Genomic DNA, 286539 nt, shown 5'->3' with positions numbered 1-286539 from the left:
CCCGGTCGTTTGCCCCGCCCCCGGCCCGGCTCTGATTTGTCCCACTAGTGTCAGTGATGGATTAAAATATGGAGTGAGCAGAATGAGTCCAGTTTGATGATGAGGATGATGTTTTGTTCCCTCAAACTTTGCTGCAGTTTGAGTGTTTTTGAGTTTGCAGCAGGTCCCATGTTAACAGCTCAGGTGAGTCAGACAGGTGCTGATGTCATCCTGGTTTAACATTTGAAGATATTCACATCAATATGTTACAGCGGTTTGATTAAATATGAATTTTATACCCTGTAATGATGTTAATTTAGCAGTAAAAATGATGAAGGATTTTAGGGTAAATTTACATTTATTGCCTGTTTTCTTGTAGCTGCAGGTAAGAAGCTCCTGCGTCAGTGTAAATATAAGTTTGTGTTCCTGCTGTAACGCTGTCGTGGATCATTACATCTTTGATTTGACTGTACCAACAGTAATAAAACTATGAATATGTCATATAAGAAGAGTGTGTGTGTGTGTGTGTGTGTGTGTGTGTGTGTGTGTGTGTGTGTGTGTGTGTGTGTGTGTGTGGTCCAGGATGTGCGGGTGCTACGAAGCTCTGGATGGGGGCAACACGGCCGACGCACTCGTGGATTTCACCGGAGGCGTGTCTGAGCCGATGGACCTGATCGAGAACGGGTACAAAGCAGACGACGAGAAGCGAAACGAGCTGTTCGAGAGAGTCCTGAAGGTCCACAACAGAGGAGGCCTCATCAGCTGCTCCATCCGGGTAAGGACGCGTCAAACGCGAAGCCACGGCCGCCGCAGGTCCGAATGAATGAACTCGTCATCCCGACGTGTCGTTCCAGGCGACCACCCAAGCGGACATGGAGGCCAGGCTGGACTGCGGCCTGGTGAAGGGCCACGCCTACGCTGTGACGGACGTCCGCAGGGTGAGGCTGGGCCACGGCCTGCTGGCTTTCTTCAGGTCAGACAAACTCAGCATGATCCGCATGAGGAACCCCTGGGGGAAGAGAGAATGGAACGGGCCGTGGAGCGACAGGTGAGGAAGAGGGTCCAAAAGATTGTTGTTGTTAAATCTAAACGGGTCCTCTCATTGAGGTGGACACGGGCCGAGGGATGATGGAAGTGTGGGTTACTGAGCTGTCTGTGGCTCTTTGCAGCTCTGAAGAGTGGCAGAAGGTCAGTAAGAGTGAGAGGGAGAGGATGGGCGTGACCGTGGAGGACGATGGAGAGTTCTGGTGAGTTTTGGTGTTACGCTGCCCCCCCCCCGGCTGCAGTATGGTTGTTCAGTCTGCATCTCTGATTTGCTGATTATTTGTCTATAATTTTTATTGTTTTTACAGTAAATCATCTGAATCATTTTCTCCTTCTGCAGGATGACGTTTGAGGACTTCATCGCCAACTTCACCGACCTCATCCTGTGTCGTCTCATCAACACATCCTACCTGAGTCTCCACAAGACCTGGGAGGAGGCGGTGATGCGGGGCTCGTGGCACCATCATGATGACCCGCTGCTCAACCGAGCCGGAGGCTGCACCAACAACAAGCACTCCTTCCTCCAGAACCCGCAGGTGGCTCAGCTGTTCAGACCGAGCTCCAGGTAAAATGCATCCTCTGCGTTTGTGTGACTCTGTGTGTGTGTGTGTGTGTGTGTGTGTGTGTGTGTGTGTGTTTCGTGTGTGTGCGCAGTACGTGTTTGATGTGAAGAAGCCGGAGGACGAGGTGCTGATCTGTCTGCAGCAGAAAGACCGCAGGGCCACGCTGAGAGGGGGACGAGGAGAAAACCTGGCGATTGGCTTCGACATACACAAAGTAAGATGCTGATGGATGCTGAGTCTTTAAGCTGGGCCTTTAAATACAAAGAACCGATTAAAGCACTGCTGCGTATCTGAAAATAATAATAAACTAAGACAGCTCAGAAACTTCTGCTGCTTGGTGTTCAGGTGGAGTTAAACAGGACGTACCGTATGCACGTGACCCAGCAGAAGGTTGGCGGCAGCATCTACATCAACTCGAGGTCCGTGTTCCTGCGCATCGACCTCAAAGAGGGCCGCTACGTCATCATACCCACGACCTTCGACCCCAGGCTGGAGGGAGAGTTCCTGCTCCGCGTCTTCACCGACGTGCCGTCCGACTGCAGGTACGCGGTTTCAGCTCGCCATCTTCAGCATCTTGTCTTCACCTGAGTAGTAACGTAGGCGCCCTCTGTGGAGGCGCCCTCTGTGGAGGCGCCCTCCGTGGAGGCGCCCTCCGTGGAGGCGCCCTCTGTGGCTGGTTCTTTTTTTGAGGTCGGTGCATTTCTCTCTCAGCGTGATCGCAGTTTTGTGTCTTTTTGTAATTCCATGAGCTGCAGAGCGCCTTCTACATTCATCTCTGTGCCGAGGGCAGCGCCTCGGTTTCCTCTTCTCAGGTTTTTTACTGTCTGCTTTGGCCTCCTCCCAGAGTGAGCTTATGTCTTTCTGTGTCTCTTCCTGTCTCTCATTAGTCCCTCTGTGTGCACCTGTAGCCGAAACGTTTCCACAGAAAGAGGAGCGCCGCTTCCTTTTTGTCGTCCTCCATCGCGTTCCCAGCAGAGTCCTTAAGTTTGGCAGCTTTTTCTGTGTCTTCTGCTTGTGGCTCACACAGAACTGTTCACAACCAGAACACAACAGACTTTTATTCCCCATTATTTTCAGTGTGAGCTGAGTCTTAATGAAACATGAACTAAAAACTCCACTTCTGCAGGAGTTCTGTTCCCGGAGTCCATCATCCTGTTCAGTGCTGTTTTTAGCTCTGCCGACAACAGACGGCAGTCAGCCGATCCAATCCAATACCAGTCCGATCTGATCCAATCCAATACCAGTCCGATCTGATACCGATCTGATCCAATACCAGTCCGATCTGATACCGATCCGATCCAATACCAGTCCGATCTGATACCGATCCAATCCAATACAGTCCGATCTGATTCCAATCCGTTTGCCCTCCGTCGCTGCTCCTCAGTCATTTACATTTGAAACCTTGTGAGACTCGGCACAAACACTGTTTGGGTAAAGCTTTATGAAACAGGGGAGGCGGCTTTTTGATTGATTTATTTTATGACTTAACCTTTGAGCCCCTCTCCTCCCTCATTCCTAGGCCGACTCTTCTGAAACTTGGGATGAGTATTGAGTGTGCAAAGATCTACAGAAAGAAGGCTGCAATGATAGTTGATCTGCATCCAAAATAGTTTCTGTTCCTGCAGATCACATTGATCACATTGATCACATTGAGCTCTACAGGCCAGCAGGTCTCCTGTTGGGTTTGATGTGCTGCTTCAGAATAACTCCATGTTTAAAATGTGCAGATTGAATCTTTAATGAATGTTATCAAAACACGGTGAAAATCAGTAATCATCATTCTGTTTTTACTGCATATTCAAACCCTGAACCACTGAACCGGGTGTCCTCCTCGTGTCTGTCTGTCCTGCAGGGAGCTGACTCTGGACGAGCCTCCGCAGACCTGCTGGTCGGGGATGTGTGGTTATCCCACTCTGGTCACTCAGGTCCACATACTGCAGGCCAACGGGCTCTCTGCGCAGGACTCAGATGGAGGTAGATGTGAAAGATGGAAGCAGCCCCCGTAGCTTTGTGAGGACACACCTGAGTCTTTTACTTTGAGCCACGGCCTGGTGCAGCACCACGTGCACTGTTGGTGAGGGGTGTTTTGGCCATTAGCTGATCAGGTCAGCTCAGGTCGTTAATGACACACCTTGCTTGAGTCCTGTATGTGAAGCCTTTAGGGGACAGCTGTGGCTCAGAAACGTGGCTTACACCGCACGGACACCAGTGTAAGATACAGCTGTTGGCCGACAGCTGCTCATGTGTTTGTGTGTGTTACTCTGCTGTGAGGACAAAGCTGGAATATTAATCCTGAACTGTCCTCTGAAGTGATGCCCACTGTGTGTCTGCAGTGTCGGATCCTTACGTGATCATTCGCTGCGAAGGACAGAAGGTCCGCTCGGCCGTCTATAAAGACACGTGCAGCCCCGTCTTCGACACCAAGGGGCTCTTCTACAGGAAGAAGGCCGACCGGCCGATCAGCATAGAGGTGTGTGTGTGTGTGTGTGTGTGTGTGTGTGTGTGTGTGTGTGTGTGTGTCTAAGCAGTGACTCTCTCTCTCTGTGTCTCAGATCTACAACCACAACGTGCTCAGGGACTCCTTCCTGGGTCAGGTGATGCTGCCAGCTGAGCAGGGAAAAATCCAGAAGACACTCCACTTGAAGGATAAGGGCGATCGCCATGACAACGACCTCTCCGGCACCGTCACTGTTGCCATAGCGACGAGCTCGGTGCTCACCAGCATCTAAGATTAGGAGCTGGGAGGGAAAGTTTCCAAAACTTCACAACTTTATTTTTGTTTGTGTAAAAAATTCAGCACGGCGGCGCGATTAATCAGTTTTACTTTTAAGGCGACCGCACCTGCAGCAGGGACACTGCAGAGGTCGTCAGAGGACGCCCAGAAACCTCTTACAGAGCGCCTGTTCTGCACGTATCCACAGACTGTATGTAAAAAATGGAAGCAGCTAATGAAGTTTCTCTGCAGGATGTTTACGGCCTGCTTCAGACAGAGGAGGAGGAGCTTCTCTGCAGCTCGTCTGAGAGATAAAAAACCTTCACCGTCACAGTACGAAGAAGCCGGTGCAGCCGGGCTCTCTTTCCTCAGTCCTCCTTCACGCCTTTCCTTCATTCGCCTCCTTCACACCTTTCCTTCATTCGCCTCCTTCAGGAAGACACAGGAGGGAATTTTTGGGCTATTTAACAGCAACAAAGAGTCCAAATCCCCACACTGAAAGAGTTCAGCTCAAGTATTCAGAAACCAGTGGATGATGTCACTGTGGCTGCATCCATCTTTCATATACAGTCTGTGGAATATCTGAATATCCTGAAAATATCAAAGTTTGATTATAAAGATCGTTTACACGTTCCCGGGTTTCTCTTTTTTCCCCAGCTTTATCGTTCTGTCAGCAGCTTCTGTATCTACAGTTTAATGTCTTTATCTGTTTTTACTTTTATTTTTCGTTACCCTTTTTAAACTCTGGGCAGTCACTCGTGCAGCTAACACTGTTTACATGTCACCTTACAGAGGACTCCATGTTTGTTATGTCAGAAACATGCCAAAGAGTTTGTAAGGACTGCCACTTCACTGTTGTTTGTTTTTTACCACAGAACTGTGTTCATCTCTATGCTCACTGTCCACTTCATTAGGAACACCTCCTTAGTTACCGTGACCCTGAGTGACCCTTTCCTGAGTGGTTAAGCCGATGGATGGATGGATGGATGGATGAGCTCAGCTCAGTGTGTGAGGGGTCCTTATTAAGGTGCTCAGTGAGTGTGGGTCACTGAGCACCACTGAAATCACCACTTTGCCTCGTTGTTGTAGACTTGTGTGTAAGCCTGTGGCATTAGTTGTGGTGCAGCTGATCCCTGTGGATGTGCCGTCGCCCTCAGACTGAGCTGTGTGCTCAGCTCATCTCTAACAGGAAGTTCACCATCCTGCGGAGAACAGCACCTGGATGTAAGACAGGTCTGAAAGGTGAACCTGCATTCTTCCTAATGGTCAGCAGAGGGCAGAGCCTCCTCTGTATTCAGTGTGTGAAGGAAACGCTTTCTGATGACTTTATGGTGCCAATTATTAGCTTAACGTCTTTCTGAATACAACATGATGTTTATTTAATGAGTTGTGGTCAGATTTAGACCCAAAAGCACAAACACAGCATGCAGGTGTGCAGCAGGAATCAGAATCATGATTATTTGGCCTGAACTCTTATTGATCATGATTGGGATCTTGTGGTGTTGTTGTGTAACTGTTCCTTTTGTCCACCTCCCTGCTCCCTCAGTTTGGGTGTAGTTCATGTGCCAAAGAAAAAAAACATTAAAAACAGAAAAACTATTACAGTTATTGAAGTTTTCTACATTTTCTATTTAGTGTCATTATTGAGAATGCAAATCTGATGAAGGTGGTCCTAAAAGATGTTGAGGTGGAGGTGATGGGGGTCACCTGAGGAGGCTCTGACTCCGTCCTTTGAAGCAAAACTTTTACTTCTGGATGGATCGTGTTGACCGTCGGCTGTTCCATCATCTCGCAGTAATCTGAGCTTTTATGGAGCGTACCACTGTAAGGGACGGGGGGTGTTACATTTATAAGGAGAGCTTTGTAGACGGCCCGATGACCTGGTTTCACAATCGACACTGAAATTCAGTTCTGTGTGACGTATCCTGTTTCTCACGCGTGTTCATGCTGTGAAATTAAAGTGGACCAACAAACGATGGCAGAAACTTCATCTTCTCTTTGCTTCTGTCAGTGCTGCAGTTTGTGATGTTTGCCTTAAATCTGGACTCTGAAGTATATTCAGCCTATCACTGAACGTCCTTTTAAAGCAGAAATAAAGTTCACGTCTTTTTAAAAACTCCCTTTTTGTGCTTTGACTGCTTTATGGAGCAGAAATTATGATCATGAATATCCCACAGCCTCACATCAGACACACAAAGCCTGTTTATGACTGAGGAAATATCACTGCACTACATTATATACATTTACCTTAAACCTTCTCAAACTCCGAGTGACTGAGCAGTTTATGTAGGAGTTCCCAGTTTAAACTGTAGACACATCAGATTTACTCGCTCACAGGAAGCATCACCTGACTCAGTCACAGATCACTTTGATCTGTTTTCTAATTATTCACTGGAAAATGTGTAAAAAGTATTTTTGTAACACCGTGATCAATATGGAAGGTTTTATCTACGATCTGCCACCAGCTTCACCTGAGCTGCACATTTGGACCCACCTGAGAACTCTGAGTCTGTGACTGAGTCAAACTTTAAAGGACTTCATTAAAATGAACCAAAGTTATACAAAATAAAAATCAGCTGACTGTGAGGTGGGAAATGTGGCAGGAACAGGAAAAGCAGGAGATCGAGGACCGACAATGAGACACGGAGACGGAGTGTTTTTGAGGAGATGCCGGGATGTCGGTTTTAATAACTTAGAAAACATTTATGTTACACCAGTACTACGGTAACAGTACAACAGAGAAATGGAAGGAGCCGCATTCACATCCAGTTTGAACAGCTTCAGCGGCCGACACTCAGCTTCAGTGGAATGATTTTGGACTGGAGGCATGAAAACACTTAACCTGCTCTTAATGCTAAACAGGTGAGTGGGGCGAGGGGGCGGGGCTTCATCTGAAGAGTCAGCAGAGGCTGAAAATGAGTGTAAACCAGGGGTGGGCAACTCCAGGCCTCGAGGGCCAGTGTCCTGCATGTTTTAGATGTGTTCCTGAGCCAACACACCTGAATCAAATATAGAAGTCATTAGCAGGACTCTGGAGAACTTGACTGCATACTGAGGAGGTCATTCAGCCATTTGATTCAGGTGTGTTGGATCAGGGACACATCTAAAACCTGCAGGACACTGGCCCTCGAGGCCTGGGATTGCCCACCCCTGGTGTAAAGAGCACACAGCAGTTTAACCTGGAGAGGATTTTCAGAAACTCCCCGTTCAAATCCAACACGAGGCAATCATGAGACAAACGGTCCCCCGACACCTGGACAAACAGGAAGTGCCTGAAAGAATATTTACTGAGAGCCGGCAGTGAGCTTCAGTCTGAGCGATTCAGTGGGATTTTGGAGCTTTTAGCAAACAGTAACACCAAAAACAGCACTGGCACTTAAAAAATAGAAGAAAAGGCAAAATAAACCATCTGTTCTCATGTGGCAGCATCAGATATTTTAGAGTCTTTGAAGATTCAATTTAAAAATCCCTCAAAGGCAGCTCTCTGACACCAGCATCAGTACTTGTTAAAGAGCATACTGGACTCCAGCTGTGTTAAACACAGAAAAACTCGATCATTCTTGAGCCTCAAAAGCTTCAGACTAAAACCAAGTGAACCTCGTTCATAAGAAAACAGCTGTCGCTGTCCCACTGCCAGGTCTCTGTGATGGTACTTATTTTGGTACATTCCTGTAAAACATTTCAAATGTAACTAAAGCCACGAGCAGCAGAAGGTGAGAAACAAACACTGACTTTACCTCCAAAACATTTTCAAGAGATGTCAGCTGAAGTTGAACTGGGGCTGAGCTGTACTTTCATGTAATACCACGTTTTACCACAAGATGGTGGAGTGAGTCAGCACAACCTTTATTTAAGCAGGCAAGTCGTTAAGAACAAAATCTTATGTACAGTGAAGGCCTGAGAGAGTCAAAGCTTCTCGTGGATTCAGTAGGAATTTAAAAAAGAAAAAACAGAAGCACACATCTGAAAACATCTCAACACACCTGCTGGTAAAACGCTGCCCCCTGGTGGTGGTTTTAGTCACATTTAGCAGAGGGTCATTACAGTTTGTGAGACTATTGTTATTAGACAGTTTGCAGCTGTCAGCCTGTAGCTCTGCTTAATTACTCCTGCCTCAGGTTGGAGGGTGAGTCAGTGTTCACTCACTCCCTAACACATCAGGTGCCACCTCACCTGCCAGTGAGGCCCGATCAGTGTGTGCGTACATGCGAGTGTGTCAGTTCTACTGGTGGATGTAATCACTTTTTTTCTACCCTTGAATCTGTACGTTGTCACAGAGAGAGGATATCCCAATTATGGTCATCTCGGGCACAGAAGCCCCACCCACCTGTGTGCGATCAGTAGGGATTATTATGAACTCGGCCGCTGTGAGCTAAAAGCCATCTGAACTTTTCTGACATTTGTAAATTTGTAACTTAAAGAGCAGATTCATCATGATGGCAGTGAGAAAACAATAACATGTGCATAATATGAAAAAAAAATTTGACTGTTTTTGCACTTTGTGTTTTTATTTCTACTAATTTCCTCCCAATTGATCTAATTATGCATAATAACTACATTACATTGATTAAGGAAGTCAGACGGTTATATTCATGGTAGAAAACACGTTACAGAGAAAATACAGCTGATCTATCTAAATGTGTTTTATGGTTCAGACTGAACCTTTTTACACCTCTCAGAGTATTTGGAGGGTAAATCTGAGTATTTTGAATCTGGATTTTAATCATCGTCCACCTGAACTCTGAATCCTGTTTTTAAACTTTCACTGAGAGGATAAAAATGTGGGTAAGGCGGAAACGTTCGAGCGCAGCTGTCAAAGGTCAGGCTGCCTCTTTTCATCAACAGCAGGTTTAAAGTCATTTAAAGCCTGAACAGTGACTCGACTGTGCGACGCTTAAACACAAGCTGACAAAACAAAGTCTGATTAGTGATCGGTGATCGATTTCCTCCCCTGAGCCTCGGGCAAACATAAAGCTTTGTTCCTCCTTAAAACCTCCCGGAGTTCCTCTCTGGGGACGAAATGTTCAAACTGGTAAAAGTGGGGCGGGGCCGAGCCGCGGGGCGGGGCGGGGCGGGATTTACCGGTGAATGGCTCCGCGCCGGTCTGACGTCACTCGGCCGCAAAAACCAAAACTGCTGAACGCCGGTCAATCTGCACGTCACTCGCAGCAGCATCTCTCCTCCTCTCCTTCATATAGAAAATATAACACTATATTTTACAAGAGGACTAAGAGAACAGAACATCTATTATCTTACAGGGAGCAGGCAGAGTATGTACAGCAAACGTGAACCCGCCGCGTGAGGACGACAGGAAGCCAACACTTTGGATCCAGAACGGTGACGTGGAGGAGGAGCTCGCCAGGGACGCTCCCTGGGATTTAAAGAGCGGGATCAGCCGGACGATCCGGGATCAGTTAAACCCGGTGATGCAGATCAGATTTCTTGGTTCTTCGAAGCCTAGATTAGCACAGCTAGATTAAATAATCTGAGGCTGTGGTCACAGACTTTTCAAAAAGAGAGAAAAAAACTAGAGGAGAGCAAGTTTAAGGTAACAGAAGTCAAAGTGAAGGAGGAGTGAACGTGTTTCCGCTGCAGTAATAAACTTATTCCTTCAGATTAAGAGCCAGCAGCAGCTCACCAACAACATGAGGACGATGCTGGACTTTTTAATGAACGGGTCACAGAGCAGACAGCATGGTGGCGCAGTGGTTAGCGCTGTTGCCTCACAGATAGAATACCATCTGGAAGGCCTGGGTTCGATTCCACCTTGGCCCAGGCCTCTCTCTGTGTGGAGTTTGCATGTTCTCCCCGTGCTTGCGTGGGTTTCCTCCGGGTACTCCGGTTTCCTCCCACATTCCAAAGACATGCACTTACTGGGGTTAGGTTAATTGGCTATTCTAAATTGCCCATAGGTGTGAATGTGAGTGTGAAAGGTTGTTCGTCTCTCTGTGTTGGCCCTGTGACAGGCTGGCGACCTGTTCAGGGTGTACCCTGCCTCTCGCCCTATGACAGCTGGGATAGGCTCCAGCCCCCCCGCGACCCTGACCAGGATAAGCGGAAGCGAATGGATGGATGGATGGGTCACAGAGCAGCTGAAGGATCAGGACGATGGTCCTGAGAAATTACTGACCACAGCCGGCCGTCATTTAACGTCAGTTACACCGAATAAACCTGCAGCTGTGACCGTCCAGCTGCTTCGAAGAACCACATTATCCAGGATCTCTCCGGATCTCAAACCGTTTTATCCGACTAAAACGTTGATCCCTGTGAGAATGGGCCCCAAAACGTTCCTAAACACAGGAAGTTAACGGGTCTGAATCCTTTATCCAGCGTGAACTGGACTGCGGGCAGTTTCTGGGTGTTTGTCTTCATGAATAAGCTGCAGGCTCCACTTATTTCATCTAATGTCTCAAATAATGTTTTAGGTGATAACAGCCATTCCCAAACTTTAGCCCACGGAGAAATGTGAAAGTCTCCGATAATCACAGAGTGAGATTTTGCTTTAAATGTGAATATTTAATTTCTAGCTTAATTAGAAATTAGAAAATTTAAGTTTGTATTTTAAATACATTTGTTGCAAATGACTTCAGCTGCAGTTCCTTCATAGCCCACAATGATTCCACATCATTAAACCACAATTTCCTAAATCCTAATTTATATTTTTGTGAAGCAACGCTTCAGAGATCAAATATTCAGTCTAATCGTCACCATTACAGAGACTTTGTTCTCCAACCATCACATGATCCAAAGTGCCCGCTTCGATGCCGACGTCCTCCTCGGTGCCGGCTTATTAAGTGCTATGAGAATGATGAAGTGCTGTAGGATGAAGTACACGACAAAAACTCCCCGTGGGAGTTCGGTCAGCTGTGATCGTGTCCCGTGGACCCGTCGGGTGGACGGTGAGGTGGAGCCAGTCCAGCTGCCGGGAGGCGTTTGGTCCGCCCGCCCGTTAAAAAAAAAAAAAAAAAAAAAAAGGGTAACCGTGAGCTTGTGTTCCAGCGTGTAACGGTGGACAGCTGCACTCTAACACAATACGACAGCGAGGAAGAAGAGCGAGGAAGGTGAGTCAGTGAGATCCAGTTTGTGGCGAGAGGCTCGACGGCTAAAAGAAAACGTGGAACAAAGAAGCGAGCGGTGTGCACGCCAACAGCCATCATGACTGCAGACTGTTCTGGACAGAGTCTAATGAGTCCGTCTGCTCCTCCTCCTCCTCCTCTTCCTCCTCCTCTGGATGTGAGGGACCGTTGTGTCTGCCCTGTCTGCCTGACCCTGCAGCGTCCCTGGGCTCTGCGCCTCTGGAGGGCCGATGTCTGTTTGGCGGAGACAGGCTGCGGCCCCTCCCTTTTTCCTGAGCGTCACTGTCAGCCCTCCTCACCCCCGCTGAAGACTTTTTGGTCGTCGTTTTCTGTCTCCTGTCCTCGTCCTCCTCACTCTCCTCATCCTCCTCTTCCTCCTCGTCCTCCTCTTCGTCATCATCCGAGTCGATGCGGTTCAGTCTTTTGCGGACCGGACGATCCTCTTCCGATGACGACTCAGAGTCTGACTCGTCCTCCTCCTCGTCCGTCGAAGGATGCCGTTTCTTCAGCATTTGGGCGAGCCGTTTGCGCCGCTGCTGTGACAGGATTTCTCTCCTCTTCCCCCTGCCCATCTTCTCTGGATCCTCCTCTTCCTCTCTGTGCGTCCTCTTTAACCTCCTTCGCTTGTCTCTCTCCTCCTCGTCCTCCTCCTCCTGCAGTCTCCTCTTCAGCCGCCTCCCCCTTTCTCCCGCGTCCTCATCTTCGTATCTCCTTCTCTTGTCTCTCGTCCTTCTCGTCCGGAGATCTTCCTCATGTCTTCTCCTCCTGTTCACTCTCCTCCTCTGGTCATCTTCCTCTTCGTCTTCATAATCGTCCTCCTCCGAGTCTCTGGAAGAAGGCGACACTAAAGGGGGAAAAAGATGAACAAAATATAACAATAATTAGTGACCATTTGATTTTTTTAATAATAACACCTGCTAAGCTGTTGTGGATAAACTGGGATTTATGAAAGTGTCTCTTGTAAAATTTTTATGGAGATGAATCCAGAAACAACAATCAGCAGATAACTCCTTAATGAGATGAGTGTTTAGTTTCAGCCTGATTAAAAAGCTTCTCCTCTGCAGGGCGACTGACCGTCGCTGTAGTCGCTGGAGAGTCGCTCCTTGCGCGGTCTGCCGTGGCGCTTCACCTTCTCCTTCTTCGTGGAACTGCGCGAGTCGTCGGATGACTCCGACGTCTCACGGTAGTTGACCTGCTGGTGCTGGCCCCGCCTCAGGCCCCGCCTTTTTTTGTCACTGTTGCTGTCCGTCATGTCGCTGAACTGATCTGAGTCTGGGGAGAGCGTGAAGTAAGACGACTGTGATCAAAGAAATCAATTATCAATCAATAATGTGACAGTGACTTTTCTATAATTACTGATTACTTCATGCTGCCTTATCTTACTGGAAACCCACTGCAGCAAAATGTGAGTACATCCATCAACCCACTCACCCACCCACCCACCCAACCATCCATCCATCCCTCCAACCATCATCCATCCATCCAACCATCATCCATCCATCCAACCACCCCATAATCTATCCATCCAACCCATCCATCCATCCATCAACCCAACCATCCATCCATCCCTCCAACCATCATCCATCCATCCAACCATCATCCATCCATCCAACCATCATCCATCCATCCAACCACCCCATAATCTATCCATCCAACTCATCCATCCATCAACCCAACCACCCATCATCCATCCCTCCAACCATCATCCATCCATCCAGTCACCCCATAATCTATCCATCCATCATCCATCCCTCCAACCATCATCTATCCATCCAACCATCATCCATCCAACCATCATCCATCCCGCCAACCATCACCTATCCATCCAGTCATCCCATCATCCATCTATCCAGTCATCCCATCATCCATCCATCCATCCAAACCATCCATCCATCAACCCACCCACCCATCCAACCCATCATCCATCCCTCCAACCATCATCCATCCATCCATCCATCCATCCAACCCATCATCTATCCATCCAACTCATCCATCCATCCATCCATCCAACCCATCATCTATCCATCCAACTCATCCATCCATCCAACCACCCCATAATCTATCCATCCAACCCATCCATCCATCCATCAACCCAACCATCCATCCATCCCTCCAACCATCATCAATCCATCCAACCATCATCCATCCATCCAACTCATCCATCCATCAACCCAACCAACCATCATCCATCCCTCCAACCATCATCCATCCATCCAGTCACCCCATAATCTATCCATCCATCATCCATCCCTCCAACCATCATCTATCCATCCAACCATCATCCATCCCGCCAACCATCACCTATCCATCCAGTCATCCCATCATCCATCTATCCAGTCATCCCATCATCCATCCATCCAAACCATCCATCCATCAACCCACCCACCCATCCAACCCATCATCCATCCCTCCAACCATCATCCATCCATCCATCCATCCAACCCATCATCTATCCATCCAACTCATCCATCCATCCATCCATCCATCCCACCCATCATCCATCCCTCCAACCCATCATCTATCCCTCCAACCCATCCTCCATCCATCCAGTCACCCCATCATCTATCCATCCAACCCATCCGAATCAATTTACTGTCATCACGTGTCAGACATGTAACCAAAAGAAGTTCCAGAACACCCATCCAAAAAAGACAAACAACTCAAACACACAGGGGAGATAAGTGTCTGCAGCCTTGCAGCCAACAGAGGCGCTGCTGTTTTACAAAGATAAGAGGGAAACAAAGTGAACAAAATAGAATAGGTGAGGATAAAAAAAGCATCTCATATTTTGCCCCATAATGGGGGCACAGTATGAGGTTAAAAAAAACTGCATAGTAAGCACATATAGCAAATAGCATGGGAGCGCTAGGGTGGGTAAGGGCAGGGGTGGAAGGAAGCCAGCGGAGGCGAGGGGTTCGAGTTACTGTGGCTGATTCAACCCCCCCCCCCCTCAGCTAACAGTTCCTGATAAGAGGTGTAATGTTCATCAGCAGCTCGGTCTGGGAAATCAGTTCACTCAGGTCAGAAACAGGACAGTGGGGGGGCGTAGAGCCTCTGTTTACAAAACATCCATGAGAAAAATGAGATAACCGGCAATCCAAGGCCGTCAGGGAGCCGAATTTCTGATTCTACAATTGTTTTGGTACAGACTGTACTGATTAATTTGTTGACAGCCTTCAGTCTTTCTGTCACCTCTCAATGGCAAAAAATCCAAACATCTGAATTTTCTGGGTTCGTTCCTTCGCCGCGCAGAAACAGATACGTCTCCAAGATCTCATCCCTTCCGATTCAGCTCCAGGTATACTGAGTCTGAGTTTGTACTGCTCTGCATTCCCGTCACAAGCAGCCTTACCAAGGTCCAAACGGCTGCCCAGACCTCCTGAATTTCACGATAAGCAAGGTATCCCCAAGTCCAATCAGGATAAATCCCGGTATCAGTAAGCCAATTATATATACACCGCATCCTCAATCGACAGTACAGCCAGGCACATCATCTTCCACCCTCCACAAGAATCCATAACGTAGCCAGCCGGGTATTGTCAGTTGGACAAGAGGAGAGAGGGTTCTCATGGTGAAAAGTTGATCAATCAATAGTGTTGAGAGACCAGCTGACCAGATCCATAATTTTAATTTCCAGTTTGGAAGATGTGTGCAGAGAGGCTCTAAAGCAGCGAAGCAGCAAAGCAGGGTAAAAAGGAAGGGTTGGTGAGAGAAGAAAAATGCATCCGTCTCCACTGAGAGCAAGAGAGAGAAAAAAATCCATCCACTCTAAAACCACAGAATAACCTTTGGCTCCTACACAAATCTGGGATCAAAGTTAAAATTAAAACTACTCTAATTTTTAAAAAAGCCTAAAATTTAACACGTCAGAAGTTTGTAATTAATTCATTCATTTATAATTAATGATATATTTTTATGATAATTGTCTTAATATGTATTTAATACTAATATAAACCTTCCTTATTCAAATACACCCAATTCCTTCTGTAATAATAATAAATCTTCCTCACCCATCTCTTCCTCACTGTCCTCCTCCTCCTCGTCAGAGGAGTGTCTCCGTCGCCGTCTCAGCCGTTTTCTGCCCCGCCCTCGGGTCCTGCCGGGTCTGTGTTTAGCCACTCCTCTCAGCGCCTTTTTGGGGCGAGTTCTGCGGTCCCAGCTGCCGCCGTCACTGCCCGCATCTTCGTCTTCCTCCTCTTCATCATCATCTGCTCCTGATGCACCGAAATCCTCGTCCTCTGAGCTGGAGAAGGAAGAGGAGGATGAATAAACCGGCAGAGAAGAGAGGAACAAGAAATCCAGGGGAAATTCGGTGTGTCACCTGTTGCTGAGCATGAACTCATCTTCGCTCTCCGCCGCCGTGCTGTCGCTCTCCAGGTCATTCAGTCTTCGCTTCTTCCTGTATCGAGCAGCATGAGTCTGGCTTCTGATTGGCCGCTGACTCTCCTTCCCGTCCTCTGACAGGCTGGCAGTGATGTCTTTGCCCCGCCCTGCTCCTGAAACAGGAGTACAGCAAAAAAAGTTGACCTAAAATAAATGAAAGAGGACCTCGATGCTCATCCTCTGCTGAAACAAGCTCCTCTCTCTTTAAGACCTCTTTCTTCTGATTGGCTGCCCCTCATAAACAGCAGGTCAGTGGGACTTCTATGTCTGAGATAACCATATTAGGGATATCCTCTCTCTGTGACATCACAGAAAGCCAAGAGTAGAAAAAAAACTGTCTGGTGCAGTGTGAAACCTGAGCTGTAGGCTTAGAGGGATTACCTGCACATACCCTGACCTCAGGTGAAACTTTCATTGAGCACTGATATGAAGTCTGTGTGATGTCAGTGGGTCTTTAACCAGGATCTAAAAGAAGACTCACCTCCACAGAGGTCCCTGAAGTCCTCCTCTATGGCCTCATCAATGGCATCGTCAAAGTCATCAAACCTGGAACAAAACAGATTGATGCGTCTTTTTTAAATATTTTAACTAGGGGTGGGACTTTAACGCGTTAATTTTGATGAATTAATTACGGGGAAATTAACAAATTAAAAATTTTAACGCATTTTAATCGCACTTTGCACCGTGGAACGTTTCTCAGTGCACGAGTTCCCGGCATACAGATTATATCGATGCACAATGTCCAAATTCAGGGGCCGCATCGTTCGAAGGACCCGGCCCACGTCCTTCGCAGCCCACGAAGGCCGCAAAGACCGGAAGTGAGCAGCTAGCCTTCATATCAGCGTCACCTGCCCTCACCTCTGCGTAGCTCATGTCGCCTAGCAGCCGTGAGTGCGAAGCACAGCTGTGTAAAAGCAGCTGGTTAAACGGAAAACGAACTTTTTCTCCTTTTTGTGGTTTAATTTTAAGTCTTTAATTCAAAATAAGCTGTTAAAACAAGAATAACAACATCGAGGAATACAGCTGAGCTAATGATTAATTTCCAGCTATATTAAGTGAGACATTAATGTTGAATAAAACTATCCAGTTATGATGCTTAACTTTAATTTCAGGAGTTTGCTTATCACAGGAGCACTTCCACCCTTCATTGGTCTGTGTAGCAGACTGGTGGGAAAATAAACAACATTTTGAAGTTTAAGCTTCTGTATATTGATTCATTCATCAACTAAACTTAACTTAATATTTATCATGTTAAATATTTAAATGTGATTAAAATGCGATTAATTTCGATTAATTAATTACAAAGCTCCTAATTAATTCGATTAATTTTTGTAATCGAGTCCCACCCCTAATTTTAACCATTTCCACGCGTGTGTAATTAAACCATCGGGCATACATGATGTTCTCAATGTTTCAGAGCCTTTTGGCTTGAAGAGGTCGACAGTCCAAAGCATCACCCTTCCACCCATCGACAGATCTCAGATCTGTCAGATGAAATTTAACAATTCTACGCCTCACGACTCCTGCAGCACCTGTAAACCCCGCCAGGCCACACCCACCTGTAGCTGATGTGTTTCCTGGTTCTGGTTGACCTTCTCCCAAGGTTTTTGCTCTTTTTGGAATCCTTCTTCTTCGCAGACTTCTCCTCTTCCTCCTCATCTCCCTCCTAAGACAGCAGAGATTCTTCTCTTAACTGCAGCACAGTAAAATCTGAACTTCTACAGCTCTAATGACTGAAAGATGAAATGCAGTACTGATGTGAATGAAGCAGAAACAGCAACACTGAGCCCAGTTCTACCATTAAAAAAGAATATTTTGCTGATTTATTTTAGAACCAGTTTAGATAGAACAGAAAAACCTGAGAACTGTTAGCAGTTAAACAGCTTTTCTTGCACGTTATTTAATGTTGAGCTTGAGGTTGTGGATCATTTCACACACCTTAAATATCTTTGTGGCAGTTATGTTTGTCTTTCTTTGGCTCTTTTGCATGAAAAGCACTTTAATGATGACTGAAATTCAACCAAATGCAAATATTCTGCTTCCACAGTCGGAGAAAAACAAAGCGGGTGGAATGAAGTGACATTTTGAAGCGGTCACACTCTTCGTGTACTCACAGGAATGATGTTCTCCACGCTGATTCCCACATACACCAGCCGTTCCCTCCTGACAGACAAGAACAGAGCAGCGTTTCATTTTTTAAACCCGAAGGCTGATCACTGTTGTCATGTACGTGTGTGTGTGTGTGTGTGTGTTCACCTCCTCTCTGCTCGCTCTCTCTTCTTCAGAGCGCTGTCCAGATTCTGCAGTTGCTCCTCCAGCTTCTCACACAGCAGCTTCTGGAGAGGGAAAACAAACCACCACAGCTCCGTCACTAAAGCGGACCCACTGATCTCCTCGTCCTCTTCAGCACTTCTTTGACTGTTTCCACAGTAAACCAAGCAGATGAGTGAAACTTTTGTGCTTTTACTTGTTTTCTGTCAGACACACACTATTAAAATGGAGCATGCTCATATTAAACATGGCCACAGTTTCAAATAAGCCAAAAAGCTCAATGCTTTGTTTCAGACACTTTTTTCTACTCTTGCATTTGGATGATGACAGTAGGTGTGGATATTCATAATACGGTCATCTCAGGCACTCAGCTCTAGCTGTGAGCACCTTCTGTTTAAAAGGGCCAGCCAATCAGAACAGAGTAAAGGGGGAGGAGCTAAAGTGACTAAAGTTTTTCAGTTAGAGCAGGGCTCTTCAACTCCAGGCCTCGAGAGCCGGTGTCCTGCAGGTTTTAGATGCATCTCTGCTTCAACACACCTGAGTCAAATACAGAAGTCATGAGCAGGACTCTGGAGAACTTGACTGCATACTGAGGAGGTCATTCAGCCATTTGATTCAGGTGTGCTGGATCAGGGACATCTAAAACCTGCAGGACACCGGCTCTGAAGGCCTGGAGTTGAAGAGCCCTGAGTTAGAGGATGAATTAAGGAGCTGCACCAGGGTCCAGTATCAGATAAAGAAAGCTTATTTCAAACTGTGAATCATGCAAAGCTACTCTGGTTTCCTCTGCTCTGACAGCTCTGCCTGTGCAGCAGCTGGTGTCTGTGCATCTCAGAGATTTGGCATCTTTTGCTAACTGAAACTTTTCAAAGTGGAGTTTCTCTCTGGTCCCCTCTATGAGAGCAGACCCCACATCTAAACCGTAACCAGGAGGAGTTCCCATCAGCAGACGTGACAGAGTCAGTGTGTCCTCCTCTGTCTCACACTCACATGTTGGCAGGGGGGACAGAACCACTCTCCATCAGGGATCAGCATGAGAGGCGGCCGCAGACACGCAGTGTGGTATCCACTGTCACAGGAGTCGCACAGCAGGATCTGAGGACACACACACACACTAATCACATTCAGCTCCACACAGAGCCAGTATAAATAACCAGAGAGGACGGCTTTACGTGACACTATCTGTTCATGTCCTCGTGACTGAGGTATTATTATGGGGTTTTCTCAGTGCCAGTTTACAAGCTACACAACAACAAAGGGAAAAGCTTCAGCAGCTTTAGCTTCTACACAAAAAGCTCTACTCACAGCAAAGAAACTCAAACCCTTAAAATGGTTTGCAGCAGGGAAATATTTTTATAACTGTGTTAAGGCTTAAAGTCAGAGCTGGTCCTCTTGAGCTTCTGGAGCATTAATTATCTGACCAATAATGAGTGTTGCTGTAAGTCACACTCAGCTGTGATCAGAAATTATTAGTTTGTTACTCAGAACTAATGAGCAGGTATCGAAGCGCTCCACCCTCTCGCACAAGGAAACATCAACACGATAGCAAAAATGCTCAAGCTGAGGCTTCACAAAGTCAAGGGTGATGTCACCACAGCTACAACCATCTTTTATATACAGTCTGCTGACCACACCCACACAGCTGCGCACCACGAGCGTTAACCTGCTTCTAAAAATTCCTCCATCCCTCTAAAAAGACTTGTTCAAGATTTTGGAAGGTTGGAATTTCTCTGATCCAGATTCCAGAGCATTCGTTCGGGATCACGCTCCCACGCAGGTGTGCACACAGACGGCCGCAGACAAGCAGGTCTTCTTCTATCATTTAGTCTTTTATTGCATGATGTCGGCACAGATGTGCGGCCAGCACAAACCGGAGATAGCCTCACATTTATCATCTCCTGAGTTTAAGTCATGAGGACCACAGTGGATGTAGAAAAGGGTACCGTCATGTTGAATTTCCCTTAGTTCTGCTCAGAGGACTGAAGTGTGCAGATAGAGTGTGTAAGAAAACACACACTCACCAGCTCTGGGTGGTTGGGGAGGCCACAGTGGGTGCAGGCGTCCTCGCTGGGAATCTCCTCAGATTTATATGACCCTTCCTCTGAATCGCTGCCTCCTTCGCTCTCCTCCTCTCCCCGTTTCCTCCCGCTGTCCTCCACCTCCCCTCCCTCGTTCAGTTTGCGCCTCTTTGAGCGAATGTTGGACCACCGGGGGCGCCGGTGCCTTCGTTTACCCTGAAAGTACACAAAGCGAGAGAGATGGTCAGAGATGAAGAAAAAGAGCAACAAGTGGCACCGGCACAACAAACCCCGCCCCCAGCAGGCGTTTTAGCTGATTTGAACGCCGTCCGTCTCATAAAGGTGTCCTTCTCCAAACACCGAATCACTGATATCACACAGGTCCTACTGCCCATCATTACCTTTGACCTTTACCTTCAGGTCACGGTGGCCAAGATTGAAACTGGTCTGAGATGTTTAGTGGATGCATCTGTGGTGTGAATTTGAGCATCCGACCTCACATCGTTCTCGAGTTATCGCATTCACAAGAGTTTCTAACCAGTTAAAATGACAGGAACTGTTACCCTTCGTTTTCGTATCTGCCCAGCTGGTTCAGCTTTTTTGTCTCTCTTTGTAACTGAGCTCTGCTCCTCTTCCTCCTCCTCCTCTTCCTCCTCCTCGTCCTCCTCCTCCTCCTCTTCCCTGGTTCTGGTAGGCAGTGCATGCTTTCGTTGTGGCTTTTTCTTCTGGCTCTCAGCCGCCTTCGAGCTTGGCCTGCAGGTTGGCAAAGCAGATGATCTTCAAGAAAAAAGGTTTAGATGTGATGAATGTATGATCAGAATCAAAGCTGAGAATGCACTGGACCCAAATAAATACAAACATTGTTCTCAAATACCTCAGATTCATGGATTTTATTGCACACATACCTGCAGATCCTCGCAGACCTCCTCAGCGGCCTCCCTTCCTCTTGCGCCTCCGGCTCCCTCCCTCTCTCCTCCTCCTCCTTCACTGTTTTCCCCCTCACCTTGTTTCTGCGGTGAGGAGGAATCTTGATCTTTAGCCTGATTCCTTCTTTCTGGAGCTCAGAGGAGGCTTCCTCCAGGGGGCCCTGCCTCTCCTCTGCGTCCTTCTCCCTGTCCTGTGCTGCTAACCCACCATTGACGCCCTCCCCCTGGTGGTCCTTTGGATCCTGCAGGTCCACTTTTGGAGGTGAAGCAGAGCTGCCTGATTGTGCCTCCACTTCTCCTAAAGCGCTTTCATTCTTCACATGGTCGTCTTTATTTAATCCCTCTGCCACACTGAGCACCTCTCTTCTCCTCTCATCATCCTGCCCACTTTTATTCTCCTCTGTCATTTTTTTACCCTGATCTTCTGCAGCCTGTCTCTTGGGTTCCTCTGTGTTCTGAGAGAGCGAGGAAACCCCAACCGAGTCCACTTTCCTGGGTGTCTGAGCCGCCGTTACCGCCTGTGGAGGGAGGGTGGCAGCTCCCGCTACCGTCTCACCTTCTGAGAGGCCCTTCCTCACCAGCACTGACTGCCGGCTCCCTTCCCGTTGTTCCTCCACTGATCTGGAGCCCCGGAGGTCTAAACCCGGACCGTTTTGTTCCTGCTGCTCGGCGCCGGGGGCTCTGTGACGCTCAGACGGGCTGCGGATGACTCCTACATGACCCACGACGCTAACCTGACCTACGACCCCGTTTTGTCCGTCTTTGTGCGGCAGGAGCGACACTCTCCCGTTGGTCAGTTCCAGCCTCGATGCACTGACCACCAACTGTGGCTGAGAGGCAGCTGAGCCACCAGGGGGCGCCAATGAGTTGGACAGCTTGCCCTCCCTTCCATGACTGTCCTTGGTGTGGATGACTGACGGGTTACAGACGATAATACTGCTGCTGTTACTCTTGCTGAGATGATTGCTGTGGAAGCTTTCTGCAAGCTTAAGCTCCCTCTTCTTCAGTGGTATCTTGGCCTGCTGGCTGCTCCTGACGACCGCTCGCTCTGCTTCCTCTTCCTGTTTTGCCACGGGTGCCATGACGACCGACACTGCGTTCCTGGGGGCGTCGGCGTCCCTCGATTCTGACTTGATGACGGTGGTGATGGTGCTCACGCGGTTATCGAAGACAGTCGGTTTGTTGAGCGTCTTCTCCTCTTTGAGCTCAGCATCAGTGTTTTCCTGTTTGACGGGCGGAGCGAGCTCCTGCTTCACCTCTGCAAAAAGGAAAACACATTTATGAGGCGTCTGCGAGCAAGTTCAGTTAAACCTGAGTCTCTTTAAATCCCGTGTTGTGACTCGCACTATCCTACCCTCTCTCTTTGGACACGTTCTACGTCTTTGTGTCTCATTTATTTATTCTCATTTAGACTCTCTGAGATCTCCCTCCACTTGTTTTGTAGTTTATTTTGGTTGTTTTGTGTTGTGTATCGATTGTTTTCTCTCTTTTGCGCATCTTCTTGGACAGTTAGTGTGTCAGTTTGCTCATTTTTGTAGTTGTTGTGAGTCAGTTTGTGATCATCTTTGTTTAAATACTGAAATAAAAACTGTAGTGTGTCCTGGGTTTGTGAGCATTTAGGATACTGAACACGATGTGGCATTACATCATACTTTAAATCTGGATGCAGATATCTGCTTCATCCACACTCACACCCTCCTGTGGCATTCTGTGAGGTTTCGCTAAAACTGAGTACTCTTCATTCACTTTATCCTAAAGTAATACTACATGGACTGCAGTACTGGGCCACCTGCACAGTTTTTGTGCTGATGTTAATGCCGGAGGAGGTCTGGAGCTCTGCAGTTCTTGTGTCAGCAGACTGTGGGCAGCTTTTACCCAGCATGCAGCGCAGCGGTCGGCAACCCCGCTCTGTAACGTTACGAGGTCGGGCGCTTTGTGGCTCAGTTGCTGCGTTTCCTAAATGCTTCCACTTTGCAATAATCCCGCTCACAGCTGAGTGTGGAATATGTAGGAGGGAAGAAATTTGACTTGTTGCTGCGCTGCCGTCCCATCACAGCACCACACTCGGATTCAGCGAGCGCTTTAGAACGACCCGATCTTTCACAAATGTTTGCATTGGCTGGGTGCTTCATTAATACACCTGTGGCACCTGAATTCAAAGACTGACAGGTGTGGGCCTGCTCCTGTCTGTGTAGTGGATGTGAAAATGGGAGAGCAGTTTCTTGCGTGCCTGGTCTCGTTGGTTTTTCTCCCTTTAGAGGGTCGACCTTCGTGCCATCGCTGTGGTCCTCTGAGGTCCTGGAGGGCTCGGGGTGGGAGCTTCTGATCGTCTCGTGCCCTGTGTGACAAAAATACAACAGTTTGCATCTAAAGTTTAATTCTGTCCATTTCAAATAAACAATCTGAGCATATTTCTGCCCACTGGAATGGCTGCTGTAGGGTCACATGATGAGGTGAGCTGTGGGACGGTGTAAACTGCACAGATTAGACTGTAAAACATTAACTTTTAATTGTTCAGTATCATTTTGGCCTTAAATCAAAGTGACTGCTCTTTAATCAGGAATCTCAGCTTTTCTTCTGAACTGTTGAATAAAAATAAAAATGAAGAAGTTTAACCTTTAAAGTGTTTCTTCTCCATTTAAAATATATAGTTATTACTAACATGCATTTATGAATCCTCAGTGCACTGATGAAATCCCTATTTAAAAGATAATCCGACGTACCAGCTGCTTTCTCTGCAGGGCTGGCGCTCCTGGATCCGGCCTGGTTCTGGTCCCGTTCCTGACTGTGGCTGGGATCGACCTGGGCCTTCAGCAGCTCCAGAGCCTCGGCCAGGTCATTACGAGTCCTGAGAAGTCAGAAGCAGGTTAGACTCTGAGCAGAAAGACAAACACGGCACCAACTGTTTCACTTTCAGGGACACTTGTGGTTGCAGCCTGAGACAAAAGAACAACCTGACGATGCACTTCCAGGTGGATCCGTCCAGATCATCCTGCTCCTCCGTGTACAGCCGGATGTTCTGCTCCTGGTCCAGCTGAAGCCAGTACAGCAGGCCCTGCCGGTCCCGACCTACAGGCTTCAGACGCATCTTGTCCGGGTCCTCGTCGTTCACCGCCATCTTGAACTTGAGGTTTTCATCAAACTGACACTCGCAGAGATACTGAAAAGTGGAAAATCAGAGTAATTACTGCGCTGACTGCAGATGTTTCAGCCTTTTATATATAAAGGAAAGGGGGGTGTCATACCTTCAGGATGCTGGACTTGCACTCCACGGACATCTCCTGGTAGCCCTTCTGTTCCAGCTCCCATGCCCAGGTGCTGTTCAGTTCCTGGCACACCTACAAACAACAAGCAGGCAGAGTTTTCAGCTCTAACTGCATCCTCAACCCACTAACCCTAACCACCAACCCTTTACCCTTCCTGCACCTCACGGCGAGCTCCCAGATGAAGACACAGAGGCTGCAGTCGAACAGCCAGTTTTCTTAGGAAGGTTTCTGACTGATCCTGATGAATCTGGAGCCACAATAAGAGCTGGTCGAGTTCTCCAAATACTAAGCAAAGGTGCTTCTTTTATTACCTCCTTCAGCACTGGACCATCATTTATGAAGGGATCCACAGTCACAAAAGTCAGACAAACGATCAGCAGACGCAGATCATCCCGTTTTCCATCGTAGGCCACAAACAGCTAATATCCAAACATGTTTCCACAGACAACAATCCATCAAACCAGCAGCTGAACTCGGAGCCACGTGTTTCTCTAATATTCCTAATGGAATACAGATTTCCTACCATCAGTTCTCCTACAGGAACAGATCCACTGGTATGAGGAGGATAGTGGGAAGCTGTCTGTTTTTTAACATTACTTTGATTTTATCGGGATTTTCCGGCTCTAATGATGACATGCAGAAACCCTGAGGCAGATCATTAAAGTGACAGCCATGTTCACAGAGATATGTCGGGTTAACTCCTTTTTGCACAGAAATGACTGAAAACCACGATTAATGGCATTCAACGCTTTCAAAATGTGTGTCATAAATCAATGAAATACTATAACCACAGCCGTAAGGTTAAACCTTTATCTTCAAAACAGGGCTCATCCCAAACTCTCACCTTAGCCAGGTATTTCTCCCAGCGGTCAGCAGACACAGACCTCCCCAGTTTCCTGAGCAGCTTCACATGGAGCTCCACAAGGGGTTTGGGAACTGGAAAACACACATTTATTTTATTTATGTTATTTCATTGGCCAGAGACAGTATTTAGCATATGCAGCAACCATGTCTGCAGCAGAAGTGTTTCAGCTCAATTCAAAATAAGGATTTTTGATTGACACAGTTTTCCATTTTTCTGTGGGGGACATTTATCAGAACGAGTGAGCTCACAGCTGCAGAAACCGGTTAAAGCTCAGTGAGAGAAGCGACACCATTCACAGCACTGTTTTTGTGCGTTTTCCTGTTGCTGCTGAACAGCCAACATCAATATAAAAGGAGCCGTTCCACCTGTGAATGTAAACTGTGATCATTCACTGAATAAAGCCAGAAACGGCTTCAGATTCTGGGCAATTTCAGCAAGCTTAAACGCATCCAAAGCAGCGAGAAAACGAGGCTCGCCGAGACATCCGCCGTGTTTGCTGCATTTTTATCACCCCCTCTGCACAGGAACGACCTCAGCTCATCAGCTAATAAACGTTTAGTTTTCAGGAAATATTTCAGCCCCTTTAATTCAAACTATCAGATCAGTTAAAAGGCTCTAAAATGTCTGAAATGTTTATTTATTCTGGTTATCACAGTTTGATTTATTAGTCTCCAGGCTGGCTCATTTCACTTTAGTCTTTTTATTATTATTGTCTGAGCCATGCTGTGTTTTTGTTATGCAGGACCTGCCACCACTAGGGGGCGCAGTAAAGTCACCAGTTAGGCATGAGTACGTTTACCTGACAGGTGCTGCAGGACAGACAGCACACACTTTTTAATTGTGCTGAATCATTTTGTACAGTATAAAACACTTTGTAAAGGCAGCGAAGGCACCGACATGCGGACGGCCCAGGCTCAAAGGCACTGAGACTGAAGGCATCCCCTGTTTATTTCAGCAGTTTGGTGTCAGTTAACAGTCACACTGCTGCTCTGCATCAGTGAGGTTCAGTTTGATCAGTAAGATTTCTGTAGGAAAATAAACATAAGAGTCTGCTGACAGCGTCCTGTTGACCTTTGTCTTACTAAACATCACCTCGGATCCTTCTGTAGGTTCATGACCGATCAAAACAAATAGTGGGGTGTGAGTACGGTGACCAGGTCTCCATCTTTATGTTATATTATAAATGATATCTTTAATATCATACTGAGACGATGTTCTGCGTTCTGACTGGATCTAGTTTACAAAAGTCAGGTCTCAGAGAGAGGAGCTGATGTATGTGAATCTCAGCAGTCAGAAATAACAGTTAACAGCACACGTGTGCACAAAGACTCACACAGACCTGAGAAACAAACCTGTGCTAACATTTGTGCATAACTGTTCCTCACCTTTCAATAACAAACCTGTAAAGTGCACAGTTCACTGTCTAAGTTATAAATACTTTATATTTAAATACATGTTTAAATATAAATGCTGCATGGCTATAATAGAGTTGCTATTAAAAGTGTACTATGTAACAACACTGGCTCTTTTTTAAAACTATGACCGAAATAAAGATGATCATATTTTACAGTTATAATCTTTATCACTATATTAAATTCTCAAACTACCTCTCAGCATTAGTGTTGTGTCCCACTTTGCCCCACACTAACATACACCATTCTGCCAAAAGTCTTCTCTCACCATCCAGATCATTGAGTTCAGGTGTTCCAGTCTCTTCCACAGGTGTATAAACCAGCACCTGGGCATGCAGACTGCTTCTACAAACAGTGAAAGAATGGGTCGCTCTCAGGAGCTCAGTGAGTTCCAGCGTGGTACCGTGATAGGATGATACCTGTGCAACAAGTCCAGTCCCTACTAAATATTCCAGTCAGCTGTTAGTGGGATTATAACAAAGTGGAAGCGATTTGGAACGACAGCATAAAATCACAGAGTGGGGTCAGAGGATGCTGAGGGTCATAGTGCACAAAGGTCACCAACTTTCTGCAGAGTCAATCACTACAGACCTCCAACCTTCATGTGACCTTCAGATCAGCTCAGCTTCATGGATGGGTTTCCATGGCAGCTGCATCCTTCCATCACCAAGCTCAATGCAGAGCGTTGATGCAGTGGTGTAAAGCACGCCGCCACTGGACTCTAGAGCAGTGGAGACGTGTTCTCTGGAGGGATGAATCACACTTCTCCATCTGCCAATCCGATGGAGGAGTCTGGGTTTGGTGTTTCCAAGTGTAAAGATTGGTGGAGGGGGGTGGGTGGGGGGTGGGGTTATGGTGTGGGTGTGTTTTTCCGGAGTTGGGCTCGGCCCCTTAGTTCCAGTCAAAGGAACTCTTAATGCTTCAGCATACCAAGACATTTGGGACAATTTGATGCTCCAACTCTATGGGAACAGTTTGGGGATGGCCCCTTCCTGTTCCATCATGACTGCACACCAGTGCACAAAGCAGCTCCATAAAGACATGGATGAGCCAGTTTGGTGTGGAAGAACTTGACTGGCCTGCACAGAGTCCTGACCTCAGCCTGATAGAACACCTTTGGGATGGATTAGAGTGGAGACTGTGAGCCAGGCCTTCTGTCCAACATCAGTGTCTGACCTCACAGATGTGCTTCTGGAAGAATGGTCAGAAATTCCCATAAATACTCCCTAAACCTGTGGAAAGACTTCCCAGAAGAGTTGAAGCTCTTATAGGACCAAAGGGTGGGCCCACATCATATTAAACCCTCTGGATTAAGAATGGATGTTACCTAGGTTCATGTGTGTGAAGGCAGACGAGTGAATACTTTTGGCAGTATAGTGTATGCTTTGTCCCACGTTTGGTTTGTTAGGATTTGGTTCAGGAAACCAGTCCTGTAGACTCAATTTATTTAGAACTTTATTATATTATTATCATCATTATTAGTTAGGAATCAGAAAATAATGGGAATCCAACCTTAAAACATAACTTTAATCAATAAAAACAGGAAATAAAAAAAATAAACTGGGCTTTATCGAAGTCCTTAAACGTCTCTGACTCGTTGTGTGGTCTACAGTGAGGCTTTTACGCAACTCCAGGATTTAGGGGAAATTCCAGTTTTCTCGGCTGGCACGACAAACTGAAAAAAAATCCCTCTCATTAACACGGATTCAGAATCCCGACTAGAAAATTATTTACTGTGTCCACAGAAATACCAGGGCTATCTTATTACTGACCACCTTGGACATATTAGCTGTTATGTTTGTACGTTATGGGCTAATTATGCGCTAAGCGGGGGATCTAACGGTCATTTCAAACCGCCAACGAATACGAGACGGTTTACAAAGCTACTCATTCGACAGATATGGCCCTGAAATAGCGGTTTATTAAATCCTAACGCGGGGCATTAACTGTACAGCTCCGTATTCTACTTTTAATAAAAGTTGACGGAATAATTGAAGCTAGCTAGTTAGCAATGGCTGGAATCTGCGCTTTCTGCGCCTGCGCAGATTTGACAGCCACTCCACTAACGGACAAAAAAAAAAAAGAAAAAAACTAACATCCAATGTTTTTAGCTAACGTCCGCTGCGCTCTGACAGCCGCGTGAACGCTCACTAAACTGGGGCTACAGTCACACTAACAGCACCGGTAACCCAGCGAACACTGCTGTCACTCCTGCCCGGCTGCCAGTGAAGCAGCCGGTGAAAAATTACACCTGACAGCGCTCCGGAGCGAGCTGGTTGGCTGTGTGTGGTCACTGCTGCATCATGGCTCCCACATCAAGTTTACCGTGAGCGGATCAATAGCAGCCCCGACACCATCATCGATAGCCTGTCACCTGATATTATCGAAAAACCCCGCGGAACCCCGAGCCGAGGGTCGAGCCCCCGGTCTCTTTCACCGAACTTCAGCGCAGAGTCCAAACTGTGGCTGCTAGCTTCGTGTTAGCAAGCCAGTGTTTTCCCACTGCCCGGACGCTTCCCCACAAACTCGGGGCTCGGACTCGCTTTCTTCCCAAAGGAAAGCAGCTCTGACCGGGACCCAAAAAACGCCACAGCCGGTTAAAGCTGCCGGAACTCTCGGTGTGATGCTGCCCTACTGGGCCACACGCACGAACGCACGAACACACACACACACACACCAGTTTTCGTCATCCTCATCACGACCGTGACGACGACGACGGTGGTGGTGGTTGTGGTGGTGTTGGCCCCCTTCTTTGGCTTCAAGTGTCGCAGCTTTCCACCACTTCTTCGCTCCGCCGCCGCCGCCAGCACCACCAGCGCCACCATCAACCGGCCTCTCACCTGTAGTCGTGTCCCGCAGATACCTCTCCATCTGCGGGAAAGTCATCTCGGGCAGATCCAGCGCCGCTCCGTAGCGCTCCAAGAACGAACAGACCTCCGCGAAGCTCGGGCAGAGCGGCGGGCCGGAGCTCCTCAACACCGCCGGAGCAGCCATCTTTCCAGGCGGAGAGAAACGGGAGGGGAGGGCTCGGCTCGCTGCTGGGATGCGACTGTGTGCGAGAGAAATGAATGGAGGGAGCGAAGCGTCCACACCGGCGTCAAGCTGCCCGGACGGAGCGCGGGAAGCCTCCCGGCCAGACCTTCACAATAAAAGACGGGTTATAAACATGCACACTCTTCTCTCTAAGGCTCTGTCACAGCAGCCAAAACATTAAACATAACCTGTAACAAAATGACTTGAATCAAGTAGAAGAGCTCAATAAAATCAAATATGACCCAAATAAAGTGCTCAGGTAAGTTAAAAAGGTTCGATTAAATAGAAAATAGAAAACAAATGAAATTTTAAAAAAGCTGAATGAATAAAATCTATTACAATAAGGAGCTTAATAAGCAAAAATCTAACAAATAAAAGCAGATTTTGTGGTAAATTTCTCCACTGCTCATCTCATCCTGGGTCAGAGGATATTTCATTTATTATCTATTTATTATCTATAGCTGCTCGCCACAGCCACACATTAGATGGCCTCAGTGTGGGTAGCTGACTGAAACTGATTCTAACTGAACAACAAAAAAAAGAGACGCTAACTGAAACATGACCAACAGTAACTGAAATCTAATTAAAAATCCCCAGGAAATTTGTTGTTGTTGTTGTAGTCTCTGTCAAATATGTTAACAAATGAAATATGAGGAGGATAAATGAGTGTTTGAGACAGATACAAACTCCATTCACAGCATCCTTTACATTTCTATGTGCCACATATGCCCAGTAAAAATGACGAGAACTCTGACAAACCGGCACTAAACTGAGAAGAAACAAAATTTAAAATATATATATATTTAAATATGCAAAACAATAACTGTGAGACACACGTTTCCATGAACTAGCTGCTTATTTGCATGCAGATTAGTAACATATTGATCCCACATCAGTTCATTATTAGTAAGGATTTATTTGTATAATAAAAATGTTAGTATGCTTTAATCCTGTTCGTTTTGCTTTGCTGAATTTGAGATTTCAGTTTATTATAATTATATTATTACTATTTTGATTTAAATGTATATTTTATGGCATTGCCAGATTGAGCTGTTTATGATTCTGTAATTTCCCACCTGTAGGGATCAGTAAAGTCTATCTTATCATATGTTATCAGAAACGTTGTATCGATAGTCCCTAAGCCTGCCTGGATACTTGAGAGTTAAACGGGTTTATTTTCTGTTCCAGCTTTCCGGTAATATTTTTCAGTGTAAAGTCCTCCCGCTTCCGGCGCATTTGTGCGCGTTTAACTGCAGCTTGACGCAGCTGGAGAAGTTTGGGAGGACCACGGAGGGCAGAACGAGAATCCCCAGAATTCATCGCGATAGACCAACATCAACAACACTTCAAAATGGTTTTCGTTTTGACGGCCCAAACGTTTCCAGAGCACACCAACTCGTCTCAGATGGTCACGCGTCACGCCAGGCGCACCCAGGAACGGAGAGCCTGCCGCGGGCCGGGATCCGGGCTGCCGCTCGCGCTTTCCTCATGACTCGTTTCCACAGTTCAGTTTGAAGCGCAGCTTGTTGCTGGATTTCCACGAATCGGTGTTTTTAGGTTTTGCCACAGAGCTGCTGCATGCTGCGCACATCCACAGTCACGCCGCCTTTACGAGCTTGCAATCAGAGCCGGAAATCCCAGCTCTCTGTAGCTGAGGCGCACAGAAGCAGCAAATCGTGCCGGGGATTAGGGAAACTCTGGGGCTAATTAAGGCTTTTACAGTATCATAGTTTCTATAAACGCCCCAAATAATTCGCTTTATTGAAATTATTAGATGTCTAGTGTAGAAAATATGACAAGAAAAAGAAAGGTACCGACACCTTTGTGTTTCTCTTTGGGGCAAATGGATTCTCCTGAAAGCTGGAGGTGCAATCACAGCTCTGCAGCAGATAAACAAAAAGAGCAGTGACACAATTTTTAAAACATTTACTTTTTTAACTCGTAGGAACGCGAAAATCTGAAGGTTTCCAGATTACAAATGCAAACATTTGGGATTAATCAGTCTGTATGAACACTGAGCTTTACAGCTCTGCTCAGGCTACACCAGAAACACACAGAGGACAGATGCACAACACAAACATGCTGAACTTTCTAAAGAGAAAATGGGAAACTGAGGGAGCTCAAACTGTCTAATTAAAATCTTTATATTCAAGTATCAAGAAAAAGTATTTTTAAAAACTACAAAATTACTGAAACTGAACATGAGCTGATTAGCGCCTGTTTTTCAGCACTGAGCTGCATCTGTGTGAGGCACCGAGCACTGAGACACAGGGACGAAGGTGTGACGGGGAATTCGATTTTAATTAGATGGAAGAATTATAATAAATGTTTTAAAAAATCCCCAAAATGTAAAGAAATTGAGAAAGGTAGCTGCTAACTGAACAGGCTTAAAACGAGGTCAGCTAATTAAGAGCACTGACATCAGCTGGCCTTCCACACAAAGATGGAGATATGCACACAAGCAATAACTGTAAATAAAGCTGAACAAACACATTACATTAATACATTTTATTACATTAATTCTAAGAGTCAGCAGAGCAGGTCCTCTGCTGGATTCTTCCATTTCCTGTTTCTCCCTGTTCAGCTGGGAGAAACACACAGAAGCTGGGATTATGAAATTAAAGAAACGGGAGAGGATTTTAACTACACGTGCGCGCCCATCCCAGAGGACTGAATCTATAAAACCAAAAGACCGCCATGTTGTAGTTTCAGTGTTTGTGTTAAAGACCCCCTCACACTGAGCCGTGAGCTCTTTTTTATTCCTCTCTCTTTTACCTTTTCAATAAATGAAACACGAGCTGTGAATTATAATGAATATAACAGTGTGTAGATGATTGTATATCAGTGTGTAACTGCAGCAGGAGTGAGTCTGAGGCCCCATCTCGATGCCAGGGGAGAGGCTGCTGTTGCTGCTCTGAGAGCAGCAGCATCTCCCAGGTTCTCAGCGGTTTATGAAGCTCTCCTCTCTGCTTCTGCTTTGTTGTAGTGATGGTTGCAAGCTGACGTACTCACACGGCCGGATTGCCCAATGGGAATTCTGGGCCCAGCCAAGAGCTAAGACACAAACAAGCCAATAAAAAAATAATAACCAGGATATTATTTCCTTAAATGTTTGGCCTTGAAATATAAAATTGAACAGGTAGAATATAAGGCAGTAGTTCATGTTACACCTTCCCCTTTTCCCCACTGAGCTTCGTGTGAGGCTGCAGTGCTTCCAAAACGAATGAAAGAAGCAGGAGCTGCTTGAGCACATAAAGAGCAGAGGGAGGCCATCCTGATGCACTGCAGGCTGAAGCAGCAGCTCATAATCACGTGCAGTTACACTTTTAATCTGACGTCCAATAGCAGCTGCTTTAAAGCTTTCAGTGAAGTTGTTTTGTGATGTTATCTTTTATTTTCAGCTAAATCAGTGCTCTCCGTAAGGATTTATGTACACATGCACTCTGTGATCTGTACACTACATGGAATTATTGATCAAGGGGACCCTGACCATCGGGGGTCTACGTACACGATCCAGCTGTGCATACTCATCAGTGCTGCTGTCTGCGTCTCAGTGATCACCCTGTGGCAGGCCTGCAGTGGGATGTGTGCGTACAGGTAACGCTGCAGGGCTTTAAGGTGATGCTCTGAGCGGCAGTGAGGCTCCCTCCTGCAGCCGTGTGCTGACAGGCCGTCTCCCTCTGAGAGCCACGATCCTGCCACACTCCCATATAAGCTCTCCAGCTGCCTTCAGCAGCTTCCCTTGGTTTGGGCACTGATTTAGAGGCAGTTTTCCTCCACAGAGGGGCTCTGTTTGGAACAACTGAAATATTACAGACTTTATTTTATTTACTTGTTTTTAACAGCTAGTTTAAGGGTGGTATTTGTACCATATTGGGCCACTGAAAGTTTAAAAATCTCACAATTTCCAAGAAGAGGTCAGAAAAATGTCAGTTTTAGTCAGTGACCAGTGTCACTTTTCATGGTTAAGTTGTAAAGAAATTTGAACTCCTGGGATCAATAACTCATATCAGACATGGTTAGAAGGCCAGCAACAACAGCTCTTAACAGGCACATTATTAAGGCAGAAAATAAACTACAAGCTCATATTCATTAAAAACAAGTCATTCTGGACCTGGACCTGTGAACAGTGAGTGTGCAGGGAAATAACACGACTACTCCCGGGATCAGTGATCCCCCCCCTAACCTCAGACCAGGAAGTTATATCCTGTCTGTGTCTGAAACCAAACCTTCAGAGCAGTGTCCACTAACACTCATGGCACGGATCCTGTGTGCTCTGTGTGTGCGTTTTTTGGAAATGGAGCTTAATTGGCAGGTTATTTAATTGGTTTATGTGTCTGAGATGCATTATTGGCTGCATCCTTTCACTGACAATTGGTGTTAAGGTCACAGGATAGAGGTCACTGCATGGTTAACGTGTCTGGTGCTTACCTACACCTTTGGCAGTGTTACATTTTGTGTGAATAGGTAGCTCAGAAATCAGCAAATGAAGACAAGTTTTTAGGCTTTTGAAAAGAGAAGGTGAACAATCTTAAGCAGTTAAGATCCTCCTGAGAGGGTATAAAAGTTGGTGCTGCAGCCAGAATGTGCAGCTGGCCCTGATGCACGCACCCTGCCATGAATTTCAGATCAGTATTTATGGATGGAATAAAATTTAAAACGTTTGCAGCAGATTCATTTTAAACATGCCTTCCATAAGATGCAACAGTGACCAAAATCTTTGTTTTCCAGGAAAGTTTGCTCCCCGGTCTACCCTGAAGTTACAAACTCTCGAGCTGCACTTGAATGCAGCATGGAGCTGGAAAGTTCCGAGCTGCCCGTGAAGGTATCTTGTGTAAGACGGGCGGAAGGAGTTTTGCGCCTTACAGGAAAAGGATTGATTTCGAAAGTTGTTTTGTCTCATCTGTTGAGTCGCTCCCGGGTTACATCGTTCAGCTGCTGCTCTGGAAACCACCTGGAAACCCTCCGTGCTGCAGACAGAGCCGCTGAGCCGCAGCCATGACGCTTTAATACGCCTTAAACAGGCCCGCAGGTACGGTCAGGTTTGTTATGTGTGTTTCTGCTCAGACTAAATCAAAGTTTCATCAAAGTGACTGCAGAGTCTGTTTGTGCTGCTTTTTCTCGGGTCGTCACTTCAGTCGTCGGGGGTGTCAAATTTGCGCCCCGCGGGCCTAAACCGGTCGCCAGAAAGTCCTTTTCGGTCCACTAGGCGAGTTTTAAAATTTAGAAGTATTTTTAGAAACAGTTTAAATCATAAAGACATTAAAAAAATTAAAAAAAAACTTCAGCTACAATAACGGCAGGTTTGGGGCTCTATAAACTATAATGTGCACATAATGACAGTGAACTCTGTGGAAAAAATGGTACTTAAAGTGTGAGCTAGACTCACAGGCCACTTTATTAGGTACACACGTTCAGCTGCTCTGGGTTTCCAAAAAGTGAAGGTTCTCTTGCTGGTGTCAGGGGAGAATGATTAGGCTGATGGGAACCAGTTTATGGAGAATCACTGAGCACACTGCTCATCAAACCTTGAAGCAGATGGACCACAAACGCCGAGTGCACCTCTCTGCTAGCTGAGAACAGGAAACTGAGGCTGCAGTTCAGTTCAAAACTGAACAGCGAAAGACTGGCGAGCTTCGGCTGGTCTGATGAGTCTCAGTTTCTGCTGCAGCATTCAGATGGCAGGGTCAGAATTCAGCATACATGTATCAGTGGGTCAGGCTGCTGCTGGTGATGGTGTGGGGGATATTTTCCACCACAGCCTACCTGAGTATTGCTTCTGCTTTATTTGAACTAAAATGTGTTTGACACTCCTGAGTTGAATAAATAAAAATCTTTTAAAATAATGAGGGCTTTGCATAAAGAACAAGTAAAGCAAACAGAGGAGCCTGATGATGTCGTGGGAACAGGGTCACGAGTTGTTTTGAATCCTTATTTATTAAAATCAGGGTTCACGTTGCTCCACGAGTCTGAGGTTGCATCACTGTAACCACTTCAGAGCAGCGGTGCGGTGGCTAAAGTGGGCGGTAACTCATGACTCGTTGTGACAGATCTGACTTTGTTCATGAAATTAATCTGTGTAGAGTGACCAGCGCGGCTCCCAGCTTTAATAACAGGCGATTTTAAAGAACAGAGACTGCAGAACAAATAAAGGTTCTCAGCTCAGCCAGACTTTCAAGAAATGCTCATACGCATTTAAATCAGGTCTGAAGTGTTTGCTGAGATGTTACCCTGCCTGTCGCACGCTGTGCTGACTGCATGAGGCCATGTTTACAGCAGCTCCGTGAGAACGGCCGCGGGGCGAGCATCGTGCTCGCGATCCCACTGACCCGCTCATGAAACATGCTGAGCGTGCTCCCACAGTAACACGAGACGTGCTACAACTGCAGCATGTTACTGTGTACTCATGTTCTTCTGCAGCAGTTACATCAGAATATTCAGCCACAGCTGAAGGAGTCAAACACACACAAAGTGTCCAAACAACGTTCTCCTGGGTTCTTTCAAGAACAGTCCCTGAAGCTGTGAAGCAGCGTCCAGACTCAAAACAGGCCATTTTGGGGGGGGGGGGGGTGCTTTAAAGCCCCTGAACATTTAATCTGCTGTACTTATGAAGACATGAGGAGTCAAAAATGTAGTAAAACATGACAGATTTCAACCCAAACCCACGGACTTTGTATTCATGAGGCTAAAACCGTGCAGTTATGGCACACAGCGAGCAGACACCTGTGGATGTTTGTGTGTGCAGGTGAGCGCAGAGCGGAGACATGGCCATCGCCCACGTGGCCACAGAGTACGTGTTCAGCGATTTTCTGCTGAAGGATCCGAACCAGGCTCGATACCGCAGCGTCCGAACGGAGCTCGCCGTGGACAAGATCGTGACCTGTGTGGCCGTGGGCCTTCCCCTCCTCTTCATCTCTCTGGCCTTCGCTCAGGAGGTCTCAGTAGGTGAGTGCATGAACACGATGAGGGTGGTAGTTAAAAGGATTACCTGATAGGAGAGCTGATAAGGAATCACAGGCTGCACTTACACTGAAATCCCTGAACATGGGCGTGTCGAGGTCTCATTATGGGCTCAGATTTGTGATGCTGTGCAGCCGGGACTAACAGGCACTGCTCCACTTTTATAAACGTCTTGTTCTCATTCAAACATTTGTCCACTTCCTCTGTCGGTGCGTTTGCTTCCACGTCCATAACAGGTAAAGTGAACCGCTGTTTCTCTCCTCGTGGTACCACTGCTTGTTTTCACCTGTGCTTTTTCTTCCATGTTGCTCTTAATTAAATGATTTCCATTTAATTTTGTTCCTTTTATTTTATTTTTTACTCCTTTTGCATAAAATGATGATTAGAACATTTCAGGATATTTCAGGGAACTGCAGATCTGTGATAAACGCACTCATTAAAAAAGTCTTCCTGTATTAAAGATGAGGTCATAGATAATCCGGTCACTGGGGTCACTCAGGTAGTTTGGTTCCTCGAGGGGTAACAATGTTGTCCGTGTGGGTCTAAAAATATTAAACTCAGTCCTCATGTCTGCGCTGAGGAGATGCTGAACTCCACAGACGAGCCCACTGAGCCCACTGCTGTGTCTGAACTCGGTCTTCTGTCCTCTAGCAGCACAAAGATTTAGCAGACTAAAAGAGATGTGCAGCGCGGCTGAAGCAGTGAATTAAAGGCTTGCTGGCGTCTGTGACACCATGTGACTGATGTTTTGGTTTTTATAAAGTTAAATTTCATTCACAGTAGTGTTACAGAGTCCTAAATCTAACTTTACCGGCAAGAAGCCCGCCTGGGTCACAAACTTTCTAAGAAAGCTTGTGGAAACTGAACTGTGGACTGTGGGTTAGGCCGTCCAGCCTAATTCTGACCCTGCTGCTTATTTCCTGTCTCCGTGTTTCTCGCAGGTACTCAGATCAGCTGCTTTGCTCCCACTAACTTCTCATGGAGGCAGGCGGCTTATGTGGACTCCTTCTGCTGGGCCGTCGTGCACACGCACACTCTGCCTATGTGGCTGCACAAGGTATATATATGCACACACACACCACACACACACAGTGTTGCTCTGAGGTTATGTTTGTAGATGTTCTTGCTGTATTTAGTGGAGGCAAAGCTTTCAGGTGTTCGCAGGCAGCTTCTGATCTGTGATTTTAGGGGGTGGTTGAAATATTTGTAGTAAGATGCTGCCGGCTCACACTGAGCCTCGAGGACAGTAGTGGGCGTGCACGTTTCCTCACATACCTAAAATAATCTTTCTATAATGACACTGGATAAACCGGCACGAGTAATCCAGCCGATCGTGCACAAAAGGCGAGTTAAACCTCGTGCTGTTTGAGCTCATTCTGTCACTGTTACAGAGGTTTTTCTTAGAAATATGCAGTCGCTCTGAGTCAGACAGCTTTTGGTATTTGCTGTGCCAGTATAGGTTCAGGATTTGTCATCACAAAGAGAGCACGCCCATATGTGATGCTGTTGAGTAATTTTCTGTCTTTATCATTCATCCCTGTTTCTTTTTTCTGCCACTGGAGTGTGGATGCTGCAGCCAGAAAAAGTATTTCAGCCCGGCGCTTGCTAATGCTAATTAGCTTGCTAATGTTAGCAGGAAGTGACGTCATGTTGCTGGGAACTGTAGTTTTTCCCTCCAAGGCCCCTCTCAGCTCCTGGGATTTTGAGCTCTTTTTCCCCCTCGGTCTCACGCTGGCCGCCATTTTGCTTTCTGTAGCCCGCGAAATCAGACCGTTTCCTGATCCCGCGTGCACACTGTGAATGAAACTGGGTGTGCCCGGTGAAAGATTGCAAATTGCGGTGGAATAACACTATAGTGCAGCCAGAGAAAAATATCTTTTTCCTTTTTCTTTAAATCATTTTAGTATTGTAATCAATCAGAAAAGTGATGTGATTGGTTACCGCTAAACGAGATGCTGGTCAGCTGGTGTGATGGCGGTAAAAATGGAGCACCGACTTTATGCTTTGACGTGCGGTTTCCTGATGGACTCTCCAGGCTGTTCCTGTCTGTCCTAGCAGCTCTGACCATCTGCAGTCACCGCTCACTCAACAGGCCGCCAACCTACAGGAATACACAGTGGGCGGGATTTAAGGAGTGATGGGTACATCAAACTTAGATTTCCAATAATAATCTCACAGTACAAATTTATTCCCTTTTTAATTCACCGTATTTTTCCAGTTTGTATCAGGGCTTAAAAACATTTGTAGCAGATCGTTTTACACCCTCAGTCTGAAGCCCACGTGTTCCTTTTGTTCAGTAGGATGCGGACCGTCGGTATCCTGGGATATGTCATAGCTTCACCGATTTAATGTCTATAACTCAGAGAACGAAGGAGCGTCGTACCCTCGGTGAATTATATAAAACGTGACGTGGAAAATGGATTTCCGTCTAACAGCGTTCGTTTTCCTGAGGAGCTGCCGTGGTGTGAGCCACACACACTCAGACTGATGGAGCAGCTCTCCTATCTCCATGAAAGTGAAACAGTCGAGTCAGTTTCATTAATACCAACCTCAGTGTGAGTGTGTCAGCGGTCAGGAGCTCTGATGCACCTTTTGTATTTGTAGAGACGTCAGAGCTTTCTCAGGTAAAGCTCCTGCTGACTCCTCTCCTGTGTCTTCTCTGCAGTTCTTTCCCTACATCCTGCTGCTGGTGGCCGTGCTGATGTACACCCCGGCGTTGCTGTGGAGATTTTCCGCTGCGCCGCTCCTGCAGTCTGACCTCGGCTTCATCATGGAGGAGCTGGACCGCTGTTACAACCGTGCCGTCACTCTGGCCAAACGGATGGCGACCGCAGGGCAGCTGACCGCCGACAGGTACTGCCCACCTGCAGTGCTCCTTACCTCAGAACCAGCTGGGGGCGCTGTGACCCTACAGCTCCCACAGGGCTTTCAAACCACAGATGATTGAGTGGGACCGACGTAGTCAGTGTGATTAATATTCTGGCTGATTGGCGTATCAATATAAAACAGAATTTTCCTGGTTTATCCCAGTTAAGCAGCAACGATCTTTAAGCGGATCAGTGGAATAACTTCATCATTCCGTCTGCATCCACTGCTCGGTCTCTGTGTTTGCCCGGGAATCCATAAAGAACAAACACCATCTCATTTTTGTTTTCTCTCTCCACCCTTTTTTCCCACAGTGACCCCACAGACGGCTGCTTCAATTACCAATAGTGGAGAAGTTCCTGATGACCAAGCGCTGCTCACGGAAGCTGCGTGTGCTACCTGTTCTGCCGCTTCCTGACTCTGCTCACCCTGCTGTGCGCCTGCCTCTACCTGGGGTTACTACCTCCGCCTGGCGTCCACCACGGACGAGTTCGGCTGCACGCTGCGCGTCGGCCCTGCTCAAATTTTGACCCGGTGTCCCCGACAAGGTGCAGGTGTAAGCTCACCGCCGTGGGAGTCTTCTACTTGCTGAGGTATTACTCTGAGCTTTGTACTGAAGATGCACTCAAGACATCAGCAACAAAAACGAACCTTTGTATTTGTGCTTTAAAAACATGTTGCCACTTGTGCAGGGTTAGATGGGAACGAGAACAGTAAAAACCCATCTGCAGACCGCAGATATTTGAGGGTTAGTACCAGGCAGCAGCCTTCTAGATATAAGCCAATCCTAAAGTGACCAGTTCCTCTAACGCCTCCTTGATTGACAAGCATCCTCAAATCTTCCCGCTGATTCAAATCGCTGCACTGGGTCAACTTGATCATGTTTCTGTAATTTAGTTGCTGTTAAACAAAAAAGCTGCATTTTGATTTTGTTTCTCTGTGACCCCGCCTCTCTGTGACCCCGCCTCTCTGTGACCCTGACTCTCTGTGACCCCGCCTCTCTGTCTTTGATTGACTCCTCCCAGCCTGGTGAACTTGATCGTCTTCGCTGCACTGATTCCAGTTGTGATCTACGCCACCCTGCGTCCCCTCTTCTGGTCCGGATGCACCCACTTCCTGGAAACCTACGAATCGCTGCCCACTGTGAGCGTCCTGCCCAAACCCGGCAGCCAGTGTGACGATCTCTCGCTCTACCTGCTCTTACTGGAGGAGAACATCAGTGAACTGAAATCCTACAAATACATGAAGGTGTGTTTTGATTTATATGCATGTTCATCCAGTTCATTTGAATGAGAAGTGTATGTTTAGTCAAAAATGAGAAATTAGTGGCCAAACAGATCTTTGTGGATCTGTGGAGGCTTTCCTGCTGCTCACAGCTGTTGGGATAGAAATGGAGAACACAGCATGTGCAAAGACCATAAAAATAAACATTAGTTTCCCGTTATGCTTATTAGAAGATGGGAGAATCAGTTCAAATTGGAAAAAAAGCAATGTGCACATGATTCCTCTCACGGTCCACCTCTCATCATTAGTAACTGTCCCACATAAACATGCGTTTATGAAACCTCAGAAAGTTGATTCGGTTTCATCTGGATGCTGAGGACATCTTTCACCATCTCACAGCCCTCTGATTGTGACCACATGTGACCAGTGATCATGACAGTCTTGTGGCTCATGGTTATGCAGTGGTGCTGGTTTCTACTGTTATGCAACTTTACTGTTTATTAGATTGTGGAAAGCTGCAGTCAGCTGATGCTGAGATGTGATGTCCAGGTGAACTGAATCAACTTTCTGGTTACTGAACGTGCATCGAGACATAACAGAGTAGTCTCTGCAGTCCTGCAGGACTCAGCTAAAAGGAGGTTATTTAGCCCAGAGTATTTAAATAAAGCCTGTGTGTAATAATATGAATTAATGATCATGTAATACACAGTGTGTTTACATGGAGCTGTTTGCTGGTTTTTCTTTTCTGGCTGTAGGTGTTGGGAGATGTTGAGAGACGAGGAGACAGCTTCGACCCCATGGGCCTGCTGCAGAATCTCTGCCCGGTGAAGATGGACAGCGTGGACGGGAAAAATCCGCCCGCCGCTGCGGCGAAATGTGACGCCGAAGCACCCGAGGACGGCTGCGAGCGTCCAGACCCATCCAAAGAAAACAGCACCAAGATGGAGAACGGAGATGAAAGGTGCTTTTTAAATGTTACTGTAACGAGCTGAGTGACTCCCTGCTCTCGTGATGATGTGATGTTATTTTCTGACATTGAACTGAACTGGTATGAGCTGTGTTCATGGAGTTAGAGGTGGAGCTTTCTGAGGACTTTGTGCTCCAACCAGTTTCCTGAACATGTGTGATTTTCAAGATACGAATAGGAAGGTTTGAAGATGAATTCCAAGGCTTCAGCTTCAGGCTTATTATTAAAGACACGTTTGGGTCAAACAGTGATACTGAAGTTCAGCATCACTGTCACATCAAAGAAAGACCAAACTGTCCTCTTTGTTTTTGTGCAAATAAAACTAATAAATGCCAACTTACTTAATCAGATTTATGCAGACAGAGGTCATCACTGTGGTTTGCGCCAGGTTACCTGTCCTTATGCTAAGCTAAACTAAGCTAACACACTCCCGTCTCCAGGTTAGAGATCTCAGGGTCCATAAATAAACGTTTCAGTGAGAGATCCTGCTGTTTGTTTTCAGAGATCAAACCGCTGCTGAAAGAGAAGAGCGATGCAGCAGGAGGCAGATCCAGCGAGGGGGGCGCTCTCCGACAGAGACCGACGTGATCGGCCGTGACGGAGACGCAATCCGACCCTCCCGGGATAAAAACGGATGGTAGAGAGGAGCAGTGTGGAAGCTCCAGCTCATCTTATAGACTGATCACCGTGGGATTAACAAAGCTCAGACTTTAAGTCTTTTTCTTAGAGGAGAGGATGGAGATGTTTGTTTAGATTAGATTAGATTAGATAAAACTTTAATAATCCCTTTAGGAAGATTCCTTCAGGGAAGTTAAAGATAAATTGTCTGTCTGTAGATCAGAATAGCAGGATGTTGGAGGATGTCAGGCTAAAACTCTCGATGGTATCGATTTTCAGTTTCTCTGAATTTGTCGTTTTTTTGTTTTGTTTTTTAATGAACGGTTCAAACACTACAGTCCTGAAAACTTAACAGAGATTTTTACTCATTATTCTGACACAATCCATGATTTCATACAGCGCTCATGAAAGGTCACGCTGTGCCCTCACAGGACCTTTATATCCCCCCGATGCATGTGAACCGTTGTTGTTATTGGTTATACAAGCAGCTGCTGGTTGTGGTCAGAGCTGCAGCTGCATCACGCTTCAGCCCTGTGCGTGGTCACAACCAGCCGCATGTCTTCAGTTAGCTAACGTATCAAAGGCAGTGCTGTGACAAAGCACATCCAGATGCTGCTGTCAGAATACCTACGGTTGCTTCAGACAGCTGTTTCTGCATTCAGGACTTTATGAAAACATCTATAAAAACGTTGGGACCCGGTTCCATCCCTGCTGCCTCCGTCTCATCTGCTCACTATCAGAATCCAGCAGCTTCTGCAGGCTCGTGTTGAGGCTTCATCCTGACTGTTTTTGGGTTTGTTTGCATAAACAAAGCAGCAAATGAGTGGCTGTAAAACACTTGCACCACTCCCTCTCTTCTGAGCCTGAAACAGCCTTCAGGGACCTGTAAACACGTCCTGATGGGTTTATGGGCTCAGCCGTTTCAGCGGTTTAATCACTGTGATCCTTATTAAACTCTGAGAGGATGATTATCATAAGTAATGAGTATTTTGTCTCTTGGCTTCACAGTCAGATCCACCCCTCCCTGGCCACGCCCCTTTTCAAAAACACCAAGATGGCAACGATGCAAAACATGTGGTTTGAGGCCTCATGATGGGACTTCACTAACCAATGGGTGACCTCGTGGTGGCTGTGTCATTTTCTGTATGCAGTTTTTGGGTTGTCCTCTCCAAGTTTGGGGCATTAAAGAAGTACCTGCCCAGGCTACGTACCCCCACAGGAGAAGTTCCCGTGATGGGAACACACAAAAAGGTACAGGCCTCCCAAAACCCACCCAATTGTTCCTGCAGCACAACCACAGTAGAACCACTGACTGTGTCTGGGGTTTGCACCCAGATACAGTCAGTGGTCTACAATGTAATACAGCTCAACCTTTCTAAGGGTGAAAGTAACAGTGAGGGAACAGAGAAACAGTTCCCACAGTGACCTCTCAGGAGCGCCGTATCGCACAGTGATGACAAAGTTTATCTTACCTCAGGGTCTCGTTCATGAGTGAGGGAGCAGGAGGGCTGTACTCGTCTGTTGGGGTGAGGAGAGCTGTGCACGGAAGTGAAGCTCTGGATATGCTGGTTGATCCCTCACCATGACCCAAAGATCTCAGATACAACTGTCAGAAATGAGCTTCCTCTGAATGGTGGCTGGGCTCTCCTTTAGAGACGGGGTGAGGAACTCGACCATTCAGGAGGGCTCAGAGGAGAGCCGCCGCCGCTGCTCCACGTGGAGCCAGCTGAGTTCAGCCAGAGTGTCCTGCATTCGCAGGAGGAACAAAAGCACTGACTGACACTAAAGTGCTCTAAATTCAATATTGTGAAACTGTTGGTTTCAGTGCCTTAGTGGGAGAGTGCCATTTTCATGTGATTGTCCATCGCATTTCAGGACAATGTTAGTGCTTTAAAATAAAAACAGGAAGGCAGCGAAACCTGCGGTCTGATGTCATGGCGTGCGTTCAGAGGTTTAGCTCACCAAATGGATTCCTGCTTAAGAACTGAATGTTTTTATGTGTAGATGTGATTGAACTGTCCTTTGCATGTCAAGCTACAAGAAGTGGAGGTGCAGATGCATGAAGCTTTGCTCAGCGTATTTATTTTTAAGGTACTAAATGTTTAAATGAGTGAGATGTTTGCAGGGTTTAGGTTTTGTCATTCTGCTAGAACTATCAATCTCTTGAATCTCAAAATAATGTAGTCATGTTTTCTGGGGCGTCTCAGGGATAAAATCATTTCACTGCATGTGACCGTTGTTGTTGATGTGTCTGGAACTTTTTTGCATGCACTGATGGAACTTTCTCTCTTTACTCCACATCTCTCCCGAGCTTCTCTGTGTTTTATTCAGATGTTGTGCAATGTGTAAAGACATATTGTAAATGTTGTGTTGCTGGATTTGAAGTGAAAGTTCATTAAATATAACACGTGTGCAGGAGTAAAAACTGACCTCAATAAACTGTGTCTGATTGTTTATATCCCTTGGGTCGTGGAGCTTCATACTTTGAACAGCAGCGGTGTAGACATTCACCACATTCAGCCCATTCTGATCTCAGGCCGACCCAGTAAAACCCCAAAACACTGCTTAATCACAGATTATAAACATATTTGCTTTTTTAAGTATTAAGAAGTAGAATTGGATGGAAAAGATTTTCTAAACAGCAAGGAGCAGATGATGAACAGCAAACAGGACAAAAGAAACTACAGGAGGGGGCAGAAAGAATGACAGTGGCATATAAACTAAGTGCATCATGGGAACCCCCCAGCACTGCTGAGCCTACTGCAGCATAACTAAGGGAGGGTTCAGGGTCACCTGATCCAGCCCTAACTGTAAGCTTGATCATAAAGGAAAGTTTTAAGCCTAATCTTAAAAATAGAGAGGGTGTCTGTCTCCTGAATCCAAGCTGGGAGCTGGTTCCACAGAAGAGGGGCCTGAAAGCTGAAGGCTCTGCCTCCCATTCTACTCTTAAGTATCCTAGGAACCACAAGTAAGCCAGCAGTCTGAGAGTGAAGTGCTCTGTTGGGGTGATATGGTACTATGAGGTCTTTGAGATAAGATGGGGCCTGATTATTCAAAACCTTGTAGGTGAGGAGAAGGATTTTAAATTCTATTCTAGATTTAACAGGGAGCCAATGAAGAGAAGCCAATATGGGAGAAATCTGCTCTCTCTTTAGTCCCTGTCAGTACTCTAGCTGCAGCATTTTGGATCAGCTGAAGGCTTTTCAGGGAGCTTTTAGGACAGCCTGATAATAATGAATTACAATAGTCCAGCCTAGAAGTAATAAATGCATGAATTAGCTTTTCAGCATCACTCTGAGAAAGGATGTTTCTAATTTTAGAAATATTGCGCAAATGCAAAAAAGCGGTCCTACAAATTTGTTTAATATGTGCATTGAAGGACATATCCTGGTCAAAAATGACTCCAAGATTTCTCACAGTGTTACTGGAGGCCAAAGTAATGCCATCCAGAGTAAGTATCTGGTTAGACACCATGTTTCTAAGATTTGTGGGGCCGAGTACAAGAACTTCAGTTTGATCTGAATTTAGAAGCAGGAAATTAGAGGTCATCCAGGCCTTAATGTCTTTAAGACATTCCTGCAGTTTAACTAATTGATGTGTGTCATCTGGCTTCATTGATAGGTAAAGCTGAGTATCATCTGCATAACAATGAAAATGTATGCAGTGCTTTCTAATAATACTGCCTAAGGGAAGCATGTATAATGTAAATAAAACTGGTCCTAGCACAGAACCCTGTGGAACTCCATAATTAACCTTAGTGTGTGAAGAAGACTCCCCATTTACATGAACAAACTGGAGTCTATGAGATTAATATGATTCAAACCACTGCAGTGCAGTACCTTTAATACCTATAGTATGCTCTAATCTCTGTAATTAAATGTTATGGTCAACAGTATCAAAGCTGCACTGAGGTCCAACAGGACAAGCACAGAGATGAGTCCACTGTCAGAGGCTGTAAGAAGATCATTTGTAACCTTCACTAATGCTGTTTCTGTACTGTGATGAATTCTGAAACCTGACTGAAACTCTTCAAATAAACCGTTCCTCTGCAGATGATCAGTTAGCTGTTTTACAACTACTCTTTCAAGAATCTTTGAGAGAAAAGGAAGGTTGGAGATTGGCCTATAATTAGCTAAGACAGCTGGGTCAGTGATGGCTTTTTAAGTAGAGGTTTAATTACAGCCACCTTGAAGTTCTGTGGTACATAGCCAACTAATAAAGACAGATTGATCATTTTTAAGATAGAAGCATCAATAATTGGAAAGACTTCTTTGAACAGTCTAGTAGGAATGGGATCTAACAAACATGTTGCTGGTTTGGAGGAAGTAACTATTGAAGTTAACTCTGAAAGATCAACTGGAGCCAAAGAGTCTAAACAAATACCAGCAGTGCTGAAAGCAGCCGAACATGAAGAATAATCTTTGAGATGGTTATGAATAATTTTTTCTCTAATATCTAAAATTTTATTTGTAAAGAAATCCATGAAGTCACTACTAGTTAAAGTGAAAGGAATACTCGGCTCTACAGAGCTCTGACTCTTTGTCAGCCTGGCTACAGTGCTGAAAACAAACCTGGGGTTGTTCTTATTTTCTTCAATTAATGATGAATAGTAAGATGTCCTAGCTTTACGGAGGGCTTTTTTATAGAGCAACAAACTCTTTTTCCAGGCTAAATGAGCATCTTCTAATTTAGTGAGACGCCATTCCCTCTCCAGCTTTCGGGTTATCTGCTTTAAGCTGTGCGTTTGTGAATTATACCACGGAGTCAGGCACTTCAGTCTCCCTCCTCCCCCCACACCTCAGTGGGGCCCACAACAACATCACCAAGGACTTCCACCCCAAAGCCCCTGTCCTCCCCCACCCAGGAAGACCAGGTGCTAAAGCAGTTCAGGAGTGTCAAAGCTCGCAAAGCTCCAGGGCCGGATGGTGTCTCACCTGCCACACTGAGACACTGTGCTAACGAGCTTGCCCCATTGTTCATGAACATCTTCAACTCCTCACTGGAGGCTTGCCACGTGCCTGTCTGTTTTAAAAGCGTTACCATTGTTCCTGTCCCCAAGAAGCCAAGGATCACTGGACTTAATGACTACAGACCTGTGGCACTGACCTCTGTGGTCATGAAGTCATTTGAGCGTCTGGTGCTGTCCCACCTCAAGTCCCTCACAGCCCCCCTTCTGGACCCCCTGCAGTTTGCCTACAGAGCCAACAGGTCTGTGACGACGCCATCAACCAGCTCTGCCTTCAACACCATCCCCCCAGGTCTCCTCCAAGACAAGCTGTCCCAGATGAACGTGCCTGATCCCATCTGCAGGATCACTGACTTCCTGACGAACAGGAAGCAGCACGTGAGGCTGGGGAAGAATGTCTCGGACTCCCGGACCATCAGCACTGGCACTCCTCAGGGCTGTGTCCTCTCTCTTCTGCTCTTCTCCCTGTATACCAACTGCTGCACCTCTGACCACCAGTCTGTCAAGCTTATTAAGTTTGCAGACGACATGACTCTCATCGGACTCATCTCAGACGGGGACGAGTCGGCCTACAGGATGGCGGTCAAACGTCTGGTGTGCTGGTGCAGCCACAATAACCTGGTGCTGAACGCCCAGAAGACAGTGGAGATTATAGTGGACTTTAGGAAGCACACAGCCCCTCTACCCTCCATCAGACTGACTGGCACCCCCATCACCACAGTGGACTCATTTTGCTTCCTGGGAACTACCATCACCCAGGACCTCAAGTGGGAGCCCACCATCACCTCTGTCGTCAAAAAGGCCCAGCAGAGGATGTACTTCCTGCGGCAGTTGAAGAAATTCAACTTGCCAGCAAGGACCATGGTGCAGTTCTATACTGCCATCATCGAGTCCATCCTCACCTCCTCCATCACTGTGTGGTACGCTGGAGCCACCACTAGGGACAAAAGAGACTACAGCGCGTTGTGCACTCTGCTGAGAAGGTGATTGGCTGTAACCTCCCATCTATCAGGACCTGTACACCTCCAGGACACTGGGGCGTGCAGGTCGGATCACAGCCGACCACTCTCACCCTGGGCACAGACTTTTTGACCCTCTCCCCTCAGGCAGGAGGCTACGGTCCATACGGACCAGAACCTCCCGCCATAAGAACAGTTTCTTCCCCTCTGCTGTTGGACTCATGAACAATAATCTTAAGACTGTTACCACCACCCTCCACAAACGCTGATGACCCTATGTCTATGCACCTGTCTGTTTGCACTGATGTACATATTACTGGACTAGAGTTTACATTCTTTTATCTTTTAATTATTCTCTGCACTGTATTTTTGTAATATTGTGTTATAGTTTATAGTTCTATATCTCCGTATATTTTGTAATGTTGTATATTTGTAACATTGTCTTATAGCGTTTTATACTATCATGTTTTTATTTATGTAAGCACACGTACCGCAGCAATTTCCTAAGCTGTGAACACTGTTCACCCAGATGCAATAAACCTTCTGATCTGATTCGTCACTTCCAGCTCCCTGCAGGAGGAAGCTTATGGTCTGCAGTGGTGGAATTGACAGTCCCAGCTCTCTGCCACTGTGTGCCTTTGCACAGCAGCCCAGCCTGTTTACACATTGCCTCTTTCCCACCAACAGGGTTCCGGAGCCCGTACCGTATTTGAACTGTTAGGGCGGGTTTTCCACTGCGCCGAAACACTCGGTGCAAATCGGAGCAGTGCCGAAAACTGGGTTCAATTCCGGCCCACAAACTAGCTGGTCTGGAACCAGGACCGTGCCGAAACGGCAGAAGGGCGTGACCTCTGCCTCTCAACATCAAGTTTTCTACCATATTACATGGTATTACAGGAGAAAAGAGAACGATTTTCACACGCTGTGAATTTATTGGCTCTAAGGCTGAACTTGCTGCTTTGTATCAGTTCATATCACAGATAAATGCACAAAGTGCGTACTTGTCGTCTTGCTCAATCTCCTCTCTTGTTTCCCTCTGTGCTTCACACAGATGCTGCATAATTTGGTTGGACCCTAAAACGTCATCTGGCAGACAAGAAAGGGGAGCGTGTTCTCCCACGTTTGTTGCCTTCACTTCGTCCAGACGAGGACCCGCCCACATACGTAAAGGAGCAGTTCACAGAAACGCGGTGGGAACGTGGGCCCGTTCTTAAGCTTTTCACCGGTTTCCTTGGGATCGGCACGGGAACTTGCTCCGGCTCCGGAACCTCGGCCGGTGGGGAAAGAGGCCTGGAGACCTGTTTAGCCCCATCTCAAACCTGCGCTCTCCACCTATGCTCCTGACGTGTGCCTCCGCCTGTGCCTGCCCAATGAGAAAAATAGTTTCCCTGGTGCTCTTAATCAACCTGAACCAGCCACCTCTGAGACTGTGTGTTTAAGGCCACAACAACATAAGCCTAAACCAGCCCTGAAAGTTTTGGTTTTCTGACCCGGCCAATGATGAGACTGTTTTCTGTTCTGTGCAGCAAGAAAGAAGACGTGTCCTTAGTTTTAGATCCAGCATATTTAAAGACAGTTTGAGTTGCCTCTTTCCGAGCCAGCCAAATTTAAGTCTGTCTTATCTGTGTGTCCAAGCTTGGCCAAAAATGATACTGTGTGTCAGGTTCATGCCAAGCACACTTTTAGGACTACATTTGCTGTTTCTGAGGCTGGACAGTCCTAAAAGTAAGCAGTGTTCTGAGCCGGTCCTTTCTGTAACTGTGTGCAGTTTTTCTGAAACTGTTTGTTCAGCTCAGCCAGCTTATCAACACAACCTTTTGTGTGTTGATAAGCTGGACCTTCTGGAGACTGTTCATGTTGCCATGCCACCCCCCCCAGAGACTGTTTGTGTTCCTCAGCCAGCTCATTTTATGACTGTTTTGTGTGCTGCTCCTCTCGGGGCTTTCCCCAGACACAGTTGCGCCACCCGGGGTCTCCCTGAAGCTGAGCTCCGTGCACCCTCCCAGTTCCAGGGTGAGACACAGCCTCGACGTTGGTCGTCAGAGTCGGTCGTGAGACCTGCTGAGCAGCTCCAGCTGAGTCGTAAGAAGAGCCTCACTTCAACTGCTGCCCTCCTGTTCATCCTCCAGAGGGGTCCCATTTTCTTTCTCATCAGCCTCCCAAACGGTCACGTCATCTTCATCGCTGGCCTCCTGAAGGGTTTAATCTCCTCTCCCAGTCTCTGGCCATGCCACCAGAGGGTCTGTCATCACGTTTTCCTGTTATCAAGCCTCCTGAAGTTGCCCCATCACCTTTGCCAGTGCCAGTCTTCAGCCACATCACTGGAAGGTCTCCATTACTGGCCTCCCAGCAGGCCCCTGAGTTCCTTCACACCTCTGCCACCGACCACCATGTTTTTCTTCTAGATTTTAACAGCAAAGGATCAGCTAATTTCTACTACCTACAGATAATGGTGCTAAATATTGCACAATTTCACTTTAAGAGTTAATTTCACAGACTAAAATACTACTTACTGCCCATTTTATAGAGTCAACTAAAGAAATGTGAACAAATAACAAAGAGGCTAAAGATGCTATTTAAAATTGGCTCTTTGCTAAGTTGTCTGTTATATGTAGAAGCAACACTGGTTCATCCCTTGCGTTAGGTGCCTTTTTTATCCTTGAATGATTTATAGATGACTGTTAAATGGTCAGGTAGAAGGACTGGACTGAAAATGAGAGAAAAAGCAGCCAATGTCCAAAGAAGCTCTGAAACACCTTCAGGAAGCCTGGAGGACTGCCTGGCTCCTTGGAACCAGATCTGAAGTACATAATATCATCAAATGATTCAGAGGGGGACCTTCAGGCCCTTGGCAGCAGTGCACTAACACCAGTCATGGAAATCGCTTCCAGAAATCACTGTCACCCTGCAGTCCACAAATGCAGGTTAAAGCTCTGACATACAGAGAAGAAGCCTCATGTGAACATGGTCCAGAAACACCACCATCTTCTCTGAGACAAACATCATCTAAATGCACCGAGGCAAAGAGGAAAACAATTCTGTGCTCAGGCAAAAGTTGAAATCCTTTTTGGAAACTGTGGATGCCACATCCTCTGGACTAAAAGCAGCGGGACCATCCAGCTCGTTATCAGTGCTCAGTTCAGAGCCTGCATCTCTGCTGGTGTGGGGGGCATCAGCAGCTCTGGAACTGGCACCATCAATGCTGAAAGGTTTAATGCAGGTTTTAGAGCAACCTTCTCCCATCCAGATGACATCTTTTTCATGGAGACAATGCTAAACTGCATCTGGAGGACAGAGGAGAGCGGAGACTGCAGGGGGACCTGTAATCGAGGTCGTACCGGTGTATCCTCAACTCCTCTCTGCTCATGTCTGTTCTTCGCCTCCTCAGCTCGCAGCTTTGTGGGACGAACTGAGACGTTAGCAGAGGAGGATGCAAACCTGGAAATGAGAAAGCATGAAAACAGAGTGGATACAAGCATATATCTGAGACAGAGGGACCACAGACAGGGGAACACTGAGGGAACAAAAACACAAGAACTGATAAACTCAAAATCATAAACATATGAACAGTACATGAATAAACAGGGACAAGAGGGCAGACAACAAAGCTGCAGATCACCGGGATTGTGACGACACCAACACAGAGACCATCACACACGTCTGCGTCTACTGAAGACTGCAGCCACACATTTGTTTGACTTGTTTCTGATTGCTTTTGTCTTCGTTTATTCTTGTGTTACTTTGAAAGTTGTTTTTTCTCTGGTTCTAGTTTGACTTCCTGTTTCACCTGTTTTCATGACTTCCACCTGCACCTGTGGAAGCTCGAGAGCTTCGCTGCTTCTTACTTTGAACTGATGATGCCTGATTTTTGTGTTTTTCTTTACGAGACACTTTCACTCAACGTGTTATAAATATTAATGTAGTCAGCTGTTTGTTTATTATGCTTGTCGGGGATTGTTTACAAACCTCACAGGGAGCATACACCTGTCATCTCAGCTCTCTGTAGCCACTGAGGTTTTTAACATGCCTTTGAAAAGATGTCCTCTGTTTCAGATCAGCAATGAGCACAGAGGAACGAACCAACCTGAAATTTCTGCTCCGGTCGGGGAAACTCCGTCAGAAGCACCAGGAGTGCTGCAGCAAATGGAGATGAGATGATGTTGACGTGTTTTTGAGTGGTTCAAGAGGTTCAGAGAAGGAGGCGAGGACGTGAAAGACGACCCCAGGAGTGGAAGGCCTTGAGTCCAGCGATGAGCGAGTCGGGCAGATGGTGCGTGAGGATTGTCGGTTGATTGTTCGACTGATCGCACACGAGCTGGGAATGAACTGGGACAGTATCTAGAAGATTATCACTGAAGATCTGAGTTCCCCAAATCTTCAGAGAAAACCAAGCTGTCTCTCTCCCCTCAGCCCCCCCTCAGCAGATGACTGCCCCTCCCTGAGCCTGGTTCAACATAATGATATGAGGGGGAATTAAACTCAACACATTTGCCCAGCAATGAATCCACTTGCTTACACTGAGCTGCTGCCATGATCAGAAATGTGTGAATGAAGCCCTGAGGTGGAAACTGTGCACCCAGATCACTGAGAGCAGGAAGATAAAGTAGTCTGAAAAACTAGTACTGTTACATTTTTATGGAAAAGTTATGATTTTAGCAGGAAAAGTCTATAATGCTCAGCTGCCTTTAAATGAGGTTTCTTGTTCCCAAAGGTCAGTCTTTTCCTTGCATGCCTCTGCAAATGTGCTAATTCGATCAGCGCTCTCAGAGTCAGCAGTCTGAGAGCAAAGTGCTCTATTGGGGGGAGACGGGACTGTGAGGTCTTTAAGATACGACAGGCTCGGATTTTAAATTGCTTTCTGAATTTTACATGGAGCCAGTGAAGAGAAGCTAATATGTGAGAAATATGATCTCAGTGCAGCTCCTGTTCATACTCTTCCTCTGGTGATTCAGATCAGCTGATGGCTTTTCAGGGAGCTTTTCTCAGCAGCTGGACCTTTTATCACGCCCATCTCTAAGAGATGCTCCTCCAGCCCCAAGGACTGAGTGTGGGGCAGGATCTCAGCAAGCTCTAATACTCTAACATGTGAAGTACTTTGAGACACCCATCCTTCATGTTTTCAGTCAGCTTCAACATGATTCCTGAAATGATTCCCATGAATGTGTGACATCTGCACTGTTAGTCTGAGTGGACTCAATTATAACCTCAGCTGTGTGTTTTTCTCAGGATTAATTGCAGGATTAACAACAGCCTCACTCTGATGACTTTAGTGTCATTTGTTGTAGATCAAACCACCCGTGTACATCCATCTCTGTACAACCACAGTGAGAGCTTGGTCCGTATAGCTGGTAATAAGTCGGACTCATTTCCTGTGGGTGTTGGACTCCGTCAGGGCTGCCCTTTGTCACCGATTCTGTTCATAATTTTTATGGACAGAATTTCTAGGTGTAGCCAGGTGGGGAAGGCTTCTTCTTGGTGGCCTTAGAGTCTCATCTCTGCTCTTTGCAGATGATGCGGTCCTGTTGGCTTCATCAGGTGGTGGCCTCCAGCTCGCAGTGGAACAGTTCGCAGCAGTTGAAGCGGCCGGCATGAGAATCAGCACCTCTAAGTCTGAGGCCATGGTCCTCAGCCGGAAAAAGGTGGAGTGCCCTCTCCGGCTCAGGAACGAGTTCTTGCCCCAAGTGGAGGAGTTCAAGTATCTCGGGGTCTTGTTCATGAGTGACAGGAGAAGGGAGCGGGAGATCGACAGACGGATCGGGGCTGCTTCTACAGTGATGCGGACGCTGCACCGGTCCGTCGTGGTGAAGAGAGAGCTTAGTGTAAAAGCGAAGCTCTCGGTTTACCGGTCGATCTACATTCCTACCCTCACCTATGGTCACGAGCTTTGGGTAGTGACGGAAAGAATAAGATCGCGAATACAAGCGGCAGAAATGAGCTTCCTTCAAAGGGTGGCTGGCCTCTCCCTTAGAGATAAGGTAGGAGTGCGGCCATCCGGGAGGGGCTCAGAGTAGAGCTGCTGCTCCTCCACATCGAAAGGAGCCAGTTGAGGTGGCTCGGGCATCTGATTAGGATGCCTCCTGGCCGCCTCTGGGGTGAGGTGTTCCGGGCATGTCCCACCGGGAGGAGGCCCCGTGGTAGACCCAGGACACGCTGGGGAGATTATATGTCTCGGCTGGCCTGGGAACACCTTGGGCTCCCCCCGGATGAGCTGGAGGAGGTGGCTGGGGAGAGGAAAGCCTGGGCTTCTCTGCTTAGGCTCCTGCCCCTGCGACCCGGCCCTGAATAAGCGGAAGAGAGAGATGGATGGATGGATGGATGGATGGATGGATGGATGGATGGATGGATTGTTGTAGATCAAAGTATCATGTACCATACTGTAATATATGTGTTATAGGGATAATATATGCATTTACATAATCGTTAAAAATCTATCTTGTGCATAAATGAATAATTAGCATCTAAAATGCTGCAGAAAAGTTACAAAGTGTTGCTTACAGACTCATCAGAGTGCTTAAAAATGGCGCAGATCCCACTGTGGACCGGAGAGAAACAAGGACAGTGTCTGGGAGAAAACGTTGCTTACTCTAAAACAGCGGTTTTCAAAGTGTGAGGCGCGCCTCCCCTACGGGGCGCCAGAGCACTTTAGGGGAGGCGCGGTGCGAGGGAAAAAATAAACCGGGAAAAGAAGCTATCTGCTTGCTGTCTACTGATGTGAGAGAAAGAATGGACAAATAAGATGTGAAAACACTGTTGGTATCTCAAACATTAAACTCAGAATCTCAGATGTAACGTTTGTTTGAGAAAAATGAGTTTGGGGTTGTTCTTATCATTAGAAAAATGAAAAAAGGGCGTATTTGCCATACAAAAGCCCTGATAAAATAATTAAAATGGGAGGAAATGTTTTAAAATGTTCATGCGTTAAATTTCATTCAGATAAAGTTCATTTTAAAAGATAAGATGGTTCTAAAATAAAAGCAATTAGAAGGTGTTTTGTAGTGGCATTTGTTTGTGTGTGGGTTGATTATTGGGGGGGGCGCAGCAGGCATTGTGCTCCTTGGAGGGGGGCTCACCCTTTCATACTTTGAAAACCCCTGCTCTAAAACATTAAAAAATAAATAAATATGTAAAACAGCAGGCCTTTGGGCTCATTTCTGGTTCATTTGTTAAAATGCTGCTTTTAGTTTGGACTGGAGGGAATTACAGACACCTTATTACAGGAAAAACCCTGATTAAACCAATTAAGACGCGTTATTTCATCGACTGACCCGCGTTGCATCACACAGTGCCGAAGTGTCTGATTGGCCACTGGGGGCCTCGTGTGAAGCTAACTTACAGCGGGACCAGCGCCCCTCAGCCCGGTGGAGCCCTTAGGTGTCGGTGGGGTTTTCCTTCCCGTGACGACTTGGTTCTGCTTTAGGAGGTAAATTCACGAAGATGCACCTGGTTTAACAGGTCAGACGCTTCGAATAACGACACCTTGGGACACTTTCGTCGGAGTTTCAGGTGTTGCTACCTGGAGTTAGCAGATTTTTTTTTTTTTACTCTTGTGCACACGCAAAAGCACGCTGGCTTCTTTCTTTCTTTTCTTTATTAGTTCTTTGGACTAATTGGCAGCGTGCAAGTGACCTGGTTCTGACTTTGCTATTTAATGTAGGTGGTTTTGAAACCGGTTCCCTTACACCATAACCTGTTTATTTTGGGGGCTTTAACCTAAAAGTGCGATTAATGTGCTTATTTGCAGACAAAAGGTTTAAATGTGTGTGAAAAATAAGTTATTTATTTTTTCCACTCAAACATGGCCCAAAAATGCGCAGTTACATTAATTATTGAGCAGGAGGTGCTCCAGACGTTAACGTCATTATTTGGTTACGTAACAATCACAGTAAAATTTAATTTTTTTTAATATGATTGAAGTTCCAGAAAAAATAGAAAAGGGAAATTAACGTTTAAAAACTAGAAAAAGTTTTTGTGTCCTGAATTGATTGAGTACTTTTGGCGCATGCGCAATTGCGGCATGTCGTTATTAGCTCAGGGGCCGGTGTTGTGCCAAAAAGTGATTGCCAGAAAATGATTGCCCATATTTAAACTGTTGTAAAGGACTTGCTGACCTATAATCTGTGTCAAACATTTCTCTCGTGAATGATATCAAGTCATTTTGAGTGAGAAACAACATTTCTGTCACAAGGTAGAAGCTACAATCACTTTTTGCCAGCAACTTTTTTGTATTCTTTATTTATCAGGATAAAAACTGTGATTGGACAGATTTTAAAGAGAAATCTGGCCAAGAGGGCAGCAGAAATCAGAACAAATATAACATTGCACTCAATAAAGATATTTTAAGGGACCAAAGAGGACTGGATTTATTGTGCAATAATGCAGACTCATAAACATACTTGAAAAACTTTGTTTAAACTTTCCGTTATCTGAATTGTTCTCTCTCCGTTTGTTGGACTCGGACACTGTCGGCGTTTTACGTTTTTCGCCGTTCGCGCTCCGGACAGGAAGCGGCCACAATTGGAAGGTCTGTTGCCTAGCAGCGGTAAACAAACGGAACCGGAAGTGGTTGGATTGTGACTCGAAAATGTTTCTGTTTTTTATGTGTTTTCTTCTTGTTCCTGAGTATCAGACGTGGATCAGACAGTTTTTAGCTGCAGTCTGATTTAACTTTGAGTCCCCTGAACTTCCTGTGGTTTTGTTGTGGTTTTTAAGGCGGTTTTAAAAGCTGAAAAAGCGATCTTTCACGTTAGCTTTTGTTACGCAGATGCAGCAGTGCATGATGGGAAAGGCTCCGGTATTTTTTAAGCTAAATAATCTGATGGGGCTCTGTGGAAGCTGCTTCCTCTGTGTAGAAACAGTGAGAGTCCCAGGCTCCTGCAGCCTGAGCTTGTGTTGTTTGTGTGATTGTGAGCAGCGTGAGTGTGCAGGGTTTGTGTGTGAGTGACCCCCCCGTGTGTGAGCTGAACAACTCATACTTACCTGGCAGGGGAGATACCATGATCAAGAAGGTGGTTCACCCAGGGCGAGGCTCAGCCATTGCACTCCGGTTGTGCTGACCCCTGCGAATTCCCCAAATGTGGGAATCTCGACTGCATAATTTCTGGTAGTGGGGGACTGCGTTCGCGCTCTCCCCTGATCACATGTTCAAGGAAAACACACAAACACACAGTGAGCACCTCAGAGGTTTATCTTGTTATCAGTTAATGAGTGCTTTGTGTAACATCAGACTGTCTGCTGTGGCTCACATGTGTAGCTGTAGTTCCCTCTGTTCTCCACTAGAGGCTGATAGAGGCCTGTAAGGTGCTGTGTGCGCTGTCCTGATAACTGTCAATGATTCAAGATTCCTTTATTATCATTGCATACACAGCTACACAAAAAAGCTGCTCTTACAGTCAAAAAAGATAAACAATCAAGAGTAATTAAAGATAATAGAGTTACCCCCCCCCCCCCCCAATACACACACACACACAGTGCCAGTAAATAAAAATGGCCTCTGTCCAAAAGTTCAAATAAGGCTTCAAATTAAATCAAAACAACTGAAAAGTTTACAGATGATTCAGTTCATGAAGAGGTTTAATATTCAGAGGCAGGGTACACCTGTGCAGGTCGCCAACACACAGAGACAGACAACCATTCACACCAATGGGCAAAATAGACTCACCAGTTAGCCTAACCCCACTAAATACATGTCTTTGGGAGGAAACCCACGCACACACGGGGAAAACACCAAACTCCACACAGAGGCCCGGGCCGAGGTGGATTCAAACCCAGACCTTCTAGAGGGGTCCCATCCTGACTGACTGTGGCCGGTCTGTGAGGAAGTCCTGAATCGTTTGTGGAGGACAGTGGAGGATGCAGATGTGCGTTGCAGGTAACTTTAGGAGCCTCTGCTGTGGCTTCACAGTGCCTGTAGCTGGGACTTCTGCACAGGCTGGACTCTGGACTGCAGGATTTGTGGTACTGAGCAGGGTTAGAATAGTTTGGGAGTTTACATTATAGTTTAGTTTTATTTTGTTTTATCTTTTTTCTCTAATTCAGTTAGTTTTAATTAGTTTTGGAGTTTTCATTAGTTTTAGTTTTTCATACTTTATCTGTCAGGTGCAAGAGTAACTACTGTGTAATAAGACCTCAACAAGTTAAAACATTAAAAAATTGTATTCAATAACCAACTGTTCACAAGACAGCAGCATTATGTGCTCCATGTGTGTAATATTAAGGACACACATGGACATCATGAGACATCAACAACGAGCAACACAAAGAAAAATCCAAATAACTTAAACTCCCAATAAACTCTTATCTCAAAAATTGAAAAATGTGAATTAAATATTTATCCCAACAATAAATGAGGAATAAATTGGAGTTCCCAGCAGTGGATGCAGGTCCGGCTTCAGTGCAGCAGATCAACATGAGCTCCACGTGGTTTATAACATCAGAACACAGCGAAACACTTTAAACAAGAACAAACTGAACTCTGAGGATCTGAGCCAATCAAAGCTCAAATACAGCTTTTCAAGATTGTGTGTTTGTATTTGTGTGTCACACAGTGGTGTGGACACCCCGGTCTCAGTAACACATTTATCAGTGCAGTGTTTCTGTGTATTAACTATGCTGCAGTTATTTTTGGTTAAACGGTCCAGTGTGGTTGTCCCCTGCTGCATGGCTGTGATGCTGGTTCTGTTGGAGCTGCTCAGAGGCACTCGCTCAGTTAGATACTCACTATTAGGCCTGAATTAGTCTGTGCTGGGTCTCTGCAGGGCTGTGTACACAAGTGGCTGACCTCTGTTGTGTGTGCTAATTACCTTGTGGTTGTGTCCCAGTGTTTTACCTGCTGTGCCTACAGAAACAAAAAATGCTGGGACTTTTTCCCCTCCTGGCTCCTCCGTTCTGATAGTTTCAGCAGTCTCCCTCCAGGAATTTAAGAGTCCTTATATTGATTATTATTCCTGATATTCTCTCACTGATAAATTCAAGCACTGCAGTACAAAGTAGCCATTTTAAGGTCCTTCACCTTCTTCACCTTCATGGAGAAAATCATATTTTTTCTGTTGCTGAAGTGAAGCTCTGAGATCAGTGTGTGTAATAAATGGTGTTGTTCCTGCTCCGGGACAGTAGGGGGCAGCAGCTGCAGGCGACCAGCAGCAAAAGACAAAGGAACAGGAAGTGCTAATAGCAGCTCACATCTGTTTTTATGTGTTTTCTTCTTGTTTCCTGAGTATCAGACGTGGATCAGACAGTTTTTAGCTGCAGTCTGATTTAACTTTGAGTCCCCTGAACTTCCTGTTGGTTTGTTGTTGGTTTTAAGGTTTAAAAAGCTGAAAAAGCGATCTTTCACTTAGCTTTTGTTACGCAGATGCAGCAGTGCATGATGGGAAAGGCTCCCGGTATTTTTTAAGCTAAATAATCTGATGGGGCTCTGCTGGAAGCTGCTTCCTCTGTGTAGAAACAGTGAGGAGTCCCAGGCTCCTGCAGCCTGAGCTTGTGTTGTTTGTGTGATTGTGAGCAGCGTGAGTGTGCAGGGTTTGTGTGTGAGTGACCCCCCCGTGTGTGAGCTGAACAATCATACTTACCTGGCAGGGGAGATACCATGATCAAGAAGGTGGTTCACCCAGGGCGAGGCTCAGCCATTGCACTCCGGTTGTGCTGACCCCTGCGAATTCCCCAAATGTGGGAATCTCGACTGCATAATTTCTGGTAGTGGGGGACTGCGTTCGCGCTCTCCCCTGATCACATGTTCAAGGAAAACACACAAACACACAGTGAGCACCTCAGAGGTTTATCTTGTTATCAGTTAATGAGTGCTTTGTGTAACATCAGACTGTCTGCTGTGGCTCACATGTGTAGCTGTAGTTCCCTCTGTTCTCCACTAGAGGCTGATAGAGGCCTGTAAGGTGCTGTGTGCGCTGTCCTGATAACTGTCAATGATTCAAGATTCCTTTATTATCATTGCATACACAGCTACACAAAAAAGCTGCTCTTACAGTCAAAAAATAAACAATCAAGAGTAATTAAAGATAATAGAGTTACCCCCCCCCCCCCCCCAATACACACACACACACACACAGTGCCAGTAAATAAAAATGGCCTCTGTCCAAAAGTTCAAATAAGGCTTCAAATTAAATCAAAACAACTGAAAAGTTTACAGATGATTCAGTTCATGAAGAGGTTTAATATTCAGAGGCAGGGTACACCTGTGCAGGTCGCCAACACACAGAGACAGACAACCATTCACACCAATGGGCAAAATAGACTCACCAGTTAGCCTAACCCCACTAAATACATGTCTTGGGGAGGAAACCCACGCACACACGGGGAGAACACGCAAACTCCACACAGAGGCCCGGGCCGAGGTGGATTCAAACCCAGACCTTCTAGAGGGGTCCCATCCTGACTGACTGTGGCCGGTCTGTGAGGAAGTCCTGAATCGTTTGTGGAGGACAGTGGAGGATGCAGATGTGCGTTGCAGGTAACTTTAGGAGCCTCTGCTGTGGCTTCACAGTGCCTGTAGCTGGGACTTCTGCACAGGCTGGACTCTGGACTGCAGGATTTGTGGTACTGAGCAGGGTTAGAATAGTTTGGGAGTTTACATTATAGTTTAGTTTTATTTTGTTTTATCTTTTTTCTCTAATTCAGTTAGTTTTAATTAGTTTTTGGAGTTTTCATTAGTTTTAGTTTTTCATACTTTATCTGTCAGGTGCAAGAGTAACTACTGTGTAATAAGACCTCAACAAGTTAAAACATTAAAAAATTGTATTCAATAACCAACTGTTCACAAGACAGCAGCATTATGTGCTCCATGTGTGTAATATTAAGGACACACATGGACATCATGAGACATCAACAACGAGCAACACAAAGAAAAATCCAAATAACTTAAACTCCCAATAAACTCTTATCTCAAAAATTGAAAAATGTGAATTAAATATTTATCCCAACAATAAATGAGGAATAAATTGGAGTTCCCAGCAGTGGATGCAGGTCCGGCTTCAGTGCAGCAGATCAACATGAGCTCCACGTGGTTTATAACATCAGAACACAGCGAAACACTTTAAACAAGAACAAACTGAACTCTGAGGATCTGAGCCAATCAAAGCTCAAATACAGCTTTTCAAGATTGTGTGTTTGTATTTGTGTGTCACACAGTGGTGTGGACACCCCGGTCTCAGTAACACATTTATCAGTGCAGTGTTTCTGTGTATTAACTATGCTGCAGTTATTTTTGGTTAAACGGTCCAGTGTGGTTGTCCCCTGCTGCATGGCTGTGATGCTGGTTCTGTTGGAGCTGCTCAGAGGCACTCGCTCAGTTAGATACTCACTATTAGGCCTGAATTAGTCTGTGCTGGGTCTCTGCAGGGCTGTGTACACAAGTGGCTGACCTCTGTTGTGTGTGCTAATTACCTTGTGGTTGTGTCCCAGTGTTTTACCTGCTGTGCCTACAGAAACAAAAAATGCTGGGACTTTTTCCCCTCCTGGCTCCTCCGTTCTGATAGTTTCAGCAGTCTCCCTCCAGGAATTTAAGAGTCCTTATATTGATTATTATTCCTGATATTCTCTCACTGATAAATTCAAGCACTGCAGTAAAAAGTAGCCATTTTAAGGTCCTTCACCTTCTTCACCTTCATGGAGAAAATCATATTTTTTCTGTTGCTGAAGTGAAGCTCTGAGATCAGTGTGTGTAATAAATGGTGTTGTTCCTGCTCCGGGACAGTAGGGGGCAGCAGCTGCAGGCGACCAGCAGCAGAAGACAAAGGAACAGGAAGTGCTAATAGCAGCTCACATCTGTTTTTATGTGTTTTCTTCTTGTTTCCTGAGTATCAGACGTGGATCAGACAGTTTTTAGCTGCAGTCTGATTTAACTTTGAGTCCCCTGAACTTCCTGTTGGTTTGTTGTTGGTTTTAAGGCGGTTAAAAGCTGAAAAAGCGATCTTTCACTTAGCTTTTGTTACGCAGATGCAGCAGTGCATGATGGGAAAGGCTCCCGGTATTTTTTAAGCTAAATAATCTAATGGGGCTCTGCTGGAAGCTGCTTCCTCTGTGTAGAAACAGTGAGGAGTCCCAGGCTCCTGCAGCCTGAGCTTGTGTTGTTTGTGTGATTGTGAGCAGCGTGAGTGTGCAGGGTTTGTGTGTGAGTGACCTCCCCGTGTGTGAGCTGAACAACTCATACTTACCTGGCAGGGGAGATACCATGATCAAGAAGGTGGTTCACCCAGGGCGAGGCTCAGCCATTGCACTCCGGTTGTGCTGACCCCTGCGAATTCCCCAAATGTGGGAATCTCGACTGCATAATTTCTGGTAGTGGGGGACTGCGTTCGCGCTCTCCCCTGATCACATGTTCAAGGAAAACACACAAACACACAGTGAGCACCTCAGAGGTTTATCTTGTTATCAGTTAATGAGTGCTTTGTGTAACATCAGACTGTCTGCTGTGGCTCACATGTGTAGCTGTAGTTCCCTCTGTTCTCCACTAGAGGCTGATAGAGGCCTGTAAGGTGCTGTGTGCGCTGTCCTGATAACTGTCAATGATTCAAGATTCCTTTATTATCATTGCATACATAGCTACACAAAAAAGCTGCTCTTACAGTCAAAAAAGATAATTAAGAGATAGAGTAATTAAAGAAAATAGAGTAACCCCCCCCCCCCCCACACACACACACACACACACACACTCACACACTAATTATTTCAGACTTTGTAGTTCAGTGTGGTTCAGTATGTGCGTTAGAGTTCAGTATGGTGATGACTTTGGGATAGAAGCTGTTTGCCAGTCTTGTGGTTCGTGCTCTGATTGTTCTGCAGCTCCTCCCTGAGGGGAGAGGTTTGCTGGATGGTGAGAGACTTTAGTGACTCTTGATTCCCTCCGGGGGCTTCCAGGGGTGTAAATGTCTTTCAGGGTGGGCAGACGTGTGTTGATGATGCACTCAGCAGTCTTCATGACTCGTCTCGTTGTATTGCCTTCTTGTTAGCTGCTGAGCTGCTGCTGGACCATGTGAGGATCCCATGGGTCAGGACACTCTCAGTGGTGCGTCAATAAAAGGAGACTCGCTCCCCTCTGTCCCCGTTTATGAGAAGTTCCTCCTGCTGTGTCCTGAAGTCGATGATCAGCTCTTTTGTCTCTTTGGCGTTCTGTGTCAGGTTGTTATCTGAACACCAGTCAGTCAGTCTCTGAACCTCCTCTCTGTAGGGGGTCTCATCACTGCCAGTGATTAGCCCTACCACTGTGGTCTCATCCACAAAATTAATAGTTGTGTTGGTGTTGTGGCCTGGTACACAGTCATGTGTGTGCAGAGAGAAGAGAATGGGGCTCAGCACACAGCCCTGAGGGGCCCCAGTGCTGAGCGACAGGGTGGTGGAGTGAGGGGTCCCATCCTGAGTGACTGTGGCTGGTCTGTGAGGAAGTCCTGAATCCATCGGCAGGTGTTTTACTGGAGGTCAAGAGTGGACATCCAGAGGTGGCAAAAGTACAGACATTCTGTACTTAAGTAGAAGTACAAGTACTTGTGTTAAATATTACTTTACCCAAAATCTTGGACCTCTCTTGTTTGCCCCACTGTGGGAAATCTGGGTGTTACTTTTGATCAGGCGTTCACTTTGGAGAAGCATGTTAGCTGTCTTGTGCAAACTTGTTTTTATCATCTGCGCAGCATTGCTCGTCTTAAATATATTGTATCTCAAAGCGAAATGGAAATACATGCATTTATTTCATCTCGCCTTGACTACTGTAATTCACTGTTCCTCTGTCTGAACAAATCGTCTCAGGATCGCCTTCAAATGGTCCAAAATGCTGCTGCGAGGCTTCTCACCAGGTCTACTAAAAGGTGAGACCTAGTGTAAGGAAGTGTAAGGAAGCCCAAATTGGAACACCGATTTTGACTTCCTTACACTGGCAACCAGTAAGGTTCAGGATTCATTTTAAGGTTCTGGTGATCACTTTCAGAGCTCTTCACAGTCAGAGGCCCTCATATGTCGGGGAGCTTCTACAACCTTCCCAACTGTCCCGTCCCTGAGATCTGCTCATCAGTACTTGTTGGCTGTGCCTAAATCAAGGTTAAGGATAAAGGGTGACTGTGCTTTAGAGGTTGTGGAATTCACTCCCACTAGATTTAAGATCTGTGAAACTAAAGACCCACACGTGCAGGTTGGCTTTTATTTAATTCCACTATTGCATTTTAAATGTGTCATTTTATTGTTTTATAAAGCACTTTGTGAACTTTGTTCTTGTAAAGCGATACAGAAATAAACTTTACTTACTTACTTTGCTGTTGGACTCATGAACAATTACCCTAAGACTGTTACCACCACCCTCCACAAACGCTGATGACCCTGTGTTTATGCACCTGTCTGACTGCACTGATGTACATATTACTGGAATATAGTTTACATTCTTTTATCTTTTAGTCTTAGTTCTAATATCTCTGTATATTTGCAATTTGTATACTTGTATATTGTCTTATAGTTTTTATACTTATTTGTTTTTTCTGTAAGCACGACGTACCGCAGCAATTTCCTAATGCTGTGAACCTGTTCACCCATATGGCAATAAAAACCTTCTGATTCTGATTATGATTATGATTCTTACTTGGTAAAAGTTGAAGTACTGGTTAACTCTTTACTTAAGTCAAAGTAAAAAGTCAGGCTCTGAAATGTACTCAGAGTAAGAAAGTAAAAGTATCAGGCGTAGAAATGTTGGATTCAGTGAATGAATCTCAGCATCAAACTCATCTCTGCTGCACTGATGTAACCTGTAACTCTGACCATGAACACAGCCTCTGTGCACCAACACAGAGCTTTACTGTAAATACAGTACAACAAACTAACCTCTTTATTAAACACTAAACTGCAGCATTTCATACAATCTTTGAATTACACAAAGTCAGCATACTTCAGTTTGTTTTCCAGTCCTTACCTTTAAATCTAACCTCTCTTCTTCCTCTCCTGTCCTCTTTCTCCATCTCTGAGTGAACTTCTCTCTCTTTGCTCTCCCTGAAATACAGCAGCTCTTCTTTTAGCTAGCAGACACCCTGTGTGACAAACTGCACACACTTTGTGTGTTTGCTGATATTTGTTGAGCATTTAGAAACGTTGCATTTACCTGCCACACGTTACTCCCTTCATGCTCGCTCCTCTTCAGTAGCCGCTAGCTAAGCTGCTGACGTACCGAGACCACATCTGCCCTCAGTCTGACCCCCTGTAACCCTGATTATAGCGCTATAAATGATACATAAATGATATGATTTTTCCTCTTTATCTGTTTGTATGCAATAAGCATGATGGAGGACACTCCAGTATGATTGCCTCTTATGTGTTGTTGTTCCTTCGTTTAGGCTCAGATCGTTGGATGTTTGATGGCGCACTGACCGGAAATAAAACTTCCCTCAGATGTTAAACATAAAGTAACGAGTCTGTTTGAAAATGTAAGAAGTAGAAAGTACAGATACTTGTGTACAAAATGTAGGGAGTAAAAGTAAAAGTAGTCAGAAAAATAAATACTCAAGTAAAGTACAGATACCTAAAAAACCTACTTAAATACAGTAATGAAGTATTTGTGCTTCATTACTTCCCACCTCTGTGGTCATCAGTCTGTAGAGGCTGGTATTAAAGGATGGTATTAAAAGCAGAACTGCGTGTGAGCCTCGCTCTTCTGGGTGTAGCAGGGTGGTGTGGAGTGCAGTGCAGATGGCGTCATCTGTTGACCTATTGACCCTGTAGGCATACTGGTGAGGGTCCAGGCCGGGTGGGACAGGTGTCAGAGCCCCCGGCCTGTAGTCATTAGTACCGCGTTTCCATTAGTACTACTCAGTGCGGGTCGACTCGACTCGCACGGTCTTGTTTTGTTTCCATTTGCAATTGAGGACCACCTCAGTGTGGGTGGAGTCAATATAGCAGCGTGGGCAGTAGTCTCGACGTCCGTATTTTTCGGGCTATAAGGCGCACTTAAAATCCTTAAAATTTTCTCAAAATCGGCAGTGCGCCTTACAATCTGGTGCGCCTTATGGTCCGAAAAATACAGTAATTTGTATGCGACTCAAGACAATAATGGATGAGATGGAGGCAAGCTAACAAGCTAATCATCATGTGTGAGCGGTGTGGCGAGCAGGATGGACCCAAACGCAGAACTCCAGACACAAACTGAACTTAAAAGGTGATTTATTGTAGATTAAGTGAAGGTAAATGCAGATGAATGGCACTGAAACAAAAACGCAAACTGACCAGATAACAGGACAAAACCACACCTTCATGAGGGAGGACACGACAAGGAACGGAGCAAACACAGGGGCTTAAACACACACAGGAGGTAATGCTGGGAAACAAGAACAGCTGGGAACACAGGTGAACAGAATCTAACAAATTAAACAGGGGAAGCAAAACTAGACATGACACGCACTGGACTATCAAACTAAAACAGGAAGTAAACCAAGACACAAATGCAGACTAAACACAACATGAGGAAATAACATAGACAAGAGGCCAGTAACTAATAAACGCTGAACACTGAGACGGAGAAAGACAAGAACAGGATACAAACCCTAACTGCACTCAAACATAACAAACTGAAGACCAACATGAAAGAAACCAAATGACATAATCAGAGATATAACAAACATAACCAAAAGAACACAAAACACTGGGCCACCGGCCCGGATCATGACACTAATGCCTGTTTAATATCATTGTGCATAAGTCTCTGTACAATGTTTTAATGGATGAAGGTTAAGTATCAACCCCATACCGCCAAACATGTTGTAATCAACTCAGTGTACTTCAGAAGTGCCGCTGTTTGCATACTTCCAGCAACAATTACTGTAATAACATCACAGTAATACTCTATGTTGGGTGTGAAGTGCAGTTTCTCAGCTTTCAGAAACTGTGTAGGAAAGAAGACAGACTTCGTCACTGTGGAGGAACTTGGTCCACTCTGCTGTCTGAATTCAGCCTCATTGGAGGGTTTTCCAGCATGATCGTGCTTGAGGTCAAAGGATCTCAGTGGGGGCGCCTGGGTGGCTTAGTGGTGAAGCCAGCAACCACAAACATATGGCGTGTTGCGGCGCGGGCTCGAGCCCCGGCCCATCGCCAATTTGCCCGCGTGTCTTCCCCTGTATCTTTCCCCCATTTCCTGTCTCTCTCCACTCCACTGTGTCCAAAAATGCAAAAAAAACAAAAAAAAAGCATCTCAGTGGGATTTAAGTCCACACTTTGACTCCAAAACCTTCATTTAGTTTTTGGTTGTTTTATCCAGTCAGAAGTGGACTTGTTTTGGATCATTTCTGAGCGTTTTCTTGATGCAGCAGGTCTGGCAGTGATCAGATCCAGGCTGTCGCTCTCCCTCCTCTTGCTGGACACACTGAAGGATCTGCTCAGCCTCTTCTTGTACACAGCATCAGTGTTGGTCCTCCGGTCCAGTCTGTCCTTCAGGTGAACACCTAGGTACCTGTGGCTGTACCGCCTCCTCACCAGTGATGTAAATATGTTTAGGAGGAGGTGATTTCTGCTGGAGCACTTCACAAAGCTCCTCACCAGCTTCCTGCCCACCCACTGCAGTATCATCAGAGAGCCTCTGCAGATGGCAGGTTTCACTGTCAGATTTATCTTGTCTGACTGCTGCAACCTGCAATTTTGGTGTTTTTGATATTTCCAGTATTCACACCTGCAGCTTGGTCTTTGGTGTGAGTGCTTGGTGAGCGCTGAGGCTGCTTTCCAGGATTGTTTGTGGAGGATAGTGAGGATGTAGATGTTGTACATTGCAGGTAACTTTAGGACCCCCTCACAGTGACTGCAGCTGGGACTTCTGCACAGGCAGGAGTCTGGACTGCAGGATTTCTGGTACTGAGAGACTGCTTTCAAACTCTGGACTCTGAAACCTCTCATGCAGAGCTCTGCAGGCTGTTTCTGTTGAAGGTTAACATGGTAGGACTTTGTATGAGCTGCACCAGCGTTTCTGACGTGGCTGCAAACCGGATCATTTCTAATCATTATCATTCTATCTGGACCATCACCCAGGCCCTGCATTATACACCCTCTTTATTCTTCTTATGTTACTCTTGGCTTTGTGTTTGGGTGTTTGATCACGTGTCCTTTAAAAAGCAGAACAACAACTTTTGTCATCAGTTAAATATCTGATTTTATGCTCACTATAAGTATTTGCTGTTTGAGAGCCTGCAGAGCGCTGACCTCCTGTCAGTGCATCGTTAAACTGATCAGTTAAAAATGTGATGTGTTCACTGTCCTCTTCACGTCTCAGATCCAGATGAAGCTCTAATTCTTTTTAAGGTCCTTCACCTTCTTCACCTTCATGGAGAAAATCATATTTTTTCTGTTGCTGAAGTGAAGCTCTGAGATCAGTGTGTGTAATAAATGGTGTTGTTCTGCTCCGGGACAGTAGGGGGCAGCAGCTGCAGGCGACCAGCAGCAAAAGACAAAGGAACAGGAAGTGCTAATAGCAGCTCACATCTGTTTTTATGTGTTTTCTTCTTGTTTCCTGAGTATCAGACGTGGATCAGACAGTTTTTAGCTGCAGTCTGATTTAACTTTGAGTCCCCTGAACTTCCTGTTGTTTGTTGTTGGTTTTAAGGCGGTTAAAAGCTGAAAAAGCGATCTTTCACTTAGCTTTTGTTACGCAGATGCAGCAGTGCATGATGGGAAAGGCTCCGGTATTTTTTAAGCTAAATAATCTAATGGGGCTCTGCTGGAAGCTGCTTCCTCTGTGTAGAAACAGTGAGGAGTCCCAGGCTCCTGCAGCCTGAGCTTGTGTTGTTTGTGTGATTGAGAGCAGCGTGAGTGTGCAGGGTTTGTGTGTGAGTGACCTCCCCGTGTGTGAGCTGAACAACTCATACTTACCTGGCAGGGGAGATACCATGATCAAGAAGGTGGTTCACCCAGGGCGAGGCTCAGCCATTGCACTCCGGTTGTGCTGACCCCTGCGAATTCCCCAAATGTGGGAATCTCGACTGCATAATTTCTGGTAGTGGGGGACTGCGTTCGCGCTCTCCCCTGATCACATGTTCAAGGAAAACACACAAACACACAGTGAGCACCTCAGAGGTTTGTATTGTTATCAGTTAATGAGTGCTTTGTGTAACATCAGACTGTCTGCTGTGGCTCACATGTGTAGCTGTAGTTCCCTCTGTTCTCCACTAGAGGCTGATAGAGGCCTGTAAGGTGCTGTGTGCGCTGTCCTGATAACTGTCAATGATTCAAGATTCCTTTATTATCATTGCATACACAGCTACACAAAAAAGCTGCTCTTACAGTCAAAAAAGATAAACAATCAAGAGTAATTAAAGATAATAGAGTTACCCCCCCCCCCCCAATACACACACACACACACACACAGTGCCAGTAAATAAAAAATGGCCTCTGTCCAAAAGTTCAAATAAGGCTTCAAATTAAATCAAAACAACTGAAAAGTTTACAGATGATTCAGTTCATGAAGAGGTTTAATATTCAGAGGCAGGGTACACCTGTGCAGGTCGCCAACACACAGAGACAGACAACCATTCACACCAATGGGCAAATAGACTCACCAGTTAGCCTAACCCCACTAAATACATGTCTTTGGGAGGAAACCCACGCACACACGGGGAAAACACGCAAACTCCACACAGAGGCCGGGCCGAGGTGGATTCAAACCCAGACCTTCTAGAGGGGTCCCATCCTGACTGACTGTGGCCGGTCTGTGAGGAAGTCCTGAATCGTTTGTGGAGGACAGTGGAGGATGCAGATGTGCGTTGCAGGTAACTTTAGGAGCCTCTGCTGTGGCTTCACAGTGCTGTAGCTGGGACTTCTGCACAGGCTGGACTCTGGACTGCAGGATTTGTGGTACTGAGCAGGGTTAGAATAGTTTGGGAGTTTACATTATAGTTTAGTTTTATTTTGTTTTATCTTTTTTCTCTAATTCAGTTAGTTTTAATTAGTTTTTGGAGTTTTCATTAGTTTTAGTTTTTCATACTTTATCTGTCAGGTGCAAGAGTAACTACTGTGTAATAAGACCTCAACAAGTTAAAACATTAAAAATTGTATTCAATAACCAACTGTTCACAAGACAGCAGCATTATGTGCTCCATGTGTGTAATATTAAGGACACACATGGACATCATGAGACATCAACAACGGAGCAACACAAAGAAAATCCAAATAACTTAAACTCCCAATAAACTCTTATCTCAAAAATTGAAAAATGTGAATTAAATATTTATCCCAACAATAAATGAGGAATAAATTGGAGTTCCCAGCAGTGGATGCAGGTCCGGCTTCAGTGCAGCAGATCAACATGAGCTCCACGTGGTTTATAACATCAGAACACAGCGAAACACTTTAAACAAGAACAAACTGAACTCTGAGGATCTGAGCCAATCAAAGCTCAAATACAGCTTTTCAAGATTGTGTGTTTGTATTTGTGTGTCACACAGTGGTGTGGACACCCCGGTCTCAGTAACACATTTATCAGTGCAGTGTTTCTGTGTATTAACTATGCTGCAGTTATTTTTGGTTAACGGTCCAGTGTGGTTGTCCCCTGCTGCATGGCTGTGATGCTGGTTCTGTTGGAGCTGCTCAGAGGCACTCGCTCAGTTAGATACTCACTATTAGGCCTGAATTAGTCTGTGCTGGGTCTCTGCAGGGCTGTGTACACAAGTGGCTGACCTCTGTTGTGTGTGCTAATTACCTGTGGTTGTGTCCCAGTGTTTTACCTGCTGTGCCTACAGAAACAAAAAATGCTGGGACTTTTTCCCCTCCTGGCTCCTCCGTTCTGATAGTTTCAGCAGTCTCCCTCCAGGAATTTAAGAGTCCTTATATTGATTATTATTCCTGATATTCTCTCACTGATAAATTCAAGCACTGCAGTACAAAGTAGCCATTTTAAGGTCCTTCACCTTCTTCACCTTCATGGAGAAAATCATATTTGTTGCTGAAGTGAAGCTCTGAGATCAGTGTGTGTAATAAATGGTGTTGTTCCTGCTCCGGGACAGTAGGGGGCAGCAGCTGCAGGCGACCAGCAGCAGAAGACAAAGGAACAGGAAGTGCTAATAGCAGCTCACCTGTGTTTTTATGTGTTTTCTTCTTGTTTCCTGAGTATCAGACGTGGATCAGACAGTTTTTAGCTGCAGTCCTGATTTAACTTTGAGTCCCCTGAACTTCCTGTTGGTTTGTTGTTGGTTTTAAGGCAGTTAAAAAGCTGAAAAAGCGATCTTTCAGTTAGCTTTTGTTACGCAGATGCAGCAGTGCATGATGGGAAAGGCTCCCGGTATTTTTTTAAGCTAAATAATCTGATGGGCTCTGCTGGAAGCTGCTTCCTCTGTGTAGAAACAGTGAGGAGTCCCAGGCTCCTGCAGCCTGAGCTTGTGTGTTTGTGTGATTGTGAGCAGCGTGAGTGTGCAGGGTTTGTGTGTGAGTGACCCCCCCGTGTGTGAGCTGAACAACTCATACTTACCTGGCAGGGGAGATACCATGATCAAGAAGGTGGTTCACCCAGGGCGAGGCTCAGCCATTGCACTCCGGTTGTGCTGACCCTGCGAATTCCCCAAATGTGGGAATCTCGACTGCATAATTTCTGGTAGTGGGGGACTGCGTTCGCGCTCTCCCCCTGATCACATGTTCAAGGAAACACACAAACACACAGTGAGCACCTCAGAGGATTGTGTCGTTGTGGGTCAGCAGGGTTTCTGTGAGGTAGTAAAAGGTAACAAACAGAATTTGACTTGGTAGTAAATTTTTCATCACCCCTTCAATATATTTTGACTTTTCCATTGATGCAGACTTTTTGTTTTAAGTTCGTTTAACTATAAAATCTGTATAGAAATATAACCACTCAGCAGGACCTGAGCTGACATTGATAGACTCGATTGGTTCCGCTGTCCGATCTGCTGTGCACATGCGTGGAGTCATTTTTCACCTCGTCATGGGAAAATGTAAGTTTCTCAACTTTGGCTCGATGACCCGGCATTCAAAGCCTGTCTTAAGCCGGTCACGGGGAATGATCGAGAGGCGTTTTGTACAGTGTGCAGAAAAACATATAAATTTGACCTTGAACTGTGTGACGGCGATCAAATCAAACCGTTCACCAGCAGCGGATTCGTGTGCGCGGGGAGCAGATCCCTATTTTGTTTTTTGGTGCTACACAAAGCACTGAAACTGCAACCTCAAGGTCAGCTACGAGCACAAGTCTCACTGTCACACCTCAGCAGCAAACCAGTATTCCAGTATTCTACTGGAAAATATTCTATTGGAAAATATTCTATTGGAAAATAATTCATCGGCTTGAATTTCATTGCATTTTGTTTATATTATAAAAACAAATTTCCTGAGTCTTCTTGAAATGTGTTTGGAATATTAATGTGTATGAGGTCTTAGTCAAGGCAAAGTCACAGTTACAGTTATATAGTGTTTTTGATGTGTGTGTATATGTGTGTATATGTAAATGTGTGTATTGACATTGATATATATATTTATGTATATAGTGCTTATGTATATGTGTATAGTTTTTTTTTATGATTAACATTTATTGAATTTTCATTACAACAGTCCATTCCCTGTATAGGCAACATCTACATGAGCACAGTGAGAGTAATGGAGAACACACTGAACAGTAGACAGAAAACAGAAAACAAACAAAACAAAACAAAACAAACAAAAAAAAAACAACAACAAAAAAAAAAAAACAAAGAAAAAAAAAAGAGAGAGAGGGGGGGGGGGGGCTGTTGACATTAAGATATTTTGTAGCACAGTTTGGCCAGCCTTTATTTATGTGGGGCATACTACGTATCCCACTCATCGCCATCAAGTCGAAACCCCACTGGGCTTCGTGCCTCCACATCACGATCCTTAATTTGGCCCCTGCAGTCTAAGTAGGTATGGGTCCCATTTAAGGTGGAAAAGCTCCATTCTATTTAGTAATCTGTATGAAAGGCGCTCCAATGCAGCTAATCTGCCTAGTTGATTATACCATAGAGTAATGGATGGGACAGAGGTGGCCTTCCACTGAGAGATAATCAGTTTGCCCCCCAGCATTAATGCAGTCTGGACCCATTCAGCAGTGTTGGATGGCAAATGTTTAAGGAGGGACGGGTCCCCCAGAATGAACACTCTGGGAGAAAACTGGATTTCTTTTTGTATAATCAATTTGACATATTTATAAATTGCATCCCAGAAGTCTTGGACATCAGGGCATTTCCATAGCATGTGAATCAGTGTGCCTGTCTCAGCCTGACATCGCCAGCATTTAGGTGACTGTATAAGGGTGGCTCTATGCAATCTATGTGGCGACCAGTATATTCTATGTAATAGTTTGAATTGTACCAACTGTAGCACCATTTTGTAGAGTTTATAAATTTATAACTGATTTATGTCATATATTAGTTTCCTTTTGTGTTTCATATTTGTATAAGTAAGTTAAAGGGAATGTATTTCATTTGTAACATTTGGATTTGAGAACATCTGTTAAGAAGATGTATTTTATGTGATTGAACTACAGAGGGCGCAATTCTGTTGTTAAGGCCCATGAAGAATAAAATGTTGTTGTATTTGAAGATGTAGAAGAATAAAGATAGCCGATGGAGCAACACGGTAGTTTTACCGTGCTGCGGCTGAATGTTGTCACACGCGTAAAACCGGCTCTGTATTGGTCATTCAAAGGAAGAGGTTAAATGGAAATTACAGAAGATCGAAAGAAACTATAGATTAGCCTCTACAATAAGTAAAACTACCGCGCTCAGCAAGAACGAGCCGAGACCGAGCCCAGCGACGTAACCACAACAACGGATCGTCATGGAATCACAAGCTACGAAACTGGTAACTTGCCTAAATGAGCCAAGAGAAAATACAAGACAACAAGGATGTTGTAGTCTTCACTAGATGGCACTTATTGGAAAGCAAAGCATGCTTTGTGTCATGGACTACTTTATATTCGATCTCTTGTTGATGAATGAAAAGAAAACAAGGCAAGATGGCGGATGACGAGTCACAAGAAACCAGAGAGCCAAGAAAATGTCTGCGGTACTGAAAACGGCCAAAAGAGGGCGCCGAAATACACGGAAAAGGGCCTGGAGGACCTTTTACAGAGACAAATCGGTTCAAAGAAGAGCAAAGCTTCTCAGGTGACAGCAAAACTGAATAAAATAAGTGCTATGATGAAAAAATGATGACGCTTGTAGATATTGTTGATGAACATTTAAATGAGTTTTCAAAACTCTAAGTGACTTTGTTCAAACAAATGAGAATGTTCTACAACTGCTGTCAGAGGAAGAGAAAAGAGGCTGATCAGACATATTGGTATCAGCCCAAAAGGAGCATTTCAGCAATTTTATGATGGATGCTGAGAAGTGGACAATCGGCGCAAGGCAGAAACAACAGGACGACATGGGTCCAGATGACAGCGTGTCTTTGACAGGTGATTCAAGAGGGAAGCGTCCAGGATCCTGCGTGTCCAGGGTCGGGTCCAGCCGCTGTGGTTCAAATCATATCATCATCATCATCTGCACGTCGCAAGGAACAAGCAGAAAGAGCTTCTCTGATGGCAAAGGCAGAGAAGTTAAAGGAGAAACAAGCTCTGGAGTTGGAAGAGCTGCAGTTAAAGGCAAGGAAGGAGCAGCTGGAAATTGAAACTCAAATTGCTGCTTCTACTGCAAAGATAAAGGTACTGGAGGAATGTGAGTATGAGGACAACGAAAAGAGAAGTGTAACTTATCGCCGTGCAGACTCATTTAGTGGTTTGCCCCCAGTTGGTGTCAACAGACAGTCGAACACTCACTTAAGTGGATCTCAGTACCAAGTTGCACAGGAGACTCCTTCTCAGAGGGTTGAAATGGACACAAAGGTTAATTTGTGTGAAGTAATGCTGAAACAGAATAGTATTACAGAGATGTTGGTTAAGCAACAAAGACTCACAAATTTACCTCAGAGAGATGTTCCCATTTTCAGTGGTGATCCCTTAGAATTCAAACCATTCCTTAGAGCCTTTGAACATACAATCAGTAGCAAGACAGATAATGATAATGACAAGATCTACTACCTTGAACAGTTCACAAGAGGTGAGCCTAGAGACTTAGTCAGAAGTTGCCAACACATGAGCCCACAAAAAGGCTACCATGAGGCAATGAAACTTTTACATTATCATTATGGCAATGACATCAAAATAGCGACAGCTTACCTGAAGAAGGCTGTAAGTTGGCCTCAGTTGAAAGCAGATGATACCAAAGGTCTTCATAGTTACTCACTGTTTCTAACTGGGTGTAATAATGCCATGCAAGATATTAACTACTTGGAGGAATTAGACAACCCCACAAATCTCAGGGTAATAGTTTCCAAGTTACCCTATAAGATGAGAGAAATGTGGAGAGTCTCAGCTTTCGACATCCAAGAAAACTCTGGAAGAAGAGCTAGGTTTTCAGATTTAGTGAAATTCCTGAACAGACAAGCTAAGATAGCATCAGATCCTTTATTTGGTGACATTAAAGATACCGATGACAAGTGCAAGCAATACTCAAAACCAGAGAAGACATTTAGACCAAAGGGCAGTGCGTTTGCCACTAGTGTGGCACCTGCAATAAATGAAAGGTTGCTAGATGCAAACAAAGGCACTGTGCGTCAGACGATTAATGCCTTTCAAAGACATGTGTGTATTGTGACAGAAATCACTCACTTGCCGACTGTCAGAAAATAAGAAAACTGCCTCACAAAGAGAGAGTAGAGTTCCTTAAAGGAAAAGGACTTTGCTTTTCATGCTTGAGCAAAGGGCACTTGAGTAAAGACTGCAAGAAACGATTGCTATGTGACTACTGTTTCAAAAGACATCTAGTTTGCTCCCTATGACACGACAGAGGATGTAGCAGTAAATAACGAACCAAATGATGACACTGGAAGCTCAGATGTTGAAGCTCCCAGCCCTGTCCCCATCACAGGTGGCACATGTGGTGCTACTGGGGCCGGTAATAGCAGTCGAGTTTTGGCTATTGTGCCAGTTCATGTTAAGCTCAAGAAAAACAACAAGATAATTGACACTTATGCATTTTTGGACAATGGCAGCCAAGCAACTTTTTGCTCAGAGAAGCTTATGAGACAGCTTGGCATAGAAGGAAAGAAACTCAAATCCTTCTCCGCACTATGGTCAGAAAAGGTTACAGCCAAGTTACATTGTTTCAGGTTTAGAAGTAAGTGGTGTAACAGAAAATGTGTATATTGACTTACCTGATACGTACACACATAAAGACATTCCAGTTTCAAAAGAGAGCATTCCTATGCAGACAGACTTAGTTAAGTGGCCGCACCTGCACAGAGCAGAACTGACTGAAATAGATGCAGATGTTGGACTCTTGATAGGAGCAAACGCTCACAAGGCAATGGAACCCTGGAAATTATTCACAGCGTAGATGAGGGTCCATATGCAGTCCGTACAATCCTAGGTTGGGTTATAAACGGTCCTTTGAAAGAAATGACTCAGAAAGTGAATAAGTGTTTCGGTGAACCGCATATCAATGTCTGAGATTGAAACATTGTGTGTGAAACAGTTTAACCACGATTTTCCAGAAAAGGCTTCTGAAGAGCGTCATGAAATGTCACGAGAGGATGTGAAATTCATGGACTCTGTCAAGGATACAGTTAAAAAGGTGGAAGGACATTATTGTATAAGCCTACCTCTTAAAGATCAGTCTGTTAAACTACCCAACAACCGTGAGTTAGTTGTGCAGAGAGCAGAAAGCCTCAAAAGAAAATGCTGAGAGAAAAGACTTTCATAAAGAGTACACAGTGTTCATTGAACAGTGTCAAATGAACAACTTGAACGTGATGATGGAAGACTGTGGTACATACCGCATCATGGCGTGTACCATCCACAGAAAAGAAAGCTCCGCGTTGTTTTTGACTGTGCTGCCTCGTTTCAGGGGAAGTCACTGAACGAGGAACTTTTACAAGGTCCTGATTGACAAACACATTGGTTGGTGTTTTAACTCGCTTCAGACATGACTATATTGCTCTAATGTCAGATATTGAGGCGATGTATCATCAGGTAAAGGTCCCGCCCGAGGATACAGATATGCTTCGATTCCTCTGGTGGCCTGAGGGAAACTGGATGAACCACTACAGGAGTTCAAAATGACTGTGCATTTGTTTGGTGCAACAATCGTCACCAAGCTGTGCCAACTTTGCTTTAAAGAAAACAGCAGAGGATGCTTCAGATGAGGTGCCACCCATGGCCATTAGTGCAGTGCAGAATAACTTTTATGTAGACGATTGTCTTTTATCCGTGTCGAATGAAGATGAGGCCTGTGCTATGGTGAAGGAGCTAACAAAACTATGCGCAAGTGGAGGGTTTCATCTTACAAAATGGAAAGGTAATAGCAGAGTTGTTCTTGCCTCTATTCCTGAAACAGAAAGAGCATCTGAAGTAAGGCATTAGACCTCTGTCATGACAACCTTCCAGATGAGCGAGTCTTAGGAGTAAACTGGTGCATTGAAACAGACTCGTTCAAAATCAAAATCAATGAAAAACCAATGACACAAACTAGACGCGGCATTCTGTCATTTGTGAGTTCAATCTATGATCCGTTAGGGTTTCTGTCCCCAGTTATTTTCCCAGCCAAAATGATTCTGCAGGAACTGTGTGGAAAGAGATTCTCATGGGATGAGGACATTCCAATTGACATGGCTAAGAAGTCACAACAGTGGCTGTTGGACTTGACAAAACTACAAGGATTTACAGTGGACAGGTGTTTTAAACCAGTTAGATTTGGAAATGTAACATCTGCACGACTGCATCTTTTTGCAGACGCGAGTGAGAGAGGGTATGGTGTTGTTGCATACCTTCGTGTCACAAATGAAAGAGGTGAAGCTCATTGCTCATTTTTGATTGGCAATCACGAGTATCGCCTTTGAAGCAACTCACTATTCCTAGATTAGAGCTAACAGCGGCGGCTGTAGCTGTAAAATTGACAAAATGATGAGAGACGAGCTAAGAATGCCACTTGAGGAATCCACATTCTGTTCTGATAGCACCACAGTGTTGAGATACATTGCGAATGACAGTGTCAGATTTAAGACTTTTGTTGCAAACCGAGTTTCACTTATCAGAGATCACTCTAAGGTCAGTCAGTGGAGGTACATAAACTCTGAGTTGAACCCTGCTGACTACGCATCTAAGGGAATGAAAGCAAGTGATTTCCTGTCAAACAAAGCCTGGATTCAAGGTCCAGACTTTCTAGTAAAGGACAATAAACACTGGCCAGCGTCACCGATAATATCCTTGAACATTCATGATGATGCAGAAGTGAAAGTTATGAGTGTTGATGTTGATGTCATGCAAACTGATCCTATCAGTCAACTCATTTGTCACTACTCAGATTGGTACAGACTAAAAAAGGCCTTTGCCTGGATGCTGAGATTTAAACGGCTCCTCCAAGAGCTGTCACGTGAACGCAAATCCTTGTCAGCCAGCGATACTCAATGTCAAAAGAAAATGGCTAAGAAAGTGCAGAAATCAAACAAAGATGGTTATTTAACAGTCACAGAATTAGAAAATTCAGAGATGGAGATTGTTAAGTTTTGTCAAAAACAAAGTTACAAAGATGAGATCTTAACTCTACAGAAGGGTCAAAAGGTTAAAAGGACTAGTCACATTGTGAAACTAGATCCGGTGTTGAACAATGGTATTTTAAGGGTTGGTGGCAGGTTAGATAAGGCTGCTCTACCATCCAATGTGAAACACCCTGTGATACTTCATCAGGACCACCATGTGTCCACATTGATTCTCAGACATATTCATAAACAAACAGGTCATAGTGGCAGAAATTTTGTGCTGTCTAAACTGAGAGAAAAATATTGGATTCCAAAAGCTGATGCAGCTCTCAGGAAAATATTGTCAAAATGTGTACAGTGTAAAAAGCTGTCAGGTAAGCCTGGTGAACAGAGAATGGCAAACTTGCCACGAGACAGACTTGAAACCGACAAACCCCCTTTCACAAATGTAGGGATAGATTATTTTGGACCTTTTGAGGTTAAATGTGGCAGAAGCTATGTAAAAAGATACGGCGTTTTGTTTACATGCCTCACCACAAGAGCGATTCACCTAGAGGTCGCTCACTCACTTGAAGCAGACTCTTGTATTAATGCATTTAGAAGGTTTGTGGCCAGGAGAGGTCAAGTGTCTGTTATGAGGTCAGACAATGGTACAAACCTAGTAGGTGCTGAAAAGGAAATGCGCGAGGCAATCAAAGGTTGGAATGAGATTAAAATTGCTGAGTCACTTTTGCAGAAAGGTGTTACATGGACATTCAATCCACCAGCTGGATCTCATTTCGGTGGGATTTGGGAAAGGCAGATACGTTCTGTCAGAAGAATCCTTACCCAGCTACTGAGACAACAGACTCTTAATGATGAGCATCTTCATACTTTGTTTTGTGAAGTAGAGTCTATTATAAATGATAGACCCATTACAAGAGTTTCTAATGACCCAAATGATATAGAAGCATTAACCCCAAATCATTTGCTTCTCATGAAAAAACAACCTGTGTTGCCACCTGGTTTATTTCAAAAGGAGGATTTGTACTCAAAAAGACGATGGCGTCAGGTCCAATACTTGTCTGATATTTTTGGAAACGTTGGACCAAAGAGTATCTACCACTTTACAAGAGAGACAGAAATGGTTAAATGTGAAAAGAAACCTAAAACCTGGTGATGTTGTTCTTATAGTGGATGATAGTGCACCAAGAGGTTCATGGTTAATGGGAAAGGTTGAAAAGGCAATTTGTGATTCAAATGGTCATGTGAGAAGAGTTTTGGTTAAGACAAAAAGCAGTGTTTTGGAAAGACCAGTGGACAAATTGTGTCTTTTACTGGAAATGGATGAGTGATGTGTTTTTGTTTAAAGCCATTGTGTTATGATGTTGTTTACAGTTAAGAGTACTGGTACAGTAACAAAAGAGTTTGAAAATGTTGCTTATGTAATTTTGGTAATTGTCATGCCTCAGCAAGAACAATTAGGGGCCGGAATGTAAGCACCATTTTGTAGAGTTTATAAATTTATAACTGATTTATGTCATATATTAGTTTCCTTTTGTGTTTCATATTTGTATAAGTAAGTTAAAGGGAAATGTATTTCATTTGTAACATTTGGATTTGAGAACATCTGTTAAGAAGATGTATTTTATGTGATTGAACTACAGAGGGCGCAATTCTGTTGTGTATTTGAAGATGTAGAAGAATAAAGATAGCCGATGGAGCAACACGGTAGTTTTACCGTGCTGCGGCTGAATGTTGCACACCGCGTAAAACCGGCTCTGTATTGGTCATTCAAAGGAAGAGGTTAAATGGAAATTACAGAAGATCGAAAGAAACTATAGATTAGCCTCTACACCAACCTTGTTTTAAGTTCCCTGGACATTTTTTTAATATTTTGAACTGTCATTTTCCATTCCCTGGTCAGTGAAGGCCGTGCCAAGATCGATTTCCCAGGCAGATCGCAAAGCGGGGAGCCCTTTGTCCATATCCTTTATCAACATGGAGTAATATTTAGAGACCACGTGCTGTCCTGCGAGATTTTCCTAATGTGGGAAAGACAATCTACAGCGGCAGGAGGTGTGGCTCCACTGTCGCCGAGTGCTGCTCATAGGGGGTCGTTTTGAATGTTGGGTTTCTCTGTATTATTGTAGGGTCTTTACCCACAATACAAAGCACCTTGAGGTGACAGTTTGTTGTGATTTGCGCTATATAAATAAAATTGAATTGAATTGAAAAATTGGCTGGGATCCGTAAATTCCAAGCAGTAAATGACGAAGTTGTAGGTACCTCCAGAATTGGCTTTCTGGAGCTGAAATGGTATTTTAAGCACATTAAAGGACTTAAGAATCCCTCCATCATATAGGTCTCCAAGGACCAAAATTCCTCTTTGGACCCACAGTTTCCAGAGATAGGAGATTTACCAATACAAAGTTTGGGATTAAGCCATATAGAAGTGTATAGTTTTTTGCGATTTTATTTATTTTATTCTATTCTATTTTAGTTTAGTTTAGTTATTTGTTCTTACTCATCCTTTTCATTTTTTTCTCTGTACTGAGCTGCTGTAATGCGCAAATTTCCCCGTCATGGGATCATAAAGTTTTTATCTTATCTTATCTTAAGTAAGTGGGATAAAGTTTTGTCTTCGGTGATGGGCCATCATCTTACATGGCTTAGTGCTGTGAATCCACCGCCACCCCAAAAAAGGCTGCTGCTCGATTTTGTGCTGGTAGTAAAAATATTGTAGAGGTAGTAAAATAGGTAGTAAAAGGTAGTAAAGTTAACTCTAGATTCCTGTATAAACCCTGGTCAGTGAGTACTTTGTGTAACATCAGACCGTCTGCTGTGGCTCAGATGTTCAGGTGCAGTTCCCCCTGTTCTCCACTAGAGGCCGATAGAGCTCTGTAAGGCAGTGTGTGCGCTGTCCTGACAGAAGGAGAGTTTTTCCTCAGCTGATTGAAGCTTTCACTCATTTGGAGGCAGTTTGTGTTGTTTTTGTGTGTTTCATGTACTTTAACTCATGTGGTGATCACAGTGCAGCTCAGGGAGAAAGTATTTGCCCCCTTCCTGGTTTCTTTGCTTTTTGCATGTTTGTCACACTTGTGTCATCAAACTAAGTTAAGATATTTTTATTGTCATTGCACAATACAATTAAATTCTGTTGGAGCCATCCTCCAGGTGCAGACGTAATCATTCCAGATAGAAATCAGAATATAAATAGGATAAATAAGGATCTGGTATTTACAGTGAAAATGGCAATAAACATTTTTTGGTTGTTTTGTTTTTACAAAAATCAGTGCAGTGTGCTAAAGTGGCACAGTGGATGTGAAGGTGTGAAGGTGGAGCCATAGTCTGTTGGGTTTGTTATTGTCAGTCTTCAGTAGTGCAAAAGCTGTTTTTCAGTCTTGTGGTCCAGGCATACAGTGTCCTGTAGCGCCTCCCAGAAGGCTGTGACCCCCCCTGGTGCAGCGGGTCCTGTATATGTCCTCTAGTCTGGGGAACTGGGTGCCGGTGATCCTCTCAGCAGTCGTGATGATGTGCTGGAGAGCTTTCTGTTGTCTGCAGCCAGAGTACCACACTGAGGTACAGTGTGTGAGGACTCGATGGCTGAACTGTAGAAACTCACAGCAGCTGTTGTGGGAGTCGCGTCGTGGCTGATGTTGACCCCGGGTACTTGATGCCCTGCATGACCTCCACTCTCTCGTTGCTGATTGTGACTGGGCAAACGGTGAGGGGCCTCAGTCTCCTGAAGTCCAGGATCAGCTCCTTCATCTTAGCTGTGTTGAGGATGAAGTTGTTTTCTCGAATCCAGCTCTCCAGGTTCTCAACCTCTGATCTGTAGGCAGCCCCATCGCTGGGTGTAATCCTTCCTACCATGATGGTGTCATCTGCAAACCTTATGATGGTGTTGGTCTCATGGGTGGGTTTGCAGTTTTTGTGTGTAGAGGGAGAAGAGAAAGGGGCTCGACACACAGCCCTCTGGTGTGCCGGTGTTCACGGTGATGCTGGAGGAGACCTGCTCCTCCATGCTCACGGTCTGCGGTCTGCTGGTGAGGAAGTCCAGGATCCAGCTGCTCAGGTGTGTGTTGAGGCCCAGGAGGTCCAGCCTGATGGGGAGTCTGTGGGGGGAGATAGTGTTGAAGGTGGCGCTATAATCAATGAATAGCATCCACACATAGCTATCTCGCTGGTCTAGGTGGCTAAGGGCAGAGTGAAGGGCCAGTGACAGCGTCCTTGGTTGACCTGTTTGCCCAGTAGGCAAGCTGGTGCTGGTCCAAGGAGGGGGAGGATGCTGTTCTTCAAGTGTCCCAGGATGAGGGGAGCCGGCTTCTGATTGTGAGCGTTTTTTTTCTTGGAAGTCGGAACATCACGGTGGGAGGGGGGGGACCAGACACCCCCACACGGTAGAGGGAGGGGCTCCTGCAACGCTCGCTCGGAGACCGAAGAAAGAGCCAGAGGAAGTTGTCACACAGTGTGTCTGCAGCTAAAAGAACAGCTGCTGTATTTTAAGGGAGAGCAAAGAATGAGATAACTTCACTCAGATGGAGAAAGATGTTAGAAAGAGGTAGAAACGTCCTCCAAGGAGCTACTTTTACTTTCTTACTTGAGTAGATTTCAGAGCCTGTACTTTTTTACTTTTACTTGAGTGCAGAAGTTGAACCAGTACTTCAACTTTTACCAGAGTAGTTTTTACACAAGTACTTGTACTTCTACTTAAGTACAGAATGTCAGTACTTTGGCCACCGCTGCTCAGCACCAGTGGTGAGGGTCCCTGCTGTTCCCGTGTGTTTTATAGATTGTCAGCACAATCAAACCTGGCAAAGAAGCAGTTCAGGTCATCTGGGAGGATGGAGAGGATGGAGGAGGTGGAGCCGGTCTGGGTGCCGTTATAGCCCGTGATATTTTTGACGCCCTGCCACACATCAGGAGTCAGCGCTGTTGAGGTGGTCGTCAATGCGGTTCTTATAGCATTGCTTCACCTCCCTGATGCCTTTCCTCAGTTAGACCTCGCTGTTCTGTAGGCCTCACCATCACCTGAGTGGAAAGCAGCATCTCGGGCCCTCAGCAGACTGATGACAGCACCGTTCATCTATGGCTTATGGTTGGAGAGTGTCCGTACTGTCCTCTGTGTGGTCACACTGTCCGTGCAGAAGGTGATGTAATTCAGTACGGATGAGGTGTAGGTGTTGAGGTCTGTGTGGTTGTTGTGAGTGGCAGCCCATTTACAAAGCTCCCAGTACATTGGTAAGCAGCACTGGCACCCCCCAGGGGTGCATCAGTTCACCATTCTTATTTACCCTGTACACAAATTACCTCTTCACGTCTCAGATCCAGATGAAGCTCTAATTCTTTTTGAGGTCCTTCACCTTCTTCACCTTCATGGAGAAAATCATAATTTTTCTGTTGCTGAAGTGAAGCTCTGAGATCAGTGTGTGTAATAAACCTGCAGGACATTTACACCAAGCAGTGCAGGCTGAGGGCCATGAAGATCCTAAAACAGCCCAGCCACCCCCGGACATCTCTCTTCTCCCTGCCTCCCATCAGGCCGGCGTTACCGCTGCCTGAGGACTAAGAGCTGAAAGGTTGAAGAAGAGTTTTTACCCACAAGCCATCCGTCTACTCAACTCTGAGCCCTAACTGGACCATTACTGCACAATGTAAATCTTATAATTTATAAAAGTGGTGTATAGTGTATAGTATATAGAGTATAGTGTATAGTGTGAATTACTTTTTTAAATTTTTATCTTCTTATTTATATGTGTGTGTATATATGGTTGCAGGTACAAAATACATTTCACTGTGCATTGTACTGTGTATACTGTGCATGTGAAAAATAAACACTATCTTATCTTATCTTATCTTATCTATCTTAAATGGTGTTGTTCCTGCCTCCGGGACAGTAGGGGGCAGCACTGCAGGCGACCAGCAGCAGAAGACAAAGGAACAGGAAGTGCTAATAGCAGCTCACATCTGTTTTTATGTGTTTTCTTCTTGTTTCCTGAGTATCAGACGTGGATCAGACAGTTTTTTAGCTGCAGTCTGATTTAAACTTTGAGTCCCCTGAACTTCCTGTTGGTTTGTTGTTGGTTTTAAGGCGGTTAAAAGCTGAAAAAGCGATCTTTCAGTTAGCTTTTGTTACGCAGATGCAGCAGTGCATGATGGGGAAAGGCTCCCGGTATTTTTTAAGCTAAATAATCTGATGGGGCTCTGCTGGAAGCTGCTTCCTCTGTGTAGAAACAGTGAGGAGTCCCAGGCTCCTGCAGCCTGAGCTTGTGTTGTTTGTGTGATTGTGAGCAGCGTGAGTGTGCAGGGTTTGTGTGTGAGTGACCCCCCCGTGTGTGAGCTGAACAACTCATACTTACCTGGCAGGGGAGATACCATGATCAAGAAGGTGGTTCACCCAGGGCGAGGCTCAGCCATTGCACTCCGGTTGTGCTGACCCCTGCGAATTCCCCAAATGTGGGAATCTCGACTGCATAATTTCTGGTAGTGGGGGACTGCGTTCGCGCTCTCCCCTGATCACATGTTCAAGGAAAATACACAAGTACATAGTCCACATGATAGGTTTGTGTTGTTGTCATCAGTAATGAGTGCTTTGAGTAACATCAGACTGTCTGCTGTGGCTGAGACGTTCAGGTGTAGTTCCCTCTGTTGTCCACTAGAGGCCGATAGAGCTCTGTAAGGTGCTGTGTGTGCTGCCCTGACAGCTGATGACAGAAGGAGCGTTTTTCCTCTCAGCTCTGAGGCTGCTGGTTGAAGCTTCATTCATTTGGAGGCAGTTTGTGTTGTTTTTGTGTTTTTCATGTACTTTAACTCAGTGGTCCCCAACCTTTTTGAGCCACAGACCGGTTAGTGTTAGAAAATATTTCCATGCACCGGCCACAGAGCACGGTCCTCTCACCCTTTCTGTTCAGTCTGTACACCTCAGATTTCAGGTACAGTTCAGACCATTGCCACCTACAGAAGTTCTCAGATGATACGGCCATCATCGGATGTGTATCAGATGGGAACGACCAGGAATACAGGGGGGGTCATCAGTGACTTTGTCGGCTGGTGTGAGAACAACGCACTGCAAATCAACGCCAGCAAGAAGAAGGAGATGGTTATAGACTTCAGGAGGAAGCCACCCCCTACAGCACCGGTGAACATCCAGGGAAAGGACATGGAGACAGTGGTCTCCTACAAGTACCTGGGTGTTCATCTCAATAACAAGCTGGACTGGACTACAAACACAGACGTCCCTGTATAAGAAGGGCCAGAGTCGACTCCACCTGCTGAGGAGACTGAGGTCCTTTGGTGTCTGCAGGACTCTGTTAAAGACCTTTTATTGACTCAGTGGTAGCATCTGCCCCTTTTCTATGCAGTGGCCTGCTGGGGGGGGGGGATGCACCGAAAGGGACAGGAGCAGGATCGACAAACTGGTGCGGAGGTCTAGCTCTGTGTGGGATGTCCTCTGGAGTCTGTGATGGTGGTGGGTGAGAGGAGGATGTTAGCAAAGCTGACATCCATCATGAACAACCCCCATCACCCTCTGCATGAGACCGTGGGTGAACTGAGCAGCTCCTTCAGTCAGAGACTGAAACATCCTCGCTGCAGGAAGGAGCGCTTTCGCAGGAGCATTCATCCCAACAGTAGTAGACTGTATAACACATCATAATGTCTTGAGTCACTTGGGACACTTTACCTCCTCTGCATCACTTTATCCATACAGTCAGATACATTTTATTTATTACAACTCACCCATATAATGCACACCGTGTATGCTGTGTACCTTACCGGCTACAAATGTATATATATTTTGATATCTGTATATAGTGTTTTTGATGTGTGTGTGTATGTGTGTATATGTAAATGTGTGTATTGACATTGATATATATATTTATGTATATAGTGCTTATGTATATGTGTATAGTTTTTTGCTATTTTATTTTATTTTATTTTATTCTATTTAGTTTTAGTTTAGTTATTTGTTCTTACTCATCCTTTTCATTTTTTCTCTGTACTGAGCTGCTGTAATGCGCAATTTTCCCCGTCGTGGGATCATTAAAGTTTTATCTTATCTCTCTTATCTTATCTTAAGGTGTGGCAGAGAATAGGTCAAAATATATGATAGGACCGTAATCAAAAATGTGATATTTCTAAGTATAATAATAATAAACATGAATCCACTGTGTTTTTTGTATGTGACTCTATCAGCAGCGTCCTCATAACAACACTCCACAGCATGAAAACATCCTCTCTGCCCCACAACCGCTCTCTGGTCGCCATGGTAATGTTTAAAACATGCCTTCAAAATAAGATACACCGCTAAAACAAATAGAGTAGAAATTGCCTCAGTCGAATTCACATGGCCCATGGAATCTCATCCAACTTGTTAAAAAAAGCTAACTGAACCACATTATATATTATTGTAATAATATAAAAAATACAAATGTTATTCCAATCTAAATTTTTAATCCTAATGAATGCACTCAGCTTGAATCTGTTATGTAGGACACAAACTGTGAAAGTGAATTTAAGCACAGCTCTGTTCTCTGTGTCCTCCATAGCAAGAGGGTGACTGTGCCTCCACTAAACACCAACATGAGGATACTCAGGGGTTACAGTGGGATTCAGAAGGTGGAGGAACCCTAAGATCAGCTGTAGGTGGCTCTGCATGGGGGAGAAGAACCACAGCTTTCTATTGTAGCTGCAGTAAATGATGTTGGTGTGCAGGCTGTGATCAGCTGACTGCTGCTGCTGCTCTGAGGTTTACTGCTCTGTGTGGATGAACTGAATTCACAAAGATGTAACCCAGTATTTCACAGCTATGTGAGCTGATCTCCATCCCCTACACTGACAGCATACAGGCTGTAGAAATGTTGGATTCAGTGAATGAATCTCAGCATCAGCAGCTTTGATTCAAACTCATCTCTGCTGCACTGATGTAACCTGTAACTCTGACCATGAACACAGCCTCTGTGCACCCAACACAGGGCCTTCCGGTACCGAACCATTGCTAGTGCTAATGGCCCACGCTCGCTAGCAAAGCAGTTCTGGTAGCTACAGCTGAAATTCTCGGCGAGCACAACACACACAGACACACAGAGAGCAGTGGAGGCGTGGAAATGCATGTCAGCGATAGTTGCCACCCGTCCTGTAAAGTACGGAACCCCGCATGTTATGGAGCCGTATTCCCACGGAGTCCCGTAACATACGGGGTTCTGTATTTTACGAGACAGGGGCAACTCTAGCGATGATCCACTCTGTGTGAAATGAAATCCATCGCAGCGACGGAGAGCTTTTTAGAATGTGTGTGTGTGTGTACGTGAGTGATTCACACTCCAGTCCAGTAGGTGGCGGTAATGTAGTTCTATGTTGGTTTGCCAGCCACCAATAAACCCACCAAAAAGACGACGGAGCACTATTGCTGCTAATGCTAGTGAGGAGCGCGGCTTATTACCGAGCCAGCTGAGCGCTGCAGAGTTTAAACGAAGCATCGACACAGTAAATTTGTGTCGATAATTTTTAGAATCGATTTAATCGATGAATCGTTGCAGCCCTACACTAAACTGCAGTATTTTCATACAATCTTTGAATTACACAAAGTCAGCATACTTCAGTTTGTGTTGCAGTCCTTCCCTTTAAATCTAACCTCTCTTCTTCCTCTCCTGTCCTCTTTCTCCATCTCTGAGTGAACTTCTCTCTTTGCTCTCCCTGAAATACAGCAGCTCTTCTTTTAGCTAGCAGACACACTGTGTGACAAACTGCACACACTTTGTGTGTTTGCTGATATTTGTTGAGCATTTAGAAACATTGCATTTAAATTACTACACATTACTCCCTTTATGCTCACTCCTCTTCAGTAGTGCTAGCTAATCTGTTTATGTCCCGCGAGCACAATTTACGGACTCGGTCCGGCCCGCTGTAACCCCTCAGATTATAGCACTATAAATGATACATAAATAATATGGGTTTGCATATTTAATCCCTTTGTACCTGATAAGCCCGATGATGGAGGATATGAGTACGATTGTTTCTTATCTGTTTTATTTCCTCCATTTAGGCTCAGATCGTTTGATGTGTGACGGCGCACTGACCGGAAATAAAAACTTCTCTCTGACGTGTTAAAAAGTAACGAGTCTGTTTTGAAAATATAAGAAGTAGAAAGTACCGATACTTGTGTAAAAATGTAGGGAGTAAAACTAAAAAGTAGTCAGAAAAATAAATACTCAAGTAAAGTACAGATACCTGAAAAATCTACTCAAGTACAGTAACGAAGTATTTGTACTTCCCACCTCTGGACATAGGCTATCCTTGGTGTTGCTAAATATAAATGGTAAATGGACTAATTCTTATATGGCGCTTTTCTACTCTTGTTGAGTGCTCAAATATTTAAACAAGCATTATATACGCCAACCAACTGATTTTGTTAGAGAGGCACGGGAACCAGTGAAGCTTCTGGGTTTAATTTTAGAGATGACGAATCGCATGAACAAGACAAGCGTCTTGAAATGTCAAGAGGAAGTCATAGATGGATGTAACGGCGATAATCCGCCCATTTTTCAAAATAAAACATCCTTCAAAATAAGTAAAATGGAAATAATGTAAGTTATTTATTCTTTAAGTGCGGCCCAGTACCAAATGACCCACGGACCGGTACCGGTCCGCGGCCCGGGGGTTGGGGACCTCTTTAGCTCATGTGATGATCACAGTGCAGCTCAGAAAAAAGTATTTGCTCCTTCTTGGTTTCTTTGCTTTTGCATGTTTGTCACACTTGCATGTGCCATAACTAATTTTAATATTCAATTTAATTCAATTCAATTAAATGTGTTTATAGCACCAAATCACAACAAACAGTCACCTCAAGGTGCTTTGTATTGTGGGTAAAGACCCTACAATAATACAGAGAAAACCCAACAGTCTAAACGACTTGGCGACAGTGGGAAGGAAAAACTCCCTTTAACAGGAAGAAACCTCCAGCAGAACCAGGCTCAGGGAGGGGTAGTCATCTGCTGTGAGGGGGCTGAGGGGGGAGAAAAGACACACTGTGGAAGAGAGCCAGAATTAATAACAATTAATGATTAAATGCAGAGTGAAGTATAAACAAAGTAAATCAGGTGAATGAAAAGAAACAGTGCATTATGGGAACCCTTCAGCAGCCTAGGCCTATAGCTGCATAACTAAGGGCTGGTTCAGGGTCACCTGAAGGATTTTAAATTCTATTCTAGATTTAACAGGGAGCCAATGAAGAGAAGCCAATATGGGAGAAATCTGCTCTCTCTTTCTAGTCCCTGTCAGTACTCTAGCTGCAGCATTTTGGATCAGCTGAAGGCTTTTCAGGGAGCTTTTAGGACAGCCTGATAATAATGAATTACAATAATCCAGCCTAGAAGTAATAAATGCATGAATGAGCTTTTCAGCATCACTCTGAGAAAGATGTTTCTGATTTTAGAAATATTGCGCAAATGCATTGAAGGACATATCCTGGTCAAAAATGTTCATCCTTTTGTCATCAGTTAAATATCTGATTTTATGCTCACTATATAGTATTTGCTGTTTGAGAGCCTGCAGAGCGCTGACCTCCTGTCAGTGCATCGTTAAACTGATCAGTTAAAAATGTGATGTGTTCACTGTCCTCTTCACGTCTCAGATCCAGATGAAGCTCTAATTCTTTTTAAGGTCCTTCACCTTCTTCACCTTCATGGAGAAAATCATATTTTTTCTGTTGCTGAAGTGAAGCTCTGAGATCAGTGTGTGTAATAAATGGTGTTGTTCCTGCTCCGGGACAGTAGGGGGCAGCAGCTGCAGGCGACCAGCAGCAAAAGACAAAGGAACAGGAAGTGCTAATAGCAGCTCACCTGTGTTTTTATGTGTTTTCTTCTTGTTTCCTGAGTATCAGACGTGGATCAGACAGTTTTTTAGCTGCAGTCTGATTTAACTTTGAGTCTCCTTAACTTCCTGTTGGTTTGTTGTTGGTTTTAAGGCAGTTAAAAAGCTGAAAAAGCGATCTTTCACTTAGCTTTTGTTACGCAGATGCAGCAATGCATGATGGGAAAGGCTCCCGGTATTTTTTAAGCTAAATAATCTGATGGGGCTCTGCTGGAAGCTGCTTCCTCTGTGTAGAAACAGTGAGGAGTCCCAGGCTCCTGCAGCCTGAGCTTGTGTTGTTTGTGTGATTGTGAGCAGCGTGAGTGTGCAGGGTTTGTGTGTGAGTGACCCCCCCGTGTGTGAGCTGAACAACTCATACTTACCTGGCAGGGGAGATACCATGATCAAGAAGGTGGTTCACCCAGGGCGAGGCTCAGCCATTGCACTCCGGTTGTGCTGACCCCTGCGAATTCCCCAAATGTGGGAATCTCGACTGCATAATTTCTGGTAGTGGGGGACTGCGTTCGCGCTCTCCCCTGATCACATGTTCAAGGAAAACACACAAACACACAGTGAGCACCTCAGAGGTTTCTTGTTAGCAGTTAATGAGTGCTTTGTGTAACATCAGACTGTCTGCTGTGGCTCACATGTGTAGCTGTAGTTCCCTCTGTTCTCCACTAGAGGCTGATAGAGGCCTGTAAGGGGCTGTGTGCCCTGTCCTGATAACTGTCAATGATTCAAGATTCCTTTATTATCATTGCATACACAGCTACACAAAAAGCTGCTCTTACAGTCAAAAAAGATAAACAATCAAGAGTAATTAAAGATAATAGAGTTACCCCCCCCAATACACACACACACACACAGTGCCAGTAAATAAAAATGGCCTCTGTCCAAAAGTTCAAATAAGGCTTCAAATTAAATCAAAACAACTGAAAAGTTTACAGATGATTCAGTTCATGAAGAGGTTTAATATTCAGAGGCAGGGTACACCTGTGCAGGTCGCCAACACACAGACAGACAACCATTCACACCAATGGGCAAAATCGACTCACCAGTTAGCCTAACCCCACTAAATACATGTCTTTGGGAGGAAACCCACGCACACACGGGGAGAACACGCAAACTCCACACAGAGGCCCGGGCCGAGGTGGATTCAAACCCAGACCTTCTAGAGGGGTCCCATCCTGACTGACTGTGGCCGGTCTGTGAGGAAGTCCTGAATCGTTTGTGGAGGACAGTGGAGGATGCAGATGTGCGTTGCAGGTAACTTTAGGAGCCTCTGCTGTGGCTTCACAGTGCCTGTAGCTGGGACTTCTGCACAGGCTGGACTCTGGACTGCAGGATTTGTGGTACTGAGCAGGGTTAGAATAGTTTGGGAGTTTACATTATAGTTTAGTTTTATTTTGTTTTATCTTTTTTCTCTAATTCAGTTAGTTTTAATTAGTTTTTGGAGTTTTCATTAGTTTTAGTTTTTCATACTTTATCTGTCAGGTGCAAGAGTAACTACTGTGTAATAAGACCTCAACAAGTTAAAACATTAAAAAATTGTATTCAATAACCAACTGTTCACAAGACAGCAGCATTATGTGCTCCATGTGTGTAATATTAAGGACACACATGGACATCATGAGACATCAACAACGAGCAACACAAAAAAAAATCCAAATAACTTAAACTCCCAATAAACTCTTATCTCAAAAATTGAAAAATGTGAATTAAATATTTATCCCAACAATAAATGAGGAATAAATTGGAGTTCCCAGCAGTGGATGCAGGTCCGGCTTCAGTGCAGCAGATCAACATGAGCTCCACGTGGTTTATAACATCAGAACACAGCGAAACACTTTAAACAAGAACAAACTGAACTCTGAGGATCTGAGCCAATCAAAGCTCAAATACAGCTTTTCAAGATTGTGTGTTTGTATTTGTGTGTCACACAGTGGTGTGGACACCCCGGTCTCAGTAACACATTTATCAGTGCAGTGTTTCTGTGTATTAACTATGCTGCAGTTATTTTTGGTTAAACGGTCCAGTGTGGTTGTCCCCTGCTGCATGGCTGTGATGCTGGTTCTGTTGGAGCTGCTCAGAGGCACTCGCTCAGTTAGATACTCACTATTAGGCCTGAATTAGTCTGTGCTGGGTCTCTGCAGGGCTGTGTACACAAGTGGCTGACCTCTGTTGTGTGTGCTAATTACCTTGTGGTTGTGTCCCAGTGTTTTACCTGCTGTGCCTACAGAAACAAAAAATGCTGGGACTTTTTCCCCTCCTGGCTCCTCCGTTCTGATAGTTTCAGCAGTCTCCCTCCAGGATTTAAGAGTCCTTATATTGATTATTATTCCTGATATTCTCTCACTGATAAATTCAAGCACTGCAGTAAAAGTAGCCATTTTAAGGTCCTTCACCTTCTTCACCTTCATGGAGAAAATCATATTTTGTTGCTGAAGTGAAGCTCTGAGATCAGTGTGTGTAATAAATGGTGTTGTTCCTGCTCCGGGACAGTAGGGGGCAGCAGCTGCAGGCGACCAGCAGCAGAAGACAAAGGAACAGGAAGTGCTAATAGCAGCTCACCTGTGTTTTTATGTGTTTTCTTCTTGTTTCCTGAGTATCAGACGTGGATCAGACAGTTTTTAGCTGCAGTCTGATTTAACTTTGAGTCCCCTGAACTTCCTGTTGGTTTGTTGTTGGTTTTAAGGCAGTTAAAAAGCTGAAAAAGCGATCTTTCAGTTAGCTTTTGTTACGCAGATGCAGCAGTGCATGATGGGAAAGGCTCCCGGTATTTTTTAAGCTAAATAATCTGATGGGGCTCTGCTGGAAGCTGCTTCCTCTGTGTAGAAACAGTGAGGAGTCCCAGGCTCCTGCAGCCTGAGCTTGTGTTGTTTGTGTGATTGTGAGCAGCGTGAGTGTGCAGGGTTTGTGTGTGAGTGACCCCCCGTGTGTGAGCTGAACAACTCATACTTACCTGGCAGGGGAGATACCATGATCAAGAAGGTGGTTCACCCAGGGCGAGGCTCAGCCATTGCACTCCGGGTGTGCTGACCCCTGCGAATTCCCCAAATGTGGGAATCTCGACTGCATAATTTCTGGTAGTGGGGGACTGCGTTCGCGCTCTCCCCTGATCACATGTTCAAGGAAAACACACAAACACACAGTGAGCACCTCAGAGGATTGTGTCGTTGTGGGTCAGCAGGGTTTCTGTGAGGTAGTAAAAGGTAACAAACAGAATTTGACTTGGTAGTAAATTTTTCATCACCCTTCAATATATTTTGACTTTTCCATTGATGCAGACTTTTTGTTTTAAGTTCGTTTAACTATAAAATCTGTATAGAAATATAACCACTCAGCAGGACCTGAGCTGACATTGATAGACTCGATTGGTGCCGCTGTCCGATCTGCTGTGCACATGCGTGGAGTCATTTTTCACCTCGTCATGGGAAAATGTAAGTTTCTCAACTTTGGCTCGATGACCCGGCATTCAAAGACTGTCTTAAGCCGGTCACGGGGAATGATCGAGAGGCGTTTTGTACAGTGTGCAGAAAAACATATAAATTTGACCTTGAACTGTGTGACGGCGATCAAATCAAACCGTTCACCAGCAGCGGATTCGTGTGCGCGGGGAGCAGATCCCTATTTTGTTTTTTGGTGCTACACAAAGCACTGAAACTGCAACCTCAAGGTCAGCTACGAGCACAAGTCTCACTGTCACACCTCAGCAGCAAACCAGTATTCCAGTATTCTACTGGAAAATATTCTATTGGAAAATATTCTATTGGAAAATAATTCATCGGCTTGAATTTCATTGCATTTTGTTTATATTATAAAAACAAATTTCCTGAGTCTTCTTGAAATGTGTTTGGAATATTAATGTGTATGAGGTCTTAGTCAAGGCAAAGTCACAGTTACAGTTATATAGTGTTTTTGATGTGTGTGTATATGTGTGTATATGTAAATGTGTGTATTGACATTGATATATATATTTATGTATATAGTGCTTATGTATATGTGTATAGTTTTTTTTTATGATTAACATTTTATTGAATTTTCATTACAACAGTCCATTCCCTGTATAGGCAACATCTACATGAGCACAGTGAGAGTAATGGAGAACACACTGAACAGTAGACAGAAAACAGAAAACAAACAAAACAAAACAAAACAAACAAAAAAAACAACAACAAAAAAAAAAAACAAAGAAAAAAAAAGAGAGAGAGGGGGGGGGGGGCTGTTGACATTAAGATATTTTGTAGCACAGTTTGGCCAGCCTTTATTTATGTGGGGCATACTACGTATCCCACTCATCGCCATCAAGTCGAACCCCACTGGGGCTTCGTGCCTCCACCATCACGATCCTTAATTTGGCCCCTGCAGTCTAAGTAGGTATGGGTCCCATTTAAGGTGGAAAAGCTCCATTCTATTTAGTAATCTGTATGAAAGGCGCTCCAATGCAGCTAATCTGCCTAGTTGATTATACCATAGAGTAATGGATGGGACAGAGGTGGCCTTCCACTGAGAGATAATCAGTTTGCCCCCCAGCATTAATGCAGTCTGGACCCATTCAGCAGTGTTGGATGGCAAATGTTTAAGGAGGGACGGGTCCCCCAGAATGAACACTCTGGGAGAAAACTGGATTTCTTTTTGTATAATCAATTTGACATATTTATAAATTGCATCCCAGAAGTCTTGGACATCAGGGCATTTCCATAGCATGTGAATCAGTGTGCCTGTCTCAGCCTGACATCGCCAGCATTTAGGTGACTGTATAAGGGTGGCTCTATGCAATCTATGTGGCGACCAGTATATTCTATGTAATAGTTTGAATTGTACCAACTGTAAGCACCATTTTGTAGAGTTTATAAATTTATAACTGATTTATGTCATATATTAGTTTCCTTTTGTGTTTCATATTTGTATAAGTAAGTTAAAGGGAAATGTATTTCATTTGTAACATTTGGATTTGAGAACATCTGTTAAGAAGATGTATTTTATGTGATTGAACTACAGAGGGCGCAATTCTGTTGTTAAGGCCCATGAAGAATAAAATGTTGTTGTATTTGAAGATGTAGAAGAATAAAGATAGCCGATGGAGCAACACGGTAGTTTTACCGTGCTGCGGCTGAATGTTGTCACACGCGTAAAACCGGCTCTGTATTGGTCATTCAAAGGAAGAGGTTAAATGGAAATTACAGAAGATCGAAAGAAACTATAGATTAGCCTCTACAATAAGTAAAACTACCGCGCTCAGCAAGAACGAGCCGAGACCGAGCCCAGCGACGTAACCACAACAACGGATCGTCATGGAATCACAAGCTACGAACTGGTAACTTGCCTAAATGAGCCAAGAGAAAAATACAAGACAACAAGGATGTTGTAGTCTTCACTAGATGGCACTTATTTGGAAAGCAAAGCATGCTTTGTGTCATGGACTACTTTATTCGATCTCTTGTTGATGAATGAAAAGAAAACAAGGCAAGATGGCGGATGACGAGTCACAAGAAACCAGAGAGCAAGAAAATGTCTGCGGTACTGAAAACGGCCAAAAGAGGGCGCCGAAATACACGGAAAAGGGCCTGGAGGACCTTTTACAGAGACAAATCGGTTCAAGAAGAGCAAAGCTTTCTCAGGTGACAGCAAAACTGAATAAAATAAGTGCTATGATGAAAAATGATGACGCTGTAGATATTGTTGATGAACATTTAAATGAGTTTTCAAAACTCATAAGTGACTTTGTTCAAACAAATGAGAATGTTCTACAACTGCTGTCAGAGGAAGAGAAAGAGGCTGATCAGACATATTGGTATCAGCCCAAAAAGGAGCATTTCAGCAATTTTATGATGGATGCTGAGAAGTGGACAATCGGCGCAAGGCAGAAACAACAGGACGACGGGTCCAGATGACAGCGTGTCTTTGACAGGTGATTCAAGAGGGAAGCGTCCAGGATCCTGCGTTCCATGGTCGGGTCCAGCCGCTGTGGTTCAATCATATCATCATCAATCATCTGCACGTCGCAAGGAACAAGGCAGAAAGAGCTTCTCTGATGGCAAGGCAGAGAAGTTAAAGGAGAAACAAGCTCTGGAGTTGGAAGAGCTGCAGTTAAAGGCAAGGAAGGAGCAGCTGGAAATTGAAACTCAAATTGCTGCTTCTACTGCAAAGATAAAGGTACTGGAGGAATGTGAGTATGAGGACAACGAAAAGAGAAGTGTAACTTATCGCCGTGCAGACTCATTTAGTGGTTTGCCCCCAGTTGGTGTCAACAGACAGTCGAACACTCACTTAAGTGGATCTCAGTACCAAGTTGCACAGGAGACTCCTTCTCAGAGGGTTGAAATGGACACAAAGGTTAATTTGTGTGAAGTAATGCTGAAACAGAATAGTATACAGAGATGTTGGTTAAGCAACAAAGACTCACAATTTACCTCAGAGAGATGTTCCCATTTTCAGTGGTGATCCCTTAGAATTCAAACCATTCCTTAGAGCCTTTGAACATACAATCAGTAGCAAGACAGATAATGATAATGACAAGATCTACTACCTTGAACAGTTCACAAGAGGTGAGCCTAGAGACTTAGTCAGAAGTTGCCAACACATGAGCCCCACAAAAAGGCTACCATGAGGCAATGAAACTTTACATTATCATTATGGCAATGACATCAAATAGCGACAGCTTACCTGAAGAAGGCTGTAAGTTGGCCTCAGTTGAAAGCAGATGATACCAAAGGTCTTCATAGTTACTCACTGTTTCTAACTGGGTGTAATAATGCCATGCAAGATATAACTACTTGGAGGAATTAGACAACCCCACAAATCTCAGGGTAATAGTTTCCAAGTTACCCTATAAGATGAGAGAAATGTGGAGAGTCTCAGCTTTTCGACATCCAAGAAAACTCTGGAAGAAGAGCTAGGTTTTCAGATTTAGTGAAATTCCTGAACAGACAAGCTAAGATAGCATCAGATCCTTTATTTGGTGACATTAAAGATAAACCGATGACAAGTGGCAAGCAATACTCAAAACCAGAGAAGACATTTAGACCAAAGGGCAGTGCGTTTGCCACTAGTGTGGCACCTGCAATAAATGAAAGGTTGCTAGATGCAAACAAAGGCACTGTGCGTCAGACGATTAATGCCTTTCAAAGACCATGTGTGTATTGTGACAGAAATCACTCACTTGCCGACTGTCAGAAAATAAGAAAACTGCCTCACAAAGAGAGAGTAGAGTTCCTTAAAGGAAAAGGACTTTGCTTTTCATGCTTGAGCAAAGGGCACTTGAGTAAAGACTGCAAGAAACGATTGCTATGTGACTACTGTTTCAAAAGACATCCTAGTTTGCTCCACTATGACACGACAGAGGATGTAGCAGTAAATAACGAACCAAATGATGACACTGGAAGCTCAGATGTTGAAGCTCCCAGCCCTGTCCCCATCACAGGTGGCACATGTGGTGCTACTGGGCCGGTAATAGCAGTCGAGTTTTGGCTATTGTGCCAGTTCATGTTAAGCTCAAGAAAACAACAAGATAATTGACACTTATGCATTTTGGACAATGGCAGCCAAGCAACTTTTTGCTCAGAGAAGCTTATGAGACAGCTTGGCATAGAAGGAAGAAAACTCAAATCCTTCTCCGCACTATGGGTCATAAAAGGTTACAGCCAAGTTACATTGTTTCAGGTTTAGAAGTAAGTGGTGTAACAGAAAATGTGTATATTGACTTACCTGATACGTACACACATAAAGACATTCCAGTTTCAAAAGAGAGCATTCCTATGCAGACAGACTTAGTTAAGTGGCCGCACCTGCACAGAGCAGAACTGACTGAAATAGATGCAGATGTTGGACTCTTGATAGGAGCAAACGCTCACAAGGCAATGGAACCCTGGGAAATTATTCACAGCGTAGATGAGGGTCCATATGCAGTCCGTACAATCCTAGGTTGGGTTATAAACGGTCCTTTGAAAAGAAATGACTCAGAAAGTGAATAAAGTGTTTCGGTGAACCGCATATCAATGTCTGAGATTGAAACATTGTGTGTGAAACAGTTTAACCACGATTTTCCAGAAAAGGCTTCTGAAGAGCGTCATGAAATGTCACGAGAGGATGTGAAATTCATGGACTCTGTCAAGGATACAGTTAAAAAGGTGGAAGGACATTATTGTATAAGCCTACCTCTTAAAGATCAGTCTGTTAAACTACCCAACAACCGTGAGTTAGTTGTGCAGAGAGCAGAAAGCCTCAAAAGAAAAATGCTGAAGAGAAAAGACTTTCATAAAGAGTACACAGTGTTCATTGAACAGTGTCAAATGAACAACTTGAACGTGATGATGGAAGACTGTGGTACATACCGCATCATGGCGTGTACCATCCACAGAAAAGAAAGCTCCGCGTTGTTTTTGACTGTGCTGCCTCGTTTCAGGGGAAGTCACTGAACGAGGAACTTTTACAAGGTCCTGATTTGACAAACACATTGGTTGGTGTTTTAACTCGCTTCAGACATGACTATATTGCTCTAATGTCAGATATTGAGGCGATGTATCATCAGGTAAAGGTCCCGCCCGAGGATACAGATATGCTTCGATTCCTCTGGTGGCCTGAGGGAAACCTGGATGAACCACTACAGGAGTTCAAAATGACTGTGCATTTGTTTGGTGCAACATCGTCACCAAGCTGTGCCAACTTTGCTTTAAAGAAAACAGCAGAGGATGCTTCAGATGAGGTGCCACCCATGGCCATTAGTGCAGTGCAGAATAACTTTTATGTAGACGATTGTCTTTTATCCGTGTCGAATGAAGATGAGGCCTGTGCTATGGTGAAGGAGCTAACAAAACTATGCGCAAGTGGAGGGTTTCATCTTACAAAATGGAAAGGTAATAGCAGAGTTGTTCTTGCCTCTATTCCTGAAACAGAAAGAGCATCTGAAGTTAAGGCATTAGACCTCTGTCATGACAACCTTCCAGATGAGCGAGTCTTAGGAGTAAACTGGTGCATTGAAACAGACTCGTTCAAAATCAAAATCAATGAAAAACCAATGACACAAACTAGACGCGGCATTCTGTCATTTGTGAGTTCAATCTATGATCCGTTAGGGTTTCTGTCCCCAGTTATTTTCCCAGCCAAAATGATTCTGCAGGAACTGTGTGGAAAGAGATTCTCATGGGATGAGGACATTCCAATTGACATGGCTAAGAAGTCACAACAGTGGCTGTTGGACTTGACAAAACTACAAGGATTTACAGTGGACAGGTGTTTTAAACCAGTTAGATTTGGAAATGTAACATCTGCACGACTGCATCTTTTTGCAGACGCGAGTGAGAGAGGGTATGGTGTTGTTGCATACCTTCGTGTCACAAATGAAAGAGGTGAAGCTCATTGCTCATTTTTGATTGGCAAATCACGAGTATCGCCTTTGAAGCAACTCACTATTCCTAGATTAGAGCTAACAGCGGCGGCTGTAGCTGTAAAAATTGACAAAATGATGAGAGACGAGCTAAGAATGCCACTTGAGGAATCCACATTCTGTTCTGATAGCACCACAGTGTTGAGATACATTGCGAATGACAGTGTCAGATTTAAGACTTTTGTTGCAAACCGAGTTTCACTTATCAGAGATCACTCTAAGGTCAGTCAGTGGAGGTACATAAACTCTGAGTTGAACCCTGCTGACTACGCATCTAAGGGAATGAAAGCAAGTGATTTCCTGTCAAACAAAGCCTGGATTCAAGGTCCAGACTTTCTAGTAAAGGACAATAAACACTGGCCAGCGTCACCGATAATATCCTTGAACATTCATGATGATGCAGAAGTGAAAGTTATGAGTGTTGATGTTGATGTCATGCAAACTGATCCTATCAGTCAACTCATTTGTCACTACTCAGATTGGTACAGACTAAAAAAGGCCTTTGCCTGGATGCTGAGATTTAAACGGCTCCTCCAAGAGCTGTCACGTGAACGCAAATCCTTGTCAGCCAGCGATACTCAATGTCAAAAGAAAATGGCTAAGAAAGTGCAGAAATCAAACAAAGATGGTTATTTAACAGTCACAGAATTAGAAAATTCAGAGATGGAGATTGTTAAGTTTTGTCAAAAACAAAGTTACAAAGATGAGATCTTAACTCTACAGAAGGGTCAAAAGGTTAAAAGGACTAGTCACATTGTGAAACTAGATCCGGTGTTGAACAATGGTATTTTAAGGGTTGGTGGCAGGTTAGATAAGGCTGCTCTACCATCCAATGTGAAACACCCTGTGATACTTCATCAGGACCACCATGTGTCCACATTGATTCTCAGACATATTCATAAACAAACAGGTCATAGTGGCAGAAATTTTGTGCTGTCTAAACTGAGAGAAAAATATTGGATTCCAAAAGCTGATGCAGCTCTCAGGAAAATATTGTCAAAATGTGTACAGTGTAAAAAGCTGTCAGGTAAGCCTGGTGAACAGAGAATGGCAAACTTGCCACGAGACAGACTTGAAACCGACAAACCCCCTTTCACAAATGTAGGGATAGATTATTTTGGACCTTTTGAGGTTAAATGTGGCAGAAGCTATGTAAAAAGATACGGCGTTTTGTTTACATGCCTCACCACAAGAGCGATTCACCTAGAGGTCGCTCACTCACTTGAAGCAGACTCTTGTATTAATGCATTTAGAAGGTTTGTGGCCAGGAGAGGTCAAGTGTCTGTTATGAGGTCAGACAATGGTACAAACCTAGTAGGTGCTGAAAAGGAAATGCGCGAGGCAATCAAAGGTTGGAATGAGATTAAAATTGCTGAGTCACTTTTGCAGAAAGGTGTTACATGGACATTCAATCCACCAGCTGGATCTCATTTCGGTGGGATTTGGGAAAGGCAGATACGTTCTGTCAGAAGAATCCTTACCCAGCTACTGAGACAACAGACTCTTAATGATGAGCATCTTCATACTTTGTTTTGTGAAGTAGAGTCTATTATAAATGATAGACCCATTACAAGAGTTTCTAATGACCCAAATGATATAGAAGCATTAACCCCAAATCATTTGCTTCTCATGAAAAAACAACCTGTGTTGCCACCTGGTTTATTTCAAAAGGAGGATTTGTACTCAAAAAGACGATGGCGTCAGGTCCAATACTTGTCTGATATTTTTTGGAAACGTTGGACCAAAGAGTATCTACCACTTTTACAAGAGAGACAGAAATGGTTAAATGTGAAAAGAAACCTAAAACCTGGTGATGTTGTTCTTATAGTGGATGATAGTGCACCAAGAGGTTCATGGTTAATGGGAAAGGTTGAAAAGGCAATTTGTGATTCAAATGGTCATGTGAGAAGAGTTTTGGTTAAGACAAAAAGCAGTGTTTTGGAAAGACCAGTGGACAAATTGTGTCTTTTACTGGAAATGGATGAGTGATGTGTTTTTGTTTAAAGCCATTGTGTTATGATGTTGTTTACAGTTAAGAGTACTGGTACAGTAACAAAAGAGTTTGAAAATGTTGCTTATGTAATTTTGGTAATTGTCATGCCTCAGCAAGAACAATTAGGGGCCGGAATGTAAGCACCATTTTGTAGAGTTTATAAATTTATAACTGATTTATGTCATATATTAGTTTCCTTTTGTGTTTCATATTTGTATAAGTAAGTTAAAGGGAAATGTATTTCATTTGTAACATTTGGATTTGAGAACATCTGTTAAGAAGATGTATTTTATGTGATTGAACTACAGAGGGCGCAATTCTGTTGTTGTATTTGAAGATGTAGAAGAATAAAGATAGCCGATGGAGCAACACGGTAGTTTTACCGTGCTGCGGCTGAATGTTGTCACACGCGTAAAACCGGCTCTGTATTGGTCATTCAAAGGAAGAGGTTAAATGGAAATTACAGAAGATCGAAAGAAACTATAGATTAGCCTCTACACCAACCTTGTTTTAAGTTCCCTGGACATTTTTTTAATATTTTGAACTGTCATTTTCCATTCCTGGTCAGTGAAGGCCGTGCCAAGATCGATTTCCCAGGCAGATCGCAAAGCGGGGAGCCCTTTGTCCATATCCTTTATCAACATGGAGTAATATTTAGAGACCACGTGCTGTCCCTGCGAGATTTTCCTAATGTGGGAAAGACAATCTACAGCTGCAGGAGGTGTGGCTCCACTGTCGCCGAGTGCTGCTCATAGGGGGTCGTTTTGACTGTTGGGTTTTCTCTGTATTATTGTAGGGTCTTTACCCACAATACAAAGCACCTTGAGGTGACAGTTTGTTGTGATTTGGCGCTATATAAATAAAATTGAATTGAATTGAAAAATTGGCTGGGGATCCGTAAATTCCAAGCAGTAAATGACGAAGTTGTAGGTACCTCCAGAATTGGCTTTCTGGGAGCTGAAATGGTATTTTAAGCACATTAAAGGACTTAAGAATCCCTCCATCATATAGGTCTCCAAGGACCAAAATTCCTCTTTGGACCCACAGTTTCCAGAGAATAGGAGATTTACCAATACAAAGTTTGGGATTAAGCCATATAGAAGTGTATAGTTTTTTTGCTATTTTATTTTATTTTATTCTATTCTATTTTAGTTTTAGTTTAGTTATTTGTTCTTACTCATCCTTTTCATTTTTTCTCTGTACTGAGCTGCTGTAATGCGCAAATTTCCCCGTCATGGGATCATTAAAGTTTTATCTTATCTTATCTTAAGTAAGTGGGATAAAGTTTTGTCTTCGGTGATGGGCCATCATCTTACATGGCTTAGTGCTGTGAATCCACCGCCACCCCAAAAAAGGCTGCTGCTCGATTTTGTGCTGGTAGTAAAAATATTGTAGAGGTAGTAAAAATAGGTAGTAAAAGGTAGTAAAGTTAACTCTAGATTCCTGTATAAACCCTGGTCAGTGAGTACTTTGTGTAACATCAGACCGTCTGCTGTGGCTCAGATGTTCAGGTGCAGTTCCCCCTGTTCTCCACTAGAGGCCGATAGAGCTCTGTAAGGCAGTGTGTGCGCTGTCCTGACAGAAGGAGAGTTTTTCCTCAGCTGATTGAAGCTTTCACTCATTTGGAGGCAGTTTGTGTTGTTTTTGTGTGTTTCATGTACTTTAACTCATGTGGTGATCACAGTGCAGCTCAGGGAGAAAGTATTTGCCCCCTTCCTGGTTTCTTTGCTTTTTGCATGTTTGTCACACTTGTGTCATCAAACTAAGTTAAGATATTTTTATTGTCATTGCACAATACAATTAAATTCTGTTGGAGCCATCCTCCAGGTGCAGACGTAATCATTCCAGATAGAAATCAGAAATATAAATAGGATAAATAAGGATCTGGTATTTACAGTGAAAATGGCAATAAACATTTTTTGGTTTGTTTTGTTTTTACAAAAATCAGTGCAGTGTGCTAAAGTGGCACAGTGGATGTGAAGGTGTGAAGGTGGAGCCATAGTCTGTTGGGTTTGTTATTGTCAGTCTTCAGTAGTGCAAAAGCTGTTTTTCAGTCTTGTGGTCCAGGCATACAGTGTCCTGTAGCGCCTCCCAGAAGGCTGTGACCCCCCCTGGTGCAGCGGGTCCTGTATATGTCCTCTAGTCTGGGGAACTGGGTGCCGGTGATCCTCTCAGCAGTCGTGATGATGTGCTGGAGAGCTTTCTGTTGTCTGCAGCCAGAGTACCACACTGAGGTACAGTGTGTGAGGACTCGATGGCTGAACTGTAGAAACTCACAGCAGCTGTTGTGGGAGTCGCGTCGTGGCTGATGTTGACCCCGGGTACTTGATGCCCTGCATGACCTCCACTCTCTCGTTGCTGATTGTGACTGGGCAAACGGTGAGGGGCCTCAGTCTCCTGAAGTCCAGGATCAGCTCCTTCATCTTAGCTGTGTTGAGGATGAAGTTGTTTTCTCGAATCCAGCTCTCCAGGTTCTCAACCTCTGATCTGTAGGCAGCCCCATCGCTGGGTGTAATCCTTCCTACCATGATGGTGTCATCTGCAAACCTTATGATGGTGTTGGTCTCATGGGTGGGTTTGCAGTTTTTGTGTGTAGAGGGAGAAGAGAAAGGGGCTCGACACACAGCCCTCTGGTGTGCCGGTGTTCACGGTGATGCTGGAGGAGACCTGCTCCTCCATGCTCACGGTCTGCGGTCTGCTGGTGAGGAAGTCCAGGATCCAGCTGCTCAGGTGTGTGTTGAGGCCCAGGAGGTCCAGCCTGATGGGGAGTCTGTGGGGGGAGATAGTGTTGAAGGTGGCGCTATAATCAATGAATAGCATCCACACATAGCTATCTCGCTGGTCTAGGTGGCTAAGGGCAGAGTGAAGGGCCAGTGACAGCGTCCTTGGTTGACCTGTTTGCCCAGTAGGCAAGCTGGTGCTGGTCCAAGGAGGGGGGAGGATGCTGTTCTTCAAGTGTCCCAGGATGAGGGGAGCCGGCTTCTGATTGTGAGCGTTTTTTTTCTTGGAAGTCGGAACATCACGGTGGGAGGGGGGGGACCAGACACCCCACACGGTAGAGGGAGGGGCTCCTGCAACGCTCGCTCGGAGACCGGAAAGAGCCAGAGGAAGTTGTCACACAGTGTGTCTGCAGCTAAAAGAACAGCTGCTGTATTTTAAGGGAGAGCAAAGAATGAGATAACTTCACTCAGATGGAGAAAGATGTTAGAAAGAGGTAGAAACGTCCTCCAAGGAGCTACTTTTACTTTCTTACTTTGAGTAGATTTCAGAGCCTGTACTTTTTTACTTTTACTTGAGTGCAGAAGTTGAACCAGTACTTCAACTTTTACCAGAGTAGTTTTTAACACAAGTACTTGTACTTCTACTTAAGTACAGAATGTCAGTACTTTGGCCACCGCTGCTCAGCACCAGTGGGGAGGGGCCCTGCTGTTCCCGTGTGTTTTATAGATTGTCAGCACAATCAAACCTGGCAAAGAAGCAGTTCAGGTCATCTGGGAGGATGGAGAGGATGGAGGAGGTGGAGCCGGTCTGGGTGCCGTTATAGCCCGTGATATTTTTGACGCCCTGCCACACATCAGGAGTCAGCGCTGTTGAGGTGGTCGTCAATGCGGTTCTTATAGCATTGCTTCACCTCCCTGATGCCTTTCCTCAGTTTAGACCTCGCTGTTCTGTAGGCCTCACCATCACCTGAGTGGAAAGCAGCATCTCGGGCCCTCAGCAGACTGATGACAGCACCGTTCATCTATGGCTTATGGTTGGAGAGTGTCCGTACTGTCCTCTGTGTGGTCACACTGTCCGTGCAGAAGGTGATGTAATTCAGTACGGATGAGGTGTAGGTGTTGAGGTCTGTGTGGTTGTTGTGAGTGGCAGCCCATTTACAAAGCTCCCAGTACATTGGTAAGCAGCACTGGCACCCCCCAGGGGTGCATCAGTTCACCATTCTTATTTACCCTGTACACAAATTACCTCTTCACGTCTCAGATCCAGATGAAGCTCTAATTCTTTTTGAGGTCCTTCACCTTCTTCACCTTCATGGAGAAAATCATAATTTTTCTGTTGCTGAAGTGAAGCTCTGAGATCAGTGTGTGTAATAAACCTGCAGGACATTTACACCAAGCAGTGCAGGCTGAGGGCCATGAAGATCCTAAAACAGCCCAGCCACCCCGGACACTCTCTCTTCTCCCTGCTCCCATCAGGCCGGCGTTACCGCTGCCTGAGGACTAAGACTGAAAGGTTGAAGAAGAGTTTTTACCCACAAGCCATCCGTCTACTCAACTCTGAGCCCTAACTGGACCATTACTGCACAATGTAAATCTTATAATTTATAAAAGTGTGTATAGTGTATAGTATATAGAGTATAGTGTATAGTGTGAATTACTTTTTTAAATTTTTATTCTTCTTATTTATATGTGTGTGTATATATGGTTGCAGGTACAAAATACATTTCACTGTGCATTGTACTGTGTATAACTGTGCATGTGAAAAATAAACACTATCTTATCTTATCTTATCTTATCTTATCTTAAATGGTGTTGTTCCTGCTCCGGGACAGTAGGGGGCAGCAGCTGCAGGCGACCAGCAGCAGAAGACAAAGGAACAGGAAGTGCTAATAGCAGCTCACATCTGTTTTTATGTGTTTTCTTCTTGTTTCCTGAGTATCAGACGTGGATCAGACAGTTTTTAGCTGCAGTCTGATTTAACTTTGAGTCCCCTGAACTTCCTGTTGGTTTGTTGTTGGTTTTAAGGCGGTTAAAAGCTGAAAAAGCGATCTTTCAGTTAGCTTTTGTTACGCAGATGCAGCAGTGCATGATGGGAAAGGCTCCCGGTATTTTTTAAGCTAAATAATCTGATGGGGCTCTGCTGGAAGCTGCTTCCTCTGTGTAGAAACAGTGAGGAGTCCCAGGCTCCTGCAGCCTGAGCTTGTGTTGTTTGTGTGATTGTGAGCAGCGTGAGTGTGCAGGGTTTGTGTGTGAGTGACCCCCCCGTGTGTGAGCTGAACAACTCATACTTACCTGGCAGGGGAGATACCATGATCAAGAAGGTGGTTCACCCAGGGCGAGGCTCAGCCATTGCACTCCGGTTGTGCTGACCCCTGCGAATTCCCCAAATGTGGGAATCTCGACTGCATAATTTCTGGTAGTGGGGGACTGCGTTCGCGCTCTCCCCTGATCACATGTTCAAGGAAAATACACAAGTACATAGTCCACATGATAGGTTTGTGTTGTTGTCATCAGTTAATGAGTGCTTTGAGTAACATCAGACTGTCTGCTGTGGCTGAGACGTTCAGGTGTAGTTCCCTCTGTTGTCCACTAGAGGCCGATAGAGCTCTGTAAGGTGCTGTGTGTGCTGCCCTGACAGCTGATGACAGAAGGAGCGTTTTTCCTCTCAGCTCTGAGGCTGCTGGTTGAAGCTTTCATTCATTTGGAGGCAGTTTGTGTTGTTTTTGTGTTTTTCATGTACTTTAACTCAGTGGTCCCCAACCTTTTTTGAGCCACAGACCGGTTTAGTGTTAGAAAATATTTCCATGCACCGGCCACAGAGCACGGTCCTCTCACCCTTTCTGTTCAGTCTGTACACCTCAGATTTCAGGTACAGTTCAGACCATTGCCACCTACAGAAGTTCTCAGATGATACGGCCATCATCGGATGTGTATCAGATGGGAACGACCAGGAATACAGGGGGGGTCATCAGTGACTTTGTCGGCTGGTGTGAGAACAACGCACTGCAAATCAACGCCAGCAAGAAGAAGGAGATGGTTATAGACTTCAGGAGGAAGCCACCCCCTACAGCACCGGTGAACATCCAGGGAAAGGACATGGAGACAGTGGTCTCCTACAAGTACCTGGGTGTTCATCTCAATAACAAGCTGGACTGGACTACAAACACAGACGTCCTGTATAAGAAGGGCCAGAGTCGACTCCACCTGCTGAGGAGACTGAGGTCCTTTGGTGTCTGCAGGACTCTGTTAAAGACCTTTTATGACTCAGTGGTAGCATCTGCCCTTTTCTATGCAGTGGCCTGCTGGGGGGGGGTGGATGCACCGAAAGGGACAGGAGCAGGATCGACAAACTGGTGCGGAGGTCTAGCTCTGTGTTGGGATGTCCTCTGGAGTCTGTGATGGTGGTGGGTGAGAGGAGGATGTTAGCAAAGCTGACATCCATCATGAACAACCCCCATCACCCTCTGCATGAGACCGTGGGTGAACTGAGCAGCTCCTTCAGTCAGAGACTGAAACATCCTCGCTGCAGGAAGGAGCGCTTTCGCAGGACATTCATCCCAACAGTAGTTAGACTGTATAACACATCATAATGTCTTGAGTCACTTGGACACTTTACCTCCTCTGCATCACTTTATCCATACAGTCAGATACATTTTATTTATTACACTCACCCATATAATGCACACCGTGTATGCTGTGTACCTTACCGGCTACAAATGTATATAATATTTTGATATCTGTATATAGTGTTTTTGATGTGTGTGTGTATGTGTGTATATGTAAATGTGTGTATTGACATTGATATATATATTTATGTATATAGTGCTTATGTATATGTGTATAGTTTTTTGCTATTTTATTTTATTTTATTTTATTCTATTTTAGTTTTAGTTTAGTTATTTGTTCTTACTCATCCTTTTCATTTTTTCTCTGTACTGAGCTGCTGTAATGCGCAAATTTCCCCGTCGTGGGATCATTAAAGTTTTATCTTATCTCTCTTATCTTATCTTTAAGGTGTGGCAGAGAAATAGGTCAAAATATATGATAGGACCGTAATCAAAAATGTGATATTTTCTAAGTATAATAATAATAAACATGAATCCACTGTGTTTTTGTATGTGACTCTATCAGCAGCGTCCTCATAACAACACTCCACAGCATGAAAACATCCTCTCTGCCCACAACGCTCTCTGGTCGCCATGGTAATGTTTAAACATGCCTTCAAAATAAGATACACCGCTAAAACAAATAGAGTAGAAATTGCCTCAGTCGAATTCACATGGCCCATGGAATCTCATCCAACTTGTTAAAAAAAGCTAACTGAACCACATTATATATTATTGTAATAATATAAAAAAATACAAATGTTATTCCAATCTAAATTTTAATCCTAATGAATGCACTCAGCTTGAATCTGTTATGTAGGACACAAACTGTGAAAGTGAATTTAAGCACAGCTCTGTTCTCTGTGTCCTCCATAGCAGAGGGTGACTGTGCCTCCACCTAAACACCAACATGAGGATACTCAGGGGTTACAGTGGGATTCAGAAGGTGGAGGAACCCTAAGATCAGCTGTAGTGGCTCTGCATGGGGAGAAGAACCACAGCTTTCTATTGTAGCTGCAGTAAATGATGTTGGTGTGCAGGCTGTGATCAGCTGACCTGCTGCTGCTGCTCTGAGGTTTACTGCTCTGTGTGGATGAACTGAATTCACAAAGATGTAACCCAGTATTTCACAGCTATGTGAGCTGATCTCCATCCCCTACACTGACAGCATACAGGCTGTAGAAATGTTGGATTCAGTGAATGAATCTCAGCATCAGCAGCTTTGATTCAAACTCATCTCTGCTGCACTGATGTAACCTGTAACTCTGACCATGAACACAGCCTCTGTGCACCAACACAGGGCCTTCCGGTACCGAACCATTGCTAGTGCTAATGGCCCACGCTCGCTAGCAAAGCAGTTCTGGTAGCTACAGCTGAAATTCTCGGCGAGCACAACACACACAGACACACAGAGAGCAGTGGAGGCGTGGAAATGCATGTCAGCGATAGTTGCCACCCGTCCTGTAAAGTACGGAACCCCGCATGTTATGGAGCCGTATTCCACGGAGTCCCGTAACATACGGGGTTCTGTATTTTACGAGACAGGTGGCAACTCTAGCGATGATCCACTCTGTGTGAAATGAAATCCATCGCAGCGACGGAGAGCTTTTTAGAATGTGTGTGTGTGTGTACGTGAGTGATTCACACTCCAGTCCAGTAGGTGGCGGTAATGTAGTTCTATGTTGGTTTGCCAGCCACCAATAAACCCACAAAAAGACGACGGAGCACTATTGCTGCTAATGCTAGTGAGGAGCGCGGCTTATACCGAGCCAGCTGAGCGCTGCAGAGTTTAAACGAAGCATCGACACAGTAAATTTGTGTCGATAATTTTTAGAATCGATTTAATCGATGAATCGTTGCAGCCCTACACTAAACTGCAGTATTTTCATACAATCTTTGAATTACACAAAGTCAGCATACTTCAGTTTGTGTTGCAGTCCTTCCCTTTAAATCTAACCTCTCTTCTTCCTCTCCTGTCCTCTTTCTCCATCTCTGAGTGAACTTCTCTCTTTGCTCTCCCTGAAATACAGCAGCTCTTCTTTTAGCTAGCAGACACACTGTGTGACAAACTGCACACACTTTGTGTGTTTGCTGATATTTGTTGAGCATTTAGAAACATTGCATTTAAATTACTACACATTACTCCCTTTATGCTCACTCCTCTTCAGTAGTGCTAGCTAATCTGTTTATGTCCCGCGAGCACAATTTACGGACTCGGTCCGGCCCGCTGTAACCCCTCAGATTATAGCACTATAAATGATACATAAATAATATGGGTTTGCATATTTAATCCCTTTGTACCTGATAAGCCCGATGATGGAGGATATGAGTACGATTGTTTCTTATCTGTTATTATTTCCTCCATTTAGGCTCAGATCGTTTGATGTGTGACGGCGCACTGACCGGAAATAAAAACTTCTCTCTGACGTGTTAAAAAGTAACGAGTCTGTTTTGAAAATATAAGAAGTAGAAAGTACCGATACTTGTGTAAAAATGTAGGGAGTAAAACTAAAAAGTAGTCAGAAAAATAAATACTCAAGTAAAGTACAGATACCTGAAAAATCTACTCAAGTACAGTAACGAAGTATTTGTACTTCCCACCTCTGGACATAGGCTATCCTTGGTGTTGCTAAATATAAATGGTAAATGGACTAATTCTTATATGGCGCTTTTCTACTCTTGTTGAGTGCTCAAATATTTAAACAAGCATTATATACGCCAACCAACTGATTTTGTTAGAGAGGCACGGGAACCAGTGAAGCTTCTGGGTTTAATTTTAGAGATGACGAATCGCATGAACAAGACAAGCGTCTTGAAATGTCAAGAGGAAGTCATAGATGGATGTAACGGCGATAATCCGCCCATTTTTCAAAATAAAACATCCTTCAAAATAAGTAAAATGGAAATAATGTAAGTTATTTATTCTTTAAGTGCGGCCCAGTACCAAATGACCCACGGACCGGTACCGGTCCGCGGCCCGGGGGTTGGGGACCTCTTTAGCTCATGTGATGATCACAGTGCAGCTCAGAAAAAAGTATTTGCTCCTTCTTGGTTTCTTTGCTTTTTGCATGTTTGTCACACTTGCATGTGCCATAACTAATTTTAATATTCAATTTAATTCAATTCAATTAAATGTGTTTATATAGCACCAAATCACAACAAACAGTCACCTCAAGGTGCTTTGTATTGTGGGTAAAGACCCTACAATAATACAGAGAAAACCCAACAGTCTAAACGACTTGGCGACAGTGGGAAGGAAAAACTCCCTTTAACAGGAAGAAACCTCCAGCAGAACCAGGCTCAGGGAGGGGTAGTCATCTGCTGTGAGGGGGCTGAGGGGGGAGAAAAGACACACTGTGGAAGAGAGCCAGAAATTAATAACAATTAATGATTAAATGCAGAGTGAAGTATAAACAAAGTAAATCAGGTGAATGAAAAGAAACAGTGCATTATGGGAACCCTTCAGCAGCCTAGGCCTATAGCTGCATAACTAAGGGCTGGTTCAGGGTCACCTGAAGGATTTTAAATTCTATTCTAGATTTAACAGGGAGCCAATGAAGAGAAGCCAATATGGGAGAAATCTGCTCTCTCTTTCTAGTCCCTGTCAGTACTCTAGCTGCAGCATTTTGGATCAGCTGAAGGCTTTTCAGGGAGCTTTTAGGACAGCCTGATAATAATGAATTACAATAATCCAGCCTAGAAGTAATAAATGCATGAATGAGCTTTTCAGCATCACTCTGAGAAAAGATGTTTCTGATTTTAGAAATATTGCGCAAATGCATTGAAGGACATATCCTGGTCAAAAATGTTCATCCTTTTGTCATCAGTTAAATATCTGATTTTATGCTCACTATATAGTATTTGCTGTTTGAGAGCCTGCAGAGCGCTGACCTCCTGTCAGTGCATCGTTAAACTGATCAGTTAAAAATGTGATGTGTTCACTGTCCTCTTCACGTCTCAGATCCAGATGAAGCTCTAATTCTTTTTAAGGTCCTTCACCTTCTTCACCTTCATGGAGAAAATCATATTTTTTCTGTTGCTGAAGTGAAGCTCTGAGATCAGTGTGTGTAATAAATGGTGTTGTTCCTGCTCCGGGACAGTAGGGGGCAGCAGCTGCAGGCGACCAGCAGCAAAAGACAAAGGAACAGGAAGTGCTAATAGCAGCTCACCTGTGTTTTTATGTGTTTTCTTCTTGTTTCCTGAGTATCAGACGTGGATCAGACAGTTTTTAGCTGCAGTCTGATTTAACTTTGAGTCCCCTGAACTTCCTGTTGGTTTGTTGTTGGTTTTAAGGCAGTTAAAAAGCTGAAAAAGCGATCTTTCACTTAGCTTTTGTTACGCAGATGCAGCAATGCATGATGGGAAAGGCTCCCGGTATTTTTTAAGCTAAATAATCTGATGGGGCTCTGCTGGAAGCTGCTTCCTCTGTGTAGAAACAGTGAGGAGTCCCAGGCTCCTGCAGCCTGAGCTTGTGTTGTTTGTGTGATTGTGAGCAGCGTGAGTGTGCAGGGTTTGTGTGTGAGTGACCCCCCCGTGTGTGAGCTGAACAACTCATACTTACCTGGCAGGGGAGATACCATGATCAAGAAGGTGGTTCACCCAGGGCGAGGCTCAGCCATTGCACTCCGGTTGTGCTGACCCCTGCGAATTCCCCAAATGTGGGAATCTCGACTGCATAATTTCTGGTAGTGGGGGACTGCGTTCGCGCTCTCCCCTGATCACATGTTCAAGGAAAACACACAAACACACAGTGAGCACCTCAGAGGTTTATCTTGTTAGCAGTTAATGAGTGCTTTGTGTAACATCAGACTGTCTGCTGTGGCTCACATGTGTAGCTGTAGTTCCCTCTGTTCTCCACTAGAGGCTGATAGAGGCCTGTAAGGGGCTGTGTGCCCTGTCCTGATAACTGTCAATGATTCAAGATTCCTTTATTATCATTGCATACACAGCTACACAAAAAAGCTGCTCTTACAGTCAAAAAAGATAAACAATCAAGAGTAATTAAAGATAATAGAGTTACCCCCCCCAATACACACACACACACACAGTGCCAGTAAATAAAAATGGCCTCTGTCCAAAAGTTCAAATAAGGCTTCAAATTAAATCAAAACAACTGAAAAGTTTACAGATGATTCAGTTCATGAAGAGGTTTAATATTCAGAGGCAGGGTACACCTGTGCAGGTCGCCAACACACAGAGACAGACAACCATTCACACCAATGGGCAAAATAGACTCACCAGTTAGCCTAACCCCACTAAATACATGTCTTTGGGAGGAAACCCACGCACACACGGGGAGAACACGCAAACTCCACACAGAGGCCCGGGCCGAGGTGGATTCAAACCCAGACCTTCTAGAGGGGTCCCATCCTGACTGACTGTGGCCGGTCTGTGAGGAAGTCCTGAATCGTTTGTGGAGGACAGTGGAGGATGCAGATGTGCGTTGCAGGTAACTTTAGGAGCCTCTGCTGTGGCTTCACAGTGCCTGTAGCTGGGACTTCTGCACAGGCTGGACTCTGGACTGCAGGATTTGTGGTACTGAGCAGGGTTAGAATAGTTTGGGAGTTTACATTATAGTTTAGTTTTATTTTGTTTTATCTTTTTTCTCTAATTCAGTTAGTTTTAATTAGTTTTTGGAGTTTTCATTAGTTTTAGTTTTTCATACTTTATCTGTCAGGTGCAAGAGTAACTACTGTGTAATAAGACCTCAACAAGTTAAAACATTAAAAAATTGTATTCAATAACCAACTGTTCACAAGACAGCAGCATTATGTGCTCCATGTGTGTAATATTAAGGACACACATGGACATCATGAGACATCAACAACGAGCAACACAAAGAAAAATCCAAATAACTTAAACTCCCAATAAACTCTTATCTCAAAAATTGAAAAATGTGAATTAAATATTTATCCCAACAATAAATGAGGAATAAATTGGAGTTCCCAGCAGTGGATGCAGGTCCGGCTTCAGTGCAGCAGATCAACATGAGCTCCACGTGGTTTATAACATCAGAACACAGCGAAACACTTTAAACAAGAACAAACTGAACTCTGAGGATCTGAGCCAATCAAAGCTCAAATACAGCTTTTCAAGATTGTGTGTTTGTATTTGTGTGTCACACAGTGGTGTGGACACCCCGGTCTCAGTAACACATTTATCAGTGCAGTGTTTCTGTGTATTAACTATGCTGCAGTTATTTTTGGTTAAACGGTCCAGTGTGGTTGTCCCCTGCTGCATGGCTGTGATGCTGGTTCTGTTGGAGCTGCTCAGAGGCACTCGCTCAGTTAGATACTCACTATTAGGCCTGAATTAGTCTGTGCTGGGTCTCTGCAGGGCTGTGTACACAAGTGGCTGACCTCTGTTGTGTGTGCTAATTACCTTGTGGTTGTGTCCCAGTGTTTTACCTGCTGTGCCTACAGAAACAAAAAATGCTGGGACTTTTTCCCCTCCTGGCTCCTCCGTTCTGATAGTTTCAGCAGTCTCCCTCCAGGAATTTAAGAGTCCTTATATTGATTATTATTCCTGATATTCTCTCACTGATAAATTCAAGCACTGCAGTAAAAAGTAGCCATTTTAAGGTCCTTCACCTTCTTCACCTTCATGGAGAAAATCATATTTTTTCTGTTGCTGAAGTGAAGCTCTGAGATCAGTGTGTGTAATAAATGGTGTTGTTCCTGCTCCGGGACAGTAGGGGGCAGCAGCTGCAGGCGACCAGCAGCAAAAGACAAAGGAACAGGAAGTGCTAATAGCAGCTCACATCTGTTTTTATGTGTTTTCTTCTTGTTTCCTGAGTATCAGACGTGGATCAGACAGTTTTTAGCTGCAGTCTGATTTAACTTTGAGTCTCCTGAACTTCCTGTTGGTTTGTTGTTGGTTTTAAGGCGGTTAAAAAGCTGAAAAAGCGATCTTTCACTTAGCTTTTGTTACGCAGATGCAGCAATGCATGATGGGAAAGGCTCCCGGTATTTTTTAAGCTAAATAATCTGATGGGGCTCTGCTGGAAGCTGCTTCCTCTGTGTAGAAACAGTGAGGAGTCCCAGGCTCCTGCAGCCTGAGCTTGTGTTGTTTGTGTGATTGTGAGCAGCGTGAGTGTGCAGGGTTTGTGTGTGAGTGACCTCCCCGTGTGTGAGCTGAACAACTCATACTTACCTGGCAGGGGAGATACCATGATCAAGAAGGTGGTTCACCCAGGGCGAGGCTCAGCCATTGCACTCCGGTTGTGCTGACCCCTGCGAATTCCCCAAATGTGGGAATCTCGACTGCATAATTTCTGGTAGTGGGGGACTGCGTTCGCGCTCTCCCCTGATCACATGTTCAAGACAAACACACAAGTACACAGTCACCATCAGAGGTTTGTGTTGTTGTTATCAGTTAATGAGTGCTTTGTGTAACATCAGACTGTCTGCTGTGGCTGACACGTTCAGGTGTAGTTCCGTCTGTTCTCCACTAGAGGCCGGCAGAGCTCCGTTTTAGAAAGATGTTGCTCTAATCTTTTTCTCTTCAAATTATTTCTATGTTTGTGTGTTTCAAACGAGCAGTAATGTTACAACACAGAGGGGATGATAACTGATCCCAAACTTCTAACCATCGGGTGGACGTTAACAAGACCACACTGTCCAGATCATAACTGACTCTGTGGGGAAACAAAAGGCTTCAAACAGGGGTGTCAGTCTCACTCTAGTTCCTGGGCCACCTGCAGCTCGGTAGAATTAATCCATAATTATAACTTAAATGGAAAAGCTAAAGGCTAAAGCTAAATTTCCTCTTTCTAAAAAACAGTAAATGAATTCAGTCTGAAAAAGTTTACACATTTAGATAAAAATGAGAACCAGTTTCTATCAAAAATAAATGAATTTCAACAGGAAGTCAGTTTTTACTTTACAGTTTACACATAGGTGGAGCTCATGTGGAGTTTTTGTAGCTAAACAACATTATTTTAGGTCTTCATTGTCCAAATAACTACAACTTTGAACTCTCTGGACATCTTCTCTGCTCTGCAGCCACGCTGGCACCATCTCACCGGGATTAAGAAGAAGAAGAAAGAGCTTTATTTGTCACATACATATACATGCAGTGAAATTCATTCTCTGCATTTAACCCATCACACACATGGAGTATGTAGTACACACAGCACAGCATGGAGCAGGGGGCAGCCAAAGGGCGCCCGGGGAGCAACCTGGGGGGGTGGGCTTGCTCAGGGACCCACAGTGATGCCAGCCTGAGGATTTGAACCAGGGTCCTCTCAGTGATGAACCCTCTTCTTCTCCCCTAGGCCACCACTCCACTGTGGATTTTACTGAACACTTCCCTGCAGTTTTAATCCATCCAGCTGGTTCTGGTCCCAGGCTGCATGTTTGACACAGAGTGCATTTAAATCAGTTCTGTGGGTTTCTGAACCCACAGAATCATCTCTTTTTAATGGAGTGCCGGCAGGTCAGTCCTGTCCAGCAGTTCAAGAGTATTTCAGCAGGAGCGGATGCAGGATTCAGATTATCATTGTCTGAGGAGCTCTTTGGGAGGGACATTGGTATATAAGCTTAAGAACAAAGAACTCTGAGGCACTCAAAGCATGATGACAACAATGTTGACTTGGGCATAACTGTGCCAGTTGGTACTGTAGAAAACTAATTTTAGCCACTGAGGTTTGGTGGTAACATGACCTTTAACTACGTGACGTTAACCTTTCTGCTGTTTTGGACGTGCGAAGCTGTGAGGTTGTGTGAATAAGGCTTCGGTCGCAGAGGCCTAGAGACTGCCCAGCAACCATCTTACAACCACCGGCCATGAGGGGGAAAATCAGAATTCCACAGCCAGTGGTTGCTTAAGGTTGCTGGCAACTGCTATGAAATCAATTTTTAAATCCTCACACACACTTAGAGACTGGCCAGTGTCGCCCTGGCAACCAGTGTAAAATGTGTCCCGTTGGCAGAAACCTCTGTGTGTTTGCTTTGGTTGCAGATTGCTGTGGTTGCTCCTAGTTTGCATATAAGACGCCAACTCGTCTGCAAACGCTTGCCTACTTCTCTGCGAACGGTAGTGAAAGTAACAGCTGCACCTTTTGAAACCTGTTGTTTCAGCGACAAAGTGCAACTTTTACTTTGAAACGTTCTGTGTCGCATTTGTCAGAGTTTCACTACCACTCGCTGAGCAGCTGGGAGGTGTTTGCAGAAAGGTTTGTGTCAGGTCACCACAGCAATCTGCTAGTGACAAACGCAAACGCAGAGAGGTTTTTGGTGCATTTCACCCATGTTGGCAGGGACAGTAACAGTGTAGCAGTTAGCTGGCTAGCATTATCACCAGTCTGAAGCCACATCAGGGTTAGTTTATAGTCCATGTGAAAACCTTTTGTTGGGTCTGTGTTGTGCTGTCACGCTTTCTTTCTTTAATAATAGTCTTTGCATCTCTGTTCATAAAGGTGGTGTGAACATTATTTTAAGGTGCCAAACACATTTCACCATGTTAGTGTGAGCTTTAAGCTGTTTGACATTTGACCACAGTCAGAAACTGTCACCATGGGAGATTTCTCTATTTATCTCTGATACAGAGGAGAGGCTGCAGATGGTAAAAGTCCATGTGACTGCACTGAGGACTGGGAATTATGTAGAACATATGTAAAAGTGAATACTTTGAGAACAACCAGTTAACCTTCCATAACTGTCTTTGGACTGTGGGAGGAAACCAAAGGGCACAGGATGAACATGCAGAAAAGGGCCTCAGCCAACCAGTGGGTTCAGAGTCAGAAACGCTCTTGCGTCGAGGCGGCCGTGGTAACCAGCGTGCTGCCTAAAATAAAACGGTGGTGTAGACAGCGCCGGTATCAGCCCGAGAGACGCTGCAGAGACAAAAACACGAGTTCAGCCTCAACCTCAGGGGGCCGAAAACGGTGCCAACACACAAGTGCCAAAAATTGCAGTTCCTCTAACAGTAACGGCCACCTGAGGGTCTCAGCCCCCACCAGGGTTATTATAGTTAACGAAAACGAACGAAATAACGAAAACTGAAATTGAAAGAACATTGTCGTTAACTGAAATAAATAAAAACTATAATTAAAAGGAAAAAACGATAACTAATTAAAACTGAATTGTGAGTTTACAAAACTAACTAAAACTAACTGAAATTATCGATAAACTGACTTTCATTTTAAGCCTTGTGGATTGATATGAAATCATTGTTTCCGCTCTCGGAGTTTAAGCTGGGAGCGCCACAGGACAACTGTGTGAGTGCGCATGTGCGTGCGCTCACCGCGCTGGTCCGCCGAGTAATTGCTGCGGTCTGCCGAGAAAGCGGCAGAGTCCCGTATGGAGGTTCTTTGAGTACAAACACCTGCACACGACCACAAGATAATTAACACTCACAATCCAGCTACACAAGCATAAATGCGGACATGAGGTCGGACACTTCTGTAGCTTGTGTACAGAGGCCACAAAGACCCTGCAGGTTTAATTAGCGAGCATCTAACCAAGCTAGCTCCTAAACAGAAGCAGCTTCAGGTGGTGAGAACATCAGGATGCAGCTGGATTTGAGCTTTGACTCCTTCAAAGAGTTTGTTTTTGTTTAACACCACATGTAGGCGTTATTAATCTGCTGCACTGATGCTGAAGTTTATTGTGGAGTTTATTGTAGAATTTATTGAGTTTGGGAGTTCATGTTTTTCTTTGTTTCTCCCTGTTGATGTTCATGTGTGACCTTAATGTTACACAAATTTAGCATGTCTTGTGAACAGCTGGTTGTTGAATATATTTCTTTAAACTGTATCTTTTGTCAAGTTTTCATTACACAATAGTCACTTTTGCGCCTTGAATCTTGCACCTGATTAGGTATGAAAATACTAAAACTAATACTGAAACTAACTGAAACTAACTAAAACTAAGCATGAAACCAAAAATAAAAACTAATAAAAACGAGCAAAACCACTCTGAAAACTAATTAAAACTAACTGAATTAGAGAAAAAAAGTAAAAACTAACTAAAACTAAACTATAATGTAAAATCCAAAACTATTATAACCCTGGCCCCCACACGCTCCCTGTTCAAATATAAACACGCTGGTATGAAAGTATTCTCACCTCGTGGGTCGATCCATCTCAAATCAGCACATTTTTAGAAGATTTTCTGCTTAACCATCTTCACTTTGCATAAAATGTTTATAATTTTATAATCTAATGATGGCTGTGAAAAAAAAGCAACATGGTGCTCTGTTTCTAACTGAGAAAGTCATTTTGTTAAATATATGCATGCTTTTAATCTTTGAGACCTACTGACATGTCAAAACTCCGGCTCAACAATAAAAATATAGCAGAACAGTCAAGAGGCATGAGAAAGGGATGAGCGGTTCATTTCACATGAGCAGTATTTTAAGGCTGAGTGTGTCCACATGGCGTCATCAGTAGTCCAATGACCCCACCCCCCCCCCCCCAACCTAACCCAGCTCTAATGCAGGCAGGGACGAGGCAAGGCGTCACTGCCAGGTAATACATGAAAATGTCTTTACTGGCTCTGACTCTGTTTTAAAGCTGAATTATCTGACTCCGCCAGCACAATGTGCATGTTTACAAAGTGGGTCTAGAATAGGGATGGCACAATACCACTTTTTTAGGACCGATACCAATATTTTATATTTGGATATTTGCCGATACCGATATTAATCCAATCTTTTAAAAAAAACAAAAAAACAATTGATTTCAAATGCCTGGATACATTTTACATACGTCAACAGTCTCTCACACAACAAAATCAAAATCTTTTAGTTGTCCCATGTACAAGACTAAGAACCAGGGCGGGCAGAGCTTTTCAGGCAGTGGCACCAAAGCTCTGGAACTGTTTACCACTCCAGCTCCATTTAGCTGACTCTGTGGAGTCTTAAAAAAAACAGTTGAAAAGTTTTCTGTTTAACCAGGCTTTCTATTGACTTTATTTTTATTCTTTTTCTTTTAATATGGTAATGTTAATATGTTTTTAACATGGTGTTTTATCTGGGTTTTTTTGATATTGTGTTTTAATTATTGTAAAGCGCCTTTCTGTCTGTGGAAAGCACTAAATAAATAAACCTTACTTACTTACAACAATCGCTCTATCACCTGAATCCTGTTGCTCCTATGTGAGAAGGTGATGCATTGGCTTACGGTATGTTGCAATCAAATATTCAATCAATTATTCCATCAATTACCTGAGTAACTGGATAAGAAATACTTTTTTCACACTAACAGTTCATCTGCATATTTTAACTTCCGTACTGCAGTTTTTCCCTGTGTGAAACAAACAGGGTGGATGGAGCAGCTACAAAGTTCTCTTTTCTTCACTTACTGATCAGCTGGTTGATGAAGGACCTCCAGCTGTTTCCCAGTAAAGGTTTAATGGAGGTTACAGGGAGAAAACTTTCTTCCGCTCCATCTGAGCTCACCGGCTCCACCTCTTTGCGCTTGTGCAGACAGACTGCATGTAAATCAGCTGACTGCTGCTGTTGCGTCATCAGTGTTTATGTTGAAAAACTGGGGGCTGCGTGAGCGTAATCTTGTAATGCTTTATATTCACAAGCATTCTCCTAAATACGTTTCTACTGCAGGTCTATATTTAGTCACTAATCAGGGATTAAAGTATCAAAAATATTTTGACGGGGAAGGGGTCCTTCCGGTACCGGATGCGGCGCTTGCTAGCAGTATGTCCGGGAGCTGAAGTGGAGAAAAAATAGCTGAAATTCTCAGCACAGCGAACACAACACACAAACACGCAGAGAGCGGTGGAGGCGGAAAAACATGTCAGCGATGATCACTCAGTGTCAAAGGGAATCCGTCGCAGCGACGGAGGATCTGAGGGGGTTATTTCCTGATCCCCACTCCAGTCCAGTAGGTGGCGGTAATGCAGCTTTAAGCTGGTTTGGTCAACCGCAAACCCACAAGAAGAAGAAGACGACGGAGAACTGTAATGCAGCTAATGTGGATCGGATCGGATCGGATTGCATTTTTTATTTCTTTCCGATATCCGATCCAGTAATTTAGGCCAGGATCGGACCGATACCGATACTGAATATCGGATCGGCGCATCCCTTGTCTAGAACATTAAAAATTTGCATGTATTTAAAAAAATTATGTAACTTTTAGGTAAGAGCAGGCGGCTCTTATCTTTAATGGTTCTGCAGATTCATGTTTGCCCATTACCTCAAATTTAAAGGTGCAAATAAATGTGCTGGAAGTGGGTCAACGGACCATCCACCCACCCACCCAAGCCATCCATCCATCCATCCATCCATTTATCTTCTTCAGCGTATCCTTTTCAGGGTTTTGTGTGTGTGTGTGTGTGTGTGTGTGTGGGGGGGGGGTCTATCCCAGCTGTCATAGGGCAAGTGGTCACCAGCCTCTCATGGGGCCATTTAAAAAAATTACCTTAAAGTATTTCATATATGAAACTAAGATTTCACAGCAGTTATTAAATATGTCCAGAGTTTGGACCATAAACTCTTTAGGCTAATCTGACACATGTTTGTAACTCACCCTCCTGGATGGGGGAGTTGGGGGCTGGCCAGTTTGATGGACAGCTGCTTATTGCTATTGGTGCATTTTTATTTTTTGGCCACAGCAGCTTTATTGGCAGTGGAGGAAGACAGGAAATGGGGGAAAGACACGCGGGCAAATTGGCAACGGGCTGGGACTCGAACCCGCGCTGCCCGCACCACAGCGCAGCATATGTATGTGGTCGCTGGCTTCACCACTAAGCCACCCAGGTGCCCCCTTGGTGCATTTTAATTGGATTATAGAATAGAATAGCCCTTTATTGTCATTGTAGATAGTTGTAGACTTGTTCTACAGCACATTAGAGCCACTCTCCCACCCAGCTTTGACCCGCATCAGTTTGCCTACAAAGCAAACAGGTCCACTGAGGATGCCATCAATACTGCCCTTCATACAGCTCTCACACACCTGGAACACCAGAGGAGTTATGTGAGAATGTTATTTATAGACTTTAGCTCTGTTACCCTCTCCCAGGGTAACACTCAGCACTGGAGCTCCACAGGGCTGCCTGCTGAGTCCTCTCCTCTACGCACTCTACACCCACGACTGCAACCCCACCCACTCCAGCAACACAATCATCAAGTTTGTGGATGACACGACCGTGGTGGGACTCATATCTGGTGGAGACGAGACCGCCTACAGGGATGAAGTCCAGGGACAAAAGAACTGGTCATAGACTTTCGGAGGAAATGCACAGACCCTGCACCACTCTTCATAAATGGTGACGGTGTGGAAAGAGTCCCTTTCTTCAGATTTCTGGGTACGCACATCTCTGAAAATCTCTCCTGGACCACCAACACCACAGCTGTGGTCAAGAAGGCACAGCAGAGACTCTGTTTCCTGAGAATTCTGAGGAAGAACAACCTCCAGGAGAAGCTGCTGGTGTCCTACTACCGCTGTGCCATTGAGAGCGTGCTGACCTGCTGCATCTCAACATGGTACAGCAGCTGCACAGTGGCAGAAAAGAGAGCACTACAGAGAGTGATCAACACGGCCCAGAAAATCACCGGCTGTCCACTGCCCAGTCTGGGGGACCTGTTCAGCTCCCGCTGCCTCAGCAGGGCAGCCAACATGCTGAAAGACTCCTTCCAGCCTGGTTATCATCTTTTCCAACAGCTGCCCTCTGGAAAACGCTTCAGATCCATCACATGCAGGACAAACAGACTGAAAAACAGCTTTTACCCCAGTGCTGTACGGGAATTGAATACTGTAAACACACGCACATGAATTTTTATTTTATTTAATTAATTAATTTATTTAAGTATTTATTTATTTAAGCTACTTAGGCCCTGTGCAATAATCTGCAGTTTATTGAATGTTTTTAGAGTTATTGAATGTTTTTATTTGGGTTTAGGCACCTTAAGGATTGCTGCTCAATTTTGTTGCACTCTAGTGCAGGGACAATAAAAGCTATCTATCTGTCTATCTACAATGAAATATGGCTGCTCCACCCAAGACGTCATCCCTGTGCTGAGGAACCTGAACGTGGTGAGAATTTCCACATGTTCGCTGTTTACTTCAAGGGGGCGTGGCCTCGCTGATGCTTCCTGAAGTCCATAATAAGTTCTTTGGTCTTGAGAACATTCAGCGTCGGGTTGTTCACTGAGCACCACTGGGACAGTTTTTCTGTCTCAGCCCTGTACGCTGCCTCATCTGCATATTGGATGCTGATGTTGGTTGGGTGAGTTGGGCTGCAGTCGTGAGCACACAGCCTGAGCGTGAGTGTGGAGGAGAGACGGGGCCACAGCCGACAGATTGTGGGCGGTGGGTGAGGAAGTGTATCCAGATGCAGGTGGGAAGGAGGATCTGCAGTTTGAGCAGTTTGGTGGTTAAAATATAAAATTATCTCACTAATAACATGTGGGGACAGACTGCTTCAAAATGTGGAGACCACAAACCAGTGGAGATAAAAAAAGCAGAACTGAAACTTTAAAATACTGGAAACTGTACAAAAGTCCACAGAGAGACGTACTGTAAATAAGCTGAGGCCGGGTGCAACGCTGGCTTTGGATTGGACGGAGTTGTGATGATCCGCAGATGGCTGTTTGGGAAGCAGCAGCGCAGGAGCTGAGAGCAGACTGGGATCGAGTTCGGACTGCAGCCCACAGCGCTGTCATCATCAATGACCTGTGAACTCCTGACAGCCATTATTAAACGTGTCAGATCATTAGGAACGCCTTCAACATGTTTCACACACCTTAAAGCAGGTCTGAATCTCGCAGATGAAGGGCGGCACCCAAATATGCAACGATGAAGATTTGGATTGAATTTTGGGATTTTTCTTTTCATGTGGAAATAGAAACCTGGTTTGATGCTTCAGTGAACCTCTTTATCACTAACAGCATGTTCATCACTTCTCGGCCACTTCTCATATTCATTTAGACAGGAAATCATCCGTGGACAGAATTCCTGCTGCTTCACAGTTGCCTCTGCTCTCCTGGGTGAGGCAGCAGGAAGTCAGAGAGCAGCGCTGCACGACGAGAGAGAAAAAGTCAGAATAAGTGGTTTGCTTCCAGCGTTCTCTGAGCGATCGTCATACATGTAATTGAAAGCACGGCTTAGCCGTGCTCTTTAACCTTTAACCTGTGATTTTGTCACGGTTATAACATCAGGTGCGCGTTGCCGTCCTCCCCCACCATCTTCTCTCTGCTGTGTTTGCTGCGTGAGTGAGCAGCGCCCCAAACCTGCCTCCCTCCCGCCCACACGCTGTGTTTCAGAGGAGGCTGCGTCTCAGTCGAGCTTCGTTCTGGACCGACTGAAAGAATCCGTCTCTGTTCACGTCCTGATGTCAGGTCTCGTTAACAGTTTGAGTTTTTTGACAGCTTTTCTTTGCTTCACTTGTGTCACCCTTTGTTCTGTGTGTGTGCTTTGTGTCTGTTACTCACTTCCTGTTTTATTTTGGTAATGTGTCTGCAGTTTGTTTTCCCTCCTTTGTGATAGTTCTTCCTGTGCTGATGATAGTTTACCCTCAGATTTACCTCCTCGTGCTTCGCTGGATTTCTGGACTTTTCTAAGTCACCGTTTTTCATCATTCAGCCTGTTTTCACATGCAAAGATCAAACTGGCTCCAACTGGTTTCATGAACCGAGTTCAGTCAGCAGCTCTGAGTCTGACTGAGCACCTTTCATGTCAGTGTGGACCGAAATCTGTGAGGACTACGAAAGCACAAAAGGTGTACCTAATAAAGTTTATATACTGATAGGCCAACTGGAAACATATGACCAACTACACAGGTGAAACTGAATAGGTCGGGGTGGATATGGACCAAATAGATAAGTATCAAAAGAAACTCAACATGATGTCAGGAGGAACTTTGACTATCAATCAATAGACAGACTGATCGATACTTTATTGAGCCCACATGGGAAATTATTGTTACAGCAGCAAGAAAATATTACAATATAAAATAAATAAATGAGTAAACAAGAGTAGCAGTACCACAGGTGGACAGTGAGCCATTAAACTGTGAGTGCATATCTATACATATACAGCAGTGATAACAGCATAAGTGATACATAACAGTGCAGGTGAAGCAGAGTCATAGAAAGACTGACGTGCAGGGGAGTCGTGCAAATTGCATTAATAAATAATATGTACACTATTAATCTGAAACACAGCTGCAAGAAGATATAACACAGAAATATGTGTGTGTGTGTGTGGGGGATCTTCTGTCAGGTGTGTTCACCTGTCACAGAGAGAGGAGTTATACAGTTTCATAGAGAATAAGGCTGCAAGTATCAATTATATTAGTAATCGGTTATTCCATCAATTAATCAAGTAACTGGATAAGAAATAATTTTTCATATTAACAGTTCATCAGCATATTTTAACTTCCGTACTGCAGATGTTTCTCTGTGTGAAACAAACAGGGTGGATGCAGCAGCTACAAAGTTCTCTGTTCTTCATGTTGTTGATCAGGTGGTTGATGAAGGACCTCCAGCTGTTTCCCAGTAAATGGGTTAAGGTGGTTACAGGAACAAGAACTGCTGCTTTGGACGCTAGAAAAACGTCTCCTTTCGCTCCACCATCCCAGTAAAGGCTCCGCCTCTTTGCGTGTGTGCGCAGACAGACTGCATGTAAAACAGCTGCTGATGTGTTATCAGTGTTTTTGTTGAAAAACTGGGGCTGCATGAGCTTAATGAGCCCTTGTTGGAACAGTAGGAATGATTTCCTGAAGCGTTCTTCGTGGTTGACTCAGTCTGAGGGAGAAGGAGCTCTGCTGCCTCAGCAGTGTGCAGTGGAGTGGGTGAGATGGTGGTCCATGATGGAGAGAGTACCTGCAGCCTCACTGAGGTGGACCAGGAGCTAACCAGCGGATGCAGCAGTGACGCAGATGAGGGCAGAAATATTTGTACACACATACTGAGCCCAAAACTAAACAGGCATTAGACTCGTGCAATATTAGAGTAACAAACACATCCAGTGAGAATCCTAAACTAAAACCCACAAACCCCTCTGGGGACCATGATGGCTGATCCATGCTCATCAGTTCTGGTGTTTCTGGTTCTTTTGGACATTTGTATTAAACCTTTTAGACATTTGAAGTAAAACAGTGTGTGTGTTTGAAGTTTGCCCTCCTGAGCTGTTCAGGCACCTGTTTGAATCAATAACCTCAGGCTCTGTTGAGGTTGAGGCAGTTATTTGAGGTTAGCTGGCCTCTGCTCGTGTCTGTCACATGTGGGTGCAGAAACGAGAGTGTGGGCTGGCGGCCGTCTGCTGAGCTGAGGAAGGAGGAAGGATAAATGTCAAAAGATGAAGATGGTATCGTTATACCACGCTGAGACAGATGCTGTCTGTTCACTTGCTCTTTTGAGTAACCTTTTAATGAATAACATGCTGAGCTGCTCCGCTGCCTTTGAAATCCAAATAATGGATCTTAATGATGGGGGGGGGCAGAGGCAGAGGTTAGATCGTTGCTTCTGTGAGTGGGGTTGTACACGAAGGTTGTTACATCAGTTTTTAAGTTGAAACAGGATGATTAAAGATGGTGCAACAACAACAACCTTCAGCAGCAAATGCAGAAAAATGGTGTGAAATAGGAAGCAATGGATAAAATCTGATCAGTGTGTTTCCTGTTTTCATGCCTGCAAGGTATTTTTATCTGTTTATGGTGTAACGACTCAGTACAGAGAAGACACACAGGGAAGCAAAGACTGAACATCTCTGAAACTGAGATGATTGAGCAGCAGACTGGGAGAAATAGGCTGAGGGTAAGGGCATACATAAAACTAACAGCAGTGCCAAGCAGATGGGGATTTCAAAATAAAACAGGAAACGCCATAAAAACATGCTTCTCGCCGTGTCGAGCTACTCGCTGTTTGATGAAGTCTGTGACGTCATTGGGCAGATGGAGCTAACTATGCAGTTCCAGGAACAGAAAATCTGAGAACTCCTCTCTGGACTTCCTGATCCATGGGGGGTGCTCATGAGGCAGTCTGGGGATGAGCGAGGCCCCCATTACGTTTCTGATGGAAGGGGGTGAAACTGTGAATATTTTAATTTTATTTAACCTTTATTTTATCAGGAGAATCTCAGTGAGACTTAAAATCTCCTTTATAAGGGAGTCCTGGCCAAGACTGGGAACAGAATACAGAGTTGCATAAAAACAGACACATACAACTTGAGACTTATTAAAATTAACAAGTTAAAATATATCTGTATTTAACCAGAATATCCCATCAGGTAAGACTCTTACAACCAGACATCTGTACCTCAAAGTCTTTTAAAATATAGGTCTGCTTTAAGATTAAGAGGAATTAGCAGAATGCTAACGAAACATGAGCAAAACCAGCTTCCCGTTAAGAAAAACGCACATTAGTGTTGTTTTATTTCAGGTGACACAAACTCTAGAAACAGGTCGAAGTCAGTTTAATTGGAGTCACAGAAGTAACTTAAAGGGCTAAATTTTGTGTTATTTTTGACATCAATTTGCGGAAAGGAAGTAGGGCAGGGCCGGAAGCGATCTGCGGGTGGGGGGTTTGGGCACCCCTGACTTAGATTCTCTCGCCTCCCCCCTGCTGCACCTCCAACTGCAACTCCAACACCTCCAACTGAACTGCACCCAGTTTGTGTATGAGTTTAATAGGAAGTGGATCCACTCTGACCATAGGGCAGATGTAGCTTTCTGAGTCCTCTGAATGTAAAAAGACTTCCTGTGGAATGGGTGAGTTTACTTTTAGCTCTTATTGATGTGACATGGAGGTTATCCTGTAAGGTCCTTATTAGTGTTAGAAAGGAGGCGGAGTCAGGGCGTGCGGGGTCCCTGGGTTTCCACCCTGGGGTGTGGTGAGAGCACTTGGCTCGGGGCTTAAAAAGCAGGACCTCGCAAACCAGTGGGTGACATCACAGTGGCTACGTCCATCTTTGATATACAGTCTATGATCTAAACAAAGTGGTGTGTGGCAGTTTTAATAATAATAATAATAATAATACATTTTATTTATGGGCGCCTTTCAGGGCACTCAAGCTCGCCTTACAGGTAAAAAACAATCAAAGAGGAAACAGCAAAAGAGAAAGCACAATTACACAATAAACAAACAAAGCAAAAAACAAATTAGTTAAGACCAAGGTAAAATCCTAGAACCCACACAGTTACAGGCCAAAAGCTTGTTTGAACAGATGGGTTTTTAAACGGGATTTAAAAAGAGATCAGCTATTTATGACCTTTAGGGGTTGCGGTAGAGCGTTCCAGAGATGGGGTGCTGTATGACAAAAGGCTCTAGACCCCGTAGTTGCTAAGCGGACAGAAGGTATGTTGAGGAGCAGTGACGAAGAAGAACGAAGTGGGTGTGAGGGAGTATAGGAATTTTAGCTAAAACTGCAACAGCAACCGTTCCCTTTAGCTGTGGAAGACCCCCCCCCCCGGATCCGCTGACATCCACAACAGCTGCCAGCACAGTGATGTGGTGGTTTAGCACTGCTGTTTCACAGCAAGAAGGTTCCGGGTTTGAATCCCATCTGGAGTCTGTATAGAGACTGTGTGGGCTTTCTGCGAGTACTCTGGCTTCCTCCCACAGCCCAAAGAGATGCATGTGGTGTAAATGTGTCTGTCTGTGTGTGTGTGTGTGTGTGTTTGTGTTAGTCCTGCACAGGTAGGATGAATCTCGACTTTTTCATTAGCAGCTTTTTTAAAAAAAAACCAGTGTAACTGTTTGACAGGGATGTGTGTGACTATTCGACTAGATGAATAAACAGTGCTCATTAGTCTTTACCAGCACTGCTGTTTGAGATGCTACAACCACCTCAGCTCTGCAGGACTTTGACCTACAAAAAGGATCACGGTGGTTTTTTAGCCGCTCGACCAGATCACTGCATAACCACACTGTGCACAGGATTGGCAACACTAACTTGCTGTTAGCACTGCTGCGTGTGTGTGCGTGTGTGTGTGTGCAAAATGTTGTGCACAGTCCCACAAATTTCAGGCAGATTTAAAATAATAATTATCTATTGAAGAGCGTGAAGAGCGTCTCCTGAATAATCAGGCGTTCCTCTGATAGTGTCCTCACAGCTGAACAGTGAAATATTGGCCGGGAGCATCCCTGCTGTTTGAGGCCCTCCTTCTGCCTCAGGGTCATTGTGTGCGCCGCTGCAGGGCTTCAAGCTGCTGCGGAGCAGTGTGAGCACTTACATCCCCGACACCTTGAAATACAAAAATAAGAGTTTGAGTCATCTGGATTCTGGTGATTGTGAAAAATAAGAATTAAAGTTTTTTTAAACTTGTTAACAGGATGTTGTGCACAGGAAGCTGACAGGGAGCTCCAGCAAGAGTCACTGTTTTTGCAGATCTGCAATACACTCACACTCACACACACACACACACACACACACACATACACACTTCAGTAGGCGTGAACCTGATACTGAAACCGCTCTGAAAACCCCAAGCAGTTCAACTGCAATTAATCAGCTCCAAGTCACACACATGCAGAAATATGTTCTCATGTGCATGCACACACAGACACACACACACAGATACAGACACACACGCACACCTTTGTACAGCTCTGTCTCTCTCACATGCACAACACAACTAACAGAAAACAGAGTGGATTATGCAAATGAGCTGAGAAAAAAGGCCTGCGAGCGGTGAGAGGAAGGAGGGAGTGGCATAGGCAGGACCGGCAGCAGGCTAAGAAAGAGAAACAGGAAGGTGTGTGTGTCTGAGAGTGCGCGCGTGTGTGTGGCAGCAGCTGAGCGACAAGTCAGACAAAGAGCGAGTCCGAGCGTCTTTGCTCAGCAGCTCATTTCTCAGGTTTCTATGTAGATGCTGCTGTGTGTGAGTGTGTGAGAGCGACTGTGTGACATGTCTGAGGAGGATTTTTAGTGACACCAAACAGCAGAATGGATTTCCATCAGAGGGCAGCTCTGGATATCTCCACCAAGAACCCTCAGGACGATTTTGAGATCCTGCTGAGAGTCGGAGGAGGAACCTACGGCGAGGTCTACAAGGTCGGAGTCCTCGTCTGCTTTCTGTCATATTTATTTAAGCTCGTGGCTCATATTTAAAGAACCTTTTCAAGAGATCAAGAATATCTTTAAACAGTTTGAGATAAAGGAAGTGGAAAATGTAAAGTTTAGTGTGAAGGAGGTGTTTGCTCCACTGGCTTCTCGTCTCAAGTCAAGCATGTCTTACTTCTGCCTGCTTTACAAGCTGCTCACCGCTGCGCTTCCCGTCTGCTGCAGCTTAATCTACAGCAGCTGAAAGCCAAGGTTTCTCAAAGTGAAGCTGCGGCACTCAGGTTAAATGTCTCGGTGAGTTTAGAAGAAAATAAAGGTGTGATTGAATGTAGTTTCATTGGTTCACTGCAGTCACAACCGAAGTGCAGCTCCTACCGTGCTGGAGGAAGTGGTTTTACGAGAAGTGAAAGTATTCTTGTCAATAACCTTTTTCTCAGAGTTTTACTCCATCTAACAGAAGTTAGTGTGAACTATAACTGTAGGAAGAGTACTACAGTGTCCTCTTTTCAAACACTGACGTCATCCAAGTCCAAACCAAGCTTAACCGCAACCTCTGAAGGATGTTGAGGGTCTAAAAGGTGTTAACTTTGCTCAGGTGTGCTCTAACTTCACCTTTGACCCTGACTGGGCACCTGCCTGTTCACACCTTTGATTTGTGGGCAGTGTTTGAAGGTCTGTCCTTAAGTCAGACTTTAACCTGCTCAATAAGAGGATCAGTGACTTCATTAACATTATCATTCTGTGACCTGATGTTTCAGGTGGACAGCCTCAGGTTCAGTAATGCAGCTCTAACACAGGTATGCTACATGTTTGATGCTGATTGTGAGCAGCAGTGCAGGAGTCACAGGCTTAAAACTGTAGTGAGAGGTTAGTTAGCAAGACTTGGCTTTAAAGGTTCAGTTTATCCAAACCCCAAAGCAACATCTCAGCCTGCTTTCTGTTGGTGGGACCTGCACTGCTGCCAAAATGCCTGGAATTACATATTTTTTTTTACACGTAATGCAACCAGAAACAATGTTTCCTGCTTTTCTGAGAAAAGGTACAAGGTTACAGAGAAGAAGCTGCACTGCAGGAAGAGAACAGCAGCTAATGCTGTAATTTAGAAAGGTGGGGACTACAGGAGGCCCAGGACTCCCAGCATGTGGGTTTTACGCCAGAGGAGCACAACCCCGACGCCCCCCCCCCCCGGTCTGGAAAACTATTCAGTCTCAAGTGTTTAGCTGATGTTTCATCTTAAAAGCTTCAAATCTGATTAAAGGGGCAGGAAACGAGAGCCGGTCGGATCACTAATTATGGCTGAGTCGTTTGTCGCTGTATGTTAATGAGGTGGGTGGTGAGTAGGGCAAACATTGTATCAGTTTTCACCACAGGATTATTGCGGCCAAAAAAATTCCTGATAACGTTACCATAGCTGTGGAAAATTTGAACAATAATTGTGCTATCTGTGAATGTCGTCTCCTCACTTTGATTTGTGGTAAAAATACACACAGAATTACGGCGTAGGGAGGCGAGGCTCTGTAATCACAGCTGTACACACAGCTGTACACACGCTTACAGCGCAGCAATAACACAAACGTGTGACATTATCACAGGAGTATTAGAAACACCGTCATCGGTGAGTCTCAGCGTGCAGCGGGTCGAGCTGCGTACATTATCGTCTCTTTTCCTAATTTCTCACCGCTGTGTGGACTTATTGTAGGGTCTTTACCCGCAATACAAAGCGCCTTGAGGCGACAGTTTGTTGTGATTTGGCGCTATATAAATAAAATTGAATTGAATTGAATTGAATTGAACTTCACAGGTGTGTGCGTGTCTGGGTTCACAGGTGTGGATGTGACGAAGTGTCTCCTGATATAACCCACAGATTTGGATTGAATTGTGTGATTTTGGTGTCAGTCTGAGCTTTGACTGAACGTGCGGCCCCTTGTGTAGGTGCACGGTGTCACTAAGGATCTCTGGTACTTTCCTCAGGTCACACCTGAGATGGAAAAGTTACTCAAGTCTCTCCAGCGAAGGCTCACATGAGTGTTGCAGTGATCTGAGTGGCCTGTTTGCCTCCTCTCTATGGCTCCGTGTTACTCACAGAACAGCAGAAATCCACTCAGCGGAACAACAGTCGACTCATTTATGGGAATTTAAAGCCGACAGAACTTCTCGTCTCACAGAGGTGAGCGGAGACAGCCGTCTTCTCCAGCACTGGCTCGGTGATGCGTTATGTTTGTCCAAACCCACAGATTATTTTCATAAGGCGCTGATTTACCACCAACACCTGCTGCCAGTGCCGACAGCTTACACTGACAGTTAAAGCTGTCAGATCAGGGCTTCAGATCAGCTCTGGGGTTTTCAGGTTTTAAGGCTTTTTCATCCGTCCCCGACTTTAAACCAAGACACTAACATCAGTGACTTTATTACTGTGTGCTGTGGTTTGTTGAGGTGTACGCTAACATAATGTCTGCCCGATCGGAGATTCTTATACAATCGTCTGACGAGGCGATGAACTACTGTGAGGTTGCAGTTTTTGCTCGGTGGCCTCATCACTCGGAGAGCTTCACGTTAGTGTAACGTCACAGGTCACGCTGCTCTTTGTGCTGCTTTTGTGAATGATAGAAAAACAGGCTCGAAGCAAAAATACAGCAGCTTCATTTTCGTGTCTGTTTTTGACGTTAAATGGAAGTTAGGGTTATTTCCAAGCACAGACTTTGTGATGCTGTCATGTATTGATGCTAACGTGATGCTTAGACGATGATCTGGAGCTCCTCCTGGATTATAGTTACGGCTCAGAAACCTCTGAAGTATTTAAGCTGTGATGTGACTTGAATTGAGTATTTTTGAGCCATCCGTCCTCTTACCAACACGCTGCACAGATACTCGTGACAGAGACACGCAGCTTCAGGCTTCTTGGAGTTGCTCTTGGCCACCATGTGCAGACTTTGAGGGGATGTGGAGCATTTCAGCAGTTAAAGCTGTAAAACTGTAACCGATGCAAAGCAGTTTATCTGTAGAGTGAGCTCACTTCCTCTAAACAGGTCAGTTGACCTTGTTCTGTTTTAGAGAGAGAGGGAGATCTGCACAGTTGCCCTTCCTTCACGTATGGACACACGCGCACAGATATGATCACACCCACACACATGCTCGAGCACATGTTTCAGCTACGTGTTGCTGCAACAGCCTAATGAAGGTCATACCTCAAACTTTACCGACACTTTTGCACCATCAGCAGTGGTGAGAAAGTAGAACTTGAATTTATTCCTGTGTGTGTGTGGGTGTGTGTGTGCGTGTGTGTGTGTGTGTGTGTGTGACTGTGTGACGACCATTGTGGTAACAGTGGAGCCTCTAGCCTCATGCTGGAGAAGCAGGAATCGACCTGGTCCTCAGGAGTGAGAGTGGCTGCATCTGACATGAAGACAGTTGTTGGGTCCAAGTTGTGTTGTACAACATTTGTGTTGAGCTCATGTGTTTCTGTGTCCTAACCTGTTGAGTTTGCTAATAATCTTGACCAGCGTATCTGATTCTCAGGCCCACCGGTCGGCCTGTGTGTTAGTATGAGAAGGAGGTCCTCTGATACCGGCACAGTTTAAAGGCGTTCACGTGGTCCAGCCTGCAGTCTCTGCTGCCTGTGGCTCAGATGCGGTCTGCCAGCTTTGTCTCAGACGCCATGTTAGCCAACATCTTCTCAGATTACTGATACACTAAACGCATAAATCAATTTTTCTGTTGCTGTTTTATATTCAGATAGTGGCTGTCACAGCCTTCTGTGGGCTGTGTGGAGGCGCTGTCTGCTGGTGTAGCTCGTAGATGGATGAAGTCGCCCACTGGGTTTGGGCTCCTCTTTCTGACGTCTCTGTTTGGCTTTGTTGGAGTTTTTTGGAGCCAGAAGCCTTTTGGATGAGCGACTGGAGACTAAGTATTCAGCTGCCTTTGTTAACAGGCTGCATTCATGACGTGTTGGAAGCTCCACTTCTGTTTGTTGGGCGGTGTGAATGGAGATGGTGGCATGTGCCCCGTCAACATTTTTGCCCGCTGAGTCTCTCCCCTCAAACCTTCGTCTGCGTCGGTCTCTGTTTGTCAAACCTGTTGGACGGCATCGTACAGCTCGTTCTTATATCACAGCATTTGTTCAGCTAAAAAACAAACAGGTTTATACTGTTGAGGCCTGTTCTACGCTATAAACAGATTTAAACACCGACTTGAGGAGGCGTTTATCTTCCAGGTTGGCTGCATGCCCTCGTGAATAACTACAACCAGGAAAGTAAGAAGCTGCTGATACTTGAGTAGTTCACAGTCTAGGATGTGAGGTGCTGTCAGAAGATCAGTGAGTGAGTCTGATGGCTCTCAGTGGGAGTGTGGGAGGGTTCGTTCATTTTCCAGATGATGAAATCGCTCCAAACTGTGACATCATCATCACCGTACACAACTTGTGTTTATATGCCAAATATTAGAAGCAGCACATTTTTGTCCTCTGTGTCCTTGGTGTTCTCGCTCAGCGTCTGAAGCCTCCCTGCTCGCTCAGCACCGAACACCCCGTGAAGGCGGGACGGCGTCTGAAGCGTCGGATGCTGAACGCAGTTTTTTCTCTGTGCCCGTTCTTTAAACACTCTGTGGGTGTGAACCCGGCTGTAATGGCAGCAGTGAGGGGAACTGGTGCGTGATGCTCGCTGAGCGATGTCAGACAGACGAGCTGAAGTGGTTTCTATTTTTATAAAACTGAACAAACCCAACAAAAACACTTCAGTGCGTCTGAATATTTGACTGAAAACACCCACTCAGAGTGTCCGTGATAGGAACGTCTCCACATTGCTGATACCAAGTCACGCGTGTGATACGCTGCTTCGTCCTGATGGTGCTGTTTCATATGTTCATGTGTGCTGATTACAGTGCAGCCAATCACCTGCAAGGTGTGTGTTTTTAGTAACATGCGAATAAAATGATAGAACTTTAGTCACTAAAATGAAAGAAGACATTTCTCAGAGCTCTGTTAGTTAAAATACTCAAACAGCACCAGCAGCTGCGTGTCAGCAGACACACACCATGCCCCTAACTGCAGTATCCAGGTGGATACTTTATGATTCTCTCTCCTGGAACCAGCTTCAAGCGGCCTTTAAAGGAACCACAGACAGACTTGGGGAAACACCACCAACAGCAGCTCATTGGAAACGCAGACCTGTCCATACCTGAGCTCACAGGAGCTTCTTTAGCCACAGGCCTGAAGGACCCAGTGAAGCTCCTGTTAGTGCAACATCTTACTTAATGTGGAGAAAACTCGCCTTTTATTCTTAGACGAGAACGCCAGCCCTGCAGGTCACTGCAGCAGGTCACTGCAGCAGGTGAAAGCAGCAGGTCACTGCAGCAGGTCACTGCAGCAGGTGAAAGCAGCGGCCTTTAATGGGGCTGGATTTAGTGATGGAGCATTTAGGACCAACGATCCAAAACGTAGCTGAAGCTGATGCTTTTCATCTTAAACCAAAGCACTGGAGGGATCCAACCGTAGACCTGATGGCTTATGGAAGGTGAGGATCCATGGCGTAGGTGATGTGGTTTAAATAAACCTGTCAGTCACCTGGGAGGTGATCCTTCATCTTTGGAGACCGTGATTGGCTGCACAGTTTGTGGTAATCGAGCAGCTGTTTTTGTCGTTTATGTGTTTTATTCACTTCACGACTTGTTTTATGGAAAAATGCCTTTGAAGTGTAATAGCGCTCGCTGCAGTCATGTGACTGAGTTCAGTTGTCATTCAGCAACACTTTGCACCCCCGCACCCCCTGCAGTGACTCTGCACTCCACTGACGGGGCCTGCCCCTCAGATTGAGACACAGTTGTAGATGGACGTCTCTTCTGCTTCTCCTGTTCAGGGTCGCGGGGGGCTGGAGCCTATCCCAGCTGTCATAGGGTGAGAAGCAGGGCACACCTGTACAGGTCTGCAGCCTGTCGCAGGGCCAGCACACAGAGACAGACAACCATTCACACCTGTGGGCAATTTAGAGTTACCAATTAACCTAACCCCACTAACTGCATGTCTTTGGACTGTGGGAGGAAACCCACGCAGACACAGGGAGAACATGCAAACTCCACACAGAAAGACCAAGGTGGAATCGAACCTAGGACCTTCTAGCTGTGAGGCAGCAGTGCTAACCACCACACCGTCTTTTCATAGAAAAACAAGCCTGTGTGTGATCTGCTGTGCTGGTTTTATGTTTAGCTGGTCACTTCCTTTGAGTGTCTGTAAGCATCCTCGATCGGGGTCCGGGGCCTTCGCTGCCTCTCCTGTTATTTTGAACATCTTGAAATTCAAGTTTCAGTCAGGTTTCTAAGATTCAATTCAATTCAATTTTATTTATATAGCGCCAAATCACAACAAACTGTCGCCTCAAGGTGCTTTATATTGTGGGTAAAGACCCTACAATAATACAGAGAAAACCCAACAGTCCAAACGACCCCCTATGAGCAGCACTTGGTGACAGTGGGAAGGAAAAACTCCCTTTTAACAGGAAGAAACCTCCATCAGAACCAGGCTCAGGGAGGGGGGGTCATCTGCTGTGACCGGTTGGGCTGAGGGGAGAGAAAGACATGCTGTGGAAGAGAGCCAGAGATTAATATCAATTAATGATTAAATGCAGAGTGGAGTATAAACAAAGTAAATAAGATCTTATTTTCTTCTCAAGTTGGTGACTCAAAGATTTCCTTCACACGCTTACGTGTTAAAAATAAGTCTTTTTGTGTAGTGCTGTTTCCTGCACAGCAGAGGAGAAACTTTGCTCAGACTTGGTTTTGCTCTGGCTTGGGAAGTGACTCAAACTTGAGTGAGCTGGCTGCAGGTTTGCATCTCATCATGTCAGGATCTTCCTCCTCTTACAGTAAAAGCCTGACTCTCCTTATCTGATGTGGCTTGTGCTACTAAGCTGCACCTTGGGGTTGCTGTTCAACATCTTGCAGCTTGAGTTTCATGCTCGTAGCCTCACAGAAGCTGCGGGAAGCTGCGGGCTGCACCTGGTGTGGGTGCAACCTCAGGCACAAAATGAAGAAGTGAGACAAACGAGCAACAACTACATACAAAATCTGCCTGCAGAGCTGCGCTAACTGTGTCAGAAACAGTGTGGTTTTGTGCGTGTGTGTGTGTGTGTGCGTGCATGTGCTTTACAATGAAATGTGCTTGTATTTTGGTTGGCTTGGATTTATCTTTAACCCAGAAAGAGGAAGAGAACATTTTTATAATGCTGAGAACATCAGACAAATTATGACAAATGCCAGCCTGCACACACGTGTGTGTGTGTGTGTGTGTGTGTGTGTGTGTGTGTGTGTGTGTGTGTGTGTGTGTGTGTGTGTGTGTGTGAGAGAATGTTTGGCTAACTTAACTGACCTGCAGTAAAATGATCTGTTTCTGGTTTTCTAGCTTGGCTGAAATTGTTTGAACTTCTGCTCGCTGCTGTTTGGAAATACTGGAAGAAAAAGAGGATATTTGATTTCCAGGAGACTGAAGTATTTATAAAGTATTACAGTATCTTTTCTTAAGTAATCAGGAAGTATCAGTTTATTCTGAAAAAGACTCAGGTCCACCACAATAACGTCTGAGTCACTTTGTGTGTGTCACTTATGAGCTCACACCTGCTGAGACCCATTATAGGCTGTGACTTTATCCCAGACCTGGATACACCTTTGGAAACTGCTGCAGGCAGTTGTGCTCCCCTCTGTCGCCCCTGCGCATGGTAGCCCCCACGGCGGTGATGGATGGAGGGCAGAAATGACACATTATGCAAAAAATGTGAAACCATAATCCTGGACGGGGATTTGACTCCGCCCACAGACCAGTCCAGACTGGCAGGTGTTTTGTAAGGTAACTCTGGTTTATTTAAAACACCGTCAGATTTTACTGATTCCCGTGGACAGAATAAAGAGCAGCAGTGCTGTTCAGTCTGTAGGTTATTATGTGCATCATAAATATGAATATCTATATGCCTTTTTAAATGATCACAGTTATCCCTAATATGGGTTTATACCAGTACACCTTGCACTGGAGTTTCCTCTGAGATGCCCATCTGGGATTAAAATGATCCAGATTACAGGTGGGAAAATCTGGGACCATTCAGCCGGTCTGACCTGTGATCGCAGCTTCCAAAAACCTTCAAACCTTGAGACACTAAAGTAGCTTGAATGTTCAAATGCATCCAAAGACAAACCTGCTGAACCTGAGCTACGACAGTACGAACAGGTGAAGCCTGTGTGCTCCTTCGCTCCTCCACCTCTCCTTTTTCCACCCCTCAGAGCTATTTGTGTAACATCTTGTGTTGAGTAGCTGGTAGACGTTGCGTGCCTCACTGAGAGAAAGCAAGAGGGAGGAGGCCGCCCGCGCTCACTGTGCGTCTTTGCCGTGTGCGCCCACGCACTACGGACACTGTGGCGACGGCATGAAGACGAGTCACAGAGTCCCACCTCGTGGATTCAGAGAGATCCGCTGTGATATCGCTGCTCAAATGGACCGTTGGCCCAACGCGACGGGTCAGAATGACCCTCAGGACACAGATATGTTCTGCTGCTGGCTGCATCTCCAACTGCTTCCTGTCATTTTTATGTATATGGATGTGAAAGGCCAGATTAGAGTGAGAGACTTTTCCCATCTTTAGCTGTGAGCATCACTAATGATGTGTTTAATAACCAGAGTGAGATGTAGGCGGTTGTGCTTACAGGTTACAGGTTCAGGCGGGTCCAGACTGGGCTGGTTTGGAGGATTACAGATTAATGTGGAGGATGATCAGAATTCAGTGTGTTTTATGGGTGTTCTGTGATTTTTCTGTCTCACTGTGACCTTTTACATCAGTGGGTCAAAGGTCATTAATCACAGGAAGCAGGTATGATCCACTTCTTCATTTTCCTTCACCTCATTTCTTGTTTCTGTTGTGCCAGAAAAGCAAAATTATAAGAAACCAAAACATGAGGATGCTTTGTGTATCATCATCATCATCATCATCATCATCATCATCATCATCATCATCATCATCACAATCACAGAGGTCTGTGAGAGGAAAGGCCCCTCTGCACACACTTCAGGGTGGAAATGTTTGTGTGGAAGGTCCATGGCTTCTGCTGTGTGTGTTTGTGTGAGACAAATCAGAGAGGTCACTGAGAGGAAAGATGCCCTGTGAGCACTCAGTAAACACACACACACACACACACACACACACACACACACACACACACACACACACACACACACACACACAGACTCCTTTGATTGAATGGAGTTTCCACTGTCACTGCTGCCTTTCAGGCTCTGACTGTTTGTCGTTCTCATGTCTGTTCAGGCGTCATGGGACTCGAGCGGCTCTCTGTTAAAAGCCTTAAAGTAAAAGCTCCTCATGGCTCAGGTTTACCCAGAAATCCTGCGTCACATCACCCAAAAACATTTGATCTGCTCTCCAGCGATAAGCATGACTGAACTTTCTGAGAAACGGCTCATAAGCGATCATCAGGCAGATGCTGACGCTCTGCTCGCAGCCTCTTCAGGTACTCGCACAAACACACGAGCACCACGGTTTCAGCGCTGCTGCGTTAGAGATCAAATCTGAAACAAAACATGACATCACTGTGAAATGGTCCGCTGATAATGAGCGCAGACAAGCCCAGTGTGTGCGCAGTAGCTCAAAAACTGCACTTCAGCAGTGCAGAAAACAAGAGCAACAATACAACTAAATTATACCAAATATTACAGAATACGTACAGTCTGCAGTGCAGCCTGAAGTTTGGGCACTCTGCAGTGTCTGACCACTCTGTACAATCAAACCAAACTAAATGAAATGTGTGAAAATACCACGGGACAGCCCCACAGTCCTCTCTCATGGACCATCAGCCCCGCTGCCTGCTTTGCAGCGTCTCCCACATATTTTTGTGGCACATCTGCACACAGCTGCCTGCACGCTTTCTTTTACGAATTAATCACCGCGCTGCAAAAAATCTGAACCCATACATATCTCAAAAGTGACTTTCTTGTAAAGATTGACTCCACCTTGGGGCTCGTGTGCATGTGAAACAGTAGCTCGTGCATTACTTTGGAACAGGTGGTTGGTCACTTGTAGTCTCTTAAATCGCTCACCTCAGAGTTTAACTCTGGACCGCTCGGTTTGCGTCACAAGCCTGTTGTTGCTACACTGAATTGCACTGACAGTCTGTGGTCTCTGGGCTCTTCCTGTGTGTATGCTGCTTGAGACTGCAGCTGGCGAGGGCAGGTAACGCTCCGTCTGCAGCCTCGGTGAGCTGAACTGAACGAGGACCACCGCTACAGCAGTCTCCCCGGCCCGACAGAAACACAACAGGCGAGGGCTGCTGGGGTTAGCTGGTTAGCACAGACTGAAGATAGTTGGGTGTGCCCAAGTATCTTCAGTCTGTGTGTGGAAAGATAGCTGCAGGTATCACATGTGGTTGGGCATCACATAATCGTACACTGCCAAATTTGGAGTAAAGGTGCTGAGAGCGAGTACTAAAAAGAAAAGCTGTGGAGAGGAGTGCAGCTGCAGACTGGAGAGTTAGAGATGTGCTCATGAGGCGGTGAAAAGTTATTAAATAAAACAGGTTAGCAGGGCTGCATGAGCATCTCATCTCAGTGTCTTAAAGATAGATTGATCAGTGTGATCAGGTATCTGTGGGTGCATGTGGAAACAATAATGAAAACCAAAGGAGCTTTAAGGAAGTTGGTCCTGTTACTCAGAGCTGCTGAAGCTCCAAGGAAAGAGCTCCTGCTAATTACAGTTTAATTACAGCCTCTGTCTGCGATATTGAACTGTGTTTGGTGCTTTAACAGTCTGCTGAAGGTCGGAGGGGTGAGAAGGACGCGTCTGCTGAAGTTTTGATGTTCAAAGAAGGTTTTAAGTTGAGTTCAGCTCGGCTGCAGTGGGGGGGGGAGTCCTCTGAGACAGTTTGGCCTCAGCAGGTAAAATCCTGAGTGTGCGCGTTTCATTCTTTAAACTTTGACTTTGGCCGGCGTGACTAAAAAAAACAAAACCTCTTGATGCAAATGAACTCGTCAGTTGTTTGTGACCACCCTCCCACTGTGACTGCAGCACCCAGACTTTCCACCGTGCCATTTCAGTGTCAATCTCAGAGGCACAGCCCGCCTACCGCCAACGTGAAAGCGTCTCCGGCTGCCAGGGGCGACTTCCATCACAGGTTTTGCCCTTGGCGTTAATTTTCCGAGAAATTGAATTTCGTGCTCAGAGGCGGAGGTGTCCGGGGTCCTGTTTTTCTCTCATTAAACATTCAGCTCTTAAAATGCTAACGATGTTGATCTGATGCAATGAGCTGCCTTGTCAACATCAGTTTTGTTCTAACGGTTCAGTAGCAGAATGAGTGTGAAGGACACAGATGACATAATGTGACGGTTAGTGATGCAGTCCCAGCGCTGCGCTCCTGGCCCGGCGATGGTTGGTTGGGCGGGGTGGTTAAACTCTGCTGTCATTTTGACATCACTTTGTGAATTTTGGTACCTGGGACAGAGGTGTCACTGAAAACCAGTGTGTCATCGTGGTGTTTAAAACTCTGTGAGGCAGCGGAGTTTTCCGTTTCACGGCGTGTGCAGCCTGCCGTGCCCTCGCTGACCGACTACACGTATGACTGTTGCTGTTCTTCTGAGTGTGGGCTGCTGTCACAGCTCCACTTTGATGTACAATATGTGTAAAATCATCTGTGCCCGAAACCACTGAAAAAAGGAAACTGCTCTTAGTGTATCTACCTGATTACTGTGTTTTTCTCTGTTTTTGTCACTTTGCTCCAAGTGAACGTTCTTTGTTTTCTGTTTAATTCATCTCAAAGTTGTCTTCTGTAACAGTTTTACTCTGAAATCCGTGTTTCCTGTTACTGTTCCCTCCAGTTCTATTATCTCCACAGGACACACACACACCTGTTAGTGGCCACATCGTCTCATCCTCACTGGTCAAGCGTTTCCTCTTCCTGTTTCTTCTTTGTCTCCTTGTGTATGACGACCATCTCTTTTTGGATTTTAAAGCTGAAAATGTATCATAAACCCTAAAGTCTTTGTTAAATTGGGAATACGAAGATGATGGAGATCAAAACATGAAATGACCAAGATGGACCATTTGTACTCTAAACTGTCTTTACTAAAACTTTCCGCAGATGGGATGATTTTAGCAGTTATTTGATATTTTAATAATTATTTACAGTAATTAAATGAAACATTCATTCATTTCAGTCATTCATTATTGGAATGGTGTCTGAGTATGGCTTTTGGGCTGTAACACTACCACCGGGAACTCAAAGCAAATTTTCTTTGGGGAGTCTTCTTCACACACTAAGGTTAATTATGGAGTTCCACAGGGTTCTGTGCTAGGACCAATTTTATTTACATTATACATGCTTCCCTTAGGCAGTATTATTAGAAAGCACTGCATACATTTTCATTGTTATGCAGATGATACTCAGCTTTACCTATCAATGAAGCCAGATGACACACATCAGTTAGTTAAACTGCAGGAATGTCTTAAAGACATTAAGGCCTGGATGACCTCTAATTTCCTGCTTCTAAATTCAGATCAAACTGAAGTTCTTGTACTCGGCCCCACAAATCTTAGAAACATGGTGTCTAACCAGATACTTACTCTGGATGGCATTACTTTGGCCTCCAGTAACACTGAGAAATCTTGGAGTCATTTTTGACCAGGATATGTCCTTCAATGCACATATTAAACAAATATGTAGGACTGCTTTTTTGCATTTGCGCAATATTTCTAAAATCAGAAACATCCTTTCTCAGAGTGATGCTGAAAAGCTCATTCATACATTTATTACTTCTAGGCTGGACTATTGTAATTCATTATTATCAGGCTGTCCTAAAAGCTCCCTGAAAAGCCTTCAGCTGATCCAAAATGCTGCAGCTAGAGTACTGACAGGGACTAGAAAGAGAGAGCAGATTTCTCCCATGTTGGCTTCTCTTCATTGGCTCCCTGTTAAATCTAGAATAGAATTTAAAATTCTTCTCCTCACCTACAAGGTCTTGAATAATCAGGCCCCATCTTATCTCAAAGACCTCATAGTCCCATATCAGCCAAATAGAGCACTTCACTCTCAGACTGCTGGCTTACTTGTGGTTCCTAGGATACTTAAGAGTAGAATGGGAGGCAGAGCCTTCAGCTTTCAGGCCCCTCTTCTGTGGAACCAGCTCCCAGCTTGGATTCAGGAGACAGACACCCTCTCTATTTTTAAGATTAGGCTTAAAACTTTCCTTTATGATAAAGCTTATAGTTAGGGCTGGATCAGGTGACCCTGAACCACCTCAGTCGATTTCACTGAATCTCTTTATGATCCAAGCACAAAGAAGGTCTTTAAATTACGGCATGTGTAAAATTGCGATGCTGCAGGATCCCATCAGTGCTGAGTGTCTGTGGTACTTGTGGCTGTAATCCTGACTCAGGCTGGAAGTTTGCTTTTTGCTTGTATGTATTCGTCTCTGTGCTGTTAGCTGTGCTGCACGTTGGCCGGCTGGTTTTGTTCTGCAGCTTTAACGAGCATCTCAGTGAGGAGTTCTGAAGTGATTAAACTCACTTTCATTTTAGGATCCTTCAGTTTTATTTTTTGGACTTTTAAAATGATAATATAAAAATTTGAACCTGCAGTGTTAGACTTTGTGCTTCGCTGTTTGTCTTAATGTCATATAAAGTTATTTTTTTGTGCTTGTTAGTGAGCTTCAGTGACACGGGCACAAAGAACGGCTGATCGCGATGGTTGGACTAACAGTGTTTGTGCCTGCACTCGTTTCACTGAAGGGTGTCTGCGGCGTGTGAGAGTGTATCGCATTAGCTTCAGCATGGAGGAAATGTGTGTGTGTGTGTGTGAGTGAGAGAAGATTTTTATGGTTTCTTTTATAAATAAGTGCACAAAGAGAAGTGACACCTTCTGGATCACACTTGTAAAGGTCATCATCTGTGTGTGTGTGTGTGTGCGCGTGTGTGTGTTTTTAATGCTGCAGCTTTGTGCAGTGGGCTGTTTCTTGCACTCCACTGATCTGGACAGCAAACATGCAAATGAGCTTTTACTGGCACACAAGAACACAAGAAACCACCAAAGTGCTGAAATCAGATGACTTCCACGTGCACGGTAAAAAATAACCGCCTGGCTCTTTTTCATGTTTTCAGGCACGGAACAAGCAGAATGGAGAGCTGGCAGCTATCAAAGTCATCAAGATGGAGCCGGGTGAGAATTTGATCTGAATGTTTAAACTTTTTTTTTAAGTTTAATTTCACCATTTAAAATGTTTGAAATGTAACATTTCTGCTGAGTGCGGTCGTTAAACGTTGGCACGGGCAGTGCTGCTGTGCCTCGATGTTTCAGCCCTGTTTGCTGGGCTGGACAAAGATAATAAACATTATTTCAGCTTTGCTGCAGCTTAATGTGGTGAAATGCATATGAATATTTTTTCCTTTAATGCAGTGCGATTACTGCCTCCCATCATTTTCATGATGGAGGGTTAATTAAAGAAAATCATTATTTCCACAGTTAGAGCAGCAGCATAAATCACACAGAGGCAAGAAGCCATCAGATTCCAGCAGTGACCAGAGAAAGCAGCACCTCCAACTCCATGATTACCCTCATCATCATTTTACAGCAGACAGGCAGTCTGATTAGTCTGACCTGCAAACATGAGATTGTCTTAAAGCCACATTTACAAATGCAGAAATGTTTTAATGCTGTGGGAAATATTTAAAGAAAGAACAGGAGGAAATGATTGCAGAACATTTAAAACCTGGAGGCAAATGAAAACAGTACAGAAGCAGCACATCACATGCTATTTTTGATGTTTTAGTTTTATTTATTGTATTTTTAATCATTCTTTTGTAAATACCAGCAGCACCAAAAGCTTGAGCCAGGCTCTGTAACACTAACACCAGCCTCAGAGCCTCCGGAGATGATGCCGTGTGCAGTAGTTTAGATGAAGCAGCAGATCACATCACAGCTGCATGAAGTGAAGAGGAAATCCTGCAGGAGTTTAAGGGGAGCCTGCATTAAAACCCCTCTGACTGCAGCTAATCAGCTCCTGGTCTGCAGACCTGCAGCCGGGTTTGCACAGCAGAGAGACAGACGCAGCAAAGCGTCACAGTTCAGAAATTTATGTGCTATTAGGGCTGTAAAAATGCATCAAACATGCCCTTTGACTGCACCTTTGTTTGTATATAATGTGGTGATATCTTCTGCCCCACAGAGGACGATTTTTCTATCATCCAGCAGGAAATCATCATCGTGAAGAGCTGCAAGCATCCCAACATTGTAGCATATTATGGCAGTTACATACGGTGAGGTGCCTGTCTGTCTTCCTTCTTTGCACTCTGTAGTCACTGAGCTGACAGTTAACACAGCGGTTTTCCTCTCCTGCCCGCAGAGCTAATAAACTGTGGATCTGTATGGAGTTCTGTGGCGGCGGCTCCCTCCAGGACATCTACCACGGTGAGTCAGTCCATCAACATCTGTGGGGATTTTCCCGCGTAGACGCGTGACACGGGGTCAGGCTGTAGGTGGAAACGAGGGTGTGATAAGATGAGAGCTGTTTCCTTGCAGATGCATGCTAGAGCATTTAGAGTATCTCCCCTGTGAGATAACTGATACCAGACTGGGCCGCTGGATTTATATGCAGTCATTAAGGCAGCGCCATGCACTGTGTGGAAAAAATGAGAGAACACAATTTTTTTCCCACACCCACATGTTGAGAATAAAGACGACGCCAGCGTGAGAGCCGAGGCAGAAAGACTGATTTAGCCTTTGATTACAGGTAAACCGCGACGTTAGTCCGGCTCCGTCTGCCTCGTCTTCAGGGTTACGCTTCCTTTAACTCGTTGAATGTAAAATGGCTCACCTGCCTCCCCTCCCCTCGGTGCCACACCCTCTGCGCAGGTAGTCGATTCTTTAACCGACAGAGGCGAGAAAAACAACGGTCTCTGCAAACCCAGCTGCATTAATCTCTCATTTAAAATCAAAGCGTCTTTTCTTTGGTTTGATGATGGAAAATTAACTGTGGTACCACAACCCTATAAATATTCCCCCACACAAAAATGTGCAGTACCTTAAACATCATGTGAAAATTGAACCAATTATAACTGAAATATAAGAATGCATAAAGTTTAAGAAAACCTGCAGAGATCTCGAAACTCGCTTTACCAGCACTTTATTGAAGGTTAATGAGTGAGAGGCCCTCTGAAACAGGCCACAGTTTATAACAGGGTTATTATAGCTGATTCAAAGAAAACTGAGCTGAGCTTGGTGACATCCTCCTCATGCAGCTGGTTTCCTGCATGTCAGCAGACTCTTTATGTTACTGTCACTGCCACAGCGTCACATCCACAGGTATTAACGGCGCACTCAAATCTTCACACCAGGATTAAAATCCACAGGTCACAGCATTCGGCGGGTCGTTTCTTTGCAGTGAGGTTGGTCAGAAAAGTTGTAAAAACGTTTTTTAATAAAGCTTTTAATTTTCTGCCATTGTGTGAGTGAGTCTGCAGTCTGAACCTGCAGCTGCACACAATCATTACTGCATTGTTGCTTTTGACAACATTTTAATTTTAGTTTTAGTCAAAAATGCTTCCTAGTGTTAGTCAAAAAAGTCTGCTGAAGAAAAAGAAAAAAAAGAAGAAAGTATTAGTCTTTACAAATTCATTTGAATAATTAGTAGTAACAGTGGAATCAATTACTCCAAAAATGCAATAAACAAAAATATTCTCACTTTGACAACTGGGGCTTTATTTCTCAGAATTTGCTAAAGTGCAGTGAACATATGCCCAAAATATTAGCAATGGGTGAGGAACACATGCTTAACCCGACCTTGTCTGCAGGGCAGTTAAGTTTCATATTGTATATAAAAACAGACGCCATACAACTCCAGGCTGTCTTTAACTAGTGCAAACATTCAAACCCAAAGTAATAAAATAAATCTTTGGTACTTTTATCAAAGTGTGAAACAAACATGAGACCAGACACTTTGAAACATAAAATGAATAAAACAGACCCTGAATACTGTAAATACTTTAAACATTGTGTCGGGTCTTTAAACCAAATTAAATAAACAACAAAAATGTGTAACAACATGGTTTTGGGCCGCGATCCATCAGTGGTTAAAGTAATGCACAACAGGCAGACGTGTCCTGCGTTTTGGATGACTGACAGAACGTCGATTAACCTTCACGTCTGGTTTTGTCTCATCAACGAAAACTCACAGACGTCTCGTTTTAGTCATCACAGAGCCGTGTTTGCCTCGTCATCGTCTCGTTATCGTCATGATATCATCATCGTCATTGTTAATGAAAACAACACTAATACTAACTGCTGAATGCACCTTTTTTCACTTCTGTGTTGTGCTGTGTGTGATTTAAATCTGCATTGTGCTCCACAGTGACTGGTCCTCTGTCTGAGCCACAGATAGCCTACATCTGCAGGGAGATGCTACAGGTAATTTCCTGTTTACTGTTAGTAAGCTGAAAACACCTCCTGATGTGCATTTACTCACTAAAATATTAAGTAAACATACCTGCTAACACTTGTTTCTCTGACTCCCAGCATCCTCATATTTTCTGCTTCTTTGGGGTTCCAAACACAGCACATGAATCTTTAGGTTTGAGGTTTACCTGAAGCTCACCAGGTTGTCGGGGAAATCTAATCTCCAAACTGTATTTCAGCTTATCTGTTGCTGCTAACCTAGTGACCCATAACCTAGAAAGAGGCAGTTTCTTTCAGTGGCAGGAGAAGCTGGAGCCCCTGAAGAAAGCATGCATCATCTGCACTGAGAGCTCCAGGCTGGGTTTGAACCCAGATCCCTCCTGCAGTGAGGCAACGCGTTAAGCACTTTGGTGCCTTTGTAAAGTGATGCTGTGGAATGCTGATTGGTTAAAGGTCAGGAGAGGTGTTTGTATTTTATTGTTTTTAACGTTTTCTTACCCGAGAGTAGCTCCACTACGTCCCCATATTTTTGGCACTGGCCCCTGAGTGACTGCCGTGGGTCTGCAGAGCTTTAGGTCACAGCATGCTGGGACCTTTACCTGGCTGCTGTAGCTCCTGCACCCCTCTCACTGTCTTCCCTAAGACGATGAGCTGAGTTTGGCTTTGTGTGAAAACCCCAGAGTAAATAGTAGCGAGTGGAGCCATATCCCAGCAGACACGAGCGAAACACTGAGGTTATTTGCTCTGGTTGTGGTATGACTGCAAAAGATGCATCACTGATGGATCGATGTTGATGTTGTTCCCTCAGACTTTCAGTCAGACCGAATACAGGAAGCAAATGATTGTCACCTAATTTGTTTATAAAGCGACTAGAATGATGAGACCACCTGTAACATCAGCCCACGTACACAGAGCAGCATTCGCTCTGTGTCTTCACAGTCAGTTCTCTTTTCAGATGTTCAGAAAGGGCGTCAAGAAGTTTTTATAGAGACATCTACAGATTTGAGCCTCATGGATCACAAGCGATGCCTCTTTGCAGGCGCTGCGAAGTAGAGAGCGAGCTGCAAACTGATTCATGTAAAACAGGCCGTGAACCGGACAAAGAGCTCAGGGCTGTGAAATGACGTCTCCAAACACCGAGAGAGTGTTCAGTAACTTCAGTCCTGCTCACAGAGCGTCACCAGCAGCATTTTACACAGCAGGGCTTTCCTGATGATTAAACTGCAGCATGGAGGGGAAATCTGAAGCACCTTAAATTATATTCCGGGTGCAGGTTTGAGTAAAGGCTTTAATTTGTGCGTGTGTGTGTGTGTGTGTGTGTGTGTGTGTGTGTGTGTGAGAGCAGGGCCTGGACTACCTGCATGCACAGAAGAAAATCCACAGAGATATTAAGGTGAGCGCGCTGAAAGGTGATGTTTTTGTTTTTGTCACACGTCAGCAGGTGAAACTCGCAGTTTGGAAAAAGCGGGTCAGTGCGGTGCAGAGGAGACGAGGTAAACAGATCTGGGTTCAGTGCAGTCCTGGAGAAAAATGCTTTCCTGTGCTCTGCGGTGATGTTGGTGGAAGAGCTTCATGATAAACTCAACACAACAAAGAGAAACTCGATTTAATCACAATAAACGCTAAAAAAATAATTACATGAAGTCTGCTGAATGAATTTTCAGTTGGCATGTTTTTTTTTTTTAATTTCCATCCTGTGTGGGTTCAGCTAAAGATCACTGAGTGGGTAAAGAAGACTTAGAAATATATACAAGAAGGTGTTTGTGTGTCGATGTTTCAGCTCGCCCTCTTTTCCTTTCAGGGTGCCAACATCCTCATCAACGATCAGGGCGAGGTCAAACTGGGTGAGTGGAAGTGTGCACTGTCTGCTCTGCACTGTACCTGCATGGTTAGCATGACTCACTCACCACAAAGAGAGACGTTCTCTGCTGTCGTGTTTACCGAAAAACCAAATCGTGAATTAGATCTGATTCACTGAGAGGACGGACATGTCAGAGATTATCCTCGCAGCTCTGAGCCAGTCTGAAACAAATAACGTTAAATCATCCACAGATTTGAACATGTGACTCATTGGGATCATTTTTGGCTTTTATTGATGTCTTTATTTCCTCTGCTGTGCAGCTGATTTCGGGATCTCAGCTCAGATCACAGCCACGCTCGCCCGTAGGATGTCCTTCATCGGGACGCCGTACTGGTAAGGCAGAAACGCCGACGTCGTCGTGCAGCTTTTAATACTCAGAATGTGATGAAGTTTAATATGTTCACCTTTTTTTGCTGCACTGGCAGCATCTGCAGGCTGAAACCACTCACAGCTTATCCTCACAGTTTATGGCTGCAGCCATACAGATGTGTCAGCTGCACATCCATGATGCAGATCTCCCATTCCCCACATCCCAAAGGTGCTGGACTGAGATCTGTGACTGTGGAGGCCGTTTGAACAGTGAACTCACTGCTATGTTCAAGGACCCAGTTTGAGATGATCTGAGCTTTGTGACACGGTGTTATCATCAGAATATGGGTACGCTGCGGTAGGGCTGCAACGATTCATCGAGTAACTCGATTATAAAAAACCCTCGACGAGTCTTTTGCTTCGATGTTTCATCTGCAGACGGTGAGCTCAGGTGGAGCGAAAGGAGACGTCTTTCTATCGTTCTTAACCAGCATTAAACCTTTACTGGGAATCAGCAAGCACCAAAAATAAATATGCAGATGAACTTTAACTTAATCTGATGTTTAAATGAGGCGCTGCTGAAGGCTGACAGCAGCTGTCCTGCTTACCTGCAGCGAGCAGGGGCGAGTCTAAAGGGGGGCAGGGGGTGTCCATATTTATTTCAAGGCTTTAGTGACATTATTTTGCAGATTTAGCTTAATGTAAAGATAGATTAAACATTATAGTAATTAAATTGTGTTAATATTAAAAACTATAAAAATAAAAGTTTTTTTTAGGACAGTAAAAATATATGTGGGACAGTAAAACTCTGAGCCCCTGACATGGGGCTGTTGGGTTGGACACTATTATTAGCCTTAATTATTAACATTAATTTTTAACATCTGCACCATCAGAACGTCTGTTTCTGCAGCAGGAAACGTATCACAGCTCAGGACAAACCGCAGCTCTGAGAATGCTGACGTGCTCTCTTTGCTTTGCTGCAGCCGCCACAGGCTCCTTGAAAGGCTAACAACCACACACACTGGCACACTTAAACACACACACACAAATACAGACCAAATCGAGCTCATCCAGGAGACACTGTCACACTGATGGAAGAGGCTTCCCAGAGGACAGAGTTTGTTCTGTGCCTTAGTTTAGGTTGGATCTATACCTTATTGCACTGAATTTGCACAAACTTCTTGGATGGTCTGGACCACACAGCAAGCCTTATTTCCTTAGTCCGGTTATTCCATTAGAAATGCTTCAAAAGGCACCAGCAGCACGAAGATGGGGGTCCAGTTCAGTGAGGCTGATGAGGTCAGGTGGAGCAGACACCTGTCAGTGAGCCCAGCAGCCCTGACTGAGGCTTAAAGGAATCAAATCTAAAGGGTCTTTGTGTTTGCAGGCTTTCTGTGCCCAGCTGTAAACATGTGAATGTGAGTCTGAAGACGTTTCCGTCCTGCTCTGCTCTCAGTTTGATGTTCCATCCAAAGGCGCCGCTTTTGCCTTTTGGCTGCAGCTTGTGGCTGGCCACACTGACTCACTGCACTGTGTGCTGCACATATCACTGACATGTGTTCATGCTGCTTGGTGCACTACTGTGGAAGTGAATTTTAGTCTCTTTGCACGATTGGCTGTCAGTTTTCTGATTTTCAGCCTGACTTTTTGTTTTCATGCTTCGTGGGCGTTCTTGCCTCCCCCTAACGGCAGTTCCTAATTAGATGGGCTGCTTCTAACAACCACAGCCACCCACCTGTGTACCCATGTGGTTCCCATGACCCCTATGTCAAACGTCTAGAGTCACAAAACACCGCATGAAGCTTTTTATCGGTATTATTGTGAAGGCCGTGATCATCGGCTCACGTTTCTCCTCGTTGTTCTTTCACATGGCTGTGACAGCCTGCTGTTATTTTCTGTGCCACAGGAAGCAAAGATCCTGTCATGAATCTGCTGTATCTGTGTTACATTCACTGCCGCTGTCTCCCTCCGGTCCTCAGGATGGCCCCAGAGGTGGCAGCTGTGGAGATAAAAGGCGGCTACAATGAGCTTTGTGACATCTGGTCTGTGGGCATCACGGCCATAGAGCTGGCAGAGCTGCAGCCTCCGATGTTTGACGTCCACCCGCTGAGGTAAACACACTGACAGACACAGCGTGTGCACTGCTGTACCCACACACAGACACACACTGAGCCCTTACAGACACAGGAAGTCCTCTTTATGGATGGATTATGATTTTTATAATCGCACATCGGGCTGATTCTGCCCCATGACCTCACATAAACTGTAAATACATTCCTTTACTTCCAGGGCGGGTTTGCTCCTGCCCCTTTGTTTTATGGTAATGCTATGTTCATAATATTAATGCTCTATGTTTTCATTTCCTATAATAAACCCTGGTTTTGTATTTTAGGGTCAGTTCACACAAATCACACTGGATTTTGTGCAGCTTCAGCAGAGGCACTGAAACCTGCTGATCTTTGAAGCGAGGCTATATTTTTATCACAGCCAGCTTCACATATCTGATTTAAATGATCCTGAACCCTCTTCCTGCTGGCAGACAAACTTTTAGAGGATATTTGTAACGGGCAGATCGGAGGGCTCTGAATGTGGGAGCGTTGATGACCTGATGATGGTCGTGTTTGCTGAGTCCAGTGAGTCTGCAGTGCTCACAAAAACACCTCCAGACAGGCTTCACGTTAATGTCGTACACATTAAACACCGACGCGGTTTCTACCACTGCAGATTATTTTATCATTTTATGTGTTATTATTAAGTGTTTAGTTAGTGTCACTGCTGGCTGAACAGCATCTCTTTAAGGAAAGTGTCCTCGTCATTGCGGGTGACAAACAGTTCTCAGATGAGCGCTAACCTCAGGTTAAATTGCTGCAGGGTTGAAAGAAAGAGGCTGCAAAGCAGGAGGAGCTGAAAAGGTCCAAGTTCAAAGGAAGTGACTGTTGTTGAAGTTGTGACAGGTCATCAGGCTGAATCTCGTGAAGATGCTGTGGATGTGTTCGATCAGCTCTGACACTCTCCGGTGGACTTCACTCTTTACTGAAAGTTTTCCACGAAAGACCCGTAAAGGATTTCACACACTGAGCTTTTATCTCGTTACAAACACACACACACACACACACACACACACACACACACACATGGCTGCGATAAACAGCAGAGCTTTCTCAAGATGTCTGGAAACATCCGATCACATGACACATCAGCACTCACCTCAAATGTTTCCCCTCGGTGCATCAGCGTGCATGTGGACACGGGGTCGAACAGGCCGCACGTGCACGCTGACATTCATAGAAAACATCGAGTGTTTCCACCGCCCACGTGCGCCCGGTTCCACACACGCCCTCGGCTGAGTGAAACAGAACACACTAACGGCAGTCGTGCTTGTGCTCGCAGGTCCTCACTGACTGTGGTTCTCTCTGTTTTTTCCTCTAGAGTCCTGTTTCTCATGTCCAAGAGCGGCTACCAGCCTCCCAAACTGAGGGACAAGTCCAAGTGGTAACTGAATGCCTGCAGCTGTTCTCAAACATGCTTTCTGCTTTTCCAGCCTCAAATCATTTCTTAAACAAGCTGTGCCGTCAGATAAATAAACCTTAAACTAATCTGCAGGTCAAAAGTCCAGCAGAGTTATATCTGATGTCTGTATTTATTATAAATACTACTTTTAAAGAATTGCAGGTAGGTCATACAGTACGTGGATTTTCTTAAGCTCCAACATGTGTCCCGTCTGCAGGTCGTCCAATTTTTATAACTTTGTGAAGGCCATGCTGGTGAGGAACCCCAAGAAGAGACCGAGCGCCTCCAAGATGCTCACAGTCAGTACACGCACGCTTCTCTTTGGGTTATTCAGTCTTATTTCTGGTTACAAAGTGTCTACTGCTGCTTAAAGACTCCTAAAATCTGCTCCAGAAGGCACCAAGTCACATTAAATCCATTTTTAATGTGCTGTAAATCCTGTAGTCTTACACCCTCCACCCGTAAATGAGCCCATCCTCATCCTCTTAATGTTTCTGTCCACTAACTGCTAACTGCTACACCTCCCGTGGCTCCCCCCCCCCCGCAGCACACGTTTTTGACCCAGCAGTGCCTGAAGCAGGAGCTGACCCTGGACCTGCTGGAGAAGTACCGACACCCTGAGAAGCTGAAGAGCTGCCTGGTGACAGATGATGAAGAGATGGAGGTCAGACTCTTATTTATGATGAAGGTCTTGGATGTGATATTTCACCTGTGATTGTGTTGACCGCATGTTTTATGATCTAAGGTGGCAGTTCCTGGATCTCTAAGGAGGATCCAGTCCATCAACAAACACAACAAGGCAGGAAGGACCAACTCCGACACAAGTAAGCACCTCTCACTCAAACTGTCCCACTTAATACCCAACTCTTCCCTTCCAGGAATCATTCCGGCTCTACCTCAACAGTTTGGCTCTCTTTATTTATATATATATATATATATATATATATATATATATATATAATATTCCCTCCACACTGTGCACGGACTGGATCTGGATTAAAAATATGAGGATGATGTCTCTGATTCAGATTTCATTTTGATATGATCCAATAAGTCCAACTTAACCCATTTCAGAAGAGAGAGATTCCCGGATCCAGACCTGGATCATCTCTAAAAGTTAACCTGTTCTGTGTTGGCCCAGGCGTCACCTGTGATTAAGTATCCATGCAGATCCTTTTTCCCAGTAATCCAGCTGGCAGACAAACTGACCCGTCTCCGGGCGACTCGTGAATGTTTGTACCTGTGTGTCTGACGTTTCCCCGATCAGCTGTTTTCCTGCCGTTACCTCATTGGCTGTGCTCAGACTGCATCCGTGCTTTCACTCATCCTGCTTCAGCCCTCTTTCTTTCCATGTTGTGGGAGAAAAATCAATGTTCTTGTTTTGCTCAGCAAATCAGATCTACACTCGGAGGCCCAGGAAGACAGACTCACCAGATGTGACGGTATGTTTCTCTCACAGCTGTCTGTACATGTGAACACAGTCACAGACAAACACTCAGTGGTTCATCCTGTAAAGCATATTTGTGTTTGTTCTTCATGAGCGACGGCGTGCCGGACATTCCCGCTCACGCGTGTTGGTGCTTTGGTTTGTTTTTCACAGTTAAGGCCGTCAGAGGGATCGAGTGACAGCAGCAAGAGTCCAGGGTATGTGGGTCACACCTCAGTCAATGGAGTCACATTAATCTGAATCTGTGGTTCAAATCTCTGTCCTCTCCGTCTCTCAGGGACCAGGACTCGGACTCGGACGACTACGATGATGTGGACATGTAAGAAACTTCCCTGTTTCCTCACATGATGAAGAAAATATGCAGCGTTTTCTGTCAGGGAGCTGGAAGCTGCCGTTTGTTTCCACTGCAGAGTTTTCATTGGTCCTCTGAGGGCAGGGACAGCTGGACTTTATGTCAAAAGGCCTGATTGTGTGTGACGGCTGGGATGAGCAAACACACACAAACGAGTGTTTGAAGTTCTTCTTCCTTAATGGAAAAATTAGAAACTAATATTTGAATTCTCTGGTTCATGGCTGCTCTCACGCTCCTTCTTCCTTCACCGCCTCGGTCTCTCTCCTGACTTCATTAGTTTAATGAGCCAAAACGAGCCCCGTCCATCAGTCCGTTTCGGGCGGTCCCTCGTGATCTCTTTTCCAGTTCTTCTGCTCTTCTTCATCCAGTGTTTGGTAAGCTGCTGGATTTTTAACCAGTCAGCATCAAGCGTCAGTCAGAGCAGGTACTTGTAGCTCTCCCAGCAGTGGAAAGAACCCAGCTGAAAGCTCCTGTGGTGGAAAACCTTTCTTCATGTTCTGCCTGTGAGTGCAGTGGCTCATTGACTCTGTGTGTCTGTCCTCAGCCCTACGATGCAGGCCCCCGGGTAAGCTGAATAAGCATGTGTCTCAGTGTGCGTTCACGTGAAGTGTGTTCCCACCATTATCACGGCCGACTGACCCGACACGCTCTCTGCTGACAGGTTCATAATGCCGGCGGATGAAACGCCCCCTCCTCTTCCTCCGAAGGTGATTATTAAACAACTGCAGGGCCATGCTGTGTGTTAGTTTTATTAGAACATGGGTTCATGCTGCTAATGTGAGGATGAGCACGTATGAATGAATACCTTCATTAGTCCCACAATGGGGAAATTACAGTTAAATGCTCACAAACTCAGTTTATAGATTTTTATCTTATCATGTGGAAATTTTCCTTTAGCCCAAAGCACGAACCAGCTCTGAGGAAAGCATGGCGGCAGAAGACGATCGAATAAGAAAACTGTGCCCCCCCGCCCCCATCCCCCTCATGAGGACCTCCAGCGGGACACACGTCCGGCCTACCCCCCAACCACGAACTACACGACACTCAGGTGAGCTGCTCACCTTTCTGCTGGAGAACACTGATCACCTTTTCCATATTCTTTACTAAATTCACACATCAATTGTGTGTGTGTGTGTCTGTGTGTGCGTGATCCAGACCCCGCGTCCTTACCTCTCCAGTTTAATAACCCCCCTCCGGACCTCCTTCCTCCTGAACTGCCCCCTAAAGGCATACGCAGACGGCAGCCGACATCAAAGGTACGAGTTTTGAAGAGGAGATTTTTCTGCACTGTTTGCAGCACTGTAGCTGAGAGGAAATGTCCACACACACACACAAATGAAGCCCAGATCAATTTCTCTATTAATTAATAATTATTAAATGATGATTAATCATCATGATATTTTTGTTTCTGTTTGCAGGATCATGCAGAGTGTGCCAGCCCCGTCCTGAAGAAACCTCCTGTGAGTTCGTCCTCGCACATCTCTGCTGCAGAACACCTCTGATGTTTCTGACTTTTATTGATGAGCATCAAAAATGAAAGGAAATAAAATCAAACACACACACACACACAGGCTGTTTGAACCTTCTGTTTTGGTACACGCAGCCAATCAGAGCTCAGAATAAAGACACAGGAGCTCCTCCACTGAAGAGGACCCGACCTTCCTGCAGCTTGTCGTTGCACCGTGTGCACACAGTGTTCTCAGGGCTGCGTGTTTGATCCTGTTGATTAAAGCCTGAATAAAATTGCAATACAGCGGCACCTCGAGATACGAGTTTAATTCGTTCCAGAGCCGAGCTCGTAAGTAGAGCAGCTCGTATCTCCAACAAATTTTCCCCATTTAAAATAAAGGAAATAGATTTAATCCGTTCCAGCCCTTTGACAAGTCCCCAAAATATCTCAAATTATGAAAAAATACATATTCTTAATTAAGAAAAAGACAATTATACAACATGAAACATAAAAAAATAAATAAAGAAAAGAAAAACATATAAAAAACGGTACTGTAATCTTCCCTTGGCGACAGAGGGGGGGAGGAAGTGATACTGGCACGGTACGAAGCGTAGATACCAGATACCACCAGTGTTGCCAAGTCCGCTTATTATAAACGACTTTGGGCTTGTTTTTATCTAAAGTCTGCAAATCTCGTGAGTCGCGGGTTGCAGTTTTTTTTTTTTTTTTGGGCTTGTTTTTGAACGTCAAGTTGGTTCTCTGGGCTTACCTTTCTTTCCGAGTGAAACTCCTTGATTATCCTTCGGTGCCTCGTAATAAAGCAAAAGACGAGTGGTAGGTAGTTTGTCCCTTCCAAGCCCCCGTTTCCTGTTTATCGCTCCCGCACAAGTTGACCGGGCGCACACCCAAACAAACAAAATTGTGTCCGCATACACCTCAGAGAGCAGCTGCGGCCCTGATGGGAGACGTATCAAAGGCGCTGTGAAATATGTTGTCACCATGCTGATTTAATGCAACGTGCTAATACAGAGAAGCACACACGCCAAAAAACCAAAACTGTGCACCCTTCTCTTCTGAGGCTAAGAAACATGGGTTTCACTGCTCCAAAACACAATGACACAAAACAAAGAAGTGAGCTATACTACTGTAGAGCTGTACTGTTTAAAAGCAGCCTCAGTTTAACACAGTGTTGTGGGTTGCCAGTTGGGCTTTTTTGGGCTTGTTCACATAGAGCTGGTTGCATGTTTCAACACTGGATACTACTTGACTCTGCGTGGTAAAACGTGACAAGAACGAGATGAAGGATGCGAGAGGATTGTGGGACCGAGCGCCGACGTGCCAGCGTCCCGAAGCTCGGCTCGTATCTAGAGCAGAAATTTTGCTCGAGCCGCGGCTCGTATCACAAAAAACTCGTATGTGGAGCAGCTCGAGGTACCACTGTATTTGAACGTCTTTTAATCAGCATCTTAAAAAGCAGTGCAGGACGCCTGAACCTGAGCAGCTGCATTAAAGCCACCTGCCACACAAAGCTGCTGGAGTCCAAGAATAAAAATGTGGAACTGCAGATGAGCAGAATAGAAACCAGAAAAAAATAATAGATGAAACAAATAGAAAGCACTGTGCAAAATAAAGACAGTTGAAAGGCTCAGACGTGTGCAAATAAAAATCCATCTGTTCTTCACATCATTAGATCCATATAAACCTGGATTTACTTCCGTTTACTTCTATGTAAAGCAAAAGCATGAAAAGCTTGTGTAAAATGGAGACTTGGGAGATATTTGTGTTACACACCACAGCTGCTGATGCTTTCCTTCTCTAAATGTCACTCTGTGAGCCTGTGCTCTTAAAACCTCTCTGACCTTTACCATTAAAGCTGCACCCGTTCAGTGGGCGTGTTGTAGGTGTTTGTTTTGTAAGGTTCATTCAGTGGTTTGAAATGATGTCTGCTGCAGAGAGGACAGAGCTGAGTGCCTTCCTCTTTCTCTCTCTCTGCAGGTCTACTTTAAAAAGATCTTCCACGGCTGCCCTCTTAAAGTAAACTGCTCCACCACCTGGGAGAACCCCTCCTCCAAAGGTCGTATCACAGAAAATTCCCCCTTTTGCCGCCTAATTGAACGTCTGTCTGACCAGCCTGCGTTTGCTCTCCCTCCCTCAGACCAGCATCTGATCCTGGGGGCAGAGGAAGGGATCTACACCCTGAACCTCAACAGCGCCGAGGCTACGATGGAGCTGGTAGGAGCTTTATCTAATAAAGTTTTAGCCTCAGAGAGACGTTGTGGTTTAGCTTGCTTGAGTAGTCATGCAAAGCTGTGAGGGCAGACCTCAGAGTAATTGGGGGTGGAAATCATGATGAGGCTCAGGATAGAACCAGGCCTGCGCTGCACAGCAGGATTTGGGGTTAGCAGGGGAACAGCAGTGTGATGGTGGTGGTGACCTGTGCTGCAGACCCGACCTAACGTTCAGTATAAGAGACCAACCGGTGTGACATCACTGCCTGTGGACCAATCACCTCTCTGGGGGACGGTGTGTGGTGCATAGATCGTTAAAAGCCCCACATCCAATAACAACTTTATTCTTTGTGTTTCCACCCTCAGGCTGCAGAGTCTGAGTTTCAGTTTTCCTGCTGTGAGTGTGTCAGCTGAGCCGTCTCAGGGTTTACATACAGAGTCTGCAACTAAAGAACGGATAACCCTGTGTGTGTGTGTGTGTGTGTGTGTGTGTGTGTGTGTGTGTGTGTGTGTGTGCTGCTCCCCACTGTCCCTCCTTTTCTCCATGCTTAGAGCTGCATGTTCCAATAAACGCATCAATATATAGCAACAGTGTTTCAGTACGTGTGTATCATACTGCGTCTCATGTGTGCGTTGATTGTTAGACTTCCTCCCTGTTGACAGATGTTTGCCTTCTTTCTCTCCCAGCTGTATCCCGGGAAGTGCTCCTGGGTCTACACCATCAACAACGTCCTCATGTCCGTATCAGGTAACGTCAAAGAAATGAATAAGAGGCTGATCCTCATTTAGCTGTCAGGAAGTAACGTATAAAGATTTGAAATATCAGGTCACATTTGACCTCTGACCTCGCCTTCAAGGTCAGTAGATTGATGTTATTTAAATCTATGTTTCTCACTGCCTTTGTTTGTAGTGGCAGCTCATAGGCATGTAGGGAATGATGTATGGGGATTAGATTTGACCTCTGACCTCACCTTTACATTTCACATCTGCCTTTCTTTCAAGCTGACCCCACACTGAAAGTGTCAGGAGAACGATACCCTGCAGGATAATATAATACGCTCAGTTATTGATGTCCAGCTGTTCACAGATCAGCGCCTGTTACCATCACGTCTGTGTCGAGGCTGTGGCCTCAGGTCGTGCTTGCTGTGGGTCTGATCTCAGATCTGTGCTTCCAGGTAAATCGTCGCAGCTTCACTCCCACATGCTGAAGGAGCTGCACGAACAGGCCCGCAAAGACCAGAGGATGGGTGCCTTGCCGACTCACAGACTGTTGCCTAGGTAACGGCGGACGCCGACGTTCTCCGCGGTTAATCGAAAGAAAGATGCGCTCGTCCCGTTTAAAGTCTGTATTTCTGTTTTGTGTTTAGAAAATGCGCAGTGACGTCTAAAATCCCCGACACCAAAGGCTGCAGGACCTGCTCAGTCGGTGAGAGCGATACTCGGCTGGTGGGAAAGTTTCTGTTTGTCTCCTGTGTCCTCTGAAGGGGAAACACCTCAACGACCCCGCGCTGAAATACAGCTAACGAGAAACTGCACCAGCTCAATACTCACATTAGAGAAATCGTTAGGAGGTTTTGTGGGCTTGTCTGAATTTGCAGGCTGACAGCTGTGCATGTGTGTGTGCTGTAAAGTGAAGCTGAGGTGAAGATTTCAGGCTCAGAACTGAAATCCATTGTTTTTAATTCTGCACATTCACATGAAACCTCTGCAGCTCATTGCTTACATTTGATATTTGTGAATGAGGCGTTGTCTCAATAAAGAAAACTCTAATCTGCACAAAGCAAACAGAAACTTGACCCGTGCATGAGGACAAACACTCCCTGTAATATCTCAGCTTTATTGGGTCGGGCACTGTTTGAAGTGTTATTAGTAAAACTAAAGGATGCAGAATCCTGTGCATTTTTATAACCAGCTAAAATCTGTTCTTTGTGTTTGTGTCTCGCAGCAGGAAACATGCAGCGAGGCTGCGCCTTCCTGTGCTGCGCTCTGGAGTCCAGCGTGGTGCTGCTGCAGTGGTACGAGCCCATGCACAAGTTCATGCTAATTAAGGTGCGTGTCAGACATATGAATTACTGTGATTTCACTCCTCAGAAGGTAAAACACGATTCGGCTCCTTCATGTAAATCAGATCCTTCACCTCTCACACTTCAGCTCTCCTGCAGATGTTACCAGTATTATAGATTTAACTGTGATTACTGATGATTCGGGTTTGTGAAAAGCAGGATTCAGGCTCAGAAATGTCCCGTGTGTGACGCTGAGCACCTGTAAACTTCCTGTGATGGGAAAACTCATTAAAGCCGAGCTGGATGGACACAGCAGAATGATGCCGCGGGCACAGCGTGTGGTTGTGTTTCTTTATTGGGCTGTTAACGTTGATGGCAGCTCAGAAAACGACTGCTGGCACCGACACAAAGCTTTTTATTGTCAGCATCAGATTTATGAGTTATTAAAGGGTCACAGCTTGGAGAACAGGCTCATCCCTCAGTTAATGTTTCTGTGTGGCTGAAAGGTCGCAGGTTAAAATGCCGTAACCGTCTGCTTTGTGAGGAGCAAACAGGTTAAACGCCTCATTTTTTCTCTCTTTCATGCTTGCAGCATTTCGACTTCCCTCTGCCCAGCCCTCTGCGGGTGTTTGAGATGGTGGTGGTGCCTCAGCAGGAGTACCCGCTGGTGTGCATCAGTGTTTCTCGAGGGTCCAACCCCAGCCAGCCGGTCCACGTAGAATACATTAACCTTAACTCCAACACGTCCTGGTTCACCAGCACGGGTCTGGGTAAGCTGACGCTTCATGATTGGAAACACTTCAGTGATTGATCTGAATCCCTGCTGCGGTCGGTGTTGATGGTGTCTGCGTGCTCTTACAGAGAAACCATGTCCAGAAGTAGTCCAAGTAAACCAGCTGGACAGCAACTCACTGCTCATCCTCATGGAAAGTAAGTAACACTGACGCCTCTTCATCAAACATCATCTTCAGAGAGAGGCCTGCTGCTGTGAGGATGCTTTAGACTCAGTGAGCGTTCTGGCTTTTTAGAGCCACAATTTACTTTAACTTCTTTACTTTTACTTCACAGCCTTGCTTTCATACAGGAATGTACAGTAATCCCTCACTTACCCGCGATAAGTGAAAATCCACGACGTAGGGACGCTATATTTATTTTAATACTTATACATTATCTTAGTAGTTATACACTATTTTAAGTTTTTATAAACCCTCCCCACACGCTTATACACCAAATACATACATTACCGTACAACACGTACTACGCATGTAAAGAATGAGTACCGCAAAAACCCGCGAAACAGTGAAAATACCGCAATAAATATTTTACACTAATATTGATTGAAAACCTGCGAGTCTGCGAAAAGCGAACCATGAAGTAGCGAGGGATCACTGTAACCAGAGTGCATTCAGCTGAGTCGTTATCCAGAGTGGTTGGAATCAGTTGATGCTGTTGTAATTTACAGCAAACACTCTCAGTTATGTCTGAATTTGTGCATAACAGATCCTTCATTTAATTAATTTATTCTGAGCAGTAATTTTCTTTGTGATTTTAGCAGCTCAGTGTGAGCAGTGACAGCTCTCTGCATCTCTGGTTGGTCACTGCGACTTCTTGCAATCAGTTGCCAAATGTGAAACGATTGAATGCAATCACTGGGCAACCAGCAATTTCTCCAAGCCCTGAGAAAGTTGCTGTCCTATTTTTACTCTGGTAAGACTGAGCCATGATGTGCTGGAGAGGGTGGAGTTAATCAGCTGCATCCATAAACTGTACAGATGCACCTGCGTGTTGCACGTGCTAATTAGTAGCAGCCTATTAAAACCCTCACCCGGCAGTTTATGAATAATTCTGTTTAAAGGCACCAACTTGGTGGTGCCCTTTGGTGAAGCTCTGGGGAGACCGAACACGGTGACCGTGGAGGATCACGGCGTTCGCGGCGGTCTCCAGAACTCTCGAGTCGCTGTGCTAACATGACCGAGGCGATTTCCTTTGTTCCGCAGTGAAAATGATTCCGATGTTAAACCTGCGTTTTCTCCCAGGTCATCGCCCTGCACGACACACACTTTGAGTATCACTGGTTTAGACGTTCGTGTTAGCACGTCCACTCCCAGCATAAGTGTGGGTGAGACCCTACAGCACTGCATGTGATGCTGTTATGGTACTGTGTTGATTCTGATTATTTATATGACTTTAATGCTCAGATATATTCAGCCAGTCCTTATTTTTGGGACGTGTCTAACTAACCTGTGACTGCTTGGCTGGCTCTATTATAGCATTTGAACTCCACATTAAGATAAGATAAGATAAGATAGTGTTTATTCGTCACATGCACAGTTATACACAGTACAATGCACAGTGAAATGTATTTTGTACCTGCAACCATATATACACACACATAAATAAGAAGAATAAAAATAAAAAAGTAATTCACACTATACTCTATATACTATACACTATACACACTTTTACGTGGAATTATAGATTAAAAATTATAATATTTACATTGTGCAATAATGGTCCAGTTAGGGCTCAGAGTTGAGCAGACGGATGGCTTGTGGGTAAAAACTCTTCTTCAACCTTTCAGTCTTAGCCCTCAGGCAGCGGTAACGCCGGCCTGATGGGAGCAGGGAGAAGAGAGAGTGTCCGGGGTGGCTGGGCTGTTTTAGGATCTTCATGGCCCTCAGCCTGCACTGCTTGGTGTAAATGTCCTGCAGGTTGGGAAGGGTGGTTCTGATGGTCCGTTCAGCTGAACGAACCACCCTTTTTAGGGCCATGAAGTCCTGCTTGGTGCAGTTTCCCATCCAGGTGGTGATGCTCCCACGCATGATGCTCTCGATGGTGCAGGTGTAAAAGTTCCTGAGCACCTTGAGTGGGAGCTTGAAGTCTCTCAGCCGCCTGAGGAGGTAGAGACGCTGTCTGGCCTTCTTCACAGTGATGTTTATGTGATGAGTCCAGGACAGGTCCTGTGAGATGGTCACTCCCAGGTATTTGAAAGTGTCCACTCTTTCCACCTCAGCACCACTGATGACAAGTGGATGGTAGTCCCTCTGCTGCTTCCTGCTGAAGTCCACATTATGGTCTGAGCATTATAACTCTGCCTTCATATCTCCACAGAGATGGTATTCAAACTCTGCACCTCTCTCTTCCACAGAGTCAGTACAGATAGTTGGTCTTGAGGGGGGGTCTAGGAGCAGCAGAACACTGCAGTGTGAGACCGTCTTCTCTCAAGATGTTGAGTCTATAGGTGAGAAGAAGGAGCGAGGCGCCGCTGACGGCGGACGCTGTAGATGGTGAAAGCTCAGCACTGACTCTTGTCTGTCTGTCCAGTGTATTTGGAAGAAACGCTGCTGGCGGTGTGGCGTCACGGCTGGTTGAGGAAAGGAAAAGGCTTCACGGACGTGCTGGAGGAAATCACCGACCACAGGAAGATCTACAGACTGGTGCAGTCCGACAGGTACGGCGTGTCCTCGCTGCCTTCAGGTGGTTTACACCTGCAGGTAACTGACAGGGACAACTCAGGGCAGGCTGGATGTTACACTGACTCGCTGCGCCATCGTGTGGTTCAAATTAGCATAACACAAAGGTACAGCTTGGGCCTGTTTTAGCTCACCTTCCTCATGATGGCTTCAGCATTAACCGTGCATTCTTACTAATGGCCAACAGGGGGCGAGTCCTCTGGCTGTAAAAAGAAGTCTGATTGCATTGAAGTCTATGACACACAGAGGCTGCTGCTAATTACTTTATGACCTCATTAAACACGTTCCTGATGAGTTTCAGTTCTCAGATGCTAGTTTCAGGTCATTTAAAGCCTGTGTGATCTTCACACTGCAGGATGGTCGTTTTGGAAACGCACTCGACCGAGGACCCGTCGGGGCTGTCCAACCTGTACATCCTGGAAATCGCCGAGAACTACGTCATGCTGCCTTGACTCCAGTGGAGCATCTTGGGGAACTCCCACGCCTGCTTCTGCCAGGATTTACAACATTCAAGCCAAGAGAGAGAAGACACACCGGGCTTCAACATTTGGACCCATCATCGTTGAGTTTGATGGTATAGACGCCTCACTGCCCACTATTTCCATTTCTAACCCGAACAGAGGTAATCTGTCAGAAGCAAGTGATGCCACGATGCTGAAAATTCATTCTGACATAAGAGGATTGCTGCATTGTTGCCTTTATCCCTCGAGCTCAGGGACTTTGCTCTTATTTATGCTATGTTCAACTTTGGTTTGTGAGATCCAGAACAAACACGAGTATCCAGACAGCTGAGAAAACCTTGAAGGAAGGACCTCCTCCAACACTAAAGAGGAGGAGGGCGTCCTTTCTTCTGCCACAGTGTTGTTGGTCAGAGCGGCAGCGGCTGCCTGAGAGGACTGACACGCGAGCTGAAAGCGCCGCTGCTGCTCACGCTGTGTGTTTAGTGACTTGAGCCTGTTTGTCACCCTTTTACTGCCGTTACGCTGTAATAAAATGAGTTCACACAACACGAGGAGAGCGTTGTTGATTTTGGAGGGGAAATGGGGCAGATGTGTGAACGGGAGGGGGCAGCACAGGTGACTTTAGCTCCGCTGTGGTGATCTGTCGCCTTCATTCGTGCCTGTGTTTCTAAAGCAGGGCGTGCAGTCGTGGCTTTGACTCAGCACTGTGGGACACGTTCAGCAGGAGGAACCATGTGAAGCGTCTCATATTTTATTTCCTGCATCTGTCTGCACCTTTGCACTGTCAGTTTGTGGTAGAAGTGTCTGGAAATATGATGCAGTCAGGCTTCCAGGCATTTGATATTGCTTTCAAATAATTATCCATCCATCCGTTTCCTTAACCTCTTATCTCTGCGTGCCTCAGGGGGATGGAGCTATCATAGGGTGAGAGGTGAGGAGTGCAGATACAGGTCCAGATGTTCCTGCTGGAGTGGAGTACAGCAGGGTTCCTCACATAAACATGGGGAGGCTGTTTATAAAAATTCCCCTCCATCACCCTCAGAAGTTTATTGTGTTGTAGCCATCTTGTAAGGACACAGTATCCCCAGATGTCCTCTAACTCTTGAAACATGATAGTAAAATCATACTTGAAAGTAGGGAATAAAACACTGACAATAAGATCTATGAGTAAATAAATAAGGTTACAGCAGCTGCTAATTACAAAGTGTTCTAGTGCACATAGGTCGAGATCATTTAGAAGTGATCATGATAGAAAACACATTAATCAGACTGATGCACTCTGCTGGAGACTGCCTGTGGGGGGGTGAAGCTGAAGATGCTTAGCACATATGTGACAGCTGTGCTGCTCCACCATGCTCTGCTCCCTGAAGGACTCCACCCCACCTCTTCTCCTGCAGCTGAGTGAAAACCACACCCCACTTCTACACTGACCTCTCACAGTGCCCACAGGTACCCGTGCATTCATGTACCCCACTCTGTATTTAATCATTAGTTATTATTAATCTCTGTCTCTCTCCCCCCTCAGCAGATGACCCCCCTCCCTGAGCCTGGTTCTGCTGGTTCTGTTTAAAGGGAGTTTTTCCTTCCCACTGTCACCAAGTGCTGCTCATAGGAGGTCGTTTTGACTGCTGAGGCGACTGTTGTGATTTGGTGCTATATAAATAAAACTGAATTTTCTCATGTCACTCATTTTGGCCTCCTTCACACTCCTGCTAGTGAGCTGGAAATCAGTTAAAGGATCTCTATTCCTCAAATGCAGGACGGAGGAGGCTGCAGGAGGAGCTGTAATCAAGGATCCACAGGTGTAACCTTTACCTGCAGTGTATGAAGTGTGGCACACAGCTGGGATATACTGGGAGGAGGACTCTTTAAACTCCTTTTTATCCAGATGTTGATTCACTTATTTAAAATAACCGAACTTTCTGATCTTCAACTGGGACAAAATCAGCTGCTTTAAGTTTTCACATTAACGATAAATTCATTTGACACCTTCGATGCTCTTCAGCAGGATCACTGCTCGTGTTTGAATGGCTGATTGTTACACAGCACTTTCCTACCATTACCAAACACTCAGTGCTTTTAGACTGCAGGTCTGCATTCATCCAGCTGTTAAGCATCATACAAACACTGATGGATACTTCAGGGGCAATTTAGCTTCAGCATTCACACAGAGACCCTTCAGCATGCAGGCTGGGATCGAGCCACTGACCTTCTGATTGGTAGGTGACCCGGTCTACCTCCTGAGCCTCCTGTGCTAACATCCTAGCAATGGTCCTGTCCTCCTTCATGTTTCTGGCTCCTCCTCCAGTGTGCTCACAGAGCCAGAGGAGCAGCTGCTGTACCAACATTCAGAGCTGGTATGAACTCATAATTTACATTCAGATTTTAGGAGTAATAAACATGGTAGAGCAGTTTTCCTCCATAATTCCTCATCGTTCATGTTTTATTGGAGGGGATGGATGCGTGTTCTCCATACTGGGGTGTCCCCTGTGTCCTCTCTGCATGTAGAACATTTCAAAGCCCTGCAAGCATGAATGATTTCAGTTGGTTCCTCACTGCCTCATGAAGAAGCTGAAGCGCTGAGTGCTGGCACAGACTGTTTACTTTGCAGAAATCTGTCTGAGTGGATGCAGTTCAGCAGGAGAACACGATGCTGTTGCAATTTACAGCAAACACTCTCAGTTATATCTGCATCTTAATTTCCTGCCGCTGAATTTGTGCATAACAGATCCTTAATTTTAATTAATTTATTCTGAGCAGTAATTTTCTTTGTGATTTTAGCAGCTCAGTGTGAGCAGTGACAGCTCTCTGCATTTCTGATGAAGCTTCTGTGGTGACACTAATCTTTCCCTAAAAAAGACGCTGCAGTTATTCTCGCTTTGGAAAATTACTTTAGTCTTGTTTTCACTGGGGAGGGAGTGTCACGCTTCACTCTGTGCCGTCAAATACAGAGAAACACTTTAAAGCCAAACATGGAAATTTGTTTTTCACGGCATAAATATGGTCAGCCTGCAGTGAAACATCAATTACGAGTTACTAATTTCATGTTATATTTATATGAAATAGTTAAAAGCTGCTGTGTTCCACTCTGTCTCAGGACCACAGGTAAACTTAAAGCCAGCGGCGTGCAAAAATTCAAAGTAGCCTGTAGTCAAAGCTACTTCATTCATCTCCACCACACAAATACACAGAGCCAGAAAAAGAGCGTTTTCATGGGACTCTGTGAACATCAGCTTATAGAACCACCTTTAGCAGCAATAACTTGAAGTTATTAATTAATGCGCAGCTCTCTGAAGCTCCTGCTGCAGCATTCAGTCAGGTTGAAGTCTCGACTCTGACTGAGTCACTGGAGCACTTTGATTCTTTTCTTTTTCAGCCGTTTTTTGGAGATTTGCTGCTGTGCTCGGGATCATTGCCCTGCTGGTGACCCAGTTTGGGCCAAGCTTTAGCTGTGGTACAGGCGCCTCATTTTGGTATACAGAGGAGTTCATGGGATTTGCTGGGACATCCACTCCTGGGAAGATTGTGGTGTTGTGTTAAAACACACCACTGAATCCAGAACAACAAACTGTCTGATTTTATAGAGGCGCTCACATCTGCTGATGGTCTGTTAGTCAGATGGGTTTGATTATCAGCAGCTGGCTGCTTCATGTGAACTCACACTGTGTAGTCCTGTGAAAGCTACACACAGTACTACAGTGCTGCTGATTTTACTTCACCATATTTCAATGCAAATATTTTGCTTTGTACCATTTCAGCCTTTATTATTTTGCAGAAACATAAACGGACTAATGCTAGATTTAAGCTACCCATCAGTAATTATTATGATCTCCAGCTGCAACATTAAACTCATGCACACATTAATGGTCCAGTAATATGTATATGTGAGTACTTTTACTCTGGGTACTTCCAGCATATTTTTGTGCAGAAACTTTTGTAGTTACTTAAGTATAAATATGACTTTTATGTCCTAATACTTGTTTCACCTGTTTGCAGATGCATGGCCACAAATGTTTGATGGTCAGGCTTTTTTCTTTAAATAATTACAGGGTGTACTTTATTGATTTGTTAAGCCATATTGTGCTTGTTTCATGGATGTTGGAAGTACTGAAGCCTCATACTGAGCTGAGTGGGGTGGAGGCTGACATCAGCAGCATAAGGGAGAAAAAGGCAGGTGTAACACAGACTACTGTACTGTAGTATATAAAGTTGAAATTTAACAAATAAAAACAAATTGTGTGGGGTTTTTTTTGTTTTGTTTTGGTTTTTTGCTTATTTGTCTTGTTTATTGCATCTTGGACAGAATAATGAGGATAATCTGGCCCAGGTTTCACCATTTTCCCCCGCCTCATTCTCGCCCCCCACTGCCCACAAAAATCTCGGAAACGCCCGTGTTTCAGGTGGTCTTGGCGGGTATCACTTGGTGGTTAAGTGGGGAAGGGGGGATGAAGCTGACAGGGGCCGGATGTCCTCTCTTTGCCCCCCGACCATAGTGGGAGTGCGCAGTGCCAGGCCGGGCCAGCGGCAGCAGCATCTGACGCACCGTCACACGTACTTTACGCACGCTGGATGAAGGGAGGCAGAGACCCGGTGGAGGATGATGCTAACACCGGCTGAGTGGGGCTGTCTCCGGGGGCTTATGTACCAGGTAGCAGCGGTGCCGGTGTAAAATGCACCGGAGCGGACCGGCTGTGCAGGTCGGCCTTGCTGAGCTCGGCGGCTGCGGCTCCTCTTCGCCTCTCCCGTTTCTCTCCTAGGACTTTTTATTAGAGCGTTTTTATTTCCAGGTCAAAATCTCCGTTTCCTGTGCGGCTTGTTTGTACTAAAAATGGCCGGAGATGGCGGCGCTCTGAAGGATATCAATGAGATTAAATCCCAGTTCCGGACCAGAGAGGGGTTCTACAAGCTGCTCACCCTCTCCGACTCGCTGCAGCGGGGCGGGCTGCCGCGGGGGCCGTCCGCCGGAGCCACGCTGGGCCCCGGCGCCGGACCCGGTCCGATACCCGGTGGAGGGGTCGGGCTGCTGCAGGGGCCCGGGGCTGCAGCCGCCGCCGCTGCTGCCGCCGCCGCCGCCTCTTCCTCCTCCAATGCCGCAGCCAACTCCTCTCCGGCGGGCTTCCTGCCGCCGGTCCGGGTCTCCATGGTGAAGCTGCAGCCCGAAGACCCGAGCGAGGAGTCGGAGCGGGTGTGCTTCAACATCGGCAGGGAGCTGTATTTTTACACGTACACCAACATCAAGAAGGTGAGCCTGGGTGATGAGACTTAGCCTCGCATGCTAACCTGCTAGTGTGATGCTGTTGGTTCGCATTTCGTCATCTTTTCGGGCTCTCAGCTGCCGCTGCACCGCATTTTTCTGTCTGTTATGCAATGCAAAATGGAGCGGCTGCTAAACTGGCTGAATAGACAGTGAGTGGTGCATCATGCAGACGGATGCACAGTGTCAGTGGGTGCTGAAGGAGCAGGAAACGGCGAGAAGAAAGGCTCTGAGAGCTCTCCATTCACTGCATCCTCACTGGGAGCTGAAGCCTGCTCCTTCACTGGGGCCGTTTGCCAGCATTAAGAGCTCACAGCTCTTTGGAGGCTCACTGCGAGCCTAGTTATATTTAGCAGACTCAAAATATTGTTGATTTTAACAGCAAACCCAGATTAACGTAGCCCCCTGTCCCCTCATGGAGCAGAACATGTGCAACAAGAAAACTCCATCATTACCAGATCAGATAAAATCATTTTGATCGCTATTTTAATCATAGCGTAGCTTTGCATGATTCAGTGTTCTCTATTTTACACTGGGCCTTAGTGCAGCCCTTCACTTCATCTTCTGTCTGCCTTTATACCAACGTTCTTCTGATTGGCTGCCCCTCACAAACAGAAAGTTTGAACAGCAGGTGGGTGGGGCTTCTATGATTATAGTCGTGCTGTTTAAAGTATTTTTGTTGTTCAGCTCTGCTAAAGGAGCTTTGCATGATTGCAATAATCCTTAGATTTCTTATTCTGGGTCTGGCTGCAGCCCCTCCGTTCATCCTCTGTCTGAAACTGGAGTTCTCTTCCTTTAAAGTTTAAACCATCTTTCTTCTGATTGGCTGCCGCTCACAAACAGAAGCTTTAAACAGCAGCTGGGTGGGGCAGCCTTGGCACTCAGCAGCCATCTTTATTCAGACAGGTAATTTGAAGCTTTACATGAATTCACTGGGACACAATCACTGCATGTTTATGAACGCTGGTCTGATGAAACGCTCTTTCTGGCTTTGTCCCAGAATAAGGTTTAAAACAATGACTCTTGAACCATCTCTGGACGCTCATTCTGGGGGTGTTTTTGTACCTATTTGTATGTTTTCTGCATCATTTTATTGTGTAGATGTCTTTACAGTATGTAAGGAAAACACAAACATCTGGCAGCAGTAATTGAAACTCTAATATAATGCAGTGAGGCACTCTGGCATTCGTTATCGCCGCTGAATCCGAGCAGCTACAGAGCTGATTTCGTCCTCTTTTGTGTTCGCCTGCCTCCGGACGCGAGAGGCCGAGGTGGCGATTCTGGCTCGTGTCAGGACGAGGCTGCATCTTTTGTTTGAGGATGTGATCTGATTAAACGCTCCTGCAGCATCCGCTCTCCTCCAGAATGGAATCACTTCAACTCCTCAGGTGACCAAAATGACCGAGTGGGATCATTTATGACCCTGTTGTGGTTTCTGTTAGTCTGTTCCCTTTATCTAAGACACATGTTTGAACACGTTCTGATGACATTAGTTATGGTTTTCAGCCAAAACCACCCAAATCTTACCAACAAAATAAATCAGTTATTTCCATCATAGCCAGGCTCATTTGTTACGTCCACGTTTGTGTTTCATCAGTCTGAACAAACATCTGGTTTGCACATGTGGAATATTTCAAATATTTTGTGCAGCCAGATCAAATTTGTGCAGAAGGAAACGTTGCAGAACATCACAGTGCAGTGATTAGAAGTCCAATCAACGCCTTTAATATCTGAAAACAGGAGCACACAGCGCTCCACGACCTTTCCCACTCCACTGGACCAGTTCCCGAGTAGAGTCGCAATGGTGGGAAACATATTTACGCATAGAACTATCACAACAACACACATGAAAATATAAATGCCTCCTCAGTCACTGAGAGGTGAGCTGATTTTTATATCCTGGGCTTCACTGGCTCAGATGTGTGTGCTGATACTCTAAAACATGTCACACACACTACGATTTTAGGAGGATTTTTAGGAATCTGTGACAACATGTTTGAGTTTACTATCAGAGAAAAAATGTGCTGCTATCAGACCTCCTCCTGCTTTTCTCTGCTGCTTTCATGCTTATAAACCTGCCTGCATGCACGCATCACCAGGAGAGCCGCCGTGCAGCTGCTCAGTGAGATCCCAGAAATCTGCGTGACTCTGCGAATGCAGAGTTTATATTTCAGGACCCACTGAAGAAGATATAACAGAAAAAGAGAGAAGGATGGTAGGTCCACTTGAATCAGGCAGGAGGAGTCTGTCTGCAGCCTGCAGCAGCTCTTCTTAATGAGAAATGCTAATAACCTGTTTAAAGAAACTGCAGGACGCATGCAAACAGCTTCTGCTCCTCCAGCGCCACACGTGGAACTGACTGCATTTTAATGGATCTCTCCATTCATCCATCGTCGTCTTAGCAAATCCTGCAGTTAACTCATCAGGAGTTTTTGTCCTGATGCTCCACAGGAAGTGGCATTGATGCACGTCGCCATAGATACAGTGCACCCAGCATTTACTGGGGCAGGAGGACGTGCAGCAGGTTAGACTCTGCATGGTGGGATTTCAGGGCTTCCCCAATCTTCTTTCTGTAAACCAACAACTCTCATTAAGACCCGAGAAGGCTCGACTATACCAGATCAGACAGTCTGTGAGCTCCTTTTCAACTTCACCAAAGTCCCCATCACACACATCCAAGCAGTCGCACACATGACTCAACTCATCATCACTCGGTGCTTTTTAAAGTCTCATCACTGCGTCTTTGAAATAAGGAAACGGTGAAGCAGCAGCTAACAGCATCTTCACCGCTCTGCCTGCCTGAACCGTCCTCGAATGACCTCGACCTCGTGGGTTTCCGGGTTGCCATGATAGATGTTTCAGCTCTAAGCTTTTATGAATCTGCAGCATTCAGTGCTGAGGAGGAAAGACGGCGCTGATCACGGTACAAACCCAAGAGCTCCATCTCAGACTCCACAGGCCTCAGTTAGCATGCTAAATGAAAAAGACTGCACAGGTATGGTTTGTTTGCAGGAGAAAGCCTCTTCTCGCTAAAAGAACACAGCAGCACAGCATCTGAAGAAACCACAAGACAGATGAGACCACAGTGCAGATGTTTGTCCATCATGCACAGCAGCACGGCGGAGGAACCTCAGAGCAGCTGTCAGCACGGTGGAGGAGGGCTGAGGATTTGGGCTTGTTGTGCAGCCTCAGGGCCTGAGCACCCTGCAGTCACTGAGTTAAACATGAACTCCTTTGTGTGAGGCCGCACACATTTGACCCCAGAACCAACAGTTAAAGCTGGGCTGAAGTGCAGGTCACCAGCCAGCAGAACAGAAAAGATGACCGTGCTGCAGCGGCTCAGTCACAGTCCAGACCTCAGCCGGACTGAAGCGCTGTGCTCTTCAGAGCTGTTTTTGTTTGTGCACGTCTGCAGTCAAACCAGAGACTGATGAAGTCACTGCTGCTACAAGCTACTCAATCATGAGGTGGATTCATTTTTTCTTTCTGCCTTTTGGTTTTTATTAATTTGTCTCATGTTGATGTTCATCTGAGGTTGTATTTAAATCATTTTAAGACTCTTATGTGCTGATACGTCACCTTAGAATAGAAAGAGGACGTACTTTCGTGCTCGTATGGCTGTGCAGTGTTTCACAGACAGCTTTGGCAAAAGCAGATCTCACAGATGTTTGTGTTCCTGTTACTCTTAATCAGGTTTGAGGGTCAATTCGTACCATTTTCCTGGGAGGAAAAATGGAGGGTGGATGGTCTGAAAATATGGGAGGAAAACAGCAGTGTTGGCAGGTGTCTCTTATACACACAAGGATTAATAGCGGTCTCTTCCACTGAGTGAGGAATGCAGGTAATATTTTCCAGGATCTGCAGATGTCCGTTCAGGATACGACTCCCTCACTAACACTCTGACAGTCTCTTTAAACCACTGACCTTCCTACCTGCCCTCTGACCTCCACTGGAGCAGTGCTTTAGTGTGTGATGATCTCTCAGATGTTACCTCCTGCAGAGCAGGTTAGGTCTGCAGCATATGCCCCCATAGGAGGTGACTCAGCGCCATAGCCCTGAAAACCCGGGTTAAACCTGAACTCACCGCTCTGAGCCACAAATCTTGCAGTGTGTGTTTGATGGATTACTCTCTGTATGATTGGTGATTCTCAGCAAACACAGCAAAGAAACCTTTGCTCCTGCATCCAGGCACCAAACCCTGATGTGAAAAATGTTCAAATCATGTGTGGTGATTGGATTGGCCCCCCAAAAAAGAGAAATGCATCAAAATGGGCCCACATATATAACACAGCAGATTTTTAAGGAACCTTCTCTTCTGTTGTCTGCAGGCTGTGGACCTCAGTAAGCCCATAGACAAGAGGATCTACAAGGGGACTCAGCCCACGTGTCACGACTTCAACCAGTACTCGGCCACAGCAGAGAGCGTCGCTCTCATCGTGGGTTTCTCGGCCGGACAGGTTCAGTATCTCGACCCCATCAAGAAGGAAACCAGTAAACTCTTCAATGAGGAGGTATTAGATTAAGATACAGCACACACACAATCAGGCTGTCTTTGTTTTATATCTTGTGTGTGTGTGTGTGTGTGTGTGTGTGTGTGTGTGTGTGTGTGTGTGTGTGTGTGTGTGTGTGTGTGTGTGTGTGTGTGTGTGTGTGCGCGCGCTGGGGTCTCTAACAGGCTTCTGCTGTTCTTGCTGTTTGTTTTACTGCTTCCTGAACTGCCTCTTTCTTTTTACTGGGATTCTCTATAATGGGGTTCCCAGTTAGATTCAGGAGTGTGCGTGTGTGTGCAAACTGTGTGTGTGCGTCCTGAATCTGCTCCTTCTTGCGCTCGCTGCTCGTCTTTAAGCGTTTTCACACATGAACTTTGGATAAATTCGGTAAAAATCACGTCAGGATTTTTTTGCCGCAGTTTCAGCAGCAGGAAATCGTCCGTTTCACTCTGCTGGAAATATTAGGAGGTGAGAGCAGTGGGTGTGCGAGGCTGACTGTGATAGTGAAACAGATGTGTTGTAGGTGTGTTTTTTTAGGAACACTCACACTTTATTTGGTGAAAGAAAATATTCGTATGTAAGTAGATGTCAGCAGCAGGATCTTAAATAGGAACCTCCTTAGACAGCTGAAGGGAAATGTGTTCAGCACTGATCTGTTGGACTTCCAGGAGAAAGTAAAAGGGAATGTTTTGGATGAATGAATCTCCACGGAGCACCTTTAAATAAGAAGCTAGCTGTTGATGTTAGCACAGACGGTGGTGATGGTGAGAGATTGCCAGCAAAAGTTTCCCTTTTATTAACAATGAAATGGTTGCTGTGTGCCGCAACCAAAACAAAACAGTAACAACCAGACTGACTCAGACAATGACAGAGGGAACCCGACATGCTTGATGCTGAAATCGCCCAACTGTTCAACTCAGACACTGAAGATGAGGAATTTGATGGATTTGTGGAATGATTTAAAATGTGAGGGTATTTTTCTGTATTTGTTACAACTGAACAATATTCTGAGTTATTGTGAATGAGTTGAATAAACTTCAACTTACCTGATGCTTTGTTTCGTTCTACATATGTTTTATCATGCACCTTATAACCCGGTGCGCCTTATGTGTGAAAATAGACCCGTTCATTGATAGTGCGCCTTATGGTCTGCAAAATACGGTAATTTTTTTGGCCTTTTGCAGCTTTATCTGACAGTTTTGCAGTGTAGAGACAGGAAAGCAGCTGCTCAGCTTCCTGCCCGGCTGCTGTTCTACGATCACCCCTCCAGCCTGTCTGATGTCTCAGCTTTAACTGGGGGAAGAGGTCAAAGGTTATGGAGCTAAATTGGGGTCATAAAGTTTGTTTGGAAAAAAAAAAAAAATTTGAAAATGAAAAATTATTTTGAACCAAAAATTTAAACAGGAAAAAAAAGTTTTGCAACTGAAACTGGAAAAAAAAATTCAAAACTACTTTTCAGATTCAAGTTTTTTTTTGCACTTTCAGATTTTTGGGGGGGTTCAAACCTTCGGCCCTGTTTTGGCGTGGCAGGTGGAGATGACGGGGGTGTGGAATCATGACTGACAGCTCAACACAGTGGCCGGGCAAAAAAATTCAGCGTCCCGCCCTGGAGCCCCGAGCTCCCCCAGAGCCGGAATGAGAGCATTTTTATGGAGCTAAATTGGGGCCATAAAGTTTGTTTGAAAAAAAAAAAAATTTTGAAACTGAAAAATTATTTTGAACCCGAAAAAAAAATTTAAACAGGGAAAAAAAAAGTTTTACAACTGAAAGAAAAAAAAGATGTGAAACAAACAAACAAAAAAAATTCAAAACTATTTTTCAGATTCAAGGTTTTTTTTTTTTTGCACTTTCAGATTTTTTTTTCGAGTTCAAACTTTTGGCCCTGTTTTGGCGTGGGGGGCGGAGCCTCAGATGACGGGAGTGTGGAAACATGACTGACAGCTCAACACAGCGGCTAAACAACATAGTCCCAGCTGTTGCATTCAGGGACCGTGGGAACTGGAAATGTCTCTAACGCATCATCGATATTCTATATGTATGTGATTAGTTTTGAAAGATAACATGCTTCACCGACACAAGCAGCTTATATGAATACATGACTCAAATCTCAGAGGAAAAAATATGATCTTGACAGATTTGAACAGCATTTTAAGTCCATGTAGGAGATTTCCCATGCTCTCAAAGTAAAGCAGAAGCCTCGTCTTCATCTGCGGGGCTAGCAGTGATCAGGTAATAAAAAGAGATGGAGAGAAAACGGACACATTCACTGTTGATACCTGAGCAGTTTACAGAAACAGCATGACATGGACCGTGTCACTGCCATACGTTGGCTAGTCCGCCATATTAGAAGTGGCAAGTCAGCCTTAAATCAATGAAACCACATGCAAAGGGAGTGGATTTTCTGAATAAAAACGACTGACGTTTAAATTTAACTTCATATTTTAGATGGTCCGACGCCCATTGAAATATTTACCTTTCTTCGGGGAGGGTCCCTGGGGCAGTGCGAGTGAGAGGGCCGCTTCCCCGGGTCCCAATTCCTGTTCAAAATGCTCTCATTCCGGCTCTGGGGGAGCTCGGCGCTCCAGGGCGGGATGCTGAATGATTTCACCTGGCCACAGCTCATTTCCCTCGGATACAATGTGTGGAGGAGGTGCCTGTATCGGTGAAGCATGTTATCTTTCAAAACCAGTCACATACATATACACTGCTCAAAAAATAAAGGGAACACTCAAATAACACATCCTAGATCTGAATGAATGAAATATTCTCATTGAACACTTTGTTCTGTACAAAGTTGAATGTGCTGGCAACAAAATCACACAAAAATCATCAATGGAAATCAAATTTATTAACCAATGGAGGCCTGGATTTGGAGTCACACACAAAATTAAAGTGTAAAAACACACTACAGGCTGATCCAACTTTGATGTAATGTCCTTAAAACAAGTCAAAATGAGGCTCAGTATTGTGTGTGGCCTCCACGTGCCTGTATGACCATCCGCCACCTCATCAGGAGCATGCCCAGGTGTTGTAGGGAGGTCATACAGGCACGTGGAGGCCTGGCGGATGGTCTCCTGAGGGATCTCCTCCCAGACCTGGACTAAAGCATCCTCCAACTCCTGGACAGTCTGTGGTGCAACGTGACGTTGGTGGATGGAGCGAGACATGATGTCCCAGATGTGCTCAATGGGATTCAGGTCTGGGGAACGGGCGGGCCAGTCCATAGCTTCAATGCCTTCATCTTGCAGGAACTGCTGACACACTCCAGCCACATGAGGTCTAGCATTGTCCTGCATTAGGAGGAACCCAGGGCCAACCGCACCAGCATATGGTCTCACAAGGGGTCTGAGGATCTCATCTCGGTACCTAATGGCAGTCATGCCACCTCTGGCAAGCACATGGAGGGCTGTGCGGCCCTCCAAAGAAATGCCACCCCACACCATTACTGACCCACTGCCAAACTGGTCATGCTGAAGGACATTGCAGGCAGCAGATCGCTCTCCACGGCATCTCCAGACTCTGTCACGTCTGTCACATGTGCTCAGTGTGAACCTGCTTTCATCTGTGAAGAGCACAGGGCGCCAGTGGCGAATTTGCTGATCCTGGTGTTTTCTGGCAAATGCCAAGCGTCCTGCACGGTGTTGGGCTGTGAGCACAACCCCCATCTGTGGACGTTGGGCCCTCATACCATCTTCATTGAGTCGGTTTCTAACCGTTTGTGCAGACACGTGCACATTTGTGGCCTGCTGGAGGTCATTTTGCAGGGCTCTGGCAGTGCTCCTCCTGTTCCTCCTTGCATAAAGGTGGAGGTAGCGGTCCTGCTGCTGGGTTGTTGCCCTCCTACGGCCTCCTACATGTCTCCTGGTGTACTGGCCTGTCTCCTGGTAGCACCTCCAGCCTCTGGACACTACGCTGACAGACACAGCAAACCTTCTTGCCACAGCTCGCATTGATGTGCCATCCTGGATGAGCTGCACTACCTGAGCCACTTGTGTTGGTTGTAGAGTCCATCTCATGCTACCACGAGTGTGAAAGCACCACCAACATTCAAAAGTGACCAAAACATCAGCCAGAAAGCATAGGTACTGAAAAGTGGTCTGTGGTCCCCACCTGCAGAACCACTCCTTTATTGAGTGTGTCTTGCTAATTGCCAACAATTTCCACCTGTTGTCTATTTCATTTGCACAACAGCATGTGAAATTGATTGTCAATCAGTGTTGCTTCCTAAGTGGACAGTTTGATTTCACAGAAGTTTGATTTACAGTGTAGAATGCCGATGATGTGTTAAAGACATTTCCAGTTCCCACGGTCCCTGAATGCAACAGCTGGGACTGTGTTGTTCAGCTACTGTGTTGAGCTGTCAGTCATGATTCCACACCCCCGTCATCTGAGGCTCCGCCCCCATGCCAAAACAGGGCCAAAAGTTTGAACTCGAAAAAAAATCTGAAACTGCGGGAAAAAGTTGCAAAACTTTTTTTCATTTTCAAACTATTTTTTTTCCTGTTTAAAATTTTTTTCGGGTTAACAATAATTTTTCAGTTTAAATTTTTTTTTCGAACAAACTTTATGACCCCAATTTAGCTCCATAGGCTGGCGGTCGTGAAGTTTGTGTTGCAGACAGAAGTAAAACAATGTGTTCATTAGATTTCAAAGACATCAAACGATGTGCTTTGGTGAGGAAGTGCTTTTTGTTATATGAAAACTCTGCAGAGGGTGGGGGCTGGTGTAGCTCGCTGAGTTGAGCAGGCGACCCTTACAGGCCACTGCCCGGGTTCATGTCCAGCATGTAGTCCTCCTGTCTGCTGCCCCAAAACAAATGAAATAACTCCACTGGCACCTTTCAATAAGAATCCAGCCACTGAGACCATAAACTGGTTAGGAAAGTTTCCACAGGTTCATTAACCCAGTGAGCAGTCATTTTCAAAGACTGTAACTAAAAGATGCATGAAGCATCTGGATCAGCTCTGCTTTTCTGTCCATCTCTGTGTGGGATTGTTTCTTACGTGACCTCTTTTAGCGGTGCCTAATTTCTGCTTGTTCTGCATTCAGATATTTGAATATACACAATAAAACTCATGCATTTCTATAATCTTTCCTAACCCTTCCTCCCTTCTCACCTTCTCCTTCCCTCCCCACCTCCTTCCTGTTTCTCAGAGGTTGATAGACAAATCCAAGGTGACATGTCTAAAATGGCTTCCCAAGTCAGAGAACCTGTTCCTGGCCTCCCACGCCAGTGGTCACCTCTACCTCTACAATGTGGACCACCCGTGCGGCACCACGGCCCCACAGTACTCTCTGTTGCGGCAGGGCGAAGGCTTCGCCGTCTACGCCTGCAAAACCAAGACGCCGCGCAACCCTCTGCTGCGATGGGCTGTGGGGGAGGGAGGCCTCAACGAGTTTGCGTTCTCCCCAGACGGCGTGCACGTGGCGTGCGTGGGTCAGGACGGATGCCTGCGCGTCTTCCACTTTGATTCGATGGAGCTGCAGGGCGTGATGAAGAGCTACTTTGGCGGGCTGCTCTGCGTGTCGTGGAGCCCCGACGGGAAATATCTCGCCACAGGCGGAGAGGATGATCTGGTCACTGTGTGGTCTTTTGCAGAAAGCCGAGTGGTAGCGAGGGGGCACGGCCACAAATCCTGGGTCAACGTGGTGGCGTTTGATCCCTTCACGACTTCCCTGGAAGATGACGAGCCTATGGAGCTCAGTGGGAGCGAGGAGGACCTCCACCAGGGGGCGCAAAATAACTCCATGCACTTTGGCCGGGTTCGAACAAGCAGCACATTGTCGCGTCTGTCTCGGCACAGCTCGAAAGGCGGCGGCTCGCCATCGGTCACCTACCGGTTTGGCTCGGTGGGGCAGGATACCCAGTTCTGTCTGTGGGACCTGACGGATGACGTGTTGTACCCTCGCCTGCCGCTGTCCCGCGCCTTTACTAACACTTTTGGGCCTTCGCTGTCCAACTCTGGCAGCGGGGGGGTCAACAGCACCTCAGGTGGGGGAGGAAGCGGAGGTGTTGAGGGACACCATCATCCCCCGAACACTAACACCGGAGCCTCCAACCCACCGACGCTCCCATTACCGCTTCCTCGCTCCCTTTCACGCTCCAACTCTTTGCCCCACCCCGCTGTGGCAAACGCCTCCAAGGGCCAGGGTGCCTCAGAGGGGGGTGGGGGAGGAGGAGGAGGGGGAGGGAGTAGCGCCGGGGGGAACAGCACCCCGTTCAGCATTGGCCGCTTTGCCACCCTGTCCCTACAGGAGCGCAAGTCGGATAAGTCCGGTGGCAGCGGAGGCGTAGAGAAGGAGCACAAGCGGTACCACAGCCTGGGCAACATCAGCAAAAGTAACGACAAGATCAACGTGGCGCCGAGGAGCAACCGGCTGGACGCCGCCAAGGTGCTGGGCACCACGCTGTGCCCACGCATGCACGAAGTGCCGCTGCTGGAGCCGCTGGTCTGTAAGAAGATTGCACACGAGAGGCTGACCGTCCTGGTGTTCATGGACGACTGCATCATCACGGCCTGCCAAGAGGGTCTCATCTGCACCTGGGCACGGCCGGGGAAGGCGGTACGTCATCTTTTAACCCTTTAAGTACTTGTCTGTTTTTTTTAGTTGGTTCATCTTGTAGTCAGTCAGATGTCAGAATAATTCCCTCACATGTTTTCAGAGCTGCAGTCCAAAATGTTTTTAATTTAAAGGGCGAAAACAGATACTGTATAAAAAAAGATGGACCAAGCCATCATTACATGATCTTTCATTTTACAGGCGACCATTTTGAAGCCTTTTATTTTGGCTTTTTCCTTTTTTTGGATAGGTGGGTGTTTTAAACCTGATGTGATCGTGTTTTGGTGATAGATCGAAGCTGGTGAGCTAACGCTAAAGTTTATTTACTGTAATATTAGTTTGGGATGCTGGTTTAGGCTCATGAAACAAAAGCTGACTTACAGGCATTTTACGCCCGCTCTCGTCACTTTGTTTCCTTTTCATTCCAGTGTTGATCTGAGAAACACATCACAGCTTCCTGAGCTGAGTGCCGCTGTGCTGATGTCACAGTTCATGCAACCAATGACTGGTGCATCAGCTGTTATTGTGATATCAGTCTTCCTGTACAACCAACAAACCTGAACAAACCAGGAGTCAATCAACAACAGTGCTCATATTGTATTGACTTCTCAGTTACAGTGTAGCTACAACCAAAAGCATTTATTCTAAACATCCCATAATTTACAGCGTGTACATCCTGCTGTCTTAAAGGCCCTCTGCGGGTCTTGGACCACCAGCAGCTGAATGAAGTGTTGTTTGGATCAGAGAGTCCAGATTTTTTTGGGTGGAATAAAAAGTTGAGGTAATGTGGAAGAAAATTTCAGGAAAATCTCTTCAACCCGTTTGTTAGACTCAAGGAGAACAGAGAAACGCTGGCTGCTGGGTACGGGCAGAAAATCTGCTCCAACTATTTCTGATGATATAAAAAAGCGATGTTTCATTGATGATGGCAGCAGTGTTGCAGTGCAATAGTGACAGGCCTAGGTAGACTGCTTCACACTTCAGTTTAACAGTAACTAAAGTAACTTAACTCTTCCGGAGCTCCGCAGCACTGCCACATATGAATCTTATGTCGAGCTGCTTTTCCACCAGATAACCACATCAGTAATTTGCATCATCCACCATTTGCTCTTCCTGTTGTACGGAGTGCAACTAGTGAATTCTCCACCAGTGACGCTTCCACTGAGCGTTCACCGGTGGAGTCAGCAGCTGCTAGCATCTCCTCCCTTGTAGCCTGGTTGTGTTTGATGGTGTGTTTTTGCCTCAGGTGGTGAAACATGTTTGTGGTTTCTGGTGCTAAGTCTTCATCAGGGGCTGACATGTCTCGTTATTGTGCACGCTAGATGGCGTTGCTCCAGAAGACACTAGTCGGATGAATTAGTGAAGGTTGGGCCTAGCAGACACCTGGTGGCTAAATGTCCTTCTCAGTTCAAGTGTCCGTGCTCCTAACTTTAGGAAACTGGTTTGCATCCATTCATCATGGAAATGAATGTCATGGTAATTTTGGGCTTTTCATGATTTCTTTGAATTGTTCTTTTTCCAGGGTGGGATGATTGTACAGCATACATCCTTAACAGCTGGATAGGATGGTAGGACTCATTTAAATTGGTTGGTTTCCTGGCACAGGTAGAGTCCACAAATTTTGAGAAGGGTTGGAGTTTTGGGAAGGCCGTTCCAGAAGCTTAATGGGCCATTTCTAAACAACTGTAGATTCCAGGATCATCAGTTTAAACAATTGTACGTAAGTACAGGAAATTCGGATCTGTCACCACTTTGCCGAGGTCTGGAAGAAGACCCAAGCTGTCACCCTCAGATGAGAGGAAGTTGGTCAGGATGTTCAGGAACAACCCAGGAACCACCAAGGCTCAATCCTGCCATCAACTGGAACCTGCTGGAACAGCAGCATCAATGTCCACAGTGAAGCCAGTTTTACATCTCCATGGACTGAGAGGGTGTAGACCAAGACAGAAGCCCCTGCTCCAAAATCAACACCTTCAAGCCCGACTGAACTTTGTAGCCCACATGGACGAACCAAATGCTGCCTCGATGATGACAGGTAAACAGGTTGTTTATGAAGGAAGACTCCTGAAACACTTTAATTAAAAAAGTAAGACATTTAATATATTAAAGAATCAGAAAAAATACACACATGCATGTGGGGACTCAGAAGAGACAGGCCTGTGTGTGCTCTCTAGCGTGGTGGTGGTTGCATCATGCTCTGAGGCTGTTTTGCTGCCACTGGTACAAAGTGGATGAGAGGAGCGGTCAAAGATCCAGCCAGAATTATGCCAGAAGCTTGTGATGGATTCCTAAAGCATCTGGTTGAGGTGTAACTTGTAAAGGGACATTTAACCAAATATAAGTGGGCGTGCATGTGTATATTTGAGCCTGCATGTATGCTTAGGACCCTGTGTGGATCAGAGAAAATCCTAAATAAATTCAAACTTGTGATGCTGTACAATCAGTTGAAAGAAATCATGAAAAACCCCAAATTACCATGACGTTCATGCCTGTGATGAGTGGATATGAACTTCTGCGCACAGCTGTAAATGCTAAGAAGTGTAAACATTTGTTATTGAGGCCAAAGCAGTTTTAGCCTGAAACATATTTATAATGTGTTGCAATGTGAGGGTCACTTTTGGAGCCTGCCCCAAGTGGCCCCCAGAGGAACTGATCTTCCATGTTGGCCTCATTTTTAGATGGTGGTCTATTTTTTATGTCTACGCTCTACAGCAGGGTGGGCACTTAATGTTCCCACAAGGCCACCTGAGAAACTGGGACTGCATCAATAAGCTTATAAAGAGAGAGAATTCATATCGAGCAGAACTGGGATCAGCTCATTGGTGCGGGGGCCCTATGGGAGACGTGTACCGCCCGCCCCTGCTCCACAGCCTGAACACCAAATCCTGACATTTAAAGGCTGGAACCACAAATCTTTATTCAGCTCCTCAGATGATGTGAGGAATTTCTCCAGTGAATGAGGTCACTCCATGTTTTCTCCAGTGTGGTTTTATTTATTCCAGGACATTCATTAGAATTGGCCTACTTGCTGTGTGCTTTGTCAGTAAAATTATGAGCCATGTGATGTTCAGTGTTGTTGTGTGAACAGATGAAATGTTCGGTGTCGGTTTGAGCGGCTTTTTCACCCGGTAACAGCAGCACAGGGACGACTCACCGTTCATCTTTCTGCACCTGAAAGTGGAGTCGATGTTCTGGCCCTAATTGTGCCCGTTCTCTCTAACCTGTCTCTTCTCTGTCTCCTGCTCAGAACCTGACAGCACAGAACGGGAACTCTCCGAGCGGCACGGTGGTATAGCTGGAGGAGAAGCTTTGCACTCACCCCTCCCTCCATCTTCCCCCTCGTCGTCGTCGTCCTCTCTGTCTCACGCCTTTCCCTTCCACTCACAAACATGTCAGAACTTGGGGCCAACAACCAGAGACTGTACCTGACCTACCACTGCAGTATTAACCCTCAGTATATCTCTCTGTACTCACCTTCACCCACAGGTGGGAAACTCCTCCTGAATCATTCCACATTTGGGAAGTCTTGGGAACAGATTACACTTTGAATATAGCACCGATTCACTCTGTGACGCCTCGATGGCATTTTCTCCTTTATCCTCTGGGGAAGGTGAGGAAAGGCCGGGCGTGGTTTCGGAAGCGCAGCGTCAGTGTTAGAGGCCACTGATACTGTTACAGCTGCAGGATCTGACACATACAGGTGGAATGTTCAGGTGTATTTTTGACCATGTGATGGACCTTAAAGCCAGCTTTGTTAGAAACATTCAGGTTTCACAGCTTGTTCTGCTGATCTTCGGTCTGTGCGGCCCCATTAAAAGCTCCAATACGTTTCTTCCACTGTAATCAGGTGGAAGCTTTGGCCCATAAAAATGAAACATTTGGTTTAAATTTTTAATAAACTGGATCAGTGGTTTTAAAAAAGGGTTTACATTTGGCAGATCTCCCCTGCAGGGTAGTCTCTTTGGGCGGTGCTTTATTTCTGTGGAAATCGTCTCCAGTTCTTTCAGCGTGATTTCCAATTAGCAGAAGTGGGCGGAGTCGCAGGGAGTCGGTGATGAGCAAAGATGATGATCTGTGGCTAAAATGCTCCACCCCTTTTCACTGGGAGTGTCCTTCAGATCCCTCAGGATCTGTTACAGGAGCCGGTAGTCCTGGTCCAAAAAGTCAAGGTCCTCATTCCTCACCTGACGTGCTGCCTTCGGGCTCGGACCCTGCAGACGATGGCTCTCATCAGGAGACGTAGATGTTTGAAGTCCTCTGTGAAATGCTCAGCAGAGGTCTCCCCTGAGTGATCTATACCATGCAGCCAGGCTGGGAGCAGTGCAGAGGTGCAGATTGGCCAAATTTAACTCGAGCATAGTTTTTAATTTTTATGGGCAGAAACTGGAAAGGTTTGTTTTTTTTTAATGAGAGTTTTAGTCCACGATGGAAGTGTGAAAACCACACAGCTACTCTCTCAGGAAGAGTTTCCCACCTTCTGCGGGAATACCGTTTATTCCCACAGCTTCCGTCCTCCGTGTTTCTCCGCAGAAAGACTGCTTTGACCGCCTCGTTTGTCCTTTCTGTCTCTAACGGCAGCCCCTCCTTCATCGGACCCCTCCCATTTCCCCTCCATGCTAAAGACACTGCAAAAGCCACGGCCATTGTATTTACGTTATTTATTTTATCACAGGACTGTGTAGTAATTTATACTGTAAATAATGAAAATACTCTATAAATACACAGCGGACAAATGTGTGAAGACTCTGCAGAGACGAGGCGAAGACAAAGCAGGAAAGATGAAGATTATTAATATATGAAGATCCTTCTATTGTACATAAAACAAGACGGTTATAAATCGAATGTCTGCTGTTTTAGGGAACATGAAGATGTCCATGTGTTTTTATTTTGTGTAATAGAGTTTCTCCACTTTGACCCTGAAAGCGGTCGGGGTTTGATCCCTCCGCGGGGGGGCGGATGTATTCGGGGTCCGGGGCGACTCCTTAGAGGGACCGACCCGAGTCGAGCACAGAGAGCAATCGTCCAGGTGGCTGCGAGCTGAAGGCTTCAGCTCACTGTCCAAGCTAATCAGTCTGAATGGCCACTAATCCTCCAGCATCCTAATAATAACACACACACACACACACACACACACACACACACACACACACACACACACACACACACACACACACACACACACACACACACACACACACACACACAGAGCCCCCTTATGGTGTAGCATCATGTATTCTGTGTCTTGGACTCCATTCCTGTTGCACCTAAATTGCCTCTTGCAAGAATTTGCACATAAAATAAATCCACAGTCCATCCTGAGCCGCCACATTCATGTTTACTGATCTGACTGTGCAGACCCCCCCCCCCTGCATTCGCTGCACACCTTTAGTTTGAACAGGTGCACGTCTGTGTGCAGGTTTGTTCCCTTTGTGTGACTGACTGTGCCACTTTTCGACCTTTGCTCAGATTCCAGACGATAAAAAAGAAGAAGCCAAAAATCCGCTGCAGCCATAAAGCTGCCAACGTGTGTTTGATGGTTTTAAGGTTTTAAACGTAGTTTCACGATGGAGGGCAGAGGGGGTTCTGCTTACCCTGTGCACTTCTTTAAGTGATGTGTAGTGATGATGCTCCCGGAGGCCAGCCTGTAATCCAGACTTTACTGGTTAAGTTACAGTCAGCTGATTCAGAGGCTCAAAATAATCCTTCTTTATCTTATATGCAGCCCCTCAGTCTGAAACAAGTCGTTCTAGCTCCTCCCCCTTTTAGTTCTGACATAAAGCTGCACTGGGCACTCACTCCTGTCCCATCGCGCTGTAAACATGAATATTTCTGATCTCGGGCCAAATTAAACTGACAAAGCGGGTTCATTAACAGATTATTGGCTCATTTATTCAGAAGCAGACGTTCAGTGCCTGAACTGTGAATGAGGAAGGGCTGCAGAGATGAGTCTGAGCACAGGACTTGAACCTGTCCTGCTGCTGCCTGCAAGTTTTTGCTGCTTTTTTATTCGTGTGTGTTGTTATTGTGTTACCTGTCTGACGGTCCTCCTATAAATAGCTGAGCAAACGTCCAGCACTGCAGGAGCCAAGGTTATGCCCTTGGAGCCCCAGACAAACCGCCGCTTTCTTGGCTTCGTGTCTGAGCCGCTGTCGTCGCAGCCCAGTGTACTCATCTTTGTTGTCATAGCAACAGCATGCCCGAGGAGGGTATCTTCGAATGAGCTCGTGAGCTCTGGAGTCGGTCTCGGCTTTATGGGCGAATTAACGCCGCATCACGACGTGCGGGGAAAACCGAAGCTCCGCCTGAAATACCGATGAGAGCACAGATTATTTAAAGGTCGAACTTCTCCAAGAACATCTTCACCTTAATCCAGGTGTTTGTGTGCAGGTGAACCTGCTTCACAATGCAGCGCCCCGGATACTCAGAGGGAGTCTTTGCCTTTCTCAGTATGCTTCTAATCACTTTTGTTTCTTTAAACCGGAGCGTGTTCGGGATCCAGAGTGTTTTTGTGCGCTCCGTCAGAGTTAATGTGAAGTTTTATGGTGACTGAGATGTCTCTGAATGCAGCTTAAAGATGCCCTCTGACCTTTCCTCTCTGTTTCCACCCATGACAAAGACGTAAAAATGAGTTTTAGTTTATTTGGGAACAAAATACTCAAACCACCAGAGCTGTTTATGGAATTTATGGATACAAGTTTGACTCTTATTTCTGCTGAATTGAAGTTTTCCAGAATCAGCTGGAGGGAAATTCAGGGATTCTATGTTGTACCAAACTTTTATAGTTGGATATCTGTGAGACCGATCGCACTGGAGAAACTCAGAAACCCCTCACAGGTCAGAATAAGACCGTTAAAGATGATGTACTTACGAGAGCTCGAGTGGTAACAGTTGGTGTTTCTCAGTAAGCAGGACCTGGTTGGGTTTTTGTGCCTGATGAAGTGGAAGCAGGAGGAACACGTGAAGCTCCGCGTTCACGTTCCAGATTACAGGAATGTTTAGAAGTGCTCAAATCAGAAAATCAAGTGTTACAATCAAAGTAAATGCAACAGTTCACCTTTGACCTCAGCGCGTTTCTGCGTTCAGACCCTCAGCAGGCAGGAAACCCACTGAAACCCAGACTGAAGTGGGACATTCAGCACAGAGGGAACAAACCTTTGAGTCAGGACGAAGAAAAGCGAGTCAAACCGTGTTCATTTGTTCAGCTTTTTCTCCTGAGTGCTTGTTAATGTATGAAATATGCATTCTTCATTGATCACACACACTCACACACACACTCACACACTTATGCCTGCTGTGGTGGAAGTTAAAGCAGCTGAATGACGTCACTGTTTGTAAATGGAGACCTGTTATTAAAACGTGAAACCTGAAGCCTGTCGTCTCTCTTTCTCATAGTAACGCAGTGCTTTATGAGGCGAGAGTTTAAAAGCATGAAACAAACTTCAGTCTGTTTACTGTGGACTAAACTAGGAGAGGAGAGCACACCGAGAACTAACCCTACAGACTGGATGGTGGACTTACCTGGTCACCTGTCAGGTAAACTGCTGGTGCTGCTGGTAAATGGTCATCAACCTGTTAAAAACTGAGCTAAAGAGCGCCAAGGATGAAGGACTCACTCACAGATGTGCACAGGAGTGAACTGACACTGGTTGTTGTGTGCATCACAGTCCTGTCGAGAGGTGAAAGGGCAATCCCTCAACCTGCACAGCACCGTGTGGCTGCAGACCTCTGGAGCAACATGTAACAGGAAATAAGAAGCTCTGACAAAGATTTTATGTTATAAATTTGACATATTCACAGTCAAAAGCACACAAATCACGAGTAAAACGTGAAATGTATCCAGTGTTTCCTAAGCTGGGATTAGAGACAGAAGGGGAGCTAATGGCTCCAGAGGGACAAACACACATTTGCAGCTGTGTGTTTTCTGAACAGCTTCTATTGAACCCTTAGTAAAATCTTCACAGACACAGTCAGCAGATCTCTGCACACAGATTCATGTGTGATGCAGCAACAAGAGGCCCAAATGAAGCAGCTGAAGCTCAGGTGTCCCTGCTTAACACTAAACTGTTCACTTATGATGATATGAAACTGATAGAAGTCAGTCCACAGTTCAAAGCCAGTGAGAGGGAGCTGAAAGATGATGATGCAGGCAGAGGACGGAAACGATCCGAAAGGCACGGGAGGAAGATGAGGACGAGTCCTTCAAGATGAAACGGGAGCGACTGTGATGTTTTTGACTGCGGGATGATGGACTGACCGCAGTCGTCTCAGTTATTCATGAACATTTTCTTTCACGTTGAACATGATGTTTAAAGAACAGGGAAATAGCAGCTGGTGCGCTCGTGGACAGAACAGCTTTAGTGCATCACGCTGTAATGGAGGAAGCTGAGGTCCTGCTGGCTATGACTGAAGGACCCCCCGGGGTGCCACCCACTGCAGGGGCACCGAAGAGGAGAAAGAAATGGTGCTGATCTAGTCTTAAATACCTGCCACTGATATCCAGCATGTCCTGTGTTGAAATCACTGCTCGCCACAGTGGGAGGACACTCGGTCAGTTATCTGGATAAAAGACAGGGTGCACCTGGACAGGCTGCCAGCCTATCAGCTAACAGAGAGGCAGACAGCCATTCACACAGCCTTCTGAGAGGAAACCAGAACACCCCGAGAGAACCACGCAAGCCAGCGGATTCAAACCCAGGACCTCCTTGCTGTGAGGCAACAGTGCTGACCGCTGCACCACTGTGTTTGTTGCCAATATGATCCACACGGTGCTGAATTATAATGGGTGGAATAATGTGTCCTCAAGTAATGAGTTATTTATACCCTAAAATGAAGACGTCACTGCGTGTATTAGGTGGGACTTTTTATACTGATCAGTCACCACAGAGACGTCAGCAGAAGATGTGCTGAAAGTAACTAGTAAATATCCCTTTGCAGAGGATTATTACAGATTTATTTTTTCTAATAAGTACCTGGATGCTTTAACGCGTTAGTCCGGGTCTAAGTGTGTCCTCCTCCCGCTGACGGTCAGCAGAGGGCGATGCAAACAAACACAATCAGCTGTAATACTTCCGTCGACCTGCAGAGGAAGAAAACGACCACGTCTAACATCACGGCTGGTGGCGGTAGAATGGATCGGCCGGTGGGACAGTCCTGAGGTCCGGGGGAGGATCCCAGCAGCAAAGCTGGAATAACTTCCAGGCTACGCTTGCTCAGCAGATGGTCTGAACGTTGTTACTAAATGTTACAGGAGATCCAGTGAAACCTGCTTTTTCAGAGGAATGATTTTGTTAGTTAAGCCACTGCACTCTGATCCATGAATCACTGAAGCTTAAAGAGGCTCCTGACTGAGGGATGAGCCGGCGCTGTGTCTGCGCAGAACAGCAAAGGACCAACGTTCATCTGTATCTGTAGGCTCTTTGTTACTCGCAGCCTTTCACAATTACACATCATTTGTTCCCATTTCTTTACTTGACTCCATGACAAATGTCTAACAGAGTTTGTCAGCATAAAATAATATTTTTGCACCAACAAACTGATTCCCAAAGAGCTGTGTGCCGAGCAGCTGCTACATCCCAGCATGGTGCAGCGTGTCTTTCAGGAAGCCCGGAGAAGTGTTCCTGCAGACTGCTTAAAGAAACTGCAGGAAGCTGCCTCAGAGAGTTCAGCCTGAGCTGAAGGATGAAGGAGGTCACACCAGATGTTGACTTTCAAGCTCCTCAGAACTGCACAAACTCTGTTTGTCTCATATACTGTATTTCCAGGTGTGTTTGCAGATGTTTCGATAAATCTCTCCACCGTTTTCCTCACAAATATAAAAAACAAGGTGTGGCTCAAGACTTTTGCACAGCACATTTCTGCAGTAAATCTTAAATAATTTGAGCTTTTTTAAAATTCACATTTTTCAGCAGGTTTATTCCACTTCCATCTGCTTTCCTCCACAAAATAACCGTACAATATGAACAAATTTACTATACAAATTGAGTAATATATACAATCAGTTACACAATATATAGAGAAATAAGTAAAATAAGATAAAAATAGAAAGATAAATGAAGAGAGAAAAATGAAGTGGCAGACATTCTCATTCGAGGTATTCCGAATAAAGCTGAATTAGCATTCCTTATTCAAAGATGGCTACAAAGCAAAGCCTCTTCCGCCTTTTGGGAAGTCTGACCACACCTCTGTACTTCTCATGCCGAAATACAAACAACGGCTCAGGCAGGAACCCCCTGCTGTGAGAGAAGTGACACGGTGGTCTGATCAAACAGAGGCCGCTCTGCAGGGTGCGTTGGATTCAACCGACTGGGACATGTTTCGCAGCAGCGCGGGCGGAGACATCGAGGAGTTTACGGAAACTGTTGTGGGATTTATTGGGAAAGTTGTTGATGACACTTCACTTAGGAGGACCATCAGGACTTTTCCCAACCAGAAGCCGTGGGTGGATAAATCTGTCCGCGACGCCCTGAGGTCCCGCACCGTTGCCTACAACTCCGGCCTCGCCTCTGGGAACATGGAGGACTACAAGGTTGCATCATACAACGTCCGCAGAGCGGTGAAAGAGGCTAAACATCGCTACGGCCGCAGACTGGAACAGCAACTACAACAGTCTGACCCCAGGGGACTGTGGCAGGGACTACGCACCATCACGGACTACAAAGCACCACACACACACCCGGTGAGTGCCGACGCTTCTCTGGCTGATGAACTCAACATCTTCTTTGCGCGCTTTGAGTCGGGAAGCCGACAGCCCGCTGCGCTCCCGGCCGGAGGGGCGGAGACACTCACTGTGACGGAGCGCGACGTGAGGAGGGCGTTTAGACGTGTAAACACCAGGAAAGCGGCTGGACCAGACGGTATTAGTGGACGTGTCCTTAAGACCTGCGCTGACCAGCTGGCACCTGTGTTTACACTGATATTCAACCTCTCACTGAAACTGTGTGTGATTCCCACCTGCTTTAAAAAGTCCATCATAGTCCCTGTCCCAAAGAAACCACACCCCAGCAGCCCCAATGACTTCAGGCCCATAGCGCTCACCTCTGTGGTGATGAAGTGTTTTGAGAGACTCATCAAGACATTCATCACCTCCTCACTGCCCACCACCCTCGACCCACTACAGTTTGCATACCGGCCAGACAGATCCACAGATGACGCCATATCCTTCCTCCTCCACAAGACCCTTTCACACATAGACACTGGTAAGGGGAACTATGTGAGAGTGCTGTTTGTAGATTACAGCTCAGCATTCAACACCATAGTTCCCTCCAGGCTGGTCTCTAAGCTGCTGGACCTGGGCCTGGGCCCATCCCTGTGCAGGTGGGTTCACAGCTTCCTGACCAGCAGACCACAGGTGGTACGAGTGGGTCACCTCACCTCATCCTCCCTCACCCTCAACACTGGATCCCCCCAAGGCTGTGTGCTCAGCCCTCTGCTGTACTCACTGTACACCAGAGGTGGGAAGTAACGAAGTACAAATACTTCGTTACTGTACTTAAGTAGATTTTTCAGGTATCTGTACTTTACTTAAGTATTTATTTTTCTGAGTACTTTTTACTTTTACTCCCTACATTTTTACACAAGTATCTGTACTTTCTACTTCTTACATTTTCAAACAGACTCGTTACTTTTTAACACGTCAGAGAGAAGTTTTTATTTCCGGTCAGTGCGCCGTCAAACATCAAACGATCTGAGCCTAAACGGAGGAATAATAACACATAAGAGACAATCGTACTGGCGTATCCTCCATCACCGGCTTATCTCGTACAAAGGGATTAAATACGCAAACCCATATAATTAATGTATCATTTATAGCGCTATAATCGGGCCGGACCGAGTCCGTAAGTTGCGCTGCGGCACATAAACAGCTTAGCTAGCGCTACTGAAGAGGAGCGAGCATGAAGGGAGTAACGTGTGGCAGGTAAATGCAACGTTTCTAAATGCTCAACAAATATCAGCAAACACACAAAATGTGTGCAGTTTGTCACACAGTGTGTCTGCTAGCTAAAAGAAGAGCTGCTGTATTTCAGGGAGAGCAAAGAGAGAGAAGTTCACTCAGAGATGGAGAAAGAGGACAGGAGAGGAAGAAGAGAGGTTAGATTTAAAGGTAAGGAGTGAAAACAAACTGAAGTATGCTGACTTTGTGTAATTCAGAGATTCTATGAAAATACTGCAGTTTAGTGTGTAATAAATAGGTTAGCTTGTTGTACTTACTACAGTAAAGCTCTGTGTTGGTGCACAGTGTTTGTGTTCATGGTCAGAGTTACAGGTTACATCAGTGCAGCAGAGATGAGTTTGAATCAAAGCTGCTGATGCTGAGATTCATTCACTGAATCCAACATTTCTACAGCCTGTATGCTGTCAGTGTAGGGGATGGAGATCAGCTCAGAGAGCTGTGAAATACTGGGTTACATCTTTGTGAGTTCAGTCCATCCACACAGAGCAGTAAACCTCAGAGCAGCAGCAGCAGCAGGTCAGCTGATCACAACCTGCACACCAACATCATTTACTGCAGCTCACAGTAGAAAGTTGTGATTCTTCTCCCCATGCAGAGCCACTACAGCTGATCTTAGGGTTCCTCCACCTTCTGAATCCCACTGTAACCCCTGAGTATCCTCATGTTGGTGTTTAGGTGGAGGCACAGTCACCCTCTACTATGGAGGACACAGAGAACAGAGCTGTGTTTGAATTCCCTTTCACAGTTTGTGTCCTACATAACAGATTCAAGCTGAGTGCATTCATTAGGATTTAAATTTAGATTGGAATAACATTTGTATTCTCATGTAATATTATTTTATATTATTACAATAATATATAATGAGGTTCGGTTAGTTTTACACAAAAATAGCAGGTAGAAACATCCTCCAAAGAACTACTTTTACTTTCTTACTTTGAGTACATTTCAGAGCCTGTACTTTTTTACTTTTACTTAAGTAGAGAAGTTGAACCAGTACTTCGACTTTTACTAAAGTATTTTTTAACACAAGTACTTGTACTTCTACTTAAGTACAGAATGTCAGTACTTTTGCCACCTCTGCTGTACACCCATGACTGCGAGGCCACGTCAGAGTCCAACGTCATCATCAAGTTTGCTGACGACACTGCTGTTGTGGGACTAATCTCTCACAATGAGGAGACAGCCTACAGGAGAGAGGTCTCCCGCCTGGAGAACTGGTGCCAGGAGAACCACCTCCTGCTCAATGTCAGCAAAACAAAGGAACTGATCGTGGACTTCAGCAGGAAGCAGCAGAGGGACTACCATCCACTTGTCATCAGTGGTGCTGAGGTGGAAAGAGTGGACACCTTCAAATACCTGGGAGTGACCATCTCACAGGACCTGTCCTGGACTCATCACATAAACATCACTGTGAAGAAGGCCAGACAGCGTCTCTACCTCCTCAGGCGGCTGAGAGACTTCAAGCTCCCACTCAAGGTGCTCAGGAACTTTTACACCTGCACCATCGAGAGCATCATGCGTGGGAGCATCACCACCTGGATGGGAAACTGCACCAAGCAGGACTTCATGGCCCTAAAAAGGGTGGTTCATTCAGCTGAACGGACCATCAGAACCACCCTCCCCAACCTGCAGGACATTTACACCAAGCAGTGCAGGCTGAGGGCCATGAAGATCCTAAAACAGCCCAGCCACCCCGGACACTCTCTCTTCTCCCTGCTCCCATCAGGCCGGCGTTACCGCTGCCTGAGGGCTAAGACTGAAAGGTTGAAGAAGAGTTTTTACCCACAAGCCATCCGTCTGCTCAACTCTGAGCCCTAACTGGACCATTATTGCACAATGTAAATATTATAATTTATAAAAGTGTGTATAGTGTATAGTATATAGAGTATAGTGTATAGTGTGAATTACTTATTTATTCTTATTCTTCTTATTTATATGTGTGTGTATATATGGTTGCAGGTACAAAATACATTTCACTGTGCATTGTACTGTGTATAACTGTGCATGTGACGAATAAACACTATCTTAATCTTGTTTTCTTCTACATATTTTAGTGAATTAAAGTAGAGTTTCGTCTCAGTTAAAAATAACATAAATGACGGGGTTGTTTTTGACATCTTTGCTTTATGAATGTGAAATTTACCCAATAAGATAAATAGGTTGACAATGTTCATTATTTTGAGAAAAAATCCAGCGCTTCTGTCTCTCACGTCATGACGACACGCGTTCCCTCACAGCCAAACAGCCAATCACAGCACAGCGTCCCTCCAGCTGATGCAACCTAGGCGAGGGTGAAAAGCAGGAAAGTTAGGGACGGAGCGGAGCCTCAGAGCGCCTGCGTCGCTTCGTTTGGCCTGTGACGGAAGCGTGACGACGGAGAGTAACGCCGGAAACATGAAAATATACAAAATAAAAGCACTCGGCGACCGAGTGACCTACTTTCACCATGCGGATCAGATTTCAGCTGTTATTGATGTCATTGATGAGTGATGACATTTTATCAGGTATACATATGTTATATGCGATATAAAACCAAGGTGAACGTCATTTAAACCGTTCAAAACAAAATCTCTTTATTCCAAAGTTTGTAAGTTTAAATGCAAAGATCAATGGTTTATTTTAAACCAAATTATCAGGTTAAGCTTTAAAGCTGTGTACAAACAGTCAGTGAGATTACTTAACTGCTGCTGATTACCGTGTTTGCATCACCTCTAATTTAATCTGATCTCTCTTAAAGATCAGTGGTAACATGCTTAAAGACTAAAACTGGACTTTTAAAAAGCCCCAAATGAGACTACTCTCTGCAATTAAATAAGAATAAACAGGAAATGTCCTCAGCTGTCAGTCGGTCAAATCTGTCAACCAAACACTCATCGGGAAGCTTGCCCCAAACACCTGCTACCCACTGTAATAATAATAATAATAATAATAATAATAATAATAATAATAATAATAATAATAATAATAATGTGGAAACGCTACAAACGGAAAAGAAAGAAATAAAAATGAAAAATTCAAACTGAAATTCAACAGAGGCTTAGGGCTTTTACTTTGAAGCTCCGGGCGGAAGCGGCCTGTGCTCACGGCGGCTAACGTGACGCGTTTACGGGGTTTTGTCATTTACGGTGTCGTCGAGTTGGATTAAACAACAATAAGAAGTCGAGTCGTTCGTTCAGCGTTTAGATCGAAGATGGAGAAGAAGGAGGGGGTCGTGACGGTGAAACGGTAAGACTCAGTGATGGACGGTGTCTCCGGTGGCGGGCTCGGCGCGTTTATCGGTATTTGTCGGTTTTTAACTTCGAGTCTCCGGGAGCCATTAAAGAGGCAGCAGGCGGAGGAAGGACGGCCGCGGCGGGCTGTGCGGCTCTCGCTGCTTGTATTTATAAAACATTTTTAGTATTTAAATAATAAAGTGATATTTTTCCACAGCTCCACGCTGTATTTTCTCCGGCCTTTAAATCTGAAATCCCATTTGAACCTATTTTAATTGCACATACTGAACTGAAGGCGGCTTATTTCATTAAAGACAATAAGTTAAGAGATAATTAATACTGCACATATGCAGACCTGCATATTTCTAAACTGCGATCCCGGCTGCATTCCTGCGTTATTGTGCTGTTGTGTTGTGTTGTGTTGTGTTGTTGCAGCGCACAGCCGCCGCCTTTGTCCACGCCATGTTGCTTTGCTTCATGGGTGACCCGCATCCCAGTTATGGATTTTCTTTGATTGCAGGCAGACATAACAAACAGAGACGGTGCAGATAGGCCGTGAACGCGTGTTATTGTGGCGGAGTGTGAAAAAGAGGAAGCGTTTAGTGACAGCTGCGAGAAAGGAACAGTGTGTTCTCAGAGCCTGCACTTTGGTTTTTATTATGATCAGACAGTGTGGTGGCCACAGAGGGCATATTTATAGGATTATAAGAGAACCACCTTAATGAGACTGTGTTATAAAGTAAGTGGCAGGTGAATAATGAAGGATTTCTTGTAATTTTTTTATGTTTTGAGGATGATTTCATACCCTGCTGGCAGTGTTGGAGCAAGCCTTTAATATTGTGTGTTTAGCATTAACACTAAAACTGGAAGTACAGCCTTTCCTGGCTCAGCAAAGGGAGGGGGGGCATGTGGGACAAAGTGGACACCCACAGCAGGAGCTGTGACCTCCGCCCAGGATGAAACCTGAAGCCCAGCAGAACAGCATGCTCAACTAAAGTGGGTTACGTCTTATTACATTTGTTCATGCTTGTAGGTCGCTCAGAGGCCTGAACTGACTGTGCCTTTATTGATTCAGATAACTCGTCTGGTTATTGTTTGATTGGAAGAACAGGAATGTGAAGACATGGCCTTGGGCTTTGGGCATTTTATGACTCTCCTAATGGTTTTTACCTCCGTCACAGAGGTTATGTGTTGGCTTCAGTGTGTGTTTGTTCAGAAAGTCGAAGTCAGACATTTTTGGAAATTTGACAGCACACTGTGATTGTTTATCAGACGTTTATGGATCAGAGCCAACAGTAAAGGGGTTCTTTACTGTTGCACGATGGGGCAAAATTGGACATTTCACATGAGACAGTTTTGATGTTCTTAAAACATCACACATGAATCTGGGACCGGAGACCTTGGAGGAGGTATTAATGAACTCAGTGTTTATGTTCTCGCCTGAATAAAAAAAAGACTCCTACAGCTGTTTAACTGCTCATGAAGTTCGTGTAAAAGGTAATAATGAAGAAAAAAACAGTGTTCCCTGGATTCATTTGACATGTCTGATACTTTAAATCCAGAACGGGCCCATTAAAGCTCAGGGCACCTGGTTTTACGTGTGCTCTACAGCATGAGATACTTCAGGTATCTCAGGATATTCATCATCTGTTTTGGCTCATTAAATGTGGGTGTTTGCTTCTGTACATTAGAAGGTTATTATACAGCTGTCTGACTGGAGCAGCCAGGTCTGTGTGGGACCTGCTGGCTGAGTCTGACACTCCTGCTTTACAGAATGACCAAGGCTTGGTTTCAGGCCAAGAAAGCCTGTGAGTGGAGAAGAGAACAGTTCAACACATTAGGCCAAAGGGTGTGTGTGTGTGTGTGTGTGTGTGTGTGTGTGTGTGTGTGTGTGTGTGTGTGTGTGTGTGTGTGTGTGTGTGTGTGTGTGTGTGTGTGTGTGCGTGCCATGACAGTCTCCGAGCTGCCAAAAACAACTGTTGTGTTTCAGCACTCTTGGACATTGTGTACTGAGCCAAACAAGGCCAAGCTCAGTTTGTTTACAGTTTGGTGCGCATGTCAAGGATATAAGGGGTGTGTGTGTGTGTGTGTGTGTGTGTGTGTGTGTGTGGGCAGGATATATGTGAATATTTAGGAAGGGGTCCTCGGGTCTTTGTTCTGGATTCCTTCAAATTTTCCTTCACTCTCACGTCCTCGTCTGCTGCACACAGGCTCCTCTTCATTTTGTTCCTTTTGCTTGAAAGTCTACTCAGTGTGTCTGTGTGTGTGTGTGTGCGCGCGCACTCAGGCTCCCTCTCCCTCTCCCTCCCCCCTCTGCACATGCCTAGAGAGGACATTGTGTTCTCAGTGTAAGAGGCAGTCCAACTGGTTATTGCTTACCTCATGATTTGTAGTCACTCCATCTGTACAGATTATAGATTGTGTGTGTGTGTGTGTCTGTGTGTGTGTGTGTGTGTGTCTGTGTGTGTGTGTGTGTGTGTGTGTGTGTCTGTGTGTGTGTGTGTGTGTGTGGTGTATAGAGGAAGGTGAAGTCATGTGTAACGGCTCAGTAACCACAGTTTGTACTCTAGAACACACACACTGAAGTCGGTGTTTGGTGCAGAGCTCTGTCAGGGCTTTGTACACCTCCTCCTCACACACACACACACACACACACACACATTGAGCAATAAGTCGACAAAGAGCAGCTCTGCTCTCTGACCGAGGACATGGCGTTCACTGAGCCTCCTCCTGCTGGCAGCGTGCTCGGGGCTGCTGATGATAAACAGCAGCAGTTATTAACAGTTGTAGTGCAATAATATATATTTTATATATATATAATATATATTATTATATATTTTGCATAACAAATGAAAAATCCTGTGTGTGTGTGTGTGTGTGTGTGTGTGTGTGTGTGTGTGTGTGTGTGTGTGTGTGTGTGTGTGTGTGTGTGTGGACGTCTTGGGCTTGAGGTTTCGTTTAGACACTGAAAGCTACCTGGTTAGCTTGAGCAGAACATCGTAGGCACACCTGTCTCCCTTTTCCCGTGTCCTCGTGCATCGCTGCCCTCGAAGGACAGCGTTTGTGTAAATGTGACGGCATGAGACTGACAGCAGGCTGGATGTTCAGTTTGCTGTTAGAAATGAAAAACAGCAAATTAATCTCTGACAAATTGGTAGCAATGTTTTGAAATTGAGCCTAATCATTTCAGCACCGTTCTCCGTTGGATTTCCTCTTGTTTACATAATTATTTTCATTGATGCACTAATTAAAAAACCCGTTACTGTGAGCTCCCAAAGCCCCATAAGGTGGTGTTTTTTTAATTTGTGCACACGGGATAAATATTCCATGCAGACCACAGAGCCGTTCTCACGTATGATCCTCTGAGAGTTTCAGGATAATTAGGTGAGGATATTTTCTGTTTTTATTACACTCGAACCTGCGCCGACCGCACTGCCATGCAGCATACATGGTCTCCTGCTCAGCCCTGAGCCACCCTGGTGCCCAAATGCACCAGACCTTTACCTGCACTGCTGGCACAGTCTGACTTTTTAATGAGGGACTGGCAGGTTTCATGTGACTGTGTCACACAGTTCTGGTCTCACGTGCACCTGCATGTGAACAGGTGGTGTTCAGGGTGAAAGTGACTTCCAGCACAGGGCAAGGATCTCACTGTCTGACAGCCCACCTGCTGCAGCCTGCATGGACACACTCTTGTCCTGTTTTCAGGTACAGACGCCACAAATCTGACACTTCAACAGGTCTCTTGTAAATGAGAGAATGAGTCTCAAGAGATTTTCTTGTATAAATAAAGGATTAAATGAAAAATAAAAATAGGAAGGGTGTTTTTGAGGGAACTTGGAATGTCATCGTACCAGAAGTTGAGTAGCTGATACCAGCAGAATGACATAATTCTGTACCAAATACCAAAACAACATGATCTCATATATTCAAACATGTAGGCGTCAGTTCCTGAAGAACTGCAAAGGAACGAGTACTGTGGTGTTCTTGGTGGTATCCAGAGTTATTTATTATTATTATGCCCGGAGGAAACTAAGAAAACTGGGCTCTGGGGTGCCTGGGTGGCCCAGTGGTGGAGCAGGCAACCACATGCGTATACCGCGTTGCGGCACAGGCTCGAGTCCCCCCACCCCCCCTCCTGTTTATCTCCACCTAATAGAAAAATCTGCTGTGGCCAAAAACAAACAAAAAATCTGGGCTCTGAAAAAGCTGTTTTATTTGAACCATAAACAGGCTCGAGCTGTGGATGTGAATCGAGGGGGGGGGGGTCTGTGAACAGGAACACGGATCAATAAATTAAATATTGTGAGGAGTTCATAAACTGTGTAATCTGTGTTTCAGAGGTGAAACAGAACGAGTTTAGCTGAAGTCGTTTCTCTTCTGTTGCATTGGTAGAAAAACATTGATGGGGGGGGCAGCTTTAACCCTAAAGCAAGGCAGTTGGGGGGGGGGGGGCACTGAACTCACTGCAGACAGATATAAATTAAATTGTTTATCTTGTAGACAAATAAAGTGAGTGGGACTGATCAGTATCTCCTGAGCACGCTCAGGGCCTCAGTCAGTAGCAGCAGCATTAACAGCCGCTGCAGGAACTGCTGGATGTGCTGCAGTCAGACCTGCAGTCAGACCTGCAGAGGTATCAAACCAGCAACAGGATCTGAAACTTCAGTGTTGTCAGAGCTGCGGGACACTTTGTCCTCACCCGTGTGCAGCTCTGGATTCTTGGTTATGTGCTTTTATGTGTTTATGAAGGTTATTAAAGAAAACCAGTCCTGTTGATGGTCTCCAATTCTTCATGTCACTCAGTTCATGACCCACCCCTTCCTTAAATTCATCTCGTGACCCCTTGAAGGGTCAGCGCTCCCACCCCCCCTCGGGAAGCGCTGCCTTTCAAAGGCAAAAAGAGGAGCACATTCCTCTGGAGCCCCCTGAAGGGTTTGTGAGCTCCTGGCGTCACTGAGCTGCACTCTGGGAGTTCAGATGTTTTCCCAGTTTGTGCTGTGAGTTTGAGTGTGCGTCCTTTTAGTTGTCGGAGTCCTCTGCAGCAGTTTGAAGGGGGTTGTGAGCTCGTTTTTCTTGCAGGCACGCCACTCAATGAGCCTCTCCATTATCTCTACTTAACGGCTGCTGCGTGTCTGAGGATGACGCAGTATCTCTGACTGTCCCACTTCACCTCCTCAAACATGGAAATGCATCTGAGACGGCAGAAGCTGCATGAAATACATACACAGTGACCTTTGCAGTACTTATGTACCCAAAAGATGTTGAGTGACGTTAAGCTGACAAGTTAAACCGAGAGCAGTTTTTGCCTTTCTGCAAACAGCATACCAGAGTTTCCTGTCTTCAGTACATTCAGTTCCTTACGAACAAAAAGAGAGTTCATGACCCTGAGCTGTGGAAAAGTACTGCTTCACATTCGCGGCCTTTCATTTTGTCACCTTGACGAGCAAAAGAAGGACAGAGTGTCTCGTCCTGACAGAGAGCACATGCAAACGCTTCTGCAGGACGGGAGCTGCAGCCGAGAGGTTCCTGAAGTGGAAGAAATCTTCTTGTTTATTTATGTCTTTTTTTTTTTTTTGGGCGTGCTCAAAATTGAGCTGAACCCCAGAGGTAAACAAACCAGATCCTCTGTGGTGTTCGGGTACACGCAGTATTTGAGGCTGTTTTTGTTCGCGCTGTGAACGTGACTCTGGTTCACTTCTTTGCACGAAGGCTCAGCAGACGAGAACAGGGCTGTTCTTTCAGGGGAGGGGGTCCTGGCAGAGACTCTACGTGTGTGTGTGTGTGTGTGTGTGTGTGTGTGTGTGTGTGTGTGTGTGTGTGTGTGTGTGTGTGTGTTTGTTTGTGTGTGTTTGATTGCTAACCTTTGAATAAAACCCATCACATGGACGCGGATGTTATAAATGGAAATAGCTTGCAGTAATGTCCCAGCAATAAAGAGATTTGCTGAAGTATGCGCTGAAGCAACAGCAGCAAAAACCGGCGTGTGCGTTAATCTGATGGCAGGTATTCACACGGGTGGATTAGCTGTTGATATAAACGGCGTGGGCGTGCCGGGCTGTCCTGCTGGAACATTATGTGCTCGTGTCTGAATAGAGGACAGCGATGTTTGCTTTCATGATGGCTGAGAGGAGGAAGTGTTCAGATCCACTGAATGTGAAGGTCCTCCTCTCAGCTTCACCCAGGGCTTCATTTATTTTCCTGCATAAATGATCTTCATTCATCTTGGTCTCACTCCGTCTTCCTCCTCATCGATGTCAGCTGATGCTGACTCGGATGTCTGATAATATATGATATCCATATGTTATCTCAGCAGCTTCAAATGTTCCAAAGTTGTGATGAAGAGCTGGAAACACTTTATTTTAAATGAAGGTTTCTTTGTTTCTCTGGGACAAAATAGAAAAACCCAACGAGGCTGAAACCACATTGGTCGAGCTGTAATTTTAAACATCAGCATCGAGCCAGAATAATCTAAATCTGCTTATTTCAGAGGACGCGGGGCCCCGGTGAGGAACACGAACCCACAGCGTGACCAGTTGTGCAACACTTTTGTCAGCGTGAGCAAATGTGCATCGCTGTAATGAGCGCGATGATGCCGGCTGATTGTGTGTCGCACTGCGTGCTGTGTTTCTTCTGTCAGCTGCAGAAGTTATTTTTGCAGCGGCGTCCAGCTGACGTGTTGTGTTGTTTGTGTGTTGCTGTTTGATAATGTGTATCAGCACTCTGAAAGAAGTCACTTTGTTATTGGGGTTATTAAACGCCCGTGAGATTTAACTGTGGAGGACCGAGGCTGCAGATATTAATGGATGAATGCATGAAAGTCTCAGTCATTTATTTCCTGGTGCATTTTTGACAAAGATGAACAATAAATGTTGGTATATTTGTGTAAATGTGTATTAATTCCCATCCCATTTTCTGAACTGCATGAATTTATTGATGTGGTGTTGCTGCAAAGCCAGCAGTCCTGGTACGTGTTGTTGTCGGCTACATTTTTTTATTGTCATGTTTTCTTCTTCCTGCGCTCACGCTGGCTCAGCAGTCAGACGGAGGCTTTTTTTAGCCGTTCATTTCCCTGTTTTCAAATTATTCAATAATTTGTCCCAAGAAACCCCCCCCCCCAGATCTCCCCCACTAATGCGAATAATTAACTTATTCAAAAATTTCTTAATGGAAGACTGATGTGTTTATAATTTGTGTAATTTTCAAAATAAAAGCTACCAGTTTCTGTATACCACAGCTGTGTCTGATGTTCAAAATAAAAGCCTTGAACAGGGTTATTTAAACCCTCACTTTTTCAAAATAAAAGCCTTGAGATGGTGAGGGGCTGTCATTAGAAATCCCTAACTGATGCATTTACTCTTGTCTTAGTTTGGGAGCTCCATCGTTGTGCTTGCTGGGGGACGCCGACAGATCGAGCAACTGTTGGAAAACAGGGTGAATGAGAGAGAAGTGAAACCAGGCTTTTGTCCTGTCAGCACATGCTTTTTAATCTGGGCCTCAGCAGTGCAGAGCGGCCCCAGGACGCATGAAAAGACGAGCGGGGGAGGGAGGCTGAAGATCTGGACCGTTTCCCTGCAGCTCCAATAAAAACACTCTGTTCCCTTCGGTCTTTACTGCTCACTTCTGCTCCCACTGTGGAGTGTTTATAGAGCTCCAACTTGTGGGCACAATCATCAGCTGAAGATGTGGAGGTGTTTATGTCTCGTTGGCATTAAAGTGGGGTTAATCCTGCAATTAAACGCCCTATCTTTGCAGATTCCTCACATGCATCTGTGATCAGTGCGTTATATATTTGATGGTTGGGTTGTTTTGCATTTAAAGCATGTGGTCCTGAACTCCTTGTCGAGTGTTGTTGAAATCTGGAAGATGCAGTTTATCGGTTTATTGGACACCAAGTGTGGCTCATAAAATTCCCAGACTGACTCAGAGGTCACTGCAGGAGGTTTAAAGCCACACAGCTGCAGCACCCGGGGGCTTTTAGGGCTTTATTGGGGCCGTTCAGCCTGTGCTAGAGGAAAGCCTGGCTCAGGGGCACTTTTCTGCTGTACGGTGTTTATATGAGAAAACACAGATTAAGACTTGCCACTTGCACCCACCATCGTAACAGTATATATATATATATATATATATATATATATATATATATATATATATATATATATATAATATATATATATAATATATATATATAATATATATATATAATATATATATATATATATATATATATATATATATATATATATATATATATATATATATATATATATATAATATATATATAATGGCAGAAAACTTTCAAAAAGCAGGATAGGTCCAGTTAATGTTGCTTTCTTCACAGCATTCCTCTTTAAATTGTTGTCAGCAGAGGGAGGGAGAGGCACACGGTGGGGGTTGAAGTGGAGGAGGAAATTTGGTTAAGAGTGATTTGTTGATTTTGGGCTCCACAGACGTCTTATTTTCTTCTTTTTCTCCCACTTCGCCTCCTTTTCCCTCCCCCACTGCCCCACATTCCTTTTCTGTCCCTCTCCTCTCCTGTTTTATTTCTGTCGTATAATTATCCCCGGATCCTTCTCCACAGCTTCTTCTTTCCACCTTAGTTTCCCTCTTTTATTTCCGTCCTCTTGCCCTCCTGCTGTGACTCACCTCCTGATCATCTTCCTCTTCTTCCTCTTGCAGGACCAGTTCGGAGCAGAGAAAACTGCGCTCTCGTGATGCGGCCAGATGTAGGCGGAGTCAGGAGACTGAGGTGTTTTATGAGCTCGCCCACACTCTGCCGCTCCCACGCCGAGTCTCCACCCACCTGGACAAAGCCGCCATCATGAGGGTGACGCTGAGCTTCCTGCGAATGCATCACCTGCTTCGATCCGGTAAGCAGAACGTAGTCAGGTGACCCTTCTGGGTCAATAACTATTGGCTGATTAAAGTGATTTAAAGTTCAGGCACCGTACATGCCAGCTTACAGGAATCTGTAAATGGACTGTTACCTGTGTAGTACACCTTTCTACTCTGAAATACTTTTTACTACAAACTACGTTCATGCAGCACTTTTTTTTTTCACTTTAACTGCTTTCTGTCACTCTGATGGATGCACCGGGGGAGTTTGGCCCCTAGGACACTTGAGCACAGGGACTGCAGCCCCCTGGGGATGGAACCACCAACCTTTTGCTCAGTAGACGACCCACTTTACCTCCTGAGCCGCAGCATTCCCCAAGTGGGAGGTGTATGGCAGCCTGAAATGACACCAAAGCACAGGCATGGCAGCGTTTTGCTTTGGTGCAAATGTGCCACTGTTACACATCAGTGACAACGCACAAACTTCCTGCAAAGGTGTTGTCACACATGCACTGCAGCCCTGAAAACAGCTCAAACTCGTGGGTCTCAGATTCCTCATTTCACCGCCAGCAGGTCCAGATTTTAGTTTGACAGTATAAACTGTAAATCTGTCCCTTCAGCTCCATCTGTACTGCTGACTTTAGTGCTAATAAGCAAACATTGCCGTCACTATAATAATCAGGGTCTGCCGGCACAGCTGCAGACTTCATGCTGCATGCATGTTTTTTCTGTTTTAATGGCAGAAAACTCAAAGACGGGTTAATTGGGCTGAATAATGAAACCTCTGAGTCGTATATTTGGAGTCAGAGATGACTGATGGTGACTGCAGCGGTTGTTGTTGGGTTTGGATCAAATACTCGGTGTGTTAAAGCAGCGCGAGTTGTTTTAAGCCTTCAGACGGCTCCTTCTTTCACCCTTGGTCTTGACTTCATGAATGACAGAGTTTGAATGGTGACATCAGTCAGGCGTGGATGCCGTGTGAAGGTCCATGGCGCTCTGGCATGCTGCGTTTTCTTTGTTATTACCTAACGAGATGAGTTGGCTCATTGCCTCAGCGCTGAGCGTGCAGTCATGAACTCCTCAGTGAAAATGGGACAACACTGGATTTCTTCACTGAAGTCACAAAGGTGACCCTCTGGGGTGGATCTCAGGATACATCAGGGTACATGAGGGTTTGGAAGCGTGGTCACGGATTCACAGGAGGAAAAATAAATTTGTTTATCTGACACACTTTTTTTTTTCCTTCTTGCCAAGAAAACGTGACTGTAAGAGCGACATAAGCAAACTGTCGAAATGCCCATAAATCCCCACCGAATGGCACGCAGCAGGAAGGGTTGATGCCGAAGACAAACACTTTCAAGAGAGGCTCTTAATTAGCCCAATTCTTCTGAGTGCTCACAGCAGCGGAGGTGGGGGGGCCGTGGGAAGGAAGCACAGGCAGAACGCTGCTGACCTGATAAGAGGCCTGCAGCTACAGCAGGTTCCTCTGAGCCAGATCTCAGAGAGACGGCGCTCACGTTGCAGCAGAGGAAATGCCAAAGCAGGACCTGAAAATGTGGCTGTGCTGACAGCTGTAATTACACGTAAGAACAGCTTCACTGCGGGGAGAACGAGGAGTTACAGTTACAGTCACACAGGAAAGTGGGTTAGCTTAAAGAGGGACGCAGAAGCACCATAAACACTGCAGAGTTTACAGCAACAGGCAGGAAGTGATTACAGCATCGGAGCAGGAGGCGACTGCGAGGCGCTTAAAGGTGAAGGTGTTTTTCAGATCTCCCGTGAGAAAGAGGTTTAATCTGAAGGGCCTTTGTGGTTAAGTAATCCTGCCCGATCTGCCTACTGTAAATAATAATCACCTGGTTGTTTTCTTCTGCAGCAGATAAGGATCAGAAAGAAGAGCCTAAAGAGGAGGAGGTGGAGGTGGAGGAGGAGGAGGAGGAGAAGGATGAAGATCCGATGGACGCTTTCTATCCTCAGGCGCTGGCTGGCTTCATCATGGTGATGACTGAGGAGGGAGACATGATCTACCTGACAGAGAACGTCAACAAACACATCGGCATCACACAGGTACGGGGGGAGACGCGCACACACACGCGCGCACACACATACTTGTAAATAATAATGATGATGATGATGATGATGTGCTTTATGGGCAGAGCCTCATGGGAAAAACACTTCATCTGTACAGCCCTGCAATCTAAAGGCATTTGTTTTTCTGTGCAGGCGTGTCTGGGACACTTAATCCAGTGTTTGTTGATTGATTTGTGTGTAACAAGCCAAGTAGTGCGTGTAGCTGGATAATGCAGGTGCGTAAGGCGTAGGCTGTGATAAACCAGGCAAACTGTTGGCTGCCAGAGCTTCCACAGGCTGGCTCGGCCTAGAATGAATGGAGGAACTCAGGACTTTGTGGATCCATGGCTGTCAAACCTCCCTCGCTCCAAAGGCGTTCAGTCATACCGTAACCGTAACCGTGGTCGTGTAAAGTAGCCCGTGTTCCCACCTGTCCCGTCACTTCTCCCGATCGTGTTGTCAGGCAGAGGTGCTCCAGCAGCCCGTTTGTAGCCACTCTGCAGCGTATTTTCAGCCTCCTTCAGGCACCGTTACGCAATCTGCGCCGCTTCTCGTTCCCTTCCAGCACCATTGTGAAGTAGCCAAGTTTCACTCAGAGGGGGGTTTGGTTTCCAAGTCCCTCTTCAGCATTCTTGGCATCGCCAAACTTCTCCTGACAGATGACAGACTGGGGCGGGGGGGATGTGCTCGGTCCAGCTGAGGCCGTCAGAGGGGTAGCTTTTTTTTTTTCCCTCACGCTGGTGGTTCAGTGTGATTTGCTCCACATAAGAAAATAATCAGTTGATGTATTGATCAGTCCCCATCTGACAACTGTGCTAACAGACTGGGTTCTTTGTGAGAGGAGGATTTCATTTTGGGGAACTCGTATTTATGGATACATGAATGTAACAATTGGTAACTTTGTAGCACAGCGGGCTCAAACCCCCCCAGCATGTTCAGGCGTGGGTCTAAGAACAGTTTGGCTGAGTTTGAGTTGTTTCTGTGAAGATGTGCAGAATCAGAGGAATAATTTCCAATTTTGTTATCTTGCACCGATAAAAAGCTTCCTGGGAATGTCTTCCAAAGTTAATCCGAGCCCCACCTGGGGTAAACATTCATGCATGCCTGTGTGAGCGTCCCGCTGACAGAACAAAACGAGCTCTGCTGGTTTATTTGACTCTTTGTGATTCAAACAGTTAAAAATCTGAAAGTGTTTTTAGCTTTGCAGAAATGTTCCCTCCTGCTTTTAATGCGTACATCAGCAGTGTGTGTCATTAAAATCAGGTCACACTATCAGTTTAATCAAACTCTACACATCGCACAACAAAAGCACCAAAATCAAAGCTCTCCGGTGGTCCCCGTCCGTCCTCTGTCCTCGGTCTCTGATTGACGTCTTTAGTCTCGAAGCTTTCCCCTCGTTCCAGCCACGCCTCCTTCAGTTTCCCGCTCGGTCTTGTGATGCATCAACTTTGACAGTTTCCACGTCGGTGCTGCTTCTCCTCACACAGTGTGGAAATGTGAGGGGTCCTCTTTCAGAGCAGAAAATAGCCGTTGAAGGACCCCGCCGGCCTCGTCGGGTTATTGATTTCATCGCTGTTGTTCAGTGTGAAGTTCTCAGGTTGTCGGTTTCCAGAGCGATTGATTTTTATTCGTTTCTGAGATCAGAACAAATATTAAAACACAAACATGTGACTGACACGTCGTCCCCGTGAATACGTGATTGTTTATCAATGTGACATTTCCTGTATGTTTGTGTTATTGTAGTTCATTTTGTCTAGCTTTTATTTCAGTTAATGACAGTGTGTTAGTCTGCTCTCAGCGGGCCGTAATAATGCTGCTGCAGGCTGCACAATTAAAGCTCAAAGGTGCTCGTTGGAGAGCTCGTTATCATTATTGCTGATGTAGGTCAGCAATGATAAACATCATTGTTCCAGTTTGTTCCTTAGGGAAGAGCTTTTCCCTGTGTGTGTCTGTGAAAGCCGAGCAGGACGAAGGATCCGTTCCTCAAGTCTATTCTTAGCTGCGTTTGAGGCCAAACGCGGTTCGGTTATGGCGAGTATTCACTGAGGCCCGGAGCTGTGACGATTTAAGCCGACAGGCGGCAGATTCAGGGTAATAAAATCACTGCTGCGCACGGATAAAAGAAAGAAAAGAGTGCAAACTTTTAACCAACATGTCAGGTTTACAAAACACACGTCTGTGCTTTTAAAGCCTGAGGAGCACCTGATGTGTTTCAGCCTCCCTCAATCACAGCGATGCAGCAGTTCTGGTTTGTGACTCAGCTCTCGTGGTTTTCTCGTCTCCACAGCTGGAGCTGCTGGGTCAGAGTATCTATGACTTTGTTCATCCCTGTGATCAGGAGGAGCTCAGAGACCTGCTGACTCCACGTCCAGGTAAAGACACACACACACACACACACACACACACACACACACACACACACACACACAGAGCTGTGAGCAGCTTTTTTAGGTTGATCTCTGACACATTGCCACTAACGGCTTAATTTAGTGTTTTTGTGTTGGCTCTGTTTGTTTGTGCTGACCGAACTCTCTGTGTAGAAGATGAAGGACGGTTTTATCATGAACTGCTCGCACTAACTGAGCTGTGCTGTTTTCAGGGCTGAGTAAGAAATCACGGACAGAACAGACAAGCGAGAGGAACTTCTTTGTGCGGATGAAGAGCACACTGACCAGCAGGGGGCGCACCGTCAACATCAAGTCTGCCACCTGGAAGGTTTGTGTGTCTCTCTCTCTCACGCACAGACACACACTCTCAGTTATCTCAGAGTGCATCGATCTGCCTTCCTGAGCATGCTCACTGACTTTCGCTAACCTCAGACCTCACTCTAGCCTCAACATTAAAAATACAGACTGTATATCAAAGATGGCCACTGCTAACATGACATCACCCATTGGTCTTCATTCAGAAGCCTCAGTGTTACAGTTTTGGCTGCCTCCATGTTCACTTTTTGAGGCCAGAAGTGATCGAATTAGTGGCGAGGTCAGCGTGCTAATGCTAGTTGTCTTGGTTAGCTAACTGTAGGACAGTAACACACAACAGACACACCTTAGCTAACTTGTGCTCAATAGCACTCGGGCTGTCTGTACGACCCACAATCCACTGCCGAAATCCGGTTGGATGGTGTGAGCACCGTAGCCCCGCCTCCCCTCCTTACACCTCAGATTTGGATACCTGCTGCACATGACCTGCAGTGAGAGGGACAGAGTCCAGGATGCAGAGTTGTTTATACTGCACTGTAATAAAGTACACACTTTGTAAGGGTGCAGCTGCAGCATGCATTTAACCCTTAAACTGGACCTGTTGAGCTTTTCCTTATGCATGTATACAAATGTGGATGTTCATATTAGACGTGGCCAAAGTTAAAAAAAGAGGATGTATAAGTAAGCCCTTCACATGTGAAGCCTTTGGCTCACGTGCTCGACTCTCTGCAGGCGTCTGCAGAGTGACAGGTGAGGAAAAGCAAATCCCAGCTTCAGTGCTGGAACAGGAGAACTTTGTGCTCTCGTGGCTCCACATTTCACCGGTGCACACTGTGCTGTGGAAGAGGTGATGCTGCTTTTGACTAGCGTAGAATGTGTCCCCTTTAAACGGGCCTGAGAGGGTGTGTCACAAAGTGAAGGACGGCCGGTTCTAAAACCGAAGTTGTTCCTCGTAAAAATAGGTGCTGGAACAGGCGTGCATTCAGCTAAAGTCCAGTCCGAAAGAGATACGACAGGCTCAGGTTATCTCTGGCAGCTGGCCCTGCACACTGTAAACAGTGCACTTAGGAGCTCAAACACACACATTAGTTTCAGTTCATGCTCTCACGTGGACACAGCTGCACGTGTCCCGCTGTCGCATTCCCGAATAATGTGCTGCGTTTAACTTTTAAAACCTCTGGAAGAGTCAGATGTTTTCCAGCACCAGGAACTCTGAACATTTAAAGGATTCAAGCTCACGTTTCAGTTTTAACAAAGGCAAATGCAGAGCCTCAGAGCATTAACACCCTTTACAGCTCCACAGCCCTGGAAAATATTAATTACACATTTAAAGTTAAATTCCCTCAGAGGGACCGCGATGTACTTGGCGTTGAACTCCAGCCTTAAAGTCCTCGCCCTCCTTTTCCAGGTCCTCCACTGCACAGGCCACATTCGCCCTTTTGGCAGCGGCTCCACGTCGCCCCCTGGAGGCAGAGTCATGACCCTGCTGTGTGAGCCCATCCCACACCCGTCCAGCGTGGAGTTCCCTCTGGATACCTGCACCTTCCTCACCCGTCACAGCATGGACCTGCGCTTCACCCACTGCGAGGGCAGGTGAGGCGAACAGTGTAATCGATCTCGACCTTTGACCTCCTCCCTGTGGATGGGAAGCAGGAAGACTAGAAATCTGTTTTCTCACGCTCCTTTCCGTTTCCAGGGTTACAGAGCTGGTGGGATACAAACCTGACGATCTGATTGGACGCTCAGGCTTCGAGTTTCTTCACGCGCTCGACTCGGATCACATCAACAAGAGCCTGCACACATGTGAGTGCCAGTGTGTGTCTGTGTGTTACACCAGGAAGCAGAAACACTGCATGCTTTCAGGGCAGCTTCGCATTTAATTCTCAAAGTCCAGAAATGTGCTAGAGGATCGAAGCACCTTTGCTCCAAGAGAAATCCCAACATTTGGAGTTTGGGTGATGCTGAGGGTGGAGAGCGATGTGCTGCAGGTCCAAGACTCGTTATTACCAATATGAAGCTCTGACTAACAGACGCGTTTGAACCCAGAACATTTCGTCCCAGCAGCTGAAAGTGACATTAAGAAAATGTGCGTTTTTCCTGATATTTAAATATCTGAGTTTGTGTTTTTAAGTGAAAACATGAGCGACTGCCTGCTTTGTGTTTCCTGTGTGACGTTCTGGTTCTTCATCATCATCATCATCCTCTCTCTTCTGTCCACACTGAGCAGTGCTCTCCAAGGGTCAGGTGAGCACCAGCCAGTACCGTTTCCTGGCCAACAATGGCGGCTACGTGTGGGCGGAGACTCAGGCGACGGTGCTGTACAACAGCAAAACTTCACAGCCGGACGCCATCGTCTGCCTCAACTTCATACTCAGGTACTTAAAAAAGCAGCAATGCTGTGTCACAGGATGGTGCTGTTGTTGGCTTCATGTTAACACATTTCTTCTTCTTCTTCTGCAGCTCTGTGGAGCAGCCAGACGTGGTTTTCTCCGTCGAGCAGACCCGCTGCGGTCGGGTGCCTAAAGTTGAACCTGCGGACGAGGACTTTGCGCCTGTTATTGACGTGTGCAGCTCTGAACCTGAGAGCGAGCCTCGCACCGTCTCCAGTGAGGCTGAAGACGTGGATTCGGATTCCAGCAGCAGTGCGAAGCTCTTCATGCAGCTGCGGGAGAAGCCGGAGGAGCTTCTGCAGTTAGCTCCCGATGCTGGAGACACCGTCGTACCGCTGAGTCCAGGTGAGACGCACAGAAGACGCTTTTTACCTGAAAACCAGCGACGTGAAGTCTCCTTTAAAGCCTCATGCATGTTAGAGTTGAGGGAACGCCATCAGTGGTTATCCAGCGTGAACGGTTTGGATCTTTTCGGCCTCTTTCAGGTTGCGTCGAGCTGTCCTTTGCCAGTCCGCCCAGTCCGAACTCTGTGCCCGAGCACCCTCAGGAACTGTGCACCCCGCAGCTGAGAAAGCTCCTTGCACCCATCTTCGACCCCATCACTCCCCCTCAGTCTGCATCCTCATCCTCCTCCTCACCATCACCAGCCTCCTCGCCTGAACCTGAGAAGGTAAATACAAGCCTTAAATCTTCTTTCATCTGTCAGTGTTGTTGTCTCCGTCCACTCTGACCCTTTGTCGTCTCTCTGTGTCTCAGAGCCCCACTGAGGAGGAGGCGATGGACACCAGTGAGGTGGAAAAGTTCTTCGCCTTTTGTCCAGAAGATGCTCAGAAGAAAGATACACTGGTGGTAAGAGCACGAAGGACGCGTGGACCAAGATATCGCTTGGATTCATTTCAGATCCAAATGTTCAGTTCCATCTGCATTTTCTCAGGACATGGAGGGCATGGATCTGGACATGCTGGCTCCTTACATCTCCATGGACGATGACTTCCAGCTGACCTTCCTCAGCAGTCTGCCCCAGGATGCTGAGAACCCTTCATCCAAACTCTCAGCAACCAGGAGGAAACGGTAAGATGCTGTAAAAGCAGAGTTTATCTGAGCTGTCAGCTCTAGATGGATAACGGTCCTAAAACATTACCAAAATGTGAGATTTCTCCTGAGGGAGAAGGCCGCGTTCCTCTGTACGGCAGCCCATCCAGGACATTTTAGAGCCGCTTTTCAGCCTCAGCTTTTTATTGTAGGCGTACAGTTTTTGGTCAGAGTTACAAAGAGGATATAAATATACATCTGAATGTTAAAACACATGTTTTACAATCATCGTCTGTGTCTCTGGTTTAGGGTCCACGACTCTGATGAAGAGCTGCTGCCTAAACAGAGACAGAAACAGGATCCCTGCATAGAGGACGAACTGCTCCTCACCCACAAACTGCTGGTGAGTAAAGAGGAAGCAAAGCAGACGGAGGATTTTACACAAGGCAAATATTCAGACTTCCCTGCATTTAGTAACGATGCAGCGTTCCACTTTTACCTGAAACCGTTGATTAAAGAAGCAAAGAGAAGAAAACTGAAAGAATCTCTGAAAATATGCACTTGGATTCAGTTTGAATCACTCCCAGAAGGAAAAACGGGAATAACGGGAAACTTGACCGAATGTTAAACTGCATTTTCAGGACAGCCTGGAAGAAGCCGACCAGCCGGATGTGATCCTGGACCCGGGACCGGAGGGGCGGAGCCACCTGCTCACAGACAGAGACCCGGTCTTAGGAGGCATGCAAGGACTGTGCGACACTGCAGGTGAGCTCTCCAACCTCAGCGAGAGAGCTGCTTACCTCAGTCTGCCTTCATATGACCATCACTGTGAGAGACCCACAGGTGCTGAGCGGCAGAAGCTACACTCCATATTCAGGAGATTTGGCACCATCTAGTGGTCATGTTGGGTTAGTGTTTGGGAGTAAAAGTATTCCACACAGTACTTCCTGACCAGCATGCACTAGTGTAGTATTTCTATAAATCTGCTGTTGGTGAAACGTTTTCATTTTTTCATCCAGATATGATCACATGATGAGTCTGGTTATAAACTGTAAATCAGTGATGGCAGTTTCTCTCTGTTCAGCCTGCTTTGAGATCAGCTCAGTGGTTAGCACTGTTACCAAGAGTTCTGCTGTTGGGAAACATACCATAAACCGCCGCCTGTGTCAGGCCTACGTACGTAACCGGAAATCCCCTCTGAACCCTACGCGGTCATCACGATCCACCCACCTGACCTGGTGCACATCAGGTGGCGTCGTAGGGTTCAGAGGGGATTTCCGGTTACGTACGTCATCACTGAGGCCTCATGAACTCAAACGTGCACGTGATGGGCCAGCCTGTGCATTTACCTGTGGCTGACATTCATTCAGAAAAAATCACATTAAATGAGAGAAACAGAAGTTGCGCCTGTAACCAATCATCTTCCTGCCTAACACGTCCTCTCTCTCTCTCTCTCTCTCTCGCAGCTCTGATGAAAGACATATTCGTATCTCGCCCACCTCTCCTCTCGCCACCTCTCTCGCCGATGACCTAAAGGAGTTCCTGCCAGTCGAGAGTCGGCCCGACTTCACTGCTTAAAGCGAGAAAGTCGACTTTGGATCTGCCTGCAAACACCGCATCCTGAGCGCACACATACAGACCTGCTCGCACAAGATTAAAGACTGTCACACGCTGCGTCACTACGCCATCGGGTCGCTGATTGTAGCCGAACCTGAACGGCCTCTTCGAGTTGGCTTTTTCCGTCGTTCTCACGCTGTGAAAGAGAGAGATGGCGAGCCGCTCCAGGGCGGGAAAAGTCAAAGAGAAGATGCTCCAATGGGCTTTCCGTAGCCTGCCGCAGCTCCATTCTCCTCGGCCATCATTTACTGTTCGTCAGGGATTTAATGATCTGAGAAATCATCACTGAGGTCTGTCTGTTTGATGGAAACAGCAGGTGGTGCTAATTGTCCTCATGCAAACGATGTGAAAGATTAATTGTCCCCGACGGCTTCAACAGTGAGACAAACAGACGTGCAGCTAAATTTCTCACAGTTCGACCGCGTCTGCGAAAACCGCCGTCGTCTTTCTTCCTTCAGCATCAAACAAAAAAATCAGTCGCTCTTCCATTTTTTTCTCACGATTAACAAAAGAAACTTGCGAGAATCAGTGGCATGTCATTACAGTGGCATATTTTTACCTGTTTTTATATACTTGTGGTAATTTTTTTCTTTTTTAAACTTCTGCTCGTTTTATTCCCGCGTTCTCTACAGATCCTGAGTCGCCATTCGTCGCAGATTATCCTCCGTGTTTAATCTTTAATCCGAGGCGCCGCAGCTTTGTCTTCTCTTACACTCCCTGTAAGCTAATGTGAGGTGATGAACTGATGATCAGACGCATCACCGCCACCGCGGGCGACCTGCTAAGAAGATGCAGATCGATGGGTATTGATTGGTCCTTTTATCGTGGTTTTGAGTATATGTAATCGATTAACTTGCCATTATTGTTAGTTTCAACATCAGTAGAGTAAGCTTGTTTATACGCTGGTAGAAATGTGATGAACACTAGTATCTTAGGTTTTTCTCTCCTTTTTTTTGTCCTTAAGATCGAATCTTATGACTTCTAACAAATTTTACCTCAAATGAAATGAGCAGACCTGCAGCGTCTGAAGAAATATTGTGAAGTTGATGTTGGAGATTTTCATTTGGCCACAATCTTCTTGTCATTTTCCACACCTGCCATGTCCCACCTGTGTGTGTGTGTGTGTGTGTGTGTGTGTGTGTGTGTGTGTGTGTGTGTGTGTGTGTGTGTGTGTGCGCTCCCCTGTGAAACTGCCGTTTTCTTCAACCCTGTTACCTCTTCCAGAGCTGTCTGTGCCTTTTCTGACCCGGTGAAAAGCATCGTCCGGGCTGTTACCTTCACACAGGATCTGCTCGTTCTGTCCCTGATGATTTACAAACACGGAGGAGGGTTATATACTGTTTTCTTTTTACTCTTTATCATCTGTGTATTCTTGAGCTGAATAAAGCTGATGAAGCAGAAGCTGCTGCAGTGTGATCTCTGTGTGTGTGTGTGTGTGTGTGTGTGTGTTGGCCATGAAGGACAACCAAATGAGCTGTTTCATCACCATAAAAGCTCTTTAATAACCAGCGTGCTGCAGGTGCAGGACCACCTCGGACTCCTGAGATCAAACACAGGAACCGTGATTATGCAGCAGGTTTTCGGGCAAATGAAGAAAAGCAGTCTGTGGGGATGCATCGGCACTCGGTGTGTTTTGGCTCAAAAATGCCTGGAAGCAGTTCTAAATGGGAGGATTTAAAGTTCAGTAGCATCGGTCCCCTCACAGCAGAAGGTCCCCGGTTCAAATCCAGTTCAGGACCTTTCTGTGTGGTGTTTGCATTTCTCTCTGCCTTCCACACGTATGGTGTGCGTGTGGATGGTTGTATTACTCCTGTGACAGCTGGGACAGGCTTCAGCCCCATCAGGACCCTGAATGTGATGAGCAGAAGAAGAAGGATGGATGGCGTCAGTCTGTAGTTTACAGCTCCGGGCTTATCTGTAGCTTCCTTAATTTAAAGAGGCACACAGAGCCATAAGTATTTAGACAGTGATGATTTTTGTAATATTGCCCGTGCACACAACCACAGTCGTTTATTTTAATGGGAGGAAGAACCCCACAGTCTGTGTATGAAAACGTCTCTATTTCCTGAACGGTTCATGTAAAATGTGAATTGAAGCATAAAGTCTGCACAGAGGCAGAAGTACTGAATCATCTTCACGGTCAGTACGACCTGCTGAGTATAAGAACCAGGATCTTCAGCTGTAATGGAGCATTTTTACTTTATTTTCATGAAAACCCTCAGATCTGACTTAAAGGTGGGTTAAAAGTCGACACCAGGTGGCGCTAAACACGACATCAAAACATGTTAAAAGAATGATGCCCACCATTCATCATGGGAGAAACCGTCAGAGTTAGAAACACCAGCGATGCTGAGTTAGGGCAGCATAAAGACAGCTTTAACTTGTTTTTAAGTTAATCCCATGAAAAGGTATTAATAGCACATATTTCAGTTGACTGCATAAGTATTTAATTTTGGCCCTGAGTTAAATCAGCCTATTGTGCAGTTTTAACTTCCGTTTAGCTTTTAGGAAGCAGCAGAAATGGGAACAAACTCGGAATAAATGCAGGAACAGCAGCACGTCGTCATGAAATCACAAAGAAGCGCTAACCTGGTTTGCAGAACCTGTCTGTGGCGCCACCTGCTGGTCGCTCTGCAGAATGCATCATGAGGAGGTCCTGAGGGAGTTTCCTTGTTTTGGTAACAGTTTCAAAGCTCCGCTGTGCTTCTTGTTCCGGTCAGAGTTGAGAAAGTCAGTCTGTCTCACATTGCTGTAACAGATGCAATGATGCAGATGCTGACGGCTCACAGCAGACTCATCCAACCAACTTCTCCTTTGAGTCAAATGGAAGAACATGAACAATATCCGGGCTTATCTGTCAGCGAGTCCCTGAATGAAATCATGAGGCTCATAATGTTTCCTGTAAATATGCGAATTATACTCACAGGAAGTGATGAGGCATTTTATCTTTAAGGGAGCTTTCCTGGAGAAAGTCCAAGAAAAAAATAAAAGTTATCGCTGATGATTTCAAGCCTCAGATTCCTCCATCAGCAGCAGTGACATCATCAGTTTCTGCTCACTGATTTGCTCCTCTCAGATTCTGCTGCAGGAGTGTTACTTTGAGAGGGTTCAGAGGTTACTGAGCAGGCATCTGCAGATCCTAATGTAGGTGTTTGAAGGCTGAGCAGATGCTGCTGGTGGTCCTGAGCTTCAGACAAAAAAAAAGATTTGACACCTTTAGCAGCTGCTTCCTGATGAGAGCATCTCTGCTCTGCTGAAACCACCAGGTGAGCCCGGCTGACACCTTTAACAAAGTCACACATGAGGCCAAGATGTCCAAAGAAAGAAACACCTCAACATTTATTCATCATATAACTCTGTGCAATAATACAATATAGAAATAATCATTTTTGTATATATTACAATTCATATATTAGTTTAGATCTGCAGGCACAAATAAAAACATGAAATACATTCAAGGTCAGAAGGCGTCAGTCACTCGAGGAACCCGGCGAGGTTCGCTCAGAGGTTTGCACCGAAAATCTTTTTAAATGGAAATAAAAAAAAGTGTCTACATAAATCTACTCAATCAGAAAATCAATATATTCTTTTAACTGAGGATTCAAAGTGATTAAATATTAAATATTTTCAGCGCTGAGTGAACACAGGAGGAACAGAGCATTTGGTTTCCAAGCATTTTCCCTAAATATCTGCTGCACATCAACATTTTATTCAAAAATAAAAATCAGCATCCGCCCCCCCTCCCCGGGGGTCCCTGCTTCGGAGCAGCACCCCGTGCAGCTCCGCCCGTCTGGACTCGAACAGAAACGCTGTGCAAAAGAGAAAAGAGACAACACGCCACTGACTTCACAAACGAAGCCTCGATGAGCCCCATCACTGAGGGGAGAAGGTAGAGGACGTCTCCAGAACCACACTGAAAACACACACACACACACACACACACCTCTGTGCATTAAACCCCTCCCTGTGCCACATACATTCACACTACACACTATGAAATCAACATTTCATTTATAAATGCACTTTAGTCCTCTTCAGGGGTCTTTGTGACCCATAAACTGTCCAATCAGAGCTTATCGTCTAAAAGAGCATGTGGCTGGTCCTGATGCTGGTACGCCCACCAGGAAAAGTGCAGGCAGGTCAGGAGTCGGCCACCTCCTGCTTTCTGTTTGAGCTGGCAGAGTCACAAACTGCTTCAGTGACATGTGAGCGTCTCCATCAAGTGTCCTTATCATCTGAAAGTGCAACGTGCAGCTGCCGGACGTCCCCGTCATTCATCCTGTCTCTGGGATCCGGAGACTGGACCGCTTCGTAAGGCGGCGGAGGGTTGTCGGGGCTTCGGCCCGACAGGAGGGGACGATGGCTGCCGTCCGACTGGCTGCCGGGAGAGGACTGCTGACAGCCGGGGGCCTCCTGAGCCAAGAGGAGCTGCGTGGGTCCGGGGGCCGAGCAGGTGGGGATGCGCTGCCCCCAGCTGCCGTACACCGCCTCCTCATAGGAGGGGAGGGAGATGGGAAGCCCGTCCACCATCAGGTCCAGCTGGTCCGAGGAGCGGCGGCTGCGGGGAGAAAGGGACAGAGAGAGGTTAATGCTCAGCTGATGGCCCAGTCTCCTGACCTCCGACCTCAAGCTGTAAACGCTGAGTATAAACTGACTGAAGTGTGTCCAGGAGACCAGTTGACCCAGTGACTCCAGCTGTTTTTCACAAGTCACTTAAGTGGCCTTTAATTAATGCCCACTGTCACATCTGGAAGCCATTTCTGTGTCTGCAGCCACACACCTGCTACGTGCCCGGCTGGCTCTGCAGATGTGCGCTGACCCCAGCACAGAGTCCAGAGTCCAGCTGGCAGAAATCATTTTGTTTGTGCTGCCCGGCTTTGAAGCCCACAGATAACAGGTTAGAGTTAATGACTGATGACGGTTTGGGTTAAAGTCGACACGCGCAGTGACGCTCACGTGCTTTTCAGTGTCACGCATCCACCCGTGCTAATGAGTAACCAGGGTGGATGCTGTGCACCCTCTGACCTACTGAGAGGTGCAGTCGACCTAATCTGAAGCATGTTTATTATAATAGTCATTATTATAATGAGGTCATGTGACAGCAGCCTCAGTGGGTTGATGGCATTCAAAGTGGGTGCTTTCAGTATGAGACAGGTGGACTTACTGTATATCCACAGTAATAAACTGTGGATATACAGTAAGAAATCACATGTATATAAATACACCAGACGTTCCAGCTCATGTGAATATATTTGCTCACAAACAAACATGTGGACAGTAAGTTTAATTAAATTTATTAATTTTCCCTTTCTTTCCACTGCAGCACAGCTTTCTTCTTACCTGTGTGATTGACAGGGGTAGAGGCGGGACTTGAGGACCAGGCAGGCGGTGGTGGTGAGCAGGAAGATGGACACACCCACTGCGGTCGTAGCCATGCTGGGCATCGAATCATCGGATTTTGGGATAGGATTTCCTGAGGAGGAAAAAGACAAACATTAAAGATGCTGATCACACACACACACACACACACACACACACACACACACACACACACACACACACACACACACACACACACACACACACACACACACACCTAAATACAAAAAGTGGAGAAAAAGCAGCAAAGGTCTGGATCAACCGACTCACTGAAGACACACAAACACACATCTACACACACCTCCCTGTTGTTAAGCCTCACAGTTGTGCAGCTGCGACTCACTCAGTGTGAAGATGTTTCTAAATTTAAGAACTTTGAAAGTTTCTTCTTAAACAGTTTTTTATTAAAACTCGTTTTATTTGTCTCTACTTTTCTGGGATGAGCTTAGCTGGTGACACTGCCAGCTGTTCATGGAGCATCCTGCAGCAGCTCACCGTCCCCTCAGGTTTGAACTGAGCAGCAGAACTATAACCCCCAGCCTAACACCCAGGCTCTTTGAGGCCATTTGAGAAGGAGTGAAGGTTGGTGGGACAGGTTGGACTGCAGAGGGATGGAGGAGCAGCCGGCATGTCTTCTGTTTGGTGAGAGTCAGAGTTTACTAGCTCTCCTTTAAGGCTGGTCCAGTGAACGTGACTGTGGGCCCAGAATTGGGCCTGAATGAATCTGTAAAAGTTTCTGTCACCACAATAAGACAGTGAGCTGCTGTAACTCAAACCTGAATCACCGCCGTGGGAAAGCTTGGCTGTTCTCTGCAGAAGGTTTGATCAGAACTTTATTATTGACTACAAGATCTTTGCACAACAGGAGCTTTTGGCAGCTGTGCGGTCTGTTCGTGCCCGTGACAACACGGCAGCAGCTTTCCATGAGACCGATGGCGTCAAGAGAGAGGAAACGTTTAATGGTTATTATGGTGGTTTTGCCCGCTTCCTCTTTCTGCACACTGACTTCCTGTTGCAGCACATTCGACTGAATGGTGACAGAGGAAGTTGGAACTGGTCTGAGGAAAGTAAAGCTTCTACTTCCTCTGTAGTGTGTCTGCGTTCACCTGCTAAGTAGGTCAAAAGATGCAGATGATAAAACTGCGGCATCAGCGCCATAAATATCGGCCCTGCAGAGTTTAATTTAACAATGAATTAACCAAAAGCTGTTGATTTATCAAAGTGCTGAAACAAGTATTTAACTCTGAGACTGTGATCGAAGGAAAAGACGTCTTTATCACTGAAATGCTGCAGCTTTAAACCACTGCTGGGCAGTTTTATAATCTTACAGAACCATATCTGACATTTATGTTTTAATATCTGTGAAACAATGAGGAAGTAAAGTTTAAGTACAGGTGCAGTAACTCTATCAGGTGACTCTCTCAGGTATTAATGCTGTCAGAGTAACAGTGTTGCCGGGCGGGTGTCGACTCCTGTGAATCAGTAACGTGGTTTTCAGCAGTTATGTGGCCGCACACATTAGGATGGTTTACCCATTAACAATGAACTCTTTTTTTTTCCTGTTCAAATATTAATAAAATGAGAGTTCCTGTAGCTGTGTGCTGAACTGTGACACCAACTGTAAATATTCTCAGATGTGGGTCATTCATGGCGACACAGTTATTATCACAACACTCGATAACTACCTCAGGAGGTAGAGCAGATCACCTACTAATTGGAAGGTTGGCGGTTCGATTCCTGGCTCCAGAGCAAGATTCTGAAGCCCAAGTTATATGAATGCCTGTGAATGTTAGACAGTATGCACTTAGCATAGCTTCATATGGAAGTGCTTGTTTGAAGCGCTTTGAGTGCTCAGAGTAGAAAAGCGTTTATAAGAACTAGTCCATTTAAACTAAGGCTGCAAAACGTGCATTAAATAATGTTGAGATGCTTAAACATTCATGTCCTGTTGTTTTGAAGGCGCCCGCCGCCCTCTGCATCAGAAATCAGCACACATACAGTAGCTGTGTGCTGTGTGGCACTCACACATCCACTTCCTGAACGTTCAAAACCAGAAATGAGCCGTCTTAAAATGACTAATCGTCCTTTAGCCGGGCCGAGTCGACCGGGAGATGAGTCACAGGTATAAACCGAGGAGCGCTGCGATGCTCTCTGCTGCTCAGCAACATCTGCTCACTATTAAAGCAGGGACTTTTAGAGTCACATGACTTTTAAACCTGGTGACAAGTTTCCAGCCTGATGTTAAACAGATCCTCCCTCCGCTCCCCCCCCAACACATAAACCTGAACACAAACACATCACACTGAAGCAGCTTCCTGGCTCTCACCTTTGATGGGGACACAGGCAGATATGGGAGGCTGCCACTTCCCGTGGCGGCACCTGGAGAACGACGGTGTCCTCAGCTGGTATCCCGACTCACAGAAGAGACGGATGGTGGTCTTCTGAGGGAATCCTTGGCATGGAGATGGATCGCAGCGGAAACCTCCGTGTTCTGGCACCAGTGGGTGAGTGCAGTTGCTCATTTTGCCTGCAGAAACAGAAAACAGTGATGAGAAGAGGCCACATTTTTCCAGGATGCCGCTCACGTGAGGTGTTGTTGGGGAGAGGACATTCTGGACGTCTCTCGTTAGTCTGCTGCCCCTGTGGACCTGGAGCTGTATAGGTGGATAGATGGACCTTTCTTCAGGAGCTACCTCTGCTGCTGGTTCACGTTTACGTTCTTGCCCCTCCAGCACCTCTGCAGCACTGCTCCGTGTGCATGTTTGCTTTTGGCTTTAAAGAGCAGGAGAAACACCGTGGAGGTGTTTTTCTCACTCCGTCCTTCCACCAGCTGCCACCCGCTGAAGCTGAGAGAGCTTTAGCTCCGTTTGGGCTGAGCAGAGATTTTTCCATTGTTTGCATATTCTTTTATCTCCTGTTGGGTTTTTGTTTCCCTGCACTGCTTTGGATTGGTGTCACTGCTCTGATGCACCATCGTGGCAACACTGGCTGCTGGTTTTGCAGCTTGTGTTTGCACTTACATCTTAAGTGTGTCAGTGTCCAAATACATGACTGTATTTATGGGTAATTAGAGAGGACTTGCATGCAGCCTTTGTTTGCATTTTAGGCAAATAAATGAAAAGCTCCACAGGGGGACCAGGTCATTCTAGATTGCATGTTGTTATTTCAGCACACCACGAGAGGCTCAGCATGCAGGCCGGGTTTCAGGGTGGTGGTGGGGGTAACAACAGAGTGCAACACAAGCTGGGTGAGCACAGCAAGGTGATATTATTACAGCAAACAGAAGCTGTTATGTGGCTAAAAGGCTCCATAGAGGGTCAGGGTTTGGTTTATTGACCTTTATGTGCTAATGCTGCCGACTGAAGCACGTTCCTCACACACACACACACACACACACACACACACACACACACACACACAGAGCGGGCAGCTTCACCACAAAAGCCGACACTCATCCTAACTTCCTCCATTTCTTCATCTTTCACCTTAAAAAGCCGGCGCGTGTGCAGAGTTACGGTTTCCTCCACCTCCTCCGAGCATCTGAGTCTCGAGAGGAGCTCGAGTGTGAGGTTTTCAAGGGATTTTACACACCTTCATAAATCAAAGAAACACATTTTGAGCCACAAAAAAAGGCTCCAGTGCAGCTTTGTGAAACACAGTTGGTTACTACACAAACTCAAAAGCGTGAAAAGTAAATCGTGATTAGAAAAGGAGGAAGCAGACAGTTTCAAACCTCTGAAGCAGACTGAAGGTAGTGAGCTGAAGAGAAACTGCAGACATCCTGCTCAAAGTTCATGTTTCATAATCAGTCACAGCAAAAAGTGTGATAAACTGCTGCTGGGCCTTTATGTGGCTCCTGTGGTGTTTCCAGTAAAAATAATAAACTCAGAGGGAAGTTTCTGATTTGTTTAGTTTGAGTTGCATTTCATTTCTCCTGAGCTAAGATCAGATGGAAATATAACAAAGTTTCAAGGGTGGGGGCAAAGGTCACAGTGGGGCTCCACCACCACCATCCTTCCAGCCTCTCTGTGAGGAGAACAGGACTCTTACTTATCCGGTGCTGACAGAGCCGCGGCTCCGAGCAGCTGATGCTAAAGGACCTGATTTAGATGAAGGGGAAACGTGGGAGCATCATCTCCAGGATGAGACGCTCTCTGTTTCACAGCACGCCTGTGAAACAGTCCAGAATAAATGGCGCTGTAGCCGAAAACTGCCCACATTTTTGGGGGGTAAACCATCTGAATTTTAGGGACATCACAGTTAGCCACAGGAGTGTGTCCTCACTGACCAATCAGAATGCTTTGGATGAAGGTCTGTGGGCAAATCAGTTTCCCTGCATTAAAAGCAGACGTTCTGCTTTTGACTGCAATGTGTGAATGTCACCTCATTTCTGTAAAAGGAAGCGGAAGATATGACAGCACGAATTTTTTCCCTGCTTCTTCTTTCAGTGCAAAATGCAGCAGCAGCACCACAATGACATGAATGACTGTAATATTTCACACTGTATTAGATGAGCTTTATTCAGTGGGTCTCAGCTTTGGGATTTTACTTGAATTCTTTGTAAAAAGAATGTTAAACTGCATGTTTTTGGAGTGACTGCAAACCCCGGTGGGGTCAGAGGTCATACCTGCAGTGAGGAGCGGTGAGGAGGCCAGCAGGAGGAGTCCACAGACCAGACTGACGGGTCCATACGGCCATGGAGAGAGGACCGGCGCCGACATCAAACCGGACTTCCTGATGACACAACAGGAGAGTCAGAGGAGGAGAACACACACACACACACACACACACACACACACACACTGAGCAGCAGGTAGAAGTCACACCCCCACTGCAGCTTTTCCAAACAATAAGCCCCCCCCAGCTGTGAATGAAAACCTTTTTCCCTCCTCTTGTCAGCTGTCTGCTTTATTTGACAGCCAGCTGCCGTCTCCATCCACACCTGAGCACCACCCTCTGCTCAGAGAGCAGCTGCAGCCACAAAGGATCACAATCTGATTTTAACACAAAAACACAAAAGCTCTCCTCTGTGTGGGCCTCAAAAAAAACCCTTCAGGCTCCAACAGCAGAATAAAACCTCCATTTTCAGCTGCATATAACTCAGAAAGGTGCTTTAAAAACACACAGAAACAGCAGCATACAGGATTATCCAGACTCCACCTCACCGGGATGTTTGGCTCAGTGCTGGGAGGAAGTTTCTGCAGCTTCTGAAGGAGAACATGCCAGAAAGGTTTGGAGTAACTGAATAATTGTGCAGCATCTGCTCAGCAACACTTTATATCACAGCTCTGTGTTAAAGTGCAGTCACAGTCTTATTTTCTACTGAAACTGCAGCAAAAAATGATTTTTTCCAAACAAAAAGAAGCCCCGCCCAAACCCGAAGGTCTGCGAGGGGCAGCCAATCAGGAGAATTGGCATGAACAGAGGTGCTAAAACTTTTTCTGGCATGCCCCCAAAAAGCTCCACACCCGAGAATTTATTAATTTAATCATCATTAACAATAAAAGCTAAATAAAGTCAGCAGGTGCAGACCTCTGCAGGACATCACAGAGCTGAAAGTGAACAAATGCACCCGCTCTACTTCAGCATCTTCCCACCAAACCTTTGACAGAACAGCCCGGCCTGACTTCAACCTTTCAGCTGATCCATCCTGAAACTTACAGTCCCGCTCTGTACACTTTCAGCAGCGGCCATATCGACCGCCGCTGCCGCCCAAACAAAACTTTCTTCACTCCGAAACCGAAGGCGATCGCCACAGCGACCAAAACTTTATCTCCAAATCACTATCAAGGCACGCACACACTTCCTGCTATGAAGCAGTGCCACACATCTGCGCAGTCTAAATGCCAGAGGGTGAAAAGGTGTGTGTAGGTGTGCTTTGCATCCTTTCGGTGCTTTCATGTCGACAGAGATGCCAGTCATCTCCGGAGCAGCCGGGGGAGGCCCCACTGCCTCAGTAAGCCAGTCTCTCACTCACACACACACACACACACACACACACACACACACACACACACACACACACACACACACACACACACACACACACACACACACACACACACATTCACACCTTCTCCATGTTCTGTGACCACAACCTGCGTGGGAGGTCTGCATCTTAGTCATCGTGGATCTGTGTGATATTAGAACTTGTGCTGTAATGTTTGTGAAGTTAGAGAACGCGGGGAGGCAACAGGATTGCCGTGACAACAGGAAGATAAAATAAGCGCAGCTCCATCAGGCCTCCGTCTCTGCAGCCGTGGATCTGCATCCAGGCCTCACACTCTGCCGGCTCCATCACGGAGCGGCTGAAATGTCAGATTTCCCGCAGGCTGCGCTGGGACGGTCTGAGCGCTGAGGACTGCAAATATGACTGACAGGTGACTTCCCACTGCAGGCTGCACCACGGCTGCAGCTGCGCCGTGAGAACAGGACAGAAACATTATCTTTACACTGGAGAAAATAGTTCCTGGAGCCGATGTAGGACCGGCCTCCATCACCTCCATCTCCCCTTCACGACTGAGCTGAACAGGAACTCAGATTGTGTGTACACGCTCCACCTTCGATCCCACATTAGATCCCTAAAGTAGCATTTGCTCTCGTGTAATTTGCTCTTTCGTGGAAATATTTTCTGGCAAACAGGATGTGATGTGTTTTATGTTTCCAGCCACAGCACTGAGCTGTTTGGCGCAAACAGAGGAAGCAGCGGGCCTGAGCACAGGTGAGAAGGGGACTGCAACCTTGCTGGAGCCTCACTGACGTGTAACCATGACGTAGACAGTAAAGCGAGTTAACGGGAGTCTAATGTGTCAACAGCAGTTTGCTGTGGGCGGAGGTTGATCAGTAGCTGCAGGTGGAGGCGAGTCCTCCTGTGCCAGCCTGAACTTTGCTCCGTTTCTGAACGTGAGAAACAACACGTTATCATCATCACGGTATCATCATCATCATCACCACTGCCTTCAATTAAGAGCTGACGCCAGTTCTCAGCCACAGTTGGAGTAAACAAGAAATCATAAATCACGTGATTAATCCAGTGTTTCAGGCCAGGCTTCAAAATATGTTTTTGAACTGATTATACGGCAGAAAATTCTGCCTTAGTCATGTTTAGGATCCATAAGCATTAGAAACAGATATTAACAATAACTTTTTCTGCATACTGAGCAGCATTTTGAGGAAGATTACAGTTTTCCTCATTTCCTGCGCCACTCTGCACAATCCAAAGATCCTGGAAGCTCATTTTTTCCTGCTCTGACAAATCCAAGTGTCTGCTGTGAAAATCTCTTCTAATAAGGTCTTAAAAAAAAAGTCAAAAAGAAAAAAGGAAGGAAGAATCAAACATTAGATAAAAACCTTTACACACACATAAATGAGGAAGCAACCAAATTTCAACAGAACACAACCCTCGCCTGTGTGTACACAGAGCACAGCAGCGCGCAGTGGAAGTGCTGATGCTGCGTTATTGAGCCGCTGACAGGGACGCAGCAAACATGCAGCTCTCATGCGCACCGGTGTTTGTGTTAGAGACACGAGCGCGTCTCAGTGCAGGAAAAAGCACAAACACAACAGTTTGTAGAAACTAAAGTCACTTCACTGACACATTTACACAAACGCAACACGAGAAGCGGGAGCGTTACGGCCACAGACACTCGTGGAGGATGGATCCTGGAGCTTTACTGCGGCTTACTTTATGTTCATACACTGATGAGACAGCCCGGGTTTGAATGGAGGATGTGTACACAAAGGTCGATTTTACAGTGTGTAGTGTTGTGCGGGTGGCAGTGGAACCGGAGCGTGTTGTAGCTCTTGGATGTGCGTTTGTATTTCATAGCTTATGTCACGTGTGTACCTGCAGATGGAGGCTAAAGCTGCAGGAGATCCTTCCTGATGATGTGACCCAAACATCTCAGTGTGTTCACCATCGTCTCACTTTCATTAGATGAAATGCGTCAGCTTCGTTTGTGGAAATGATTTTATCCCTGAAATGTTTCCTATTTAAAATGAGTCACATTTGGGATACTAAAGGTTGTAAAGTCATCCGGACGTGAATCACGCTTTAATCTTCTAACAGAAAAACTGTTTTGGTATCATGTTACACATTCATTCATTCATCTGCTCAATCAACTAAATCAGCCACAAACTTTCGTATCAGCTCATCCACTGCAGGCCTGATGCTTCACCCTGCCCGTCTCCTCTGTGCCTTCAGGGTTTTACATCTACTGGGAATCATGAGCCTCGGTCTCAGTAGATTTCCCTCTTTAAAAAAAAAAAAAACGCATCTAAAGCTGAGATTATGTCCAACTTTATATATTTTTTTCCACTTATAAACTTTTTTCTTTTTTAATTAGCTGATTTATTGTTGAAGAATATGAAAATCGTCCCAGCTGGTGCCTTCAGATTGGTTCTTTCAGCAAACATAGTAAAAACAGAGGAAAGCAGAAAGTAACAGCCAGCTGTCCTCCGTCCTGCCGCCTCGGCCCCTCATCAGAGTCCTCATCAGGCGGCCTCAGTGCTCATCAAGAGCCACTTCCGGCCTCAGAGGGTGATAACCCCAAACTCAAGCTTTTTTTTTGGTGCATCTGAAGCTCAGCTTACGGCAGATTTTCATAACACTTTATATTTGGCCCGACCGACGCCTCCTTCATAAAACACCATAAAACCGAGAAAAGCAGAAAGGTGATGGAAACATATTCCAGCTCTTAGACTGAAGTCTGCCAGCTTAAAGCCACTTTAACCTCTGAAGAGCCTCGGAAGGAAAACGTCTCCTTGAAACCCCGCAGAGCTCCCGCTGGAGCCCCGTTTGTGTCGGTGAAGCTTCTCGGCGCACAGTTCCTCCGCAGAATCGGTGTGTGTGTGTGTGTGTGTGTGTGTGTGTCATGATGATCTTGTTATTTTTAGGCTGATCGGTGATGGAGCTCCTCTTCGTTTCATTGCGGGCACCGAGCGCCGCTTTGCGATCTGCTGCGACCGGTGATGCTTCCTCTGTGCGGGGCTTGTGTTTTCAGAAAAACACCCACACACCGACGCACAGGAGCGAATTATCACGGTTCTGTTTCTGCACCTGCGTTATTCCGCACCTGCTGTCACCGGGCAGGTAAAGGCGGACCCCGACGCCTCCTCCGTTTGAATGGACCGAAGAGAGGCGGCGAAAATGGGCGAAAAGAGAGAGGAAAAAAAAAAAAAGAGAGAAAAGACTCACCTGAGTGCTGAAAGGAGGCACAGCGGGATGATCCTGCACCGGAGCGGCCGCAGGGCTGCGCAGGGACGCCTGACGTGACGGTTTTAGGGCGCAAACTGAGGGCGGATCAGACCTCCGCGACCGGCTGACGAACGCTGCTCCTGCTCAGCAACAAGTGGGACCTTTTGGGCTGTTCTCCCCTGACTCATCGATCAGCTGTGTTTGACAGCAACACCCAGGCCTCCTATTGGCTGCTGCGTGCCTCAAAACACCGCCCACCCGCGCGCCTGTCGTCATATTCTGGAAACGCTCCCTTTAAACCACACACACACACACACACACACATACATACGCGCGCGCGCTTTAACCATTTAGTTCCTCTGCACACATTTAAGAAACTGTGGTCGGCTCCAAAACAAAAATAAATCAAATACAAAGAAGCATTAAAATGAGCTCAGACAAACTGATAAAGCGACTTCCTGGAAGCCTTTCAGAATGAATCCAAACAGATTCTGTGAAGCTCTCATAGTCTTAATGAGCTGAACTGTAACTGGTCATCCATTCATAAACGGCGATGGAGAGATTTCACTCAATGCCACAGACTGTATATAAAAGATGGACACTGATCTGTAGTGAGAGCAGGGAGCAGCTTGGAGAGGTAGAGGTTTCTCTGGAGAGAAGAGGAGGAAGGGGTAACAGTGAAGAGCAGTGAGTTAAAATCCCAAAGCCACGGACACAGGACAAGAGAGGTGAAGAAGAGAGCGCAGGCAGGGTGGAGATGAGTGTCGGGGTGGTCTGAGACCTGCTGTGATGGATGGTCTGGAGACGGTGGCACTGACACAAAGACAGGAGGCTGAGCTGGAGCTGCAAAGATCTTCATTGGTGGATGGGGCAGGATTAGGGACGAGTCCATCAGAGGGAGAGCTCAGCTTTGGAGACATGTGCAGGGGAGGGATAGTGGATATACTGGGCAAAGGATGCTGAAGATGGAGCTGCCAGGCAGGAGGAAAAGAGGAAGACCTCAGAGGAGGTTCATGGATGTAGAGGAGGACACGCAGAGGGTCGGTGTGATAGAGGAGGATGCTGGGATGGGGAGGGATGGAGGCAGGTGACCTGCTGTAGTGACCTCTAAAGGGAGCAGCTGAAAGAAGAGGAAGTCGTCACTGGGGCAACACCTGCTGGATCATGAAGACCTCCGGTTAGGGCATTTTGACCTTCAACTCTTAACCAGAAAGCTGTCGGTTAAATTTCACACAGACTGTGATGAGTCTCCCCCTGCAGGTTAAAGGGACGTCACCTTTTAGTGCCACCCCCCAACCCCACACACACACACACACACACACACACACACACACACACACACACACACACACACACACACACACACACACACACACTTCTAATTTTTATGCGATCAATCCCAGCATCTTGAATTCAACACAAGCTGTAAACATGCAAACCTTACTTCTTCTTTCCCATCTATGTCTCAGGTTCACACACCCACATGGTCCACAAACACAGCTGTTATCATTGGGAGGGGCCCACCCTTCAGCCTCTGTGTTTACAGTAAAGGCTCACAGTGAGGAGCTGCAGCCTGCAGACGGGGCGAGCCGACGGAAATACTAAAAATAAAGCTGCACCGACTCCGTCTGCTGCTGTCAGATTGAGCACAAGTGACTTTCATCAAGGTTTCCTGTGGTGACTGTATCAGCGCACCAGGAAGCTCACGACAGGCTTATCGGGTGTAAAATTAGGCATCTGGGTGAAGAACTACTTCAGCCTCACTGTGACAGCATCTGAGCACATCAGCCATGCAGCTTTTTAAGGGCCACCAAGACCTTGCTGCTTGTAAAGACTGCAGCACACTCAGGAGCACTGAAGGCAGGATTCAGAAGAATAAAACTCATGTTGAGTTTATTATTGAATAAAGGCTGGGCTCTGTATTCATCTATGAAACCATACAAACCAGTTGTATTACAGGCACGTCTTAATAAAGGTCTGGATTTAGATCCACTTCACTCCCCCAACAGTCACATGATCCTCCCTGAGCAGCGCTCGACAGCAGGGAGGAAGAACTCCATGTTGACAGGAAGAGACCTCCCAGCAGAAGCAGGCTCAGGGAGGGAGACGGGTTAGAGGGTCAGGCTGCACGGAGCCACATCCTAAAGAGACGCCGCAGAAAGCATGAAGTTACCTCTGATGGACGTCGTGTCTGTTTCCCACCACATGAACACATTTATGTGTGACCGACATTTCAAAACACACCAGTCATACAACAAAAAAAACAGACTCTGGATCTTTTACAAAAACTGTATTTGCAAAAAAGTAAAATTTGCAGAGTGAAATCTATGTTTATACAATACCAGTGAAATTTACAAAAACAACAGGGTGCAGGTACAGTCGCTCGTATGCTCACAAAACAGCAACAAAAACTGATTTTCAACAAGAAGTCACCAGAAATCTGAACATTTGTTCCCCTCGTGTTTTATTCCAGTCCGTTACATTCACTGTGGAAATCTGAGGGAGGTCCTGCAGGAGTTTTCCAAGAAGCAGGAAAACCTCAGGACCCAGGAACCTGAAACCCAGCGGCCCTGCTTCCTGAAAAAGTCCCTTTGGACCGGACCCCTCCTGTCAGGGATGAGCCCCCATCAATGATCTGATGTCAGTGAGAGCTGTCACAGTTTACAGGATGAGGACTTCTCAGACATGTGAGATGAGAGGAGGACCCCGGCGGGCGCGGCGTCAGAGTCGGTTAGTCGTCATAAAGGTTAAGGCACGAAACCGGACACGTCTGCACACAGCAGCAGAATCTGGGCCACAGAAATGGAGTAACAGGTAACCTCAGGTAACCTGCCACACCATAAACACGTTTCACATTGATGAAGGAAAGGAGATCAAACGGGGGTGAGACAAAAAAACCAACACAAAGATGACGAGCGTCTTCACACCGACAAAACTGTCACCACATAAAGAGACTCACACTGACCTGGGATCAGTGCTGCTGTTTGGGAGGAAAATCAACAGAAAGATTGAAACTTAAGGAGTCCTGCACACTAACATCCAAAAACTGATTGATTTGTATTGTTTCCATAGTAGACCTTCACCCCGGGGGGGGTGAGTGTCTCTCTGTGTGACTCAAACATGTTTTCTATGGTAGAAAAACAGGTGAAACATTTGGAGAATAAAGTTAAAAATTATGAAAGCGAAGCGTCCATGTCACGTCTGCCGGCGTCTCGCAGGTCTGAGGACAGCGAGGTGACAAATTAAACCAGTGGGGGAACGTGATGCACGTCCTGAAGCTAAAGCTGAACAAACAGTAACTGCAGTTTCAATGAGCCACAACATCCAAACCTCTGACAGGTGAACACGTTCTGGTCCTGGCGTTCACCTGGAGCTTCCTTTGACCCCAAACACCCTCCTGGATGTTCTCTGTCCGCATGCTGCAAGTGGGAAATAAACTCTGTCTCTATGGAGAAGGTTGTTATATCCTATAGAGCTTCCAGGCAAACTGCCCGGGTTTGAACCACGACCCTCTGATGGTGCTAAAATCTGAGCCCCAAAAGCCTCCAGCCCCTTCCCAGACAGACCAGAGCTGCACAATGGGGACCCACACAGGACTGGGGGTGGGTGTGTAATGTTGTGGCTGACTGGTCTGTGGCATCCAATCAAATCTTAGCTCAACCATTAAGAGTTGGACCCTCAGGCTGTTTTTCCAGTGGCCCCAGTATGATCCAGTCACTGCAATCACTTATGTAGTACAGCAGGAAACACCCAATAAAAACAGCAGAACGAGCAGCCAGTCTTCATGTTAGTTAGTGTGAAGATGTGCAGCTTACAGCTGAATTCAGACTGGGCTCGAGAGCAGGAAGTGTTTCTCTGCTCAATAAAGACCACCTCTCTGCAGCTGATTGTCATCCAGCTCCACATTTCGTACTCGGTGACTCATTACCGGCCTGTTCTGCTTCTCACCGCAGAACAGCTCAGGATGATGATTTACAGCTCGGAGAGCTGCCAAGGAGACAAAGAAAAAAAACGCCCGCGAGACTTTTCAGCTGAGCGGATGCTTCTGCAGAAGGAAAAAAAAGGTTTACAATTAACATACGTTCATCCTGTGGTGGCACAAAGCACGCAGTTAAAGCTCGGGCGCGGAAAATATCAGAGCGCACGTTTTTAGGAGGTGGAAAATAATTTTTTCTGCCTCCGCTGCAGGAGGGCACGGGTACGTTAGTGCTGAGGCCCGAGGAGAAAGAATTCAACACGTTAACACGACTGGAGGTTAAAGTTGCGTTTCATCGATGTTACGGTGCAGCCTGATGGGGTCTACATCACAGAAGAAGAAGAGTGAAACAGTGTGGGGGTGATGCTGCGATCCTCGTTAAAGGGAACCTGTTCTCTGCACTGCTGCACAGAGGACAGGGATCCTCCCTCTACCAGTGAAGGTGACACAGACTCAGCTGGTTCACGTGCACTTTCACTGCCTGTTTAAAGGCTGGAAAAACCCTGCAAACACAGCCTAGTTTCAGACAGCGAGCAGTCGGTCCCAAAGATGTTTTTGGCCTTCAAGCAAAGGGAAATCGCCAGGACTGTGTGTCCTGTTTTTAAAGGTACTCAAACACAACAGAAATAACTGAAGAGTGAGCAAACCTCTGTTTACCATCCATCTGCGGCTCGATTGATTAAACTGATTAATCGGCCCGTGTCAGACCAGAGCTCAAGCTGCTCAGGTTGTATGAAAGTCTATGGGAAAGTAGCCCCGCCTCCCAGCTGTGTGACCTCGGCGAGCTCGCTGATGGGTTTATCGGATCAGTGGATAGTTTGATGATTCTGACCAGCTCAGCTCGAGGCTTCATCATGATGCTGTGTGGTGGCTACGTCCATCATTTATATACAGTCTGTGGTTTTAAATAAAGGGAAAGTGTCATAATTAAATTATAAAGGAAATTATTTTTTAATGATTATTCAAATAGTCAAAACACTGTCACATCCGTGCCCCTCTTCTCCCCCCATTAAAGCTGGGAGAGCCTCCAGCACCGAGCTGGATAAGACACTATGAAAATGGACATGACTCCTCCTAATGAGAAGAAAGCTGGTTTAAAGGGGGAGGAGCTAAAACAATGGGATCAATAAGGGTGATTTTGGACTATTAATCATGCAAAGCCAGTGCAGTAGAGCCCAGAAATAAGAAACGTGGTGCTGCGGAGAACAGGTTCCCTTTAGAGTGTAATTTTAGAGGCCTGCAAATCACAGCTGACATGTTAGGAAACAATGAGCTAGAACTAAAAAAAACTACTTCCTGCCTACATAATTCTACTCTGTGCTGCTACTCTCTGCACAAACCCTCAAAGATGTTGGTCAGAGAGCTGCTGTTTCAGCACGTTCACCATGTAAATCTATGTCGAGTACAGCAAGTGTGCTGTAAGCCACTCAGTATTTCCAGGAGGAGGAGGAGGACTGTGCTAAATGCTTCTCTGTGGTCATCGTTTGAAGTATTCCAGGTTTCCAGTTCAACAGAAGCAGCCTGACGAGCTCTGGCCGGACGTGGAGGCTGTCCCTGCTACAGCATCAAACCGTCTCAGGTTTCCACCCCCCCCAAAAAAAAATCATCTGCTTCTTTTACAGTATCTGCAGAACATTTAAAGAAGCCCTGCAGCACTTTACCTTCATACTTTCAGAGCTACAGGCCCTCCAAGTACACAGGAGCTTTTTTTTTTTAGTGTTTTTAATTAAAAGTGCAAAATTTTATGCTCTTCAGGGCCTGAAACATTTCACACTATGAAAGCAAATTTATGCACAGCTTCAATAAATATTAAGCTGGTTTGCAGAGCGGGTTTATCTGTGTGGTTTTGGTGTGAGCGGCACAGAAATGTCTGCCTTCTCTTCAATATATGGGAGTAAATGCAGTCACCTTCCTGGAAGCACTGATACAGTCAGTGGTGACGCCCCTTCCAACAATCATAATGATATATATATGCATGCTACTAGTAATAATAATGTTAAGGTTATTGTTCTGCAGAGGGAAGTGTGCAGCGGCCCGTGGTGAGAGGCTCGAGCTTTGCAGACCCACAGTTACACGCTGAAGTCTGCGCTGTCACAAAATGGGGTCAAAGGTCCAAATATTGTAATAACTTCTTTGTAGCTAAACTGGGTGTTACAATGAAAACACTGAAGCCACTGTGCTTCGGTCTTTTCCTGCAGTTTGTCCTCAGGAGCTGATTAAACCGACGCTCTGACATGCTGCTTCTCGCTGGCAGACGCAGGAAAAAAGTGGGTAACCGGGTGCAGTCACAGCGAGCCCTGAGAACCATTTAGTTCCCTCATATTAAAGAGAAGGCAGATGCTGTAGTGGTTAACACATATTTTTTCCAGAGGACAAATAAGTGGGATTTTGGTGAACCGTCCCTTTAAAGGGTAAATCTGTGCCACAGGTCTGATTCCTCCTTTAGTGTTTATTAGCAGCCGGGAGTGTTGAAGCTCCGCTGTTATCCACCCGGTGGTCTGCTTACACAGAGCCTACAGGCAAGCCAAGTAAAGGCAAACACTGAAATAATCCCACATCTTCACACTCTCAGTGGGAGTGTGAGCAGCACAGCTCATCGAGATATAAACTCAACAAAGCTGCTTTTCTTAATCATCAGTAACGCTCCTTTCTGTGAGCTGGAGCAGTGCTAAGATCATCCTATAAATAAAAGCCTCTGGATGACAAAGAGCCGGTGTTACGTTCTGTCAGAGGAGGGGAATCGAACATGAAACGATCAAAGCAACGAGAAGATCTGAAAGGATAAACACAGCTCAGTGAGCGACCAGCTCAGGCTCGTTTTCTGCATTTTCTAAGCCATCAGTTTGTGACGTGAGCGTCGAGTTTTTAATAAAACAAAACAAAATAAACGAGTTAGAAAGCTCCAAAATCAGGAGGCCACTCATTCAGATCCAGTCAGGTTTAAGGGGCTGCTGCACGCGCTCCTCCAAACTAAACACAACAGAAATCAGCTGCAGTTCAGCTGCTATCGCTCATCAACAGTGCTTACAAAATCACCACACCTCACTCTAAAACAAACACATTAGAATAATAATAATAACAATAATCAATCACAAAATAGAGAGAGTACAACATCAGGACTGATCTCTATCTTCATTGTACTTACACAGGAAATCAGGAGGAAAGAAGAACATTAACACTCCAGTGTTTACCTTTCACTTAGTGTACGTTTGTGTGTTTACAACAGGAACTTTAGTGTTTTTAAGGCTACAAAATAAAGTCGGAGCCACGTTTCCTCTCTCAGTAGTAACGTTCTGGCTGTGACGAGGACCGTCTCCGAATCTTTGCAGTGGGAAAATAAAGAAATTCGGTTTACAGAAAAAATAAATCAGCCAATGGGCTCTCGGCTCCTTCAAAGCATCAGACTGGTGTGCAAAACCTTCACACCTCAGCTCCAGGTAAGGTCCACAGATAGGAGAAAGGAACAGATCCACAGCTCTGAATGTTTCCAGACGAGGCTCTTCAGGTAAAAGTGTTTACAGGAGGCTCCTCTCTGACACACACACACACACACACACACACACACACACACACACACACACACACACACACACACACACACACACACACACACACACACTCCACCTTATTGCCTCTTTTTGTTTTAGGGAATTCTGTCCCTGCACTTCAGTGACTCACATAAGAAACAGAATACTCCTGCACACGCTGTCTTCACATCTGCTGTCTGTGACCTCTGACCTCTGAGCGTCACGCCTGTGTGTGCAGGAGTATTCTGTAACACCCTCTCCTCCAGAGTCCAGAGGTCTTAGTGTCGCGCATCATCTCATTTCATCCTGTTCTGCCGCATCAAAGGCACGATGCAGGACGGCGGCCCCGCCTTGGACAGGAAGGGGTGCTTGAGGAGCTCGCTGGCGGTGGCCCTCTGAGCCAGGTCTCGCACCAACATCCGGTCCAGGAAGCTTTTGAGGAGGGGGGAGACCTGGGCAGAGAAGAAGAGAGGGAGACATGTCTGTGTAGATTCTCAGTTATCCAGGTCATAGTAGTCTCTGGAGCTTGAAAAAGGCGACTGGACTTCTTTTTGTTTCTTGAAGACGTTTCACCTCTCATCCGAAAGGCTTCTTCAGTTCTCAACCAAATGGTGGAGAGACCCAGGTATTTAAACGTCTTCAAGAAACAAAAAGAAGTCCAGTCGCCTTTTTCAAGCTCCAGAAAGAGAGGGAGACGGTGTTACTGACACCACAGGTAAGCTTTTAATAGTCGATGAGAAACTGTTAACCAAATTAAACCAAAAAGCTTTTTTTTTTCCTGCACAGAGGCGGAGCCAATCAGCTGCTCTGTAATAAAATTACTTTACTTTTTTCACCTGGGCTGTCACTGACACAGTCATCTATGGTTAAGTGGTCAGAAGTAAGAGGAAAATGCATCATATCTATCAGTTCAGCCAACACAGACTCGACACTTTATGACACCTGATCAGGCGTTGATGCAGAGTCAGAGTCAGACTGGAAAAACCCCGCGAACAAGCAAAGGTTCAAATATTGAGCAGAATCTGTCCCACAGAGGTTTTGGTGTTTAACCAAAGGGAAATCACCAGGATGGAGTCCGTGAAAATCAGCGAGCCAAAAGCTCAGAGATTAAACAACCTAAAAACAGTCCGTGTCAGACAGCAGATACGTCTGAGACGGTCATCACAGCCACAGAAGCTGCAATAAAATAATGACCAACTATCATCACACACACTGGCAGTGGGTACGAACTGCTCCTGAGCTTTCTCCTCCTCTTCCTCTTCTGGAAGCAGAAATATGGTGTTTTCATTTCAAACACATTTCTGTGATTTCGACTGTGTTTCTGTCACTAAGGGAAACCACAACACCAAATTCTGCCACCGCAGGTTCAATAAAGACACCTTTACATAAAGCTGCTCTGTCTGGTTCATTTCTGCTGCTCTCAGCTTTGTTCCTCTTCTGCTCTTCTACCTTGTGCAGATTCTTCAGCTTGGGTGGAAGGTTGTCTCGAATCATTTTCATGGCTTTGAGCGGCGGCTCGTTGAAGTACGGCGGCTCTCCGTCCACCATCTCTATGACCATGATACCCAGAGACCAGATATCCACCTGGACACAGAGAGGAGAGTCAGTGAGGGTGGAGACGGGTGGAGACGGGGAAATCCTGACACAGAGCAGAGCCTGAGTTACCTCCGGTCCGTATGGTAGTCTGGATATGAGCTCTGGTGCCATCCAGTATGGCGTTCCAACCAGAGACTTCCTCCTCTGCACTTCTTTAGACACCTGGGCGCAGAAACCGAAGTCTGACAGCTTCACCTGCAGACAGAGGAAGAAGAGGAGGACGAGGGGATGAAGACACCAAGAAGAGAAAAGAAGAAACAGAGGAACAGGAACATTAGTGTTAACATAATTGTTGTGCAGCTTTTCCCACTCAGACTCTACTCCGGCAGGCGGCTCAAGTACACTTTAAAATTCATCTGCGGACAGGCCTCAAACTCTTATTTTGAAAGCTCAGTTATTGCCAAACAGCTAGCGCCTGCTTCCTGCGGCATGTTTCCCACCTGTCACAGCGCTCCTCCATGTGATGAAGTCCTGCTGTGAAGCCTTCAGCTGATGTTCTCCACACCATCCCACTGAAGAAGGGATCTATGAAACTACACCCAATGAGGACACCCTGTTTCATGGCTCTTTTTGACTCTAATAAGGATCATAATTAACAAAACGAGCTTCCTTTTTCATCGAGCAGAAACTCACTAAAATCCTCATCATCAGCATTTGAGGTTACAGAGGGAGAAAGCTGCTTTCCCACAGACAGTCGAGCTGATCTCAGCTGGGTGTTACACGTTTAAGGCACATCTGTGCTAGCATCACTTTTCATACATCTTTAATATACAGTCTGTGGGTCAGATGGACTCTTGGACTGAAGTCACCTTCAGATTAAAACAGTGGAGTTGGGACGAGGAACTGACTGAAAGTGCAGCTGAATACTGATGTGCCATTTATTTATTTTTTAACAAAGCATATATATTATTATTTATTGATTTAGTGCTGCTCGAGCTGACCTGAAAAGAGGAATTAAAAAAGCCAAGACGGACTACAGGAGGAGAATAGAGTCCCATCTGTCCAGCAATAAGACACGGGAGGTGTGGCAGGGCATTCAGAACATCACAAACTTCAGAGGCTGTGATGTGACTGCAGGAGACCTGAGTGTGTGTCACTAGCAGAGGAACTTAACTGTTTCTTTGCTCGCTTTGAGATGCCTCAGGACCACCCATCTGCTCCAGTCCTGCCCCCCCCACTAGGCTGCACCCCACTCACTGTCCAGGAGCATGAGGTACGGGGCGTGCTCCTGGCAGTGAACCCCAGGAAGGCTGCCGGACCAGACGGAGTACCTGGCAAGGTGATCAGAGCGTGTGCCCACCAGCTCACCCTGATTCTCACCAGGATTTTCAACCTCTCCCTGGCCCAAGCAGTCATCCCCCCCTGCCTAAAAACAGCCACAATCATCACCGTGCCCAAAAGGTCATCTGTCACCAGCCTAAATGATTACCGCCCTGTGGCCCTCACACCGGTAATCATGAAGTGCTTTGAGAGGCTGGTTCTCCAGCACATCAAAGACCACCTGCCCCCCACTTTCGACACCCATCAGTTTGCATATCGAGCAAACAGATCCACAGAGGACGCCATCGCTGTAGCTCTCCACTCTGTGTTGAGCCACTTGGAGCAGCAGCAGAGCTACGCTCGCATGCTCTTTGTGGATTACAGCTCAGCGTTCAACACAATCATCCCGGACATTCTCACCACCAAACTGCACACCCTGGGCCTCCCCCCTCTCACATGTTCCTGGATCAAGGACTTCTTAACCAACCGGCCCCAGACTGTGAGACTTGGCCCCCATCTCTCCTCCACCCGCACACTGAGCACTGGCTCCCCACAGGGCTGTGTGCTGAGCCCCCTCCTGTACTGCCTCTACACCCATGACTGCAGTCCGGCCCACAATAACAACCTCATCGTCAAATTTGCTGACGACACCACAGTGGTCGGACTCATCTCGAAGGGAGATGAGGGAGCTTACAGAGAGGAGGTCCTGAAGCTGACAGCCTGGTGTTCAGAGAACAAGCTGGTACTGAACACCATGAAAACCAAAGAGATCATCATCGACTTCAGGAAGCACAGGACTGACCCAGCCCCCCTCTACATCAACGGCGAGCGTGTGGAGAGGGTCCACACCTTCAGGTTTCTTGGTGTCCTCATCTCTGCTGATCTCTCTTGGTCAGATAACATCACAGCTGTTATCAAGAAGGCTCAGCAGCGACTTCACTTCCTGAGGGTCCTCAGGAAGAACAACTTGGACTCAAACCTGCTGCTGACCTTCTACCGCTCATCCATTGAGAGCCTGCTGACGTACTGTATCACAGTATGGTACGGCAGCTGCACTGAGGCAGACAGGGTCAGGCTTCAGAGGGTAGTCAAGACAGCACAGAGAATCGTTGGCTGCCCTCTCCCCTCCCTGATGGACATCTACACCTCCCGCTGCATCAGCAGAGCCAGGAACATCATCAAGGACAGCTCACACCCTGGCTTTGACCTGTTTGACCTGCTGCCCTCTGGCAGGCGCTACAGGTGCATCAAAGCCAGAACAAACAGACTCAAGAACAGTTTCTTCGCCAGAGCAATCACCACCCTGAACTCACACACTGTAACTGTGCAATATTATATTATTCATACTGAACAATATCTGACATTCCTATATTGTGTAATATCCAGTATTCATTCACTAGTGCAATATTCATCATCTTCATTATTATATGTATACACTTATTTACTTTTCTGGAAACTGTGAACCCCAGGAAAGCTGTGGGGCCCGATGGTGTCTCTGGACGGATACTGAAGGTCTGTGCGGCTCAGCTGGCTGGTATTTTTACCAGCATTTTAACCAGTCCCTGAGCCAGGCTGCTGTCCCTTCCTGCCTGAAGTCCTCCATTATCGTCCCCATCCCCAAGAAGAACACTATCAGAGGTTTGAATGACTACAGGCCAGTAGCACTCACACCAATTGTTATGAAGTGCTTTGAAAAGCTTGTCCGGGCTCACGTCATCTCCAGTCTCTCCCCCAGACTAGACCCCCACCAGTTTGCCTACAGTGCCAACCGGTCCACAGAGGACGCCATTGCCACGGCCCTCCACTCTGCCTTCTCTCACCTGGAGCAGGGGGGGAACTACGCTCGGCTGCTCTTTGTGGACTTCAGCTCGGCGTTTAACACCATCCTTCCTGGCAGACTGGTGACTAAACTGTCAGATCTGGGGATACCACGCTCCACCTGTCTTTGGATCAAGGACTTCCTGACAGACCGTTCCCAGAGGGTAAGAGTAGGTCCCCACCTCTCTTCAGCCATCAGCCTCAGCACCGGCTCTCCACAGGGCTGTGTGCTGAGTCCCCTACTCTTCACCCTCTACACACATGACTGCACCTCCATACATGCCAGTAACTGCATCATTAAGTTTGCGGATGACACCACTGTGGTGGGGCTCATATCAGGCGGGGATGAGTCAGCATACCGGGACGAGGTGCAGCGGCTGTCAAGGTGGTGCAGTGAGAATAACTTGATCCTGAACACCACTAAGACAAAGGAGATGGTAGTAGACTTTAGGAGGACAACACATGTCATTCAACCTCTGTTCATCGAGGGGGATGAAGTGGAGCTGGTTTCAGATTTTAGGTTCCTGGGAGTACATCTGCAGGATGATTTGACCTGGAGTATCAATACGACCAGCATTGTCAGGAAGGCCCAACAGAGACTGCATTTCCTGAGGGTTCTTAGGAGCAACCATCTGACCCAGAATCTGCTGGTGTCCTTCTACCGTTGCTCTGCAGAGAGCATCCTGACCTACTGTCTGTGCGTGTGGTTCAACAGCTGCACAGCAGCAGACAGGAAAACACTCCAGCGAATCATCAACACGGCTCAAAAGATCATAGGCTGTCCCCTGCTCTCCCTCCAGGAACTGTTCAATGCCCGCTGCCAGAGGAGGGCACAGAACATCCTCCAGGACCCCTCACACCCTGGACACTCCTTGTTTCAGCTACTGCCATCAGGCAGACGTTTCAGGACAATGAAGGCCAGAACAAACAGACTGAGGAACAGCTTTTATGCCAGGGCTATCATTGAACTGAACTCTGTGTGGTTTGGACAGTGATGTGGGGTGGTAGTGCTGACTGTGTGCGTGCGTTGGTGTGTGTATTGGGGCTAGATTCGTCTGTTAATTTACTATTGTGCACTGTATTTTAGTAATCATTTTTATCACTCATATTTTTATTATTTTATTATTTATTGTCTGAGGCACCTAGAAAGGAATGCATTTTAAATTTCGTTGTGCAACTTCTGTGTACAATGACAATAAAGATTCTGATTCTTCTGATTCTTACAATGTACAGATGCACCAATGTATGTATATATTTTTATACATTCTATTTTTTGTATATACATTGTTTATTTTCTGTATATTTCTTGATTATACTAGACTATAATATTTTTATTTTTTATTTTAGAGAATTTGATTTTCTGTTGCATGGCACTGAACAGGAGTGGCCCTCCAATCTCATTGTACATCCTGTATAATGACAATAAAGGCATTCTATTCTATTTAGTTATAAAATGTGGGTGTGCCTCCTTTGTGCACGCTCCTGTCTGCATGCTGCTACACACACACACACACACACACACACACACACACACACACACACACACACACACACAGTCCCACTCTGTGTAAAACAGTTTTGGATGCGAGATTAGCAATTCTCGGTAACACAGTCTGAATTTTTCAGTTACAGTTTCAGCTGCATAAAAATAAATATTCAGTCTGCACAACTGCAGCTGACCTCATGACAGTCAGGCCTGCCTGCCATCCACACCTTTAAAGTTCTTGCATGGCTGTGCACTCACACAGAGCCTGCTGGGCTCAGATTACTCAGAAAGAGAAATGAAAGAGGCTGTTAGGAGAAGTGTGCACACTGCACGTATGTATGAACACCAGGACACACAGACGCCAACACGACAGTCGCTGAGCTCCACTGTGCCCCTATTACAGCTCTTTATAAATGTAACAGAGAACAACCTCTGACCTTACGGTCAGGAGGTGAAAACATCACACACAGGTGCACCTAATACACCCGCCCCTCTGCCGAGAAGCACTTCAGGCTCGGTTGAGTCTGCTTCCTCAGCCGGGCCAAACCAGAAGCAGCGAGTAAAACTCACCACCACAGCTGCCAGCAGGAAGCTTTGTGTGAGAACACCCAGAGAATAAAACTGCCCCCTCCTCCCCCCTCAGTGCTTCACATTTACTGTAACCTGTGTGGGTTCATTCAGACTGAACAGATGATCTTTCACCTGAGATTACTGTCACAAACACTGGACATAAACTACTGCATATCTTAGCACTACACGCTCTGCTTACAATGGGATACAATGCATCGTGCTGCAGTGCACCATCATCATCTTCAGTCTGAGGAAGAATGATATGCTGGTTCATCCTTTACATGTGCCACTTTAAAAACAAAGGTCAAAGTTTATCATGAACCTAAACATGAGGCAACATCAGTGTTGTGTTCTGTTATTCAGAAATAACCACAGCTTGCTGAGCGCTCATCATCACACAGGTATGTGATGTTGAGCACTCAGCTACAGACAGGCTACTAAAACACCGAAGCACAGGCCTCTTCAGCAACTGCACCACCACCGCTGAAAGGTCCACTTCAGTGACTCGAACTAGTGCCGGTGAGGACCAGCAGACAGCTACCGGCTGCAGCACACGCCTCTAACTTTACACAGTACGACTCCAGGTGAGTTATAGAAGATTTGGGGCCATGAGGACTCGTCCACGAGACAATGAGCTACAGCTGAACTGCACCAACCAGGAGCCCTTCAGGTGGACTCCAAGTCCATTTGGAAAAAAGGAGAACAGGAATGAGTGATCTGAGGCATCTGTAACCCCCCCGTATGCTTGAAGAATAACCTAAGAATATCACACAGTCACCAAACAGTGCCCAGGATGTTTTCTTATGTCCACCATAAAATATCCAGCAAGAATTGCAGGATTTTGTTTGTCGTACTTCTACCTGTCCCCACACACCTGTGAGCTGAGCTATCAGAGCCATGCAGCACTTCCCTCTTTGTCTGGAGAGTCTGCAGAGTTTGAAAAAAGGTGACAAATTATAAATAAAACAAACCTTCCATGACATACTGAGTCCTAAAGGTCACTGCATCTACCAAAACACGCCTGAACACCTATATAACACAATAATTCCTGGCATGTTTCTATCGCAGCACCCTGTGGACACACAGTCTCCTCTGAGAAAATCATTAGCAGGGACACGATGAAACAGTGACTGCAGGTGCTTTTTCTGCCTCACGGTGCACGGCGCGATAGGCAAAGCGCTTCGGTGTCGCAGAGAAATGCCTGGTCATGCATAGAGCTGGAGGCCAAGAGGGCGGGTGAAACCACAGCTCATAAAGACATCAAACCACAAGCCTTCATCAGATGTCATCAAGGATGACGCGGTTTACACAGCAGCATCAAATGTGTGACTTGCTCAGCAAGTGCATACTCTACCAGAGACTCAGCAAAAACCTGTCAGCGCATCAACGATCAGCAGGCTCCACGGCTCTGGAAATCATTCTGAATATTAAACATGAATTAAGAACAGGTGGACAAACTCGGCCCTCCAGGAATGAAAAGTCACTAAGAAATTTGTGGTGCTGACTGCGGTGTTTACAGTCAGGCTACAATCTGATCTGAATCTGCACTTTCTGACCGAAGGGCGTGAATTCAGAAGAAAGAACGTGATTATGAGGTTGTTTAGCTCCAACTCAGCAACACAATGCCTCCAAACTGCTGTCACCTCACGAGTGACGAGTGAACAGGAGAAAAATCAAAACCTGCAGGCGATGATGATGATGATGATTGCGATGCAGCCATTTCTCAACAACACAAACACAACTTTCTAACCAGCAACCGATGTTCTGGCAGTTGCTGGTTAGAAAGAATAACAACAGAATAATAAATAATAAAAAAAAATCAGAATAATAAACTCCGCCTTCAATGAAGAAATTCGGTGTAGATTTTTGCAGTTTCGTTTTCGTGCTCATTGTCGTGAGCAGCAGTGACCGCGTTCAGCACGCAGCATCAGGGTTACATCGACTTATAGGTGTGAAAAGTGTGGAAACAGTGAGACTAACATTAACTCAGCAGAGCCCGCAGAGCTCTTCAGTCTTACAGGCACAGGCCGTGTGTGTGTGTGTGTGTGTGTGTGTGTGTGTGTGTGTGTGTGTGTGTGTTGTGTTAACGACAACACACCAGAGGACGAGTTCCTTTTTTTACTGGTTTGGCTGTGGTTTCATTTTCTGTAGAAAGCAGAAACTTGCTTGTCAACAGGCAGGAAGTGATTAGGCATCTGCCTGAGCTCCAGAGCAGTGGTTAAAGAGGCATCTGGTTCCTCCTTTCAGCCACCATCTTCTTTTAACTCATGCAGAACGGCAGCTTGGTTTTATCAGCGGCCGCAGTGCATCCTGCAGAGTTTGTGCAACCAGAGGAACAAACAAACGGGGCTGCACAGCCATGGGCATCATATGTATGCCATAGTCCAGTCTCACAGCAGGAAAAACAGAGGCGCAGCTAATAATAGCAGTGCTTAATGCACTATGCTTGAGTGTGCCAGTAATGGAGAACTCTCAGTGTGAATGCAGAGGGGAACAAAAATACAATTTAAACAGAAAAGAGCCAAAATTAAACTCTACCAACTGCACGACTACCTAATAATTTGGGAAATTATCAAAAATATTTAAGAATAGAAAGACCGAAAAACAGAGCACTGATGATCCCGTTGACTAACTTACTCATTTAAACAGGAGAGAAATCTGCCATTTACCAATATGGAGTCATGCCCTTGAGCTTGTACCCTAACAATACTTATCAAAAACCAAAGTCAGCACGGTGGGAGTTCTTACAATAAAGTTTATTTTGCATGGACATGAATACAAGTGCACCTTAAAATTTTGTCTCTGAAATGTTTGAAAACTGCTCGTTAGCTGACGCTCTTCACACCTGATACTCTTCAAACTGGACAAACAGACTCGATTACAGAAACACATCCAGCAGCTGTAGCCTCTCAAGGTGGCCTCTTTTCAAAATAGTGACTTTATGACTGCCTGCATGCAAAACGTTTAGCTATAGAAACCCCCCCAAAACAAAACCAAACCAAAAAAAAATCCCCCAAACAAAACTGACCTACTCTCTGAACCACAACCGCTCTAGATTTCAAACATGGAAAAAAAGTGTACAAAAAGCAGAAAGGGAACTGAGGGTGGGGCTGTCGGGCCAGCGAAGCAGCACAGAAAGCTCTCTCTCTCTCTCTGACCTACATAACGGGGTGGAGGACTGTGGTGATCCGGAGAGGTCTTAATTCAGCCTGTTGGTTCCAGGCCCAGGAACGCTCGGACTGGAGATCGGTGGGTTCTTTCTCTCACCATCGACGGGGCTGGGGGGAAACGAGTCTGCATGCACAGCCTCACTGACGTATTCACGACACTTGTGCTCTTCTTGGTGCGACTAATAAAAAAAGCTTGGTGAGGAAAGGCCTGGTCTGAGTTTAGCTAATAAAGTGCTTTCACAGCAACTCTGTTGTGGTCTGACAAAAAAAGAAAAAAGCTAAACCACAAGTGTGAGGCTATCGATTTAAAACAGAACTTCATGATTCAGCTTCCTGTGAAAGCGGCCGATCAGCTGGCTGAGGTTTTTTTTGCCTCACTCCAAATTTATGTAAAAAAGATTTGGTTCCCCTGAAATGACCAGTGTTTCCACACAGGGACTTTACTCTGTTACACTAGTAACAACATACAACACTTGTGACTTATTTTAAGCAGTTCTTATTTTTAAATTTTTCATTCATGGTTTAACCTCCCTCACTCTTATTTTGAAAGGTCAGTCCCTACAAATCAGCTGCAGGTCCTCGTGTCACGTTTCCCCGCCGGCAGGATGACCGGATGAAGTAGCTGCTGTGACGGTTTTCGCTGCTCTCTTGTTCCGGGACTTGAACTCGGTCCTGGACGAGGTGCTTTTTTTTTGGAAACCTGCTGGAGCTGGAGGGTCACTGTGGCTGCAGAGGTGGACGAGGTTACCGTCGAGTCAAGTTCAAGAAAGCAGAGGTGGGGTCTGTCCACGGGATGAAGAACTGACCGGAGAGGCAGCTGATTATTGTCACACGGTACGATTTATAGAGAGCATCTTCAACTCCATCGTGCGGAAAACACAGATGACCTGCTCTGACCTCTGGTTTCATTGAGAGCTACGCTGGAAAAAAGGAAGCTGCAGAGATTCTCACAGAGTGCAGTACATACCCGACCATCGTGAGTGAGAAGGATGGAGTCGCTCTTTATGTCTCTGTGGATCACACCCTGTGTGTGGAGGACAGACAGCGCCTTCAGGACGGACAGGCAGACCGTGGCGATCTGCTCCTCATTCATCCTGCAGAGGAGGACAGACACCACAGAGAGCGTCTCAGGCTGTTCTTTGTTTGTTCTGACTCTGCAGTCCAGAGTCAGAACAAACAAACAAACAAACAAACAGGTGGTTACATTCACAACTTTAAACGCTCCTGAAGACCAAACACACCGGCGTTAGTTCAAAACCAACAGAAAGCTGAAATGAAATCCTCCGATTGAGTTTTAGAACATTTTGCAAATTAGAAAACAAATTTACTTAAACGACATCCCATATGTCAAAGGTCAAAAAATGGGACACCGTTTAAGTCAAGCCATTTGTCAGTAAACTTGAAGCTTCCCATTTCTGCAGATTTATGAGCAAACTGGCTTCCTCTTTATCATCATCATCATCTTCTTCCTGGTTTCCATCTGTGCACTGCAAAATGGTCAGCTGCCAGCACTGTGATTCAGAGACTTTGGTATTTGAAGTTTGCTTGTTTTTTTATATATGATCTATAGCTTATATCTCTTATAGCTCATATATGCGATCAGCCTGCTGTCGGTCACAGATTTTACAGCCTGCAGGACTCCCTCTGGCTGCAATGATGGAAACGCGGCTGCAGTGAAGAGCAGGAGCTCCTCGCCCTCCTCTGATCCTCCTCAGCTTTGTGCACCTTTGAAACGTGACACTGAAACCACACGTTTCCCGACAATCCGCCACGCTCGTTTGAAATGCTCTGAGGTCACAGCATCAGTCATTAGTGCACTCATCAATAAAGTCCTTTCTAAAACTACTGCCACAATCAAACACAACCTTACTAATTAAATGTGTACACAACATAATGCTTTAGCATTACTCAAATCATGAGCAATCTGCTGTCAAACAATCACATTTCAGCAGGTGTCTGTGCACAGATACAATAAACACAGGTTTAATATAAATGTAGGCATGACAGAAGTATACACCAATGTTATTGTTAAACATTTACATACATATAAAACCTGTGTGACGCACAGCCTCGATGATGCGTGACCGAAATGTTCAGGGAGGCGGGAAAGACCCACCGACACCGACTTCATGACAGTTTAATAAAAGTCTGTTAGTAGTAAATTTCTGAGAGGGTTTTGAAGCCAAACGCTCCCGCTGTAAATAAGCCTGCTGTGTGGGGAACATGTACAGTGACACAGGCCAAGGTGGGGCGCAGGATTTCTCAGTGCTGAACAGGTTAGGCAACACTGCCCCCTTATGGAGGAAAACCCTTCTAACGAGTAAATGAGGGAGCGCCTTAAATGCTTTGAGGCAGATGAACTGAACTGAAGCATCTATACATACTAGGGGTGGGACTTTAACGTGTTAATCATGGGGAAAATAACGAATTAAAAATTTTAACGCATTTTAATCGCACTTTGCACCGTGGAACGTTTCTCAGTGCACGAGTTCCAGGCATACAGATTATATCGACGCACGATGTCAAAAATTCAGGGGCCGCATCCTGCGAAGGACCGGCCCACGTCCTTCAGAGCCCACGAACACGCAAAGGCCGGAAGTGAGCGGCAGTGAAATTGGACGGTCTAGCCTTAATATCAGCGTCACCTGTCCTCACCTCTGCTAGCTCGTGTCGCCTAGCAACCGTGAGTGTGAATCACAGCTGTGTAAAAACAGCTGGTTAAACGGAGAACGAACTTTTTCTCCTTTTTGTGGTTTAATCTAAGTCTTTAATTTAAACTAAGCTGTTAAAACAAGCAGGACACATTTCAACATCAAGGAATACAGCTGAGCGAATGATTAATTTCCAACTATATTAAGTGAGACATTAATGTTATTTTCCCTACTGTGTAGCAGACTGGTGGGAAAATAAACAAAATTTTGAAGTTTAAGCTTTTGTATATTGATTCATTCATCAACCAAACTTAAATTAATATTTATCATGTTAAAAATTTAAATGTGATTAAAATGCGATTAATTTCGATTAATTAACTACAAAGCTCCTAATTAATTAGATTAATTTTTTTAATCGAGTCCCACCCCTAATACATATATTATCTTACTAACCTTCTAATCTTGGACTGTTACTGTTACACGGGCAGCGCTCGGTCCTCATTAGCTTCAGCTGGCCCAGAAACCAGCCGGTAATCACTTTTATTCTGGCTTCACTTTGTTGCCTCACAGCTAAATTTTGTATGTTTAAATTTCCTGTAATCACACATAAAGCCTCGTATGCTCCTGTTCTTACAGCAGACGTGCTGACCTGCCCTCAGAGACTTTTAGCTGTTTAACTGTTCTACCTGCATTTCATTACAGGTTGTATCTTATCTTAGGTTCTGCATGCAGGGACATATGTATTTACCTCTGAGTGGCATTTATACACCTGTGTTAAATCAATGCTGTACAGCCTCCTGAAACCCTAACCCACGCCCCCCCCAACGCTGTAACCTGTGAATGAACTGGTCTCCAACACATTTCTGGCTTTTTTTTTTTTTTAAAGTTGAATAGATATCCCTCCAGCAGCTCGTGTTTCAGCTGCAAAAACACAGCTGCACAGGCACACATGCATGCAGCAGCATCAGATGCTTACGTAGCCATTTAATACTGATGTATGAAGTTTCTCTCACCTGGTGTGTGTCACGATGTCGGTGAGAGCTCCTCCTTCCATGAACTCCATGACGACCCAAAGCTCATCTCCCACCAGGTAGCTGTTATACATCTCCACCACGTTCTCATGATGATAGTCCCGCATGATCACCACCTGCAGTTACCCCCCCAGACAAAAGGACACGGAGACATAGGGATCACTCTGCAGCCCTGCCTCATGACTCAGTCCAGTGTGCAAAATCCAAAGGGGCAAATGTGAAACGGAGCCGTGAACTCTACCGAAGTTCAGACAGCAGTGCAGACTCAGACGTGCCCGAAGGAGACATTTTACTTACTGAGCCGAGTGTGAGATGAGATTTCAGGCCTTGTTTTGCTGCTCTGATGTATGAACACACAAAATCTATGTTTGCAAAATCAGGAAAGTGTCAAACATGCTTCTTAGACTTGAGACTGTTACAAAATCAGAGCTGTATACACAGGAGAAAGAGCCGGTCTCCTCTTCAATGGCATTAGGCAGCAAAAAAGGCACGCAGTCATTATTATTATTATGCACTCTTTTTGGGTAGAGTCAGGAACAAACTAGACAACTAAATGTAGCTGCTGTCATTAGACTGAAGTACTAACTGATTCAACTCAAATGTATTAATGTACCAGTTAAGTGATGTTAATAAGCCACAGCCAGAAGCAGGCTTTTTAAACACCTCTGAAATACAGACACAACATCGGTATGAACGATGTTTAACCTCGAACATTAAACTCGGTTCAGGTTTGACTGTTTGTGTTCAAAGTCTTCTTCATAAAACTTCATAAATTTGAAATGTATTTGAAATATACAAAAAAGTAAAAAAGTTTCCTGTATTCTGTGTGGATTTGTAGAGTTATTATAGAGTCTTTTCAAAGTAAAAGCCATCTACATGATCACACACTGTGACTTGTGCCAATCACAGAGGTCCAGGGCTCAGTGACCTCATAGCTGGTTAAGCCAATGGCTGTCAGTACAGTAAGCTTTGGAATAAACCGGTGCTCTACATTTCCCACTTTTATAGTACAGCACCAGCGATCATTTTTAACTTGGCGTGATGTTATGATCCATTTGTCTTTTGTTTTGTTTTGATGTAACTCTGTAAACTGTAACTTGTACAGTTTTGTGTCACCTGCTCAGGTACTACGGATCTTAAGTTTTTGCCATAATCTGGCATGTTTATTTTTACTTTTTCTCTCCAAACAGATCTTTTACCTCGTTGAAGAGGAGTTCTCTGCGCTGTTGTTTCCTCAGGTCCATCTTCTTCACTGCGACCAGTTTGCCCGTGGTCTTCATCGTAGCGATACACACAATCCCTGTGGACCCCTCACCGATCTTGATGTAGTGGTCCAGGTAGGTCCGCGGATCACCCGGATCGACCACCATCTGCAGCGCCGCTCTGAACTGCTCGTGGGAAACTCTCTGGGGCTCCCTCTGTGGTGAGCGGCCCTGAGGAGGAGCGCCTGATGCTGCGGGCCCAGAGGGCGCAGGGGGCCGTGGGGCTGGAACGTTGGGGTGAGGGGTGTGAGGGAGGGAGGACTCGGGAACCAGGATGGGGTGGGAAGAGTGATGAGGGTGTGGGTGGCTTTTAGGGGGCTTGGAGCCGGAGGAACCTCGGGTGGAGCCGGCAGAGGGGCCGTTCTGAGGGGAGGATTCATGGTGTCGACCCACCTGGAAGAGAGAGACACAACATAAAGTGAAGGGCTGCTGAAGTGGCCCCACTCACCCCTTCACTGCTATCTGCCCCTCAGACACTGAGGGTTTTGTGGGGAAGTGTGGATGAGCATTGTTGACACCTCAGTTTTAATAGCACTCCTGTTTACACACAGTCATGAACACCCTTTCCACATCATACACCAACACACGCACCCAACATATCACTTGCATCACTGACAACTGAGGCAGAGGGGCGGCTCTTCCTACACCTCTGTTTCCTGCACCCTGCCTGGAGCGGGGATCAGCTGGTGGTTCGGGGGCAGGCGTCCCAGAGCCCTGCTGGCTCTTGGGGGCTTCCAGGGGCGATGTGGATGGGTGTGTCTTTGTGTTGTTGGTGTGTGGACGTGTGAGTAAGTATCCTATATGTGTGAGTGAGTGTGGGTATTTGGCAGATGGCCCAGGTCTGCTGGGTCTTACACAGTCGCACACACCACGACTGGTGATTTGTGTATCCATGTTTTTTCACATTTTTTCCAGGTGCTGTTTGGTTTTATAGGTGCAGAAGTCGCTGTGTTTCTCTACCTGTGCTCTCTCCTCCTCTCCTCTGCCTGTCAGTTCTGGCATTGCCATATTACACATGCACTCGTGTGAATAACAATAGAAATGAATAAAAAAGAAAAGAAAAACATGAACAAGAGGAGCATATGGAGACCTGACAGAGCTCATCTTGGAAAAGCAATAGATCATGATGCTGACTGCCAAACCTGCCCGACAGGACAGGCTTTAAACAAAAAAGGGTGTGCTTGATTTATGTAACAAGACAAAACTGGAACTTTGTGATGAAGGCGAATCCAACAAGTATTTTCTCTTTATCACACTGAACTGATTAATCGCCCAGCCCTAACTGGATGGATTCAATCCTCAGCCACAGAATCAAGTGTTTTATTTTACAGCTTGTTTCGGTAAAAGCTCTCTGTCACAGTGTTGCCCCACTCAGTTTCAGTGTTATTATGGAACAACTGACACAAGTGAAGCAGCTAAATCTGATCTTGGGATCTGCCAGCAGGTTCAGTTTGGACATCTCTGCCATTTTATCTCAACCAGCAGCTTCCCTCAGGGTTCCCGTCCCTACCTGTCCCGTAGGGCTGCGTCCGCCTTCGCTCTCCGTCCTCGGGTATGTGTTAAATGGCCGTGCGGTCTGCTGAGCAGTCTTCATCACCCCCTCAGTCACTGGCAGGTTTGGGGTGCGTATGCTGGGTCCTGAGAGAGGCCTCTTGTCCTTGGGAGACTGAGGGCTGCTGTCCCGTGCCACGTAGCTGGACTTTGGCCTGTGGTCATAAGGTTGATCCCGGTGAGCCCCGTGGTCCTGAGGAGAGGGAGAGATTGGACAAGAGAAAGAAAATGAATGAGAAGTTTTCAAGGAGAGCCTGATAGAGAAGAGGTGCAGGATGCTTAAAGGGGGCCTGTTATGCTCTTCTTTATTTTTATTTTTTAAATATACTATAAATTAAAATGGTACTTAGTGCTTTTCTACTCTGAGCACTCTTTACAACAAGCATCTTTCACCCAAAGCACTGACCTTCCGATTGGCAGCCGACCCGCTCCACCTCCTGAGCCACGGCAGTTAGATATACTGTTATAATGTTCATATTAAACATGGCCAAAGTTTGCACTAATGAGGTCAGGCTGACACAAAGGGCTTCAGACTGCTCTAAAGGCTCAGTGTCTCTCATATGATGGGAGGGGATGTGGTCACCGGCTGGTCAAACCTTCTGTTTGTGAGGGGTAGCCAATCAGAAGAAGGCTGTTTTAAAGTGAGAGGAGCGAAAACGGATTTTTGCAGACAGAAGGTGAACTGAGGGGCCCAGTGTGAGATAAACGAGGGTTATCTGGACTGTGAATCACACAGAGCTGCAGACTACAAGAGTGACCATACTGAGCAAGAATTGAAAAGCATACAAAAAGAATAATAACAGGTTCTTCTGTCTCTACCTGGCCTCGGTCCCGAGACGGTCTGTCTCTGTGAGGGGGTGGAGGAGGAACTGGTCTGTCCCTCTGGGCCCTGTTGGGCTCTTGGCCCCGGGGCTGCTGCTGGGGGCGGCCCTGGATCATCTCATCTGTGTGAGGAGGACGGACCGCACGCTGACTTTGGAGGCGGGGGTCACCTCCGCCCTGTTGGTCTTGTCTGGGTCGGTCTCTGAAAATCACATCGACACAAAGGTAAGTGCAGACCGGAGCTTATTACAGTTTTATATTGTTTAGATTTTATTGTTTGAAAAATGTTCAGCATTAGTCTTTTTATTTATGACAGAGGGTGTTTGTTCAGAGCGGACCTCACAAAGGAAACTCGAGCTGAAGGTGACTCAGAGTCACGTAAACAGGTCAAATCTCAGTAAAAAGCACCGAAGCCTCGTCAGACTAAAAGCAAAGAAGTTTCCTGTGTATTCTTTGTGCAATTTAATTAGTGTTATAAACTATTAAATTACATTTATAGAGCACCAAATCACAACATCAGCCACCTTCATACTGTAAGACCCTCCAATGATAGAGAGAACAGGACATCCATCTGCTACGACCGGCTGGGGTGAAGTCTATAAACACTAAACTGGAACAATTAAACTGATTTTAAACTGAAAACAAAAACTACGTTTGTGCAGGCGCACTTTGTGTTACTGTAATTACAGGATCGTTTGTATCTGAAAGCTGAGAAATTGCCATCATGTGTTATTACACTAACTGAATAACCTCATGCTGAGGGTGTAGACAGCTGAGGTGTAGGAGCTTTTCTTCTGTGCAGGTACACGATTTCCACTCCACCAGGAGCTGTCCTTATCCGATGGAATAACAATGGAAAAATGTGTTTCAGGTAAAGGTGTCAATTTATGGAACAATCCTGACAGCGAGACAAAGCGATCTAAGTCTCCTTCTACATTTAAAAGAAAACTGAAAATTATGATGAAGCGATATGGTTTTGAATAAGTTGATGTTTTGTATTTTTTGTTGCGTATTGTAATTTTGTGTATTTGAAATATGCCAGTAACAGTGCGTGAATGAGGGGCAGATATTATAAGTTTATACTTTACTTTTCTTTCCTTTTTTTAGTTGTTATAAGAATTATTTACATGTTGATTGAATGAAATAAAATGAAAGGTCACCTGTCTTGTCTGTCTGTGTAGTGTCTGTGCTGAGGATCTCCGTTCTCGTGCCCTGGACCTCCTACCGAAGAGCTTGAGTCCCTGCGAGGCTGCGTGGGAGGACTCGCTCCCCGCAGGGAGTTGGAGCGAGTCACGGACATGGTGTCGAACTCATCCAGCAGCCACGTCAGAGAGTCCATCCCCATCTTGCTGCCGCGTACGATGGTCTGGAGATTAAAAAATATATACGTGGTTGGCAGCATTTGTTTAACGTTGATTACAGCTGCTCCCAGTGATACTTAAAATTAGCAGCCGCAGTGGTGGGTTCACAGATATTCCAGCCATGCATGCAGGACTTTAATCGGTACAGTTCTCTGTCCCCATGTGATCATTTTTCAAAGTTACTGAAACTGCAGAGAACATCTGAGCACACCCGTCACAAACAGCATGATAAATATAAGCAGAGCAGTTAAAGGATATTTTAGACCTGAATCTGATGCCTGAACAGATCGATTTTTCCCACCTTTCGCGGCTCTACGGTAGTGATGACGGTCGCGTCGATGAAGGGTTTGGGCCTCTGCGCCGTGTCTTCGATGAGCGACTGCCATTGTCGCGGCAGCCCGACAAACTTCTGCTCCTGCTCGTCGAAGTCCGTGTGCACGCGGTGCTCAAAGTTGGACGGAGCTGAGATCTGGATACGAGACTTCTTCTTTTTGGCAAACATGACGGCGGCTGCAGCCAAGCATCAGACCTGCACGGAGGAAGGAGGGAAACGATGAAGGCTAGAAAATAAACTGCAAATGCAACAACAAGTAAAGCGCAGCATGCACGCTGCTGTGCACAGGCTGTGCATGAAGACTTCTCCATTAATGAGGTCCTAAAAGTCTTTTAATTTTCTTTTCATGGATTTAAAATGATTCAGATGTTTAATTTGCACGTTTTATTGAACCTCTTATCATGAGTTCTGTTGATTTTTACCTGTTTTTATTTAAAGATGGAATTACAGCCTGTTTACTTTAAGCTATTTTTACGTGTTTCATTTACTCTGTTTAAAGTGTCTCTCATGCATCTAAGTGTTTCATGATGACGCTGATGAAGGCCACAAACTATCAGTCGCACAATAAAGTTGCAGTACACAGTTTTCAGCTTCTGCAGACGTTAACACAAACATCAAAGTGTGTCAGGAAGCGTCCAGCTGACGGCCGAATGTGTTTCCCACCAAATGCAGATCCTACTGAGACAAAGTGAAACTACTTTGTCAGCTCGGAGGACCCTCAGAGGCTGTGGACGATGTCTCTGTGCATTGTGTGTTTTTGGAGACTCGCTTTTTTAACGCGACCTGTTCAGGTGGAAACAAACACTAAACAAGCAGCTGTATCTTTCTTTGCACTGGTCTGCCCTCTTGTGGACGTTATCGATATTCCAGCGGTTTGACATCACTAACCCAACCCAGTTTTAGTGGGTTAGGTTAGTGATGCTGTGTCCTGTACATGCTCTGCAGTGAACTGCTAACAGTCCACATCCTGCCAGATAAAACAGATGAGTACTTGATTGTGTACTTATCACTTAATAATTACTTAAAAATAATCATGACTTCAACTTATGAAAGTGGGAGGATGCGTCTGAGAACTTTTCCCAGGCCGTTTATCTCATCCTGCTACATTTCACTGTGAGGAGATGATGGTTATACGGTGACTGGGATAAAGGGTGTGGTTTCTGCTGAAAGGCACGCCTCCTCTACACAGTAAAATCACAGTGCATAGACTGAATATTAAGGTAATGATTTACAGAGGTTATGTATTGACCCACTAAATGATTTACTCAAGATTTCACTTTTAGAAAGATTGCAAACTCCTGCCCTTTCCTTCAGGAGGGTTTCTCTCCTGCTTGCTCCCTGAGGTCACCTGTATTACAGTATGACAGGTGTACCATCCCAGGAAAGGTCCCCAGGTCTGCCTGACCCGTAACAGTTGGGGCTCACCTCACCGTGCCAGTGGAAAAATTATTATTTTAGCCCAGTAATAAACTGGCTGCATCCTGTCTTTCGTCCTGTTATAGCTGAGGTAAACTCCAGCCTTTCATTTTTCTCATGTTTCACAGATGTTCACACTTCATCGGTGAACTTATTTAAGTCAGCTGCTGCTGCTGACTGAACTAAAAACACAGATGTTAGGCTGAGAGGGAGAGAGACGCTGCCTGCAGTCAAACAGAGCATCCAGGTGAGCTCGAGCACCTGGGTCAGTCCATATTTATTAAAATAAATCAGTGAAATCTGACAGAAGTTCCCACCTGACCCCTTCAAACCCAGCTGACCTTTATTGGTATACTTAATGAAGCACTGCAAAAAATTTACCTTCACACTGTAAATATGTTCTGAGCGAAAAGCCCTCAAAGTACAGAGGTGTGCTCAAAGTGACCTTTTTTATTTTTCCAGCTTTTTTTAACCACATGAAACTTTGAGGGTTGACAGACACAGTAAAGCTCTGCTGAAAACTGCAACCAAACCAGTTTCACACCCGATGTGTCACAATCTGAATATCTAATATGATGTTCCTATAACCAACTTTCAGCATCAGTGGAACAGGATATATCGGCTACCATATGGTCACGTTTTTTTCTGTTATCCTTATTAACCTGCTCTCTCGTGATTGGCTGCAGGACCCACCTGCACAGGGCCTGATGGCCCGCCCTCGCTCTCCTCTCTCAGCACTTTCTCTAAGCATTTCTGGTTATTCATCATTAGCCCACCTCGGATGTACTTTGATGGGCTATAACTAATAAAATACTCATATATAGTATTCATTTATTAGGTGATGCACAAAAATTCAGCTGATTCTGAGGCTGCACTGACTCAGCTGGCCTGTTAAAAGCTGTGCTCGCTCGCTCCATTCACTCACAAACACAACACAAACAGGAGAAAGTTGGAAACAAAGCGATGAAAAAGATGCTGGGATGTGAGAGTGAGGCGAGGGAGAGGGCATGAGTCATGCTGCTTCGCTCGCAGGCTGCTGGAGTAATAAAGTCTTTCACAGCAGGAGCGTTTGAAGCGAAGCGAGACCCGCCCAGAAACACAGTGAGAAACGAGAGGTTCAGAGCCAACAATGCAGCGCACACACACACAACAGCAACACAAAAAACTACTGCAGAGACCCAGAAATAAATCAGGGTAAATGTCAAGGAAGAAAAAACTGGTTAAGAAAGAAGAAAACTGCAAAACAACAAAATCTCAGGCGTGGTGGCTCACTGCAGTGATTTACTACAGTCGTACCAGCTGCACTTACAGATTATTCTGAGCATAAAATAAAGAGACTCCAGTCAAATCTTTAAAGCTCACTGGATTTGCCGCAAGTGTGAAGAGAGCCAATGAGTGCAACATGAGCTGCAGGCCTGAATAATGTTCTTCAAACATATTAAATGATGGCGGTGTGTGTCTCATCTGTAATATATAAACACACCTCTTCCACAGAAAGGCAGCAGCAGAGCAGCCAGAAGCTGTTTCCCGAGAAGATGTTACTGGCTGCCAGAGGCCAGACCAGCGAAGCAGGAAACAAGAGGAATGTGGAAAACCAGAGACAATTACAGCTGTCAGAAAGCTACACGTGGAAGTCATAAACAGAAATGAGATCAAGTGAAAACTCCAGCAGGTAAAGAGAGCACGCCACAAGTCTACTACAAGCATGCAGAGCTATGTCAGAGCAGTCTGAGGTGGGACAGTCGCTCCCAGTGAATATCAAACAGCTTTGCTGATTGAAAAGCACATCCTAACCCCTTAAAGCTGGCAGCTCCACAGATGCTGGACGCTGCGCCCACGAAAGAACAGCGACGATCGCTGTAGACCGCCACGTATTTTACCTCCCGTACATCGATCCAGGAAGCTGCCTCACCAAAACAAACTGAGAATTTCCAGCATTGTGACTGTAACAGCCTACTTCCTCTTTCTAGAAAAATAATCTAATGAAATGCATGATAGGCTGAGATCAGATGGGATTTATAAATCTCTCAGTTTACTCAGATTACAACAGAAAGGATAAAACAGGCAACATACAAACAAGTCACCAAGCTGTTGATCAAACTCCTGACCAGCTCATACAGTACAGGAAGCTACCAGAGAATGGTTTAAACAAGGATGCACACTTAGAGCTGCAGGGAGAGGACATTAACACTACACTCTTACTTAAATTACACTTAAATTTCCTATGGAATCACTTCCAGAGCCAGTGAACCCTCACAAATAATTACACATCATCATCACCAAGTATTTTCCTTCCACATCATCTCATTAAATGACCAACCATTACAGCTAAAGGACACCTGTAAGCATGTGAACTGTAAACAGAGATCCACTCTGTCTGTAATAACGAGTTTTCATATTCTCTTCTATGAATTTCAGTGACACCAGTACAAGCTTTGTTGGTTCATGCTCCTTCAACACAAACCCGTCCAAATTCCTTCAGCTTCCAATAAAACGATCCGATCAGGTGTTGGTGAGGTCGAGCTAGCTCACATGAAATGATCTGCTACCTGGTGGCTGGCTACAGAGCTGCGGTTAGGCTAACGTTAGCACAGGGAAGATGAGACAAAATGTTCTCAATAAGATTTCACGCTGAACTCTTACTGACAGGCAGAGACAAATGCTGCTGTCATTAATAACACCTGTCATTAATAAGGGGTGGTTTGGATTCCTCACTATCAAAAAGGCTTGATCCTAAACTCAGCGTCTGCACTGAAATCTGAGTGTTTGAAAGATGAGCTACGCTTCAGTGCTGCTCACAAATTCTCTGAGAGGTCGACTGATCGGTCATCATTTAAGAAGCGGACAGCTGAAGATAACACCGCTGCTGATGTGGCAAAGCAGCCGTGAGGCAACGACTCTGGATAACATCCAGACACTGGGTGGACTTCACGAGTGCCAACAGCCACTCTTTTTCTTACAGGTTTAGTAAAAAGAATGAAAACAAATCCAAATCTTGGGTCCACATCAGGATACAAGCTGAGTTATTTCCCTGGAATCTCCACCCAGCTCCCAGCTCTGGATTTAATTCCCATTAGCAGAACTAACTCTTGCTACAGCGTGGTTACAACATGGATGATAAATGCCTCTTTCCAGTTATAATGAGTCTGGTGACAACAGTGAGAGGAGGATAAATCACCACAGAGGCCTGTCATTAGTGTTTGGGCTGAGACACCAAAACAGTGAGTGAGAGCAGAAAGAAACGTCTGCCTGAAGGAAGGACAAAACGTAACGAGGAGGATCACTGCAGTAACACAGACCTCTGCACTCCTACAAACAGTCATCCAGCAGATTAAGTTGTAATATATGTAACTGAAAGCACGATGAACTTCTACATACAGGAACCATGTGAGGCCTGATAACGTCACCGAGCGTCTCATACTCATAGAGGGCGGTCTGGCCTTGAATCAAAGAGCCCTGCGGCTTCCAATTCCTGGCCTTTTTTTTCCCTCTCCTGCATTTGGAAATATGTGGCGCTCCGAGCCAAACGGCTGCGAGTGAAAAACAAGATTTTACCGCTGCCGTCGAGAGCCAAGAGATGATAAGATTCATAAGTAATGAAGGCCGAGCGGCAAACGGTAAACGGATTACGGAGCGCTGACCTCAGAGATCCTGTTTGATTGGAGAGCAAACTTTCTTTCTCCGGCTGGTGCGCTGCTGTACGAACCTGAGAGCGTGGGCGCAAAGACAAACTTTACATGGCAAGTGAGTCCAGGCAGGCAGATCAATCTGCACAAGCCTGTTAGGACAAATAACAACAGAGATGAGTCAGTGATCCCACTCATTCAGCCCAGCACACCAACACAGCACGGGAAAAACGGTGCATTCAAGTGCACCAAATGAAGGATAATCAGGGGTTTTTTTTGGCCTTCTACCCTGACTGTGGTAAAGATCTTTACCCTCTGAGGACTCTCATTTAAGGTGACAGACTCATCGCCTTAACCCACACTTGCTGTTATATTTGACATGTGAACAGCCATCTCCACTGGAACATAATCTAAACTATAACCAAAGATGATGGCGAGCTGATGGTGGTTACACGCCGCCAAAGCAGACCAGGTGAGAAACCCTCCAAAGATCAGAGCAGGTGAAACCAAGAAAGAGCATCCTCACGTTCACCTGTTTAAATCTTTCACCACTTTTGCCTCCTCCAGTTAGAGCCTGCTGTCCCACTGTGACACTGACTAAACTAAACTGAGATGTTAGGAAGGGGTCGAAAGGGCACAACTGAAAAGGTAAGTGGTGCGTTGGTTTGTCAAACAACCACAAAAAAAGAGGATCGTAGATAAAAACAAATGCAAAAAAGATGTTTATCCTGTTTTTCATAAGTGTTAGAGCACAAAATCATAACTAAAATCTGAATCAGAGACCTACTCTGTAAGTCTAAGGTGTGACAAGAAAGCCGACAGGTAACAGAGGACACCTCCTCTCACCTGAGACCTGCTATCAACAAACTAAAGGACTAAAGGCTGGTTTGCTGAAGTTGCACTTGTTGAATATTTCTTTTACATCAGGACCTATAAAAGTTCACACAGAGAGTTTAATGATATAAATGTGCTCACTGATCTCAACACAAACAAATTAAAAATAGGAGCACAAACAACCCAACAGCTGCACACAGCCTTTATCTTTATTATTAAGGCTGTCACAGGAAAGGTTCTGTTAAAAATATATAGTATACCTGAGAATGCAGAAATGTATATGAACGATATGATCACTCCAAAACATGTCACATGTACTAACACAGCATGCAGTACAGTCAGGCCCACAAATACTGCATAATCAAAGAACTGAAGGCTTTCAGCATTAACTGCAGTTACAGTACTTTTTATTGGCTGTCCTGCATTTTCAGAGGCCTAATGTTTCTGGGCCCGACTGCATGCTGTGGTTGGCGCAGCTGGGCTGAACAGGAACCGTCCTGTTTGGCTGTCATACAAAGGTAAAAAGGACAGGACTGCACCACAGCGCACCCCCCCCCCCCCCCCCCCCCCCCCAAACACTGTTGGGAATAAATCTATAATTTGTCCTCTCTGAGTAAAACAAGCACACACACCCCTAAACACATCAATCAGTGCAGTTACAGCTCCCCTGTATTTTCCTCTCTCCCTGCGACCCTCCGTCTAGCTCTCAATCTGCTCCCACCATTCCCTTCAATGTCTCCGTCTCCCTTTAACTGTTTTCCACCTCCTCTCCCTCCTTAATTTAACCTCCCTCTCCCACACTGTATGCCTGGCTGAACCGTGAGAAAGCCTGTCTGGTCAGTGGGGCAGAGCCGGGTTGATGAGCTCTGGAAGAAGCTGCTGTCCTCTGGCCTGATTCACGCATTGTCCGTCATGGGTGGTCCGCTCTCTGAGGGACACCGTGAGGCGGTGTAATGACAGGGACCGCGCTATGAAAGGCCGCACCAGATCCAAACATGCAGCACACAGAGGGATTTGTTAGGAATGATCTTTCTGATTGTGCTGCAGACATACGTTTGATGTGGGTCTGTTTAACTTACAAATGCCTCTCTTCTTCTCTCCTTCTATAATGGTATCGCTGTCATTCTCTTTAGCCAGTCGCTTAAATGACATCACGAGTGCAACCCATGTGGAGAGGACAGTCGCAGTCCATTTACTACAGAGCAGCATGAGAAATCTGATTTTCCAGTATTTAAGATGAGCAGAATGCTGCTTCTCTCAAACTATTGTTCAGTTGTGAAGCGCTTTAGCATTCAAACAGGGTTTTTCTGCCATGGAAAAATTCTGGCACCCTATTAAACAGGTTTCAGCCCCCCCCCTCAGAGGAAAATCAGCAGCACTGTGATTTTTAACAGGTTTTTTCTAAGCAGGGTTTAATTTACTGAAGCTTAAAATACATTTGTTTATCATAAGTATCACAAAAAAGTATATTTTCCTGTTAATCAGGTAACAGTGACTCTTTGCTTTAATTATATGAGGACCAATCATACTTATGTGCATAATCAAACCCCCAAAAGGCCATTTTTAGCCTAATAATCCTATAAAGTTGCTTACTGTAAATTCCTGTTTTTGAAAACAGTTTGATAACTTTCTTAATGTAATCCAAGCCACCACCAGGATGTGTAGAAAGAGCCAATATGACCTGAGGATATTTCAATTAGAGATATCAGCCAAAGCTGAACTAGCACAGGGCCGCACTTTGACACAAGACCAATCTGTACCAGGAGATGGTGCTGCAGCAACACAAGCAGCATTTAACCAGGCAAATCATTAAGAGCACATTTTATTTTGGAAAAGGCAAATCTATGGAAGCTTGTTTCTGTCACTAAAAAACAAGAAGTTTAACAGCAGCAGACATCTGGAAACATCAACACACCCACAGGTAAAACACCGCCCCCTGCTGGTGAAGGCTATATTTTTACAGCGGGTAATTACAGAACGTACCTTTAAAAATGTTACAAACAAAAACTGTAACTTGTGCTTGAGCCAGGACATAAAACTGACCGTTTAATGGTTTAAAATATTGAACCTGTTAGTTTCAAATGGATTTTAAAGACAGAGGAGACCTCAGGGGAAAACAGAGAAGTTAAAACTTTGCTTTCCAAGTAACAGTCTTAGGTCCACCTTGTCATAAATCTTTAGTGAAGGTTAAGGACTTAATTAGGTGAGGACACCTCCTCTGCATGCATTACAAATTTCTTCCCTCTGAGCGAGTGATTTTCTGTCTGCAGCTCCATTCAGACATACCTCACATAGCTATCCTTCTAAAAAGGCACTTACAGCACTCAGGCGGTGAGAAGGCCAATATAAACACACTTCAGAAAGTAAATAAATCTTTATGCTACGATGATAAATTCACCTATTTATGCAAGAAGTGCATGAACCCCTGTACTAACCTGTTAGTGGTTTTCGTGCATGGAAACTGGTTTGGGGGTTTCACTAACTAAAGAAAAGTGTCAATTTTTATTCATAAAATGGTCAGAAATAAGCAAAAGGATGCAGCTGTCAGTCTAATATCACAGACTCAGTGCATAAGGTGCATCATCACGCTCCAAAAGCATCAATCTGAGGAAGCAAAAACATAGATGATGAGACCATCCAGTTAAGCTACTGCAGAACAAAAAAAAATACCCTCACAAATACTGATTTATCAGGTCTGTATATTTGTATTCAGTTATCACAAGTTCACAGGCCATTTGTAAATATTGCTGACTTCTCTTAAAGCTGCTGGATGTTGGGAATATGTTTAATTAAAGCACAGAAACTCTCCTGTTTACACGAAGCCACAGTGACTGATAAACCCTTGAATTTAACAGCCAGCCACATTTTCTAGGGCAGGGGTATTAAATGGTCTCTAAATGATACCTGGTAACTTGCCAAAGCAACTGGTGGAGTACACAAAGTTACCAGCCAAGACCAAAAAACACCCGAATGTTTGTCAGGCGGTGATTTCTCACGCTGTGTCTCAGCAAAGTTAAAGACAGAGTAAGAGCTCTGCAGTGAGATGGAAAACAGGCCTCACAGAGTGATGCACCAGAGAGCCAACAGCAGGACTCAGGTTACCTTTGCTGCTCGTTTGTTGTTGTTGTGCTTACATTAGCTCGCTGTGCTGAATCAGGCCTGATAATTAATAGCCTGTACTCTCACACTGACACACACACACACAGAAGCGCTCACCCAGACTTTCCCAGATTTATAAAGTGTAGTGCAAACACACTGTGTGACCTTGGTGCTGCTGGCTGCTCTCACAGCCATCAGCCTGTTCATGAAGCTCAGTTTATATGTGTCAGACTCATCTTCAGTGTGCAGCAGGGTTCAGCGTAAGTGGTGGCGATCATATATGACCAACAGCAACACCAGAGGGGCAGCAGGAGGCTAACGTGCACCCATTAAGGTCCAAATGCATAAAACTCAATAAAACCCTGAGATTGAATCAAGGACATAAAAGATTTGACAGAATCAGGTTTTTATAATCATTATCAAACTAGTGATTAGATGGGACAGCACGGTGGCACAACTGCTGCCTCACAGCAAGGTCTTGGGTTCGCAGAGCCTATTCATCCATTCATTAATGGATGAATAGGCTCTGCAGTCTTATATTTTACAGGCAGGAAACCTTTACATGCATGTAACAAAGCATGATTTTTTTTCTTTCTGGTTTAAAGTATTTGTCTCGATCTAAGAGTACTCTGTCCTCAGGCATTTATCCTCCTCTGTAATGCCAGCATCACCACAAAACGAACAGCAGTGCCTTTCATTGAAAACCTGGAGGAATGAATGATTTTACTGCAATGTTCAAAACCTCCCAGTGGGCTGAAAAGGTCTCACTGGCAGGCTGGTTCTGGTCCTGGTCCAACCCTAATTTAAACAGATCTACCTCATATAATATACTATCCATACTACGTGCTGTGGGTGCTCTGTTTGCAGAGGGTCTGACAGAATCAAACATCAGCCCTGTGGTATAAACCCACAGAGGACGCTAACAGACACAAATCAAAACAGCATAAGGGACAAAACTGTAGACAAAATGAAGATAAGAGTCAAGGTCCAGAACAGCAAGAAAAAAGCTGAGATAGTCTTAAAGTCCCAACTACACAAAACAACTCAGGAAAAAGAAAGCCTCGGGTCAAATAAGGTGTGTGCTACACACAGACAATCCAGTATACTTATTATACCTCATGATCAGCAGTCAGGGCCCACTGAGACAAACTTTTCCCACTAACTTATCAATGTCTCACCATCCTCTCCCCTCTCTGTGTCACCAACACTGTGCAGAGGAGGACAGAGGAGGAGACGAGTGGACAGAGGAGGAGACGAGTGGACAGAGGAGGAGACATGAGGAGGAAACATGAGAGGACAGAGGGGGAGTCATGAGGAGGACAGGAGTCCCGCAGCTGTCCTGACAGCCATGAGCAGTAACAGGTTTGAAAGGGCGCAGCGGGTGAGGAGGAGGAGGAGGAGGAGGAGGAGGAGGAGATCATCCCTCGCTGCTCCTTGCGTCCTCGCTGCCCCCCTCCCCTCCACACCAGGCAAACAATAAAGTTATTATGCTTTTTCCTGACTCAGTTAATCCACGCTGGGAGATTTAACAACAGAGTTTCGTTGTTCCGACTAACTTTCGCTCGGGTCCAGCGGCGGAAGCCGCGCGCTCATTAACCGCTTTCCGCACGATAAAAGCCGAAGTTCAGACGTATGTAAGCGGAGGTACTCACTCCGAAGCGCAGGTACTCCTTTATCCACCTGATCTCATGTCGAGCTGCTGAGGACCGAGCGAGAGCAGAGAGGATCCCTGCGGCGCTGCAAAGTTACTTCCCCGGAAAACTTCCGCTCCGTTCAGCCGTGGGAAGCGTGTCCGTGTCTTTATGTAAAAGTCCAATGAAGCGGACACAGCAGAGAGACCTAAGCTCGGCGTAAACACAGACAGCAGCCGTGCAGCTCCGAGCCGTAAAAACTGTGTCGCATTCCTATGGTTTCAGCAAACCCGGCCCAGTATCATGACGTCACGGGGGGGGGGGGGGGGGGGGGCACGGTTAGGCACGGGTCTACTCATAACTTTATGTCCCGTCAGGATTTAAATAAAAGACAATGTCTTTTTTCTTCTACTCCTGCTCTTTCCTTCCTGTCTCTCACACACAAACACAAACACACGGAATCTGCCGTCACAGGTGTGTAGTTACCTGTGGTGTCACGTGATGCAGCAGCCTTTAGAGAGAGTGGGAGGGTGACTCAAAGAAGCCTGAGCTGAAATCTGTGACCATGACAGCAGCAAGGGTAGAAAAAAATCTTTGAAACCTGTTTGATTTTAAAAAGTTTGACTTCAAGTTTCACCTGTGAAGAATAAAAATGTCATAAATGTCTCCATTCACCACTGCCTCTGCTTCACGTGGTGTTTCACATCGTAAATGATGCGTTATTGATCAGTTTCACTGATCATTACATGATCATAATACTCACGAGTGGTTTACCTTTATTATTGGATTCCTTTAACCTCAGTCATACAGGTTAGAGCTGAAACTGCGCGAGTGCTGGCATAGTCATATGACAGCACAGGTAAGGATACACCTGTGGTGGGAGAGTCCTGATGTCACCGGATACTCTGAGGTCACATTAGTCATACTCTGCTTTTACCAGCCTTTCTGACTATGGCCCCGTTTACACGACACCGTTTCGGAGTCGTTTTGATGCGTTTCAGCCTTCCGTTTACACGATAGCGTTTCAGAAACGATCTACGTTTACACAGTGAAACGATGTAGTTCCCATGCCAGGCCACAAGTTGGCGCTGGTTTTCTCTTTGCACAGCTTGTTTATGCAAGACGCGCATGCGTGGAGTGACAGAGTAGGTAGTGCGGCAAAATGCTCATTACTTACAAAACGGCCAATGTGAGAGGTTTTGTGTGGACTGATGAGGTTGGATCGCTGCTGCGCACAACGCTGAATTACAAAACGGTAAAAACACAAGAAAAGCATAAGCACTCGTGAATCCGCGAGTACTGTTTATCAATTTGCACAAGCGCGAAAAACTGTGGCCGTCGCAACCATAGTGCGCATGTGCGAGTCACCCGTTTTTGAATCACCCCGGTTTCAAGCGTTTACACGAGAACGCAAGCCGGTGCGTTTCTGAAACGCTCCACTCTGGACCCCGTTTCCCAAACACATCGTTTTCACTCCGTTGTCGTGTAAACGGAAGGGCGAAACGCATCAAAACGGGGCCTAAAATGGCTGGGAGGCAGTGTCCTGAGGGCAGGAGGACTTTCTGCCACCACTCGAGTCGCCCCCTGCTGGCTATTAGAAAGACACTGCTTTACTTTGAGACCCCAAAGCAAAGAAGCACTCAAACCAAACAAAGCACTTTCTGCCTTGTGTTACTCACATGAAAACAATCACAGAAACCTGCAAATATTCACAGCTAACAGCTAACAGGACGGGAAGAAGCCGGACTCAGGTTACAGGTACATATGTTTAGAAGTTACCATGATTTCACTCCCTGTTCTCCAGGCTCTCTGCTTTTCTTCTTGTTTCTATTTAAAAGTGCAGTTGAACTACAGAGATCAACAACCCCCGCTGATGGCTCTTTGTGACGCAGAGCGAAGCTGAAAACTTCCTGATGCACACACTGTGTGCATCATACAGTCACAAATTTAATGTTTATTTACTCGACTGATCAATAAGCCTTTAGATTTAAATGTAATGTAATAATGATGTTAAATGTAACTCTGTAGCTTATGGTACTGTTTAATGAACTATTAAGTTAGCCATTTATTTACAGTTTCACAAATAAATAACGGATTATGGTTTACTCTGAAATACCAAGTAAAGTTAACACACAGGGTGAATGAAGAGATATTTGATGGATGAAACTTTCGGGTCTTTTTGCTGTTGTTGAGGCCCTTTGGGACAGCAGGCTCTGACAGTACGGTTCACGCCGCTGTGAAATACCACATCTGCCCGCTAACGCCAGCAGACCGTCGGCACACCGAGGACCCGCAGAGGGTGAGTGGGTCGAGGCTGCGTGACGAGACACGTTGTTTAAAACATGCTTCGAAGCTGCTTGCAGAAAAACGCTGATATGGTTACTCAGTTTCCAAAGAGGCAAATAAACAGATTTCAGAGTGAGGACAGAAATGGGCTGAATATGAAGACGATTGCAGACAGCAGGGCTCTACGCTGCATTATGTGAGCGGCCTCGCAAACAAAACTCAAACAGGTTTTTATGCATGTCTTATTGCTGTATTTGGTAATGACCAACAATATAAACATTAGTTATTTCAGGTAACCCTTCAGTAGATTATTTTGTGCTTTGTACACAATGTAACACGATGTTTGTCTTTGACAAGCAAACGTTATTTTCTAACTCTTTTTACTGTAAAACAACAGAAAATGATTCCTGTCAAACTTTGGTGCATTTTTGAGTTAGTTTTTAAAATTTTCTTTGGTGTGTTTATATTTGAGAGGATTTTTGAAACCTCAGTAAATTCTTCTAAACTCTTGAGATGTTGTGTTTGAAAGGTTAAAGAAAGAATTTTTATTACATCAATTTATTGTTATTTTTTCCTTTTAATTGAACATTTTTACCATTTTTAGGTGCAATTTTTGAACAGAAAACAGATTAAAAAAAAGGTTCAAACCTAAATGAAAACATTATGTGGGAAAATGACACATTTGTAGAGCTGAGATCAACTAAATCATGAAGTTATGAGGTGTGTAGTTTGATGGTTTGTAATAAATCGAACCCTTTATCAGTTTGTAACTGTGAAGCTGACGTTTTATCAGCTTTCCGACAGACTACAATGTGTCAGCCTCCACAGGGATAAGGCGCATTCCTCACAGAGTAAAAATACAGCAGGAACTCGTCCGCTCAACGTGTCAGATCCAGGAACACACAACCTGCCAATCCCGAGGCCCACTTCAAACAAAGCACGCAGTGCTGCAGCCAATCAGGACTGACTTCCAGAGGCAGGTTGAGGAATGTGGAAAGGTCAATGATAAAGAGAGAGCGCTACAACACACACACACACACACACACACACACACACACTGAACCCGAGCTGGTTTGACTGAACTGACCTGCAGGACCTTTGCTCACTGAGCACACACTGACAAATACACAGACCTTCAACTTTATGGAAGTTTAGTTTAGGAAAATTAACCTCGTTCCAACATTATGGAAATTTAAATTAAGGCCAGCAGATAAAAAATGAACATTTGTATTAGACAAAGTTCAGTTAAGCAGTCTGAGACTCTGCAGCTTAAACTAATTTCTGGATCCAGAGGAAAAGCTGGACCCGGATTAGTTTGTGATATTTTATTGATAATATCAAGATGAGCTCTCCAAGTTGCTATTCTTTACATTTTATATGCATTTCTGAAGATATGACACAAAATGTCCAAATTTGCCTCATCTCATCATCACGGTAAAGAAGCTTCGGGAAAACCTCTGAATCCAGATCATCTATGAAACCTGAGCATCAGCAAGCGTGACAGGCCCACTTTAACATCATAACCTGTTAGTGTCCCATCAGCACACAGCACCGTTTCAGTGTCAGAGCTGCGTTAAACACTGAGGTATCAAGCATGTGATTCAGAGCAGCATCGTCGGCAGCACCATCATTACATAATGATGACACGTGAGGCAGTGAGGTGACGGTGTGCTGAAGAAGCCAAACTTCAGGCCAGTCAGTGAGGCCGGACATCATCTGATCTGAGAATTATGGTCTATCGCTGCCAAACTCAGCAGAGGGAAGAAACTGCAATCAGATCAGTCATATGCTGGCAAACATCCCTCTAACACGAGCTGTGAAAACACGGGCAGCTGCCACTGTGCTGTCCATAATCAGGTGAAGGCTCGTGATGATACGTTTGGACAGCTCGGACACTTTCAGGCCAAGAATGCATTCCAGTCACATTCAGTGGTTTCCTCAGAAATCCCACAAAGAGATCATGAAGAACTCCAACGTTTCAATATAAAACAGATACAATCACATTTTCTAATGTAGTTTTATTAGACTTGATGGGACTGAACAGGCTTTCCCTTAGTTTTTGTCACGCATGAGGCTCACAGGTGTTTTTACCTGTGCCACAAGGTGTTTCAAAGAGTCACTTCATTAATGTGAGCAAGCCTGACAAACAGCAGCATCACAGAGAGGCAGATGTTAGATGACTCTTATTTAGTGTTTTGGATGTGTGACTTTATTTAAATGAATCCAATTCAACAGCAGGAATCCTGAGGAAAAAAATCCTGTCTGTCACCAACATTTTTCCAGCTATGGAAGTGAAAAAAAAAAAAATCAACATCTCTTGTCTGCCCATCTACCATTCACCAGCACTACACCACCAGCACTGCACCGCCCAGAAACCTCGATCTGAGCGAGAGCACCCGGGTCCAAGCTTCATTTATCAGCTTAGAGTAGAACAGCTGCACGAACATACACAAGAGCAAGAGCAGCAGGCTGGGGTAAGCTCAGTTTAATGAGTCAGCCAATAAAGTGATCCACAGTGGTGCTAGTGTGGGCTCGTTGTGCTCAACCATCGCTCCCGAGAAGCTCCAAACGCCTTCGTGTTTTAACTTCAGCTGCACCGACTGTGGCTGAGAAAGTGGAATTCAGGCTTCGCTCAGTGGAAAAGATAAAAACTGATCTCCATCGGAAAACTCTCACTGTGAAGCATTTACATGTTTCCAGATACAAACCCAGAACCGAAGAATGGGCCCGTTGTTGTTTTGATAAAGATGATTTTTTTATTATTCATGTTATTCGTGTGTTCTTGCCTCTGTTCCTGAGCACCTACAGGTCTGTTTACCTTGGCCCCTTCAGTCATTCCACGGAGGATTTTCCCCTCTAAGGCAATAAGCCCGGCCCTCTCCGCCTGTTACAGGAAGAACATCTGATATAACTGTGTTATTTATGTTTTTCCCCTATCCCACATCGTACCCATACCGCTGTTATTTAAACCAGTTTTTCTTTACGTCCGGTTTACTTAGGTTACTTTTCTTTCAGAGGGTTGGGTTCTCCGGATCATTTCACAGGCCAGTCTAACAGCAGCTCGTGAAATAGACACAATGTTGCAACTAGTGACTCGTGTTCATGAGCATTAATTTCACAGTTTTTGTCCCTCATATGTACTCATACTGATAATGTCCATGTACAGAAAATCATTATTTCCCACTTCTGAAAGGTGGAAAAGTTTGAATTTGGAGGGGTTGGTGCTGGAACACACCTGAAACAGCGGTTTGAGTCCCACATGTGACACGTTTTTAATCATCATTAAATATTAATTAGTTAAGTTTAGGGAATCAATCTTACTCTGTAAGCTTCAGGCAGTAAATGTCCTCGAATAGGTTTAGTTAAAACTCACAAAGCTCTTGGCTGCCATTGTCAGAATTTTACCCATGTAGTTATTAAACACTGATTGTTTAATAACTGGAAACATTCAAAGGGAGCCCGTCGCTGCTGCTTCTCTCTGCTCTGTGGAGCTGGGCTTTTATCACAGTGCTGCTAGTTTGGCTGTTAGCCTGGAGCTAAATCTGCCTCCCTGTTAACTCTGCGGCTCACCTCCCCACAAACACTCACACCTACCTGCACTTACATGCTCTCATCTTTGCTCCCCCTTTCTCCTCTCTCACACACACAGTTTCATGTGTGAGATCTGACCCCCGGAGAAAAATATGGCTTTCAATGTTTCCACTACAGCATCAACTCAACCAGCAAAGACACAAACAGGACAGACAGGAGGCAACTGTAATTTCACATGTGGATACAAACAAAGAACTTCTAAATACTCAAGACCTCCCACCCTCTGCCTTCTGCTTTCACAGGGACACCTACGATACAGAATGAATGAAGCTGAAGCCCAAAGAGGTAATCTTCATGGGGTAAACCGTTTAGCCCCATTAAACAGTTTATGTAACCACTTCTTGTCTTAAATCAGGTTGTTTTTTTATGGCAAGGCCATACTTTACTAACCAGAAGTCCACACATTGGGGTGGCTGTGGCTCAGGAGGTAGAGCTGATCCTCTACTAATCAAACAGCTGGTGGTTCGATCCCTGGCTGCTCTAGTCTGCATGCCAAAGGGTCCTTGGGCAAGATACTGAACCAGCGTTGCTCCCGATGCATCCGTCAGAGTGTGAATGATAGAAAAAGGTGCTGATGTGCGTGAATGATACATGTTGTATAAAATGCTTTGAGTGCTCATGTAGAGTAGAATAGTGCTATATAAGAACCGGTCCATTTTCATTTTCCTTCTATTTTTGGCCCTTTTATGAACAATATTGTATTCTTGAGTAAATAAAACCCCGGTCCTGGTGTTTTTACTTTACTGAAGGCTAAAACATGTTCTATACAAGAAATGTTAAACTATATATTTTTATTCTTTTCATACAGCACCAGTCAAACATGTGTCCAGACTTTTGACTGGTGCTGTATGCGAGTGGTAAGATCTAAAGCGCTACTGTGCTACTAGACACCGTTTATCCACGACCACCGAAGGACAAACGTTTTAACCTTAATGAACTGGGAAGTCTCAGGATTACTAATTTCTTTTGTGAGAGTATACAAGTGCTGCAACCACTTCTTCCACTAAAACTGAAGGCAACGGTGCGAGCTGTTTGATGAAACTAAGTGGAGCTCGTTCAGTAGTATCCTTGTTGAAATGCCATCCCTAACAGAGACAGTAGGTACAGTTACATCTTTAGATGGTTTACAGCTTTCTACTTTCTAATTCCTCTGAGTGTTAGAGATGCCACAGCACCCGCGCCTCTTTACAGCATCTGCCATTTGGTTTCCAGGCGTGAACCTTCGACCTCCACCAGCTGCTCCTCACACACACACGGAGGTTTCTGCTGTGTTTAACTACGCTTCTAACGTCTGGTTGTAAGGGGAGTCCTTAGCCAACCGGTCAGCATGCACTAGCAGGATGTCCAAAATCTGTACCTGTGTGAGGCAAACTAAAGCTCATAAGTGTAGTTTTATATTCATTTGAACATATTATCCTTAATTTATTTGTGAAAACTAAAATAAAAGGCAGACTTTTATTTTGTCTTGAAGCAGGTACAAATAATTATTTTACCATTAAGCCTCACTCACTCAGATTTATTCCCATACCTCCGATCTCTGTACAGTGGGATCAACTGTAAGTGGAAAGGATCTCCTCTTTATATTGGCTGTTATAAAAGTCAATAAACAAATTAAATTCAGGAATGATTAAACTATAAAAAGCCATCAGAAATCACCAGGGCCCAAAGTTATGGCTTAAATCTACTAAACACTTGCTGGAGCTGTAATTGGTGACTAATGAACTTTACAACTACTTTCCAATAAATAAAGTTCATTTCTTGCTTTTTAAAAAAATCAGTTTAAGTGGTTACAATTCAATGATTAAAAGATGAAAAGACTTAGATGTTAGTTTTTCCACCTCAATTTCACAAATCTTTCATCTCCAAGAGCCTCATCCCTGGAAACATGCAACTTCTGGTCTTAAACTCCGCCCCTTTGCTCACACCACACCAGATTTTTTTCTTTCAGCACCATCGGTTTCATGTTTGATAATAAATCAGCGCACACACCTCATGTTCCTGCCTCTGACCGCCCTTTTGCCTCCAGCCATCACCTTGTACATCGCTGTGAAAGCTGTTTGGACTTCCCAGAAGAAGCCTGAGCAGCAGCTGTGTTCAGGACCTTCTGGTCAGCTGGCAACAAAGCAGTGACAACATCCCTCCTGCCAGCAGCTCTGCCCCCTGCTGGACAAATCTGTCAACAGTCATCTGCGGTCTCTGATCATTTCCACCTTTATCGTTCGACTGCTCTCCTGTGATTCACCTAAAAACTGCCCAGCAACTAAGAAAGGAAACTCCCACATCTCCTTAGGAGCCCATTCCTCAGGGCCAGAGGCCTCCAGGGCCTGTCGGGTTACTTAACCCTTTGATAACACAGTGAAATGTGGCACGCAGTGGGACTGCCGTGGGGTGATCAGAAGGCATCCCAAAGCTAAGCTCCAACACTGCTCAGGATCTCAGACCCAACCTGAGGCACTGGATTCCAGCACTGCCTGAGTCAGAGATGACTGAGCGACATCAGCCTGTGAAAGCGCACAAATATCCTGGATTGACACGCCTCTGAACGAGGCCCAGGATGTGGCCATACTCCCCATCTTTACCTTATATAAAGCGCCTGGAGGCGACTGTTGTGATTTGGCGCTATATAAATAAAACTGAAGTGGATTGAACTCCTAGTAGAACGGGGCGGCTTGAGAGTCCCTACAGCTATAGGCCAGAGATAAGGCCTCTACGGTCCAATGAGAGAACCTGTGGAGGGACAAACAGAAAACCAGAACACAAACAGGTGATCTGCTTTTCTGAATGCTGCTCCCCTCTGCTGGGGGGGGGCAGGCCTACCATGGGACACCTGGATGATGTCTCTCAGGGTTCCCAAGGTGAATATCACACAATCCTGAATGAGAGCACTGTCACAGAGTCAGTTGTGGTTCACTGATTGATCATTTGATATCGTATCAGTGAACCACATTCTAGTAAAATACTTAAAAAAAAATGTATCCCTCTTTTTTCCCCTTCCTCAAAAATTACAGCCACAAATCAGCTCAGGTGAGTTTATTTGTATGGCATGCAGGGTTCAGGTCAAATCAACACTGCTCATCATTTCAATTCAGTTCCTAACTCAGTTATTATTCTCATGTTTAAAGTGTTCATCGTAGTTTAGGAAGTCTGAAGTCACAAGATAAATCTGCTTGATTTTTTCTGCTGTCACATGTATAAAGCAGCCTGTAGAGCTTCATGTAGAAGTGTACACACCTGCCAATCACTACAGACAGCACCTGAGCTACCATCACGCTTCACTGTGGGTCGCTTCCTTCTTCCTCCTCCAGATATATCAGCTGATCCATGGTCACTCCACAGATCAGCACCCCAAACTTCTCTGGCTTATTTCGATGTTTTTCAGTGCACTGGATCTGAGTTTTCTCACAGTTTTTGGGCAGTGATGGTCGACATCTTGCAGTTCAGGACTGGAGCCCTTCAGAGTGAGTGAGGTGATAGAGGTCTTTTGAGGTCACAGATGGGTTTATGGTCACCTGGCGAGGTCAGAGTGCCTCTAACTTTAACCTAATGAACTATGCTCCTTACTGCACCTCTGGAAACGTTCACTGTCTTGGCTATTTTCTTCCATTTCTGCCAAGTTTTGGACAGCTCTCCTCTCTCAGCCATACTGCAAATATATAATCACGTGTAATTTAACAGAACAGACTGGAAGCCTGATTTGATTGGACGGTGCTCAAACACTCGATTTGTAAATGGGCGACCTTATAAGGAGTGCCATTAAGATGATGAATAATTAAAAACAGTATTTTGTGTTGAATTCAGAGAGAACTCCTGTAATATTAGCTGTATTGAGCTGTGTGATTTGGTTATTGCAACCAGCTGGAAATGAATAAAGATGGCCAATAAAAGATGCTGGGGGGGTGATGCTGCTTCCAGCTGTATCTATGAAACACAGCTCAGTTTTATCATCAGCAGTGTTTTTCCTGGTCAGTCAAACTGCTCTGGCAGTAAGTTTAGCAGACGTCAGTCAGGACGACTGAACGGCAGCGCTTCATTTCAGCCCACGGAGCTGCTCGTCACTGACTGAACCTGGCAGGGCTCTCTTAGGCTTGGCTCGATTACACAGAGCCAGCAGGCAAATGACAGGAAATGAAGGAGAGATGGATGCAGCAAAGCTTCCCAACAGACTTCTACCCAGAGACACTGTGGGTTTATTGTTGTCTGAGCCAAAGGAAATTATTGTGAAGTAGCAAAACTGAGTGTTGTCTTTATGCTCTCAGGTAGTGTAACACATTTCCTGCCAGAGCAGCAATCAGAATAAACATGAAGTTGCATCTTCTGGGACCGGTTTGGACTGTTTATGCTGGGAGAAAGCCTTTTTGTGCACCCTCCAGGGCACCACAAACCCCCCCTCTTACCCTGCAGGGAGAGCCAACTGAAGCCTCCTTTCAGGAGGAGAATAAAGAATAATACTGATATCCTCGTTTGAGCAAAAACAAATAAAGAACAGCAGCATGCAGCCTGTGCTCCTTTCCCACCAGACTCTCTATTGTTAGCCACACAGTCAGTTATTTTCCCACCTGTTGCCTGCTTACTGCTTGTGTGACCTGCATGGTTTATCTGGTCTAAATATATTAGTGAGGACGGCTGTTGAACCTGCCAGCCTGTTTTTCCAGTTTGATTACCGCAGTTGGCTCTTCATTACTCACCACACAGCAGACAGTCTGCTACCAGCAGGCAGGAGAAGAGGAGTTTTATTAAAGCTGCACCGAAAACCCAAAAAATGAGCAGAACGTCAATAAAGACAGCTGAAACATTTTCAGTTAATAAAGATGATTATGTTCCTTCACCCCTCCCTTGGGCTTAGGTTAGGATAACTTAAAGACAAACAGTTACCTAACGAGCTCGTTTAAGTTACACTAAGTCAGCAGTGTTGGATTCATACGCAGCATTATTGCGTCAGTCTTTCTGCTTACAATGATCAGAGCATCACTGTCCTGTCTGTGCCAACATGCTGACTGTCATCGACCCAGTGACTCACTTTAAACAGTCGGGTTTAATTCAGTCAGAGTGACAATAACAGGAAGACAGACAGCAAGAGCACTGAAACAGCTCAGCTGATCAGAGGAACAACAAACAGGAATCTTTCTCTTTAAAGAGCGAAGTTATTACTGGATCTGTATGAAGTTACTTTGGTGCTGCAGGCTGTAGACGGTCCGTGCACACCAGTGCTGTTAGTCCAGGTCAGAGGATGACTCATAGTGTGCAGTTTGCCTCAGTGATATAACCGGAGAGAGCTGTTGTTGCTGTTTTAATAATAATTGATCGAGTTCAAATCTGTGAATTTCTTACTGACTCAAACTTAGAAAGAGGAGTGATGCAGCGTATTAACCATTAATTTCAAACAAGAACAATTTTCTGAGTTTTTTTCTGTACATTTGTGAGTTTTTTCCTTGTAATCGTGCCCATTTCCTTGTAAATTTGCTCTTTTTTCCAGAAATGTAACCGTTTTTTGGGGGGAGTAAATTTCCCATTTTTTCCGTGTAAATTTGACATTTTTTCTTGGAAATTACCAGTTTTATTTCCCTCTCAAATTTGCCAGTTTTGCATTCTCATAAATTTGACTTTTTAAAATATAAATTTCCAGCTTGAAGCTCAAAAATTCCCTTTATTTCAGCATTTTAGTTACTTATGTCCTTCAGTGGGCCATCCATACGTGTCACTGCTCCCAAAGGGTCCTCAGTCAGTTACATAATAATTAAACAGAACAGCATTAAAGAAGAGCCAGAAGTCATTACTACCTAACAAAAACATAACTTTTCTGTGACATTAAATCCTATCCAGATATTTCCACACTTGTTTTTGCTCCCACTTCAGTGCTATAAGTAAAAACACCTCTATAAACTACCTTAACCTCTTCGTCACTCTGTGTTTGAACCTTCAGCCGCAGCAGATAAGCACATTTTTAACTGTTTATCATATTTAGCAGCAGATGGATATCAGCTGTCCTGCAGCTGCATCCCCCCCAGCTGAACACGGGATAGTCCCATTGAATCATTTTCCAGACATGATGCTGCTGCTCGGGTATGGTGAGAGCGTAGGGTGACCCCTTCATACAGCTTCTCTGGCATCCCAGGAATGTGTGGTGTGCCCAGCACCAACAGCACGACCTTACAAACACAAAAACGCCTCTTCCTCTCACTGCAGTCACACGAAGCACGACACAAATGCAGCCTGCAGCATAACATCCGCCAGACAAGACGGGAGAAAAAGACTTCGTTCATGCAAAGAAAACAAACAAATAAAGAGAGAGAGACAGCAGCTTAATATCCTCCTTCAGTCCGCCCAGAAAAACCTCATTCCTGCCTGACGGGTGAAAACGGAAGTTTAACGTGATTATCAGGAACCAGCTGAACTTATCGGAAAGCAGACAGCTCAGAGCCACCAGAACCAGTCCGTCTCCTGGTCTCCAAAGCAGCCGTCCGGCAGGCTGATGAGATCCCAGCAGAGGAAGGAAACCCGAACCTGAAGTTAGCTTCACACTTTAACTCTTCCACAACTTTCCCAAGTGGCGCACAGGTTTTAGTGCCCGAGCCACGGCTCACAAACGGCTCTGTTCAGTCCCCGCTATGAGTGCTCCATCAGAAAACACATACACAGACACACACGGCAGCGCTGCGCTGGTCTCCTTAACCCGGACCGGCGGGACCGGAGCGCAGCTAGCGTTAGCTTCTGTTAGCGGCGCAGCGGGGAGCGGAGCCGCGCCAAAGCTAACCCCGCAGCCCGCCGTCAGAGCCACGCGGGTCTACTCACCAGGAAGTCCCAGGAAAACTTTTTCTGCCGACCCCGCGACGTGCTGAGAGACTTTCCGAGGTCAGAAGGGCGGGAGCGGGCTAACTTCAGGCCAAACTATGTGACATTAGCCGAAGTCTTACTTTCCCGACGCCATGTTGAACAGAGGAAACTGGAACATCCGGGAAACTGAAACCGATCTCCATGGAAACCGAGTTAGCAACGGGCCACCGGGAGACGACCCGGCTGCTGCTTCTTCCTCTTCCTCCTCCTCCTCACGCTCTTCTTCCTCTTCTTCCCGGCGATCACCGCCGGCGGGAGCCTGAGCGGACGGGGCGTCGGGGTGGGTGGAGGTTTTACCGACGTTTCCCTCCTTAGAAGCAAATTCAAGAGAAAAAGCAGTTTAAAGTTTCCCGCAGCCGGAAGGTCTCACTCACGGACTCACTGAGGCTTTTTGGAGTCATGCTAACAATGGGGCTCCAAATCCAAGAAAAAGCACAGATTTCCCCGATAACCTGTGCATTAAATACTACTAATAAACGAAATATTAGACGACTAGGTGACATCAGTGAGGAAGCGGTGTTTACGGGATTTTCTGTACTGGGACAGTGGTTCCCTGATGGTGTCCAGGCAGGTTGAACAGGTGCAGGCTCACCCAGCAGGTTCAGGTGTGCGTGTATCAGGAACCGTTTGGCTGCGCTGTTTCCCACCGGACAGGTGCCAACAAGCATAGATTTAAACATCACAGCCAAAACTGATCGTAGCTTCTACCTGTGACAGGAGTGTTGTGTCTCGCTCAGAATGACTCCATATCATTAATGAGAGACATGTTTGACACATGGGTCTGAAATGTTAAGCCAAAAAGTCATTTACAACAGTTTAAATACAGCCAGGTGTGCCCAGCTCTGCTGCCCAAGCTCACATCGTTTTTGCTGCTGTCAGGTTATTTAAAACATAATAACGATGCACACTGTTTGGAGGAGCCCCCTGCAGTGCCTGGGGCCCCAGCAGACTCTGATATTGCTACTGAAGCTGACTAATATTAATTCACACTGACGTGGAATATTTTTCTGCAGCATAGTGACTTTTTTGATACAGCCTCGATCCCGAAAAGGTTGGGACGTAAATAAAAATAGAATGCAATGATTTGCAGATCCCATAAACTCAAACGTCAAATGTTTAAAAATGTACCATTTTACCTGGCCAGGTCAGCACCCAGACTCTGCTGCTGCTGTTTTAATAGATGCAGTTTGCAGTTTAGCATCGTCTTGCTGAAATATGGAAGACCTCCCCTGTAAATGATGTCATCTGGATGAGAGCAGATGTTGCTCCTTTCAGCGTTCTCTGCATGACAGAGCTTTAACCTGCACACTTCATCTAGCTTACATCCACAGTCTAAATGCAGCCATTCATGTATTTGTAGGACCGATGGAGTCTCATGTACAGTAGTTTCCTCTGACCTGATGAGGTGGGGCTCTTTGGGGATGAACATCGGCAGCACCTGTAGTGCTCCTTGAGTTTGGCGGTGGGTACATTTAGATTGATAATTTTTTAAAATCCATAACGTCCAAACATTGCATACACACATACATACACTGATATGGGTAATATTCAGTTTATTCCTATAAAATTTAGACATTTTAATCAATAACAGGACAAACAACTATGAGCTCAGCTGGTAGGTTTTAACTTCAGTAAGTTAAACTGTGGGAAGCAGGTGTGGTTAATGAATCACCCGGAGAGACGGGAACTGATGCAGTGCCAGGTTCCTATTGGAGCCGTTCCCTGTTTGATGTAGAGGAGGTGGTGGATATGAGGGACCGTGGCCTTTGAGAACACATACTTGGATGCAGTTTGACTTTCTTTTTTTTTGTAACTTTATTTTTAATGGTAACACCAGCAAAATACTTGTTTAGACAAAGGAATTCAAGAGAAAGAAAAGCGAATTAACAAGTAAAACATGAATGAACTGAAACACTGGGGGGGGGGGGTCCTCACTTACATAGTATATGTCTTGAGTTGACCCTTCATAACCTTGTTCAATCCTTTATTGTTGATGTGAAGATTGTCCATTTTTCTCATTTATCCTGGCATTGTTCTTCCTGTATCTCTGTGGGTCAAGAGCTCAGTCTCATGTATTGAGTTTACAGTCTGTATCCACTCCTTACTCGTGGGGGGGTGCTGATTGGCACCATCTCCTGGTGATTACTTTCTTTGCGGCTACCAGCAAAATTCTAAACAGATAGCAATCACTTTTAGACACAGCATTTCCCAGAAAACCCAAATATAGAACCACAAAGGACTTAGGTATTGAGTAACCCAGTACTGTTACAATCCCCTTATGGACCTCATCCCAGAATTGTGTAATTTTGGGGCAGAGCCAAAAAATATGTGAATGGTTAACATTAAGCATGCCACAGTCTCTCCAACATGGTTGAACTCTGGATTTGAATTTACTGGTAACTTTGGGTGTGACAAAATATCACATTATATTCTTCCAGCAATGTTCTCGCCACATTCTGGAGGAGGATGTTGTAGTTTGGGTCTTCCAAATATTCAGCCAATCATCTTCTGTGAGGGTGCAGTTTGACTTTCTGTGCCAGGCAAAGATGGAGCTGATGGAGCTGATGGATCATTGTGACGTCACTCCTCGGTATAAATGCAGGGACAGCTCAGCGTCTTGCTGCTGTTCTTCCTCCAGGTGCTGAGGAAGACTAGGAAGGAGGTGGGAGGAGAGACAGGAGAGAGGTGGCTACACAGCAAGGATGAAGAGGAGCAGCTGTTTAACAGTCAGTCAGTGGAGGTGATCATCCGGAAGAAGCTGTGTCTCTGTGTTTGGATGAAGAGGAACTGATGCTGTGTAACCAGAACATCCTCACCATTAAGGGACCACATTTGTTAGTCTGCCATTGAAATCTCCACAACTCTGCAGTCCCAACCTTCTCATGCTGCCACCTAAAGATGGAGATGCAGGAGACCTTTTTACTTAGCTCTCGCTGTCCTCCTGCCTCTGATTCTAAAGAGTGTAACACAATCGAGGGTTGATGTCATCACACAACAAGCTCCTGAACCGAGACTCCAGCCTGGGGAGGAATCACTCTGATCCGGAGGAGCTGCTGCCTGAGGATGAAGATGAAGGTGGTGACACAGGCTGCAGGAACACAGAACAGTTGTTCTAATCTGGATCCACGCATGGCCTGAGACACCACGCCAGCAGGCACACACAGATACCTCTAAAACATCTGTTAAGGGAGATTTTATGAATACATGCAGAGGCTCTGATCCACAGTCCTCCAGTAATCCATACATGGCTCATTATATTAATCAGTGTTGGTGCAGTAAGGACAAATCTCATAAATATGCAGTAATCTGCAGACAAACATATAAAAATCATTTAATTTGGTGAACGCACCCCCATCCATCATGTTGTGCAGCGTGAAAAAACAACAATCAGAGTTCCTGTCATCAGTCGTTTTTGTGTTTGTGGGTCAGCAGCAGTGTACTGAGTGTTTCCTGGCTCATGAATCAATACACTAAGGAACAGAGTGAAATATTCAGCTCTCATGTTAATGCCTGTTTACTGTGATTTCAGCCTGAGCAGCTGTTTTATTCTATAAATCAAGACACGGCTCTGCATTTACTGGACAGCAGCAATTCATCAGCTCATGAATATTTAGTGTACTGAAAAAGATGAAACCACACAACAGCGCAAATGTCCTTATAATAGCTTTACCAGCTACAGCAGTGACGCACCACTCAGGAAAAATAATTTAGTAATGTGTAATAATCCTGTGACTGGCAGCTGTACTCCGCCTCTCACCCTGTGACAGCTGGGAGAGACTCCACCATCACCATCATCCACCCCGTGGGTGGATTGCTGTTTAAGCTGCACGACACTGGCCTCTAGTGGTCAAATACACACACTGCGCCGAGGATTTCCAAAAAAGTTTATGTTCCTCACACAGTTACGTCATTATTGGTAGAGTTTCAGATAAACTAAACTTGTGGGCTAAATTCTTATTTGTGTTTACTCTCACAGATCTGTGTTGTACAAATATAAGCTCATATTATTAAACAGCAAGTTTTCATATCAAACAGTTGCCTGATTTTTTTTTCTGCCTATATTTTATCCTCTGCTGTCTGGAGATGAACCCGTCATGTTTCTCCTTATTTTCGGTCATATATTTACTGCGTGTGGAGCACTGGATGTTAATAGTGGATGCTCATATTAGTCTCAAGTTTAAGACAGTCAGTGCAGGCTGCAAAAATAATCATGGAGAGACAAGAAGCCAGGCTTTAGGACACTAAATCCTCAGTTTCTGTTTGAGAAAGTCAGTATCCTGATATGGTGATGTCAGGCACAGAGCCCCACCCGCCCGCTGTTCAAACCTTCTGTTTGTGAGGAGCTGCAGCAAATCCAGCATGAAATAAATAAGGATCATTTTGGACTCATGCAAAGCTGCATCAGGAGGGTCCATGAATAAAAACACGGAGCTGGAAATGAGCAGGAAAAGTCACTTTAAGATTTTCTCTCCCTGAGATGAAATCCTCCATAAACAGATAAAAACTGTTCAGTTTCATGGAGAGTTTGATCATTTGATTCTGCAGTGGAAGCAAATTTGTTAAAGTCAAAGTAGCAGCAGCTTTTTTTTGTCACACTGCAGATTCAGATCGCTACCACGCTGCTCTCTGCTGCTCTCTGCTGCTCTCTTGTGTATTCTCCAGCTTTGTCTTTTCCAGCTTTGCTTCCTGTCATGTTTATTTTTTTGCACGTCTCCTGCATGCATACATATATCTATATTTGCTGTGGATTTTTGTTTGTTTTTTATTCACGTTTGTCCTTTAATGTTCCTGCTTTTCCTCTCACTTTTCTGACTCAGAGAGAAAACACATAGTGAATCAAATCTTGGTTATGAGTGTTTTAAAAGAATGAATGTGTGGATTCAAGTAAAGGCACTAACATCTGAGGAGCTGCAGGTTGGAGGCTGCGATTAAAATGTGAAGCTGCTCAAAGCGGTTTCCTGAATGACTCCACAGCTCAGCAGTTTGTTGAGCTGCCTCGCTGGTTTCCATCTTCCTATGAAGTAATGAACGCCCTGAATGGATGGCATAAAGCTGGGCTTCATCATCGATCCTCCCAGCGCTCACCGGCCGGCTGATCGCTGTGATGGGGGGGTCGAGTGTATCGGACAAAGATAAACTGTAAAACGCAGATTTCAGGTTTCGCTGCCTGACTGTAAACGTGAACCCATAAAATCAGAATAATGAAATACCTGTGGTATAAAACACTAAAAGCAAACAACAAAAACTCAGGTAAATCCACGTACTTCCAAAAAACCTGCTGCAAATAAAAATATAAAAAATCCTGACAAAACGTTCTGAATTCTTCATGTTTTGCATCTAAAATGTTTCTGTAACTCCACATTCTTCAAAAAGATCTCAAGACTTTTTTTTTTCTTTCTCAGGGAACGTCTGACCTTCAGAAAGTCCGGAGGTCCATCACTCCAGAGAGTCTGGAGGCAAAACAAAGAACGACTGATGGCTCAAGACTTCTGCTCAGTCCTGTACACACAGCAAACATATAAAAGAAAGCAGAAAACTTGATTTCTTACACTGTCACATATGAACTCTGACTCCTGGAACAGGCACCGCTTTGTAAATAACTGGACATGAATAACTGAGCTCATTACAGAATATTAGACTGCAGTTTAGCTCTAACCAACGAGGCAGCTCGTTCTCTTTCTCCTGACACTTCCTTTAAAGACAAAACACATTTTAGGGTCAACCTGAAACAAAGGCAGATGTGGATGTGACCTCTGACCTCTGCTCCCCTACACAGTTTGATCAGAATTCATTCAAACTTTTGGAGCCATCGTGTTTACAGACAGGATGACACGTTTCAGTTTGAAGATGCGTACTGTTCTCCGATTTACTCCGAGTTCTCTAAACCAGCTGGATCATCTCACTCTAACTGGAAGTGACTGATTTGTGGGGCTGCAGCAGAAAAACACTGAAAGCTCTCAGATGGTGTTGTGGTTGAGAGAAAATCAGTCCCGGTGACCACAGATCCTCCACAAACACCACCAGGCTCTCCTTCCGGGAGCCTCCTTCACCTCTGAACACACCTCGGCCGCCCTCACGCTGACCTCTGAACCTGCTGGTTTGTGTTCGTGAACAGCTGAGTGAGCTTAAACCACAGAAGCAGGGAAGAGCTCACAGCGTCCTTCAGCCTTCCTTTGGTGAAAACAGGAAAAGTCCATGAGGCAGGCTTGTAGCTTCAGTGTAAAACCTCAGAGTTATCTGTTGAATAAAAATGAAGATTTTGATCGATGCGCACGTGCAGTTAGAGGCTCCAGTTTTGGAAAGAACATGAGAAGAAGGGTTCGATGTTTGCTGTGAAAAGCTCCTAAAATAAAATGTGTGTTTATTGATGGAAACTATTGTCTGAAGACGCCTCTTCAATGAAAATGATTACCTCTGCCAAGGAGGTTATGCTTTTGGTAGCATTTGGATGCATGTGGCACAGAGGGAATGATATTTGGGGACTGTAATTATCACGTTACCGTGGACCTCTGACCTCTGCTTCAAGGTCAAACTTCCGTAAAATCTTTTAGCTTTAAAACTGCTTCAGATTCTGATGATCCTTTGTTTGTATTGGCAGCATTTAGGGAACGATGCTGCTTTATGGGGATCCTAAATTTCACATTATAGTTTGCATCCATGACCTCAGTATTAAAAATCCTGCAATCACAAAAATTAAGCTGTTATTTTAACAGCCTGCATTTGAGATTTGTGAGTAATTTAATAAATCCCCCTTTTAAATCACATTTATTTTGAAAATATTATGAAGTGCACAATTCCTGTTCTGAGCAGCAGTGGATTAAATTGTCATAAATGAATGATGAATGTCTACTTTAATTTTTTTTTCTTCATGTGGAGATCCAGATCCAGAGGCTGCTGCAGATGTGCAAACAGCTGGTTGGTCTTCGCTGTTTGTTGCTGTTGGAGGTCAGACAGGAAGCGAGCTCTGCTGAGTCATGCCAGGCTCGTCTGCAGCTTGTGAGGAAGAACAAGTGCTGACAACCTCAGCTGTTAATTTAATTATTGATCGAGGGAGGCACGGCGACTCGCGCACTGTCACACACTCTGAGCTGAGCCATTACAAATAATAGATAGAGGAAAGTCCCCGGAGCACTCTGATGAGTTTGGTGTGTGCGTAAGAGCGAGCTGGCTCAAACGCAGCTGCTTATTGGCCTCATATGTTTCTCTTCTATTTTTAATGCAGGGAAAATGCTGGTTAATAAGGAAAATATGGATTATCATCACTGTATCACTGTGATGTAGTGGGATCGAGCACATGCTGATCATAATTCAGTGTAAGGCCATAAATATAAAGATGTTTTGCAGCATCAGTAAAACGTCATCCTTTAGATTTTATTAACATACAGCTGCCGAAAAAAAAGGTGCTCTGAATGTGTCCACCGACGTGAGCCAGCGCCCTGTTTAAATCTGAGGAGCAGGCTGATGTGCACAGCTGGTTTCAGCTTTTATTGATTTTTGGTTCCTGTTTTGATTTT

General features: G+C 45.4%; 7 protein-coding genes, 11 non-coding genes and 2 pseudogenes across 23 annotated transcripts in view; 16 read left to right on the top strand and 4 right to left on the bottom strand.

Moving 5' to 3' along the window:
• The window catches only part of LOC115790230 (calpain-5-like), a 31089-nt gene extending 24671 nt beyond the window's left edge, over window positions 1-6418 (top strand). Inside the window, exons 5-13 of the mRNA XM_030743986.1 lie at window positions 562-754; window positions 834-1027; window positions 1149-1226; window positions 1364-1559; window positions 1678-1800; window positions 1932-2128; window positions 3439-3560; window positions 3920-4056; window positions 4139-6418. Of these exons, the coding sequence (XP_030599846.1) occupies window positions 562-754; window positions 834-1027; window positions 1149-1226; window positions 1364-1559; window positions 1678-1800; window positions 1932-2128; window positions 3439-3560; window positions 3920-4056; window positions 4139-4315 (1417 nt within the window). The 3' untranslated portion in view covers window positions 4316-6418. The remainder of the gene's footprint in view (window positions 1-561; window positions 755-833; window positions 1028-1148; window positions 1227-1363; window positions 1560-1677; window positions 1801-1931; window positions 2129-3438; window positions 3561-3919; window positions 4057-4138) is intronic.
• Window positions 6419-10280: 3862 nt separating this feature from the next.
• On the bottom strand, window positions 10281-29582 carry LOC115789886 (remodeling and spacing factor 1-like). The gene is made up of 18 exons (XM_030743454.1): window positions 29357-29582; window positions 25084-25175; window positions 24219-24311; window positions 23928-24133; window positions 23697-23821; window positions 23204-23311; window positions 20953-22231; window positions 20611-20800; window positions 20051-20263; window positions 19020-19124; window positions 18015-18094; window positions 17873-17921; window positions 17318-17424; window positions 16240-16304; window positions 15697-15871; window positions 15386-15618; window positions 12450-12647; window positions 10281-12219 (listed from the first exon to the last, which is right to left on the bottom strand). Exons 1-18 carry the CDS (start codon window positions 29508-29510, stop codon window positions 11453-11455), a joined length of 4239 nt encoding a protein of 1412 aa, XP_030599314.1. The 5' UTR covers window positions 29511-29582; the 3' UTR covers window positions 10281-11452.
• A 4712-nt stretch (window positions 29583-34294) lies between these two features.
• Window positions 34295-44630, top strand: LOC115789925 (pannexin-1-like; annotated as a pseudogene).
• A 381-nt stretch (window positions 44631-45011) lies between these two features.
• LOC115790363 (uncharacterized) lies at window positions 45012-82455 on the bottom strand (annotated as a pseudogene).
• On the top strand, window positions 57077-57240 carry LOC115791370 (U1 spliceosomal RNA). The gene has a single exon (XR_004020913.1). It is a non-coding gene; the product is annotated as a U1 spliceosomal RNA (small nuclear RNA).
• LOC115791369 (U1 spliceosomal RNA) lies at window positions 59668-59831 on the top strand. The gene has a single exon (XR_004020912.1). It is a non-coding gene; the product is annotated as a U1 spliceosomal RNA (small nuclear RNA).
• On the top strand, window positions 62266-62429 carry LOC115791368 (U1 spliceosomal RNA). The gene has a single exon (XR_004020911.1). It is a non-coding gene; the product is annotated as a U1 spliceosomal RNA (small nuclear RNA).
• On the top strand, window positions 68930-69093 carry LOC115791367 (U1 spliceosomal RNA). Its single transcript, XR_004020910.1, has one exon. It is a non-coding gene; the product is annotated as a U1 spliceosomal RNA (small nuclear RNA).
• Window positions 71520-71682, top strand: LOC115791372 (U1 spliceosomal RNA). The gene has a single exon (XR_004020914.1). It is a non-coding gene; the product is annotated as a U1 spliceosomal RNA (small nuclear RNA).
• A 2478-nt stretch (window positions 82456-84933) lies between the features above and the next one.
• Window positions 84934-85097, top strand: LOC115791366 (U1 spliceosomal RNA). The gene has a single exon (XR_004020909.1). It is a non-coding gene; the product is annotated as a U1 spliceosomal RNA (small nuclear RNA).
• Window positions 85098-90804: 5707 nt separating this feature from the next.
• On the top strand, window positions 90805-90968 carry LOC115791365 (U1 spliceosomal RNA). The gene has a single exon (XR_004020908.1). It is a non-coding gene; the product is annotated as a U1 spliceosomal RNA (small nuclear RNA).
• A 2415-nt stretch (window positions 90969-93383) lies between these two features.
• LOC115791330 (U1 spliceosomal RNA) lies at window positions 93384-93547 on the top strand. The gene has a single exon (XR_004020875.1). It is a non-coding gene; the product is annotated as a U1 spliceosomal RNA (small nuclear RNA).
• A 13264-nt stretch (window positions 93548-106811) lies between these two features.
• LOC115791364 (U1 spliceosomal RNA) lies at window positions 106812-106975 on the top strand. The gene has a single exon (XR_004020907.1). It is a non-coding gene; the product is annotated as a U1 spliceosomal RNA (small nuclear RNA).
• A 5710-nt stretch (window positions 106976-112685) lies between these two features.
• Window positions 112686-112849, top strand: LOC115791354 (U1 spliceosomal RNA). The gene has a single exon (XR_004020897.1). It is a non-coding gene; the product is annotated as a U1 spliceosomal RNA (small nuclear RNA).
• A 2427-nt stretch (window positions 112850-115276) lies between these two features.
• On the top strand, window positions 115277-115440 carry LOC115791341 (U1 spliceosomal RNA). The gene has a single exon (XR_004020886.1). It is a non-coding gene; the product is annotated as a U1 spliceosomal RNA (small nuclear RNA).
• A 14373-nt stretch (window positions 115441-129813) lies between these two features.
• Window positions 129814-165145, top strand: map4k1 (mitogen-activated protein kinase kinase kinase kinase 1). 2 transcript variants are annotated; one of them, XM_030745405.1, is made up of 32 exons: window positions 129814-130087; window positions 144226-144283; window positions 145290-145380; window positions 145467-145531; window positions 147471-147526; window positions 148860-148907; window positions 149316-149358; window positions 149636-149708; window positions 151664-151795; window positions 153114-153176; window positions 153412-153493; window positions 153742-153858; window positions 153940-154018; window positions 154584-154636; window positions 154795-154838; window positions 154919-154960; window positions 155538-155558; window positions 155655-155700; window positions 155891-156041; window positions 156149-156249; window positions 156412-156453; window positions 158439-158517; window positions 158599-158675; window positions 159359-159419; window positions 159847-159949; window positions 160039-160097; window positions 160617-160720; window positions 161267-161444; window positions 161536-161604; window positions 163823-163915; window positions 163999-164125; window positions 164503-165145. In XM_030745405.1, exons 1-32 carry the CDS (start codon window positions 129980-129982, stop codon window positions 164597-164599), a joined length of 2562 nt encoding a protein of 853 aa, XP_030601265.1. In that variant the 5' UTR covers window positions 129814-129979; the 3' UTR covers window positions 164600-165145. The 2 variants fall into 2 exon arrangements, with proteins under 2 accessions (XP_030601265.1, XP_030601266.1); XM_030745406.1 differs by lacking the exon at window positions 129814-130087 and adding an exon at window positions 131379-131422.
• Window positions 165146-169190: 4045 nt separating this feature from the next.
• Window positions 169191-188263, top strand: LOC115790771 (WD repeat-containing protein 20). The gene is made up of 4 exons (XM_030744712.1): window positions 169191-169850; window positions 174191-174373; window positions 179507-180916; window positions 184161-188263. The coding sequence occupies exons 1-4, from the start codon at window positions 169437-169439 to the stop codon at window positions 184206-184208; spliced, it is 2055 nt and encodes a 684-aa protein (XP_030600572.1). The 5' UTR covers window positions 169191-169436; the 3' UTR covers window positions 184209-188263.
• Window positions 188264-195948: 7685 nt separating this feature from the next.
• On the top strand, window positions 195949-216122 carry hif1al (hypoxia inducible factor 1 subunit alpha, like). 3 transcript variants are annotated; one of them, XM_030744815.1, is made up of 15 exons: window positions 195949-196088; window positions 204755-204945; window positions 206790-206977; window positions 209268-209352; window positions 209580-209695; window positions 211091-211275; window positions 211379-211485; window positions 211910-212057; window positions 212143-212417; window positions 212558-212742; window positions 212829-212921; window positions 213007-213143; window positions 213414-213507; window positions 213746-213869; window positions 214571-216122. In XM_030744815.1, exons 1-15 carry the CDS (start codon window positions 196054-196056, stop codon window positions 214636-214638), a joined length of 2031 nt encoding a protein of 676 aa, XP_030600675.1. In that variant the 5' UTR covers window positions 195949-196053; the 3' UTR covers window positions 214639-216122. The 3 variants fall into 3 exon arrangements, with proteins under 3 accessions (XP_030600675.1, XP_030600674.1, XP_030600676.1); XM_030744814.1 differs by having other exon boundaries at window positions 206787-206977; XM_030744816.1 differs by lacking the exon at window positions 213746-213869 and having other exon boundaries at window positions 206787-206977; window positions 213414-213422.
• Window positions 216123-218064: 1942 nt separating this feature from the next.
• Window positions 218065-229436, bottom strand: LOC115790972 (sushi domain-containing protein 6). Of its 2 annotated transcripts, XM_030745022.1 has the most exons (5): window positions 229297-229436; window positions 224728-224834; window positions 222427-222627; window positions 220062-220194; window positions 218067-219279 (listed from the first exon to the last, which is right to left on the bottom strand). In XM_030745022.1, exons 2-5 carry the CDS (start codon window positions 224819-224821, stop codon window positions 218940-218942), a joined length of 768 nt encoding a protein of 255 aa, XP_030600882.1. In that variant the 5' UTR covers window positions 224822-224834; window positions 229297-229436; the 3' UTR covers window positions 218067-218939. The 2 variants fall into 2 exon arrangements, with proteins under 2 accessions (XP_030600884.1, XP_030600882.1); XM_030745024.1 differs by lacking the exon at window positions 224728-224834 and having other exon boundaries at window positions 218065-219279.
• A 2135-nt stretch (window positions 229437-231571) lies between these two features.
• On the bottom strand, window positions 231572-279255 carry pak4 (p21 protein (Cdc42/Rac)-activated kinase 4). 2 transcript variants are annotated; one of them, XM_030743998.1, is made up of 11 exons: window positions 278984-279255; window positions 255679-255906; window positions 255177-255382; window positions 254014-254218; window positions 253154-253387; window positions 251581-252036; window positions 250364-250497; window positions 247667-247793; window positions 238465-238590; window positions 238249-238383; window positions 231572-237251 (listed from the first exon to the last, which is right to left on the bottom strand). In XM_030743998.1, the coding sequence occupies exons 2-11, from the start codon at window positions 255877-255879 to the stop codon at window positions 237096-237098; spliced, it is 1980 nt and encodes a 659-aa protein (XP_030599858.1). In that variant the 5' UTR covers window positions 255880-255906; window positions 278984-279255; the 3' UTR covers window positions 231572-237095. The 2 variants fall into 2 exon arrangements, with proteins under 2 accessions (XP_030599858.1, XP_030599859.1); XM_030743999.1 differs by lacking the exon at window positions 278984-279255 and adding an exon at window positions 266339-266563.
• Window positions 279256-286539: the final 7284 nt, after the last annotated feature.

This window comes from Archocentrus centrarchus, chromosome 13, assembly GCF_007364275.1.
Source record: "Archocentrus centrarchus isolate MPI-CPG fArcCen1 chromosome 13, fArcCen1, whole genome shotgun sequence".
NCBI lineage: Eukaryota > Metazoa > Chordata > Actinopteri > Cichliformes > Cichlidae > Archocentrus > Archocentrus centrarchus.
The sequence above is the reverse complement of the archived record's forward strand: the minus strand, read 5'-3'. Positions and strand labels throughout refer to the sequence as shown.

Coding starts and splice junctions, on each gene's coding strand:
- LOC115789886 (XM_030743454.1), bottom strand. CDS start 29,510: ATGGCTGCTCCGGCGGTGTTGAGGAGCTCCGGCCCGCCGCTCTGCCCG. Junction 25,176..29,356: donor TCTGCGGGACACGACTACAG/GTGAGAGGCCGG, acceptor TGTGTTTTCCAG/TTCCCAAACCCCTTGTGGAG. Junction 15,619..15,696: donor GAGTTCATGCTCAGCAACAG/GTGACACACCGA, acceptor TTCCTTCTCCAG/CTCAGAGGACGAGGATTTCG.
- LOC115790771 (XM_030744712.1), top strand. CDS start 169,437: ATGGCCGGAGATGGCGGCGCTCTGAAGGATATCAATGAGATTAAATCC. Junction 169,851..174,190: donor CGTACACCAACATCAAGAAG/GTGAGCCTGGGT, acceptor TGTTGTCTGCAG/GCTGTGGACCTCAGTAAGCC. Junction 174,374..179,506: donor GTAAACTCTTCAATGAGGAG/GTATTAGATTAA, acceptor CCTGTTTCTCAG/AGGTTGATAGACAAATCCAA.
- map4k1 (XM_030745405.1), top strand. CDS start 129,980: ATGGATTTCCATCAGAGGGCAGCTCTGGATATCTCCACCAAGAACCCT. Junction 159,420..159,846: donor CGTCCTCATGTCCGTATCAG/GTAACGTCAAAG, acceptor CTGTGCTTCCAG/GTAAATCGTCGCAGCTTCAC. Junction 163,916..163,998: donor TCAAGATGTTGAGTCTATAG/GTGAGAAGAAGG, acceptor CTGTCTGTCCAG/TGTATTTGGAAGAAACGCTG.
- hif1al (XM_030744814.1), top strand. CDS start 196,054: ATGGAGAAGAAGGAGGGGGTCGTGACGGTGAAACG. Junction 204,946..206,786: donor GCATCACCTGCTTCGATCCG/GTAAGCAGAACG, acceptor TTTCTTCTGCAG/CAGATAAGGATCAGAAAGAA. Junction 211,276..211,378: donor TTCACCCACTGCGAGGGCAG/GTGAGGCGAACA, acceptor TTCCGTTTCCAG/GGTTACAGAGCTGGTGGGAT.
- pak4 (XM_030743998.1), bottom strand. CDS start 255,879: ATGTTTGCCAAAAAGAAGAAGTCTCGTATCCAGATCTCAGCTCCGTCC. Junction 255,383..255,678: donor CTACCGTAGAGCCGCGAAAG/GTGGGAAAAATC, acceptor TTTAATCTCCAG/ACCATCGTACGCGGCAGCAA. Junction 237,252..238,248: donor AGCTGAAGAATCTGCACAAG/GTAGAAGAGCAG, acceptor TTCTCTGCCCAG/GTCTCCCCCCTCCTCAAAAG.
- LOC115790972 (XM_030745022.1), bottom strand. CDS start 224,821: ATGTCGGCGCCGGTCCTCTCTCCATGGCCGTATGGACCCGTCAGTCTG. Junction 220,195..222,426: donor TGCCTGTGTCCCCATCAAAG/GTGAGAGCCAGG, acceptor TTTCCTCCTCAG/GAAATCCTATCCCAAAATCC. Junction 219,280..220,061: donor TACCCCTGTCAATCACACAG/GTAAGAAGAAAG, acceptor TTCTCCCCGCAG/CCGCCGCTCCTCGGACCAGC.